Source organism: Cuculus canorus, chromosome 5 (assembly GCF_017976375.1).
Source record: "Cuculus canorus isolate bCucCan1 chromosome 5, bCucCan1.pri, whole genome shotgun sequence".
NCBI classification, from domain to species: Eukaryota; Metazoa; Chordata; class Aves; order Cuculiformes; family Cuculidae; genus Cuculus; species Cuculus canorus.
In genome coordinates, this window is record NC_071405.1 from 46061764 (window position 1) to 46332276 (window position 270513).

Below are 270513 nucleotides of genomic sequence, written 5' to 3' on the forward strand. Positions count from 1 at the left end.
TGCCTTTGCTCCCATCAAAAGCATCACTTGGACCATGGATATCTCCATCCACCAGGCATGTCTTCTCTTGGTAGCAAGGGCAAGAGTGGAACTGGAGCTACTTATCTTTGTTAGTTTCTGTCCGATGTTGATGTCGTTGAAGAAAAATGCTTAGATTTGATCAATAGCTTGAGGTGTCCTATATTCACGCAAATTTTCTAAAATGCTTACAGGATAATGATCACCTCACCCTGTGGTTTAGGGGTAACAGTATATATCCCCGAGGAGAAAATACTGACACTTTCGAAAGCTACGTAATAAGTTTACATGGGAAGTGTAAGAAGAAATGTTATAATATGTATCTGTAGTTGCAGGAAACTGGTCGTGATGGTACATCAAGTCCCTTCTTTATGCTCCAAGTAATCTTCAAGATACTCTTATCTTGTAGCCTGTAAATGTCCCGGCAGCTTGTGAAAGACAGAGAAGCAGAAAGTTATGGTTGCTCATGCCTGTACCAGGTGGGTAGGTAGCTCTTCTGGGAACTTGGCAGTAAGGCTCAGGGCTATGTTTTCTCATTAGGCTTTACTGCAAATTGAATAACCATATACACAGGAGAGAAAGGCATTGCTTCCTCAATCAGCAGCTTTGGCTAAGAATGCCCTGGAGACAACTCAAGAAACTGAAGGAGGAAAGGCAGAAGTTGGAGGTAGTCTGTAACTTTGTGTATGTGCATACACATCCTTTAGCCCCTGAGGCTAGTCTGCCTCTTGGCTTCTTAGTATTCATAGTATCGTAGTATAGTCAGGGTTGGAAGGGACCTTAAAGATCATCTAGTTCCAACCCCCCTGCCATGGACAGGGACATCCCACTAAATCAGGCTGCCCAAAACCCCATCCAACCTGGCCGTGAACACCTCCAGGGGTGCGGCATCCACAACATCCCTGGGCAACCTGTTCCAGTGTCTCACCACTCTCATTGTGAAGAAATTCTTCCTAATGTCCAGTCTAAATCTGCCCCTTTCCAGTTTATACCCATTCCCTGTGGTCCAAAGGTGGATGTACCAGTGGAAGGCAGGAAGGATTTAGTGAGAAAGTCTGGAACCTCTGGAGTTTGACATGACTGGTGGCTTTAGTGGACAGAACCTTACCACTGCCTCCCTGATGCCACTTCCTGGCAATACTGATTTTGCTAACACAGTGCAGGACACAGGTGGCCAAACATACAACCAATCCTGTGCTGCTTTGCAGGGATCCTGAGCACTTTGTTGGGTGCCACTGTATGTCCTCTTTGTGCCCAGTGGTGCGGCTAAATGCTGCCTCAGCTTCCAGCACTCTTTTGGGGTTCTCCAAAGTTCAGTCCTTCAATGTTTCTATTTATTTCACTGAAATCACAGTCTAGCTCTACGCTTTTATTCTAACACCTTTGCTTCCAAATAGGACCATAAATTTCTCCTCACCTTTTCTACTGAGTGTACATAACCAGAGTACCACCACCTTTGGAGGCAGTCCTGTTAAAAAGAAGAATGAAGTGATGGTGTGTTAGAAAAGATCCTCACTATCAGCATTTGAAAGATGATCAGCTGTTAGATACATCTCCTGTAAAATTTCACTTAGTGTGCCTAGGCCAAAGTGGGTTGGTCAAAGGTGGTTGTAAGGATTTGCAAAATGTCCCTTCAGGTTTACAGGCTAACCAGTCAAAAATATGAGGTAGAAAGTAGTAGAAGTGGAGATTTTAAATGTTGTGTTGACCCAGAAAGTGCAGCCAAATTGGTGTGCCCACCTATTGTTTGCTGAGGGTGAAATATGCAACGAGAGTTTGGCACATTCCCAGCTCTTCCTGCCCTTGGTGACTGCATGTCCAGTGCATGCTGCATCCTTGGGGCAGGGGCAGCGGTGCTGCAAGAAGCTTGCCAGAGTCACAGAACATCTCCAGCCAAGGCAACTTAAAAAATGAAGTTCAAGATTTAGGTTATCCTTAGTGCCTTTTCCACCTGAAAAAGAGGCTCTGCTTATGGGGAGCAAATGTGTGAATGTGATTTGGATAATTTGTGCGGCTGAGGGATCATACTTAAATCAGAGAGGGAATAAGAAGGTAACAGAGGGGAAAAAACAATCTTCAAGCACTGCTTCTATTAATCAGGCATTAGGGCTAGTGCTGTACCTTTCTCTACCCACGTATGATCCTTGCATTTACATTTCTTGCCTGAAGATACAATCAATTTCAGGATGCATTTATAAGTTCATGATGCTTGCCTCTCTGAGGTGAGTACAGGGTATTTTCTCTGTTGCAAGAAGGCAGCCAGCTTTTTCCAGCAGTGTGGATGCTGCATGCTGGGCAGGAGCTTAGCCAGGCTCTGGCCATCTGCAGGGGCAGGCACTTAGAGAATGGTGGGGTGAGGTAGGTCCTCAGCTTGATGGGCACATGGCCAACACCAGGAGGGTAACACTCTCATCTTCATGGGGGTTATTGCCAGCACATGCCTAAGGCAACATTAAAGGTACAATTGCAGTACTGAGTACAACATGCACCAGACTCCATCTACCTGTGGGGGAAACCCACTTGTGGTAGCCTCTCTGTACAGGTGGTGCTGCCATTCCTGTGGTGGGAGAAGATAACAGCCAGGATGGTGTTTGCCTGATGTTTATTTTAACAAGATCACCTTTCAGACTTGGCTGCAGCCTTTCTGTGTGACTCTGGCAGCTCACTTGGCCCATGAGTGCTACCCAGGTAACAATGGATAAGAGACTGATGTGAGGTTGGCTGAGCAGCACTGCAAACAGGCAAGCTCTTGTGAGGCCAAGTAATGCCCTCACCAAGAAAAGGGCTTTTCTATCTGTTCTATAGAAAATCAACTGGAAAATATCTTAGAAGAAAATTCTGTTTCCATGAAATACGCTGAACAAATTTTGCAATTTTTGGAGTCTGCTAGGATCTGTTTAGGCTCCTGGTTCTTGTGCTGGTGAGAAGTGGCTCAGGAAAAAGCAGAATATCTCCCATCTGTGTTGGCCCAGTACAAGCTGTTCTTTGTTCCTCCCCTTCTACTCTTCACTCTGTTGCACAGATCTCCTGAGCTTGGACTGCAAAGGCAAAATTTTTTTTTTTTCTTTCTGTAATTGTGCTTTCTGAGTGTTTGAGTACTGCCAAAGGGCAACCTTTACCTGCTTATACAAATTTTAAATAGGCCCATTTACTCTCAGTGTTTAACAGTCATCTTCCATCTGAAGGAGAAGGTTATTGGGAGTGGTCAACATAGATACACCAAAGGGAAATCATGTTTAATCTATTTGATAGCCTTCTATGATGGCATAACTAGTTGGGTGAATGAGGGGATGTTGTCTGCTTTGGTTTCAGCAAGGCTTTTGACACTGTCCCCCATAACATCCTCAGTGGAGAGTGACGTGGGTTGAGAACTGGATGGATGGCAGAGCTCAGAGGGTTGCTACTGGTGGTGTAGAGCCTAGCTAGAAGCCTGTAGCTAGCGGTGTTCCCCAGGGGTCAGTACTGGGCCCAATCTTGTTCAACATATTCATCAATGACCTGGATGTGGGCACAGGGCGTATCCTTAGCAAGTTTGCTGATGACACAAAACTGGGCAGAGTGGCTGTACACTAGAAGCCTGTGCTACCATTCAGCAAGACTTGAACAGGCTAGAAAGTTGGGCAGAGAGGAGACTAACTAGGATCAACAATGGCAAGTGTAGAGTCCTGCACCCAGGGAGAAATAAATCCATGCATCAGCACAGGTTAGGGGCTGACCAGCTAGAAAGCAGTTCAGCAGAGAAGGACGTGGGAGTTCTGGTAGACAGCAAGTTAATGACGGTTAGTAATGTGCCCTTGTGGCTAAGAAGGCCAATGGTATCTTGAGGTGCATTAGCAAGCAGGTCAAGGGAGGTTATCTTCCCCCTCTGCTCTGCCCATTTGAGGCCACACCTGGAGTCCTGCATCCAGTCCTGGACTCCCCAGCTAAAGACAAAGAACTACTGGAGAGAGTCCAGTCGAGGGCCATGAAGATGATTAGGGGACGGGAGCATCTGTCTTATAAGGAAAGGCTGAAAGACCTGGGTCTGTTTAGCCTGGAAGAGAGAGGTGTGAGAGGGGACCATATCAATGCTTATAAATATCGCCAGGGTGGGTGTCAAGAGGATGGGGCCAGACTTTTTTCAGTGATGACCAGCAACAGGACAAGGGGCAATGGGCACAAGCTGGAACTCAGGAAGTTCTACCTGATCATGAGGGAAAACTTTCCTGTGAGAGTTGATGGAGCACTGGAATAGGCTGCTGGAAAGGTTGTGGTGTCTCCTCTGGAGATATTCAAAACCAATCTGGATGTATTCCTGTGCAACCTGCTCTAGGTGAACCTGCTTTAGCAGGGAGGTTAGACTATATGAACTTCAGAGATCCCTTTCAACCCCAGCAATTCCATGATTCTGTTAACTAAGTGATGTCAAATATGGGCATCTGTTGCCCTAAGAAAATACTGGTGTCAACCTGTCATACTTCACTCCTGCACCCTGTGTAGTCAAGCAGCAACTCACGCACAGCTGGATTTCCTGCCAGGATAAGAGCAGCATTCCATAGTGTCTCATTTGGGTCTCTGAAATTGGACTCTTAACAGGGCTCCTGTGTTGTGTGACCTTTTGTTAGGCTGCCAGACTGACTTCAAATGTTTCATTTTCAAAATGCCTTCCATCTGTGAGGTATTCTGTTTGTCACTTGCTTTTGTCTTCTGTTCTAAGAGGCTAAGACATGTACCCTTCCTGGGCTTTTCCTTTACTGTAGAAAGGCTGAAAATGCAAGGGTTTTTTATCTATGACAACATAGTCATAGGTTCTGAATCACCACTGGCAGAGCTGGAAGCTCTGATAGATGTGCAACTAGTGTCATAGGATAATAGAATCATAGAATCGCTTGGTTGAAAAAGACTTTGAGATCATCAAGCCCAACTGTACCTGTCCACTACTAAACCATATCCCTAAGCACTTAATCTACCTGTCTTTCAAATACCTCTAGGAAAGGTGACTCAACCACCTCTCTGGGCAGCCAGTTCCAATGCCTGATAACCCTTTTGGTGAAGAAATTTCTCCTTATGTCCAATCTGAATCTCCTCCCTCCTGATGCAAAGTTCATCCTTGAAGGGCAGTCCTTGTGCTTTAACCAATATACGATATATCAGCACTTCAATTACTCCTCTTGTTATTTTTATTCAAAAATCCTAGAGATATCTGGAAATCCTGAAGAGATTGACTGCATCTATAGATTTGGTGGTCGAAGGAGGTCTAACTCTACTTGCAATTAGTGTGTATTAAGATACACACCTACAGATTTGTTTCACAGTTTGCTTTTATACTTCGGAAAAAATGGGCTGCTCTGCCACTGCATGGTTGTCGATACATGAAGGATTATATCTTTTGAGTTTTATCTCAGACAGGGAAGTTCAACATTTTCTGATTCCATAGAAGCCAGTATGTTATCTTGTATCTTACGGAGACGGTGGGTGAGGATGTAAGTATAGCTGCCTTGGTTAGTGCAAGGGATTGTGCAAGGTGTTGCATTCACTTAGAGTCTCTAAGTAAGAAGAACAGAAACAGAAGGTGGGGGAAAGGTAGAAATAAAAAAACTTACAGGCCTGCTCCAGAAGGCCAGAAAAAGCAGTGGGCTTTGGCTAGAGCACTGCATGTAGGACAAGCTGTATGGCCTCTACTCCAGTGAGGAAAACAAGGCTTTTGCCTCCAGGTTAATCGGTCTACTGCCATTTGTAACATAAGCATGGTTTTTAACACAATCTCCAAGTGATGCTGCATACAAGACCACGGAAGAGACCAGAGCCATACCTGCTGGCCAGCTAGCTGCAAGTCTGCAGTGGGATGCAGTGAGGATTAGTTCTTGGCAGCACAAGAGATAGAGTTTGGATTTCGCAAGCTTTCCCATTATTGGCTTTCTCTCCAGACAACCCCCACAGGCCTGTACTACCTTCCCTGGCCAACACTGAATCTCAAGGAATGTTTTGCATTCAGCTATGCTTCCTTTTGCATGCCACATTAAAGCAACTGTTGCTTCACTCACTGTGCAGATTTACTGGGTCTCTCCCACACCCCTCCAGGGATAGAACCTACATTCTGCATTAAAAGAGAAAAGAAGCAAGTTTTCTCCTTTCAGGCAGAGGACCATGGCAACAAGTCCTATGTGGGACCCAGCTGTGCCAGCTGGAACTGATACCTCCTCCTCCAGCTACAGACAACACTGTTCATCAGCTCTCCTGGCAAACTGGTTGATGTGAGCATTCCTTATCCTGCTGCAGACAAAACCAACCAGAATAACTCAGAGCATCTACCTAAGTTGTTTAAACTAATCTAGGTCATTTTGCCTGGAGTGAATCAAGGAGTGCTCTGACCAGGAGGTCGGGGGAGAAATAATTTTTCCTCTCTCTGAACCCACTAAATGAAAGGCTGCTTCAGTATTCAGGCATCTGCGCTGCCAAGAGCTGGGAATAAGACACAGGTGTATGCCAGATGGAGAGCTAGGGCAATGTGACAGCAAAGGATGTGCTGATAGCCCTGAAATGTAAAGTGTCTATGGCCTGACTTCACCCAGGAACACATGCTCCAGCAGCTGTGGCTGTTTCCAATAGGACTGGGTTCAGGAGGTTCCTTAATTCTTCTGCTCTTAAGATAATTTCTGGCAGTGTTTTTTGCTTCACCATATAATACCCCCAACTTTGGGCAAGGCTGAGAGCAAACCTGCTGCTTGCTGGCCTGGGCACAGGGTGCAAAAGCCTGTTTGGGAATTTCCGAGTTGCTTTGATTCTTTGCCTACTAAGACTTCATATGGGATCAAGTACACTTTACAGACAATAAAACTGAATCACAGAACAGAAATGGATGTGTGAGTTTACACAGGAACGCATGTCAAGCCAGAGAACATGAATCTCAGTACAGAAAAGTCAGGCTCCCATAATAATAAAATAATATAATTATCTGAGGTCTTTTCATCGGTTATATATTTCTGTGCCAACTTGGGACCATTTTTACTCTCTTTTAAACTGATACTTTGGCAAAAGGGAAGTATTTAATGATGTAAGGTGTGTGGCTATCTCTGATTCTTGTCCCTCTCCATTTCATCCGCATAGGAAATATCAAGGGTGGTGCACAGCCGCTGCTCTAACTGCTACCAGGCAAGCTGTGATAGTGGCACCATCATGTTGGGTCCCTCCTGCAACACTCACCCCACTGTCTTCAGCAAAGTCCTGTGGCTCCTCACAGGCTTTCTCCCTAAAGACTGAAGGGAGGGTAAGGAGGAGAGTTTGTGTCTTTATTTATTACACAGGTTTTTAAATACTGAGCTTTATAATCTTTGTATTTCCTACATTGCTCTTTCCCATGACAACTCTACATCAACTCCTAGCAGTTAGGCTGATGCCAGGCAGCCAGGGATACGAGCATGCTCTGACCTGTGTCTCCTAGGTGTGTAACATCTCCAGAGACTTGTAACCTGACCTGAAGCCACACTGAGTCCTCACTGAGACATTGATGAAGCAATAAAATCTGAGAGCTGTGAAAAATGTATTTCAAGTTGAATAATCAAGAAAGTGCTTAACGAAAAAAATCCTGCTTTATTATGATCTATAAAACAACAGGAAAAGGCCCCGTTCATTTTCCCTAGTTTTATTTTTAATAGACTACTTAATGGGTTGATGCTGAAAAATTATTATGCACATACTAATGCCCCCTCACAATATTAAAAAACAGAGCATGTGAACATGCAAATATCTTTATATCTTTCCTATTAGTTTTTATTTTACTCCTTCTGGGAGCCCCATTTAATCTCTAGCTACAACTACTTTCCCTATAGTTCTTAACCTTGTCCTTTCTGCCTCTAATACCAGATCGGCACCCAGGTCACAACTAGTTAAAGGCAATATTGTAGAGTGAATATAATCATGGCCAGTGAATGGGCAACTGCCTGCTTAATCTGGTTATCAGCCTATGATGCAGTGTAGTTCATTGACCTTGGTTTGACCATCTTCCTGACATTTGTGGCACAAATGAAGTGTGATGTGATTAAACGAGGCTGATTGGTTTTGCTTACCAGGACAATACACGGCAGCTGCTGTGCTTGGGATTTACAACGCAGTGAAAGCTTTGAAATCCCTTAATTCAGCTATTACAATTACTTTCTTCCGGCTGGAGGGATGACTGTCCTCTGCAAACACATGTAGTTTTGTTTGGACACAATGACTCTTCTGTGGTGGTTCCCCATAGATCTCTGTAGGGCCCTGGCTCATCCCCCAGAAGTATGTCCAGAGAGCAGGGGTGATAAACTTACAGCAGATGATAAACTTACACAGTGTGATGATAAGGAGAAAAAGCAAATGCAGCTCTATAAATGTATTTTGTACTCTAAGTATATTTTAACACTTTTTTGGGGGGTAGTTTTTGGGCAGGTAGTATCAGTCATGTAATAATTCAAGTACTTTGTCTTATGTTGCCTTTTAATGGCATGAGCTGGCATTAGGTGAAGACAATCTTTCAGCTGCAAAAGGATTGTTTCACTTACTTGAAACATTGTGGAATTTAAGGCTAGAAGGGCTGCTAACAATCATCTTGATCTTGTGCCAATGTTCTGGGGTCTTATCCCTGGGTGCTGGAGGGCAGTGCCTTTGCTGGGGAGCACTCTGGGCTGTCCACTGTTGGTAGTGTGGGTGCAGTGTGCTGAGAAGATACATGCGTGTCTGGTAAGTTAATGTGCTGACGTGCCCTTCATAAAGTGAAAAATAAAAATAAATCTCTGCTAACTTTGCAAGCATTCTATTGTTTACTGGAAAAGGCTAACAGGAAAAAAGAAAGGAGATACAAAGAAACATTAAGATAGGCATTAAGATGAAAAGAAAATAACTATCTTGGATAGGATATAAAATCAAGGGCAATATTTTTCATTCCTGCTATGGGCATCTATGTTTGCTAGTAGAGTACTGGCATAAGGAGACATTGTTCTCCTAATGTGGTCAAAACAAATGTAAAATCGTCAGGCTGACATAGAAAATGAGTGATGCTTGTGCAGGAAGCTAAGCTCAGGCAATTCAGGTCACTATTGCCCTGTCTTCTTGTGTACTACTATGCAAGCTTCAGTCCACACAAACAAATCCCGAATTCCCACTCAAGGGTGAGGCCTGTCAAATAAACACACATCTGTGAATCAAAGCAAAATACATGCAGAATAAAACTGCCTAAAAATAAAAATATAATGTTAGTTCTTCTGTTTGACTAGAGTGATTTGTAGAAATTTAGGAGCTACACAAAAGGCTGCATGTGTGCGCAGGCAGAGGACGGCATGGGAGAAGACTGAGACACTGAGCTTGGCAGTGACAAGCTGGGGAAAAAGTTCTCCTGGAAGACAGTAACTCAGCCTTTAGCTTCTGGTAATTTTGGGAAAGATTTCATAGCCGAACACTTACATATTAAGGATTACCTAGCAGAAAATTGGATGACTGTCAGCAAACTAAATAATTTTGTATGAAGATGAGCAAGGCACATAACCCGAGTCAGAGAACTACTGCTAACTAATCACTTGTCTGACCTTAACTGCTCTCTAATTACAGTGTCTAGGTCCCTGGTGCCTTAGATAAATACTCATAATAATATAATGTCTGTTACAGGAGGACCAGCAATGCTTTGTATATAGACACATTAAGTTAAGAAAGGTATTAAATCCTGTGAGACAAAGTGCAGGCAGGTCTGGTGCCTGCCACTAGCTCCTCCCCACTGCCCACCGTCTGGGGCGATGCCATGACAGAGCTCAGCAGGACTTGGTGGGGGTGAACTTCCTCTGCATCCACCTTTCCCCTCTCCTCAGGGTATGCTGCCTTGGAAGATGAAGCCTCATGGCTGCCCAGACGTGGAAGGGAGCACTGCATTGCTCCCGTGACATGTTACTAGGACACACTGGCAGTGCTGGGGGCAGGCAATGGGCCACGAGGTGGTTCTGCTTGGAAGAAACCACCCCACATTGTGGCTTTTTTAATGTATAAGTACAATACTGTATCCAGCTAACATGTGCCAGACTGCTTGGCACAGCCAGCTGGGGCTTGGAAGGGGTGGCCTGGGAGACTAGGATGGAGTCTCAGATCTGTGAAATCTAGATAAGAGGAGGACAAGACCATTCTGCTGGCTCCCCAGTGTGACATGAAGCCCCAGCAAGTTACCACCATGTTTCTCTGCTGAAAAACCCTTTGGTTGTCCAGTTCTAGGACAAGAAGCCCTGAACAGATACTAAAGGCAGGTAGTTGGCCTGGGCTAGCAAAACTAGAGCCTGGGGCTTCCCAGGGCCTCTGTCCAGTGGTCCCTTTCCTTCCCCAGGAGGGACTGGTCTCTGCCATGTTTGTAGGCTTCAGCCATCTGAGACGTCACACTGAACACCACCTAGCTGCAGCAGGAAGGCACCTGTCTGCCTCCCCAAAAGCAGAGAGGTGTTCTCATCACCTAAAGCAAATAGCCAGACACAAACACATTTGTTATAGCAGCATTGTACTGAGGTCACAGTCATGGGTGAGGTCTTCCTTAGGCTGAGCACAGGGCTAGCAGTCTGGGAAACTATCATCCAAACAGGTCAAAGATAGATGGGAAATGATTGCAAAGAACCATTAGGATTAGCTGCTAGCTCACAAAAGGGAAATTAACAGAATAGGGTATCCTTTTGGTCAACTACTAAATCTCTCACTGGGAATGGATACCAGCACAGCAGTACTCTGCCACAGAAAAGATTTTCTGGGCTAGTCCTACGGTGTGAGATTTTTTCCCATTCCTAGTGTAAGTCCTCATTCTCTCTTCTGGATGCAGGTTAGATTCAAACGTGTTCTCTACTTTTAGTAGCCCACTTGTGGTTTTTTTCAGATGCTTGCTTTTGCATTTCTTTGATGTTTCCTGTAGGGATAGTCCTCAGTGATTCTCCCATGATGACACTCATGAATACAGACTGTTAAATATGAATCATTGATGCCATGAAGAATTCCCTGCTATTGCTACCAAAAGGGAGGTGGAAGAAGTAAGAGTTAGGGGCAAAAAGCTGTATCATAGCAGAAGAAGTTTGTTCAATCCTACATGCTGCAGAGAAGAATTTTCTTTATGTAGTGTTGCAATCTTTTGAGAGTACACTTCTCCTGGAAGGAATTCTTGGAAGCTCTTAAGTGCCTTTGGTAAATAAGTCATTGTATTTAGGCCATACATCTCTGGTACAGGTGAACTGGAAGCTCTAGCTCCTACTTCAGAACAATAAGGCAGACCCTAAGCATTGGTTTAACTTTTTATCTTTTATTTGGGACAGGAATGATGCAAGGTAACAGTCTATAACAGGAAACAGAAGTTGTCTTGATCTGGTGATATTAACAGCTGCTTCTTAGCATTCCTACTTTCCCGTTTACTTGCCATTTGCTTTAAAGTATCTGAACAGACCTGATGTGGTACCAATTCATTAACTCCTTCTTCCTCTTTACAGAACAGAAGTAAATTGTGTTCTTTTGTCTTAGTGATGAAGACAGGAAATTTGTCATGATGGACTAACGCTATTGCCAGGATCCCTCTTATTGTTGAAAAAAACAGTTTTACAACTTGTTTTGCTCTTTTGAAGTCTCCAACTCTGCTTGCCTTAGGATTCTCCTAATTTTATTTTTCTTTACCCATCCGTTTTCTATGCTTTGCAATCATGACTGACAGAAACTTCTACTCAAATGTGTTCCTAAGCTGGAGCTTTTGCCTTGTGGAGAGTATGGACAGCTATCTTTTAAATGACACCTCTCAACCGTTTTCAGGCCAGCTTAATCTGACTTACTGCATCTCAGGCCTAGTTGCAATTTAGCCATTAATAAGGTCAAACTTCGAAAGAATTAACTGACTCAAATACAAAGCTTTGAAAAGAGGGTTAATAAAGATAAACTACATTTTCATGGATTTAGCTTTTGTTGATTGTAAGGCTACATGATAGAAATAGCTTCTTTAGTAGTCATTCTGCAGTGTTTCCCTACATCTATGAAGGCTGTACTTTGTCTCTTGAAGACTTTTACCTGATACCTTGCCATCCCCTTGTGTAACGTGAGCTTCTTCTTGGTTTTCCACCATGTGTGGATGAGTGGCTTTGCACAGTGCTCTGTTAACTCTGGCTGGAGTATAGCACAAACATAAGCTGTCCTGTACTGTAACACATTCCTGCTTCTTAGGTTGGACTGAGAAAGAGGAGTTTGTTGTCTTTTTTCTGAGGCAGACATGCTGGAAAATGCTGAGTCAGAGGGATCTGCTGGCTGGGGAGTTTCTGGTATGACTATAACTGCTGTGGTTCAAATTCCCATTCTGGTTTGTGGCACAATCACTCACTTTGCTGTTGGTCCTGCTAGAGTTCCCAGCAGCCTCTGGACCTGAAAAGACCTTTGTGCTTCCGGCAGGTGAAACAAACACCAATGCATGCATAAAAGAGGTCACTTTGGATTTCCACACAGATAGGTTTTCTCTTTTTTACTTTAAGAAGATTTTAGGAGGGGGTGGAGGAAGGTGGCTGATAGAGCTTGTAATTTGCTTATACAGCTTTCTAACCTACTTGTATTAACGAAAGTGTGATGGAAGAGAGGCAAGGGGCCAGCTGCTCTCTGGAGCGTAGTAGGGAAGCACAGGGTTTCACACAGGGGTGGAGAAGGGCTCTAAAGACATTGCATGCGTAATCTAATCTAGGCCATAATAATTTCCTACTGGCTCAGCATCAGTCACATCATTAGCCTAACAATGAAATTAGATCTTGCCTGTCAGTGACATTTACTTTCCTATCTGGACCATCTCTGTACTGCAGTACTTCCTGGCTCAATTCATGTGGGACTAACAATCCCAATTATATCGATCCAGACATAGCAGATAGCTTTTACTAAGCACTCCCTGCAGACCAGGGAAACCATCAAACTGAGTGTTTCAATATGCCATTTCTCTCTTGTGTAAAATAAGAACAACTTCATGTTACATCTTCGGGTCTTATTCCCTTCCAAATCCCTGCATTGATCATAAAAAAACAAACAGCAAATACTAAAAAGACATGTGAAGCGATATGCTAAATCCATACTATATCTATGTCTGTACTGTGCATACTTCAGCTGAGACAACTGAGTCGCTGGACCAGATTCATTCAGCTGCTGCTCCTTTCTCTCTGTTAGGCATCAGGAAATAGAAATACAGTATTTCTGGCCCTTGCCTCAGACCTCCAGTCATACAACCTTACTGTAATCTTACACACTAAATATAGTTTACCCAACAGATTTCTTAGTTCGGAAGCCTCAAAGTGTTCAGAAATTGCGGCAAGAAAATGAGAGATGCACTTTCCTCAAATCAGGGCTGCCAGAGCCGCTATATTAACCGTCTGGCAAACACTGAAATTTTCCCTTTTCCCCATACACCCAAAGGAGTCCTTGCAATAAACAGTGAGTTCTTCACACTTCTGAAAAGTAGAAAAACCTGGACAAGTTCCTGCATGGATCGTAAATTTCTACTGAGTCTCCTGTACTCCCCAAAGTGCAAAATTCTTACTGTACTGACTACTGATGCTTGCACCATGGGGAGCAGGAGGAGTGGTCTGAGCCTCAGTTTGAGGACCCCTCTGATGTCTGACTGTAAATGTACGAGCTGTCACAGTGGGGAGGAGCATTCATCTCTTAGCTCCAAACATGTCCAGTGTAATTGTTTTTCCTGGAGCCAAACATTGTGGGCTTCTTTCATATTTGATGGATAGGCATTTCTAGGGATTTAGCTCATCCTGAAGCAGACATTTAGAAGGTTGTATGAACCCTAGCAGTGCTTTCTAGAAGGACTTTATCTTTGAACAGGTTGAGGAACATTAGTCATTGAAAATTCTGAATATTGGACAAACTCCAAATTCCACATTACCATTTAAAAACATAACATTTTAAACAAACATTTTGATGTAAGCAAACATTCAATTTACCTTTGTTAGCAAACACAAAATTACTTAACTCACAGTTTTTCAAATACCAGCTGGGTTCCCAGTTAGGAATTGCAAACACCATATAGGTTATCTTCTCCCGACATCTTGTTGCCTTGCAGTTCAGGAGGGTTTAAGAGATAAGAGCAGTTCAGGAGGGTTTAAGAGATAAGAGCAGTTCAGGAGGGTTTAAGAGATGAGTTCCTTTCTTCACTTCTTACTTAATCACAACCTTATTTTTTGGTCAAGACCATATTTAAAGGTGTCTGATTAAGGACCTCAGAGTTCAATTCACAGGGAATTATTTTAAGATCTAACACTCAGAAATTTCAGTTTTAGCTTAGGTCTTATTTTCCTCTGAAAGTTTTAGGATCCTGGCTACTCCATTCCCTCTCACATCGTATTGTTAATGACTTGCTGTTTCTTATTCCTGTATATAAATGCATCAGTATGAGACAGCATCAAATGTTTCATGAAAATATATATGAACAAAAAAAATCCCACGTATCTACATAAAAGGAGGCTTTTGTGATGTGCTTTTTTCATGGCCTGGAGCAAAAGATAGACATTTCACTTTAAAAATAGACATTAAAACAGAGACATGAGTTAAACTTTCAGACCTTCGAGTGGCATAGACACCATGGGTGATGTAACATTTTACTTTAGCTGAGGATTTACAGGCATAATGTAGTTTTATGGCATTTCCCTGTAAATTACAGCAAATTTTCATCATCAAGACATGTCACTTTGACTTTTGTTATTTGTTAGAATCTCTTTAAGGGACAGCTGAACTAAACTGCTGTGGTCCTGCTAAGGGATGTGTATTGATCTGGGCATTCATTTCTTCATTATCTAATTTACTGCCAAATAATCCTCTCTGTTTGCTTGTCTTCATCTACTTTAGATTCTGGAGGCAGCCTGGAAATTTCACACACTGCCCATTCCATTAATGAAATCTATTGATGGGCTAGTTGTCCAGGAGGTGATCAGAAGACCTGAGGACAACATAATGATCTTGCTGTTCTACATGGTGTTTATGATTACTTATTTTGAAATCATTAGCGGAAAATATTAACATGTTAGGTAATGAATAAAATTCATATCAAAGAAACAAAATTACTTTTTAAATAATACCTCTCACTCCCCCCTCCCCCAAATAAAATGGATTTCTAATGAGTCCCTCCAGAAAACATTAATACTCAGAAAGTCAAATATGATAAAACTGTGAGCTGAGTGGGTGAGGGGTGGTGGGTGAGGAGCTTGCAAACAAGAACTTCTGTTTAGCTTTGTAGCTAGAGAATTGAAATTACACAACTGCCTGATTTATATGTACATTTATAAACATGTAAAATGGAAAGAATACAATTTTTTTAAAGTGCTTTTATTTTGCAATTAAATCTGCTAATGTAGCCTCCTTATGCTTCACAGAGTAGGATTAAAAGGTAAAACAGGCATCAAAACTTTCTGATTTTGAACTTTTTATGAGTAGCTGGAACTGGGAATTTGCTTGGCTTGAGCAAGGGATGTGGGGATACGGAATTGTCTACACAGACTGGGGCAACAACATGCATTGTGGGAGGTAGTGGGGGATGTGCGGGAGAAAAATGGACAATATGCAGATCAATGTGGTCAAGATATTGGAAAAATGGACAACACGCAGACCAATGTGATCAAAATGTTGACACTTTATTATTCCCAGATAGCATCTTATATATCTTTTCCCCGCGATCGTGCAGCTAGTTCTTACAGTGATTGGTACAGGTTTACATATCTTAGCGATTGGATAATGCTTACTTGGTTAATTAGTGTTACATATTTTACATGCTTTTCCCCTAAGTTACCATGATTTTTACTTTTCTAACTTACACCTCCCTCTCAGCTTCTGGGCATATAGCCATAGCTTACTGTTACTATCTGTTGTTTCCTCTTATCGCACTGTTCTGAAGTCCAGGTGTCTCCTCCGGGAGTTGTTTTTCTTCTTGCTATCTTCCCTATTCTAGTGCATATGTGGCATTAAATGTGATCTATAGTTACCTCATATTGCGGCCTATGCTTATGCTAACCCATAGTTAATAATATCTTTAGCTAATACATACGGTTTCCGCAATACCATAAGCTGAATTGCTCACATGTCCGTTAAGGGTAAGATATTCTTCCACAGGGATGAGAGTGGAAAAACTGCTCTGAAAATACTCCAGCTGAAACTTAACATACCTCAGTGGGGAGATTGATGACACGGACTCCGATATCTTGGATCGAAGACCTTTATTGCTCTTCCCGAGCTCCTTATATACACAATATTATGTTGCATCTAAAACTTGGCATCCTTTGATGGGGTACAAACAACTGTTCATGCGTATAAGTTTATACTACTATTGGTTAGTTGCTACTGTCCACGCACCTGGATCAAATGCTTACTTGGTTAATTAGCTTTGCATATTTTACATGCTTTCCCCCTAAGTTATCATGATTTCTACTTTTCTAACTTACTCCTCCCTCTCAGCTTCTGGGCATACAGCCATAACTTACCGTTGCTATCCGTTGTTTCCTCTTACCACACTGTTCACGGTCCTTCAAGGGCATCGTGGCCTTCGTTCACATAAAATGTTTCTATACCTCAGAGTAAACTAGAAGGGAAAAACAGCTGTGTACCACATGAGTGATAAAACTCAGAGGTGGGATCATGCACCTTTTGTGTTATCAAGGAAAATGTAGACATCACCCACTAATGATAGTCACAAGTGGCTGTCATGGCTGACAGACTGATGAGCTAAGCCCCCTGCCCTGCTGTTAGGCATACTGCTATTGCTGTGGTGCTACAACCTCCTACCATGGCTTTGGCAGTAGGGCAGAGCTCAAAACCAAGTGCATTCTGTTGTGCTAACAGTAGAGCAATCATGCACCACACTGATGCAATTTGTGCTAAGTAAAGGCAGGACAGGACTGCAATTGTGAAGCCCAAGATTGTGCCTGTGTCACAAAAGAAAAAGGAAGAGAAGGATTTTTGCCTCCCACTCTGCCTAGTCCCAAAGTCACAAGTGAAGGGTAGATAGGAGCTAGATGGAGGAAGTCAAGCCAGAAAGAGTCGATTGGGGTCTAAATACATTCTAAGCATATGGGAGAGTCTCCCAGAGCACCAGGTGGCAGCCCCTTCACTGCAGGTCAGTACAAGGGACCTCCACTGTTCTCCACTGCACAGTAGATCTTTACGTCCCCTGCCCCTACGTCCTTGGTCCTGACAAGGAGGTCCCTTGTACTGACCAGGGAAAGGGGCAGGGGATGTAGGGGCAGGGGACGTAAAGATTTACTGTGCAGTGGAGAACAGTCTCGTGTTGCCTTCGGGATGGACAAGTTGACCTTGCAAGCCTTTTCCATCTCCAGTTTCTGAGTCCGAAACAGAGAATGCTGTTACAGCTGCAGTTTAGACCAAACAGGAGCTATGCAGCAGACTGGACATTAGGATGAATTTCTTCACTATGAGAGTGGTGAGACACGGGAACATGTTGCCCAGGGCGATTGTGGATGCCCCATCCCTGGAGGTGTTCAAGGCCAGGTTGGATGGGGTGTTGGGCAGCCTGATTTAGTGGGATGTTCCTGCCCATGGCAGGGGGGTTGGAACTCGATAATCTTTAAGGTCCCTTCCAACCCTTACTACTACTACTGCTACTGCTACCACTACTGCTACCTAGGACAGAAAATGGTTGGACTCCATGATCCAAGAGGTCTTTTGTTTTCCAGCCTGGTGATTCTATGATTCTAAAAGCCAGAGGCTATTGTAGAGCAAGCAGTTTGTGCACATTTTCTAATGTGCTGAGCGTGGTAGGAGAGGCAGAAGAGGATTTAACACTTACAATAGCTTAACTTGTACTAGTAGAACATCCCAGACTGGCTCCATCATAACACACTGTGTATGCTCATTAAAATTGTTCTGGCACACAGAAAAAAAATTTCATGTCTGAAATCTGCAGACGTCCTCGTATTAACTGTCTGCGTGCCTCTGGCAGCTGGGAGAAGTGAGGTCCTGGGAGCACAGAGGAAGCCACAGTGGCAGAGTGGATGCCTGAATCCAAGCCTGGCACTTCTGGAACTCAAGGAAAGGTGCATCAATTTGCCCAGGTGCTTCCTGTTGCTGCAGGCTTTGGAGCCCATGGTATGCAGGGGACGGGGAAGGCTTCCCCCATTCACTATTTCAGCTACATCACAGTTTGCTTTTCTTGAGAAGGCTGCCAATGTAATTGCATGTCTGAGAACTGTTCCTCACTTTTGATTTAATCCTTATGTTTTGAACTGGCACAGTGATAAGGACTACATCAATGCATAGTTAATAAACCTTTACATGTTACAATGCTATGAGAGATGCGTACAAATGATATGAAGGAATCTGAAAGCTTATTATGACTCCTCCTTTAAAAACTGAGTGCTGACTCATTTTTCTAAAGACAATAATGTTGCAACAGTCAGGACAGTTTTATACCTTGATAAATGTTAATTATGATGACAAATTTATAAATGTATTTTGATCTACATTTATCATTTTGCTGCAATATATTAAAAATGGGATTATTATTATTATTTTGAATCCATCAAAAAGCTGTTGCTAAGTACAGCTCCAATCTCGGCTTGCTAAGTGGCATTTCAGTCATATACCAAACATTGCAACATATTATTACAAATATTTATCCTTAATTAACACAATCCTGACTTTTCATCACTATCATCAATCTCTATCACTGGGCATGACACATATAAATGACTAGAATTAATTTTTTTTAGAGCACTATCTCCAGATTGAAATCAGCAAATTTAGATTGCATCTAGAGACATTGCATTTTGCTCTTTTGCCTCAAACCAGCATGAGCTCCATAAAAAATCAACTTCTAGCTCATAAGAATGATTGTGAAATTAAATACAAATTGCATACTGAACTGTTAGAAAAAAGAGATGAAAAATCTGAGCTTCAGCTTACAACATACTGAGCACTGGTGCCTCCTAGAGAGTTAAGGTTCTCTTGGAGAGGCAGATCCTCTGCAATATACTCACAAGTAACTCTTTGTCTATCTGAGTAAGAACAGGTAGGTCTCCCAATATCAGTTGAAGACATTCCACTGTCTACAATAACCTAAAAAGAGTGCTTTTTAGTTTAATAATTGGTAGATATTAGTTTCAATAAACATCTGGATAGTTTTTTCCATTGGAAACAGTTTATGTTATTATCTTTCATCTGGGCACCTCAAAGGATATGTAACCAAAAAGGGATTAAATCCCACAATCCTGGTGGCAGGTTTGTGTTACAAAGATCAAATGCTTGCCCGCTGGCAGCACAGTAACACGGAGAAAGAACTTTATGACAAAGCCATATATATTTTCACACTTATCCTTCTGCTGTCATCAGAGGCCCAAATTTAGACACAGTTTGCTGAAAGAGTGCCTGATTTATTTACAGATTTGCCACGAAGAAACTTCTAAGCAGGACAGAATACAGCTCTGATGTGGATGAAGACAAAGATTGTGTATCTCTTACATCTGATTCGGCACCCACACAAGACAGTACTCATGTAGAGCATCCCCGGTCTCCTTAGTACTTCCATCACATCTTCAGCATCCCTGAAGCCACCTGCAATCTTCCTATGGAAGACTGCAACTATGTGAGCCATATGGACACTGCTGTCACAGACAGTTTTACTAAATGCTGTTTGATGTCAGAAGATCAGTATGTTTATAAATTAGAGGACTGGTGATTTCAAGATGAGGCAGAAGGCGAAGCTGCATTTGGAAATTAAGATCCAGCAGCAAAATCCCACATCTGTAGGAGAAGTGAAGGAAGCACTACAAACTGTAGCTAGTCGCAATTGTGCTAATATAAATAAGCTTTCTCTGACAAGCTTGGCTATGAAGAAAATTTCTCTTTCTAGCCCATAGCCATTGTACACAAATCTACAGTAAGTGGCTTTCTCATTAAAGCCTGCCATGACCATAGGCCAAGCACAGCTCTTCATTACTCCAGAATAATTTACTATGAAGCTAATAGAAACAAAAGAATAATCTTTTTTTCAGAGCATATTTCTTGTTTGTTCTGATCATCAGCTGGCACTCTCCATTACTGGTAGCCATTCAGAATCTAGCCACATCCTGAGCAACCTGAAATTATGTATTTATCCTTGCAATATCTTTGTGGCATTGATGGCTTGCAGTTTCATCAAGATTCAAAGCATGGGTGACAAAAGTAACTTGCTCAAGGCCACACAAAGTCTGCAACAGAGCTGACTTCTTGCTCCCAAGTACAAAACCAGAAATCTATCCTGGTGATAAGCAATTGAAAGCAATTCATATGACGGTAAAGTAAATCAGACTGCGTATTGTTGACCTGAGGGCTGTGGTTCCACTCAGTTACAGTTACTCAGACCTCTTATTGGCTGGCTAATTGAGTTTGAAGTTTTCTAGCATTCACATATACCTACTCAGAACCAACAGTGCACCTATATGTAAGGTAGCTAGAAACAGGGTGTAATTATAGGATAGGATGTAGTGATAAGCAAACTTGGTCAACCCCTTTCATCCCTCTTCCCCTTTATTTTCCCATGTTTTTCCTCACCAGTCCTCCTTTCCTCTCCCCTCCTTTGGTCTTTGCTCTAAACATTGTATAGTAAGTCTTACATGTTCCTCAAACGCTGTTCCCATTGCATTCCTTAATAAGACCTATACCATAGGCAACAGCCACTTTTAGTTTGCAAGGCATCTAGAAGACAGTTTTTTTGGTGACTTGTCTTGGCAGGCTTCACACCAGGTAACAGTCTAATGGTCTTCTTTGATGTGCTTAGGAGCAGCTGTTTTCCCTAATGAGGTTACTGAGGCTTCTCTGTCTGTATTTGCTCTCCCTGCATCTTTGTGTTTACAGCGATTAGACTTTTAATCATGTAACCCAACACCCACAAGGTAACACACTGGACCCTTTATCCTGTGCTGACTAAGAAACTGAGGTGAATAAAACGCTTTCACAGCCTGAGAGCTTCTCACTAAATCTCTCAGCAAATTAGAAGATCTTGCATTTTGAGGCACCCATCCACCTCGCTCTGCCCCTTAACCCTTGATCTACCCTGCATGTAGTTAAGGTGAGTTTGCTGGAGTCCACTGACCGGTGTGTTGGATCACGCTGGGTTCTCACATGGGAAGCCCAGGCAGGAAGGGCAGCAGTTGAAGATCAGCATCCTAGAAAGCAGAGGGAATTCCCACAGTCACATCCCTCAAGGGTCAGAAACCACTCCTTCATCTCAAATACCCTTCTAGAAACTAGTTCCCAAGCTGACTTCTACATGGGAATTAGCTAGCAAGGGTTAAAATACTATTAAAGAATTAACAGAAGTTAAATCTAGATATGCAAATAGAAGACTTACTTTAAATAGAAAATTAAATTGATGGTTCCAAATGATGTGAGCTTTCTCAAGCTCCTCTGGCTATATTAAACATGAATTGTAAGAATTCTGCTTGAAACAGTATTTTTGTGTTGATTGCTATGCACAGTTTTAGAAATAATTTGGCAGCTTTTTACTGTTATCAACTGGCTTTAATTCTTAGCTAAAATATCTTCTGCACTAAGCCTTCCTCTTCAGCTATTAAACATGTGCTGCAAGCTTTTTCGAGAGTTAAACTTTATTCTAAGCACATGCAGATCTACTTGTGTACTTGACACACACACTGGGGAATAACTTACAGCCAAAAGGTACCACTTAATGAATAGACAGCTATTTTCCCGTAAAAGCAGAATGGCTCAAACATTCCTGGTCATTATACACTGGAAAACAATGTTCCTTAAAACAAGACTTGCTCCTCCTCCCACTGAAGCCAAGCAGGACCAGGATTGAGCCTCTAGACTTAAAATGCAATTTAGGTTTCCCAAACGGTAGGTTTCAGAGCTTTACAAGGGTATTAAACTTCACGGGCTAGCTCTGATTGAATGGTTTTAGTGAAAATGCCTTATCTTCTACTTAGGGGACGAAGATGAGAGTAGCATGCGTCAGAGGATGGAAAGGGAGGCTTTTTAAGAGCAACAGATCTTTCTTTGTTGCAGAAGAGGCAGAACGAGCACTTATGCGTCTCATGAACGTACAGCCTACCTGCAGGGGTGCAGCTCCGACTCTTCCAGGTGTCTCTAAAGCCTGCTGCCACATGGCAACGGAGGGTTTGTTGTGGCGCTAATGCTCCCACAACCCGCCCTTAGGTGTCTGACGGGCAACCGATTTGAGGTAGATGAGGCGCTGTCAACTCGCCGGTGGTCGCAAGCGGAGCCAGGCCGAGCCGCCTGGCCGCAGCGGAGCAAGAGGCCGGGCCACCCCAAGCCGCGCCGCCGCTCTGCGAGCCCGGGCCGGCCCGACGGGCTACGAGCAACGCCCGGCTCCCCGAGGATCCCGCCGGGCACTCTCGGGGCGGGGCCGGACAGCCGGGCCCCCAGCCGCGGCCGCCCCCCGCGGCCGCCCCGCAGTGGCGGGGCGGGGCCGGCACCGCCCCCGGGCCCTCCCTGTGCCGCTGGCTCCGCGGGGGACGGGCTAGCCGAACAGCCCGAAGTTCGCGGAGAGGCCCGCGCCGCGGCCATGTGGCTGCTGTGGCTGCTGCTAGGCTCTGCGGGTGAGTGCGCCCGGGGCCGGGAGGACGCGGCGGAGGAGTCGCCGGGGCCTCCCCGCGAACCGGGCCGGGGTCGCTGCCGGCCTGGTCCCCGGCTCTTCTGCCTTCGCCCCTGGCCACTCTGCGCCTCCTGGGCAGGCGCGGCCCCTCCGTGCCCCGTGCTCGGGCCGGGCCGGGCCGGGCTCCCGGCAGGGTCAGCGGCGCCGAAGTGGGCAGGGGGCTCTGGCAGGGACGGGAGTCGTAGCCTCCGGCAGTTAGGAGCGTGGATGAGACGCGGCTCCACGGGCCCCTGTGTACCTCCCGAGGCCTCCCCGCGCCGCGCGGGCGGCGAGGCCGCGGGCCCTGCCTGGCTTCGCTTGCAGTTAAAGGGGGATACTTCTCGTTCATATTAATCTTTGTAGAAACTTTTTTTTTTCCCCCCCCCCGCCGCTGTTGCCATATGTCGGTCACCGTCGAGGAGCCGGTGATGTTCTGGGCAGCTTTGCCGCAGGTGTGAATTATTTCTGCGACGCGATCTTAGCGAGTGGATTTCCGTAAGGTGTGTGAGTAGCCTGGCTACAGCCTGCTGTTCTGTAACCGCGCCTTGGCGACGAGGTGATGACACGCAGTGGGTAAAAATCACATTATCGGATTCCATTTCCTTTTTTCTCTTTTCTTTCGAAGACTATTTGTTGTCATGAAGAACTGGGCAGTTTCACAGCTTCCACGATAAAAGTTTGAGTTTGGTGTAGACAGGTGTGAAGGAGGAGAAGTGTAAATAGGACTTGCACTGCTTTGAGATTACATAACTGCAAACTTCTGCTGCAACATTCATAAGCCTGGTGGAGGTTTGGGCATCTTTGCAAAACTATTTCAGTAGTTCCTGTTTTGGAAAGCTTCAGGCAAAGCTTAGATCTGTTGATCTCTATTGCGTTACCTTCCTTATTAGTTTCTTTTTCACTACAGTAATGTTGCCGAAATTTAACCTAATTGTTCATCGCAAGGTATATGGTTTTGTATGTTCACTGTGGTTTGCTTGTAATATCACGCTTGAATTAATTCAGAGGGTTCCATTCTACCAAGATAATAGATGAAGATTTCCCAGGCATCCACACGCCATGTTCCTGCTCCACCTTGGGTGGGGGCAGTGACCGAGGAGATCTGTTTCTTGTATGAAGTTAGTGCTTCAGCTTTTTGACTGCAAACTCCCATTCTTGCAAAACAGTTACCCTGCGTTTTTTTAACCAAAGCCTCTAGCTTACCTTGGGGAAGATTCAAAGACCTTTCTGAAACTTTTTTTTTAATGTTTGTTTTTTACTTTGAAGAATAAGCAGGGGTCTCTGGGGGTTTGTTTTTTAAATTTTGCTTTCTCTGTATATTTTGGCATCCCTGCACGTTTCCTATAGTGAGAATTAGTTTGTCTCTGCCTGGACTTCACTCTGTTTTAAATTTTGGTTCTGATAACTACTGACAATATTTCTTTTCCTGTTGAGTCTTTTGGGTACAGATGGGAAACCTTGAGACCCTGGGGATCAATATCAGTTTATATTTCAGAAAAATCAGAACACTGTGTAATATCTATGTCTAAAAAGTTCTGATAGTGGTAAGAAGTAACTGTTGAATTGGGTTGTGTCAGTGAAGATTTGCAAGGCAAAGTTTGATCTTTTTATTTGCATCTTTATTCTTAATATTATAGTTGGGTCAAATAATGCTTTTAGCCCTTATCTGCTTGGGAAAGTCTTATCGTGTTGTAGTATATAGTGTGAACTTCTGCCGGGTTGATTTAATTTCAGTCTGTAATTGCAGCTGATAGTTGAAGGCTGTTGATCTGAAGCTTTAACCTCTGTTCCCTGCACAGGAGTTCCCCTTTTCCCTTGCTTTCCTCTTCCAGTCCCCACCTTGCTTCAAGTCTCATCAAGCTCTCAGGCATCTGCACACACAAACATGCCCAGTCTCTTTCATCTCTCTATGCTCTTGCAAGTATAAGCAGATCATGCTCAGTTCTGATCTCTTACTGCTGCCCTGCATGCACCACAGTCTGTTCCCAGCACTTTATTTTGGCACAGAGTCAGCCCAGGACTTCCTAGATATAGGTTAGGTCCTGCAAGGATTCCAGTTACCAACTTAGACTGTAAGAATGTTATTGAATTTGATCATGTGTTGGCCTACACAGCACCAGGCTTGCTGTCCAGGGATGGAGTAGACTTGTCCCCAAGGGTCAGAGGGGTAATTACCAAGAAGATAGCAGGGCTCATGAATAGAGCTCTAAACCAGGTGTGAAAGGTGAAGGGCACAAAACCAGGCTAGATAGAAAAAAGCCTGGGAACGGCACTCCAGTGTGTGGGGAATGGTGTGCTAGCGAGCACCTTTGGTCTGCTGCCTCAGAGGAAGTGGGGTATGGCACTTCAAATGGCAGCATGGATTACTGATAGGTTAGAAAATTCATCCTGTGATCACTTAGGAACTGAGACTACTCCACTCAGGAGTCCGCCCAGCTGGACTGTGTCTACACCAATGCATGCGGCATGGTCAAGAAACAGGAGGAACTAGAAGTAATTGTAGGATAAGAAGACTAGGAGATAATTCCATCACAGAAATGTGGTGGGGTGACTTGCATAACTGCAAGTGCAAGCGCTGCTGTGGTTAGCTATACAGTCTTCAGGAGGGACAGGCGAGTAAGGAGAGGCAGTGGGGTGGGGTAGCCCTCCTTTAAGTTAGTGGTTTGATACCCTAGAGCTTAATGATGGTGATGATAGGGGTTGAGTGTTTATGGGTAAAAATCAGCAGAGCACCTAACAAGGCAGATATCATCGTGGGAGTCTGCTATAGACCACCCAGCTTGGAAGAAGAGGCTGACAAGTTACTCTAAAAGCAACTGGGAGAAGTCTTGCGATCACTATTCTTTGTCCTTGTGGGAGACTTCAACCTGCCAGAAAAGTATAATACAGCAGAGGGGAAACAGTCTAAGAGGTTCCTGGAGTGTGTAGGAGACAACTTCCTGACACATCTGGTGAGTGAGCCGACTAGGGAAGGTGCTCCACTGGACCTGTTGTTTGTGAACAGTGAAGGCCTTGTGGGAGATGTGATGGTTGACGGATGACTGGGGCACAGTTATCACAAGATGATAGAATTGACAGTTCTAGGAGAAGCAAGGTGGGGTCAGTAGAATGGCCACCTTGGACTTCCAGAGAGACTTTGGACTGTTCAGAAGGCTGATCAGTAAAATTCCATAGGAGAAATTCCTAAAGGGCAAAGGAGCCAGAGAGCTCCTGGTGGAGCAGGAGAAGGCCATCCGCATGTGCTGGAAAATGAGCCGTCAGGGAAGAAAACTAGCTTGGCTCAGCAGAGAGGTTTGGGTGGATCTCAGAAAAAAAGAGTAAAATATACAAGCTTTGGAAGAAGGGGCAAGCATCTCGGGAGGTCTACAGGGATGAAGTGAGATCATGTAGATAGAAAATCAGGAGGATTTAAGCCCAACTGGAACTTAAATTGGCCAATTCTGTGAAAGAGAATAAAAAATGTTTCTACAAATATATCAACCACAAACGCAGGGCTAAGAAGAATCTCCATCCTTTGGTGGACACGGGACCATTAGTGACAAAGGATGAGGATAAGGCTGAGGTACTTAATGCCTTCTTTGCCTCTGCCTTTAGTAGTAAGGTGAGGTGTTCTTAGGGTTCTCAGCCTCCTGAGCCAGAAGACAGGGAAGAGGGAGCAGAACAAAGCTCCTGTGATCCAAGAGGAAATGATTAAAGACTTGCTTGGCCTGTTAGACATTCACAAGTCTATGGGGCCAGATGGGATCCACCTGAAGGTATTAAGGGAGCTCACAAACCCCTTTTCCATCATCCACCAGCAGTCCTGGTTAACTGGGGAAGTTCCACTTGACTAGAAGCTGTCAGATGTTGCACCAATTTACAAGAAGGGCTGAGGGGGGATCCGGAAAACTTACAGACCTGTCAGTCTCACCTCGGTGCTGGGGAAGATCATGGAGCAGGTCATCTTGAGTGCCGTCGCACAGTATACACAAGACAAGCAGGTGATCAGGCCCAGTCAGCATGGGTTTATGAAAGGTAGGTCCTGCCAAACTAACCTGATCTCATTCTATGATTCACTTAAGGGATGAGGGAAACGCTGTGGGTGTAGTGTACTTGGACTTGAGTGAAGTCTTTGCCACCATTTCTCACAGTATTCTGCTTGAGAAGCTGACTTCCACTGGCCTGGACAGGCGCACCCTCTGCTGGGTAAAAAAACGGCTAGATGGCCAGGCCCAAAGAGTTGTGGTAAATGGAGTTAAATCCAGTTGGAGGCTGCTCACAAGTGGTGTTCCCCAGAGCTCAGTGCTGGGTCCAGTTCTGGTCAATATCTTTATCAATGACCTGGATGAGGGAATTGAATGTACCATTAGTAAGTTCATGGGTGACGCTAAGCTGGGAGGAAGTGTTGATCTGCTTGAGTGTAGAGAGACTCTATAGAGGGATCTGAACAGGCTGGATTGATGGTCTGTAGCCAACGGGATGAGGTTTAACAAGGTCAAGTGCCAAGTCCTGCAGTTGGGACCCAACAACCCTATGCAGCGCTATGGGCTTAGGGAAGAGTGGCTGTAATGCTGCCTGGGATAGAAGGACGTGGGAGTGTTGGTTGACAGCCAGCTGAATATGAGCCTAGGTGGCCAAGAAGGCCAACAGCATCTTGGCTTGTATCACGAATAGGGTGGTCAGCAGCACCAGAGAAGTGATTCTGCCCCTGTACTCAGTACTGATGAGGTCACACCTCGATTATTGTGTTTAGTTTTGGGCCCCTCACTACAAGAAAGACATTGAAGTGCTGGGCCATGTCTAGAGAAGGGCAATGAAACTGATGAAGAAGGGGCTGCCGAACAAGTCTTTTGAGGAACAGCTGAGGGAATTGGGGTCGCTTAGCCTGGAGAAGAGGAGGCTGAGGGGAGACCTTATCACTGTCTATAGCTGCCTGAAAGGAGGTTGCAGAAAAGTGGGTGTTGGTCTTTTCACCCAAGTGATAGGTGGTAGGATGAGAGGGAATGGCCTCAAGTTGCACCAGGGGAGGCTGAGATTGGACATGAGGAAAAACTTCTTCACTGAAGAGGTTATCAGGCACTGGAACAGGCTGCCCAGGAAGGTGGTTGAGTCACCATCCCTAGAGGTATTTGAAAGATGGGTAGGTGAAGTGCTTAGGGATATGGTTTAGTAGTGAACAGGTACGGTTTGGCTTGATTATTATCTCAAAGGTCTTTTCCAAAATAGGTATGATTCTATGAATTAAGTGAGTGTAGAAGAAGGTTTGTTATTTAGAAAATGGCACGTATGTTTATCTTCCTCCACAGTTTGTATTACTTAAATAATACAAGCTGAGCTACACGTAATGACAGTGAATTTAGGAAATGATTGCTTCAGACATTTCCAGCTATATTATAGCTGAATAAACCAATGAAATGTAACCAGTCCCTAAAAGAAAAATGAACTCTTTGTAATGCTGACTACGACTGTGCTGTATGTTCTAGAGATTTTTTTTTCTTCAAAGAAACCTAAGTCTACTGAATGCATTTTGAGCTTGGATTTATGTTATTTTTTCTTCAACCTGTGTATCGTCCATTAAGGAGAGAAATGATGTCAGGAATCACAATTATTCAGCTAAATGAGCTGCTTCTAAAAGTACAATTACAAAGTGAGTGGAAAAGGAGGATTACTTTTGTTTTACAGGTACAAACCTTCCTGTGTTGTGTTAAGTAGACCTTAAAAATGTCTGTCTTCAACTGGCTGGAGGGTTAGAAGGTAGTGGACAGCTTGAATTCCTTAGTATGGTCCGCAAGATGTCGCCGTTCAGTGTAGGACTTTTCTGATGCATAAGCCAAATATGTTATGTAGGTATTATACCTCTTAAATTTCTTTTATATTAAGAAGGGTTTTGTGTCTTGTTCCCTCCAGTCTTTTAGTCTTATACTGTTGGAATTGTGTCCCTGTTCCACAGGCAGCAGAAACACGCACGGTCACTCGTGCTTTCATTGCAGTTTGCAAAAGCTTGGAAAAACAGATCATACCCAAAATCAAACAGGGGTAAGAGCTACTTGAAGAGTGATGTTGTTAAGCATGTGTAACGTCTGCTAGCTTAAAACTTCTACGTGCTGCTGGGGAAATACCCAATTTCCTTGCATGGGTCTTAATTTGTACTGACATTCAGAAGTATTGCTGAAGACCTCAATGTACTGCATGGGAAGAGCACTCCTGAATGTTGTTCTATTCTACTGCTGCGTAAGTAGAAACTGAAAGAAAACCACTGTACTTTGGACACTCATGTCTATCCTGTGTGTACAGGAGATCTATTTTGTGTTTTTGATGCAATCCTCTTAAATCCTAGACTGGGTCTAATGCTCTATAACCAGCATTTGTCTCTTTCTGTACACAAGCCAGCTGTAGGCTTGTGTGGCATGTCAGTGTGTTAAGAGATGGACAAGGATTCTTGTAGTAGGTTTGGCAGGTCAGGAAACCTCCGACTTGGCAAAGTAACAGGACAAATAGGTAGTACACAGCAAGCAATGGATATTTGTTGAAGAGATGAGTCTCAGCTGCTCTCATCATGACCATTGGCAGAAGTACTTATCTTAGTGCCAAGCAGTACATCCATGCTGGGGAGAACATTTGGAATTTCTTGTGGGAGCCAGTGCCTACCGATAGGTTCTCTCAGATCGGTTTCTGGTTATTGAACATTTGATGTTTGAGGCAGTTGTCAGACTTCACTCTTGCAAGTATGTTTTTGATGCAGGGACTGAAGTAAGCAGATGATGATTTTTGAGTTTCATCTAAACTTCAGATATTTTGAATAATTTCAGGGAAAGGGACAGATCCTTGCCTAGACTTCCATAATTTCCTGTTTCTCCTTGGGTGTGGGGAGTTGCAGGGCCAGGGCCCAGGAGCTTCCAGCTGTCCCATCCCACTTAGAATAGCTGCTGCTATAGTAGCCTGCAGTTGCCGAGGGCTGTGAGGGTGAAAGCGTGATCGCAATGTTTTAGTCACATGTTGTGATGAGGTGGAGACTGTTCAGTATAAAATAGGTAGTAAAAGTGCACTTTTAGTACTAATGTGAAGTAAGATATTACAAGCTTATGAGTCAGTCTGCAGTGCCTGATACACTGAGAGCCTAGCAAGCTTCATACTACTTTGGATGAATAAAATTTCTGGTAATACTATAGTATGTTTATTGTGACAAGAGTAACCTGCACCATACTTGTATGGTGGTTATCTACCAGATGAGGAATAAAATTTGCTCTAAATCTGGTAGATTGTAACAGGGAAGTGACTGTTTGTTTGGCACCAAGGATTAAATGAGCTGAGGTTCAAGCATCTCCATGTTTCAGGACAGTAGTGTAGGAAGGCCTAGTACAAAATTAGTTTATCACCAGGGGACAGATTTTGTGGGACTTTTTTTTTTTTCCTCCTTAATTTTATTTTATTTTTCCAAACTGGTAAATCTCAGAATAGTTTCTGTGATATACTTTGTCCTGTAGTTGCTCTCTCTGTCTGTGTAAGCAGAAATGCAGTAATGGAGCAGGTCTGGAAAATCTGTAGTGAGAGCTGCTGTGCTGATAGCAGTGCTCTGTGTTTTAGTACCTTGTCCGTTGTGGGAGCTAATGATGAGTTTTATGAATTAGTGGGAAGCGTTGTATGTTGCCACTGTTCAATTGTCCTACCTGCTGCAAAGTGAAGTTGTGGATGTCCTACCTTGGGTAGAAGGTACTTTGTGACAAGTATTTAAACTGGCATTTTGGAGGTTTGAATTTGGAAACAGTTTCATTATCAGCAGGTAGGTTTTGAAGATGAGTAGGGAGAAAGATCTTATGTCTCAATAGTTGTTCTTTGGTGGGTCTTTTCAAGTCTTAAAGCAAACGACTCTGGCAAGGTCTTGTAACAGGATATGCTGAGATGCAGAATGGAATATTTCAAATGAAACCAGTTTTAATTATGTATCTTAAGGTATGTCAGAAGTGAAACATTGAATGGCAGCCTGCCCTTTGCCTGAAACCTAAGTATGTAGTGGCTGGAGGTTATAGTATAATCAGCCATTAGCATAACCAGTTTATTAAACTTACTGCTGAAGAATTTTTGAGGGGCAGCTCATGTATGTTTAAAAACCCCAACAACGAAGATAAATACTTAAGCAAATAGCTTAATAAATAAAAAAAAATTAGTAAACGCCTCTCCAGAAAGCATTTCACTAAACTAGTGTCTCTGATAATGAAAATTCTGACTCATGATCAGTGGAGGTTTGCATTTGCCATGAAGTGAGTGTGTATCCAGATACTTGCTTATTTGACATGTATAAACTTGTTAAACTGCAGTAACTTAATGATGTGTTTGAGTGATTTTTTTTTTTTTTCCATGCAGCCTCTTTTACTAGTAAAACTGTCAGATCAAAAGGCAGTTGAAGGCAACCTTATATTGCCTGCAGTGTTGGCTGTTGGGACAGAAAAGCCTTTGTAAGGAAGAAGATGGTGTAATGCTAATTGATTTGGGGATTAATTAACCTAATTAATTTAGCTGCAGTTTAGGAATATGGCCTCTTTGACAGTCTGAGAGAAATAATAGGTAGTTCTTGTTAGTGTGAGAAAGGTGTTGAAGGACTGGGGAATCGTGTGATTGGCTAATCAAAAGGGCCCTGCTGAACAAAATCAAAATGCAAGCAATTTGTGGGAGGGTAGCTGGTGAGAACTTTCTCCTCTGTAAACCTTAAGCCTTCTTCCTGCTGTGGCCAGGACATTTGTGAACTTGGGCACAATTGAAACATGTCAAGCAAAGCTGCTTTGTACGTGTAAGTAAACAGTTGTGTAAGTTGCTGTGTCGCAGTGAACAGGGAGCTGAGGTAATGAGCAGAAAGTGATGTAGCTGTGAAACTTGGCTAAAATGATCTATGTACTATAAGAATGAGCTTTTAACCCACTGTGTAGGATCAGTTAGGATAGGGGCTGATGAACTCATAGCGGATCTGGGATGTCCTCATAGCCTGGAGGTTTCAGTTTTAAAATGCATTTAGTTTCTCTCAGACCATCTGTGAGGTTTAACTTAATAAAGGCTGAGAAGCATATAAATTGAATCTGGTTGAAGTGTGCTGTGGTGTTATAAAATAATTTGTTTTAATAAGGCCCAAAATACAATTTTTCACTTTTTAGGTCTATATTTTGTGTTGGTCTTTTTTTTTTCTTTAGTAGAGATCCTGATTTGTTTTTTTCTTTTAAATTAAAGGAAAATCCCTAAGTGCCGCACCTTGTTACGAGTCTTTGGTGTCAAGATGTTACCTTTTATCTGCTTACACAGATTATTATTCCACATGACTCCTAGGGAACGTGAATGAGGGAGATTCCTGGTTTGGCATTCTTCTATTGAGTGTTTTAGATGGAAGCCAGTTCCATCAGATGAGGTAGCCTGTGTTAGTCTGTTTTGAAACAGTTGGATTTAGATGAGAATTTAAATTTTAAGTAACATTTTCCTGTAGGGATTTATCTCTGGTTTTGATACAATGCCATAATACTACTGCAGCAAGTAGGTTGCGGTCCTGTTAAAGGTTCATGTGAATTTTAGCTATTAAGTATCACTTCATGTTCAGGTTCGTCTATTCCTTGGAGTTCTTTGTTTTGCTTTATATATTTTGCACAAATTTATCACTTTAGTTGTTAACAACTCAGATGGTGCTTATAGCTCCAGACAGAACATGGTTGCCCACCAAGTCTTTGTCAGATGTAGACTTGTAGTCTGGTGGGCAAAGCTGTTCATGGTCTTAGTGCTGTAGGGTATACTCCAGGTTGTCTTACTGAACAACAGTATGACTTTGGGCAAGATCTATTTCTTTCCCCACTGTACTTGCTTCCCTTTTACCTGTTTAATCAGATTATTTTGGACACCAATTCTTTCTTCCCATCTTTCTTTTATTCTATTAGCGCTACCATAATTTTAGTTAAAAATTGCTCTTTGCCTTGAAGAAACCCTTCTTACTGGTTGGGGTTGGATGCAAGGTAGGTAGATTTTCCTTGATATGATAATTTTTTTCTCAAATATTCGTATTTTTCATTTATCTTTTTTTTTGTTATTGTTACAGTAAAGTCATTAACAGTCTTCAAGCAGAGGATTTTTAGGTTTAGAAAAATGTGAAACATTATACAGACACACAAATTGATATAATTATGAGAATCCGTGTATTTGGCAAGTTGCACTTTCCCCCCTCTTTTCCCCTCCCTATCTTGACAAATTCAAACTTTTTTTTTTTTTTGCCTGTATCCTTGTTCTCTTGTTCTGAAGCTGCATGCTGATGACTTACTCTCTTACTCTTCACTTAATTCTTTCCATGCCTGGTTTGGTTTGGTCCTTTGTGCCTCATGACCTCACCTGAAACTGCACCCATTGGTGCATAGTTCTAGCCATGGATTTCCTCATCATGCCTTTGACTCTGTACTTACAAAAGAAAGAAGCTGGCATCTATGCTTATTATACCTATGCCTGCACGCTAGGTTTGTATGCTTCTGTGGGCCAAATTTGCAGCTAGGAATTGTCATCTTTCCCTTGCCTCTGTCTGTCACAAGTGCTCTGCACAACTCTCATCTTTCTTTGGCTGCAGTGTAGTGTCACTGTTCATAGCACTGTTCTGTAGTGAGAGTGCCTTTCCTGTACTTTGTGGTCCTCTTTATCATTCTTCTTGATTTGGATATTTCATTCAATGGAATACAAAGTCACTGATATTGGAAACTTTGATGCATAGGATAATCTTATACTGCTGGACTTGTTATACCACCCATTCTCCCTATGCATTGCTTAGCTGTGTTGTCTTAATGTCCAGGTTTGGGCTATGTTGCACTGCTGCTGTAGCTGAGTTTGGAAAGCGGTGTTTGGTTTGTATAAAAAACCATGTAGGTTTTTTATACAATTTTACAAGTGAATTGTGCATCTTTTGTGCCTAGGTGTGCATATATAAATGGCTAGATAATTTGTGGACACTGTTAGGAAGGCTGATATAAAATACGCTACAGCTGTTCCTTGTGCTGTTAAATATGTAGAGTAGCTATACTTTTCTTCACCTGTCAAAGAACATCAGTTCTTCAGGAACAGATAAATTGATAGAGTCAAGCAGTAATGTCTTCCAAAGGAAACACATTGCAGTCAATGAACTTTAAAGGTGCAAAATAACTCCTCTAACTTGCTAACCAGTGTCCTATCAATAGCACAAGTTGCTTTTGTGGGTAGGACCAAGATTACACAATCTTAAAAGCTGACTAGAATGGCACACTACTAAAATGAATAAATGGTCTAACTGGAACCTGAAGTGCATGTATTTTGTCTTGAGGAGAATGTCTGTCTACCAGAAGAGTTTGGGGCTCTGATGCTCATCTTGGATAGTGACCTGGGGATGGGGGACTAAATCTTCCATGATCTGAACAACAGTAAGAAACATGTCTCAACAAGGACTTGGCATCAAGTAAAACAATCTACACGTTTGCTTCTTCGGGTAACTACGGAGACACAATACAGATGTGGAGATTAAGATCTGCTCAGGCTGGCAGCATGCAAACTGCACTTGTGAAATCCTGCTGTCTGGAAGAACTGTACTTACTGTACAGTTTTAAGAATAAGTCATTAAACTAAGTAGGCACAATTCAAAATCGGCTACAAGCAACAGCTGTGTGGTGATTGCTGTCTATTCAAACTCAAAAAAAGCTTTTCTTTTTTTTTTCTTCTAAGACAAGATTTTGAAGGATGGAAAGAGGGTGGAGAAAAAAATTCATGTGGGTAATATTAGTCACATCTCTTAATAAAGCACTGGCTGAAATTCACATACCTGGTTGTGAGTGAAATAAAAGCCTGTATGGAGTTACAGGTAGATTTAAAAAAAAAAAAAAAAACAAACCCAAATAAACACAACAAAAAACCCCAAACAAACCCCACCCAAAACCCAAACAGCCCCCCCAAACAAAGCAAAAAAAAAAAAACCAAAACCCAAACCTCAAAACCAACCAATCAAAAAAAAAACCCAAACAGTGTAAACTTGTAAATGTACAGAACATTCACTTTACCATGTAACGAAGGTTCTGCTTGTTAAACTTTCCTTTTATCAAGTTCTTTTGGAATTCTGTTTGACATTCTTTTAAGACGTTTTTGTTTGCTTGCCCTTTCTTAAAAGGTGAGATCCAACCCCCCCCCCCCCCACCTCCTGGGACTGATAACAGCATCACCATTTTTTGGAAGCATTTTTTCATTGGAACCTTTCTCTTCCAAAAAAGCCCAGGGTAGTTTCAGTGATCTATTTTCATACTTGACTTATATGTCTGTTCAGGGTAAGAGAGCAATAGCCATTTCTCTTCCTCCTTTCAGTTTTCATAAAATGTAGAAACAAAATGTTTTACACCATAATTTCCTACTTATGCTGCGACTTCAAGTGATTTTCATTTTGAAATGCCTGTTGTTTTCAACAACTGAGATATTAGTAGACATTTCACGGGGTACTCCTGATTCAGAGTTCCTGGATGTAGGCTCTTTTGAGGTAACATGTGAAAGTGTTTTGTCTATTACTTACATCAACAGAGTCCACCTAAAAGTAATAAGTACTTGATGACACTGGTTTGTACAGTTATAGCTTTTTATTAGTCTCACTTTTCAAATATAGTCTAGAAAGATTTTGCCTTTCTTATGCAAAACTATGCCTATTAGCTACAGCAGAAATGCCCAGTGCCTCTTCATGCAGCAGCTGTGATAGCTAGCTTTCAGGCTTTCAATGTCATAGGCTTTCTACTTACTAATGGCTTCTGTGTGAGTTAGACTTTATCTAATCAGATTGAGTATCCTTAAAATTTCTAATGGAATCCTTGAAAAACTGCCAATGGACAATATAGGTTTTCTGATGAATTGTTTTAATGGAGCTCTGCCTTGATATTTGGTCAAGTCTTCAGGGCAGCCTCAGGTGGCTTACTTTGCAATTATATTATCCTTGTGTTATCTGTAGATAAATTCCACCTTATTGGAGCTTGATGACTAGTTAGCTGACTCAAATGAAATCTGAAAATACAAAAAGCAGTTCTGATCACTGGCAGGATATTGCCCTAACTGAGGTTGAATCAGAGTTGCTGGCATGCTGACTACAGTTGCCCCTTCTAAGTCATCTCATGGGAAAACTGTGTTCAGCATGTAAAGCACTAGCTTAGCTAGTTTTTCTCTGTGGTATTTGCTCATCAGCAGTTGCAAAATTAGGCAACCCACTTTCCCATTTAAGAAGTGATCGGTGTAACTTCCTTTGGGTCTATACCGAAAAGATCTGTGTAAGGCCTGTCAGATCCTGTTAAAATTGAACCTGCATGATGTAAACTTCTAAAATATGTGGCGATTCTCTCTGTTTTGGATGGGGCGCATGTCTCATACGAGATATCTCAAAGGGGCAGAGACTTTTGCACACTTACCACTTATGCCTTGAAGGTGTGATGAGTTGGCTGTTTGCAAACACGGTTTTCAAGCTACCTTGCACATCCCAATAAGAAAACTAACTTGGATAAATGTAGTAAATATCCCAGTGTTGCTTACTTGAATTAGGAAAGACTGTTGGCATATTGTTTTGGAAAAAATGTGGTATCAAAATGCTGTAGTAAATGTTCTGGTTAGAGAATAGTTTGAGTGAGCTCAACTGTCAAAATCAAGCCCTAGGTGTAAGCAACTGTACCAAGAGCTAGTCATTGCAGGTTTCCAGGGCAAAGTCATCTCCAGTACCTTGGAATGTACAGATTCATAATCTGTTTTTAAACAAGCCTCCTGAATTATCCCCTTCTCCTCCTACAAATCATGCCCCAGCATTAAATGAAAGTAAGTGATAGGTACACATGCGTGCAAGAGGAAAACAAAAATTGGGTTCTTATTGAGCCCTTGTGAGTGTAAATAGGAGGACAGTTAGTTTCTGTGTCTAAAAGAATAGGTCCAGGGAATCACTTATCTCTATAGAGTTTGGGAAGTTGGAGTTTCATCTGTCATATTTTAGTCAGAATCCCTGGACTGGGTATTACCTGCATACCTGCCCAGAGATTTTTGGCTATGGCTTTGTCTGTTTACAGTCGAGGAGTAAATTATTCAAGATAACCCTGTGGGCTTTAATATTAATACTCTGTAATTTTTATGATGCTTCTTAAACCAATTCATATATTTGGAAAACTACTGTTCAGCATATATCTTCAGGTAACCATCTCCTCAGCAACTGAGCAGCATCTGATGCTTGCGGCACCCCCGTAGGAGAGGAGAGAGCATTAGTAATGATTAACAAATAAGGAAAACTGAAGCCAAGGAAAGCAGAGTAGTATGATCATATAAGACATCTGCAGCAGAACTGAACCCTCTCTCCAGTCTTCTGAATTCCACCCAGAATCCTGTGCTTTCCTGAAAGGGATGTTGTCTGCGAGGCTGGACTATGTAGCAAGTACTGATATTAATCTTTCTCCCGAAGCTTACATTGCCCACATTCCTGGCTGGGAGTGGACTAGGAGTCGGCATACTAACGTTAGACCATTGTGGTGTTTTACACAGCATCGTGGTGTTTAACACCAGTTGGATGACATATGGCTACTAATTCTTAAAGCTGGATCTGTGTCTGCCTTAACTTGGGCATCTGCTATCGAGGGTGAAAGCTCTAGGAGTGTGACAGACTTCCGTTTAAGTGCATCTAGACAGTGCATAGGGCTGTCTGCTTGGTAAGCTTGATGAAGAATTGGGAAGGAGCAGCATAGGTTACACAATATGCTCATGTCGTCCTATGTCTGTTTTTTAATAGTATAAATAGATAATGGCATCAGTAGAAGCGATGGTAGGAGTGAAGTAGGGTAGGAGTAGACTGAGAGCTCTTTTCTATATTGCTTTTATGTGTTAATGATAGGAAATGTGCCTGTGTGATACTACTGACAGCATTGAGTGGCTGGCAAGAGTGTCTCAAATCCAAGACTGGAATCCTTGGCTTTCTACTGAGCTTGTAGTTGAATTTATTTGTGTTGGGAAAAAGAGTTGGCTGACTTGAAGACATACTACGCATAGGCTTAAAGTATCTTGAAATTGTAGAACCTGAAGACTTTCTTTGCTTTCTGAAGGGTGAGTTCTGCCACTTGAACTGCTGTGCCTCTCTAAAGTGGGAATATTTTACACATGGATAGAGGGGAACACAAATTAAGGTGATGTGTGATCATTTACAAATAGAACTAAGATAAGGTCCTATGCAGATGGCAAACAATACTCCTGCTTTGTGCCTTACTTAAAATGGAGCCACCACTTACCCACCTCAGTTTCTTTAGTTTCATAAATGCTGGTAAGTGCTCAGTTCCCCCAGGTGTCATCAATAATTCATTATCACTTAATTGCTGGAGCTAATTGCAGATTGATTAGGTTAAGTAGGACTTTAGGAAATGGTACATTTTCCCTGTCAGTTCCACTTCACTGCTTTTTGCCAGCGTGTTATGGGGGAGTTGTCCATGTGCATTTTCACACTTCTTCCATGGATGCTTTGCCTGTGGAAGAGCTTACAAAATGAATGGGGCAAACAGTATCGGATGAGGTTGTGGATGTTTTTGCATCAGCAGCATGTCCAAGAAAGGCTGAACTGTAGACAGGCTGGAGTTAGAGCCCTGTGTGTGTAACACAGTTACTGTGTGTCACTTTGGTTTGTCTTGCTTGTTCAGATAGAGAGGCTTATTCTGGACTGCAGTCTTCTTGTTGATGCTCACGGTGCTTTAAGGTTTGCTGCTTTTGTCTGATGCTATTTATTAGCTTGGCTGAGAAGGCTGTTTCAGCTGTCCCTCTTATATCCCTACTTTGAATTGTGTGTGAACTGTTGCTGATGGTTTTCCATCATAACGAGTTATGGTTTGGAGTGGATGACAGTCAAAAGTTATATTTGGTTTCCTTTATGTGAGGAATGTGTTTCTAATCGTACTATTAGAGGTGAGGATTTGGAATTATGCAGGTTCTCTTTCCAGTGTTTCCTGACTGCAAGAGGGCAAGTGCCTCCAGTCTCGTGGGTGGAGTATGGCAGATTTCTTTTCTGGCAGCAGTTTGGACACTAGAGAGGGAAACTTGAAAATACATGTTCTGGAAAATATGTGGAAGAAGGAGGTTATTTGGTGCTAGAGTCCTGGCCGAGTTCTAGCATTTTATTTTGGTTTTTGTATCTTAGTTTTCCCTCTATACTCTCATCTAGTTCACAGACTATGAGTCAGTGTACGTGGTCAAAAGTAATATTATTTTCATGTTAACTTCCTGAATTGGAAATATCCATATACATAACTTGCAGCAAAGCGATGAGTGCGCAAATCTATCCTTTCTACGTTATGGACTATATTGTGTCTGAATACGTGAAAATTAATTGCATAGGATGATAGGAAAATGAGAAAGACCTACAGTATTCACACTCGGCCTTTTTGTAGAGATTAAAAATTTAACTTAAATGAATTGTTTTATAAATAGAGCTTCACAACTTTTCCCTTTTTAAAGGGACAAACCTTCGAACAAAAGAGAAGCCCTGTTGCTTAAGTAGAAAGCAAAGACAGTTGAAGAGAAGTGTGTTCAATATAGTGGATAACTATACAGTTAATTTCTCCTGCAGCCACTCTGGTTACATTAACAGTTAAATTATTAATGAAGTATTGCTGAAGGAAACCACTCCTGACTGTTGGCTGCCAGGGTCATAGGAGTCTCATTCCACATGAAGCAGAGTGAGATGCAAACAGGCTTTCTTCCAGACTTGAAGTGGAGAACATGGCTGAGTTGTCCGTGTCTTACAAAAAACTGTTTTTCTAGTTCTTGAATGTAAGGAATTTACTTTTACAGTACAATGAATGATGAGCATCCTTTTACATACTGGCAAACTGGAATCTGGTCTATCTGGAATGAATTGGTAGGGGAGGTGTTTGCATGGGTGTCTGAAAACAGAACAGCCTTAAGTATTGTATAATGTATGAGGTCACAGGTTATCCGGTGATACCACCCGTTTCTTATGATGGTGTCCTAGACAGTATCGCTTTTTGTCTTTTGCTAATGTGTAATGTCTCCTGTGAACAGAACAGTATAGCTGTTCTGCTAAATTGTTGTTACAGGTGTTACTAAGCGTTAGTGTTGATCAAGAAGAAAACACCCTTTTTTGGAAGCATCTTAAAGGATAGTGACATTGTTTTGTTTGCAATAAAAACACAATTAAAAAAAGGTCCCAAATTCATCGTCTGTATGATCTGAGTGCAGGATTCTTCTTGTTGGCCAAATATTTTGCATTTGTAAGAGTGGTTTTTGTATTAAAGTATTGATTTCCAAATAATTCAGTAACTTGCCACTATTGGGAAGTATAAATGAAGGGAAAACTTAGGGAAGATAGTTGTGTTGAATGAAAGCTCCTTCCTACTTCTTTAGTAGGAGGAAAGTCTTTGCACTTTTTTTTTTTTTTTTTTTTTGCATTTGCTTTGCATCGTTTGATGTATGTGATCTCTTTCTGAAGTGTTTAATTTTCCAAAGTTATAGCCAGGTCCAATACCTCAAAGAGCTTTGTGCCTCAGCTGTGAGGCCTGTTTCTCAGATCTTGATGGAGTGGGTTCAGAGAAGAAAGAAGACCTCAGTATATGAATGATCACAGTTTACTGGGCTTTCTGACGGGGAAGGTAAAAGCTGTGACTTTGCAACTCTTCAACAGAATATCTGAACAGAAAAGTAGAAATTACTGGAGTAGCTGGGAATCAGAATTAAAGAAATGAATCAATGGAGAAACTTGGGTTTTTATTGCTCCCAAGTGTTTTAAATTCAGGTTTCCCCAGGAGAAAAATGAGTTTTGAATGTTCAGCAAGATTTCCATTCTCTTAAATATGAGTCTGTTTGTTTAAAGTATGTGTGGCAGCAGCTCTGGTGCTGGCATACTGAAAAACTTGGGAAGTCTGCTTAGGTACTTTGTTAGAAAATCTAAAGCCAAATGAACAGTATGAGCTGCAAGTAGGTTGAGACATTGTTCTGTCAAGTAAGAATTAGAGTTATGGTTACAGCAGTGATGCTCAGACATGAGGGCTCATGGAAATGCAAAGGCTGGAGAGTGCTTTGCTTGGTTGCGGTTATTGCGTGCTACTGTTAAGTGGAGTAGAAGAAACGTTGGTCTAGTGCCTGCGTATGTTACACTAGTGGCCTGTTTTGGTGGCAATGGCTGTCAGTCTAGCACTATATATTACCTACGAGGGTATCCTTGAAAATAGCCATTATGTACAGTATTCATTGTCTTCTGAACTTATGTGTGGGAACAACAGAAAGGAAGGTGCAAATACATAGGTGAGTGGTAGTGGAGAGCCACAGTTAGAGCTGACCAGTTGCTGAGTTCTTGCAGCTGCAAAAAAAAAAAAAAAGGGAACATGGTTGTTGCAGAGAGGCTTGGTATTGCTTGGAGCTAACAATTCTGCACTCTTTCACCTGAAAGAAATGGCTGTTGAAACTCAGATGTGTGGGTTTGATCTGTACTGCCTTTGTCATTATCCAGTCAGTACAGTCTGATTTTTCTAATTTCTTTCCAGAGATTAGGGGAAAATAGACAAGTTAAATAGACAATATGGTATCTTTCTTTTAATTCTCATTAATCAAAAACAGTTTCTACCAGTAAAAAAGTATGATGTGTGAGACCCACTATACTAAATTTACACCTTGCAATTTTCAAACATTAGTTGTTGCTAAATAGGCAGAGTGACTGTCGCCTGCCTTACAATTATATCTACTGGGTTGGTATTTATGGGAGTGGCCAGGTAGGCCAATAACACTTAAAATTAAAATTAACCCTTAATGACAGCATGCTGGAACTGCTTTTTCATTAGTGCATTCATCAAGGCTCTCAAGAACCTCTGTTATGGCCAGTCTCACGTGGTACTGCAAGTGATAATGCTTGCTTCCCTAGAACCTAGAAAAAAAAGTTTGGCAAATCTATGAACTTGGGGCATCCAAAGTTTCAGTTTGAGTTTTTGTGTTAAAACAGATGTATCCTGCTTTGGAGCCAATTATATATGCACTTTAAGAATAAAAACTTTATTACTGAATATCTAGAAGCCATGTCTCTTGCCTGGGCATATTGAGTTCTCTGGGTTACTGAGATATTACAGATATTTTTTGTTGTTGTTGAAAATTTTCATGGCCCTGACAGCTTGTCTGTTCCTTTTGGTCCTCATCTCTGTTGCTGTGTAGGTGATTCCCTAGTTCAATTGTTTACTTTGCAGCCTTACCACCATTTTCCGGTTGGCACTCTGTCTGGATTCGTCTTCGCCTTGGCTTCTTCATCAGATACACTTCGTAACATAAATAATTATGTTGGATGCCAGGAGGAATGTGGAGCTTTCAGAGTTTAACTGGCAAAGTGATGCATGGGGTTATAGCAAAGTTTGAGATCTTCCAAGTAATGATTCGTCTCAGTGGAAGAATACCCAATACAAAAAATGTTGACTACAATCTTAAAATGTGACAGTAGTTTTGTAGTTAACCAGAAACTTATTATTTCTTGTTAACTCAGAATTTATCCTGGGATTGGCCCATCTGAGTAAAACATGTCCAGATTTTCAAGCTGCAAATGGTTCAAGTGAGATACGCAAGATATTTGGATTAGGGAATGAAGTATATCATACCATCATAAAACGTCCTGAGTTGGAAAGGACCCACAAGGATCATTTGAGTCCAACTCCAGTCCTTGCATAGGACAACTCCAAAATTCACACCATGCGTCTGAGGGCCTTGTCCAAATGCTATGTGAATATTGTCAGGCTTGGCACCATGATTGCTTCCCTGGGGAACCTGTTCCAGTGTTCCACCACCCTCTGGCTGAAGAACTGTTTCTTAAGATCCAACCTAAACCTCGCTTGGCACACCTTCCTACTATTTCCTCGAGTCCTGTCATTGGTAACTAGAGAGAAGAGATCAGTGCCTGCTCCTCCTCCTCCCCTTGTAAGGAAGCAGTAAACTGCTGTGAGATCCCCCCTCAGTCTTCTCCAGGCTGAACAGGCCAAATGACTTTAACTGCTCCTCACATGGCTTCCCCTGTTGAGACCCTTCATCAACTTTGTGGCCCTCCTCTGGACACTTTCCAGTAGCTTCATATCCTTTTTGTACTGTGGTGCGCCAAACTGCACACAGTATTCAAGGTGGGGCACCCTGCATTAATGTCCCATCTGCGTGGTGGCACTCTTTGTTCCTCTACAATGGAAAAACATCATTGCTCTAGGCTAGGCCTTCTAGAACAATGAAGGTAAAATTAATAAGGTGCAACTAAACTCCTGTGAAAAGAAGGAGTCTCTCTGCCATATACCTTCCTAACAGCATGTCTCCCGTTGATAAAATGCAAATGCCATTTTTTTTTTCTGGTATTGGTTTGCTTACAGAAAGCAGCGGAAGTCTAATCCATGCAGCAAATACTGAGTCACTTCATCTTCTGTATAGATTTTTATTATTACTGTATAACACACATCAAAGAGCTCAGTTTGAGTGGGAGAAAATCATGCTTTAAGTAGGCAAATTTAAAAGCTTTTGTTTATCACTTAGTGATTCTTTTCTAGGTCTCTGGTAGTGATTGTGGGAAATCTCCTGCTTCAAATAACTAACCAGTTGTTGTATACATCTTTCATTCCTAAACACCATCTTCTGCCTCAGCTGAACGGTCTGGGCTAGCCTGTTGGAGGATGTGTGACCAGTGCTGTGGGAAAAAGGCAAGTGTACAGTCTTTTATAGAAGAAGCCTCTCAAGTCTAAAGTAATGGCAAAATCTCTTCAAACAGACCTAGACATTGGAAGAGGCTTGTGTCCTTTATCTCTTGCTGTTGAATTAGACCAGTATATTAGAAATTATCTCAGAAATATTGAGAGAGTGATTCAAGGTTCTGGATAGTCCAAAGGATGTTACTGTGGCTGAGTGAAGCTTGTCCTGTTTTCTGTACAGGGTGAATGACAACTGACTGATTATAGGCCAACTCGGTGATCCTCTGAGATCCAGGCTGTAGTTTGGCTTGTTGGGTTTAAATTGTATTTTCCAAAGGTGTATATGTTCATTTCTGCATCATCATTGCAGCTAGCAAGGAGTGAGTTGCCTTTCCCCTTGAAGATTCAGGGGTGTTCTAAGTTCACTTTTCACCATGTTTTGCAGCCCAACTCTTGTGGACTTCGTTTATGTCCTCTTTTCAGTACAACTCTTATCTCTTTGTTGGATTTGCATTACTATTTGTGCAGAGTTTATCATCGATTTCCAGGTAATGCTTCTGTTTAGGAACAGTACTCTGTCTTCACTGGCCAAGTGCTGTCACTAGCACCTAGTACAGTCACCCTCCTGTTAAGCTGTTGCCTTTCCTTAACTCTGTCTCCTGCTAATTCTTTTCCAAACCTTAACTGTTGTTTCAATGTATTGTTTGGAAAAACATTCTTGTTCCTCTTCAGATTTTTTAGGAGCCTCAGGAAAGAGGTTTCTGGTCTCCTTGTTTTTAGGGCAAGACTTCAAAGCAGGAACTGAGTTGCCTTCCCAGAGTGGGAAAGTCTACAGATGGATCTAGATTAAAATTGTGGTTATCTGTCATCAGTCTGCTCACACTTGGAGATAAGCTCTGTGTTGTTGAGTGAGAGGTTATGAGATTTTTTTTCTTTATTGTTAAAGACGTTGTTGTTTTGGTTTTTGTTACTCTGGCTTGTGTCCTGACCTTTCTTGGACTTAGCCCCTGTCTGGAGCCTCATATCCCAACTGAGTTTTGCAGGCTCTTTCTGAGCTGTGGCCTTTTTATGCAGTGACACAGACTGAGTTCTCTTCTTGTTACCAATGCCACAGCTTACTTCCTCTCCTAGTGTGCTGTACTGATATGCAGTCAGAACTTAAATGCATACATTACTCTCCTGATATCATCAAGAGGATACAATTATCATAACTTCCATCTTGTTTTGCTTTCTCCACCATGCTTATACAGTGAGTTTGCCTTCAGAGCACTGCATGTCCTGCCTCTAGCGCACCTGTCAAATTTTCATTTGCTAGTAAGCGGGATACAAACCTTCACCACCAGCTACATGCTTGCTGGGACACATGCAGCTTTCCTTACTGGAGAAGACTTTAATACACAGCTGCCAAGACAACGATTGCTCTTCAAAACTTTCCTTCACTGCTTGAAGAGGGGGTTGTGGCATAGTGGCTAAAGACAAGCAACTTTATTAGACTAAATGATGTCGAGTTGAAAATGGCAAGAATGTTCTGGTTTTAGGTTATCTGATTTATCCTGAGAAAAGGCTATGGTCCTTGTCTTGCTCCTACGTAGGGGTGTGTTTCCACAGCAGCATAAGTTGTTTGAGCTGCCCCTCCTTCCAGGGCGTGTGTTCCTCTCCCTTTCTTCTATGATGACATGTGCTCTTGAAACTTGGGTAGTGGGTTGTTTCAGACAGCACTGAGAACTAAAGGCTTTTAGGTTAACTTTTTAAAGCTTGCTGCCCACCAGTGGAGGAGCTAATGCAGGTGAAGAGTAAAAGGGAAAACAGGAACTTATAGCTGTGGTTGGAGAAAGATGAAGCTATTAGTTCTGATTTAGATCAGCTTGAGCTGTTAAGGAGGGGCACCTTTAGCTAATCACAGCTATGTACAAAAACCAGCTATGGTTAGTTTGATGTGTAGTGCTTTTGCCACTGACCAATAATTTCATTCTGTACTGTCATCATCATAGGTATTTGGACTCCAACATCTCTGGAGATGCAGAGGTTCTTTTTTTTGTTTTGTTTTCTCATTGAGTGAGACATTTTTCTGCCTAACAGTTAACAATTGCTGTTCGTAGGGTTTTTTTCTTGCCCTGCCTACCTTTTAATTGAATGATTCATCTTTTAAGTTTGGTGTTCAGTTTGTACAAGATTTACTCTCCAGTTCTGCCATTTGTCCTTACCAGTTTACACAAGCTTATAGTTTATACTAGAAAGTGCTGTTGAAAACTATCATGTTCTCAAGGAAGATGTTAGACAATGATGCTTCTACAGATGCTGCTGTTGAAGAAAGATGGTAAGATTCCGCTTGGAAATGTTGTTGCTAGGTGGATGTTGGCTTTGAGTACATTTCTTTTACCCTGTCTTATCAGCAGTTTAGCAGTGAGATGAGACTGAAGGAAGAAGATTTTCAGCATTAAGAGTTGTTCTAGACAGAGGAATGTAAACATTTTGCTGCCTGACATTCCTCATCATTTAACTTTCCAGTGAGCTCTCGCTGCCTGCCCTGATAAAAGATGGATTTGATTCCTGTGGTGGGCCAGACCAGTAGCCAGAGCTGATGATGCAACCCCCAACAGTCCTGTTTCATTAGAAAGTATTTCAGATATCTCTGTTTTGAGTAAGCTGTTGTTTAAAAGCTGTGGAAATCAAGCGTTTTTTTAATCTTCCAAAATGATGATGTGTTGTAATTTGAGCACGTGGTTTACAAATCCAAGATTTTCTGCAATTATACACGGGTAGGAGTGGCAAGGGAGTTTGATTATAAGGACTTGATATTGATGGTAGTTTGGGTGATGAGAAACAATTGGCTGCGATTACTTGCTCTCTATTTACTCTCTTTATGTCCATGCCCTGTTGCGAACAATTTGGATTGTGTTTTCAGGGTGACCAATACCAAAGAACCAGATAGTGTGGGCTTGATGCAGGCAGCATATCCGTTCAGTTTGGTGAGATGCAGCAGTGCTGTGTGTGGGAGGACTGATGATACTCCATTGATCATAAAGATTACCAAGGCAAAGTTAGATCTTCACTTTTTTAAAAACCAAGTTTCTAAGGCATAACTGGCAGACTAATCTGAGGGTTTTTTTTCACTGTTTCAGGTGCTTGCACTTTTTTTTCATCTGACAGTAGTCATGGTATAACTAACTTGATTTACTGTACATTCAAAGCATGGTCTGAATATGAGGATAGTTAACTCTATCATAAGGGTGCTGTAGAGGAAACTTTCCTCAAAGGTAGAGAAGCTGAGTAAAACAAGGTAAAACACTCTATTCTGAGATGCTAAAACAATTAGCTTTTCCATCCTCTGTATGTGTCTGTAATGCAATCTCTGGGATGACTTACCGTTGCCCTTTGTAGGGTAGCCAATGTATGATCGTAGATGTATTGCATATGAAGTTGGATTATTTTCATATTTCATATTTCACGTAGGCTTTGTCTTTTATTAAGAAGTATGTTGAAAGTTACCAAATACAAAGGGTAATAAAATCAATAGGATTTACTTTGCTTTTAGCATGTTCAAATACAGAAATTACATGTTTACTTTTTTGGGGTTTTTTTGTTCTTTTTGCTGCTTCCCTCATCAGGATGCTTAGTTGCAATTTTGGATATGTGTTTATATTGCCTGTCTTTTTTTTGCCACCAGCACTCTTGTGTTCTTCCATCAAATTAGAGCTTGAAGTTAAATTTAAAGAATATGCTTGCTAGGCAGGGAACATCTGGAAAAGGATTATACATCAGACACTAACCTGCTTGCAGTCAAAGCAAAGTATCATGCAAGAGTGTCTCTCAGAAAATGGCACTGTGACACTCTTAGAAGACTAAGCCAAACTGTTGGCACTCGTCGGGACAGGAGGTACAGAAAATGCAAATACACAGGTCTGTCACACAGCCTGTAAAGATGACTCTTTTCTGATTCTGAAGATGAAGTTCCAAATAATCTGTCTGAACGCAGAACTGTGCCTTCAGAAGCACTGCCTTCAACTACGACGTAGAAAGGCAAGTGGTCCTGGTAATGTGCTGGTGTTTCGAGTGGAGCTGGTAAATTGCTAGGAGTGATTTCAAGGGAGGAACACTGCTGCCCTGTGACTCAAACAGTGTGCTAAAGGAAGTGTCTTCTGAAGACTGAAACCTAGTGGTCATCACTGCTGGTTGAAAGCCTTAATGGTCTATAAATAACTGTGCTCACTGCCATACTGAAATCCAAAACATGAGCTTCTCCTGATGCAGCAGAAACTTTTTAAAAGAGTCCCCCAATGTCTGCTGACTCTTTTCTTTGCTAACTGTGCATGTTACTTCAGTAAATTGAAGACCTGTAGACTTTTTGTTTCTCTCTTCATTCTGCTTACCAATATGTACGAATGTATACCTGACTTCAAGCTGCACAGAAGTTAAAATTGTTAAGAACCTAACTGTGGAGCTGATGTGCAGACAGTAACTGGTCAGCTTTCCTCTGTCAAAGAGTAGGTTCACACTGGACTCTGTGTTCCCAAGTGGTCAATGTGGTGGTAGGGTTGCCTTCTTCCGTTCAGTTGCACTGCTCTGGAATTTTCTTTTTGACACTGTCTTCTGCTCTTCTGGGAGGTCAGAAGGACAGTAATAACCTGTGTCTAAGATGAAATTATTAGAAGAGAGTCACTACTCAATAACCTGACAGTGACAATTGGTGGAATATGTTCTTTGTATTTCAGATTTTTTTTCTGGACTGTGTTAACTTTCTGTTTAATTGCCCAGAAATAATATCTAAGCTCTTCCGAGAGTAAGGAACACATAATTAGGGAAAATGTTTCTATTCCAGAGGATGTTAATTATCAGAGAATTCTGTGTAAGTGCATGCTCTAATTCATTGCACAGTAATGTTTTTCATAGTTTGCATAAAATCACTGTGGGGGGAGGAACTGAAGGGGAGTCTAGGATAAACAAGTATTGATCTTGGTCCAGGGGTTGGGTGGATGAATCACTCTGAGTTATCTTCTGCTATTAGGTATCCTAGGAGATAACCATATACTCATGTGGCCATTGTAGTCAAAAGAAAGAAGTTGCTGATCATATACTGATACCTTTTGCCATGATCGTCTCCTTTTATGACTAGGTTACTCGGCTCATGGATGAGGGAAAGGTTTTGGGTGTAGTGTACTTGGATGTCAGTAAAGCCTTTGACACCGTTTCTCACAGTATTCTGCTTAAGAAACTGGCTGACGCTACCTGGGCAGGTGCACCCTTGCTGGGTCAGACACTGTGTGGATGACCGGACCCGAAGAGTCGTGGTAAATGGAGTTAAATTCAGTTGGAGGCCAGTTACAAGTGGTGTGCCCTGGAGCTCAGTGCTGGGTCCAGTTCTGTTCAATATCTTTATTGATGATCTGGATGAAGGAATTTAATATCCCCTTAGTAAGTTTGCAGATGACATGAAGCTGGGAGAAAGTATTGATTTGCCTGAGGGTAGGGAGGCTCTACAGAGCAATCTGAACAGGCTGGATCCATGGACCGAGACCAGTGGTATGAGGGTTCAACAGGGCCAACTGCTGAGTCCTGTGACTGGGACACAAGCCTGTGCTACAGCAGTGCTACAGGCTTGGAAAAGAGTGGCTGGAAAGCTGCCTGGGAGAGAAAGATCTGGGGGTGTTGGTTGACAGGTGACTGAATATCAGATAGCAGTGTGCCCAGGTGGCCAAGAAGGCTAACAGCATCTTGGCGTGTATCAGAAACAGTGCAGCCAGCAGAACTAGGGAAATGATTCTGTCTGTGTACTTGGCATTGGTGAGGCTGCACCTTTGAATGCTGTGTTCAGTTTTGGGCACCTCACTACAAGAAAGACATTGAGGTCCTGGAGTGTGTCCAGAGAAGCACAACGAAGCTGGTGAAGGGGCTGTGGAGAACAGGTCTTATGAGGAGCAGCTGAGGGAACGGATTGTTTGGGCCGGAGAAAAGGAGGCTGAGGGGAGACCTTATCACTGTCTACAGCTACCCAGAAGGAGATTGTAGTGAGGTATCTTCTCCCAAGTGATAGGCAATAGGACAAGAGAGAATGGCCTCGAGTTGCACCAGGGAAGGTTCAGATTAGACATTAGGAAAAATTTCTTCACTGAAAGGGTTATCAAGCATTGGAAGAGGCTGCCCAGGGAGATGATTGAGTCACCATCCCTGGAGGTATTTAAAAGATGGGTGGATGAAGTGCTTAGGGATGCGGTGTAGTAGTGGACAGGTAAAGGTGGGCTCAATGATCTCAAAGGTTTTTTCCAATGTAGCGAATTCTGTGGTTCTATAAGTATTCAGAAGTTTCCACTAATAAAAATCAGGGAAGAAGGTGGTCGTGTGATGACTCCATTGCCTCGTAAAGAATAAGAAATGTTATTCACAAGGGAATAAAAAGAGTTCAACTCCAATATTCCTGTGTTCTTGTCCAGAACAACATGTACAGTTCTTGGATTTAAATGCCTAAATTCATATGTGAATGAATCAGATGCAGTCTCACTGATGTCAGGCATGATTTCCATATTTTCCAGGCAGAATGTCAGTTTGGCCAGGTCATCAGGAGACTGTAGTAGTGTTATAGGACACAGAAGCTTGTTATCTCCTTCACTCCTACCCCTCCATTTGATTTCCCTTAGGTATCGCTGTTTGATACAAACACTGCTGTTTGACTCCTGTAATTATGAGTATATTGCTAAATCAGAAACTGGCATGATGAAATCTGAATTCTGTCCCAAAGTCTGTTGTAGGTCTTCTCCACTACTGTGCCCAAATCCTTTAGTCTTTTTCTTTTTGCAGAGACAAAAAATGTATTGCCCTCAAGGTAGTGATGTAGCAATGCATCCCTCAAAGTTGTTAAGAATAAGATATATTTACCTCTCCCATTTCTGTAAGGAAGTGATCTGGTTGGGTGGCTTTAGTTTGGGTAAGAACAGCAAAAATCTTCATTTCAGCTTCTTGTTGGGGAATGCTTGTTTTTCAAGGTGCGCCCATTTCAGTAATCTAAATAAGCCCTTTTTCCTCCTCTTTCTGTTTAAACTTGTAATAGCTTGGTGCTGTGTTTACTCTGTACTTTTAATGGCCTATAGTCTGTTCCTGTTCCACCATACTAACTGTGTTGAAAGCCCACAGACCTGGGAGATATATGTATTTTTGGTATGTACACAAGCAGCTGCATTGGAGACAAGCAAATCTGGGGGCTCTAGCCCATTCCCCTAAATATAGAATCCCACCATGAATGTTGTAGGATTAAAGTAAGCCTTTCCACCTCTGCTTGCTTCCTGCATGTGGTGTCACAGGAAAGAGCAAATGGTTGTTTATTAGGGAATGATTTAGAAGGTCATACTTAATTCAGGTGCTTGTGTGGCTAAGTGCCAAAGTACAGCCGCCTACTATAGGGAATATGTCTATTCCTTAAACGCTATAGGACATTTAGAAAAAGTTGTTCTATCCTATGCACTTTGTATCATTTATGGCTGGAGATCATGATGTGCTAATTGTTCTCCAGTTCTGTAAAGGCAGCTTCTGTTCTGTGGAATTCATGGGTGAAGGATGAGCATTCAACAGCAGATTGTATTCCCTGCCACTGTAATTCTTCTGCCTAAACTGAAAGAAGCTATCATTTGTAGTGGTCTGAAAAGGGCTTTTCCATTCACTTTGACTTACCTCAGTAACATCTAGTGCTTAGTTGGAAGTAACCGTAGAACTTCTACTCTTTTGAGTAGGTCTGATCCATTTTAAAATCTTGAAATGCTAGATGTTGCATCTCATGTATCACAGCTGGAAAACTTAAGGAGGGGAAAAGTCAAACACAAACAGTGAGCAGTTCCTTGGATAATCACTAATTTATCTGCTGCTTCAGTGAAGAAATATTTTTTGAGCAGTCCTATTGTAGTAGGGTTGTAAATATGCCTTTACAAATAACCCTCATAACTTCTAATGTTGCATAAGCAATGCAGTCATCAGGCAGTCATAAGGATAGGGATTAAAACTGTTCAAGGGGATTTAAGTTATCAGAAAATCACTGGGAGTTGTCCTTTACTTGTGACAAGTGGCTTAGGTGTTGTCAGAACCTTCACAGCAGAACAAGAGAGAGTTTGTCTTATTCTTTGCTTCCCACAGTGAGCCTGAATGTGCACTGGGTTGTGTTTCTTTTATTCTGGCAAGGGAGATTTGCAGTAGTCCATAGGAAAGCAAATCAAGCTGAAGACTGTCGCACTTATTGGGATTTATGCGATATGCTTATGAACATGCTGCTGCAAACAACTGTTTGGGTGATTGAGTGATATAAAAAGTGCATGTTTAAGAGATGGAAAGTAAATTTAGTCCTCGTTAGTGCACTTTCCTTATCTGTTTAGTGATGTTCATGGGCAAACTTTTTATGCCCTACATACTTGAATTCATTATGGGACCTTTCTCTTAAAAAACACTGCCCTGTTTTTTAACTGTGGATAAAGTGTAGTAAAGAAGTTGAGTAAGTTTGTTGCCACAGACTCTTTGGGTGACTGCAGGAGTTCAGGCTTTGTTCTCTGAGGTGCTTTCAGGTAAAGGGACTTTTGTATAACGTATCGTTGACTTGCTTTTTTATCACAATGTGAAGAGCTCAATATGACTGTGTCCTTTTACTTATTTTTCCCCGATTCCTTTTCAGTGAGTATTAAATATTTAGATGCTAACATTTATTGAATGGCTGCTAAAACAGATTGACTTTCCTTGCTCGGTCCTCTTCATAGTGAAACACGAGTTTCTTTATTTTTGTTCAGCCCAGATGGTATGCTTCTTAAAGTGAGCAATATGTTGCAGTGAAAATGGACCACTTCCTTCCCCTTCTTCCCTTCCTGCTTTACTTAATTGAACACGTCCGTCTAGCTCAAATTTGGGTTGAATTCAAAACTAGTCAAAGAGGCTGCAGGGTAAATATGTCAACTATTGGAAAGCCAGCTCTGTGAGATTGAAGGAATTTCTGCCCCTGCCTACAGGCTGTATGCCAAGTGGGCTGTACAAAACCTGACATCTGCATGGACCTTATTAGGAAAATGAGCAAGATGATCTAGTTTGTTCCTTTCCACCTCTGCATGTCTATATCACTGCTCCTTGTTGTGTGTGTACAGAGCCCTCAGAGTCATGCTGTGGGCTGAGTAGGCAGGAACATGTCATTGGGAGATGATGACTGTACTGACAATTTCTTTGAGAGTTTTTACATCCAATAGAGGATACTTGTAAAGTGAAGGAAGCAAAAGGAGCAATACAATTTAAAAAGGTTTGACGTGTGCAATTGTTTTGACAGTTCTTTATCCACCAATGGATTTTTTTGGAGATGGAATAATGCACGAAACAAGTTTCTACATACATTGATTATGACTCTCAAATTGCTGCCTGCAACCTGCAGTTCTCTTCTAGCAGCTGATGAAGGTCATGTTTTAAGAGAAATAGCTGTTGCTTTGAAATTGGATTGAGTCAGAGTTCTGTGTTCCCGTTCCGTTGCAAAGTTTGCACAGGGCTGTTGGGAAGTAACTTGATCTGCAAGTATGTTTTGTTTCGTGTTTCATGAAAGGTTAGTAATACGTCCTTGCTTTAGAAGAACATTGAGCATAGATTTATTGTATGACAAAGGAAATGCTGTAAACAAACAACTTACTGGGTAACAGATTTAGTATATATTCCTGGAACGTTGCTTTAATTTAGTAGAGTAGAAATGTAATGTGTAATTTAAAGGAGTTGTTAAAAGCAACAGAGACTCAACTATTTTTTTCAGGGTGGATGGGTAGGGATGTTTCTTCGTTTGTTTTTTTTTGCTTTTAGAAACTCTAAAAATGATTTGGCTTGGTCTGCATTTTTTCATTAAAGAAGTGTGGCGGTCATAGCTAAAGCTTTTCAGGCAAGATAGCAGCAGTAGATCTGACAGGAGCTGAACTTTGGGCCTTCTGCACAGAAGCTGTTACCGTGCTTGAAATGCAGTTATCATGTCTCCTAAGGAACACTGCGAGGGGAGAAGACAGGTCTGTAGTTAGAGCAGGTAGCTGTGAGACCTAGTGTTAGTTCTTAACTAGCAACTTGCGCAAGACTGAAGAGATCTCAGTTAAGTGTTGATAGTAGGATTTTTCAGTTTGAATAGGTGCGCTTTCAATGTGCAATTGGAGCAGTTGGATGAGAGATGTAGGTAAGAAGAGCAACAGAGGTGCCATGAGAATGGCACCTTTTTGATGTTGCTGCCTAAAGGTACTGTCTATGTGCTTAGGTTATAAGACAGGAAAAGCCTCGGCAATTCCCAATTCTCTTGTCAAGAGAATTCATTCAGATAAATCAGAGATTTATTCTTGCCCAGGACATTTCATTTTTGTAATATTTGAGAATTTGTAAATTCTTTCTAGTAGAAGTTATGACAACTATCAGGAAAGTCTTCCAGTGGTACTATACTGACTTGAAATCTATTTATTGACGGGAGTGTGGAGAAAGGAGTTAGGTTCTGCTGTCAAAGTACTTGGATGCTTTGTAATAAACTTGAAAACGTGGCATGTTGGCTGTGACTTTACATTGTGAATAATACTGGGGTATCTCATCTCTTTCATATCTTGATCTGGTGATGGTGTGCTGTGGTTTTGTAATACAACAGTAGGTTTTCTCTGGTTACAGGCAGAGGTGTTACTAGCACACTGGGGGCTGTTTGCTAATAGGAGGTTGTGGAACTCTTGACAGCTTCACCCTCTTATCTTTAAGCTAAGGGACTGTAGAGATGCATCTTTAAGCTAAGGGGCTGTAGAGATGCAACATTCCTGCACAGCTCCTCTTTTCACACAGCATTCATGCTTGTGCTGACTGGTCAGTCAGAGTGTTGATAATTTTTGTTTCTCGTCTTGCGTACTAGAGAAACTACAATTCAGGTGGCACAGCCCAATTCTGCCGATAATGCCAGCCATGGAACACTTTCTCACACAGCACGGTTCTACTGATAATGAAACACTTTTTCACAGTCTTATGTATTAAGAAATAGCACGGCACAATTCTACTGATAATTGTAATGTGAAAAGTTAGAGATCAAACAGTACACATAGCAATGCAATACAAATCACCTGTCACTTCATTTGGTCCTCTAACCAATGGGGGATTCGTATCCTGAATAATTTGTTCATCCACAATTTAAATGTAATATAAAAATCATCTAATGAGTCTAAATATAAGTCATCCATGGGTCACCTATATGGTTTCAGGCCTGTTGATCAGGCTCTGTCACCTCATACCTCGACCTTTACATGGGAAGGTTTGTATTTCTGATTTTTGTCTGGTCAAGTGCATGTTGCCTGAGACTAGTCTGGAAGATGAGGGGAAGGATATTCCTTCTCTCAGCCTCTGCCTTGTCTTACAGCTTCCCTGCTCCTCAAAAAACTTGGCACGTCATTTTGGTGCTTATTTAAACCATTAATTGTCATTATGTTCCTTCACTGAAGTTTGTGTTTCTGTTACCTGCATTCTGAGAACATTGTACAGTGTGAAACACAGTAAATTAAAATGACTGACTAGAGCTGTGTTTAACCTTGAAGGCAAATCTATACGTTTCCATCTTGAACTTTTCTCTTGATCTCCAGTATCCTGCTACTAAACCCCTTCCACGTGGCAGACTCTTAGTGTGCAAGCTGCCTTACTAGCCTGTGGACAGATATGCTCAGTTCCAACTCTGATCAGCAGCACTATGTTTAAAACCTAATTGAACACCTAGTGTGAGTTACTCAATGTGTTACTAGTTCCTAGCCCTTGGGTAACAACGACAAAATATTCTGCAAGCTAAGTATTGATCTGACAGAAGCATGGGAGTATGGAGCCGAGTTCTTGTAGCCTCATCTGTTTTATTTGTGTTTAGACTAGCCTTGTGAAGGAGAGAGGTTTTTTTAAAACAGACTTCGCTTTGAGCTGAGGATCCATGGAAGGCTCCTTGTATGTTCCTAGAAATAAAATAGCAAGAACAAAATCTCTAAAGTGAGGAGTGTGAATAGAGAACAGGTAAAATGATAATTTAGGAAAAAGAAAGTGCTAGCAAGTACTATACTCGGGATACTGATAGCTTAATAACAAAATAACCAGGATCAGGATTATTTATCTCATCTTCATTTAACCACAAATAAACAGCTTGCTTAGTGACTGCTTTTGCTGCCTTTTCAAAAATCCCCTGTAAACTTTCCCCTTTTTTCTTTGTCACAGAGAGCCAACTGTTGCCTGGGAATAACTTCACAAATGAATGCAACATTCCTGGAAACTTCATGTGCAGTAACGGGCGCTGTATCCCAGGGGCTTGGCAGTGTGATGGGCTGCCAGACTGTTTTGATGATAGTGATGAGAAGGAATGCCGTAAGTGACAATTGCTATGATCTTAACATGCTTAATATCACAAAGGCTTGGCTACGTAGTGTTACTCGTGTGCTCTGTAGTGTAGATTAGGTAAGTAACAAAGCTACTGCCAGTTTTTTAATTTAGCTATTGCTTGAAACAGTGTACAGCTTTTCAGGTCTGAAGAAAGTTCTTCAGATTGTCCAATTTTAGTACAGTATTTGGTAGCAGGTATCTGAACCACTATTCACAGATGGATAAATTGAGACAGGCTCAAGTTATGATTCTTCCAGAGGAAGAGTGATGCTGTGTAATTTTTAGAGATCCTGCATATACTGCTTTAGCACAGTGGCTTAGTGTTATATGTTGACCTCCGCTTCCATAAAGACTAGTTGCTTTCATTTCAAAATTATTGACTATATCCCGTTATTTTTGTTCGTTCTGTCAAAATGTAGTTCTTAACCCTTTGAAACTTAAAACTTACTTTCTGGAAAATAGACCAAATGCATTGTCTAATAATGTTTACTAGTTTTAATTTTCCCTACAGAACTCCCAGTTACAGAGAGCTGGAAAAAGCCTGACTTGGTTCTCCTCTGTGATTTAATCTATTTCTTAACATCAGTTAGGTTTTAGTTAATGTTGCTCATCCACTAGTTAGCATGAAACTTTCTAGCCTGCACATATTTACCCAGACAGTGAGACTATCATAACACTATGTTGTGAAATCTTGTTGGGAGTGAAAAAAAACCCTTTAATTTCTTGTGGTTCTGGAGCAACTGAGAAATTTCTGAGAAGTGAGTTACTGCTTTTCATAAAATAAATGTTGCTCCTTTGCATATATAGTTTGTGGAGATTTTCACTGAATTTAAACTGAATTATAAGAAGGTTACTTTTCATGGGACACTTCCAAGACATCATTAGTTTTGCTTATGGAGCAGAAGGAATAACGAATAGCTTTTTCTGAATTAGCTGACTAGGAATACCATGTTTTGTTAAATGCTCTTGCATTGACTTTATGCTTCTTCTAACTCCAATTATCCATCCCTTATTAAAGCCTCCGTATTTTAAAACTTTGCTGTGAAAATCTCCATTCATAGTTCGGCTTTAAGCCAATGAGTTTTTTCTCTTTCTAAGGCATTGAAAGTAGCTATATAAAATACTGATGCTTTGCAGTCTTTATAAAGCATCAGGCTTGTGTTGCAACATTGAAGACAAGTTAATTTTTTTTTCTTGCTTAGATGTTCATATCTTAGGAAAGAATGGCTCTATTGTAAGGTTTGATCATACTTGTCTGTTTAAACCCTACCAGAATTTATATTAGTGGGAGCTTTGGCAAGAATAAAAAAAAGTTCAGCATTTGCCTTCTATTGAGATGTTCCTGAGATGACAACAGCTGTGTGACTCTCGTGTGACTCTCAGGTTCCTCTTTGCCCAGCTCCTGAATATGCTGCTAGTATGACTTCTGGTGTGCTCTTACTGTTTCTTAAAAGAAGCTGAATGATAACACTCCTCTGTATTTACAGGATAAAATCCAGGAGGTTTTCTGTCTCTTAAGAATGTTATCATCCTCTGCCTTGCATGAATTTTGTTTCACCTGGTACAGTTAGGAAATCTTAATGAAGATTTTCTTAGTGAAGGCTGGACCGGGCATTTACTCGTGAATCAGTAACAAGAAAATCTGCTTTGTGACTCTGTTCAAAAGTTTCCTTACCAAAATCAGTTGGATCTGGTGAGTTGCAGACAGTAATGAACATAGTAACAGACAATAAAATATAAATGGCTATAGAATGACCTCTCATAAAAGTTATTCTTGTCACAACAGACTCAAATAAACCTCACTGATCTAGGCTATGCTGCAACTATGAATTTAAGTTTCTGCAGAACTGTCCGTCGTTTATTATGTAAATACTTTCAGCCCACTTGATTGGCTGTTGTGCTTTTGAGGCCCCCCCAGCTAGCCCGAATGGACAGCAAATAACCAAGTAACTGCTTGCTCACCCCTTCCCCTTCTGAGTCCTATTGGGATAGAGAATAAAAAGAAACAAAGGTTTGAGTTAAGGATGGGGAGGGTTCATTCACCAGTTATTGCCACTGAACAAGAACAGACTTGACCAAAAGTCCATCTAATTTATTACCAATTAAACTATAGCTGATACTGAGAAACAAAACTAAATCCCCTTAAAAACACATTCCCACCACTACCCTCTTCTTCAACTCCTGAATTCTCCACCTCCTTCCCTGATGGTGGCACAGTGATTTCAGAGAACTGTATATACACAGAGGTGTCTTCAAGGTCATAATTTTTCTATGAAATGACAAGCACACCTTATTCCTGGAACTTCTTTGCATAACCATGGGATTAAAATTAACCCCATCCGGAGTCACTAGAGCTTGGCCATATCTGAGCAGTTAGTCTCATCGGTTCTGGGTGACAAGAAGATAAGGGTCCTTATTGTTATCTTAGTTGTTAATTTTGTTTTAACACATGGCAGTTGACATTCCATCTCACCATTTACAAATCACCATTTCAAGAGTCCAAAGCCCCACTGGGCACCTGTTCCAGGGTTCGAATAAGCATACTGGGAGCATTTTTTTTCCTAGTATGTGGTCAGTTTCCAGTGATGAGGTAGAAGCTGAACCAAACACTTTTTGAAGAATTGTAGTGTGATTAACATTCAGATCCTCTGAGCTTAGTGATTGGTAGAGAGGAATGTAGGAGCCCAGGAATCGTTCTTCTTGACTGCAGAAACAACAGCTGGAAAGTACAAACAGTTGACATTCAAAAATGTATAAGTGTGTGTCACATCCGGTTGTGTCATTGTACCAGCTTGTGTTATGTTACTCGTGTCAGGCATCTCCAGGGAGGACAGCCAAGCTTGAAAGTTTTATGCTAACATTGCAAGGATTGGAGGGTGTGTGTATAGCTATAGATATAAAACTTTATTTTTTCCAGTTGTTTGAGGCTAGGCTTTGTTAACTTCCTCCTATCTAAAACGTACCTTGCAGCAAGTTCTTTGTTTTCTGCTGTGGTGTTGCTTTGCATTAGCTGAGCTGCTGATAGTGAAGACAAAGCTATGGGAGTTACATTAGGAGCATGAGATGGCTGAGTTCCAAGTGTATTACTACTCTGAGACTTGCTTTAAGTTGCTTTGTCTGTGATACTTTATCGACTAATTAGTTCACGTGGAAAGCCTTTCAACCTTGCTTCGACATGTTTGTGTGTGAATAGGAGTTTGGTTACAGAATTATTGGTATTTCTGTGAAGGCAAGTATACTGTGCTTTGATGCGCCCACTAGAGGAAGTTGCATGCATGAGAGAAAGACTTGGGATTTGGAAACTAAAACTTAAAACAGCTTTAATGAAACCATAATAATAAAAAGGAAAATAATATTAGTAAGAAAGTAATAAAACATGTACAAAATCAACCACCCCACTGACTCTGTGTCACCACTGATGCTGCAGAGCAGGCACAGGGAAAGGTCCAGGACTGAAGTCAGCAGCAGACAGGAGCTGTACTCAGGAACTGGATTCAGGAACGCATGGATCCAGAATCAGGGGCAAAAGGACAAACAGAGTTTTCACATGAACTATGGAAGAAAAGTGCCTGACCCTTGTGATCCCTCAGTTTATACTGAGTCTGACGGAAATGGAATGGAATTCTGTGGTCAGTTTTGGGTCACCTGTCCTGCCCACTCCTCCATGGAGTTTTTTTGCCTCTTGACTTATGGCATTTTACCAATTCAAAAGTAACCTTGGTATCCATAGAAATAAATGTAAGCGATGGACTTTCTGCATACCAGTGCCCCATTACTTTGGTGATAATCATAAATCGCTTCTGAAGTAATCACTTCTGGAGTTATCACTTCTGGAGATGGACACATGTAGTAACTTTTCAGAAAGTGAAGTTACTTTGAGGCTTAGCTGAAAGCTTTGAAAACCAATTCTACTTTAGCTCAAAACAGAACGTGCCGCCCCTCATTCCATACCATTTATGTTATGTTCAGGTCACTACTACTTGTATAAAAAAAAAAAAATATGTAAATTACTAATCTATGTTTTATCTACATGAAGGTTTAAGTTTGTGATTGTAGGTCTCCATCTGTTATAACACTATCTCAAGGCACGAGGAATGGTGTGAGGGTTCATTGTCATGTCTAAGGCTGCAGGTTAGAGATGTCGACCTCAGGAGACTGTTGGATGCTATGCAGTTAAGCTAGGTCATTATCCTGATAGACACTTACTGAACACTGTTAGTATTATGTAGCAATTAACATTATGCAGTTTAAGACTGAGCATTTTCACCCAGAGTCAAGTTTCCTTGATGTACATGTGGAACTTCACCATCCTAAAGCATTACCCACCGTGTCCAGGCCCTTGAGCAAAAGCAGTTTGTCAAATGGGTTTGCTTTTGCCTGAAACAGGAGAAACCCAATTTTTCCCAACAAATTCCTTTCATGCACCACAGGGACTTTATCCCCTTCTACTGTGGTCTGATTGAGTAGGACCAGCTTGATTGATAGATCTCCTGATGTTAACTAGCCAGGTGGCTTCTCCCGAATTTTAAATGTGCCACACCCCAGTGCTTTTAGGGTAGTTTTAATAGTCCATTGTATTGTTCAGTTTTCCCTGAGGCTAGTGCAAACTGTGAAGTTTATAGGTATTGATTGCATAGCTCCTAAATCCTGTTCTGGTTGCATACTAGAAATCATCTCATCTGCTGCAGTCTGTTGCTGCTAGCCAGGTGCACTTTCAGCTTTGAGAATTTTCCAAGGCTGGTTTCTGGTAACTTTAAGCTGCTAGCTAGCAACAGAGAATCGATAGTGGTGTGAACTGTAGCTGTGAAGTGTGTGTTGTATCAAAAGCTTACCACATTTTGGAAAAGATAAATAGGTATATAATGACTACTTGCAAGTAAGTGTTTTCGTAATGTGTCATTTAAAAAACAAAAACCAACCAGAAAAGGGATCTCTAGCATCAAAATCACATTGTCACATTTGAGGATTTTCTTATAATTCTGACACCATTCAAAAGTATTAGAGCTAGGCTTGTATTCTTTAGTTTATCAAATCTAGATCCTCTACTTCGGGAAGTGTGTGTAGAGTGGCTGTGTCATGGCTCATGGTACTCACCAGAGGCTTAGGTGGCTGTGAACTTAAGTCACTGTCTGTGTGCAGTTTTGGAGATTGTGACAAGTCTCTGCTGCAAATGGATATGTCCATAATCGACACAAATAACTGAACTACCCACCAAATACTGACAGGCACAAGATAAAAGCATAGAGATAAATATAAAAGCAGTATATTAAAATAACTAGTGTAATTGCAGCAACTTGGATAATTTAAAACTCTGCGTTCTTGCTAAAATCTCTGTGAAATGGTGGAAGCATGGGGCTTATGGTTTTTTGAGAGTACAATCTGGGAATTTAAAAACAGGACTAACTGTCTTTGTGGTGCCCAACCTTACACTCCATCTAGTGCATTTTAAAGGTCTGTGGAGAAAGCACAAGTCTGTAAGGAAACTGATAAGTAGGGTTTGGGTTTTTTTATTGACTGCTTATGGTGTATGTGGAATTAATAAATGGAAGGAGAAAAATCTGACAGTAGGGTTAAAACTAAGGAAGAGAGAAGCATTCTACCAAAGGTTGCACCTAAGAAGGATCATGGCAATTAAAAGCTACAGTCAAAGTAGATTTTGTGTATTCATGTTGATGGAGTAGGCGTCATCATGTGGTAGGTTGCCAGGTGGTGTGCAAACAACAGTCTTAAAAACTGTACAAATACACTTCAGTGGTCCTGTTCTTATTTATGATCCAGTAATAATTTGTGTAAAAGGCTAATGAAATTAACACTTTTTTTTTCTAAATAACTAGAATATACAGCAGAAAGCTAGGAATTCCTCTATAAAAATAGTTTTAAGTATTCTGATAGAAATACGTATACCCATGAAAGGCTTCTGGACTTCTATTCACAGCTTATGATGGCTGAGTGCTTTTAAATTTCCTTCTGTTTTTCTTGCTGTCCTGTTATCTCCTGATTGACCTGGCATCTGTTGCAGGTAGGTGACAAACATCAGATTTCGTAAATCTGGATATTAAACAATGGCTCTTAAACTTGGAATGTCAAGCTGGAGTTAACTCTTGTTTGCACTCAGGATTGACCAACTAAATACTTAGTAGTTGTAGTAAGGTTTATAATGAAGTGACCATGATGAATGTTTCATTTGAATCTCAATTTCAGAAATTTACATGTGTAAGAGCAATTGGAATTGCTATTTAGTATAGCTTTATATGCAAGGAGATAAAGGTTTTAAGGTGCTAATTATTTAATCTCTCTTGATGATTTCCTCTAGATGAGGGTCAGTAAATAGCTGGATTGGAGAGCTTGAAATCAGACAGGTTTAGCAGTTGGATGGAATCAGAGCAGGCAGCTAGTAGTGAAGGTTGGGGTAAGGGATTGTAGCCCATCAGGACCACTGATGTCCTTTGAACAGGGTTGTCCACTCTACTGAAGTCCCTCAAGGGCAGCATTCTGTACTGCGTTCTGTGTCCTGAGTAACTCAACAACTTTGAAGTTGTGCTTAACTTACATAGTGTAACAACTGATTTAGAATTTGTCCTTTTGTATGATATTATTGCTCAGGTTATTTAATGAGTAGTACCTTCTAAAATACTTCTTTTAGTGGTTTCTCACTTTACTGAATGTCTGAAAAACAAGGGTTTTTTGTATGCACTCTCTTCTGGCATCTTATCTGCTTTGTGATGACTTTGAAGGGCTGAAACAGACTTCTAGAGCATGAAGGATTACTTTAAGGCCTTACTGTCTGGCACGAAATTAAGGCCACTGACCCATAGTAGTCCAACTCTTAAGTGCTTTGTCTTTTCTCCTTTTCAAAGGAAGCAGTTTACTCTTCATGGCAGCAGACTCCATTGTACTTTACTGTTGTCCTTTCTTTCTTACTGTAAATGATAGCATAAATATTGCCCATGTGAGTAGGTGATAGCTTACTATGTTGGAGGCAACAAGTGATGTTTCTTGGGGGGCAAATTTCACTACCTGTAAAAGAAAAGAAAGTTGCTGCCTTTAAAATAAAGAATTTTTTAGGCTTTGAGTTTACATTAGCAGTTTGACTAGCAACTCTTTCACTTGAGAAAAGGTAAGAATGACCCAAGGGCTTTTTTGTAGGTGCAATGAATGCTCTGCAGTTGGCTGCATTTTTTGATCAAAACTCAAAATTAAATGGGTTTTTGTCTTTTTGAATTGGAGAAATTCTAACATAGTTGACTGTTGAGTGGATTTTATACTGGGAATAGTACTCAAGTGCTAGCTTTTTTCCTAGATAGGAAAAAGCAAGCAGAGGAAGTGAAACTTCTCTATTATTCTGTAAGGCAGCCCTGTTGAAGAGCTCTGTGAGCCAGCAAATAATGCCTTCTGTCCTGAGGCAGCTGAATGACTGCAGGTAGCATTGGCTTTCCCACTAGGAACTGAACTGAAAATACTGTAGGGACCAAACAGCAATTAACTAACCCAAAATAATTGGGAGTATTAACTGGGTTAGGGTTTGTATCAGTTCTTGGGGTGAAAGGGACCTGGTGCCATCCTGCTTGTGTTATGTAGTGTTGCAAAACCCATCTTTCTCTTCTTTATAAATTGAAGTTACAACCTGTTTTCAAAGAGTAGGGACAAGTTTAAAAGATGGTTACCTATAACTTCTTTTGTAGTGCCTTTACTGAAATGCTGCACCTCGCCTTGCATGTATCGAGAGACTGGGTTTACAATGCTGTCTGATATGGCTGTGGCATCTCTCAACATAAATTAACAACAGCAGGGAAGTTTAACATGGTTCATTATCAAAGTCAGGAAGATACCTGTGGTTGTGCAATAATGCAGCATCTACAAACAACAGTTTGTCTGGAGAGATTCTCTTGTAGCATGCAAATAATCACATCTTGATTAAATGAATAAATCATCATCTATTGTTCATAGACTCATAGAATCACTAGGTTGGAAAAGACCTTTAAGATCATTGAGTCCAACTGTACCTGTCCACTGCTACACCACATCCCCAAGCACTTCATCTACTTGTCTTTTAAATACCTCCAGGGATGGCGAATCAACTATCTCTCTGGGCAGCCTCTTCTAGTGCCTAAGAACTCTTTTGGTAAGAAATTTTTCCTGATGACCAATCTGAACATCCACTGGTGCAACTTGAGGCCTTTTCCTCTTGTCCTATCCCCTGTCACTTAGGGGAGACCGACACCCACCTCTCTACAACCTCCTTTCAGGTAGTTGTAGACAGTGATAAAGTTACCTCTCAGCCTTCTTTTCTCTAGGCTAAACAATCCCAGTTCCCTCAGTCACCTCCCATAAGGTCTGTTCTCCACAGCCCCTTCACCAGTTTCATTGCTCTTCTCTGGGCACACTCCAGGACCTCAACATCTTTCTTGTAGTGAGGGGCCCAAAACTGAAAACAGTATTTGAGGTGCAACCTTACCAATACCAAGTATAGGGACAATCACTTCCTTGGTCTTTCTGGCCACCCTGTTTCTGATACTAGCCAAGATGCTATTGGCCTTCTTGGCCACCTGGGCCACTGCTGACTCATATTCATCTCTCTGTCAACTAACACTTCTAGGTGTTTCTCTGCCAGACAGCTTTCCAGCCACTCTTCCCCAAGCTTGTAGCACTGCACAGGGTTGTTGTGTCCCAAGTGCAGGACTCTTATTAAACCTCATCCTGTTGTTCTCAGTCCATTGATCCAGCCTGTTCACATCCCTCTGTTGTGCTTCCCAACCCTCTAGCAGATCGACACTTCCTCCCAGCTTTATGTCATCTGCAAACTTACTAATGGTACATTCAATCCTTTCATCCAGATCATTGATAAAGATATTGAACAGAACTGGACCCAGCAATGAGCCCTGGGGAACACCACTTGTGACCAGTAAGTGTTGGACTGAGATTTGTGGATGTGAAGCAGCATGAAGTTATTTTTCATGAATGCTGCCTGGAGGAATTCTAAGGTAAAAAATGGGTTCAAAGATACTGATGCTAAAATGCTATGCAGTTTACTTCTAGCTGCAGGGTGTCGCAAAATGTCTGCTGTTGGATCTGCTACATCCCATTTCCTTCACTCCAGAATGGAAAATAATTGAGAAATATTTTAAAATGTTTGTAGAGTTGTCCTATTGGCAGCGTTGTGCAGGGTGCCTGTTGTGTGTTACTTGTGCACCTGTTGCATGCAATAAGCAGTGCCTTGTTCACTGCAACTAGGTGTGAAATGTTGGAGGTGTGGACTAGCTGTCTCAACTGTAATGATTGCGTCAGAAAGCTTCTTCCCTAAAGTTTTGTTAGCAAGACTGTGTGCTGGCTTCTCTAAGAGAAACTCAACCTGTTATAAATGCATGTCTTCCCTTTAAGCATTCTACCAGTATAGTGGCTCACAGCTCTTCAAATTTTACTGGGATATCTAAAGCAGACTTCCAGCTTTTCAAGTAGTTACTCAGTAGGACCCCCTCCCCCCAGGACATGGTCCTTGGGGACAAGGGAGCAGAACAGAGCTGGCAAATACTTAAGGATGCTTTCCATAAAGCGCAAGAGCACTCAGTCCCCAGGTGTAGGAAATCAGGCAGAGAAGGGAAGAGACCCAGCATGGCTGAGTTGAGACCTGCTGGTTAAACTCTAGAACAAGAGGCAACTTCACAGGCAGTACAAGCAGGGACAGGGAACCTGGAAAGAGTATAGGTATGCTGCCTCGTTTTGTAGGGATAGGGTCAGGAAGGCCTGCTGCGATTGAGAGACGGGACGCAGCTTGATGCAAGCAAAATGTCGTCTTTATTGCGCAGCTAACATATATTTATACTACTAGTTACAGATAATTAAGGCTCATACATATTGCAAAAAGCAAGCTCATTATTGGCTAATACAAAAGGGTCTTCTCTCTAAACATTTGCCTCACTTAACGACAGTTTCCGGCCATTCAACAAGTACCCGCGATCAAGCCAGCAATCTTTGTTAAAGTTCTTATCTCACTCCCTCCCAGGGCCTGTGGCCGACAAGTTCCGGCACGTCTGCTTTTATCAACTGATCTGTGCTGGGGGTTTTCTTGAAGCTAGACAAATCCTGTCCCAACAAAGGCCAAGGCGCAGCTGGGGCTGAACTTGGCAAGAAAAGTGAAGACTAACAAGAAGGGCTTGTACAGGTATGTTGGTCAGAAAAGGAAGGCTAAAGAAAGTGTACCCCTACTGATGAATGAAAATGGTGACCTCACTTCAACAGATGAGGAGAAGACTGAGGTACTCAACAACATTTTTGCCTCAGTCCTCACTGATAACCCCTCTCCTCACCCCTCCTGGGTCATGGGACAGCAAGATGGAGACCGGGGTAAAACAACTCGCACTGGAGATTCATGAGGAGAGGATCATGTTAATGACCACCTAAGGAACCTGAACAAATATGAGACCTGATGAGGTGCGTCCCAGAGTCCTGAGCGAATTGGTTGGTGTGGTTGCCAAGCGACTCTCCATATTATTTGAAAAGTTATGGCAGCCAGGAGAAGACTCTGGTGACTGGAAGAAGAGTAACATTGTGCCTGTTTCTAGAAAGGGTAGGAAAGATGACTCTGGGAACTACTGACCTGTCAGCCTCACCTCCGTGCCTGGGAAGGTCGTGGAACAGATCCTCCTAGAAGCTATGCTAAAGCACATGGAGGACATGGAAGTGATTAGTGGCAGTGAGCATGGCTTCACCAGGGCCTGTATGACCAACCTAGTGGTTTTCATGATATGGTAATCACAGCAGTGGACACGGGAAAAACAACAGATGTGATCTATCTAGACTTCTGCAGAGCTTTTGACACGGTCCCCCACAAAATCCTTCTCTCTAAATTGGAGGTATGGGTTTGATGGGTGGACTGTTTGGTGGATAAGGAATTGGTTGGATAGTCACATTCAGAGAGTAGTGGTCAGTGGCTCAATGTCCATATGGAGATCCGTGACAAGTGATGTCCCTCAGGTGTCTGTAGTGGGACCAGTGCTGTTTAACATCGTCATTGATGATATAGGCAGCGAGATTGAGTGCAACATCAGCAAGTTTGCAGATGACACCAAGCTGAGTGGTGTAGTTGCCACACCGGAAAGACGGGATGTCATCCAAAGAGACCTGGACAAGCTGGAGAAGTGGGCCTCTGAGAACTTCATGAGGTTCAACAAGGCCAAGTGCAAGATCCTACACCTGGATCGGGGCAAACCATGGTTTCAATACAGGATGAGGGATGATGTGATGGAGAGCAGCCCTGCGGAGAAGGACTTCGGGGTGCTTATTGATGAGAAGCTTGATATGAGCTGGCAGTGTGCGCACGCAGCTCAGGCGGTCAACCATGTTCTGGGTTGCATCAAAAGAAGCTGGCCAGCGGGTTGAGAGAGGTGATTCTGCTCCTCGATGCCCCTCTTGTGATACCTCACCTGGAGTACTGTGTCCTATTCTGGAATCCTCAGCATAAGAAGGATATGGAGCTGTTGGAATGGGTCCAGACTAGGGCTACAAGGATAATCGGAGGGCTGGAGCACACCTCATACGAGGACAGGCTGTGAGAGGGTTGCCATTGTTCAGCCTGGAGGGCTCTGAGAAGACCTACAAGATCTTGGAAAGATGGTTTTAGAAGTAGAAGTTTCCCATTTTGAGATTGGTTCATCCCCACCTGCTATATCTGAATTTACCATTGTAGATCTCTGGTCCCTGGTAGATGGAATCTTTATCTTATCACCACCAGCTATAACCTGTAGCTGCTCATATTCCTTGTCAATACCTTCTTTTCTTAAAGAACCCTTAATCAAGTCATCCAAAGATTGTGCACTATGATGCAGTCTTCAGGCTTGTATACTGGGAATTAGCACTAATTAACAATGGCCAACCTGCCATCCTGAGTGCTGGAGTGTGGGATGGCATCACAGGTATTTAAGCGAAGATGGAGCCAACCCTTGACAGCAGATTTGATTTCCAAGTCAGGGGTTTCAAATTACTTGACTTTCACACCTGCTTGATCAGCCAAGTAAATCAGTCAGGTAATTGCATATCCTTTCAAGATGTCAACCTTCTGAAATGGTTTTAAAGGCACCTTATCAGTCTGATCTATCCATTCTGTAATTTTGCCTTTAAACTCTGGCTTTGATGTTCCTGTCCATGGGTCAATTTGCAGACCCAGATATTTCTCAGAGTCACCGGAATCAGTCATTTTCAGGGAAGTGCCTTTGACTGTCCAAGCATTAAAAGACTGCCTGTCACTGTGATCTTCAGATCTATCTCAACTCAAAACCTGGGAGCTGTAAATACTTCTTGTAGATTTGGTGTAGGAGTAGGAAACATTTACTCGAAAGGACTGCACATTATGAAGCTGGCTTCTTCTATGGTGTTCTCCCATCAGTGGTCTGTGTGTGGTGTTACCATATGTTCACATTGCACTGTACACATCTTCCTGCAGTTACCAGCATGCTCTTTCCACAGTGTCTGGTTTTGCTTTAAAATGGACTTTCTGAAGAGTTCAGCATCCTGTGATATTGTCCATTGTATCATGTTCTAGTTGAAAAAGCTACTTTGGAAAAGCAAAAGGGAGAAAAATCTAACCACATATTATTTTTTTTTTTTTTTTTTTTTTTTTTTACTTTGGGATTGTTTTAGTTCTAAGCTGGTGATACCACAAGACTTAAATGATGCTTGCTTTGAGCATTATAGTGGAAGCATCTGCATCACTCTAGCTGAGGGCAGTGTTCTCTCTTCTTGCTGTGAAGAGGTGCTGTGCAGTGAAGTAAAAAATGTGAAGTACTTGACATCATAAAGAGAGTCTGTAATAATTTGTTAAACACATTTTGATCCTATTGTTAGTATTTAGTGTTATATGAGTAGCTGTGCTGGTACTATAAAATAGATGTATTTTCTATCCTGAAGAACTGTACCATGCATGATGGAGAGGAGTGCAGCAAGGCATGCAATTTATATAACTCATGTTTCTTTTGCGACCAATTTTATGTGAATTGTGCTGAATAAAGGCAGTGTTCGTTATAACATTTTCTTTATGGAGTTTGACTTCTGCAGCCTGAAAAATACTTCTAATGAAGGTCTCTTGTGTTTCTTATTCTCACAAAGACACTGACTTGCTATCTCTCTGTTCCTCCCTTCCTTCTCCAGATGTTTCCTTACTCTTTCTATGCCAGTCTTAGCCCAAATTTGCATCCAAATTCTCTGAAATTGCCGCCATGTCCATTATCTCTGTCTGCAGTGGTCTCCTCGCTGAGCTTTTCTGAGCAAGCAAGGGAAGCTTAGTTGTGTTCAAAATCCTGCCTTCTGCTGCTATTTAGTGTTTGTGGACTTACAACAAGGAGTACCTGCTTGCTGATATTACAAACCTGTACGCCAAAGCATTCAACAGTGTAAATTTCTTTTGAGAAGTCATTTGACTTCTTTTGTTTTAATGTTTCAGTCATTCTGGAAGTCGTGCAAACTGGGAAAAAGTCAGCCTGAGCAAGTGAATTCTCACAGCAAACTTGAAGCAGTTGAAAGCAGGCCATAGCTTCCCAGCAGGGAGCCTGGAAGGTGCCCAACATTGGTGCCACCAGTAGAGCACCCAAGCCTGTACTGCTACAGAAGTATCTCTGACCTTTGTAAATAGTTTCCCTTATCTTTGCCCCCTTTCTGTATGTATCTTCCAGCAAAAGCCAAATCGAAATGTGGTGCCACGTTCTTCCCCTGTGCTAGTGGGATCCACTGCATCATTGGCCGCTTCCGGTGCAACGGCTTTGAGGACTGTCCAGATGGCAGCGATGAAGAAAACTGCAGTAAGTATGAGCCTGCTTGCCCATGAGGGTGCTTCTTTTTCTTTCAACTAATTAATACTACTTAGTAAGTAAGCATTCACTAGGCTTTAGTTTCTAAGTCAAAATATTCTTCCTGTCAGTTACAACCCAGATGATCCTTATGGTTTTCACACTTTGTAAATGACTGTCCTTTTTTTTTTTCCCTAAGGTACAGCTCAGACTTGTTTTGTTTATAATGCCTGTATGGTACTTCAAGCCCCTTTTGTTACTTTGAAATGAGATTTGAGCTGCATGTTTGTTTTGAACAAGTTCTCTATACTCAAATATAACTCAAATTGGACAATATAAAATATGACTTTAAATTTTTATTTGCCTGTTTCTTGTCAATGAAGAATATGAGTTATTTGTTTGTCAGCACATTTCTCTGTTTTTACATGTTTTCAAACATCAAACAAGCAAGTAAAGGGTTGCTTTAGTGAACTTAGTGAACTTAGAACTTAGTGAAACAAGTTCTTGGAAGGAGAAGGAGGTTCTCAAGTCAGACATGCCTGCAAATGCACTAGCTTAGTCTGCTGTTCAGCGGCTTGCAGGGAAGTCGAAGCTGAAAGATCATCTGAAGTACACTACTTGACCTGGGCTGAAGCCCCTATGTGTGGCTGCATAGATCCATTTGTATCTGCAACTCAAGCAGGGATATATCATAGCAGTAAAGAAAGTTTATGTTCAAGCCAGCAGTTCTGTTGCAGTTATTAGGAGCTGGTAAAGGCATGGGTGTGTAGGAGGAAGCTTGCAGCCAGTACTTGCTCATTCTCTTGCTGGAGCATGCTGAGTTTTTCCTTTTAATGACATTGAAATGTCAGGAGGAAGACGACAAACACCAGCTTTCAAATATAACAAAAGGTGCAGTCTTTACAGTGATCTATCTCTGCTTCTTGCCTTTCTTGTTCTTGTGCTTTACCCCACAGCATGAACATCTCTTAAGGTGCTATCTGTTGTTGAGTCTGGCCTTGGGGGAACTGTGGCAGGGAGATGAGACCTCTGTGTAGCAAGTTAAGCTACAGAAAGAAAATTGAAGGCTAGTGAAATAACTTTGGGTTATGCTTAATCAAGCAGACTAGGAAGAAATTCTGACAAAAATGCTTTGAATATCCTTTAGGGTATTCTTAGACTGACAAGTGGCAGGTCTCAACTGAAAATGTACCAGTTTGTGGAGCTGGTTATGAATTAGCTTGTAGTGTGTACCTCCAATGGGACCTTACAGCTTAGTCACTGCTTTGCTTATCTTGAGGAACAACACTTTGGGCCCCAAAAGTAACCTGGGAAGTCAACGTGCTGTACAAGTGTGCAACAATTTCAGACCAAAGGAGATTTACCATGAACATGATAAACATGTTGTTGGGAAGCTGGGGGAATTGGGAATGTTTTGTTATATGTACTGCAGGTTATATGTACAGCAGACTAAGTTTTGTGATTTTTTTTTTTTTTTTAAAGACTCTATGAAGGCAGCTCTTACTTCAAAAAATAAAAAACAGGAAGCCAGTTAGTATTTCAGAAATGTAATCCCTTTTGTTACTGTAATAGAGAAGCACTTTAAAGCAGACAAGACGTCTAAACAGCCTTTTAAAAATTTTGAAGTGAAAAAATTACACTCAGTTTGTCACTTTAATACCAGAAACTGGCAGGAGCTCAATGAAGAGTACCAAAAATTATTAATGGATAGAGAGATTGATTTATAAGGAGATATTAAAAATTGCTAAATTATGCATATCTCAGCTAGGTGATGACTGTGTTGGAAGATAAGGCTATATATCCTGTGTATGAAGGGTGCAAACACCGTTCAGGGCGGCATTATGTAGATATGCATGCCGCTCTACGGCCAAGAGTGGAGGGATGAAATTAGAAAAGAGAAAAGTAAGTTGAATATCAAGGAAACTTGCTTGACAGTGAGATCTATCAAAGTTGTGATGTAATCTGCTAGGAGAAGTGGTGAAAACTGCACTGCTTTAAGTTTTAAATGAAACTAGACATAGCATCTTACCATGTATTTACTACTGCGTTTGGCATATGCGAGAAGACTGCTCTGCCTAATTGAGTCTGCTTAAATACTGTTTTGTTTTCGCTCTGTGTGCAACACTGGGCCTTACATGAAAGGATTTTCTGGGTGCTACTGTAACTTGCATATTGCCTTTAAAATGGAGTTGAAGTTCAAACACACAGAAGTTGAGAAATGTCAACATTGCCATTGTATCTTGTCAAAATAGTGAGGAAAATCAGGAAGGTGGAAAAAGATGGAAGCAGAGGTAAATAAACCACTGCCTGGCAGTTCTCAGCCATGGTTGTTGACGTATAATGTGAAACTTGGGCTAAACTGGATTTGTTGTAATGGGAAGTAACAGGCAATTATTTGGTAACTGTGTTTATGGTAGGCAGTGCTGCCCTCCATATATCTTCAATGTGACCAGATGCTGAGCAGCGAACAGTGATTGTGATAGGAGCTGTTGTGAAAGTGAACAGAAGGCTTATTGCAACTGTGGGTGGACTAAATTTCTGCTAATTGTAATGGATCTTTCATGAAGTGGAAATTTCAGCTTAGAGAGACAAGATTGCTTTGATTGCCAAGTTACGCCCATGTATTCAGCAGACTGACCAACTGTTGAGTTGTAAACCTGTTGTTGCTGGTTGCTTAATGCCTATTTCACTGCCTGGGTAAGAGAATTTCTAATGAAAGATCCCACTTCCTCTCTTCACAGCAGCAAATCCCTTGCTTTGCTCTACTGCCCGATTCCACTGTAAAAATGGTCTTTGCATCGATAAAAGCTTTGTATGCGACAGTCAAAATAACTGTCAAGATAACAGTGATGAAGAAAGTTGCGAAAACCCTCAAGGTAGGCACAGGGGTTTTATTTTATTCTGCAATATTATACCAACTCAAATAAATGTGGAACACGCTCAGTAGAAAACACAATTCTTTAGCTTGCCTTCTGTTGACTGGAGCTGTGGTTTCCTAATTCTGCAGAAGCATGAAACACGTAGAATGTATGTGTGTGCATGCACTTTGTTCTCAGTGTCCAAAGGACTAGTATCTTTTTCAGCTTAGTAAAAATGCACTTTTGCAGGAAGTGCTTATAGTCTGTGGTCCAATTCTCACTGAAGTTCCTGGGAATCTATTTAGCGACTTCTATGTGAGACGGATTGGACCCAGAGGGTCAGTAGTAAAACTTCAGCTTGAAGTAATTCAATGGTCTATTTACCAGATGACTGAATCTATATATGCTTAAAGCTTTAGATCTTCATTGTTCAGTTACTTTCTGAAAGGCATGTTTCACTGCAAGACAGATTTACAGTGAAGGAATTTATTCGTACCCTTGGTTGTTTCTGTATTTAGAGAAAAGGATGAGGACAAGGAAGAAAATTTTTGTTTGTTGTGTATTGAGTCTTGTAATAACCTCGTAACGCAATCTGACTTCTTTTAATTTGCGCTAGAAGTCTAGTGCTCCTCAGTCTTGTTTTCTGTAACTTAGTGCCATAGTATTTTATAAAACATGATGTATGAATGACTGGAGGTTAACAAATGATGTGCGTTGAGCATCAACTGCTATACATTTTCATGTTGGAGTTGCTCTTGAGAGATCAGAATAGGCAAAAAATGGGAGATGGATGTTTGCAGGGAAGATATATAATGTGCTTAGGCCCACAGAAACCAGGACAAATGAAGAGAGATTAAGCTGGATACGAAAGAAGGGGAGATTAGGGAAATTGAAGTATAATGAATTTAATATCTAGCTGCACTTATGATTTAATCCTTTGTGGAAGAGAAAGTAATTGTGAGCTTAATACGGTGATAAATATTCGTGACAGCTCCCAGGGGAAGAGGGAAAACAGCAGTGCCAAAAAACAAGGTTTATGGCAATAGTATGTGACAATTTTCCGTGCCATTCCTCTGTGTGACCTATTGAACTCTTTCCTTTGGCTCCATGTGCAAGGGCTAAAGAGGTCATCCTGGTAACCTGCTGCTAGTTGGGCTACCTTGCAGACTGGGAACATAGCTCTGCTCAGATCAGAACCTCAGAGAGAGGGGTCTGGCGTGTCCCTACCCTCTGTGAGGGGAGGAAAGGGCTGGTGAGGGACTGGTGCATGTCTATTACCGGAGCAGCAATGCCATCGCCCCTGTGCCAGGGGCTGGGTTGTTTTTCACTACAGGCCTAAGGCAGCCCAATGAGTGGGTGGTGAGGTTTCTTCTCGTTGGTGATTTTTTGTTTGGTTTTTTTTTTTTTTTTTGCTTCTGAAGCTTAATTAAATGAAGGTTAAATTAATTGGCTGGATTGCCTCCAGGTTGTTGTCATGACAGTCTGTTTTTGGAAGTGACTTGTCAGGGTCAGCAGAAGAGAGCTGTATTTCATGGAGCTATTACTTTTGTCTTTATCTTTGTTCTTCTGGAAAAGTCAGATTAGTAAGAGGGTTAAGTAAAGTAATTCTGTCTGATACTAGGCATGAAAGATGCCCAAACAAAGAAGGAAGCTTTTCTCATTAGGATCAGAGCAGCTATGGTTTGTGGGCTTTTATATATATATATATATATATATATATATATATATATATATTAAAAAATATATATAAAATATTTTATTATATTTTTATATATATAAATATAATATTTAAATATATTATTATATAAATATATAATATTTAAAATATTTATATATTTATTATATATTTATATATATATATATTAAAAAAAAAAAAAAAAAAAGAGCCCAAGTACAGGGTTGGGGATGTGAGGAGTTTCCAAAGTGAGAAGCTGATTATGGGGAATGTATGTGATTGCCTTTACCCTTTGGCAGCTCAGAGCCTCCCTGACTTGCAATTTTGCTATCTGTAAGTGGACAGTGCTGATGTACCTGTCTTTCAAAGTGAGGATTATACTGTTTAATGTGCTTGGCTTCCCATCGAAGATTGGGTAAATTAAATGCTCCCAGAATGACATCCTTGCTGATAGGAGTAGAGCTTTGTCTGTGCCTGTCTGCTTCAGGGTGATGTTGTGAGATTTAATATTTGCAAACCATTTTGAGATACTATGATAACAAGTGGAATAGAAGTGTGAATTATTGATACTTTGCTTTCCTTTTGCTCTTAGGTATAGCAACAAGCTTTTTAGATTAACACCTCTTCCTGCTCCTCCAGGAACTTTTAAATTAGCACCTCTTCCTACTCCTCCAGGAACTTCAAAGGCCTCCTTTATTGCACTGTCATTAGTGGAAAGCTCCAGTGTGATATGGGTTTGGTTTCTGTTAAATACTACCCAATGCATAAAGATCTTTTTAGTCAAGAAGGGTCACTCTGCAGGCTGTGACCTTGTGAACAGGAATGTGACCCCCTACTGAAAAAAGTATTGACCCAACTTTGACATGGAACACTTCAAGGTGTGCTCTCCTTGATGGATAATATCTTTGCTAGCATGCTGCAATTTGAAGTGACCCTGAAGCTGTGGGTTTATGAAGATACATTTTAGTCATAAACAGGGATGGATTAATTTGAATGAAGGGAGACAGGAACCCCAGGATTTCTCTCTGAAAATGGGAGGAATTTTTGAGACCAAGTTCCCACACTCCTTTCTCCTTACCACTTGTAACTAAATGTTACAGATCTTACAAAAGTTTGTATGTGGTGGGGCAAGTGTCAGTTTAAAAGCTTGAACAATGACAATTTAGCAGCAAATCAAGTAATTCTGTTATCATTCACAGCAGTAATTATTTGTTGTTCCTGTAGCTGCCATGGTAGACTTCCCAGCTGTTCCTTTAATCCCATCCCAGCTATACTTTGGTTTCCAGCATGGGAGTAATACGAATGGACTTTTTCCTTAGTCTGGAATGTGGTGTATTAATCAAAGTGTGTGCCTGAGTTTTGAGATTGGATGATATAATTGCTTGGATTATCCACGTGAGTCGTGTATATTAATTGCTCTTTCCAGCACTTGTAGCATTTGGAAATTTCTGTTCCTGTTCTGTAGTTAATGATCTTCATCTAGGAAATTTCCTCTTATTACTATAAGATCTCTCCCTATGCCTCAAATTAGCCAACAGTTGTTAATTATTCACATCAGCTGCTCTGGGTGTACTACTGGAGCCTGCCTGTGTGTTGCTGGGGGGATTTCCTGCTCTACAACAGGCATTCACTCATTTGGAAGGGAATTCCTCCTCCTTAACAGTTTTCAACAACCAAGTAAATTTGTTGAGCTCTAGTACTGTATTTAATTTATTCTCTTAATTGCATTTTATCTAGACGTGTCTTCACAACGCTTCTTCCTTTAGTTTCTCCTCCATTTTGTACTTTTAGTGTAGAAAGCTTTAACACCAAGAAAAGAATGCTGTATATTTTAATTCAACTTCTCTTTCCTTTTACGAACCTTTTTTTCCTTTCCTTCTAAGTTTGCTCAATACCTTATTAGCTTTAACCCTTTTGCCTAGGAAAAGGGGGCTTTATTGTTGTGAGTCTACAGTCTCTCTGTTGCTTTAGAGAGAGGCTGTTGGCTTCAGTAATGTTCCTACAATTCTAGCTCTGCAGTTTAGTAAACAGTACTATTATGGTCAAGTTATAAACCAAATCTGCCACAAGTGTCCTGAAGTTGGTTCCTGCCCTGTGTTCCTACACTGTACTGTTGCAATGTGGATATCTCCTTTTTTTATTTTTATGTGTATTTTCATTGAATTTGCATTAGGGTTTAGAGACAACCCAGTATTCCCAAACAGATTTAAAAGCATACATGGTTGCAAAAGTCTCTGTTCTTTCCTCTGTGACATATATAAATTGCATGTATAAAAATTGGTAGTGTGTTAAAACCGAAAAATCTGACCACACATGAAACTAGTGGAAAACAGTTCAAAAGATTGGCTTATTAAAATTAAATTTTAAGAGATAATTTAAATTTTGTAATGATATTTTGTGTGGATTTCAGTATAGGTGAGACAAAGTTGGAAGGGAACTGACTGCAATGGTAAACACTATGGCCCATTGCTGGTGTTTGCATGATTTAGTCGCAGTGCAAGGTAGGTATTAAAACTGACAGCCAAGTGCAAGAGACAAACTCTAAATTTGCATGAAATACCACAAAACCTAATTTATGAAACAAATAGCTTCCAGAAAATCCCATTCCATGTGGAGCTTGTAACCAGCCCTTTATTTGTGACAAATTGAAATTTTGAATTTCCCAAATACTGTGGTATCATCCTAAGCCTTTGTAGCCTGATCCTGGATGCATAAGTTTCTTTTTATTGTGTCTCTCTGACTCTTTATTGACTCAGTCTGTAAACTGAAGCCCGATTTGTAATTGTTGTGCTTCAGTTTAGCCCAGATTCAGCGGGCAGCAGGAATTTTAATACTCAGAAGCAGACTAAATAGAAACAAACTTCAGGAAGGATCCAAGAAAAGTATCAATGAATGTTTTATTCAACAAAGGCTTTGCCTGCACATACTTAGTGCTTTAATATCCCTGTTTTATAACACTTGCTGGATGGAAATGTTTTGTCAGCTGTGAATTCCTTCTTTCTTTTGTTGCTCCATTCCCTGATTAAGTCTGGGCTGCTTCTTCTTTCACTTTTTCTCTCTTCATAAGATTATTTGAGAGGGTTCTTGTCGAGAAAAAAAAAGTGGTCCATCTCCATAGAAACTAAAAGGTAAGGTGAGCTATAGTTCATACAGAGGTTCATATTAGTTGGTACTGATATTACGGATAACAGGTAAGATCATTTGTTCACTTATTTCAACAGCATGTGGACTCCATGGTCTCTGCTGCCTCCCAGGCCAGCCTGTCATTTGTAAAATTTATTACTGAACACTTCATTTGAAGAACATAATACAGTTAATAATACAGGCATTGTTGTAAATAGTCCCAGTCTCATTCAGAAGCACAGTAACTTCTGAGAGGGACTTACTACTTCACTGAGATGGGAGCTTTCCAATTCAAGCAGTGTAAAATAGGCATTGAGAGAGGTCCAGGCAGCTGGTACAAGTAGATTTTAATCAATATGTCTTACAGCTCCCTCAGCTTGCAAAGATGCCAGGGTTTTGTTGCAGAACAGTCATAGGCACCTGAGGAAAGGTGGTCTTGTGGATTAGCATGTTGCTCTTGCAGGCACTTTGGCCTATCATTTTGGCAGAAAAATGATAGACATGCTACCGAAATGTTAGGGTGCCAGTGCTGGGAGTGCAGCTGTTCTGTAAAAGGAACTGTAATGTGTCAATAGACAAGCAATGATTTCAGGTCTTCAGATGGGCAACAAACTTACTTAAAAGCATGTTTGTAGATCTGGGAGGTATCCAGCCTCTTCACTTGATCTCCTGTTCAGCCCACCTTCAGCTTGATGGTTTGAAGCTCAAAGCAGTTATCAACACATTATGATTTGGCTACTATAAAAATTAATTTTATGGCCTAGATCAAATCTTAGACAAGATGTGGTATCACTGGGCTTGTTAACAGCTCTAGCAAGGTTAAAAATGTAGAATAAGAGGATCTGGCAACAATCATCTTGCCCTAAAAATCTCTTGAAAATAGTAAGGACTGCGAACTGACTTTGTGTTTCCAACTTGTATTATGAAAACAGACATACTTCAGGATGTTGATGGTAGCTTTCCCTCAAGGCACAGCTTACTCCCATGATGCAAGTGCCTTACTGGACTCTTGCTGGGTTTTTTCCATGATTTTTTTTTTCCATGATTTTTCCATGATTTTTTTTTCCCCCTTTTTGTTTGCTGGGGCTGATAGTGCAGTTCTCAGCTAATTACAGAAAAAACACCTCCAGGTAGTAACCAAGTATTATCTACTTTCCCTTCAACCAGGTGCCAATGAGGGGAGCTAGGAGTTGAGACTGAATGGCATGGGATTTTTTTCTAACCTGTGCAGAAATTATATATGAGCTCTTAAAAATTGTGTCCAGATATTTTTGCCTTCACACTGGCATTTATTCCTGATTAACAGTTCCAGAAAAAGGTGATAACATCAATATCCAGTTTCTTTGTCTGTGTTTGAGAATTCAAAAATGGGTGATAAAATGTCCTGCTAGGGGAAGACAAGTTTAAAATAAAGGATGCTCTGTTTCCCATTCGTTCAATTCTCTCTTGAGCTCTCATTGGTAAAAATCGATTCCTTTCCAATACATTTTCCACAAGATTTTAACAATATGTAGGTGTTAGAAATATACCATGTGTTTTGGCATGTCATGCCATGTCCTGGCTGCTGAATTGCATTAACTTTTTCATGGAAAGCTGAAAGCCATCAAAAGAGACTTCAGGGCTTTAGGGAGGATGATGGAGGGCTCTGGAGCACAAGTGGTGTTTAGTTCTATCCCATTACTAAGGAATATGGAACAGGAGGTCAGGGGCAAACAGATGATTAATGCCTGGCTCCGAGCCTGGTGTGAGGAGAGAGGCTTTGGCTTCTTTGATCATGGGGTGATCCACCCACCCCCAGGTTTTCTTACTAGGGATGGGTCATGCTTGTCTTCAAGGGGGACTAAAGTTATCTCTAAAAATCTAGTTAGGCTCTTAAATAGAGCTTTAAACTAGATGTGAAGGGGGAAGGGGAAGAGACCAGGCTAGTTGGGAATGAGCCTGGAAGTGGGACACTGGCGGCTGAGAAATGGTGTGCTGGAGAGGACCACCAGTACACCACCACAGGGCAAGTGGGGGTGAGGGTGAGTACAAGTGGGGATAGTAAGGATGAAACTGGGTCTGTGGAATTAGTTATTCCAAGGACCAGTCAATTGAGAATGAACTCTCTTCCCTTTACGAGGGCTGAAGGTTCATCAGCCCAGCTGAAGTGCATATACACCAATGCACACAGCACGGGCAATAAGAAGGATGAGCTGGAAGCTGTTGTAGGGCAAGGTGACTATGATGTCATTGCCATCACAGAAACGTGGTGGGATGACTCACATAACTGGAGTACAGCTATGTTGGGATATAAACTCTTCAGGCGGGACAGGAAGGGTAGGAAAGGAGGCGGGGTAGCCCTCTTATGTTAAAGAGTGCTTTGATACTCTTGAACTGGATTACGGTGAGGATGGGATCGAGTGCCTATGGGTTAAAATCAGAGGAGCCCACAAGAAGGGGGACTTTGTGATAGGAGTCTGTTACAGACCACCCAGCCAAGAAGAAGCAGCTGATGAGCTCTTCTATAAACAGCTGGGGATAGTCTCTAAATCTCTGCCTCTTGTACTTGTGGGTGACTTTGATTTTCCGGATGTCTGCTGGGAGTACAATACAGCAGAAAGGAAACAGTCTAGGAGGTTCCTGGAGTGCATGGAAGACAACTTCCTTGCACAACTGGTTAGTGAACCAACAAGGGAGGGTGCCTTCCTAGACCTGCTGTTTGCGAATAGAGAAGGTCTTGTTGGAGATTTGACGGCTGGAGGACGCCTGGGATTAAGCGATCATGAGATGATAGGGTTTTCAGTTCTAGGTGGGATAAAGAAGGGGGTTAGCAAAACAGTCACATTAAACTCCCAGAGGGCAGACTGTGGCCTGTTCAGAAGGTTGGTTAGCAAAGTCCCGTGGAAAACAGTCCTTCAGGGGCAAGGGAGCCCACGAGGGTTGGGCGCTCTTGAAAAATGAAATCCTAGCAGCTCAAGAGCAGGCCATCCCTGTGTTCTGGAAAAGGAGCCGGCGGGGGGAAAAGCCAGCTTGGTGGAGCAGGGAGATCTCAACATGTGTCAATAATAAGAAGAAGCTCTATGTGCTTTGGAGGAAAGGACAGGCAACTTGGGTGGACTACAGGGAGGAAGTGAGATCGTGCAGGGAAAAAATCAGGAGGGCCAAGGCCCGACTAGAAATAAAACTGGCTAAGTCTGTGAAAGACAGCAAAAAGTCTTTCTACAAATACATCAACAGGAAAAGGAGGACGAGGGAGAATATCCAGTCTCTATTGGATGCAGAAGGAATAACAGTGACAGGGGATAAGGTCAAGGCTGAGGTACTTAATGCCTTCTTCGCCTCAGTCTTTAATAGCAAAGAAAGTTGTTCCTTCTGTTTACAAACCCAAGAGTTAGAGGAGCAGAATGAGGCTCCCATGATCCAAGAGGAGGTGGTTAGAGACTTGGTTGCCCAGCTAGACTCCCACAAGTCTATGGGGCCGGATGGGATCCACCCAAGAGTATTGAAGGAGCTGGCGGATGTCCTTTCCAAACCCCTGTCCATCATCTTCCAGCGGTCCTGGCTGACTGGGGAAGTTCCACTAGACTGGAGGCTGGCTGATGTTGTGCCCATCTACAAGAAGGGTTGCAGAGAGGATCTGGGGAACTACAGGCCTGTCAGTCTCACCTCAGTGCCGGGGAAAGTCATGGAACAGGTAATCTTGAGTGCTATCATGAAGCACATGCAAGAGAACTGGGTGATCAGGCCCAGTCAACATGGGTTTATAAAGGGCAGATCTTGCCAAGCTAACCAACCTGATCACCTTCTATGACAAAATCACTCGACTACTGGATGGGGGAAAGGCTGTGGATGTAGTCTTCTTGGACTTCAGTAAAGCCTTTGGCACAGTTTCTCACAGCGTTCTGCTTCAGAAACTGTCAGCCTCTGGCCTGGACAGGCGCACACTCTCCTGGGTTGAAAACTGGTTGGATGGCCGGGCCCAGAGAGTGGTGGTCAATGGAGTTAACTCCAGCTGGAGGCCAGTCACAAGTGGAGTTCCTCAGGGCTCAGTACTGGGTCCAGCTGTGTTTAATGTCTTTATCAATGACCTGGAAGAAGGCATTGAGTGCACCCTCAGCAAGTTTGCAGATGACACTAAGCTGGGAGGAAGTGTCGATCTGCTGGAGGGTAGGGAGGCTCTGCAAAGGGATCTGAACAGGCTGGACTGCTGGGCCGAGACCAATGGGATGAGGTTTAACAAGACCAAATGCCGGGTACTGCACTTGGGGCACAACAACCCTATGCAGTGCTACAGACTGGGGGAAGAATGGCTGGAGAGCTGCACGGAAGAGAAGGACCTGGGGGTGCTGGTTGACAGCCGACTGAACATGAGCCAGCAGTATGCCCAGGTGGCCAAGAAGGCCAATGGCATCTTGGCTTGTATCAGAAATGGGGTCACCAGCAGGTCCAGGGAGGTTATTCTCCCTCTGTACTCGGCACTGGTGAGACCGCACCTCGAATACTGTGTTCAGTTCTGGACCCTCACCACAAGAAGGATGTTGAGGCTCTGGAACGTGTCCAGAGAAGAGCAACAAAGCTAGTGAAGGGGCTGGAGAACAAGTCGTACGAGGAGCGGCTGAGAGAGCTGTGGTTGTTTAGCCTGGAGAAGAGGAGGCTGAGGGGAGACCTTATTGCTCTCTACAACTACCTGAAAGGAGGTTGTGGAGAGGAGGATGCTGGCCTCTTCTCCCAAGTGACAGGGGACAGGACAAGAGGGAATGGCCTGAAGCTCCGTCAGGGGAGGTTTAGGTTGGATATCAGAAAAAATTTCTTCACAGAAAGAGTCATTGGGTACTGGAACAGGCTGCCCAGGGAGGTGGTCGAGTCACCTTCCCTGGAGGTGTTTAAGGAACGGGTGGATGAAGTGCTTAGGGACATGGTTTAGGGAGTGTTAGGAATGGTTGGACTCGATGATCCAGTGGGTCCTTTCCAACCTTGTGATTCTGTGATTCTGTGACTTCAGGAAAGCAATGTGGGGGTAGAGGTTATATGTTTAGTTAATAACTGGATGACTGATCAGCCAAGAAAAGGCGTATGAAAAGATTATATGCTCTGTTTAAAAGCTAACAATACTTCAGGCTGAATTTTTTCTTCGTGTTTTTTTTTTGCTTGCTATTAAAGCCAAATTTGTCAGACCGGATTGGAACAGGTGTGTTGGTGATTGGTTAGATGGAGAAATTCGTCAGAGTTGAGCTCAGACAGCAGGGTGGTTACAGCACGTATAAGAGGACTGAAACAGCTGTTGTGATAAAAATGAGACATGGGGGCAATAAACACAGCCTGGTTTGCAAATAGGGGATGGAGATCATAGGTAGGGCCTTAGGCCATGCTCCTACTTTATTTTTTTTTTTTTAATTTGTTTTATGAAAGGATCACTTGGCCATAGTCTTGTCTTTTGCTATTGTGGGGGAGCCAGCTTGTATAATTAAGACTGAGATGCTGATAAACCTTATGCTCTTATGCACACACAGTCAGGTTTTTTAGGAATCATCTGCCAGGTTTTACATTCCTGAACCCAGATTCTTGCTCTTTCCATTGAACTCTCAACACAGGTGTGATTGAATCACTGAATGTTTGCAGAAACCACAGCTGATCTCTCCTTTGTTTCCCAGACTACTTTTTCCACCACCTTTTGACATATAAATTCCAGGAAGTTGATGATTATTTGGCAGCCATAGTGAGATCAGATAATTGCAATAAAATATTCAGAGAGTACCTTATTGGCCAAGCTGGATGTAATTCAAGACTCCATATGTGGCTGGCCAGAGGTGCCTCGGGAAACGTGCAGAAGTGATATTGTGAGCTTGCATATTGGAGAGGGATTGCAGTGTGATGCCTTTGCAAACTATTTGGCCTACATAGCCGTCTGAGGTGGAAACCAAGCAACATGGAAAAACACTATGAAATGATTCAACCTTCGAATAGTGAATTTCCCAGTAAGGTACAGGAATGGTTATGGTCTCTGCCTTTCTTATCAGTACATAAGTAGTATGGTCAGTCTTTCCAGAAATCCTTATGTAAATACAGAGCAGAGAAAGCATACCGAACCTACTACCGTGTTCTTCCATTCATTGTTTCACCCTCACCATATTCTCTACTTTCTTGTTGGAAAAACTCTTCAAGCAGTTAAGTCTTTGTTTGTGTAGAAATTAAGTCAAAGCTGGGGCCTTGAGCAGCCTGATCTAGTAGGAGGTGTCCCTGCCCATGGCAGGGCATGTGGAACTAGATGGTCTTTAGGGTCCCTTCCAACCCAAACTATTGTATGATTCTGTGAAATTTGTACTTTCTCTTGTTGGTTTGGGTTTTTTTTTTTTCCATTGCCTTCTTTACTGTTTTGTATTATTTGCTTTCTTGTTTCTTCCGCTCTTCAGGTTTTTTTATCATGCTTGCTCTTCACATGTTTGGTTTTGGCTCTTCTGAAGGTATCAAACAAGAGGAACTATACATTAAGCCATACTCAGATTTCAATCCACTATCTACAGTTAAAATACTACAAAATTTTGTAATCAGGTAAATCTTTCTTACTCAATTGTAGTTCTCATATTGTGGTGTCACCCTCAATGAGCAGGACGTAGTCTAGGCTTAAAACACAAAAACAAATACAAAAAAAAACCAAAAACCACATGGGGGAGAAACCATACATCTACTTAAGAACACCAGGTATATATTCCTTTCAGTTACATCCAGCTCACTGAGGTGGGCCACATCTCTCCTCTCTGATAGAAGTGCCAGACAGTGGCCCTCTACGAGAACATTGCCAGCGGGCAGTATTCATAGCAAACGTGTTTCTTGATTATAGCTTCATCAGAGATTTAATATTACAAGTTTAATGGTGTCTGCAAGTCGCAGTCAGGTGAAAAAATGAGTGATTTCTGCTCCAGTTGTGTTAAAGCCATTAGAGCAGGAATTTCCTTTCCACCTAATTTACCACATAATTTATACTGCTTTGTATTTTATGGCCTTGACTTATTTATAGTGTATGTCACTAGCAGTTCCCTGCCTGTGGTTTGCTAGGTGGGAGCTGTCTCTTGATGCTTTTGACATGAGGTGTTTGCATTGTGCACAGTGCGTTCCCACTGGACACCAGAACCAAGCTGTTGCAATGGAAATGGAGGTCTTGAAGTCAGTGCGTTAAACATCTGCTAGAGGAGGAAGTTTCCACAGGAACTGGGTTAACAGTCCACTTCTGGAATGTAAGCTGGGAGCAACCATCTGGCCAGCCCCTTGCCACATGCAGCACATGGCAGCAAACGCAGCATTGCAGTAGGTGGTGTGCAGAGCAGGAACAACACTAATTAAAGTTGCCCACTCAATATATTAAAGGGGAGTAGGGAGAGGAACCCTTTGCGGCTGGGTTGAGGGCAGGCAGATGCCAGCGGTTTGTCTTGAAGCATTCCTCACTGCTGGGAGATCCATGAATAATGGTGTTTTGGAGTAAAATCTCTCTCGAGTTTTTGATACTTTTCAACCACAAATCTTTGACCTTTGCAAGGGGGTAGAGTTCCCTGCAGTGCTGTACCCGAAGATTTTCAGTTGTGGGAACCAGCTGAGGAGAGAGGAGGGGAAAAAGAAACTGATCAGACTTTTTCAGTTCCTTTCTTTTCAGGGACTACAGGTCTGCCTCTCCAAAACTGTTATATTACTCCTACAGCAGTTGCCTCTGGAATTGCAATTGCAATGTATTCTCTGTCTTATGGTTGTTAGAAGGAGATTCCTTAGCTTTTTTGGTTTTCTCTCTTTTCTTTTCCATACCCTTTTTCCTTCTACTTTTATTATGCAGCGAAAGAGCCAGGGAAATGAAGAAAGTGCTGCGCATCTCTGCCCTTTTCATATTGGGAAAGGAATGTGTCATTTGTGTATGCTATGGCTATTTCCTAACAAGAAAGCCAAAAACTATGTTGGCGGGTTTTTTCCCAAAGTGTCTGTTTAAATGCCTAAGTAAGGTCAGCTTTTAGTAGGTTCTATGCTCTTAGGAATGTTTGAAGAGATCATCTTTTTAATGTAAAGTCAACTTTTTTAGAGGAGGTAAATAATGAAGCACCAAAGAAACCTTAATGCAAGCAAAACTTCTTCCCCCTTTCAAGAACACTGACCTGTAGATATCATACAGACTTTGTTTTCACTACCTCTCCTTCAGAGGTGATCTGTACTTCTTGACAGTTTAGTTTGCCCTGCTGTGCTTTGTTCAGTGTAAGTTTGCAGGCCTCAGGTCATGAAGATTTCACTACTGTTTCTCAGGGATTATTGTACCTACAGTTCTTGCAACAACTTTTCCTGTTTTAACTTCATCTCTGCTCTAAAGCCAAGTAAAACTTTTGAAGTATTACATTCCCTACCAGGTTTCTGGCTCTCTACAAGCCTATAGTTCAGGTTACTTATTGAAAGTATAGAATGGCTTGCTTTCTTTACCTTTCCTTTCTTAACCTTTACCTTTCCCTTGTTTTGCATGCAGAACAAACTTCCTTAGTTCTTTGTTTTCCCAAATAGGGGAGTGGATTTATCAAAGCTGTTGTGGGTGCAAACTGATGTTGCTACATCAGTGCACTGGCTGCCTCTGCTATTTCTGTGAACTTAAAAGTGAATGTGCACCCTTCGTTTAATGAACACTCCACCCTGTCTGCATTTTTAATTAAGAGCTTGTGGACCAGGGGAGGTTCAGATTGGTCATTAGTGAAAATGTCTTTACAAAATGTGTTCTCAGGCGCTGGAACAGGCTGCCCAGGGTTGATTTTGAGTCACCATCCCTGGAAGTATTTAAAAGATGGGTAGATTAAGTGCTTAGGGATATAGTTTAGTAGTGGACAGGTACAGTTGGTCTTTTCCAGCCGAGCAATTCTATGGTTCAGGGTCCTTAGACAGTCTCACACCTGATCTTCTCCTACAATGGGCAGTTCTTTGATCTTCCAGTCTTCTGTGACTTGGGTGGAATGGTTTGAGCTCTTGTCAGTGAAGACGAAGGCAAAAAAGTTCTTGAGTACCTCAGCCTGCTCAATATCCTGGGCAACCACATCTCCCATATCGTTTCGGAGAGGGCTCACATTCTCCCTGAGATTCATACCCCTTGAGATTTTGCTGGCTCTCAATTTCTTCTGCCCTACATTGTTTACAACTACTGTTTCGGCGTGAAAGTGTATCTTGCAGACTGGGGTGGCGGGAATGCTTAGGGGTTTCTCCCTTCCCATTTTGTCTCTTGAGTAGGATCTAGTTCCTGGTGGCCACCATGGAGATGCCCTGAGGAACAGGGTCCAGGCCCTTGTCCCCAGCCTGACCCAGGGAGTGGCCAGGCCCCTCTGCTGTGGTGCCCCACTGTCTCTGCCTGGTGTCCCACTGCTGTGGGTGAAAGGCAGCTCTGCTGCAGCCTGAGCAAGTACTCAACAGCATCCATTTTCTTAGGCACTTTTGAGCCACATGAAAGTTATTTCTGAAAGGAGAGACGTGTTACACTTGCCAAGTATTGCATGCAATGTCCAGCAAATAGATTTGGTTAGGAGGAGACCTTCCTGGAGGGGTTACAAGGAGAAGAGAAAGGTAACAAGTGGGTATATTTACTTCTTTGAAACAACATCTCTCCCAGATTACCAAGTATTTCAATGTCTGCCTACTGACTTGTTTCTTTCTGTTTCAAACCTGGATATAATTAATGTAATTTTATAAACATGAGTGTACAGAAAAAGAGCAATACAGCTTGGGAGACCTTGTTCTTCAGAGTATTATATATGCTGCTTTTTCTTGCAGTTCCTTTTGCATAGTAGTTTATTTGCACCTTCGAAATATTTATCCTGCTTAAGAACAAAGTTAAGTATCTTAATTACCTTGGAAAATGTTCTGGGGTTTTTTGTGCTTTAATATATTTTTAAAATATTTTCCATTATGAGACTTCAAAGTGACATTTCTGCAATTCCTTTGACTATGCAAGCGGGCTCTTATGTTCTTCAGAACTATGTAAGCTGCCTGCTGACATTTTTTGCTTTCAGGACATCTCATCAGATAAGTCGAGGTTTTTGCCAGTAGGCCCATAAGCCAGGTTAGAAAGTGTTGAGAAGAGTTGGTGCCACATCACCTAGCCTTTTATAGGAAGAGGGAGAAGGCTTAATGGGAAAATGAAAATGTATAGGCTTTAGCGGTGTAGAATATGTTGACATGCTCTTGTACATGGCACAAAGAAAAAACATAATCTGCCCAGAGGTTATAGGATAGACACAGGCAGTACAAGCCCCGTCAAGAGCTCAGCTGGCTGTGCTGTGCCTACCCCCTTCAGCTCTCAGTTCTCTGCACCATTTTTTTTCATCTCTGTGCAGCTGGCATGCTTATGTTTATTAAAAGCCATTGCTGGAAGAATCTGTTGGAACATCAGGCAGAAACTTCTATATCTAGAAGTTGCTACTGCTTGTTAAAAAGTATTTTCATTCTGTTGTTCATTGCTCCATCTCGCATTCGTTCGCTGGTAGTGCTGACCTGTCCCCTATCTCACTGCTGGTGGTGAAGTCTTTTCTTTGCCCTTCAAGCAGAGTACCTTGAAGTGCTGGTGGTTGGTTGGTGGCCTTGCTGAGTCGGGTGTGCTCCGCTGAAATGTTGGGAGTATGTTAGCTATTGTACAGTGCAAAAAAAGAGGTTCTTGCTTGTATTAGTAATTCTGAAGGCAGTCTATTCTCTTTAATTGGGAAAAATGCTCTGGTGTTCTCATACCAGCTCATTTGCCAGTTTCTAGTGAATCTGAAAGGGGTGCTGCCTATTGAACAGCATGTCTGACATGAGCAGCTCTGGGCTTTTCTTCTGGGCCCTGCAAGTTTGATGATTTGGTGTTGCCCTTCCCCAGGATAGTTTTCCACCTGTGGTGGTAAATGACCTGTGAGTAAAACTGTTGTTTGTCTAATGTGGTTTTAGTTCTGTAAGTGGAGAAGCAGTCATGGGATAAGTGGAAAGGTGAGTGGAAGATGTGGCACTTTACCACTGTGCGGCTAAGTGGCTGTCCTGTGACAGGAAAGTGTGAGTGAGGTATGTCTGCAAGCTGCTAGTGAATGTGTTTTCAGAAAAGAGTCAACTCTTTTTTCCATTTCATGCTGCATCTTAATCATATGTTCTGTCAGGCCTGTAGAAAGCTGCTGCCTTTTCTTCTTTCTTGTGATTAGATCGGGTTATGAAAATTCATTCCTCGCAAAGGTGAAACTTCTAGTTCCTGTTTTACTGTTTTTACTATTACAAGTTCTGATGCTTCCTGTGCTCTGCCCAAGCTCTGCTTGAACAAAGGTCTGGTTCATTGAGGGAGAGTTGTCACCACAGCAGGAATCCTTAGTGTTAAGGTAGCGCTTGTTCCTGCCTCTCACTCCAGACTTACCATCAGTTCGTACAACCTATTGCTGTGTCTTTTGCCATGTTGCATGCAAATACATATTTTTAAAATGCTTTATGTAGGCCTCCAGAGCTCAGATAAGCCAGTCAGTGTTCTCTTAGGTGCCAAATTAATTAAAACAGCTTGCTCAGCAGAGACACATTCAGAGAAGTCCAGAAGGCAGAGTAAAGTAGGAGTCCTAAGAGCTCACACAGAGAAATTGCTTTGCTCTCTATGAACACTTGATGTGGTGGTGGTAGTTCTTGTGGTTTTAGGTACCTTGCCAGAGGAATTGCATTGAAGGTGGTGGAGCACAGAATGTTGTGATTTGAGTTCTGTGAAAAATGCAGAGTAAACTCCAAATCAGGTATTGAAACTTGGAATAAAGAATGGCATTTCAGTCAGGACCATGTGTTTTCATCTGAGATGAAGCCTTGAATATTTTAGAGTCTTCTAGCATGGTGGTACAGCAGTGTTCCTGGGGCACTTGCTGAATTTGTATTTCTACGGTTTGCAATAGGAATTGCAAATTTCTACGGGTTTTCTTCCCTTTCTTCCTCTCTTCACACTGTCACAGGCACCTCAGGAAACTCATTTACCCTAATGTTGTGTTTGACTCATGAGACTGAATGAGCTAATAGCTTCAGAAGAAATTGCTGTAGCAGTTGCATTCATAAATATCATGGACAGCTTCCTTAAAGTGGCATTTTGATTACTTGAGACAAAGTTTCTAAAACATTAAAACAGCTTAAAAATACTGACTTGGCTAAAGCAATAAAAATTCTGTGGATATTTTTCATATAACTCTATTTTTTTCCTTTTCAGAAAACGGACAAGAAGCCTGTATTAAAAAGCAATTAAATCTGCAACCCAAGCAAGACAGAAAATTAAAAATTTAATGCTAATGCATTTTTTTCATTTTGCAGATGGTTGCTACCCACTGACAGGCACACAAGTATGCGTATCATTAGCACTGACAAAGAGTCAACTGTTAACTTCTAAATTCTTGGTTCCAAGAGTTTATCTCACAATCTCATTATGTAAATGTATCTTTTTTAGCTTGAGCAGTTGCCACATGAACAAGTGTCTGTCTAGAGCACTGCCTGCAAAAACTAGGCAGAACTATCTGTTCTGTTAAGAGTCCTGTTGCTTTAATTTATAAGTAATCTTTAAGACTCTAAAGGATTGCGACAGTATAAAGCAAAAAAACCAGATGAAACAGTGTCCCGCATTGCATTGTGGCACATCATACTTAGGCTTGGTGGATACTGCCATGTAATTGCTGGCTTTCCTGAAGAAAAGGTAGTGTATGTGTGTGTGAGGCCGTGCTCCTGTTGAAAATATGGAATATGCTTTAAGAACAAGCACTTCTGGCTATCGGGGGCGGGGGGCGGAATTAGTATTGGATCCCTAATTTTATCTAGAACAACACAGGATGTGTTTGTTGCAGAGGGGTGATGTTTGATAAAACCTTATTACCATTGCTTTTGGAGGCCTGATGTGTTTGTTGTTGATTATGTGTCTGATCCAACATAAGGGGAAAGAGAAGATCCTGTGGAGCAACCCACTGCTGGAAGCTCTCCTGAGTAGAGGGCAGCAGTGTTAGTTCCCACGTCAGGTAGCTCACCTGAAGCCTCATTAAAGTGTACAGGCAGGACCTGGTGGGGACAAGTGATGGGCATGGAAGGGCTTATTTGCACTAGGAGAGCAGTGAATTTCAATGAAGCTGCAATGTATGGTATTTGTTCTGGAATTACTTTTTGTGAACATTGTTGAATGCTTTTGGAAATACCTTACACAAACTTCTCTAATCCTTCTGTGAAAATAAATTCCTTCTAGCTTTTCTGTGGTGGGGAAGGGGATTGAATAGGCAGAGGATTCACAGTCACGAGTCAGGACAGATTAGTTATGTGTCTATAACCATAAAAGGTTGTTAGTGTTAGTCCATGAATTCTGACTTTGAAGCTTGCAATGGGTAACACTATTTTACCAATCTTGTCCTTTCTAAAACTAAACAATCCACCCTTAGCTGGGGTCGCTTCTCAGGATGGGAGGTGAGGTTCACCTGTTACAGAATTTTGTTTGGCAAAGAACTTTCCTCTCCAGGTTTCTGTTATGCCAAGAACATAGAGAATGGGGCTTCTTAGCACTACTAGATTTGTAGTTTGGTTGTCACAGAGCACCTAATAAGCAATATATGTAGCTAGAGGTAAGAATTGATTTATTTTTTTTTAAATATGGAAATTGTTCATTTTCATGTGGCTTTAAGTTTAGAGTGAAATTCTGTAACTTGATTACTCACTATAATCTCTGTACTATCTTTAGGGCACAGTTTTGTTTGGACACTGTGCTGCTAGTGCCAGTCCTACAGTGGATTCTTCCACTAGTGCTTCACCTTCTTTTCATCCACACACCAGCAAGGTAAATGAGTTGCACTTTGTTCTGGCCTTTGCAGCCATATACTGATGAAGATAATGGTTCATTCTGAAGAAGCAAACCATTACAGGCATCTCACTGTCAGGAGAGCCTTGCTATCTACAGCATGAGTGTAAATGCCTCCGATCTTCTGCAATGAGCGTGATGTAGCATTCCATGGATCAGCATATCCAGAGCATCTCTGCTAGTGGTGGTTTTGTTTTCCACAGTCTGATTCATGGATATGCAACTCACCAGTGCAGGTTTTAACATTCAGAATGTTTTTTCCTCCTGGTCCAATGCAGAAATTGCTCTGCAAGCTGAACTGGTGTTTCAAATACTTCTCTTATTTTGCCTCAGAAATGCAGATGTACCTGTTTCATCGTATTTTTATTACTTGAAAATGAGTGACCTCATACACTTTCCAGTATAAAATCAAGCTATATCTTTCTCAAGGTGAACCTTAAAAATTAGAAACTTCATACTTGAATATCAGAGTTGTGTATGATTTGCTATGGTGAAAACCACATGGCTTCTGTCATGGGAGAGTGAAATGTCTCCAGGAAGTTCTTGAGCATCTGTGCTCCTGTAGTACAGATAAAGAAGTCAGCTCTGGGTAGTGTTGTGGCTGAGCTTTTCTGATGTGTTACAGTCACTCTTTGGGAATTATCAGCCTTTCATATATTTGTGCCATGGCAGGGTTACGGTAGTTACGTTCATAATTTCTGTTTTGCTTTTAATAGTATCATGTAAATGCTGAGTATGGTTTGTGTTTAAAATTATTAGAGCAAAGGGAAGATAATTTTTCTCTGAGCTACCTTTAGAAAGCTCTGGAATAATATGTTTGATTTGCTATCAGAATAACTTACCGTTGCCTCCGTTACTCCAGAAGATAGTGTTTTCCCTTCTGGTTCCCATTACTATAATCAGATGCACTCAGAGCATTCTGCTTCTGTCTGTTAACATGTAATTACGTGATTGATTCTTGCATGCCAAGTAGATACTTTTTCCAAAGGAAGTAGGTATTTTACATGATTTTTCAGGACAGCTATGTAAATCGGCTGCTTATGAGAGGTGCTGTAATCTGCAGCTTGAATAGTAGTCTTTCAAACTTTCATCTTCTGTGCTTCCCCTTCACATCTCCATAACTTTCTACTACTTTAATTGTTGATTACCCTACTACAATGCTTAGTCAGATGTTCAAAGCACTGGCTGTTTAACTCGCCAGATGGTACAGAAAATGTTTCTTTATCGTGTGGATTTTTTTATTGATCAGGGTTTTGGGGAGTTGAATTGCTGTCATGCCCCAGTCCTGCTCAGCAGGAGATTTAGGGGATGTCATCTTTTAAATGTTTGTGCACATGTACAATAGTGAGGACAATCACTCTAGGGTTTGACGCAAATTCCAATCTTAAATTTGAGCTCCATCAAAGTCACAATTCACAACAAGAACTTAGCAAAACATCAGTCCCTTATGAAACAGCAACACTTCAAAACTACTCATAGACAATGCAGCTTGGGAAAAGGTCAGTCCTTACAAAACAGGAACAGGCAGTGCAACAGGCTGGTTTGTACAACAGGTTTGTACAAATAGCAGCAGCCCAAGTAGAGTCACCCAAAAGTGCCAAGAGGAGATGCAGTAGGTTTGGGGAGAGACTGAGGACAGAGAGAGAAAAAGAAGAAAAGTAGTGGGAAAGGGGGAATATAACAGAAAATTAATCTCCACCCCAAAGGATTCAGTAAGCAACTCAACAGAAAATGTGGTCCATGAGGCAGAGGGTGTGTGTGGGCTTCACACGTTCACCCAGAGTAGGTTGCACTGGGGTGTGTCCAGGCTGGTTTTGAATATCTGCAGAGAAGGAGACTCCACAACCTCCATGGACAGGCTGTAGAGATGTTCATTGCTGTTGAATTCCTCAGACAATCTGCATGATTTTGCAACCAATTTTGCAAGTCAAAGATGATGTCTTTTTTATTTCTAAAAATACTTTTCTACTATTGTAGCTAGAATATAAATATAGTGATAATCTGTCCGTAGTCTTCCTAGCATACTCTTAATTATACCATAGATCATAAAGGTAAAGATCAAAGAAAATGTCCTTGCCACTTGGTGATCCTAATAAAAGAACTTGGAGATTGAACGCAGTTCTTGATCATCTATGACCAACTATGTACAGCAAGTTGCTGTCTTGGTAACTTTTTCCCCCAATTTTTGAATAGCATTAGTGCTTACTCATCTCCTAAGGATGTAGTTGAAAATTATATATATAAACTATTTGTCAGTTGCTTACTTAAGATGATGTCTTAGCTAATGAAAGTCACAAACGTTGGAAAAATAAGATTTTTGTTTTTAACATGCTAAAACACTGTTAAGAGCACGTCCTGAGGTTCACTCACGTTTGCTTGGTGGTTTTATCTGTTGAAGAAAGGTTAGTCTACATGCACCAGATTTAATTAGTGTCTTTTAGTCCTTGTGCCACCACGCTTGTTCAGTATTTATCTAGTGATGGAAGTCAGCAAAAGCGAAGGACAGCCTTTCCCTGTCCCCAGACAGATGGAAGCAAAGCACAGACCTGCCAATCAGCCAGTGCCTTTTCTCAGAAAAGTTTGAAGAGGTAAAGGAGAGTTGTGTTTCTGAAAGTGACTTGTGTGTTCATAGCTCTTAAATGGTAGAGCACACAAGTACAACACAAACTGCAATCTCTACTAATGCTTATTTGTGTTCTGCTGTGGGGAGCCTTTGTGTTGCTGCAAGAACATAAGCACTTCTGATTTATATCACTAGAAAAATCATTACCACTACAGCATTCTGGTGTTTTGATCTCTCTTTCTTTAGGAGAGCTTTGCTCTCGAAGTTGACAGATTTTATGTAATGCTTATTTTCAGCAGACTTTCACTAGATCTTTGGAAGACTATGGTCATGGTGGTCTTTTACACGTATGTAACGTCTGCGTGCTCTAAAGAAGTGGGGCCAAGTTTGAGGACACAACATCCCTATTTTCAGTACTCTCCAAATTATCAGTGAACGTCAGGTGGTAAACACACGCTGTAATTATCTGATCATAGGCACTTAATGTGGTAATCAGAATTTGCAGTAGGTTACCTATTTGCTGTAAGATTATATCTCTCTCTGCTTTTAACAGGGTGTGTTGTACTACTCACATAAGCAGCAAAGCACAGAATTATTATCTGGACAAAGACTTCTGGAAATGTGAACAATACAGAATCGCCAAATCACAGAATCACTAGGTTGGAAAAGACCTCCAGGATCATCAAGTCCAACCATTCCTATCAACCACTAAGCCCCTGAGCATCTCGTTCACCTGTCTTTTAAATACCTCCAGGGATGGTGACTCAACCACCTCCCTGGGCAGCCTCTGCCAGTGCCCAATGACCCTTTCTGTAAAAAATTTCTTTTCTGATGTCCAGCCTCAACCTCCCCTGGCGGAGCTTGAAGCCGTTCCCCCTTATTTTGTCCCCTGACACCTGGGAGAAATTTGGGAGATACATTTAATTTGGGATTTTTAAGTGAATGGGGTAATACTTTGCATTCAGATACGAATGGGTTTGTGTCAGTGGTCTTCAGAAGAATTTGGTGGATTAACCGTCTGAGCATTGTCTTGTCTTTTAGTATCCAGCAGGGCAGAGACATACTGTCACAAGTGTTTTCAAGTGTAGGAATCTGGAATCCATTTCTCATTTGGATGTAGCCTTGGAAAGGTTAAGAGTTAATCCATGCAGTTCCCCAGGGCACTTAAGGTGATCCTGAATGATTTGATTAAAATTGTGGCTTTATGGCTTGATTAAAATTGTGTTTCTCCTAGTAGATTATTTTACTAGGAACACAGTTTGTATACGTGGAGTTTCCCAAAAGAAATCAAAACTTTATGACCCAGATTGCTAGCAGAACTGCTGTCTCACCTGTGCATGGGTAAAATGGGCATCTTTCTGTGTGTGGGAAATGCTTGTATCACTCAGCAATTTGAAGTATAACAAAAAAATGTAGTTCCCCTTCTGATCAATAAATAGTTTGAGTCTAGACTTTTTATCTTTGTTTTTTAGCATGCTGCTCTTATCCCTCATTAATCCTCTTGGTCAGTAAGAAGAGGGCTTAATGCAGAAGACCAATTTCACTTCTGAATTCCTGTATGAAAATAAATAATGTGGGGACAAGAGGATACTTGCAGAATAAGCATAAGTCTGATCTCGAAATACTCCCTTTGACCTCTGAATCTCTATCAATTTTTTTTTTGCAAAGTATGAGAGCATACACTTACTGCTTTTCATATGTACAAATTTTCATTTTAAATCAGTCCAGCAACTGGTAAATGTAAGTATCAGCATATCAGAATATAATTAAGTCATTTTTTTTGCTTCTTCTGCACAAGTAAATAATAATGAAGGGAAGTTTATCAGTCATCTCTCTTTCTTGGTATTCCTTTTACACAGTTAAAGAAATTCATTGAGGAGATAAAGGGCTTAGGCTTAGATATACTTTTCCTAGCCTTGGTATATACTTCATATGAGTCTAGTTATGTTACTTTCTGCTTCAAATGAAGTCTTTCTGATTTTATTGTTGGATTTTTTTGTTTAAATTAAGCTTAGTTTGAAAGAAAGTCAGATTTTCTTCCTTTGAAAGACTGCCTTTATTAAAAAAAATCTACTACTTGTTGGAAAGAGAAAAACACCTGTTGGCTAAACCAACAGAATTAGTTAGGAGTGTTTTCACAGTGTTGTTCTTCAGCATTTATGCCTGTTTGGGGCACCTCTTCTTGGAAGTCAGTGATATTGAAAGACAGGGTTTTTAGCTGTTAATCAGTGATGAAAGCCAACACATGAAGTAGACATGAGGCATAGCACAGAGAAGATGCTGAGGTATATTCATTTTGTAAAATAGCTTTTGATTCGTTATATGGATAGGGGAGAATTTTCACTGTTATTAATTAGCAGCAGGAAGAAGCATCTGGTGTTCTACGCAGGGTTTTTACTTGGAAAGCAATTTCTTTGTTAACATCATCTTAATGATGGTGTTTACACAGTTTGTGTACATGCCAGCTTCTGTTTCCCTTGAAGTCACAACATACAAGCACCTTGGAGTCTGGAGCATGATGCAAATGCTTTTGGAGGTACTAGGGATGAGAGACTCATTGTTTCTTGATTTTGTGATGATCCAAAGCCTGTACACATATGAAAATACTCCTGTCTCCCCTCAACCTAACAAAGAACAGCTCTTGTTTAATTGTTTTTTATCTATAAGTGGGAAGACAGTATTTCCTTTTGGCATCTCCAAAAGTTGTTTGAGTCTGAAAGGATACTTCTAAGCAATTAAAATTAAAAGCCATTTTCAGTTCTGAACACAATCCTGGATTTTATGTTTCTGTCCATACTGAAAAGAATGGGTGTATAAAACACATTATATAGAACGTTATGTGGGATATACAGTTCATTGATGTGAATTTTATATTCAGTGCTGCTCATTAAACTTCTTCTATTCAATTTCTTTGGATAACTAAGTGAAACAGTTCTAAATTACCCACATTCAAAATATACCAATAATTCTTTCATGGATAAGTGTGGTGGAAATGAAGTCTCTACTACTTTAAATTATGAGTTCAAAGAAGAGACCAATCAAGCTGAAAATACAGCGAATGAGGTCAGGATATTGTGTGAGGTAAAAACATCAATAAAGGGTATGATTTTTTTACATAGAAAAGGCCAAGTGAGAAGAATAGAGGCTGGAACAATTATTAAAATTTATAGTAGTCAGTGAACAATAAAGCAGTTATCTATTACTGCATTTTCTCATGGTGATACACTTTCAAATGAATATGATTTACCACAGAGCTTCAATATATAGCTCTGCAATATTAAGCTAAGCAAAAATTGGAGCAATGTAGTGTTCAACTCCAAGGGGAAGATCTGTTGCTGTTTTTCACTTACCTGATTGGGTTGCTGGTGGATGCCATTGTGAGCTCCTCTGGGTTGTGTGGTCTTAGAACTGCCCTGTTCCTTAAAAGATAGTGCAGTGTTAAAAGTTCTGTACCAAGAGAAATTTTGAGACTTACATAAGTTAGATTTATTTCATGTCTGTGGAGATGTAGGGGGAGGGAAGGAGAAGAAACAGTACAAAAAAAAATTTAATTTACTTAAAATATCACAAATGCCAGACCTTGCATCATTTTCTTTCTAAGTAGATCTGCAGTGTATGTCATTACCCACTGATTTTCATTTCCTTTTAACACAATTAGAAGAAATTCATATGGTAGCAGTCCCTGTGTTTTGAGAGGAAATGTGCTAAGAGGAAGGATCTCAACGTTACTCCTCTTGCAGTCACTTCTCTCTTGGGCCAGGTGAACTTTATATGTACTGTAGGGAAAAACTGGTTGGGTTTTTTCTTTATTTTTCTGAAATTAAGTACTGTTCGTCTTAAGTTAGAAACAAGTATTGGGTGTTGCAAAATGGAGCCCAGAGGTGAAGGAAAATGGAGTTATGTAGGTTTGTGTGTGTGAAGAAATGCTCAATAATGCATTACTACTGGCATGCTAAGTTTGACTCAGCCATATATGTATATACCTCAACTTAAGTATTCATTTGACAGCTCTTGGGTCACTTGATCTCAGCAGGAGGGGAAGAGACTGCTTCCCTTCCCTTATGTAGATTGATTTCTGCCAAAGGACTCTCTTCTCATCCCCACATCCTAACTAGAAACTTAATAGCTAATCTGTAGTCTACAATATTGGCTTCATATTCAGATGGAAGCTGGTTTATTTTGATAGGTGAATAGGTGCATCTGTCTGAAAATGTCTCTGAAATGCTGCTGTCATTTCAAGCTTTGGCAAGTGCTTGAAGTTCAGTGCTAAACTTGGGCATCAAACTGTTACCAAGTACTGATCAGTGTGACAGTTATTTGTCAAGAGAACTTGTCTACCAGTCTTGAGACTTTTCTTGTTGTTTAAAAAAAAAAAAAAATGCTTAAGTAATTTAAGTTGCTTTGTAGATTTTACTGAAGTGAACTCTCCAAGATTGGTTTCCCTAGAGGAATCAATATTAGGATTTTCAAAATGTTAAGGACCTGATCTCAGTATGACATACTTCATTTTAAATGGGTATTAAGTCATCTGGTATTGTAATAATTAATCCAGTGTAAATGAGATTAAAATCAATATCAGATTAGTGGCTAATTGGAGGCCTCTGATTGATGTGGGTATCATCTTCTTCAGTGGCTGGGGAGAAATTGCTGTGGCCAGTACTGCCGTGCAAACTTTTTTCTTTGTTCTTTTCCACACTTGCTAACATGATTTTTCTGCATGCCTTGATTTGCAAGCTGTCATAATCAAGAGCACTTTAAAGTACAATTGAAGAGCTCACTTTGGGAAAGAGTATTTAAAAATTGTCTGCTAATACCTTCTTGGAAAGATAAACCTGAAACCAGAGCACATGGTAAAACTCTGTAGTTGTTAAGAAGTAGATGTTAAAAATCTCAAATCTTCCTGCCTAATATTGGTGCAATTGACTTGTATTCTTATTGTTTTTTGTCAAGTCCCAGTTCTGTCTGATTTTCTTGCTTTATTGTTCTGTGTTCCTTGCATTCAGGTTGCAGTACAGCTGGCTGACAGATAAGGGGGAATTGGAGTTTCTTTGAACAAACTGTATTAATTAAAATGCCTCCCACTAGACTCGCAGCTTGTTTTAAGTAGCACATATAATTAACTTTTAAAAAACAACAGGATCATAAACAATATTATTTTAACTTAAATGCTGTGTGATTTATGATGCACGGTATAACCCCAAGGCAGAGCAGCAGGCCTGGACACAATTCTGGGTGTCCTACAGAAGAATGTATTTTTTTTGTTGATGAAAAAGAATCTATATTAACTAGAAAGGGGAGCAAGTTAATTTTTCTAATGAACAAGGCAGGTTAATTGTTTGACCAGAGCAATAAAATGTGAAAATTAATACAGTCTTGATAGATATGTCCTTTTTTATATAGAGGTATATGGATTACTATAGAATAGGGTGCCTGGCATGTTTTCTTCCTGCCAAAATTCTTTCAGTAGTGAACAGCTGGCTTCATCCATGGACAAGTTGTGGCTTGAAAAGTATAGGTCTGTATCTTCTACTTCCTGCATTTCAACCTGTGTCAGAATATTTTTCTAGACAGGTAAAAGCATTTGCTTGCATCTTTTTAGGACATTTTAATGATGAGGAGTTATACTTAGAATGTGAGAAACTTTTGATCCAGTAGGAAGAAATTAATTAATTTCTCCGTGAAGTGGGAAGAGGTGAAAGGAGAATTCCAAGGTATCTGTTTTGCTGTAAGATATTGAGAACAGTAAGGAACATGTTCTCTCTGGTTTCGGAGAAAGTGTCATTAGTTACAGGAGAAAGCCCAGAGCCTTGGTGTATTTCTGTACAATTCAGTCTGAGTTAGGTTTTATTGAAGTGACCCATTGAACTGTTAAAAATGCATAGTATACAATGGATGAATGAATAGGAACTTTCCTCTGCTAGAAAAGAAGGAATTTGCATATAGCATTTAAAATGTTTGTCACACACCAGAAGCCCTAGACTGAGTGTATTGCCATGGCAAATGCCTGTGCTTTGTGGCATGCATTCACCAAATATAAGTAAATAGAATAGATTGCGTTGATCTGTTGAGCTTCAGATTAAGGGAAATTTCTCTTATTTAAGGGAGTATTGGCTTTGGGTGATGTAATGCAGTATATTTGCAGGACTCTGGCATTTGCATCCACTCAGCTCAGAAGGACCTGGGATAAGCTGCTTTTCCCTTTCATCCAGTATCATAGTTAGTTAAATCTTTGTCCAAGGGTGTGGAACACCTTGCTGCCCTCATCCTAATTTTATTAAGAACAAAACAACTTAAAAGAGAGCTTTAAACTATACAGCTTTGGGCTGTTTGGGTGGAAACACTCTTTTTCTTCTGTTTTTTTCCTTTGCAGGAGAGGATTTGAGTCCTTGGGCTGGTAAGGGGGAGAAAGAGGAAGGATGCTGCAAAAATGGCGTTGGAGGAGGCAGGTCTGTATTCCATTCTCCTCCTACTTTTCTATAAAGTGCAGCATAGAAATACATAAGCCATACTTAAGGATGGGAATGGAATTCCTTGAACAAGAGATCACAATTGCCATCTCCTATTTCCCATGAACTGTAATTGCTAGACCACAATCTGCAGCCTAGGTTGGTTCGGTAACTTTGGGGAGAAAAAAAGAACATGGATTCGAACTCCCCTAACCAGGTAAGTTCACACAACCCTGATTTCCTTTGCTATCAGATGCTAGTGAAGGAGAAGAACAGAAGAATATTGCTTTGCGTTAAATGTCATAATGCTGCAGTTCTGTTATGGAATTAGTATGCGATGAAGAACATGCATATTCTGTACAATGAGTGTCAAGTTTGGAGTCTTTATATAAGATGCAGCTTTGAAAAGAGGGTGTGCAGCACATAAATTGTCATTGTTTTATCCTACCTCTCTAAAAATTCTATTACTTCAATACTGGTTTAATTATTTTTGTTGGTATGGTCTCTTGCTACTCATCCTTAAAGTATCGTGATTTTATTACCAAGGGTAGAAGACCTTTCCTTTAGTGAAATTTGGCAAGTAACTTCCAAAAGGATGCATTTTTTCTGAGTCTACAAGCCTGATCTATTGATTAATCCTCACATAGAATGAAGAAAATGTCATATGTTATATATATGTTCTGTGAGGTTTTTGTCTTGATAGAGTGTTAGAGTAGGGTTACAGAGACATTCAGAAACACCTGCAGTTTTAAAATGCAAGTGGACTGTATTACTCCGTACCTTCTCGACTGCCCGTTGCTTTTACTGAATACTTATGTTCTTTGAATAAATCCAAGTGCCTGCAGTTTCTTCTTACTAAACAGCTTTGGCCTGTGTTCACCTGCTTCGGTATCATTAAGCAAGTAATTGCTTTCATTGCTCGGGTTTTGCACAGAACCAGAGTCACTGTCTCCATCTGACATGTAGCCTTTTTGAGATTCTTGGTCCAAAATCTTAGTGCAGGAAAAAAACATAAAAGATAAACATAAAAGAGAACATAAAAGAACATAACTAGGTTTTCCTTCACAGAGAAGTGGACATCGGTGAGGTGCATTTCAGGTTGCTGACAACTAGCCTAGAAGTCCTGAAGTCCTCTTGTCCAAAAAGTCGGATGTGTTTCCCAGCACACAAATAGCTAATCTCGCACACAAAGTTGAGACATTGACTTTATTTCAGAGTTGTGCAAGTCTGAGTACTCAGTGGCTTTCCACAGATCAAGCACGTCCAACTGGAGCTTCTATGCTCAATTTATAAGAAAAGTGAGTACATGCCAAGTACTTCCTTCTATAAATGATTGGTTAGTGATTTGCATGTTATTGCAATAAAGTCATATGTGGTTGCAATATACAAGTTTTCTACTGCACATATTCAGTGAGTTGGGATCTGCTCCTGAAGGAGGGTGGTCTTTTGCTTGGAGGTGTGGCTTTGTATGTACATGAGCGTATCATGAGATAGTTTGTCTAAGGACATTTTCCCTTTATATTTCTCTGCCAGGCTGGCAGAAAACAAGGCCTGATTTCATGTCCTCCTTTGATCCAGATGTCCAAGACATTCCTTACATCAGATTGAGTGTTTTGATCTTTTCCTTAGTACAAAGTTCTACTATTCTATTTAATAAAAATGGTTAGTCTTTTACTGATTACTATCAGGGTGATCAGAGCAGTGCACACTCTTTTGCAACAGGACATACCTCAGGAGAGAACAGAACTCCTTACCATCATCATGTTGGGTGTGTTCTTAGTCTCTTCCAATCCTTTGATGTGAACAGGGAGCTCTGCAGAGACACTGTTCAAGGTGACAATTCTCATTCTCACTGTTTGATTATAAACCCTTTGTACTGATGCAGCTCTTCTGGCTCCCCTCAGTCAACTCCAATCTCACTGCTGGCTTAAAGTTGTTTCGTAGGTTTCCTCTTTTCTATCCCCCTTTCCTATACCACTCACGCTGAGAGCTCTGACCATTTAATTTAAAGTGACCTGATCCTTGGCTCCTGTACCAAGTTGGCTGAATGAAATGGTCGGTGAGAGTGAGTCAGAGGAGAGAAATATCAATCAAAACTGAAGATGTTTAGGGACATCTGCTATCAAGTTCACTTTTACTGAGCTGACAAAATTAAGTCTGAATGGGCCATTCCCTATAGTGCTTCGTTTAATTTATTTCCATCAAATGTTCAACTGCCATAGACCTCAGGTATGTTTGGATTAAACTTGTTAAACCAGTATTTCTTTGTTAGCATTGTACTACTGAGAAGGGTATTTTTAAAAGGGACAAGTTCCTGTGTCCAGAGTCTTGCCAATCTGGGGATTTTCCTTTAGACTGAGATCATCCTGATAACCTTCTCTGGTTTCAAGGGGAAATAACTCATTTTAAACTGCAGTGGTAATTAAATCTGCATGCTTATGTGACCAATTTGATATTTAATTAAAGCAGAAGTATTGTGGTGGGTAGTTGAGATAAATTACACTCAGCATTTGCAAAACTGATATAATCTGATTTTTTTCATTTTTTTTCTTTTTAGGTTTTAAAACTGTTTTGTAGAATATCATGTAGTATGCATGGAAAAATCCTTATGAAATATGCAGTAGCCTGGAATGTTCCTGGCAGGTATTTTCTAAGTTTTTAATCAGAGTATAGACTTCATCAGATGAAAGACGCAGAGTACATAAAAACTCGAAGAATTTCACACCAAACTATTTATTTTAATTTTGTGTATATAGCTGTATAATACTACTGCTAGCCATTAGCAGAAAGAAGAAAAAAAATTTCTTTGGGTCAGAAAATTTACACTTGTTTACAATGAGCTTTGCAATTTTGCATGACTAGAAGTATTTACTATAGTTAGTCTACTAATGCATGCAACTGAATTTGTTTTGCTTCACTTTTTAAGTTGGTGACAGTAAACAAGTGGGGATATTCCTCCATTGAATTGCAGATTGTCTGTAAAACAGAAATCCTTGCTTTCTGACAGCTCTTAGACTGAGCTCAGAGACAGAGAAAATACTGTATTCATTTCCTTTACCGCTAAGGGATCACTAATCATAGGCTTTTACGACACTTACTAAAAGTGCTTTTTTGTATTCTTGGGCTCTGGACTTTCAATGCTTTTTAATTACCTTTTTATCCCTACCCATCCACCCCGGAAACTCACTATTGCCTCTTCAATCGGGAGTTTTGAAATGAGGAATTCCTCCTGACTGTCAAGTTTCCACCTGCCTAGTAATAGCTACTCTGGTGATTAAGATGTACGCCTCCTCCTGACCTGATGAAAGTCCCCTTCCGTCTCTTACTGTAGATGCAGTCCAAGACGGCTTTAACACTGTGCCCTGTCCTACAGCTTTGTATTAGTCGAGCCTTTAGCTATATTGTCATGTGTTGTGATAAGCTGTTTCCAACACAATAACTGTCTAGGATCTGGTTTTGTTGTAACAAGACTTTTAAACATTCTGTGAGGGGATTGGTGCACGGACTCCTAAACTTGTATTAACAGAAGACCCTTTATTATAAAAGCGGGCTGCTCTTATACAGCTCTGCTAAATTTCAAAAAACATGCCGTTATCTGATTGGTTACAAACAACTGTCCCCGTGCTCCAACTTCAAAACTGGTCAACCGGTAACTGATCACTCGCTGTTCACGGGCAGTCCCAACTCCTCCTTTGGGCATCAGAAGGCTACAGTTGTCTCTTTTGTTCTGTTTACGGTACTTGCCGTAGGTGCTTTCCCGGCAATGCACCTCTGTTGTCCGCTTCTTCGGGGTCGCTCAAGGGCATTCTTCAGCTCGACCAATTCTGTGTGCTGCCGGTGGATAAGTGGAACAAGTTAGTGGTAGTGATTCCCATCCTGGCAGGATAGCCTGCACTTTTGCCCTTTTAGAGGAACTGGAATTTTTGCAGAATCATAGAATTTATAAACTTGATTTATTGCTTTTATGCAGTGATATCTTGCTCATTGGGCGATTGCTAAAGTAAAAGTCACACTTCTCAGAAGAACTTGCTTTCTGAAGGAGTCAGCCTATGTCCACTTTGTGTTGATGCAGCTCACTCTCTGTAGTTCTTGCAGACAAGCCTTGAAAAGATTTAAAGGTTTACCTTAATAGTTTATTAATTTAGGTAAGTTGGTCGTGAAGACTGTAGAGGGGTAAGGAACAAGTGTTCTCTTTGCAAAATTCCCTTGTCTTTCTGAAAATTGCCAGCTGATCAGATATTTGCAAGATTTGTTAACAGATTAAAAAACTGAAATTTTATTAAACCAAACAAAATTGAAGGTCTGGAGTTAAGGTTGAAAAGGTGTTTGAAATATAGATGAGCTTATTTTGCTTTTGTTTTGGTTTGCACAGTAATGAATTGTTTTAATAGGCCAAGAAGCTAATATTGTCATTACTATAAGGTACTAAGGCCATGAGTTCAAGTGAAAATACCCTTAATTGATTGATTTGATTTGGGCTATGTGGTGTGGGTTTCTGAAATGTCCTCTGGTGTCGACGGCGAGGGAAGCAAGCGGACAACTCAGTGTGAGTGATAAAGCAAGCTTCTTCTTTATTCAAAATCAGCCCGGATTATATACCCTAACATTCAAAAGATGCTTTGTGCTTTATAATTTGTTACACCTTATACATGATTAGTTACTTAAAACTATTTGTTCTCTATTGATTCATTGTCCTTTGTTAATTCATTAATACTATGTTGCTACTTCGAGTTCCGTTTATCTACTTGCAGTTATATTACAGTTGCAGCTGGGCTTGGTGCTCCATCCTGTTCCCTTGGGAAAGACTCACTTGTCCTTCAGAAGTTTCTTCTTAGAGATTCCTCCTTGTATGCCTTCTTGTTCTTTCAGTCCATATCTACACTCAGAGTTTAACAAGGTTTCCACTTACACAATACGTGTCTCACAAAGCTTTTCTATTGAATCATGTCCTTGTTCACTTAACCATTCCTCAATCCATTTTTCAACATTCTCATGTCCTTTTTCACTTAACCATTTCCCAACATTTCCCCCTTTTTCTTTTTGCACAAGCAGAGCATGGTGATTTTTTGTTATACTGCGCATAATACAGTTGTAGCCTATCTTAAACGCAACTATAAGCAACAGTATTAGGCCTATCCAACGCAATACTTCTTTAATTACGGAGAGGAGCCAGGGTGATAAAGAGCCAAATATTGGTTGTATCCAATTGTCTATTCCCCATCCATCTTCTTGTTTCAGTTGGTGAAGGCCCTGTTGTAACCGTTTTATTTTAGCATGTATGGATGTGGAGTGATCAGACAGGTTCAAGCAGCACATACCTTCAAACTCCTCTCACCCATGGCCTAGTGCCAAGAGCAAGAAATCTATGGCAGCTCTATCTTGTAACACTGCATGATTGATGCTTTGTACATCACTCCTAAAAGTACGGGGTGCTGTTAAAGCCATGTCCTCCCTTAAGAAGATCAAATAATGGACTTAGTTCTGCATTAGTTATACCCAAATAAAGTTTAACTCGATTGATTGTTTCTAGGAGCTTTTGTAAGTTGTTTTAACTACTATTTACAATTTGGCTTGCTGGGGTTCAAAGTTTTCCACTCAAAATATTTCCAGGTTTGAATTTTTTCAGGTGCGACTTGAAGGTCTATTTTCTCTAATACAATCTTTGAAATGGTATTAATTGAGTAATACAACTGCTTTGGGTGATATACACAGGTGGGAAAGGAATATAAACCATAGCTTGTATTTGTCCAGTAAAAGCAGAATTAATAACACCAGGTTACAGAAAAAGACTTTGCAAAGTGACACTCGAATGACCTACTAACCAAAACACTTAAACCGTTACCAATAAGACCAAAAGCTTGGAGCAAAACCTTGTGTGCTTTTCAATCTCTTCTTACTGAGGAGACTATGAAGAAGATCCAAGCAGGAGCATTTACTGTTGTCACACGTCTCCGCTGCATGCTGGGTTGCTGGTTTCCTTGGTTCTTTAATGTTAACGGTTTACCCTTCTTTTATCTGTTTTAACCTGTATGGGAATTCTCAAGGCTGCAAATGCATTAACTTTTCTATTCTTTTGTAATTTTTTACTCTCAGAGGATACTCCTTTTGGACTCTTAAATCATGACTTCATTAGTATCTGGCTAAAATTCCCTTTACGGTTGTGGGCGCTAGGACCCAGCAGTTGCTGATCTGATAAGGGACGCTGGAATGCAGAGTGCTCTTCATAAACTGTTACTCCCCTAGAGAGAGATAGAAACTCCCAGGCTGAAATAAAACAAAAAACCTTACAGGAGTAAAAGGGGGGAGATGGGGGGGAGGGGGACTCACACACACAGCCACAGGGCTGGGTTTTTTTCCATTTTGTTTTGTTTTGTTTTCTACATTCTTTTTTCTATTTTTCTATTTTTTCTTTTTCTGTTTTCTTTTCTGTTTTTCTTTCTGTATTTCATATTTTCTTTCTTTTTTCTATTTTTTTCCTATGTATTTTAAAATCTTGTCATCTGTAGCCTTTCACTTCAAAGGTCCCAGGTAAATCTACCTGTTTGCCAGCTTAGTGGACGTTTGAGATTGAAAGGTTTCAGAGTTGCATTTTAAAGATTAATCAAAACAGAGGCTCAATATAATCAAAACGCAATTTGCAAGTCTTACAAACGTTTAAAGCGCTTTAAACACACACGCATACACACAGAACCACTCTTTTGAGCTGGATTAATATACCCATACAACATTGTTTACGACCGGTCAATAAGAACAGCACAAGGGTATGAATATTTAAACTACACATGGCACCGAACACACACAACACTCAAAACATGCACATATATCACAAAATAAGGCTTGTATCAATTGTTTAACAGGTAACAGTCCTTGGTTGTTACAGCATTTTCGTGGCATCTTCTTCCTCCTCTGATTCCTCGCTACCTTTTTACCTTGTAACGTTTTATACAATTTATAATCTCTTTCCAAGCTTTCATTAGTTTCTTTGCAGTTTTATCATCATCTGTAAATGCCTCCCACGGGATGTTCCCAAATTTGCGCCATTCACCTTCCTCAAATATCTCATTCGGATCCTTAAAACATCCCTTGGTTTTTCCTAAGGTAATGAGTCCCGCAAGTTGTTTGAGATATTGTGAGTCAAGTCCTCGCTTCTCTAAGAAGCTTCGTAATATTTCATAAGTCACTTCTTTATCCATTTCTGGTCAGAGAAAAAAGCCCTTATAAATTTATAAAGTCTTATGTGTAGCCCTGTTCTGTCTTATCTCTCCAAAGCCTTATGATGTCGGGCGGCGGATCCCTTTTTGACGATTCAGGCGTTCGGACTAGAGTGCAACGATCCCTAACGAAATCATAAGCTCTTAATTTTCGCCTTCCGGTCACTGTATCCCGGCACTTTCCCGACTTTTACAAACAATCTCCATAATTTCTCCACTTGTCTATTAAGTCCTTAATTGGACCTGCTCCCCGCTTTTCTAAAAAGCATAAAATCTCAAATGCTACCTCTCGTTGCGCGCGCTTTATCGGACCCTCTTATATTAACCTTATTTTATCTGGTCCGGACCCTCTTTCATGATCCAGCCATGAAAGGTTGCAGCCTTTTTACTCACGAGTAGGTAGTCTCTCACTCGGCCGGCGAACCTCCTCACGTAGATATCTGGGTTCAGGCGCGGATCGTTCGTACTGATTCAGTGCTCCCGATCTTTCGCCCCCTGGTCGCTGCTACCAGTGCTTTTGCCGAGCTCGCCGTCCGGAGGTAACAGGGATTGGGGGTCCCTGTCCCTTGCTCATCTGCTTCTTTTTTCTGGTCCCTGTTCGGGCGCCATTTGTCGACGGCGAGGGAAGCAAGCGGACAACTCAGTGTGAGTGATAAAGCAAGCTTCTTCTTTATTCAAAATCAGCCCGGATTATATACCCTAACATTCAAAAGATGCTTTGTGCTTTATAATTTGTTACACCTTATACATGATTAGTTACTTAAAACTATTTGTTCTCTATTGATTCATTGTCCTTTGTTAATTCATTAATACTATGTTGCTACTTCGAGTTCCGTTTATCTACTTGCAGTTATATTACAGTTGCAGCTGGGCTTGGTGCTCCATCCTGTTCCCTTGGGAAAGACTCACTTGTCCTTCAGAAGTTTCTTCTTAGAGATTCCTCCTTGTATGCCTTCTTGTTCTTTCAGTCCATATCTACACTCAGAGTTTAACAAGGTTTCCACTTACACAATACGTGTCTCACAAAGCTTTTCTATTGAATCATGTCCTTGTTCACTTAACCATTCCTCAATCCATTTTTCAACATTCTCATGTCCTTTTTCACTTAACCATTTCCCAACACTCTGGTTTGCTGAGTACTGTTCCTGTTTGAGTACCAGTTGTATCCTGGAAATTGCTGGGGCCCCTTTCCAGGGCTTCTGCATTTTGTGTCTGCTCTCATTGCATGGAATTCAGGTGCTTCAGACAGCAAGATTTTACATTGTACTATCCTTCACAAAAGGCATATTCCAAATCAATAAAAAAATGACATGTACAATTGAAGTGGACTACCTCTGGTCTAACAGACTTGCTAGACTTTGTTGATGGCAAATACCAAACTTTGCAAAAGGGAGTAGTTCTCCTTAAACAATGAAGAATTTTATCTTGTAAGACAGATGGATTTGGTGCTGGTATCTCAAATCAGCTGAATGATGCCTGGGGAGAGGCAGAGGCCTCACAGCCTCATGTTGTTTCAGTTAAGAACAGAAACACCCCTTAAAGAAGGTACTGAGCTCTTTACCTCAAAGGCATTGCAAGTCACAGAGTCCCTTACAGCTTCTGACAACACAACCAGCATACCCAAGAGCTAATCAACACGTAGTAATTTACTTAGACAACCTTGTCAGCAGATGCCAAAGTGTTTTCAAAAAGTATAAAGTTGGCACATGAAAACCCTTTTGTGGAGGGAGGAAATATGACCACCTTACCTGACAGGTCACATCTCTTCTTATGCCCCCCCCCCCCCCCCCCCCCCCAAGACGGTACACGTTTTTTGTAGGAGTCACATACCTCTTGGCTTTGTTGGATGTTCCCGGAGGAAAATAAATTAACTCAAGTTTAAATTGTTACTTCTTTTATAAATATACATATATCTCCTTGTTAACTGCTGGTTATAATCATCTAGCACTAACACTGCAAGTGAGTGGCAACCCTGAGTTTGTTTTTATCTGTTGCTTAAGGTAAATTACCTACTGTTTACACTAATTCTGACTGCTGGCCAGCACATATATCATATAATCTTCTAGTCATAAATCACTGATCAAGTCTGGAACTAGAGATGGATCTAGCTGCAACTAGGCTTCTCTCTGAGGGGAAGCTTAGAAAGCAAAGGAGTCCATCTTGAACCTCGTGACTGGGCAGGAGAGCATCCCTCAATCACCAGCTGGAGCCATACCTATTAAACATGACACTACCCTAGCAAATGAGAAGACCCTATTAAGTGCTTAGAGCTTAAAAGAGTTTGACCTGTTGATATAAAAGTTTGCCAGGCACAGCATGTACTCCTGGGTAATTATTTTTCTAGGCTAAGTCCAAATTTTTCAGACAATTACTTTTGTAGGCTGAGTCAAAATTTGGCTTTAGGAAAGCCAAATTATTATTATTATTATCATCTTTGATTATTATCTTTGATTATTCTTCTTCCAGCACCTCTCGAGGGAGGAAATGTTACTTTTTTCAAAATCCGTTATAGAGCTGCGCATCCAAAATCATTAGGCACCCTTGAAATATTAGGCAAGATGTTTGAACCCCAGTTGAAGAAAATTCCAGGTTTAATGTTGACCTAAGCTAACACGGGCACTGATGGAGTAGCTAGTGTCTCTGGATGATGTGCTAATGTACTGCATGAGATGCCAAGTGACAGTGGGCAGGCTGAATGTTCTTCAAAGAGTGTACAACTAACAAGCATGTAGTAAATATACACTCTCTTATTTTAAATGATAAAATTTACGATGTTCCTCTATGCTACATTACTAAAAGCAGTTAAAAGGAACATTTTGGCATATGGCACTATCTTGGGTAAAAGCACCAGACTTACAAGAATGACTTGGGTTTGAAAAATTTTAATTTTCAATTAAGCTTAAAAGGACAAAGTGCAAAATTAACTAACTTGCAATTAGTTTCAGTAGTAATTATGTAAAAATAAATCAAGGCATATACACGATAAGTGTGGCAAAATTAGTTGTGACTTTTTTACGGCTGTAATTAGTGATGAATATGCATGAGGCAGTTTGGGGCAGAGAAGCACAGGAAGCTATTTTATTTAATTAAACTTTTTGCTGACTTAGTTATGGAGGCTGTTCTTTGTTTTAATCTCTTCAGAAGTGCTGTGTAACTCCCAGGGCAGGGTAGTTACAACCCGAAGTGTGAAAATAACTTTTTAGGATCAATTTTTCTTATGTAGAGGTCTCTCAGGTCATCTATCCCTTCATGAATTGTAGGTAAATATTATGTTCCAATTTTTCAGCTCTTCAAAATTTTGTGAACAGCCCAGTGAAAGTAAATTGCACCTTTTATTGTTTGCGTGTTTCAAATTGTTCAGAGAAGGACATAGTGTTGCACAGGTGAGCACAAGTGAGTTATGTACACAGTGATGTTAAGATGAGAGTCAGGCTCTTAATTTCTAGAGGTCTTTTTTTTAGAGTCCTTATGTACAGAAACAGAAGATAGCAGAAAAACTAAAGAAAAAATAAGTTGTAAATGGAGCAAGGAGTCATGAAGAACAAGTGTATGTGATTTGTTTTGGGGTTTTATTCAGTATTTTCTAGATATTTAGTATGTTCCACATAGTCTAGAAGCCAGTGTGATTTTGTTACCTTTTAAATTTTCTTTCCTGGTTTGTGTTTACTCAGGTTTTTAAGCTGATAATATGTAGGTGTCAGGGCCCGCTCCCAAGACAACATGGGTATTCAGGCGTACTCTGACCTGCAGGGTCGAAGCATGGCAGCTCAGAGACCCACAGGTCTCTACAAACCAGATACTCAGGTGTACTCTGATGCCGTGAAAAGCTAGACTCAATAATCAATACCAATTTGATTATTAAGTAAGGTGTTCTTTTATGTGACGTCAGGTATGCTGGGGATAGCTCCACCTGATGTGCTTGCAACTTCTAGCACAATTTACAAAGGCTACATACAGTCAAGGCATACCTATTCATCAGTTTTCCTGGAACAGGTGTGTCTGTTATATTCAGCTCCCAGAATTTATTTACGTAAATTTCCTCCCGTTGGCGCATGCATTCTGCCCTCTGGGGGTCTTGGGTTGGGGGCTTCTGGAGGAAGGCTCACAGTCTTCTTCACAGTGAACTTTTCAACTTTCCTTCTTGCACATGCTCTTAGACTTTTTGGGCACATCTTCAAGGTCGCGTCTGGTCCTAGTTGGTTCTTCTTCCTTGTATCATTGCACTAGTCCTTCTTATCTGGCTTAATTAGATACAGTCACGTTCTTTCCCATTCTTTCTAACTGCAGCCTTGTTAAAATTCCTTATGTAAGCATAAGTATCCAGGCGCAGGCTAGATAAAGTTATTATTCAAGCTAATCCTGTATTTTAGTCTCTTAAAAATCACAGAAACTATATGTAATACTCAAACCTGTAATAAGTTAGTAACTTATAACAAATAATCTCTTCCTTCTGTGAAGAGTGTAGGTGTAATTCGTGCCAGAAAACACAGTGTAATGCCTGTTGGTGCACAACCTGCAAAATAGCGTTATGGATGATAGGGAAAAAGGCCTGCTGGGATGATTCAGGGCCTGAGTAAAGGTCAGGACCTCCTAAGGAGGCATGGAACAATAGGAGGACATTTTGCGGATTAACTTGATAACGATCATGAAAAACATGTTGTGCAAGAAACAAAGCTCAAAGTGCAGAAGTGAAGATAAGGAAGAAGAAAAGAAAATCACCTTAAAAGGAACTAACAAACCTATGCTTAAACCTAGTCTTGAGAAAAAGCCACATCGACAATACTGACCTGCAGAAGAATATAAAAGGAACTAAGAGCTTAGACTTAGGTGTGTGTCGTTGGTGGAGCAGAGACTCCCTGGCGCATGCAGCGCTGTTTGCTTCTATGCTTTCCCATATAAACAAAATAAAGCAATCTTTTGCAGAAATTACGATTGAGTATCTATAACACTTAAGCTTCGAGAGGCGACTTCTGAATGTTGCAAAAATAGGTCTCAATCTGGTCAATTTACAATCCAATACCTTTAACGCAGCCAAGGTCACAAAACACATCTCTGATCTGATCAGACACACCATAATGCCAGCAAAGAAGCAAAAAGGTTCATCACTCGAATGGGCCACAGCAGTTCCTCTGGGACGCATGGTCCATCCAGCAGCAATTCTTCAAGGGCCATGTGGTCTGGTAGTTCTTCCAGGGTCGCGTTGCAAATTCTCATTATAAGGCAAATCCATGTTCCATTAGCATGTGAGAGGTGGTCTTGCTATGCGTGCACAGAACCTCTTTCTGGGAGGTCTGGAGGCTCCCAGACAGGCAGGTGCCTGCTGCTGCACCTCTTTCCCACTCAATAGCAGCAGACCCAGGACAGCAAGCCTGTTGGACAGGAGAAGGGGGAAGCTGTAGATGGCTTGTTAAAATACAACACAGTGCTGGGGAGGATGATACTGAGTTGCTCAAGGATAATTAAGTGCACCTCAAGAGTAGAGCAATAAAGCTACCTCCTACATGATAGCAAAGAGTAAGTAAATAATCCATTAAAGTGTGTGTGTATGTGTGTGTGAAAGATTTTATTAATTGAAGCTTTGTTTTTTAGGGAGGGGATATGTTTACCTGTCTTTGTGGATTATTCTAAAATTTCTATGATTTGTCTGTAAGTAAGTGAAGGAAGAGTACTGTAAAAGAAATGGTATAGTTAGTTATTTGCATAAATACTATAGAAGAGTAATAGTAAATATTTTTGGTTCTTCCTGTTTGAAATTAGGCAAATTCTTAACCTTTTCTGTTTTAAGAATGATTTGTATTTTTTTTAATTGCTGCAGGTGTTCTTAGTGTGTGTGTTTGTAGGGAAACATGTCTCAGATATTATAAAAGATGATCCGCAGAAGCTTTTCCCACTTTATGTGATTATTCTTCAACACGTATTCTATACAGTCACTTGGCTTTTGTCTAAAAGTGTCATTTAGTTCCGGTATGCCCAACAAACTAAAAATGAGTCGTTTGGCTTAATTTTTGTAACCCATTTATATAGATAGATAGATTATATGTATAAATGCTTCAATCACATCTCCTCTTAATCATCTTTTTTCAAGGCTAAATAAATCCTACTTTTTTTTCTTTGATATTTAAGGCCCATTTCCCCATTCCTCATCTTTGTTTCACGTGCTGCACTTTCACCAATCTAATTCTGTCTTTAAATAAGCTGGCCAAAATAGGATGCCAACATTCAAATGTGGTTTCACTGGGTGTTTTTAGAATCATGCAACAATATGTTTAATATCACTTGTGATAAGTCAGTTTTCTATTAACCTTCTTTACCACTGCTATGCATTAGACCAAGATTCTGTTGATAGAGGTTCATTGTCATGTGACAGACTAGTTAATTCAGTGCCTTTTAAACTATACTTAGCTGTACCAATCATTATTTGACTCCCATCTTTCTGTGCAGAATGTGAACTGTAAGTGTGCTGTCAAAAATCTCTATTTGTCCTTGCATATGGTAATTATCTTGACATAATGATTAATAATTATGATTCTTGCCTTTTAATACTAATTTTAAACTACATTTTTATTTCTTGTGTTGTACACATGCTTTTCATATCAAGAATTGCACAATTCAGTATGACTAGTTCAGTCAGTCAGCCAGCCAAGGTCAAAGAGGAAAATAAATGTTTCCACAATCTCTGTGGAAACGAAAAGCAAGACAACATCTTCAGTGAGAATAAGATCTGGCACTCTCACATTCATTAGATTTGTCAGTGCTGAATAAACACCCTTTCATCAAGTGCAGCAATTTTCTTCCTTCTGTAATGAAAGATATTTTTTGCTTAATTTATTAATACGCAAATTTGCTGAAGTGAGACCAAAATTTTTATAATATATATTTCAAAAAGAGGAATGAAGGTTCTGGATAAAGTCCCAAGTGCTACAGTATCTTGCTATACAAGTTCCTTTTGTACATTAAAGTAAGAGATGAGGTCCTTCTTCCTTTATGAATGCAGGCTTAGCATCTAAGGCTTTTAGAATTTATAGATTTGTCAATGAAGTATGAACTGAAGTTCTGCTGAACTTGGCAGGATGCGATCATGCAATAAGTGAGTTAAAACTCTAGAAGAGTAGATCCATCTTCATTGTTAGAGGGTATTTTCAGTCTTTTTTTCTGTTAATCTGAAGACAGGTCTGTGAAACTAATGCAGGTTTGTCAACTCACTTGGAGAAATAATTAAAATATGGGGTTTATGGGGTGTTCTGGGTTATTTGATTGGCAGAGGTGGAGGGTGGGTTGTTTTGGTTTGAATTTTTTTGGATTATAGACCAGCATATACATTCAGGACTATCAGAGATCTGAGGGTACTTCCAAAGAGGCATTTAGACCATTGTTGGCTCAAAGTGGTCTATTCCAGTGCTTCATTTTCCTTGCCACTTAGCAAGCTGCGTCTGACATCAGAGCTACCATGTGACTTAGGAAGTTGATAGTAAGTTGTTGTGGTGCTTTGCCTTAGAGAGTGTTTCCGATTCAACCTGGCTTGTAGTTTCTTAAAAATTGTATAATTTTTTATATTCTGCAGAAAACCTTCAGGAAACTGTCCTGAGGACATAAAGGGATGATAGTGCTCACAATAAAGCCACCAGAGCAATCAAGGTAATCAGGTAGAGGCGTGGAGGCATGAGGTGCTTCTACCATTCACGCACAAAGGCAGCCAGTCTAATCAATTAGGTGTATGAAATAGAGCTGTGGTCTCTCATGTTAGTCATTTGGACAATTTTGTGCTGCTTTTGAAAGCTCTGAGTTTATATTGTTAGATGGAGCAGGCATTGTTTTGGTTCTCTTTCGTTTCAAACTTACCTACTTAAAAATATTAAGTTTCCTTGTAATATTTTCTTCAGTCTAAACAACCCTAATTCTTACAGTCTTTCTTGGTAGTGTCCTATGGACATTGGATAATTCATGTTGTTTGCCGCCAAGCTCTGACATCCCACTTAAAAGCAAAGATGAATCAGAGCTTCTTTTTCCCCTCCCCTCCTCTCATTTTGGCATTTGATTGTCTGTGTCTTGTGATCAGGAGAAACAAATAGGGCTCTGCAATAGCTTCTTTCACAAGTTATTGTTGGTTTTGCTATTGTTTTACGCTTTATTTCTTTTTTTTTTTTAATAATGTTAAAGAAAAGATTTAGAGTTCCATTTGGGAGCAAGTATGATGTTTGTTAAGACCATCCTGAAGGTATGATCTGAACACAGTGAAGTTATGGAGGCCACTGTTTGACAAGACTTTCTTGCTGCTTACACTGAGTTTACAGAGCTGGTAGCTGTAAGGAAACGTTAGTTTGTATGTCAAATAATTGTAATGCAAAATCAGGACAACGTTAAGAAGCAAAGCAACTTGGTTTGAACTGTACATCTACCCAAATCCACTCTGTCATCATCATCTTGCTTTCCTCTCCAATCTCCTGCTTCCTAGAGGCAGCCAGGGCAGCCTGCAGGGCTCACCTGTTTCCTCTGATGCATCCCAGAAGCAGTTGGTGAAGGGGCATTGAGTAGGTATGGGTGAATGATGTGAAATGTGACCCTGGGAAAGGAATTAGTGACCTAGCAGATCTTGCCTCTGCTTTCTGTTTTGACTATTTTTTTACTCAAGATCATAACCTGCTAATAGTTTCTAAATCATTAGGATGCTATCTTGTTCAAGTGGAGAGCAATGTGGATTGTGTATCTGACAGCATCTCTTCCTCACAATTCTAGAAAAAAATAGGATTGATAATAATAATACATAAGATAGGGCATGGACTTTGTGCTAAGACTTTTTCAAAAAGCAGAGCCATTAAAATACAGTTCTTGAATAATAAGACTATATTTTAAAGCTGCTTAAAAACTTACTCTACAGTATATCTAAATAACACTTAAGCAGTATTTTTTGTCAAGTATCGCTGACTCTGCAGGTTCTGTAAACCCTGCACTACATCTCTTCAAGCCTTCTTATGCACCAGCTGTCTGCACCACTAATGCAGCATCTTGGAAAAAGTTAATGTGCACATTCTAGCTGAACGGTATATATCTCTCCAGAATAAGTACTGTAAAAATGCAATTTATCTTTCTGTCCTGTACAGCATCCCATGTTCAGCTTTTCCCAGACATTCTATTGATATAATGTGCATTTTTGGAGGCATGTATATCACCCAAAATAACTTCACAACAGTTTTGCAGTGTGGTGTAATTTAGTTTCAGGATTGATAGATGATAAAAGCACAAAGCATTTCATCCACTGAATTTCATTTTAATTAGTTTACTTTTTCTTTTGAGTTGATTTCTTTCCTCCTAGATATTCAAATGATTCCAAGAATCATTTCATGGAGCATGTCATGCAGACTTGAATTCTAAACTCTTGGGGTTGGGCTGGAATGGGAAAGGCAAAGCCGTCCATGGCCTTTGACAAATCTATTTTCCTTTATACTTCTGACTTGAAACTGCTTAAGACCTTTCAAAGTTGATTAAGGTAGAGCATGCTTCTGTGCTGGCAGGGGACAGGGAGCTGATACAACATCCAGGCTATTGCCAAACTCAGAGCTCTGTTATTCCAGTTAACCTTTGCAGAAGACAGTCGTATGGTGCTCTTGCATGTAAATTTGCCAGTGTTCCCAAGGGTATTTGGTAGAAAATATGCTTATTATGGCACTAGTTAAAGAAGTAAAAATAAAGCTGATGCTGGAGACTAAACTGTGAGTCCTCTTGTGTCTTGCTGGTTGAATTTCACAGTTCTGTTAACTTTTCCATTAGAACATGCTTTTGTTTTCACTTTCAAGATAATACAATGCTACTCATTAATTGTACAGGATGGATCACACATCAACCAGAGACCCAAAATCTGGACTTTTCTTGCAGTTGAGGAATACTGTATGTGACTTGAACAAGGTGAGACTGGAATATCTATTAGGAGATTAGGAGGGAAGGAGCAAGCCGTGATATAATATTAATGGCTGTTAGCTCCAATTTAGGCACAGGGTTTGCACTGAGCATAGAGCCTGGGATGTTGCTAGTTGTCGTAGGTCTTCACAGGAGCACGTTTAATGCTATGAAGACAGTAGAGTTTTTCTTTCTTTGAAGCACGTTCTTGCTTTATTTTTAAAGCTTGGTCCACCAAAGAGCCATCTGGTGGTGCTGCTGAGATTGTCATTCTGCAGAACACGTTTCATTTAGTGAGTGGGAGGAGAGAGGGAACCCCTAGAACTTTCAGTGCATAAAATGTTAAGGGAAGTGTACAGTAACTATCTTCTTGGCAGTCTCTTTGATGATGACCCTCCATTTTCAAAGGAGAAAGAGAAGTAACAGAAGTAAGTGAACTCCCTCTATTTATATAAGAGGAGTTTATTCGGAGAAGGTTCATCCGTTTTATGTTCTGCCCCTGCTTTGGGGCATAGTTCCTCTACTGGCTGTGAATTAATCAATTTGCACCACCAGCCTTTTGGGCCATCACATGTCCAGGAAGTGCTGCTTAGACCAATGTCAGAGTGATCCTGAATTGCTTTTGAGTAATGCTTTAATTTCCTCCTTGGCCTCTATCCAGCTGCCAAGCCTAGACCTTTTGTTTCCATGCTTGATGGCAGATTTTGGCTTTGTAGGTTTTTACACTGCTGCCAAGTTAATTTTAGAACTTTAATTGTCATGGCTACTGCTAAGTATTTTTTTTATTTTTACATTTAAACTGCCATGTGTGCAATGAGTGAAATAATTATCCTGTGCTGTAAAAGATAAAAAAGAGGGCATGTGAGAGATGAGGCTTTTAATCTTCAGTCTGATGACTCAGCTGCTCTTTCAGGAGCTGCAAAGACTTAAAAGCATTTCTCTTTAATGTGTGGTCACAATGAGGGATTTAAGTCGTGAGGAGGAAGGTATAGGTAATGCATGCCTTCTGATGCCCTAAATGAGATGTGCTGACTGCTGCCAGTTCTGCTGACTAATAATGTCTTGAGGTTTATCTGTGACTTGTGGGCTAGTTGTATAGACTTATAACTATATATAGTCCCAAGTCTTATGCTTAGCTTTAATCTCTTTGGAACATTGTATATAGTCTTGCTCAGACCTTTTACAGAAAAACTGTATTTCATAGCTAGAGCTCCAAGGTCGTACACTAATACCAATAGTGATTAAAAACAAAAATAAATGTATGTATGAATAGAAAGTTTTCCTTATCAAGATGTCCTACTTTATGTATGCAGGCAAGGTCATGAATGTCTTTTTCAGTCATCTGAAAGAATAAACAGAGCACCCAGTGGTATTTAGACTTCTCATTAACATTTGAAACACACTTCTGAGGAAAAGGTAGTTCTTGTCATAGAATCACTAGGTTGGAAAAGACCTTTGAGATAATCAAACCCAACTGTACCTGTCCACTACTAGACCGTATCCCTAAGCACTTCATCTACCCATTGTTTAAATACCTCTAGGGATGATGACTCAACTTCCTGTCTGGGCAGCCTCTTCCAGTGCCCAAGAACCCTTTCAGTGTGAAGAAGTTTTTCCTAATGTCCAATCTCAACCTCCCCTGGCACAACTTGAGGCCATTCAGTCTTGTACTGTTGCGTATCACTTGGGAGAAGAGACTAATACTCACCTTGCTACAACCTCCTTTCAGGTAGTTGTAGACAGTGATAAGGTTTCCTCTCAGCTTCCTTTTCTCCAAGCTAAACAACCCCAGCTCCCTCAGCTGCTCCTCATAAGATTTGTTCTCCAGCCTCTTCACCAGCTTCGTTGCATTTCTCTGGACATGCTCTGGGACCTCAATGTCTTTCCTGTAATGAGGAGCCCAAAACTGAACACAGTATTCAAGGTGTGGCCTTACCAATGCCGAGGACAGGGGCAGAGTAATTTCCCTGGTCCTTCTGGCCATGCTGTTTCTGATACACACCAAGATACTATTGGCCTTCTTGATCATCAGGGCCACTGCTGACTCATAGTCAGCTGGCTGTAAATCAACACCTCCAGCTGCCAGGCAGTTTTCCAGCCAGTCGTCCCCAAGGCTGTAACGCTGCATGAGTGTTGTGTCCCGAGTGCAGGACTTGGCCTTGTTAAATCTCATCTGTTGGTCTCAACCCATTGATCCAGCCTGTTCAGAGCCCACCCACCCTCAAGCAGATCAACACTTCCTCCCAGCTTAGTGTCATCTGCAAATTTACTAAGGGTACTTTCAGTCCCCTCATCCAGGTCATTGATAAAGATATTGAACAGAACTGGACCCAGCACCGAGCCCTGGGGGGACACCACTTGTGACTGGCCTCCAACTGGATTTAACTCCATTTACTCACCACTCTATACGCCCAGCCATCCAGCCAGTTTTTTACCCAGCAGAGGTTTGTCAGTACATAGGATCTTGGTAGAATGTCCTGAGGTCCCAGGAACATCATTATCTAGTTTTCAGATGGGGAATAGCAGGGCAGGAAACCAGACAGAGATGGAGAAAATTATCTGATGGGCCACTTCAAGAGCTGAGAATAGAGTCACTCTCTGCTCCAACTTTTTAGCTCTAGGGCTGTGCTGGTTGCTGTGGTTCTGGTCTGTGGGTATTAGGGACAGTTGTGATTAGCACAGGGTGAAATATGGAATAACCTGGTGCTGTTTCAAGCCAGGTCACCTGTGTGGACCAGTGTTGTCTGGATGTGAAGCCATCACTCTTGTAGACATACCTGGAAAGAACTTGAGGGTTCATTCTGCTGCTTTCCCAGGAATCTTATCCAGGTAACTGGTAAGCAAAGATGTAATCATATTGTATTTGGCCAATTCCCATAGATGAGGTCTGTTTAGTGTGTGTATCACCTTTTTTAACAAATCTCTCTTCTGTACTTGAAATGGAGTAAGCCAAAGCTTTGAATGCAGTTGAAAACAAATCCTAGTCTTGAGGATCTAAGGGAAATATTAAGCTACTTCAGGAGGAGAACAAAAGCTAACAGGGCATGAAACTCCACGAAGGCAAGGTGCTGTGCTGTCTGGGCCAGATCTTATTTGTAGCTTGGAGAAGGGTAGTAGGGAAAAAAGACTTGAGTTAGAAAGGAAATCGCCAGAATAAAGGATATTCTGAAAGTCCAGTGTACAAAATCTACATAAGACTTATCTTAGTGGGACATAAAATTCTCAAGGATGAGAAATTTAAGAGCTTTTGGAGACGTAGCAGGATGCCCTAGGAACTCCTAACAAAAAAGTAAATAATGTGCCTGTCTGTATTTGATTTTTTTTTTTTTATTGTCTGTAACCTTTCATGATGCAGCTCTGTTCTTTATGAACAGTTGGAATTTAGATGTGTTGTTACAGTAATGTCTTTGTTGGAGGTGGACCGTGATTTGTGCTCATTAAGGCTGCAGACGTCTGCTCAGATTATGTATTTCAGAAGCTTTTTCTCTGATGAACTGTGAAAAGCCAGGCTTGAGCAGCGTATCGCAAAAGATAAAATAATAGCCTGTCATCCCTGTGTCTGGCAGACCTAATGCAGTTTCTCTCAGATCTTTCTAAAACTTTGAGACAGTAAATTTGTTCACAGTCTTTAAGATAGCCCTCTGAGCACAAGCCATTAGGTTTCCTTTGTCAGTCTTTTCCTAAATTATTCACAAAGCTTTTTACACTCCAGAAAACTTTAATCTACAAATTCAGCGTTTCCCTGATAATAATTTTGAATAGGCATAAGTGGCTTTGATAAACTGTTTATATGCAGCGTGATTAGAAAACATAGATCTTAAGGGAGAAAGAGCACGAAAGAATAGCTACACCATGAACTGAATTTAAATTAGCTTACCAACTCGCTTTTTATTTTGTGTGAATTTGTGTTCAATAGCAGAGCAGATAGAACTTTTTAAACCTGCCTAATACCTGCTTCTTTTGGGAGAAGATGGCTGAATTACCGAGAAATTCAGTTCAGTGACTTCTGCGATGTGTAAACATTTGCTGAAAATCACTAGTGCAGAGCTAAAAAGTGGTGTCTTTTTCTTTCTAAAGCAGTCATGGATGTCTAGCTAAGATTTTTCAGGTGTTCCTTTCTAAATATTTAGAAAAATACCCAAAGCATCTTGATGCAGAACAATGGATGAATGACGAAGGCTCTTCTATTATGCTGGACATAGTTAGTAAATACTTCATTATTTTGTTGCTAGAGAAATTTGTAAGTGGCAATACGAATGATCAAAAAGCAGTTTTAATTGCTAGGCAAAAGAAAGGAAAATCATATGTTAAGATTTACTGTTCCTGCCTTCTGCAGTGGAAAATTAAGAATTTGGATGGATATAATTATGTGGATTTTGGAGATCTAATGGTTTGTTTGGTTTTTTTCTCAGCCTCTCATTTTTCCTGAGGTAGATGAATGTCTTGTATCAGAATAGTGTTTTTGACGCTATGAGGAGTTACAGCCTGAACAGAAATAAAATTCCTCCCAAAAAAGAAAACGGTGCTCAAAGGCTATATGACCTTGTGAACAGAGGGATGAGATGGAGTCAGGGGAAAACAGTTCTGTGATGGTAGCACTGGCCTCCAATGTGGCAGAGTTGCACCAGTGTGTTTATGCCATTTTGCTTCTCTGAACCTCTTTCCTCCTTTGCATTTTGTTGCCTTTTGTTGTGTTTTCTCATAAAATTTGCATGCATTTCAAGTTCTATTCAGATGTTGTCTAAGGTCATTATTGCATTACCTTTTTGTTTCTCTGGAAACAGAAACTAGGTGGGAATTACTTCTCCTGTATCATGACTCTAAACAAATCCAACTGTAACTTCTCTTATGAGACTTGGTAATTTTGCCAGTTCCTCAGTGTCTCCTGAAAATAAAACATATAGTATATGCTATCTGAAGTACTACTTCTGATCTAGTCTTCTTATCTCTTCTCATCACCCCTGTAATACTGCTGTTTAGGGTCATGCTTCCGCTCTGGCTCCCTGGCACTCAGTTACCATTCCCAACCATTCTATTCCCCAGTTCCATCTCAAATTGAAGCTCACTTGTGTGACCTTGCATGGCCTTAGCCCAGCTCATGTTTTTGTTTTCCTCATCTTATCTATCCTAACCTGTGTTTTTGTTTGGCTTGGGGATTTTGGTTTGGTTTGGTTTTACCATTCAGTCCTTTCACTGCACAGTTTGTTGTTAGATTTTCACATCTCTTACTGGTATCGCATCTGCCAGGCTGCCATTGCTGGTTTTGCCATTCCAACACCGTTTTAGTCTTAAGAATCTTTTTCTGCAGTAGGTCTGATCACAAACATCCAAATAACTGCCCTTCACTGAGCAGCTATCTGTAGTTTCTCCTGTACTTATTATTTGAACTGTTAGATCTGTGGAACACAGGTTGTAGTTGCTGCCTTTCTTTATAAATGTGTAAAATTTGACTGCACCACAAATTTATCATTAAAAGTAAAGATCAGGACTTTTGCATATCTGATTCTAGTGTGCTTTGCTGAGTATGACTGAAGTACTGTGCTTATGCCTCAGAACTGGGTGTCTCACGTCTGGAAACAAAAAGTAATGGCTGATGGTAGAGATGGGAGAGGTAATCTAATGATAGTGCACATGCTTCCTGCTATGCTGTGTATTTTCCTCTTTGTCAGTTTGTCTCTCTCTGGTAGTGTATCTGCTGGCAGTTATTGCACATGTAGATGGACTGAGTAATAAGTTAGCCAATCTGATTTACATGAACATGTCTTTAATAAGCTGATTTTCCACAGTCCAAAGGAAAAAAAGAAAACTTGCTTTTGACACAGTGCATTAGTGGAAAACATAGCATAGGTTAAGAGCAGTTTTATATTGAAACAAATGTCAAGCTTCCTTTTCCATTTATCTTGCAGAATCAGGCAGCGGCCAAGATTACGTGACCTCGGAAAGTCAGCTGCTTTACTACCCTAGTATTACCTACGCTATCATTGGTAGCTCTGTCATTTTCGTACTTGTGGTGGCCTTTCTTGCCTTAGTCCTGCATCACCAGCGGAAACGCAACAATCTCATGACCCTGCCAGTGCATCGACTGCAGCACCCTGTCCTGCTGTCTCGGCTGGTGGTCCTTGATCACCCGCACCACTGCAGTATCACCTACAATGTCAACAATGGGATCCAGTACATGTCCAACCAGGCCTACCACAGGCCAGTGGACCTGGACTCTCCGCCATCCTATTCAGAGGCTGTGCTTGACCAAAGGTATGTACAATAACTAATTCTGTGCTCACCAAATCTTCACACTATTGGTTGCAGCTCTGTTAATCTGTGCTCTTGCTCCTCATTTATCTCTAGTACTGCTTTTGACAGAAGTACAGCGTTGCATTTCTGTCGTATGCATAGGGCAATTTGGGCAAATTTGAGCTCCTCCTGCATATGATAAATTCATGGTACTTGAGTCCCTTTACTGTTACTGATACTAAAAGGACTAAAGACAAACTTAAATCAAGCTTTCTTAGCACTTGTTATTGGCAATAAAGATTTTGAGGATGGCAGGAAAACACAAGGAAATGTGTCACTTGCCTAGTAGTGATGTCCTATGACTTTGTGGGATCAAAACATGAAAACTGAATGTGGAGTTTTGCCAAAAAAACCCACTGGGTTGTAGGTCATGCTACTTTAAAAAAATTACCCTGCTCATCCGTGATCATTATATAAAGGTAATATGTCTTCATTTCTTGCATAAAGAAAGGGTATGGTCCCTCTGCTCTGCACTACTTTCCTTTTACTAACAGAATTAAAGAACAGGACTGAAATCAGAAGCGCTGCTCTCATTTTAGATAAGTGAAAGTGCTTTGAAGTTTTTGGAGTGGGTGTGGTTTGAGTTATGATGTTCTTATAGTTATGACATTGGTTTTACTTGTAGATCATTAACATTTGTTTTAACCTCTGTCTGTGAAGTCTTTCCAAACAAAACTAGACTGGCATCCTCTGTACATAAAAAGGTATGAACTTTAATGATCCAGATTGTTCACTGTCACCCTGTCAATATTTTTTAGTATGCGCTCTAGGATCTAAGAATGATAGTATAATCACATTTGTGTTCTCTGCTGCATTTGGCAGCAGTTCCCTTGTTGTAATGTTGACATTCATAATAATGATGTCTTTTCATTAGTAAGTACAACTAAATGAGCAGCTGTCCAGATTGTAATTACTTTTCACCTGGGACAATAAAAAAATCCCAGTAATTTCAGATCTGACGGGTCCCAGGACCTGTTATCAATCTGCTAAAAACTTCAGTCCCTTTAATTGTTTACTATCAGAACCAAAGAAAAAGTTTTCCTGGGTCCAGTATTCATTTTGTCTGTGCGTACTTAGCATTTGCTCTATGTGTGATATCATGACAGTAGAAGCAATTTGTCTTGTGGAGAATTCAGTTTCATAATGTATTTGTAGACTGTAAGCCATTAAACTGTCACTTAATGGAGGTTTCCTCAGAGCTTTCTCATGTTCACATCATTATCTATAGGTGTAAATCCACTACTTACCTTATTTCTTTTAAACTGCTTTCTCAGGTTGTGTAAATGTTACACAGGAAAAATTCTTACCTCTTGCAGCTGTGTTCAAGAGTACGCAGAGATTGTTGGAAGTGCATACCCGCAAAAATCAGTGCGTAGAGTGTTAAGCAGGATATAGTTAGCTATGTTGCATCATAGTCAGAAGCCTGGTGGTGGTGTGGATGTTTTGGAATGACATGAATAATGTAGGCAGATCTGTTTGGTAACTCCTGATAGGTGTCATCATGGAAAAGCTAAGAAATACTGGGGTTTGGTTTTTTTTATAATTGGAGAACTATGTGCTTTCTTCCATACCACTGTTTTCAGTAACTTTTACTATCTTGTGTACCTTACAGCAGACCACCTTGGTTTGACCTTCCTCCACCACCTTATTGTTCTGAATCTGAATCCTCTAATCAGCCAGATCTTCCTCCTTACCGATCTCGGACAGGAAGCTTGGTGAGCACAGACGCCCCCATGGTAGGAAGCCATCTGGGCACAGCCAGCAGTTGGCCAAGAGACATCCATGGCAGTGTGGAGGGCCACAGAACTCTTTTTGAGAGGACATCAGATCAAAGCTATTCTCTGGTCAACCATATTGCTGACAGAGAAGTGTAGCTGCTCCAGTATTTGGGATGGGCAGGAAGGCATTTGCTTTATGAAGTCTGTATGGGTTAATCTGCTGGAATTAGGTTTCAGGGGGAATATGCCTGAATGATGATTTGATTTGAATCTGCACTAAGTTAATATTTGAATTTAGCATTTTGGGCTAATCAAAGACAGAGCTGTGAGAGATAAACCTGAAGTCACATCAGCTCTCCACATTTCTGTGGGCAACTTATGGTTCAGACTAGTTGAAGGAACATGAGTGCTATGTCATAGATCTGATGTGATATGTTTCTTGGACTGTTTACTGTATATGATTGTATATATGTGCATATTTAATATATAGAGTTGTTACACACAGAAACTATGCCAGAAGGACTCTTGTCTTTTCAGACTGCCTCCCATCCTGACAACATGTTGAGCTGTTTCTTCTTACTGCCTGGTGCCAACTGCTGAAGCACATAAGAGGCAGTCTTACTGCCCAGTGCTAGCCCACTGGCAGTGCTCAAATTGCAGAAAATGTCCTACTTGACCCTTCTCTTCATGGCCTAGAATGTTCTCACTGTGAATGCGATTTTCAAAGTTTGAGCCTGTTGAGGATGCAGCAACTCTCTAACTGAACAAATGAGGGTATTTTTCCCAGATGCTTATATCTAGGCCGAATTTGCATGGGTTTTCTTAGGAACGCTGCAAAGGTTGACTTATCTGTCAGGCTTCAAGGCTGAGTATAGAGGCGCTGAAGCTTCTCAACAAATCAGCACAAGACTTCTTTTCAAGTGTGGAAAAACAACATTATTTGATGTGTTTATTCTAAAAAAAACCAAAAAAAGACTCCCAACCAAACAACAAAACAAAACCTAAAACAACCTAAACCCCCCCAAACTGTTTCAGCTACATCTTGAACACCAAAACCAGCTGGAGGCAAACACTCATTATGGAAAGCTTTAGCCTGAATTACTAGTTTCATATATTTGTAAAACAACTGAAAGCAGTTCATGAAGTGAAAGGTGTTGGGCTTGTTAGCCCTGACTGTGTGTATATGTACATGCATGGATTCACATTTAATACTATGTGTATGTATATAAGTAGTGTATTGCATAGGTTTAGTTCTACTGCACCAGTAGAGCTCTAAAACGTCAAAGTTTCACTAGTGAATTCTCGTTTTTACAGTTTGCCATTATTTGTGTTCAATTGGTTGACATTCTAGCTTCTACAGAAAAACAGAATTATTTGTGTCTGGTTTGTCCTAAATCTTGGAATGGTCTCCTGTGAAGTGTATTTCGGTGCACAGCGTTGAATCACCTGTGTGAAAGCATCTCAGAGGTAAAAGTATTCAGAGTGGCAAGAAGGAAGATAAACTGTGAATTTAAATGCCGCTGCAGTGCTGTGCTTGTGCTCAGTATACAGAAAACAATGCAGTCTTCCTTTTGTCCTGAGGGAAATTGGACTTCAAAACTTATTTGCATTTGTCTTAATGGACACATCGCACACACCTTCTTCTGTGTAATGAACAGTGCCATTAAACAGACTTTGCTGTTTAATGGAAATGAAGGAAGATGCCTGCCCACATATTCTGCTTTCTTACTTCTCATCCTTCTAAGGCAACTTCTTTTCCCCAAAGGTTATATGTTGGTATTTTTTTCATTTCCAGCTCTGGCGTCTGCTGCTATGGTATGTAAAAGGCAGAGGCCAGATGGATTTACAAGCAGAGATCATTCCAGAACTGAGAGGACACCATGGAGAGCACTGGAGAAATATAATGCTTGTGGGCTTGGCTGACTTTGTAAGCAGATTAATTCATTACAGGCTTAGGCAGCCTGTCTAGAAGAGCATTGTTGAAGATGCTCCTAGATCCTTGTAAAGCCATGTATGTGACTGATTGAAATTTTGTTCTTGCTGGGAGCTCAAGCAATGTAGTTATGCTATCCTTCACAAAGCAGGACTTGCCTAATTAATGTCTCTATCTGACTTGATAGGCAGCCTCTTGTCACATACCAGATAGTTATTCTTCATCTTGCAAGTAGTTTAAACTCTGATACATAGCTGAGGTAATACTAAAAGTGGGTGCGGGGGTGTCTCCTGTGAGTGCTGGGCCCTGCTGTCTCTCATGCCTTTTGTTAAGGTTTGCTCAGCCTCTGTAAGAGAGCTATGTAATGCTATATTAGAATTAGCCCTAATGTTTTTCTGTTACAGTTTTTAAAACATTATATTGGACTTTAAAATATACTATTGAAGAGTTTGCAGTAGTTTTGTTAGATTTAGACTTCTTTTTAATTTCAAAGTTACCTAAAGCTGTATTAGTGAAAATAAATAATTGTGTCTCATGTAACTTACATTGTACATATATCTGACACAAGCTTTTCATGGGGAACTGCATTTCACTTATATTGTAAGACACTAGGTTTTGTACAACCCAAATATTATTTGCCTATGGCATCTGAAAAGCATTGTCTTGCATTGCGAAGAAGTAGCAAAAAAGTGGGCATAGCCCGATTCTTCTGCCTTTTGTCAGTCACAGTCGTATATGTACATACACATATATTAAAACAAAGATACTTTCAGGTTGTATATATTCTTGGAACTTTTGCATTAAGATAATCCATTGGACTTTATGAAAAAGAGGGAAAAAACAAGATGTTCTACATGGTGTGACATTTTCTCTTGCAGCTAAGGATGTATTTATCTTTGTGTAAGAATCTTTTAGTTTTTGAGAACACAGGTCACAAAAGGAGATTGTGCCTTTCTGATTGAACGTTGATTTGGGAGTCTGTTAGCTACGTTTCAGGGTGTTGTTACATACCATTGTCTAGAGATCCAAAAAAGAAAGAAGCCTTGTCTTCCTCTTTGTTGTTACATATGGGTACCACTGAACTTTGAGGAGTAGCAAAGTTCAGTGTCTTGTTCGAAAAAGGCATGCTAAAACTTTAAGGAACGGTTTCATCCTACTCTACTTTTCTGGTTTGTAGAACAGATTTGCTAGCTGATTTCTTTGGAAATTGCTGTAGTGTCACACAAAATTGCTTATAACGTGTCACTTCTAGTAGTGTTAATGTAGCATACTGGATTATTCAGTGGAATCTTTGGAAAAGTATGGTAGCAGCAACCGCACTGATGAAATTGAATATTTCATTGAAAATCCTGCAGCTTGTAAGGCTGAAATTAAATGTTCATGAAATACCCTTTGGTAGGATTTCTTTTCAGTAGCCAGTAAAATTGGAATTAATCATTCTGTTGTTCGCAAGTACTTTTAACTTTTTAGTTTAAGGTTAATCCTCTGGAAGCTTTTTTTATCCTTCAATGTTTAAACAATTTTATGTTATTTCAAAGACCTATTCTTACAAAAGTAATGCCAGTTAGTTTCCTTCCAGAGCCAGATTCTCTTTCCACATCTGTATCGAAATGGTGACCACTGTAATGAGTAGTTCTCCTCAGTGCAGGTATTAATATATTTGATTCCAGCAAAACAATTTGAAGAAATGACTACCTGAGGTTGAATGATGGCATGTGGATTAGTCTGTATGAAAATAAGATTTCAGTTAGTTAAAAGTAAACAAATAAATTTCAGGAGATTTTAGTCTGTAAGCTCACCTGAAGTCAGTGCTGTATATTTAACATTAGACATTAGTGAGTCTGTTTGATAATAATATGAAGTTCCTTCTAAGGCAAATTACACTTTACCTCTCTGGTATTGTGCTAACGGAAAATTGGCAGTAATATTTTTTAAAAAGAGGCTGTGAATAATTTTTTCAGCTCTTTAGTGACATACAAGATAACACTGACTACATTGGGAGTTTTAAATAACTATTTGTTCCTCTTCTTCAAATCAGTTCTATTTACGCTGCTTCACTTTGATACAGCTAATAGGGTCCTTTAGAAGATTGTTGGAGGAAAGAGGTGATGACTCTCATTTTAATTAATGCTGCAGCTTGTTAATCTTGTGTGATTTACTTTTTAGACATCTTAAGAAAGAAAAAATAGTTTTAGCAAATAAAAAGAAACACTAGCAATGAAAAGGATAGGGGGACACTGATTCAAAATTTAATTTCTAACAAATATTTTATGTTGTATAAATGAAAGAAGAATTTAATGCTGTATTTTGAATGTGGTGATTAGATGGTAAGTACTGTTCTTAGCTCATGCTTACTGGAAGCTACTTTGCATATGATGCCTGGAACTAAAATGGCAAGACAAGTGCTCTTCTTGCAGTTCATACTAGATCTGAAATAATTTTTTTAACACAAGACTGTATTGCACCTGTGGACTGAAATATATGACTGCAGAAAGAATTTCAATACTGTACTGGATTCTACTTGAATATATTCCAGTACAGGACTGTGGCCTTCACTTTTCCATTTTCTCTGATTTAAGGGGTTTTTGTCAACTTGAAATTGAGATGTTTCCTAAGAGCTTTAAAGGAGGTTGTATGTTGAAACCCGACCGTGTCTTAAACTTTTGTAAACTGGAAATCTTCAGAAATGTATACTCTATTCCTGAATAAAGTCGGTGTTTTAATATTGTTGACAAATGAGCATGTCTCCGTCTCATGACGTCTCAGTCGTTTCAGTTTTATAGCCTCCTACATGAGGCTTCTTCCAAGTTCTTTTGCATTCACTATGTTGAGTTTTGTTAAATCTTTGTGGGTTTTAAGCATATTTTAAAAAGGAGGTGATATGGGAAACCCACCTATCCATGTGTGTATAAAAATATACTGATACATATGTCTCTATATACAAATGAAAATAGTTTAATAATTTCTTGTCCCCATTTTGCCATTTTGTTTGTACTGTCAAAGATGAGGCATCTGAAGCAGTTGCATTTATAGCAAAGCCCTGTAGGCTTCAATAGAGATTGGTGCTCTGTGCTTGTTGCTGCATGCAGATTTGTTAGCAGAGTTAAGGGGCCTGTTTATCTCTATGGCCATGATCCACATGCTGGATGCTTGAGCCAGATTCAAGTTGAAATGCTCTGTGGAGGCTGGCTGGCTGAAGTCCCCTCATGCAGGCACCACCACTATCATGGGAACCATCCAGCCCCTCTTGATGACTTATTCATAGTCACCCTTCTTGTCAAAGTACTTAGACAGTTCTCTCACTTGAAGGACTAGCATTAAGTACCCCTTATGTCATGAAGTTATTTTCACAGTCTGAGAAGAGCAAATGTTGTGTCTAAATATTTTGAAATATGTAAGTATGTAGAGGTTGGTAAATTACACTTCCACAATTTATCTCCATTTGCTGCCTTCACAAAGACCATGTTAGTTTTTTCGTCATCCTGGTTAATTGAGTCATATACCCTCACTGAAATTCTCAGAGGGTAATCTTTGTTCGATGCTGGCAAACTGCCCTAAAATAGATAGCTATGGATCCAGAATTCACACCAGTGGCACATGGGAGATAAGCTGTTGAAGCTGCCACAATGGGTTTTCTGCAGGGGAGGGAACTCTAGGGTATTGGAGCTGGCTCCTTCAGACATGTCTTGGCAAGAACTGTGTTTGAGAAAGGTTGATTCTGAAGACAGCTGCTTATGAAAATACATAACATACTGTCCAGCTAAGCTCTCTGATTAATTATTTTGATACTCGCTGCTTCGATTTGTTTGAATATCTTAAATTTTACACCTTAAAAATGAAATATGCAGTTTATATCATTGGGTTTTGAGTATGGCATCTTTTCTTGGTGATTTGCAGGCAAACTCCTAATAATTGAGCATCGGTTATCTATCGGTGGGAGAACTAAGCAGCTGTTCACTGATGTGAACCTGATGTGCTGTTATTAATCGAAGTAAAGGCATCTTCATGTGGAAATCTATAGCTGTGCTGTACAAAGCAAAGTTGAAGGTATTCTATTGCATAAAACACTTTGGAAAAGTACTGCATGATCTTTCTAGGGAATTAACTTTTCTGTTTATCTACCAAGCATGCTGTGAATGGATAAACTGAAATGCGTTTCCCAAAATCCTGATTGGCTGCTAAATTTGAGCAGTTGTGGTCTGTTACAACCCCCTAATTTTTCCCTTATTTGAGTCACAATGGTGTTCCAAATATAGATTAAAAAAGGTAGAGCAGTTTGTGGCTGATACATCCCTTAGAATTTCTGTGGAATAGACATCTTATCCACCCATCTTTCACACACCTCCAGGGATGATGACTCAACCATCCATGGAGTTAACTCCATTTAAATAACTCTTTGGGCCTGGCCATCCAACCAGTTTTCCACCCAGGAGAGGGCGCACCTGTCCATGCCAGAGGCAGCCATTTTCCCAAGCAGAATGCTACAAGAAAATGTCAAAGGCTTTACTGAAGTCTAAGAAGACTACATTCACAGCCTTTCCCTCATCCAGTAAGTGGGTCACCTTGTCATAGAAAGTGATCAGGTTATCTTGTCAGGACCAGGCCTTCCCTTCATTTCTCCCCTCTTTGCTTTTGGACCTGTTGCAGTCCATTCAGTAAAGATGAATTGTGTTGCTTCTCTTTAAGAGGATGCTTGAATCCCATAACGTGGATTAAGGGCTTTCAGACAGACTTACTTTTGGGCCTGCTGTGCAGGCTCAGCTACTTTCCTCAGTTACTGAAGGAGAGCTGAAGGAGAGCTGAAGGCCAAAGCCTTGAGCATATCTAGCAATCGAAGATCTCCCCTCGTGTGCACCTGGCCTTAGTGACCTGAAAAATAAAAACCCTAGGAATTCCTTAAAAGCTCTCTTGACTTCTGAAGTAGGACAGCCACCTACCACTCAGAAGTGCACTGAGCACAGCTCAGCAGGACAAAAGATGAACCGCTGGCTGCAGGTGATCGCAGAAGCTCAGATCAGACTTTGCTTCCACTGAAATAAGTGCCTATTTTTTCAAAAGAGCATGAAAGCCTTAGGTGCCTGTGCAGGCAAGTTCTGTGTCACTGAGAAGCAATGGATGACCCCTGAAGCCACTGGTGCTACCCAGTACACCACGCAGTAGTATTGACCTCTGCATGGGGGTTATAAGCCTCATTATCCAGCAGCTTAAAGGAGGCCCACTCTGGCACAGCTGTATTGATTTCAGCTTTCACACCAGCACGTGCATTTCAGCATCTCCATGCACATGGCTTACACACGCCCCAGGAAAAAAAACAGGGGAATTTCTGCCTTGATGCAATTAGCAGATTGCAACGCTAACAGCTCTCCAGTTCTCTGTCTTCCTCTTCCTCCCCAGATAGGCCTTCATCCTCCTGGGATTTCGTATTCAATCCTCTATCTCGGTGTCACATCACACTTTTCTCTTGTAGTCTGAAGCACTTGCTCAAAGCCCACCTTACAGTGTACAGTAAGTGCTTCTCTACGCTGCACCTAGCCTATGCTGGAAACAGATATCTGCTTAGTTTATCAGGTTAATACAAAAAGTGCTATCACCATAGTGGCAGTCTCTTAATAATGATTATTATTTGTAACTGGGGCGTGATGAACAAATTGAAGGATTACTGTCACTGTGTGACTGAAGCTGTCAGCGGGGATTTGGGGAAGCACACATCACACCTGCACGTTCTTCTATCCTTCCACTTTCCTTTAAGGAGAACATCTTTTGGACAGTATTAAAGTAATTTGCCTCATTAACTTTTTAGGCTTTTTATTTGTCTTTTGCAGGTCACTGCTTTTTTGTCTTCCTCCAGTCATCATCACCACAGGAAATCAGCTCCCGACGTCTTACTAATTCTTTACTATCAGCCTTTAATGGCCTTGGATCTCACAAGACATTTTATTCATCTGGTGACCGCTAGGCTGCAAAAGCGCCAGGGTGCTCTCCCCCTCACACCCTCTTCCACAAAGGAGAGATAAGAGCACAGCTATTTTAAAAGCAGGAGGTGAGATGAAAGCACCCACTTCAGATCAGCCAGTGCTGCCATTCTGTAATTAACTTCACCTAAATTTTCAAAGGAAGAAAATAAAAAACCCATCCAAAAAGCATTTCAAACTATTCTCTCCCCCGCAGTAGTCATCTCATTCTTGATATTAATATCAAGAAAAGAGTGGGAATTTTTTTCTGTTTTATTTTCTTTTAAATAATATTACAAGCTAGCCTTCAAAGCACTATCTTGAGCTCATTTTTCAAATGCCAGCATAAAAGGCAGCCAGGTCACTCTTTTCCACCTGTAGATCCCTGTACCACTTTGGGCTACCTATATGTTCACGTTCAAAAGGGCGTTTCTCCCTCCCACTCCCTTCTCTTCCCTCCCCTTCCACTTCTTTCCCTTCCCTATTGCATAAAGCAGAAAAACATTGGTGCTTGCCATCTGACAAACTGTTCCTACAGCCCTTGTAGGAACCTATGCCCCTGCCCTCCAGACACTGCATCTTTAAGCCAGTATTATTTAGAGGAAGGCATTTCCAATACACCCTAGCTCCTTCCTGGGAGACATTCACAGTCTCTGTATTTGTTAACCTGTGCAAACCTACAGAAATACCTACTCTAGGTTATGTCCAAGCCTAGAAACTTATTTTGGAGTAGAATCTTCCTCCACAGAAAGAGCTATACAGAATAACTGTTCCAATAAGTCTGCAAATATAAATAAGGCAAATAAGTACTTAGACGTTAGAAGAAAATACGAAATTCAAATATTTTTTTCAATTTTTCAATCATTGCCTGAATTTCTGCAAAAAGGACAAGAACTTGAAACAGTTTCATGCATGTCTGGATCTCTCTTCTTTTTTTTTTTTTTTTTTAAATCTTCAAAAACCAGACTTCTCTCTGCCTCAGGTGTGCCCACTCAAACAGTGTAAATCTTCCTTCCTGATAAAAAGGAAGAGAGAATAATTCATTAATTGAGAAATATGACTTCAACAAAGTAGCAAGAGGATTTTTTTATCTAGTTTCTTTAAGGAAGGTGACAACTGCTTTAGAATGATTTTCATATATTTCAGGCATCAGATACTAGACAAACCAACTCATGCTACCAAAACTGTAACATCTATTGCTTTCAACTGTAAGTGCTGCATCTGCACCACCTCCACGTGGGCTTGAGGCACAGGAATTTCTAACCCTGACCTGCAGCCAGCTCCTAAAGACTGGCTTTGTTGAAGAAGATCTGTTGCACCTCTCAGATGCATGGGGCTGTATTTTTTTCCTATGGCAGCTCAGGTATGATTTTATCATATATTATCCATGTCTAAACCACCATATATAACACAACACCTTGAAAGTGGGTATTTAAGTCAGTTCCGTTGTTTCTGAAGCAAAGCACTCTCCAAATCTGCTTTGGTTAATTCATTGGTTCTGCTTAGTACCCTGCTCTGCATACTGCCAAGGCAGAACAATAACTACAGCAACAGATGCATGGAGATCTTTTGCTCTTAACTTTGCATCATATTTGAGTAAACAGAAAACAGGAAAACTGCAGTCAAACATCAACCGTGTTGCCTTAGTCTGCAAACGTACTTGTTGTGCAGTATTTAAATATTTCTTATTCAGGTAACAGCTGGAGCACTTAAACCTCCAAAGGGGTTGTATCTGTATTAAACAGCCAACATTACTGTCCTCTCCTTATCCCACGTCTGCAAGTTACTGCTACTTTGGATGCAGTATTGGGTGAAGAGTATTTTCTAAGATAACTCTGTCACCAGCAAATGAGAAGGGAACTCTACTCTGTCAAATAAAACATCATAATTCTTCATTGCTGTGCTGCATCATGACTGACATTTGCCAAGGAAATAGGAAGTGTTCCAAACAGCTGCAATACATCATTCATTCGCTCTTTCAAATTCATGATACCAGGGCACTCTTTCAGAAGTGAGCTGGTTTGGGTCAAGCTGAGCTATTACTCCTATTTTTCTTACGCAGATGAAGGCTCTTGTACATTTGTGCAAGTACAAATGATGATGGTTTAAATTTGAAGGAGTTACAGGCTGTGGTACCAAGTAGCAAGTTATGATTTTTTTTACCTCAGATTAACTGATATTAATAAAGTTTTGATGAGAGCTACAAGAACACCTTACCTATATAGTGGCTGTTGGGAAGTACAAGGTCCAACACAAAACCCTCAAGATTGTGCCTGTAACTCTTATTATTTAACAAATTAAGAAAATCAATTATGATCGTCTTCAAAATGTTTCCTTCTGAGTTGACACAGAGCTGCATATGATGCTGCCAACGTTCAAAGTAATTCTTCAGATCACTTTCTGAAAGGCTGTTGAGGATGCTTTCACATCTCCTACACACAAAAAAATAGGTTCCTTTGAGCGCCAACTTGATCCTTGAGATCTCTTCACTAGCTTCAGTCAATAATTGATAAGTTCCCATCACGGATTACTGCAGTTTCACAAGAAACAATGTTAATTCACTGTTCACTCTTGCATACCAACATTTTCCTACTGAGAGTAAGAAAAAGAAGAGTGATTATCTTGGGAGATTCCCTTCTGAAGGGAACAGAGGACCCTATCTGCAGACCGGACCCACTGCACAAAGAGGTCTGCTGCCTGCCTGGGGCCTCAGTGAAAGACATCAGTACGTATCTGGCTTTGATGGGTTAGATAATCCAAGTACGAGTCATTTGGGAATCAACACTATTCCCTTTATGAGAGAGGAGGGATTATCAGCCCAGCTGAAGTGCATTTACACCAACACACACAGCATGGGCAATAAGCAGGAGGAACTGGAATCTATTGTAGGGCAAGGAGACTACAATGTAGTTGCCATCACGGTACCGTGGTGGGACAATTCATATAACTGGAGTGCTGCTGTGATGGGATATAAACTCTTCAGGTGGCATGGGAAAGGTAGGAGAGGTGGTGGGGTAGCCCTCTATATTAGAGAGTGCTTTGATACCCTCGAGCTTAATTTTGGTGATGACAGGATTTTGCCTGTGGGCAAAAATCAGGGGAGCCCACAAGAAGGCAGATATTGTGAGGGGAGTCTGCTATAGACCACCCAACCAAGAAGAAGAAGCTGATGAGCTCTTCTATAAACAACTGGGAGAAGTCTCAAGTGCGATAGTTCTTGTCCTTGTAGGAGACTTCAGTCTTCCGGATGTCTGCTGGAAGTACAATACAGCAGAGAGGAAGCAGTCTAGGACGTTCCTGGATTGTGTGGATGACAACTTCCTCACACAACCGGTGAAAGAGCCAACAAGGGAAGGCGCCCTGCTGGACCTACTGTTTGTGAACTGAGAAGGCCTTGTCGGGGATGTGAGGGTTGGAGGACGCCTAGGGCAAAGAGATCATCAGATGAAAGAATTCTCAGTTCTAGGTGAGGTGAGGAGGGAGGTTAGCAAAATAGCCACATTAAACTTCCAGAAGGCAGACTTTGGACTGATCAGAAGGCTGGTTGATAAAGTCCCATGGGAAACGGTCTTTAAGGGCAAGGGAGCCCAAGAGGGCTGGGTGCTCTTCAAGAAGGAAATCCTAGTAGCTCAGGAGCAAGCCGTCTCCATGTTCCAGAAAATGAGACATTGGGGAAAAAAAACCAGCTTGGTTGAGCAGGGAGATATGCTCAACCAAAAAGAAGAGGAATGTCTATGAACTTTGGAAGGGACAGGCTCTTGGGTAGACTACAGGGAGGAAGTAAGATCATGCAGAGGCAAAATCAGGAGAGCTAAAGCCCAACTAGAGCTCCGATTGGCCAAGTTGGTTAAAGATAACAAAACATCTTTCTATAAATACGTTAACTATAAAAGGACGACCAGGGAGAATATTCAGTCCTTGTTGGATGCAAAGGGAAAAACTGTGACAAAGGATGAGGATGCCTTCTTTGCCTCAGTCTTTAGTAGTAAGGAAAGTTTGTCCCTGTGTGTACATACCCAGGAGTTAGAGCAGAACAAAGTTCCCATGTTCCGAGAAGAGGTGGTTAGGGACTTACTTGCCCAATTAGACACTCACAAGTCTATGGGGCTGGATGGGATCCATCCAAGAGTATTGAGGGAGCTGGTGGACATGCTTACCAAACCAAGTGGTCCTGGCTGACTGGGGAAGTTCCACTTGACTGGATGCTGGCTGATGTTGTACCCATCTACAAGAAGGGTTGCAGTGAGGATCCAGGGAACTACAGGCCTGTCAGTCTGACCTCAGTGCTGGGGAAAGTCATGGAACAGGTGATCTTGAGTGCTATCATGAAGCACATGCAAGAGAACTGGGTGATCAGGCCCAGTCAACAAGGGTTCATGAAAGGCAGGTCTTGCCAAAATAACCTGATTGCCTTCTATGACAAAGTGACTCGACTACTGGATGAGGGAAAGGCTGTGGATGTAGTCTTCTTGGACTTCAGTAAAGCCTTTGACATTCTCATAGCATTCTGCTTAGGAAACTGGCTGCCTCTGGCCTGGACAGGCGTACGCTCTCCTGGGTGGAAAACTAGTTGGATGGTTGGGCCCAGAGAGTGGTGTTAAATGGAGTTAACTGCATCTGGAGGCTGGTCACAAGTGGTGTCCCCCAGGGCTCAGTGCAGTTCAATGTCTTTATCAATGACCTGGATGAAGGCATTGAATGCACCCTTAGGAAGTTTGCAGATGACACTAAGCTGGGAGGAAGTGTCAATCTGCTTGAGGGTAGGGAGGCTCTGCAAAGGGATCTGTACAGGCTGGACCACTGGGCTGAGACCAATGGCATGAGGTTTAACAAGGCCAGATGCTGGGTCCTGCACTTGGGGCACAACAACCCTATGCAGTGCTACAGACTGGGGGAAGAGTGTCTATAAAGCTGCCTGGATTAGAAGGACCTGGGGGTGTTGATTGACAGATGTATGAACATGAGCCGGCAGTGTGTCCAGGTGACCAAGAAGGCCAATGGCATTTTGGCTTGTATCAGAAACGGTGTGGCCAGCAGGTTCAGGGAGGTTATTCTGTCCCTGTACTCAGCACTGGTGAGACAGCACCTCAAATACTGTGTTCAGTTCTGGGCCCCTCGCTACAAGAAGGATGTTGAGGCTCTGGAGCGTGTCCAAAGAAGATCCACAAAGCTGGTGAAGGGACTGGAGAACAAGTCTTACGAGGAGCGGCTGAGGAAACTGGGGTTGTTTAGCGTTGAGAAGAGGAGGCTGAGGGGAGACCTTCTTGCTCTCTACAACTACCTGAAAGGAGGTTATGGAGAGAAGGGTGCTGGCATCTTCTCCCAAGTGACACGTGATAGGACAAGGGGAAATGGTTTCAAGCTGTGCCAAGGGATGTTCAGATTGGGTATCAGGAAAAAAAAATTTCTACAGAAAGGGTTATCAGGCACTGGCAGAGGCTGCCCAAGGAGGTGGTTGAGTCACCATCCCTGGAGGTATTTAAAAGACAGGTAGTCGAGGTGGTCCTGTCTCCAGCCTGAATTGCTCTGCAAGCACCTACCTGTCTGACTTTCCACAAGCCACAATATGGGGACATACCACTTGTTCACTGATGCTATCCCAGTGCTGCTTTAACTGTGGAGTCTTCTCCACACATTAGTACTTAAGTTGCTATCTTGTCCTTTCCAAACTTCCTCTTTGTGGCTTTCACCTTGTGGTGTGAAAAAAACACAGAGTGCCCTTTCTAAAGAAATTTATCATAGCTTTGAGCAGTTCCTAGCCTGGTGACATGCAGGCAACAATTTGTGTATGAGAAAAGTAATGCAGACATGGTGAGGAGTTAGCCCTCAACCCTTGAGAAGTGTTGTAACAAACTGGTGATGAAGGAAGGATGGCAAAAAAATCAAAGGTCCTTTACATCAAAGGCAGTGAGAGAAGCTGCAATTAACATCATCAGATGTGAGATATTCAGCAGAGGAGAGGATCCACACCAGAAATTGCACCACTTTCCTCTTGCCCATACCCTATCAACCTTGCCTGGGAATTTGATAGGTGAGAAAAGTCAAAGAGCATCTTAGGGATTCTGAAATCAAAGGGCTTTGAAAACTTGAACTGAGAATGGAGCACAGTTTTCCCGTGTGCTTGGAATTTATTGTTGCTAATGAAGAAGTAGCCTCTGGTCTGAGTGAACCTGCTGGACCAGAGGGATCACTTGACTTTTGCATCATGTTGAGAAGAGGATCAAGTTAACTATTTCACTGTCAAGAATGTACAAATGAGCAATTCAGAGTGAGATGCCACAAGAAGGAAAATGCTGGCCCCTTTCAGACTGACAGAACGTGCTAATCAGCAGGTCCTAATAGCCCACCTGACTGGTAGAAGCTCCTGCAGGCAGAGCTGAAAATTGCAGTACTGATCCTTCGTGCTGATCATTTCCTAAGCGTATGTGTTTATTCTGCTATGTTGCTTGTAGTCAGTCTTTTTCTGTGGAGCTGTGAATCTAAGATCTGCACCTTTGCTCAATAAAGTATAATTTACCTACAACACTGGAAGTGGTTGTGTGGAACACTTATTTACAATGTCCTCTTAAGGTCAGATGTTGTCCCTGTCAGCAGAATTTGTGTGAAGGGAACAGACCTCCCTTCTCCAGCCTCTGAGACGGAGTTCCTAAGCAACAAAGACTGCAGTCCATTTAGGTGGTGGAGCAGATGAGAAAATAGGCTGATGAGATCAAGATGAATGGTAGAATTAATTTGAGGCCTTTTGCAAGCCATGAGAATTTACCTTGAAGTTGGTAGCCTTCATTATTTAAGTGCCAAACACCAACCTCTCCATGCCACATTCCCAATAACTTTTCTATGTTCCTTACCCTTTCCCACCCACTGCCCTAAATGCTGTCCTATTGTTGGTACCATCCAGAGGGACCTCAACAGGCTTGAGGGGAGGGCTTGTGCGAACATTTTGAAGTTCAGCAAGGCCAAGCGCAAGGTCCTGCACCTGGAAGGGTGCTTCCCAAGTACAAATACAGACTGGGTGGAGAATGGACTTAAGAGTAGCCCTGAAGAGAAGGACTTGGGGATGCTGGTGGATGAGCCAGGAACATGAACCAGGAATGTATGCTTGGAGCCCAGAAAGCCAACTGTATCCTGGTCTGCATCAAAAGAAGTGTGACCGATGGTCAATGGAGGAGATTCTGCCTCTCTACTCTGCTCTTGTGAGACCTCACCTGGATTACTGCATTCAGTTCTAGTGTCCTCAGCATAGGAAATTCAGACAAAGAAAAGGGGGTTCTTCTGAAACAAATAGATAAGCTTCTTTTACATTGTGGCCTCCCTTCTCAGTTTCCTTCTGACACCTTTCATATGAATGAAGCAGAAGGACAAACATTTAAAGTGGGTCAGGGAGAGGTGAAGACTTGCCCTCAGCTATAAACTCCAGAAGAATGCGATTCCTTTTGAAGATTATTGAAATAATGATATAGGTCTTAAAACAGGATTCAGCTCCTAAACTATTTTCAAAGCCATGTGGTACTGTTCTCCTGAGGAATGGGAAAGCAGGATAGATTTTGCTGTTTTCTTTGTAGGCAGCAGAAATTCATTTCAGCCTTCACTGTCATAGGAAATACACTACCCTGGCATTGACATATTTTTCTTGACAATATGCTCAGTACACTTGCAAGTTCCTTTGCTTACACATTTCAAGAGGCTTAATATCAAGTAGATCTGTTAATTATTCTCTCTTCCCCCAAACAGGTATAACCTAGCTTTCTACCTGCTAGGTAGAAGACAGAGATGGAGTAAGATGCTTGAGAGTCACGGCAGAGACAAGCATGCAGCTTGGAAGTCTGCGTTTCCAGGTCTCACTATCAGCTCCACACAGGCTACCTGCTTGGTTTTTACTGAAGCCCCAGAGGTGACATCAGGGCCTCCAGTTCTGCTGTAAAGGCCCAACTCAGTCCCACTCCCCAGGTTTGGACATGGACAATGAGCCTGGAGAGATGTAGCTGCTCTCCTGGGCCTTCTTTGTTTCTGCATCCAAGAAGCTGTGAGAGGTTTGACTTCTTATAGGGCATGCAGATGTACATGTAAAACCAGGCTGTGGTCCAGAGTTAAACCAGTGCCCACCGTTAGAACAGCCCTATGCTAGATAATACTCCTTTCCCAGAACCTGCTAATGTGAATAAGATACCTGTACTTCCAAAAAGATACCATTAGTGACTAAGATATTTATTTTGTATGCCATGATCATCCCCAAAGCTTCTTCTGCCTCTCTAGAGAATTAGCAATAAATTGAATTTTATCACTTGAAATTCAAGTTCATTTTCAGTTACTATCAGACTTCGTAGTTCTCTTCAGTACTTCAACAGAGGCAGTCAGACAGTCTGTGTATATATATATATTTTTTTTTTTTTTTGTTTTGGTACCTTTCATTTATTGTCATTGAACTCTTGAAATAGGATGGTGTTCTTTCAGTGCCAGAGTGCAGTCTGCTCTGGAGTGAGGGATGACAATATGTATGATACATAATGATTTAAGAAAAAGGAAATATAGAGAAAGAAGACATTGTTAGCCAAAAATGCCAGCATCAGCACCCTACAAGGGGCTATGAAGACAAGATCTCTGCCTCAGAGAACATGCAGTCTAGAGAGATGGTATGCAAATTGTGACACAAGAGGGAATGACAGATGCACCTTTGTTAGATTTTATTGCCTAGCTGGTTTATTTTATTTTATTGGAAGAATAGGAAAGATTTTAAAATTTTTTCTTGCCTGAGGACAAAGCAAAGATGTGTCCAGCTTTTATTTCATTAAAGGGTCTTTGCTTTATTGAGAACAATGTTACCACATCCACAAGGGTGCCTTTAATATTAGCCAGAACTTTCAAGGTAGCACCAAAGGAAGAAATTAAGTCACTGAAAAGCAGTGGGTAGAAATGGTGAATAAGATTGTTTACAGGGTCAATGCAGTATATGAAAGTGAGAGAGATTTACCATCTGTGTCCAGGGAAAGCAAAATATCCTGAGATGCAGACGGCCAAGTACATTTCCCAAGTACACTTCCATGGTCTCCTTTGGGGGGAGGTCAGGACAGGACAAACTATCAAGCCATCTCTAAATACACTTCTGTCTTTCAGTTAAGCAGTATGCTCAGTCATGCTTTTGTGTTTCTTTGTTTCCTTCTGATCTTCTGATTATGCATTTGTCACCAGAAATGTTTACAAAAGTATATCAGTTGTCTGTCAACATCCAGTTCAAACTTTCTACAGTTGTCTGTCAACATCCAGTTCAAACTTTCTAGATTATCCATTACTTTCTGGCGTTCTGATTTAGTAGAGCATGGAAAAAAATTGACTCTTAAGAGTGGATTATTAAAAAAAAAAAAAAATTAAAAGTAAGGGTCATGTCTCTGTGTGGGCATAAATGCAGAAACAGTCTTGAGAATGAGGCACCAATGCCTAAATACCACAAAGCATTAAGGAACCAAGATGATTCAGACAGCTCGTGATAAATCTCCAGTGGACTGAACCCTGCTATGACATGGAGGAGAGCCACAGCTCAGGGAACCTTGTTTTGCTTGGAAATTATGATGATACTTGCCTCAAGTTTACTGATAAAAAATGAGGGTTGGGACATCTCTGGACCTGTAGTCACTGATACAATTGTAAAGTTGTTAGCATTTTCAATTAGCACAGTTACCTGTCAGTGCAAAGGTCAGGCATTTGTACAGCGCAGTCTTCTCAATTGGGTTTCTTATTTCTTCCTTACAGCATGGTCCAGAGTGTCAAAGCAAACTTAGTGGATTTTTTTTCGGTAAGAAACTAAAAAGCACAGTGCAAGGTCCAGGTTTTCAATGTAAATTTTCTCCTGCATCTTATTTGTATTGCTGAGTTATACACATCTAAATTACAAACAGAAGCACTGGCAGACTCAGCTCTAGCTCCAATGGATGCTATTATATTTCTGCTGCTAGCTGGCACTCAACGTTCACTATCGCATCAGCATAAAGGGATGCTGTCAACTTGAAAAATTGTCATCTTTGTGGGAGAGGGAGGAGGGAAGCCATAACTACTATTGTTCCAAAGCAGCCTTTTACAACTGCAGTAGCTAGAAGAGAATAAGGGTGAGACCGGGATGCTATTTAACTGTTTCTGTTCTGTTCAGCTTGTTTACTTTGCATATTTGGCAGCACTCTGTGTTGCCTCAGTGTTGCTGATGTGCATTAGCACTTCCTGGCTATGACTGGCAAAATGATGCCTCCTGGGAGATGGGAGTGCAGAAGTGTCAGCGAGGGGAGGGGATGCTTTCATCCCAGACCTTGTATCAACAGCAGCAGCCAAAGTAAGCAAAAAAGCAACAAGAGAATTTGTGTGTTCTTGGAGAACAGAGATCAAATACATAGGATGCCATTGTGCTTAATGCATTGTTTAGAATTGGTTTGTAACATGCTTGGGAAAGAAGGAACTCTCCCACCCCACATTTTCCTTCTCCAGAGTTGATTTTTACAGTGTCCTACTCACCAATATTTAAAGGCAAATCTATGCAAAACTTGCAGGGTCTGAGATGGGCCAGTTTGCAAACATTCCAAGTTCCGAAGTTCCCTTTAAATAAAACGCTATTCTATCCCTCGTGGGTGCCAAAGCTATACCCTGAGGAATTTGCTTCTAACCTGGAAAAATAAGAAAAAGGAAGGGTTCCTACTTCTTTGTGCTTAAAATGACTGGCACACTGCAGAGAACCGTCTCCTACTACCATCTCTGCCAGCTTCCCCTAAAACATGCTCAACTGCATCAACCCACAAATGTGTTAGCAGATGAGAGATCTTTTTCTAACTAGTGAATAATATCCTCCTTTCTGTTTTACCACTCGAGTGAATGGTTCTGTTTGGGCTATTGGAGGCACTCGATTGCTCCTAGCTTTTAAGGACAGCCCAGAGTGCTTCTTCCTGCCAAAGAACTCGTGAAGGAATAGAAATGGGAGACCAAGCTCGCCATCTCCTGGACAAAAGTCATTTACGTTGCCGGGAAAGTTTGTCTTATTTCATACCTTCCTTTCATTCACACTCTTCTTTTTTTGTGAAAGACCAAGGCTATAGGAGAAGGCTTAGGAAACTTGTTGGCTTATAATGCCAGCTCTGACCCTACTGTGTTCCCCCTTCTTCCTGTGAGACTCTGTAAGTGAATTTATATCTGTAAGAGATAGTGAATTTATATCACGGGGTGCATACACCGTTGGTATTTTTCTTATATACTTTGTACGTCCTTTAGCAGCAGCAATGCCAGTGGAAAGACTCTTACACATTAATAACCTCAGAAAAGAGATCTATACAGCGTTGAGCAGATGCAGGAACAGTCAGGTCCTTACGTACTCAAAATGGAAAGAACTGTTTAGTGCCTGCCACATATGCCCATTAGCATACAGGGACCTTATGAAAGCTGTAGCAGATGATCCATTATAGTTAGCGACTAGTCACAGTTTAACACCTTAGTTTTCAGAGATAGTTATATGTCACTTCAAAAACTGATGCCTAAAGAGACTTCTAAGCATACCAATGGATTTTGGCTGTACCTAAAAACTTCAGGACCTTTTGCACATTTTCATCAGGCTTCCTAGCAGAGTCCTCCTGCTGTAGTTTGTAAGGTTTAATTCACCAGTGTTTGTGCTGTAGTACCTTCCACCAGGGGCCAGATGAATGCAAACCATAAGAGCTGTTTGAAAAAGATGGGCGGGATTACTGAACATTGATGGTGGGTAAGCCAAGGTGTTCCACTGTAACGCTACAGGGCTGTGTTAGTGCAGTGATAGTCCTAACCCAGTTATTCTCCAACTAGAGAATAAGTTACACCACGTTAATCAAATTACACCTTGAAGATGAGTCATTCAATAAGGAAGACCCAAACGTTTCAAGTGTTATTTACCTCTTACATTAAAAATGGTATCAAAATCAGCAACTGCCTGCACAACTATGTGCAGATGTAGAGAAAAAAATATAAGACTGTTAGTGTAATTACTGTGTCACAGAAAAAAGTTTTTGTCTAAGGTGTCAAGAAGTTAGAAAAAGGTCTAGGGAGGTGGGACTCCTCAAATCCCAGTGCTGCCACGGACTTACTGAAACTCTAAGCATCTACTTTACCTCTCTACTGCTTAGAGAGAAGAATATTTTAAGGGGAATGTGAGAAAGACTGGCAAATTCATTGAACTGGTTACTTCTTTTGTGCAAGTTATTATAATAGAATAACTCTAGTTATAAAGAAGCTGAGGAAATTACACTGCTAGGTATGTTGTTCCTAGTACCAAGAACTGACATGAAGCTGGGCAGTTGTGATTTTTGAGAGATGCTGTTCAGTTAACAAGAGATCTATCACAGCCTTGTTACCAAAAAAGCCTTTTTCAGTCTTAATCTGGGCAGGGGTTCCCATATATATTTTTAAATATAAACTAAATATAACCATAATCTCCAGTGAAAACTAGGTACCAAGCAAATTGAAACTAACGTTGTTTACTTAGCTCAGAACAATTGTCAAACAGATTACTAGCAATGAAATACTTCATTTGAAGTGAAATAATAACACTTCCGTTACAAAAAAAAGCAAAAAGTTTGTACAGTTGACAGTTTTGGAAGAACTTGAATATGTAAATTTCACACATTTAACCTCCCGACACACAGAGTAACTTATATCTTCACCAAACCACAAGATGTGGTGGTGCAACCTGCCTCTAGACCACAGACCCTTGAGGCACTTAGCGTAATTTTGGACTTAGTTGGAAAAATACATTCCCCCCAACCCTCCAAGCCACTGGCTGATTCAGAGGAGAACAGGTACACATCAACCCAGGCTTGTTGGGGAAAAGAATTCAAGTTGTAATGAGGCAATGAATCCAGACTTCAAGGCATCCCCTTAACATAACCAAAGCTGCTGTTTGGTAGGAAAATCCCCTTATTGCCTAAGGATGGGACTGATAACTGGTCATCTTGATCAGGCATACTGTGGGATAGAATACCTACTGTAAAAATGCAGTGGGCCACTGCATTGAGTCATCCCCTCAGTGCACTTGGGATGTCGTTATGTCTGGGATAGGACCCCTCACCGCTGAAGTTGGTTGTCAAGGTGACTGATGGTCAGCTTCTTAATATACCTGATATTTGGATTGTGGCCCAAGTGTGGTGGTTTTATATCTGGTAGAAGCTGTCAGAATTATATGAAGTTGTGGCCAAAATGAATATTAAAAAGTTCATTTGAATATTTATATAGCTGATGAATGTCAGTTATATCAAAGAAGTCCTATGAGTAAGCAAATCATATAAAAGGCCCTTTGAGCTCTTCTGAATCACAGCAGGCTGTATCCAGCAAACTCTCCCTGAGCCGAGACACCTGTCAGGAGTAGCATGCAGAATCATTTGTTAACAAAGCAGACAGAAAGGCCAGATGATGCTGAATTCTTGAGGCTTGACCATAGTCTGTTGAGGAATGCCAATGCATTGAGTGAGTATTTCACTAATCTCGAGAGGGAAAATTTAAGTAATAGGCTAACCTCTTTATCTATCTCTATCTCTTCATATATCTTTATATCTCTGTGCAAATGTGTATCCTTATATCTTTGTACTTATATATGTGCTTCATGATTTAAATAGGGCCTTGGGATGGCTACTGAGGGAATCTGGGGCCCAGGTGAGTTTTAGTTCCCTCCTTCCAGTTACAGGTGGTGACATAGCACAGCTCAGATAGATCCAGTCAATTAATACATGGCTCTGTGGCTGGTGTCACTGCAATAACTTTGGGGTTTTTAATAATGGAATGGCTTACATGGCACCAGGATTACAGGCTTCACATAGGAGCCACCTTTCTCAGAGGGGGGGGAGGGTCTTTCTCCAGGAGCTTGTAGAAAGGGCTTTAAACTACACACAAAGGGGGAGTGGGATAACATCAAGCTAGCCTGTAACAAGAGGTGGGAGGGTAGGTGTCAAGGGTCAGGTGTTAGGGAGTATACTTGTCCAAAACATCTTATAATGTTATAAGTAACATTATAAGGTAATAAAGGGTCCACTGGGAGGGTGACACAACCAGCAGCCCAGATGAAGTGCCTTTACACTAACGCACGAAGCTTGGGTAACAAGCAGGAGGAGCTGGAAGCTACTGTGCATACTAGAAAGCTATGATCTAGTTGCCATCGTAGAAACATGGTGGGACAAATCCCATGACTGGAATGTGGCTATCAATGGCTACAGGCTGTTCAGAAGGGACAGACCGGGAAGGAGAGGTGGATGCGTTGCCTTCTATCTCAGGAAAGGGATAGAATGTGAAAAGCTGTCGTTGAAGAGCAGGCACGAACAGGTTGAAAGCTTGTGGGTCAAAATTAAAGATGGAAAAACCAACGGGAACAGCTACAGGCCATCCTATCAAGGAGAGACAACCAATGAAGCCTCCAGCTACAGGAGGCTTCATGCTTGCAGGCTCTCATCCTACTTAGTGATTTCAACCAACCCAACATATGCTGGAAAATTAGTATGGCAAGCTGCAGGCAATCCAGGAGATTCCTGGAGTGCATTGAGAATAATTTCTTAGTCCAGCTAACAGAGACTCCTCCTCGAGGAGGTGCAATACTGGACCTTATGTTCACCAATACATTAGGATCAGTGGCAGCCTGGGATGCAGTAAACTGGTGGAGTTCAAGGTCCAGAGGGATATGGGATAGGTGAGGAGTATAGTCAGGACGCTAAATTTCAGGAAAGCAGACTTCCAGCTCTTCAAGGAATTACTCAGTAGGACCCCCTAGGACGTGGTCCTCCGAGACAAGGGAGCGGAACAGAGCTGGAAAATACTTAAGGATGCTTTACACAAAGCACAAGAGCACTTGGTCCCCTTATGAAGAAAATCAGGCAGGAAAGGGAAGAGACCAGCATGGCGGAGTTGAGACCTGCTGGTTAAACTAAAAAGAAGAGAGAACTGCACAGGCAGTGCAAGCAGGGACAGGTAACATGGGACATGTATAGAGACACTGCCTGGTTGTGTAGGGATGATGTCAGAAAGGCCAAGGCACAGCTGGAGCTGAACTTGGCGAGGGAAGTAACGACTAACAAGAAGGTCTTTTACAGGTACATCAATCAAAAGAGGAAGTCCAAAGAGAACGTACCCCCACTGATGGTTGGAAATGGTGATCACGTATCAACAGATGGGGAGAAGGCTGAGGTACTTAACAAACTTTTTGTCTGAGTCTTCATTGATAACCAGTCTCCTTGCCCCTTCTGGGTCATGGGACAGCAAGATGGTGACGAGGGGTTAAACCCCCTCCCACAGTAGAGGAGGATCAGGTTCATGACCACCTGAGGAACCTGAACATGTAAGTCTATGGGACCTGATGAGATGCATCCCAGAGCCCTGAGGGAACTGGCAGATGTGGTTGCCAAGCCACTCTCCATGATATTTGAAAAGTCATAGCAGTCAGGAGAAGTCCCTGGTGACTGGAAGAAGGCTAACGTTGTGCTGATTTCTAAAAAGGGTAGAAAAGATGACCCTGGGAACTACCAACCTGTCAGCCTCACCTCTGTGCCTGGGAAGATCATGGAACAGATCCTCCTAGAAGCTATGCTAAAGCACACGGAGGACATGGAGGTGATAAATGGCAGCCAGCATGGGTTCATCAGGGACAAATCCTGTATGACCAACTTAGTGGCTTTCTATGATGGGGTAATGGCAGCAGTGGACATGGGTAAACCAACGGATGTGATCTATCTAGACTTCTGTAGAGCCTTTGACATGGTCCCCCAAAACATCCTTCTCTCTAAATTCGACAGATATGGATTTGATGGTTGGATGATCGTATTCAAATAGTGGTCAATGGCTCAAAGTCCAGATGGAGATCTATGACAAGTGGTGTTCCTCAGGGACCGATGCTGTTTAATATCTTTATCAATGATATTGAAAGCTAGATTGTGACGTGCAAAAGCAGACAAGGGGGGCTGGGAGCGTTTGTTAGAGCTTGGCGTTGTTCGCCTTGAGGACCTTGGAAGTTGATAATGAAGGAGCCAGCTAGCAGCAGTTTACTGATAAGTGGGCATTGGAATGCAGAAAGCTGGCTGCATTTGGTTCAGGAGTTTGAAAACAGCCAGAGGAGACTGAGTCTGCGCAAAGTTCAAAAAGAAATATATTCATCCCGAGGAAGACTTCCTACTTCATCCCTAAGACCCCGGCCAACGACCATCAGGAGGCACTATGCAGGCGCAAGATTGGAGCAAACTTTCCAGATCTAATTATAATACAAAGCGGGGAAAGGTTATGAATATGTAGTAGGTGCTTATACCTATGCATGTCTTTACACTATAAGTAGCTGCTTGTTAAGCTATACGGTGTGCAAGCTAGGAGGAGAACCCCCTTGCACCCCAGCGTTGGAAATAAACATACCTGCTTTATAACTCATTTTGGTTTATAGAGTTTGATTCTGCAAAACAATTGAGTGCACCCTCAGCAAGTTTGCAGATGACACCAAGCTGAGTGGTGTAGTTGCCACACCAGAAGGACGGGATGTCATCCACAGGGACCTGGACAGACTGGAGAAGTGGGCCTGTGAGAACCTCATGAGGTTCAACAAGGTCAACTGCAAGATCCTACACCTGGATCGGGGCAATCCCCGTTTCCAGTACACTATGGAGGATGATGTGATTGAGATTTGCCCTGCAGAGAAGGACTTGAGGGTGCTGGTCGATGAAAGGCTTGACATGAGCTGGCAATGTGCGCTCACAGCTCAGGCAGCCAACCATATCCTGGGCTGCATCAAAAGAAGCATGGCCAGCAGGTCAAGGGAAGTGATTCTGCCCCTCTATTCCCCTCTTGTGAGACATTATCTGGCGTACTGTGTTCAGTTCTGGAATCCTCAATGCAAGAAGGATATGGAACTGTTGGAATGGGGCCAGAGGAGGGCTGCAAGGGTGATTGGAGGGCTGGAGCACCTTCCATACGAGGTCAGACTGAGAGTTGGGCTTGTTCAGCCTGGAGAAGAGAAGGCTCAGAGGAGATCTTATAGCAACCTTCCAGTACCTAAAAAGAGCCTACAAGAAAGCTGGAGATGGACTATTCATAATGGCTTGTGGTGATAGGACAAGGGGGAATGGGTATAAACTGAAGAGGGGCAGATTTAGACTAGACGTTAGGAAGAATTTCTTCACCATGAGAGTGGTGAGGCACTGGAAAAGGTTGCCAAGGGAAGTTGTGGATGCTGGATGCCCCACCCCTGGAGGTGTTCACGGCCAGGTTGGATGGGGTGTTGGGCAGCCTGATCTAGTGGGATGTCCCTGCCCATGGCAGGGCGGCTGGAATTAGATGATCTTTAAGGTCCCTTCCAACCCTATGATTCTATGATTCTATGAAACACTGTGTAGTAAAGTCTGAATGGTATTAATGGAAATCTGTAACCAAGTTGCTGTTTTGATTATAATAGATTCCATAGAATGAATTTGTTAAACATTAAATTGGTTTATAATTACAAGCTGCAAAACATCCAACTATTTGATCTATCTTAAATTATCAATAAATCTAAATTGTTGCTTAATCACAACCACGCAAAATACTCGATCTGCAACATGTAAATATTGTAAAGTAGTCTTCTGTTTTAACCAGTGTTTAATGATGATTAATTGAAGTAGAAGCTAGCAATCATAAAGCCATTTTCTTCCTAAGCTCTTCTTGCTCTCCATCACATCATCTATTCACTTTTACCCTGAACACCCTAAGGAACACATTTTCTTGCATTAAGAGGATGCAAAATTTTGTTTTAAATAGTAGTAGGATTTAATGTTTTCAATGCTTTTTCAACACACTGACAGACTTAGATCCAACACAATGTCTGAACTGTGAAACTACAATTTGAATTTAACTTGCATGCTAGTGTTTTACAAATAAATTTATCAGTGTTTCATTTAGCATAATTAAGCTACCACTTGACAAACACTGTATGTGCAGGAAGTGTTTTTTTAATTCCTCAAAAACTGGAATGAAGATGGAATTTTTGAGCTCCACTTCACAATGAAGGCTTGTGGTTTCATGGGGGGAGGAATTCATTTAGGTGATTCACATACTATGACTGCTCTATTCTTTATTAATGTCCTTGGACTATTCTTCTGCAGAAACAAACAGCTGTAGTCATCCCATTCAAGGGACACGCGAACTGTAAGTGAGGAACGGCCACTAAAATATTCAAAGGCACAGAATATAAAACATACTAGGCTTAGCCATCAAAAGTGGACGGGGATCACACTGCTTGAGTATGAGGGAAAAATGGAAAGGCAGGAGATAAGGAAGCTAAAGAGGACAGTGTTGACACAGGAACAAGATGATAATAAAGTAGTTCTGAATACATTTAGGCTAACCTACAAAACAGCAGCAATATGTGGAGGGAGGATAAAACTAACTGACATTGAGAGCAATCATTTTATCAGAAAGATCACATATGTTTGCCTGCAATAGCAGGCATACTATTCTGCACATCGCAGTCGCCGTAAGTATGAATTTAATGTGAAGTACTCTTGCTGGTTGAGCAATGACAGCCCTACTCAGCCTCTCTTGTTTTATATAACCTTTTCTGAGTAGTCTCGGCTCTTTTGGCAAAGGTGGCAAGAAATGACAAGAAAATATTTAACACTTCAGGCAAAGATTTGAAGGCAAATTCTCTTAGCCTCCTAAATCGTGAGCTAGAAAAATATCCCTATCTTCTTGTAGAATGACGCGAGATATATCCCTTTCAAGTCATCAGATGTTTGTCATGCCTCTGATCCAGTGGATAACCTTTATTAAATCTCCACGAGCAACACCTAGCTACCTGCAGATAGCATCACTCTGACACTGGAAAAGTCTTTCCAGTTTAAAGTCTTTCTTTTCTTTACAACTGCTCTACAGTTGTATGAGAACTCTATGCAACTAGCAGTTCTTCATTTCATTAAGCCCTACAACATTTTGACTATAACTTCAGTATTTACCTCAAGGATTTCCTTTGTGTATCGACCCCCTCAGCTCCTCTAACACTGAGTACTTCATTATGCATTATCTACTCATTACCTTCTACAACAAACAGTACTATATAAACTATATGAGACTTTTTTAAGGCCAGGCTGCAAAGGCAATAAGATTTCCTCAAACTGAAGAAGTCTGTTGCAAAGGTTTTTTACAGCTTGAATCTTATGGAACGGATTCTTGAATATCAATCTCCTCTATATGAAATGTACCCATTTACATTGATACTGTACAATCTTTGCTCAATGTAGACCTTAACAAGTGACTTGTCCTACACCTCACACCTTGTATTACACGAGCTGTATTACACTGTATCTTTTAAAAGCACAGGCTTCATTTACACTTATACTCTAGGCTGCACTGTGTGGGGAAACATATAAAATTCATTAACAAAGTTATGTAGTTTATGCGCTTTTCTTGAATGATTTAATGTTTCTAAATACAAGAGACAACATTTTGTTTCCTGAAGAAGAGACAAATGTTTTATGAAACACGGGACTTTGACATAAACTAAGTATTTGGATCAGTCTTTCAGTTTGGAGCATTATACAAGTTCATCAGAAAGAAGAATCTGAATTTCATTCATTTTCTGCACTTACTCTTCCACAATTTCAATGCACTTCAATTTACGAAGTTTTAGGTCAGGGTCACCACCTGTAACATTGCATGAGCTGGTACCCATAGAAAAAGGTGCACTAAAACAGTATTTCAACGAAGAACAGTTTAAAAGATGAACAGGAAACAAAAGATCCCTCTTCAGCAACAAATGTAAACATACATTAAACCAGCTAGAAAGTAGGCACCATCACAAAGAGGCTGAGGTAACGCAAGGCATCTCTTCTAGACTGAAAAGGATTAGCAAAATCAATTAGCAGTTCATTTCTTAATTAAATGAAGATTCATACAAATAAACAAGTGAACGCTTTGGGGAAGTATAGGCACACATTGCTACAGAAGGATTTCCTACAGTACAATCAACAGCCATTATATTCTTTACTTTCCCAGTCTGGTTTTATGCAGCAAAGGTAAAACCCAGAGTCCAATAAACACAAACACAAATTATCTGAACTCCTTTTATTTATTTTATTTTTTTTTCCAAACAGAATGAGGAAATTACTTGCTGCTAAAGATCTAAAGAAGCTCAGGCTACTCATTTTGCAAATGGTGCTATGAAGCTGATAAGAAGGGAATGTGTTGTAGCATAACTACCCTATTTCAAAGCATTATCCTGTAATCACAATTTCAAGCATGGCTGTGCTACATCCAGCATGCCCTTCAGTACAGGCACATTCCAGACAGAAGCACCCACCTTGTCTGCTAATGCTGGAAGGCAGTCCATTAACCAGCTTAGACGTTTTAGATCCTAATTTCAGGGCACAGAAATAGCACTAGCTTCATTGGCAGCAGCTATTTACTATTTCCAGTTATGACCCTTGTGATTAAGATAAGCTCTGAGCCCTCAAAGCCTTTTCTGAAACAAAGACCAGCTTTTGTTCAACAACATATTGGGAAAACTCTTTTTGGCATCAGACCAAAAGAATGTAGAAAGTGTTAGCTTTTCAAAGGCCATCTTATTAACTCAATAAAGAAATCTCTTTTATTTTGTTTTATTAAAACTGAAAACATGTTACACTAGGCTGCAACTTATGACAGTTGAAGGTAGAGAATACTTCCCTTCCTCACACCTAGGATCCATGCCCTTGAGCATTCATTTGTTTGCAACAGCAGAAAGTTGGTCTCGGATCCTTCCTAGACCTTCTAACATAGTGTCCAGGGTTTCTTTGCTCAGTTCCAAAGTTAGTGCAGAAACAACAGGACTATTTCCACATAAGGCAACATCTTCCTGAATCTGAAAACAGGAATGCAGACATTAGCTGTACGAAAAAAATATTCATGTGTTTTTCCAGTGCCACTACAAAAGTCAGTGTTTAATAGACAGATTAAGAAAAAAAGCTTTACATTTGGCATCCTGAAGGACTACGGCACATCTTCTAAGCTGTGTGCCTCACAAGTGAAGTGCCCTCCCATTGACAGCATGCAAGTATGCATACACTGCCATGAGTATAGGGAAATTCCAAAGAGACTCATGGCAGGAAGCCACATCCATACCAAAAGCATCTTAGCAGATACCACACAGGATACTTAACTCCATCCCACACACAGAAAATAACTTTTTTTTCCTTCTCCTCTGAAACCCACACATCCCACTTTTACTGTTTGAGGGGATCCAGAACTCTACAGAGTAGACCCAGTAATTTTAGCCATACTTCCCAAATAAACGTAGCCAGTGAAGGAAGTTATCAGTAATGAAATCGTTTTTCAACTAATGCAGTCAGCTAACCATGCTGACAAGAGTCTAAGAGTTGAAGGGTGATGACTTCATAATTTATCTTCTTTCTTCCTGTAGAGAACAACAGTAACCAGAAAAAATATGCTGCCTTCTTGCATCCTCGGGCACAGAAATTTTTTCCTTGCATGAAAAAGAGGACTTTCATTGGCAACATCATTCCTTGGTTCTGTGATATTTCAAAGATCTGTGTGACAGTCTGTTAATTGCCACCAGCCAACAGGCAAGCACTAGATGCCTGTGTGAATTGTTTTGCACTAACACTGGTAAATCAGGAGTTGGACTTAATTATTTTGATGCTGTATCCTTTACAGCCACTAACATTACCTTTAACTGAAGCAGGCAAGTAGGGACTGCCATCCCGCTGATGCTGTCTGAAGAAGTCTTGATGTCCACCCTCCAGTCCATGTCGACCAGCCGGGGCAGGGAGACTGAGGTATTAAAAAATTGGTCTATTAGGCCTGGCAGCACATGACAACAGACTTTGGAACCTGTGAGTACAACCTTGTAGATGCTTCTCCACTTCTGGCTTTGAAAAATGTACAACTTAAGTATGTGGTTTCACATTATTTTTACTCTGCGATAAGGCAGTCTCTGAAGGCCTTCTCATGACACTAGAACGACAAACAGGGTTCACATCCAAGGATGGTACAGTGCAAGACAAGCACAGGTAAATTCAAAAAGCAGCTGGCAGAAGGGGAGCAGTAAAATGTCTTTTTCACCTCTTCAACCCTTGCCTTGCTGCCTGCCACACTCAACTAGTGTTTCATCATGAGTTGCTCTAGGACCTACATGCTTATTGCTCTGTTCTGTAACTGATAAGAAAGCATACAGGAATGCTCTTGAAATAACATGATTTATTGATGGATTTAAGCTCCCCAGACTGTGAATAAAAGTGCCCTGCAGTACAGCATATGTATTAGTAAACTGCAATCTTCACATCCTGCCAATTTGTTAAAAATATCGAACATATCATCCTAATTAGACATAGCCTAACAGAAATCATTTAGCTGTCTGCTGCAAGACCAGACGATATCTTGTATTGCAATGATACCTGGTATATCAATAGTTCAGGGCTGAAGACCCCATTGAGCCTCCAAGGCATGTAGGACAGATCTTTCTTGGCTGCCCTGCCAAGAAATTTGTGCAGCTATCTCTTGCAGAGAGGAGATGGGCATATTCTCTCACAATAGTGTGTAGTTAACAGAGCTCACTGCACTATGAACCCTCAAGAGTCCCTAATCATAGTGTAAACAGGCACAGAAGTAGAGATTAAGATTCTCCCAACAAAACTCTGGCACCAACAGGCTGGCTGCAAGTGCTCTTTGTATGTTCCTGTGAGCATAATGTTTTTCAACAGTGTCTTTCAGCAGCCAGTAATAAATAAAAGGAACAGTTTGAATAATATATTCAAGTGAAACTGATGCAGATATTTAGATGGGTGGCATACAAATATCCTTCCTCCCTGTTTGAAAAAAAAGGACTTTGAATAAAGTCCTAACTTTCCTACTTTCATTTAAAAAAAAACCACTTTAACCTAGAAAGATGAACAGTATTGACAGTTTCATCTCAGACTTACAAGCTTTTTCTCAAACAAACTGCAAGCCAGATGAAAGCATAATTACTTATCCAAGCAGATAACAACAGCAAATGTTAGAAGATGAGGCTTGAACACTTGACTTCCCAGTGGTTAAGTACAACTTACCACCAGAACCCAGAAATCTGGAAAATATCTCTAAGGTAAAATCCTTGTTTAAAACATATGTAAAGAAAACAAGTTGTAAAGTGCAGTTTAACAGGTCTTACTTAAAGTCATTTCTACTGGGGTACCATCACATTTATAAGAGTCAGAACCCTCTTGCATGTTTTTCAACTCATTTTCTGAGAAGAGCTGAGCTATACTTTCTGTGTTCAAAAGTACAGCATCCAGTTTCCTGGGAAAAACAGTAAATTCTCACTAGAAAAAAGCCCACACTAAGGACATGAGAACAAATAAATGCTTTCAGTTTGAAAAGGGCATTTGCAACTAAGAGGCTCAACTGCTGTAACTACATGAGAACAAATAGCTACTGGGTGCCTAAAGAAACATTGTTCCTGCTTATATCAGGTAGGAATTTTAAAAAAAGTCTCAATGAAATGCAGGACCAACTCCATAAACGATCTGCAGGGAAGCAGTCATTTCTTCTCAAACTCTATTTAAAACTTAGCTGTAGTGCTTGGTAGGTTTGAGTGTCTTTGTGCAGCCTTATCAAACCTGTTTGTCAGTAGTTATTTGACATCTATTTGAGGGTAACAAAGGGAGATGAAGAGGCAAAGACTAAACCTCTGTTGAGTGCTAGAGAGAGCTTTCCCAATAGGCAATTGCAGCATGTCTGGATTGTGTCTAGCACAAGATGCCTAGTTTCCTCCCCAAGGGTTGATTGCTAGCCTTCCTCCAGACTCCAGATGCTCAAGGAGCTTCCTAACTGTGCTTATGAAATTTCTCTTTCTATCTGCTGAGGCTCTCCCTCCTCCTCCTCCTGCTCCTTTGAGCAGAACTCCAGGGGGCAGTGCAGAACTGGGTGCTCTTTCTTTTGGAACTAACTCTAATTCACAGTCTCTCAGGACTAGCACTTGGCAGCATTTGCAACGACATAAAATACAGTTGTTCAGCCTTCTATGTTAATTTTCAAAGACTGATTAGTAGTGGCTTGGGAGGGGCAGGAAACCATCCACGTTTTCATCTTAACATAGAACAACTGGTTGGAATGTCTGTTCTTTAAATCATTGCCTGTGTCGCTACGTGTTATATGTCAGATATTTCATGAATACAATAATAAAACTATCCATCATTTCCTAGAAGACAATCTCATTCTAACAGGGTTAAATGAATGATTTATGATGAATGAATACAAAGATGTGAGTGTTCTAGCAGGACTCATGGGTGGAAGAACGCTCAGGATTGACTACTGTGCAAAGATAAGGTATTTCCCAATATATCCTTTACAGTGCAGTTATTGAATATGGACATCACTTAATAGACTGAATGGGGAGGCCAGAGTGCCTCACTTTCTAAAAGTTTTGCAAATACTTGCTACAAGCTGCATTCTGCAGGGTAGTAACAGATTTGAGCATTAAATGGAATTGCTTCAGGACTGGAAACAGTTTAACACAGCAGCACAGATCTGAATGCCAACTTGTTGGCCTCTGCTAAGCTTGGCAATACCACAATCATGCAGCTTCATCTAAGGCAAAGGGGGGTGGGGTTAGCCCTGTGCTACATTATGAAAACATGTTGTAAGGCAGTGTTCTAAACTCTAAGCTCCAGTGACCTCCGAAAACTTTAATTGCATCAAGATGTGAACTACTACTTACTCTGACTTGCTTCTGCTTCATTCCTCCAAGCAGAGCTGTGAAAAAGGGGAGAAACAGTATCAAAAGTGCTTTGAAATAAAAAAATATTAAAAAAAAATTAAAAAAAAATTTAAAAAAGCAGGCAAAGCAGACAGACTGCCTATGCTACTGAGTGCTGAGGAAAGGCTGTCATTGGCAAGTAATGGTAGACAAACTGGTGACCAGCTACTGGTTCTTCTATAAGTGCAGCTCAATTACGTCATTTGCCTTTCTACCCAGTTTTATCAAAGCAATAGGCTGCGAAGCAGTACAGGCACACAGAACTGCTCTCCTCTGCCACAACCTCACGTATGCTATACTGCATACAGTGCTTCTGCACCTAAGCCAAGGTGGTAAGTGGATGGGTATCTAGATGCTACCCAATCAAATCCTGTAGTACTGAAATCTAGCCCTTTAAGTTTTATCATCATCTGTAGCACTTTTAACATGACACAGGTAAGTTATTAGGATAAAAAGGCATTGCATTATGTGAATGAGCCCCACACAAATTCCAAAATTCTTGGGAAAACCCTCTGTGACCATGGCTATGTTTTGTCATTCTACTCAGATGACATATTTAATTCAATTCTGTTCACCTCAGCCTGTGTGATTATGCCAAAAGCATGCATAAAATTCATAGAAACAAGACTTTGCATGCTGCCAACTATCCACATATCAAGCCAGATACATAGGCTTTAACTTCCTAGCTGAAAACAAACGGCAAGTGGGTAGCACTCACATATTCTCCAAGATTATCTTAGTCAGAAGGTTTTTCAGATTTTGGTGGAAGTTTTCTGGAAACAGAGAGAGAATATCTTCTGCCTCGGTCAACCCACAGTACACGACGTGCCTGGTGAGGTTGTGCAAAGCAGACACCAGCTGTGGGGAAGGGAGAGAAGGGGCTCCGCTGGGCTTTAAGGCAGTATGTTCAGCATGGGAAAGGCCTTCAGCAGCCAGGAGACATAGCTTCTGCAGGGAGACCGACACCACCGGGACCTCGCGGACATCTAAATGCTTCCTGGCAGCCCTAAATAGAGGTGAGGTGCGAAGGGCCTCACCGCCCTCTAGCACCGCGCCCCACGCGCTGCGTTCGCGCCCCGTACACGGCCCCTCAATGCAGTACCCGCGTGGAGCTGCGCTTTCATTAAGCACGTTTTACCGAGCGTGCCTCCTCGGCCACTGCGACGGCCGCCTCCGCCCTCCTTCTCTCCCACCCTCTCTGCTTCCCTGTCAGACGACCAGGGCCCTGCGGGCCGGCCCAGCCCTCCCTGAGTGCCACGATTCCACCGCCTCCTGACGGGTCCCGGCCCGCCCAGCGCGACCCCACCTGCTCCGCTTGCTCGGGGCCGGTGGCGAAGCTGGGGCAGGCGCGCTGCGCCAGCGGCCCGAGGTCGGTGGCTGGGCTAGAGAAGCACTCCCGGCACAGCTGCCGCACGGCGTCCCTCGACGGCGCCTGCTGGGCGGTAAAGCGGAGGGCGCTCAGCCACAGCACGGGAGAGGGATCTCCCACCGCTAGGCCGAGTGCCCTGTCTCCTTGCAGCTCGGCGGCCGCTCACCTTGAGCAGGCTCTGCAGGGCTGCGAGCTCCCCGTCCGGCAACACCGCCATCTTGGTACCATCCGCCGAGGCGAGCGCCCCCTGCGGTGCCGCCGCCATCTTGGCGCCGTACGCCCAGGCGCTGGCAGGCTGGGCAATCTGCGTGCTCCTGCTGCTGTCGGAGATCCTCGCGTTATCGCCGTCTCAAAGCCCGGGCCCGCGCGGGAGACGTAGCGGCCCCTGCCGCCCTGGAGCTGGGTGAGCGGCGGCACCGGATGTCGATGGCGAGATAGCAAGGGCGAGGGCGAACCCTGAGTGCCTGGCCTCGCCCTCTCAGCGTGCTAATCTTTCTTTCTGTCAGTGCAAATCTCCGTCTTGGATGCGGGATTTAGCTCTCGGGTTTCAGCCAGTGGGAGCTGAAGGCAAAAGATTTATCATGGCGCTGCTGCAATGATATGGACCATTATCTTAGCAACTGTGTGTATTTTTCACTTTGTAAAGCATTTAAGTAAGTTCTCTTTCTGAGAGAGGAACAGTCTTCTCTTTGTCTTGTGTACGCCCAACACATCTGGTTCCAGGGCATTGGTAACCTATGATCTTTATCACTAATTCTGTCACAGCAACCCCATTCTTATTTCCATTTGTGTTATACTGTAAGCAGACTAATACATGGGAAGAAATGCAAATACATAAATGCTGTTTGCATTGGGCTTCAGAAGCTAGGCAGGGCAAAGGGCTTCCTTTTGCAGAGGAACTGATTTCTTTCTCTCATGCTGGGAAACCTGAAAGGGCAGAAGAAGAAGAATCCAAAGGGAGAGGATTTTATTTTCCATCGTTTTTTAGGGGCAACAAGAAACAAAGCTCTGGGAGAAAAATTTTGGAGTATGAGTTTGCCATCTGTGGCCTCTTGAAATTAATTAGTATGATTGATCAGTTTGAAGAGCTGCCATGTATTTGTGCTGCCTTCTCTACTACTGTGTCCGCAGGAAATCTAACCTAGCAGAGGCAGCACTTTAGGTAAAGTTGAGGGTCTGCCATGCAGAGTCATCTTTATGGAAGAGCTGGTTTATGTGGCAGGAGTGAGTGTGCAGTGGGTCTTGAGGATGGCAATTGCTTATCTAAGTCAATGTACTAAACAACTCAATGCTCTGATCAGAAGATGAAAATGAGCTACATAGAGCTCGGTTTAATACATAGACATATATTGTTTATTCCTTCCTGATACGAAGTATCTGAAAGATTTGGCAATGGTCTCTCTTCTAGTGTTGCCGCAGTGATCATTCATTTTCCACCTACACAAATACAGCAATATCTAAGAACTATACAACAGAATAGACCCAAAGGTGTAGGGAAAGACAGTGGGATCCTAATTTTTGTTTTCAAAGCAAAAGTTTTGCTTTAATGGGCTAAACAGTAGTATCTGTGCCCCTTCCCCCCCCCACCAGAAAAAAAAAAAAAAGGTAGTGGTTAAAAGTTAGGGTTTGAGAGCTAGGCAGCTGGAATCCTGTTCTCTTGACCCTGCTTCAGTCTTCAGATTAATCAAGGTGTGTCACTTTCATCATCTGAGTGAGAGTAAGGTACTGTAACTGATTGTACACACAAAGTCCTGCGTTAATAAATATGGGGATTTATTAACATCAGCAGTAAGCTTAGAGGTTGTGAAAGGGTAAATAGAATGAAGGCATTATGAAAAAAGACCACTGTTACAATCTGAGCAAGTAAGCCTAAAGGAAACAGGGATTGCTCTCAGGATATGACTTAATATTGTAATTGCATCATTGACTTCTCATAATCTAGCTGCTTGTCTTGTTCCTAAACCAATAAAGCTAGGGTTTTCTACAATCAGATGTAAGCATAATTTTTTGAAGCAAGTAAAACTTCTGAAATGCCATATCCAATTGGGGAAGAGAGGTTTTTTTTCAGACTTTTCTAAAGCAATCGTAGAATCATTAAGGTTGGAAAAGACCTATAAGATCATCCAGTCCAACCATCAGCCCAACACCACCATGCCTACTAAACCATGTCACAAGTGCCATATCTACATATTTTTTTAACATCTCCAGGGAAGGAGACCGCACCATTTCCCTGGGCAGCCTGTTCCAATACTTCACCACCCTTTTGGTAAAGGTTTTGGGTTTTTGTTCTAATGTCCAATCTAAATCTACTGTAGCACAGTTAGAGGCCATTTCCTCTTGTTCTATCACTTGTTACTTAGGAGAAGAAACCAACACCCATCTTGCTACAACCTCCTTTCAGGCACTTGTACAGGGCAATAAGCTCTCACCTCAGCCTCCTCTTCTCCAGGCTGAACAACCCCAGTTCCCTCAAGTGTCACAATGTAAGATAGAATAGGAGAGACTTCAGAGGGAGAATTTACCAATCTGTTAAACCCTTTCTCTGACAGTCTTTCAAGAATGGAAATAAACCATTCATCTTGTCAGGTTACAGCAAGCACTGAGCAATCACACAAGGACAATTAATGTTGTCCAGCTTGCTCAATACCACTGCACTTAGGCTCTTGTCTCATTGTGACAATTAATCTTGTCTCACTTGCCGAGTTTAAATCAAAAACTCCCTCTAAATCCCCCTTAAGAGTTAGTGAGATTCCTGAGACTTGTGTATGTGTGAACAAGATATTATAACAATTTGTGACTAAGTAAGGGTTCGGTAGTGGCTGGGGATAAGATGCTGTTTGCAAAAATATATTAAAAGCCAGGCACCCAGCATCCCAATTATAGTGAGGGATATTGTTTTTCCAACCCGTCAGCTGATCCCAAAAGTTTCAATCACATTTTTCACCCTTTGTTTTTTGGGTTTTTTTAATAATAACTTGCACCTTTGGGGTGGAGTTTTAGGTGGAGCTTGAATAACTGAAGTACATACCCTGCTGACGGGTAAAGTTCTCATTTCACATGCCCAAACATAACTGCACATGCCCAGTAGGAGTGGTTATGGGAGTGGTTTGCCCCAGTGATGCCAAAACCGAACACAGTATTTGAGATGTGGTCTCACCAGCGCTGGGCTACAAGGCCTTGATCACTTCCCTACTCCTGCTGGCCACACCATTTTTGGTACAAGCCAGGATGTTGTTGGCCTTCTTGGTCACCTGAGCACACTGCTGGCTCATATTCAGCTAGCAGTTGACCAGCACCTCCAGGTCCTTTCCCACTATGCAGCTTTCCAGGCACACCTTCACAAGCCTTTAGCGTTCCATGGGGTTGTTGTGATCAAAGTGTAGAACTCAGCATTGGCCTTGTTGCATCTCATACAGCTGGCCTCGGCCCATTGATCCAGCCTGTCCAGATCCCTCTGCAGAGCCCTTGAGCAAATTGACATTCCCTCCCAATTTGGTGTAAGCTGCAAATTTACTGAGGGAGCACTCAATCCCCTCATCCAGATCATTGATATTAAACATGACTGGCCCCAGCACTGAGCCTTGGGGAACATCACTTGTGACTGGCTGCCAACTGGATTTTACTCCATTCACCACAACTGTCTGGGCTTGACCATCCAGCCAGTTTTTGACCCAGTGAAGAGTACACCTGGCCACGCCATGAGCCACCAGATTCTCTAGGAGACTGCAGTGGGACACAGTGTCAAAGGCTTTACTGAAGTCAAGGTAGTCAACATCCACAGCTGTTCCCTCATCCACTAGGTGGGTCACCTGGTCATAGAAGGAGATCAGGTTGGTCAAACAGGACCTGCCCTTCATGAACACATGCTGGATGGACCTGATCCCCTGGTTGACCTGCACTTGCCTGGTAAGCACATTTGAGATGAACCGCTCCATAATGACTTTACAAGACTTAAGTAAAATCAGATTGATCAGAGTTACTCTGACAGACAGAGAGAACCTGGGTGCAGGGAGTATGTAACTGTCATTGCTAACTATCGCAGGAGTGTGTGACAGGGGAGAACACTTTACCTATGACTTACATGCTCAGAACAAAGATGCTGCCTGGCTGTAAGCACAGCTGGCATTGTACTGAATTCACTTTCAGTCCATCTCCTGTTGTTGCTATTTTCTAACTCCAGGAGCCTATTAATTATAAAGAAATAATGTCAGGTTTGATTAAATATCAAAATTGAAATGCTCATTATAGCTCATGGTCAGAAGCCAACTGAAGTGCTTAGTAAAATGCTTTATCTGAAAGTCAGTAAATCTCTCCTCTCTCTTCTCTTTTTCATCTTTCTTCCCTTTCTTCTCTTTCTCTTCTCTTCTCTTCTCTTCTCTTCTCTTCTCTTCTCTTCTCTTCTCTTCTCTTCTCTTCTCTTCTCTTCTCTTCTCTTCTCTTCTCTTCTCTTCTCTTCTCTTCTCTTCTCTTCTCTTCTCTTTCTTCCTGATTTTTCTTTCATTGTTTCATTCTGTTTCTTCCTTTGGTACTGCCCATAGCTGTGTTTAAGGCCCAGACCTCCAAAATCAAATTGTAAGGGCTCAAGGGTGAGACTGCATCGTATCAGGAAGGCTGGCCCTGTGATCAGTGTTCTTATCAGGAAGTTTTGAGAAATTACCTCCTTAGGTCTTCTCACAGCCCTTTTTTTCCTGTGATTTCACGCCTGTATTCACCCAGTGGGACTTGGCTATGACCTTTGAGCCTGCAGATGTGTCTGGACAGCACTCTGTGCAGGTGTTGGCTTGGATCTCAAGAGCCAAACTGCTGTTAATCCAGCCATTTATTCTGAAAATTAAACTCTGCTTCTTAGTTGGGCAAATTTGCCTGCACCCAGGCCTTTTGTCTCTCTCTCTTGGTTGACCCAGCTTGGGATATCTGCAGGTTGTCCTTCCTGAAGTGGTGCAGATACGTCTATATGAAAAACCCTGCACTAGGACTAGGGAGTAACCCCAACAAGCATGGGCCACCTTGTCTAAGAGGCCAAGAGCCAAGCAGCTCTTGCAAAAGCACTGCTGGGAGCTGAGTGAATGAGCAGTCTTCAAACTATGAGACTCTTTAATACTATTTATGACTTTCTAAATTCAGGATCTCCTGGACATAGGTACATGGGTGTATGGACATGGATACTTAGCTGCTGTCTGCTATTCTTGTTTATGACCTTTATTCCAAACCATATAAAAAAGCCTCCAGAATTAGTATTTCATGCAAGGAGAGAGGATCAGGGACCCTAGGTGGTAATCACTTGAATAAGAAGGGAGGTGAGAAAAGGGATGAGTTCTGAGGGCTAGGTGGGAGTAGTGGCAATTGTGGACCTCTTGGGGCTTGCAGTAGGAGAACAGTTTTTCAATTGCCTTTTCCCTTGAAATAGCAAGTTGTCCTAGTTTTCTGTGTCTACTGGTTCTTGGCAAGGTATAGCTGAGGGAAGTCCCCTCTTGTCAAGTATATATACAGCTCTCTCTGCTGGACTCTGAGGGATTTAAAATTTTCCCTACCTGAAAAATATCAGGAAGGAAGTTGCCCATCTGCTCTTTGCCTTTTTTTTTGATGGAGAGGCTCTGCCAACTCCTTATTTTTTTTGTTTTAAAAAAAAAAAAAGGAGAGGGAGTTCAGAGGAAGGACTGTATGTATTTCACCAGGCACTGAAAGAACTGTGAGTATTTATCTTCAACAGAAGTCAGCTATCATGACAGAATAAATTCCACAAGGCAAAAATCGAGAGATAGAAAGATGAATGGAAGAATTTCAATAAGTCAGTGTAAAATACGCTCTGTGTTTTTATACAATAGTTATGTAACTCTAATGACAGATAAACACTTCGCAAAACTGTCCAGCAGCTAAAGTGGGACCCCAAAATAAATGTATTTGAGAGGCACTGTATTGTGAGGAAAAATCAATCTTGCTGTTCATAATATAATCAATGTAAAAAATAAACATAAAAAAGCAAACAAATAACTTTACAAAACACACTCAGCCAGCTCTTCTTCTTCTTCTTCTTCTTCTTCTTCTTCTTCTTCTTCTTCTTCTTCTTCTTCTTCTTCTTCTTCTTCTTCTTCTCCTTCTTCTTCTTCTTCTTCTTCTTCCTCTTCTTCTTTGTTTGCTCTTGAGAAGTAAAAAATGAAAGGAATAAATTTAGCTTCCCTACAGTTCTTGGCTGGAGAACTGTAACCTTTTACAGTCCTGGGAAAGAAGCACACAGTTCTAGCTCACTTTGGCCATTAAAGGCTCCCTGGGGGAGAAACCCTTGGAATATTAAGCATTTGATGGGTAGAACTATTAGATTTTGCCCTGCAGTGTAGCCTGTGTTCACTGGAGCATCTGTTGCAGATCAATGGTCTCTTCCTTATGGGATTTTTACTGCAAGGAGGGTTGTACTCTCTAACTGCACCCTGCTGTGTGTATGCAATTTCTTGGCTGCAAGGAAAAGTGATGCTCTTCCTGCCCTGAAAAAAAAGAACTCCATGCTAGGTGATTCTGGTTTAGAAATCAAGCAAAATAAGGAGTAAGAGACATCTTTTCCTTAGTTGCTTTTGCATTATTTGTTTTTTAATGATATTTCTTTGTCAACAAAGAGCAAATCATAGAAAAGAAATAATCACCGAGCATGCAGGCAAGATTAGGCTTGTTAGTACTAGCTGCCTACTTGGAGACATATTCTCCAACTGGGACTTTCCTGAAATGTCTCCAATTTCTGAAGTCACATTTATACTGTCTTACCTACTGATGGATACTTCAGTCTTTCCATGCCAGGGCTAGGGCAGAAGTTTCTTATTTTTTTTTTACTGGGAATCATGGTGATATGTATTACCAGGAGTGCAAATTTCCCCCTAGATATCTGGTTGCATTGACACTGTAAACTAGACAGTGGCAGAGAATATTCCTGAGGTCTTTATTGTTAAATTGCTAGTGCTGTTCTTGGCATGTTTTTTTAGTCATACTGACTGTCACTGTCCCAAGAATGGGTCAGGAATTTGCATGGACTAGGGAGTAACCCCAACAAGCATGAGCCACCCTGTCTAAGAGGCCAAGAGCCAAGCAGCTCTTGCAAACCATCCTATCATTCTACATCCTTTGGTCTCTGAGCCAGAAAACAGTTCAGAACCTGTTTAATTTACTAGCACAGAACTAACTTTCACATTCTTGTCCTCATTCCTCTTGCTCCAGTTAGAATCATCTTTCCAGCGGGTGGTCTCGCTGTTCCACCTGGCCAACTACATGAACATCAGTCACCAGAGTTTACCACAGTCCTCCTCAGATTTTGTGCCTAAGGGGAGGGACAGACTGCGGTTCATGAGCAGACATAAAAGCTTAAAAACAGGATTTTAATCCTCAGGTTACAAAACTTGAGTTCTTTTAGGTGTGTTGGTAAAGCCCTGGAGGAGACATGCAGAGGCATGTTTCCTGCCCATGGGTGACCTGCATCACTTAGCTCGGGGCAGGCTCTGATCCTTGCTGCAGGTGCTGCCAGCAGAGCTATGATTTTTCTTTTCCTTCATAATTCTGGCTAGCATCACTGTTTTGATACAACTTGTAGACAATTTTGACATGTCCCGTATCTAGTAAGGGAGCAGCCTTCAATTTTAAATATGATTTAAAACTGCTCCAGAGCACAAGACGATAGCAAGTATCTTGGCACCTTGACTCAAAATATGAGAACCAAGTATTTTCTCATTGGTCTTGAAGTGATGACCAATGTAGAAACTAAGTAGCAAACAAGATGAAATCATGTTGGATTCAAAGCATGGGAGAAAAATGCTTGCAAAATGAATGGAGGGAAAAAACAACAGTGACTAAAACAGAGGTTGCTTAAACTGCCAGCTGATCCTTTATTAGGACAGAAAACCTCTGACTTCAATAGGAAATGTAGATTCCTAAGGACTTAATAGTCATATTAATAGTAATGAAATTAGAAAAACCATAATAGCCTCCTCAACCAGAAAGACTGAACTGGCTTGGAATGTGAAATGTTGCCAGCATAAAAATGTTGGCTGTGTAAGCAGACACCATGCCCTCTAACCAGTTTAGCTCTACTGGCAAAACACTTGAAGTAGAGCCAGCCGCATCAAAAGAAAATATTTTGCTGATTAAGATGCTTAGGAATCTGAGTGATTAATGGAAGCTGAGAAACTCATTAGATGCTGTGAGAAAGCCTTTGTGCTAATGTAGCTGCTCTTACACAATCTCAAAAGTGTAGAGTCTGTTTGTAAACAGTAGATGTTTCAGATGCTTCTGGTGTCTGCTTTAGCCCTTTTGTGCTTATTAAATGCAGGTACCAAATGTGAGGTAGCTTTAGACACTAAGGGCTGCCCCTGCTGAGAGTGCTGCAAGCCAGGAGTCATATGGAACTCTAATTCAAACATTCCGTATGCAAATATCCTGAAGAAGGGCTTTTGAGAACCAAATCTGGTCCATATTTTCTAGCTATAACTTCAGCTATGACTGAAGTGAAAACCACTGTGTTGCTGTAGTGTTTTCCAGGTAGTAGTGATTATTTTTGAGGTTGCAAGTGAAGGTAATTCAGGCAAAATACCTCAGGTATTAAATAATACATTGGTTCCCATTATGTTATGGGTACAACCAAGGTTTTCACAGTTTATGCACAGGATAGAAAAAAAAATAGTAGTCCATAGCCCTTAAGCTATATAAAAGGTTACCAGTTAGAAGTTAGGAACTTCGTGTTCTCTCTCATTTTGCTTCTTACTAGGTAAGGTAAGGAAAATGCATGCAAAACTTGTAATGTGGTGTTGCATATCCAGGATCAGAAATCCGTGTGCCAGAAGTTCTCTTGTATACTGAAAAATGTCAGGCAATTCTGAGAACAAACAAACAAAAAGGCAAGGAAACTCCTCTTTTTTATTGCATTTTTCCTTTTTTTTTTTTTTTTTACTACCATGAAACTTCTGGAAATTCTGACAAAAATTACACTAGCTATTTTAAATATATACATACAGGAACAAAACTATTTATTTCTTTAAGAATGGGATATGCATTGTTACCAATATAGCTTGCATGCAGAGATGTCCAGTAAGAATATTTATTGCATAACATAGTACCAATTCTTCACTGCTATGTCACTATTCACACACCTATTACTAGGGATGGAAACCTACTACCACGGGGGTATGTATTCTCTATTTTTGCTGCTGATATCTCTAAAATGAAGGGATATATTTCACAATGGAAAGCATTAATATTGTGGGCTTGTAAACAGAGTGGAAGGTCATAGCCATAGGGCCAAGAAATAGTATGTAAATTAAAACTGGTATTATAACGCAGATAAGGAAGGAACTCATTTCTAGAGAGCTTGGAAAATAGCCATGATATTCCTATGTGTTTTCATTGCGCTATGATTAAATAAACCATAGCATTAAAGACTGGAAATAAATCTGGCCTCCACTATGTGAGAACTGTAAGTGCTCAGTACCAATGATTCTACCATTTGTTGTCTTTATTTGAAAAGGCTACTAGGAAAAATTCTAAAAGCCTGTAGTGTAACAATAATAATAGAATTATAAAATTCACTGTAAGATGTCTTTGCATTGTGAGTGAAAATGTTTAATATAAAAGCAGACATTTTTCATTTTCCAAAAAAGAAATAATTTGTCCTTGTATTGCATTTAAAAAAAACTAATAAACAGGGATCTTTGCTTGTACCTTTTTCTTTTAATTCCATATGATCATGACACAAGGTGACAAGCTGTTGCAATGTCAACAGTATCCTAATGCTCATAATAAAAAGCAAATTCCTAGTAATAAAGTTGCATATGCATTTCTAAATTAGAAGATGCAGGACTTAGCTCCTAAATTAGTGCAGCAGAGATATGACATCAAGTATATGTTGAATGATCTGGATGTAGACTGTGTGGTGATGAAGAGAAAAACTCGGTGCCCCAGCCAGTCAGTAGGTAAGCCCTGAGGAGTTTCAAGGTACAGAATTTCCAAATGGTCACCTATGCACCTTACCAGCTCCACAGGAGAGAAGTCTGCAGTGCAGACTGATGCATTAGATTTGAAACATCTTTGTCTTCAGCCAGTTAGACAGGAGACTTGACTCTAGGGTGTAAGAACATCAGGCATACCTTCCCTTCTAGCAATTCTGCTGCAGAGACAGCTGTATGTTGTACAGGGAGAGAGAATTGGAGTTATAATTTCTCACAACATTTTTCACAGCTTACCTGTCAAAATCTTTAGATTTCTCCTAGGTAAAAGATGGGCAGGACTACTTATATTTACTTCTGTGAGCACGTTTGAGATTTACAGGCTGAAATAATTAGGCAAGCGCTAATCATTGAGTCATAAATGGTTTAGTTTAGATGGGACCTTAAAGATCATCAAGTTCCAACTCCCCTGCCATGGGCAGTTACATCTTCCACTGGATCAGGTTGCTCAGAGCCTCATCCAACCTGGCCTTGAATACCTCCAGGGATGGTGCTTCCATGGCTTCTCTGGGCAACCTGTGTCAGTGCCTCTCCACACTCACAGTAAAACCCTCTTCCTAGTATCTAATCTAAATCTACCTTCTTTTAGCTTAAAGCTGTTATTCCTAGTCTTATCACTGCATTCCCTGATGAAAAGCACTCCCCAGATTTCCTATAGGCCCACTAAGTACTGGAATGCTGTTATAAGGTCTGCCCTGAGCCTTCTCCTCTCTAGGCTAAAGAAGCCCAGCTCTCTCAGCCTGTCCTCATATGGTAGGTGCTCCAGCACTTTGACCATATTTGTAGCCCTTCTCTGGACTTACTGTAACAGATCCATGTCCTTCCTGTGCTGAGGACTCCAGAAGTGAACACAGGACTCCATCTGAGTTATCACGAGAGAAGAGTAGAGGGGCAGAATCACCTCCCTCAACTGGTCAACGCTTTGGATGCAGCCTGCGATACGCTTGGCTTTCTGTGATGGAACCATACATTGCCAGATCACATTGATCTTCTCATCCACTAGCACCTCCAAGTCCTTCTCTTCATGGCCACTCTAAATCTATTCTCTGCTCAGACTGCATTTGTTCTTGGGATTGCCAATTCCTTATCTCCCAGCTTTGCAGGCAGTCTAAGCTGCAGGCCCAGTGACGTTAGGTGAATGTGGACATGCAATGACCTCAGGTCAGTTTGATCTGCCACTGTCCAGAGTGCCCTCAACAGCCCAGCATGTTTCACACATCTGCCCTCATCACAAATGCAAATTGAGCACAATCACAATTAGGTGAAGGGGTTGAACAGTGGCCTCTTCTTGCATTTTGTGTGGTGCCCTGCAATCCCATAAGCTATTCACTTTACAGAAGCCAGCAGCTCTGCATAGTCTACACTCAGAATCTACACCTTGCTTTGGAGAATATCACCATTGGTTTATTCACAAGCCTTTGCTTGTCTGCCGTAAGTATTCCCACTGTAGGAGAATGAGCTGGTACGTGAGTGGATTCCTGCTGGGAGGCCCCTGGCAGCGAGTGGTTAAAGCCAGGCAGTCCAGAGGACAGTGATCAAGTGGGATTTAGGCTGTGGAAAAGTGAATGGGATGCAAGAAATTTTAAAGTAAAAATAGTTAAGCAGACATTGTGTCATCATGACCCTGGATTGTGCCTGCAGCTGACTACAATGGGCTGTGGTGTAGCCAGACTTTGTAATGTGTAACAGAATATTAAACTGGTGAAATATTTCTACAGCTAGTTTGTTGATACTGGCATCACTTCAGTCTCAGAGATGGTCCTTGATGTTTCACTCAGTTCTGAAGCCTAAACTGGCCAGAGGTCAAGACTGCCAGGGCCCCACTGATGTGGAGAAACTGCTCCCCTGTCAGTAATGGTTCCCAGTGACAGATCCCACTAATTACTAAAGGTAAGTTCCTCTGTTGGAAGAAAGAAACCATTCAACTGAAACATGCATGCTTGAGACTTGCTATCTTACATTTCTTGAAGGAGCCCTTTCTGGCAACTGTTGTCAGTCACAGTTAACAAATGAATTTCAGCATATTTGAGGTTTCTCTTGCTGCCTTCCTCTCCACATCATTGCTTGCACAGTGTGGTGGTCACCTTCAGTGGCTAAAAAGGAAAGCTGGGAGCCCAAGCTGGTTCTGGCCTCTGCTTCATTGTCTAGCCTCAGCATGGCTAAGTCATTCTGTGGGACACTAACATTCAAAAGGAGAGTGAGGAGAAAGAAATGTCCCCTTCAAATGAGTTTTAAAATTTGTATTTATCCTTTTCCAACTCTGTGGCTTGTTTACTTTTTTTGCTGTCATAAGAGAGAGTCTTGCTTTTGTCCCCAATGGCTTGCTCCTTCTGTCTTGACATAACTAACTCTGCTGTGGTGTGAGGGTTGCAAATATCTCAATGAAATTTCTTCAAAGCATTCTTCAATTTGCTTTTTAAAAGCAGATGCAGATTTGAGATATGTTACACAGAAATTTCTCCCTGGGGTTTTGTGAGCATAAATGAATGGTAGGTCTGGATGAGACTTTGGAGAAAGAAAGTAGTAAAAGCTTCGTATTATGCTTATGCCAAATGCTTTCTGCTGGAAAATACCAGCTTCTTTCTGTCCCACTGACACTTTGCAGTTTGAACATATTAGTAATCTTGTGAACTGGCACAGTCTGACCTGTCTATCAAATTTTATAGGGACCATCTTGCAGTGGCAGGGGGCCGAAAATTACCTTAGATGAACTGTTAATGTGTAGTGCCTTCTTCACAACGGTGTTAGGCTGCTCACTTTCCAGTTTTAATACCAACAAGTGTCCACAAACTTACGTAGCACACAGAGAGTATCTGTTAACACAGAGCCTTACAGATCACATCTGTCAGCAATGGTCTTACCCTGTAATTTATAGTACCATTTGAAGAGTCTCAGATATCAGCAATTCAAACTGAAAGGACACTAGGTGCTTCAGCTGAGAGGCCAAGGAGGAAGGAATACTGTCATCTGAAATATTATTGAGAACTGACACTGAAGAGTACAAACTTGAGTATTAAACACAGGATTTTGCTTCATTCCTTAAACAATCATAACAATAAAAACCTCTCAGTATGACAGCTATTTACTGAGTGGAGATGAAGCCAAATGCCATATGAATGCAAAAAGAAAGATCTTTATTCTACATTACTTGCACCTTGTTTAGCCGCTGCAACAGACAACAAACTGACAATCCACAGGGTGCACAGCCGTGCATAGTCAGGCCAGCATTGGTAATTGTGCCCACAATGTGCCAGAAATGGTCTTGCCCTACTGTCACTCACAAAGTTAAAGGGGTTTACCAGAAATAAATGTAGGAAACAAGTCCTCAAGGCAAGGATTACCTGCCAGGTCCAGTGATCAATGCAGAAACTCTCCCTGATCACACACACCAATGAATTTTTCTGAATTGCAGTGAAAACAACTCTGTGTCAAAATGCTTAATGCAAGTTATCATGCCTGCAAATATGTGTAAATCAATGCACTTTCAAAGGTTGCTGTCAAGTAGTCTCATTTGTATAGGTTTTCGATATTTTTAACTGCTTAGTGCTTTATTTCAAAAAGACAAGCATATGTGTGTGAGCCTTCAGAGCTATGATCTCACTGGCATGAAGGAGACATGGTGAGATGGATCCCATGATTGGAGTGCTGGAATGGAGGGATACATGCTTTCTAGGAAGGACAGGCAAGGGAGATAAGGAGGGGAAGGTTGCTCTCTATGTCAATAACCAGCTGGAGTGCATGGAGCTCCACCTAATGATGGATGAGGACCTTGTTCTCACCAACAAGGACCTTTGCTGGACCTTGTTCTCACCAACAAGGAAGGGCTGATGGGGAATGTGAAGCTGAAGTGGCACTTGGCTGAACCATTAAATGCTGGAATTCAAGATCCTTAGGGCAGCGAGGAGGCTGCACACCAAACTCACTAACCTGCGTTTCAGGAGAGCAGACTTTGGGTTCTTCAGGGATCTGCTTGGTAAAGTACCGTGGGATTAAGCCCAGGAGGGTAGAGGAGCCCAAGAAAGCTGGTTAATATCCAAGCTCCTTCAAGCTCAGCAACGTTGTGTCTCAACAAAGAGGATGTCGGGCAAAAACAGCAGGAGGCCTGCATGGATGAACAAGGAACTCTCAGACAAACTTAGAATCAAAAAGGAAGCAAGGGAAGGTAGGCTGGAAGGAATACAGAAAAATTTTCCAAGCTGCCAAGGTTTCATTTAAGAAAGTTAAAGAATTAAATCTGATAGAATTAAATCTGGCCAGTGATGTCAAGGGCAACACAAAAAGCTTCTAGACAAACTTAAAATAAAAAAGGAAGCTTACAGAAGGTGGAAGCAAGGATAGGTTGCCTGAGAGAAATACAGAGAACATCTTTGTCAGAGACATGAAGAGTGGGACTGAGGGCACTCTCTGCAATTTTGCTGGTGACACCAAGCTGTGTGGCACTGCCAACACACTGGAGGAAATGGATGTCATCCATAGGGACATTGACAAGCCTGAGATGTGGGCCTGTGTGCACCTTGTGAGCTTCAACAAGGCCAAGTGCAAGGTCCTGCATCTGGGACAGGGCAATCTCATGGGTGGTCAGGCACTGGCACAAGTTGTCCAGAGAAATTGTGGGTGCCCCATCACAGAAGGTGTTCAAGGCCAGGCTGGATGAGGCTTTGAGCAACCCAATCCAGTGGAAGGTGTCGCTGCCCATGTCGGGGGACTTGGAACTGGATGATCTTTAAGGTCCCCTCCAATCCAAACTATTCTATGATTCCATGATTCTATGGCAGGTGTAAAGTTGTGACTGTAACCCAGAACTTGAAGAAGAACCCCATCAACTCTTTTTGTATGGGAACAAGTGAGAGAACAGTTTCCATTTGTTTATATTACATCTCAGTAAACAGAAGGATTCATTATCAAGAAAATCCTGGAATCATTCAGGCCTCTCTTTTTGCAGTTCTTGCCTTTTATTGCTTTGAAATTGCAGTTATTAAGGGTTTGTTTCTGCCTGATTATCTAGGATTGTCTTTTCATTCTGTGTAATATTCTGGCCAGTTCAATGAAATCCAGGTTTAAGTGCTAAGAAATAGTAATAATAACATAAAGCCTTGATTTATTTCAACAATGCCTTGATAGCACATATAATTGCAACAGAAAACAATCAAAAAGCAGTTTCTTTCACTGATTGTTTTGGGTGGCTTAAAACTCAGAAAAGATGAGGTATCCCCATATACTCAGAAAAACCTCTAGTAATGCCTCAAAGCAGAAGAACAGAATTGTAAAAACTAAGAAACTGAATATAAATTTTATCCTTTTCTTTTACTGAATATCTACCTCATCACAACTACATGCTTGAATTACCAACGTATCATAAGGTTAAATGTCAATACAAATATTTTAAAAACATCCTTCCCTGTATTATCTCCACGGACAACTAAAATTAAAAGGCTCTTTAAAACATAATCAATTTTTCATTATTTATCTGCTGTTGCCACTGTTCACTTCCTTGGGTGTTAGTAAATCCCCAGAGGGGTGTTTCAAATCTGTATAAATGTATATATTAAATGCTTTGTCTCTGGCCTTTTAAAAATAGCACAATTGCAGCTCTGTTTGTGCATCTATAATTTTAGAACATGAGCCAGCCTCTCAAAGAAGCTTCCTGTTGACAGCCTATACTTACAGTCTTCTGCAGAGCTTAGTGAAATATTCGACTGATATTAATGACAGGGGGGTGTGAGGCAATGAGTGCTGTGGACTACTGAACTGCTCTGTCAAGAAAATTCCTATTTAAAGTTATTTGGAGGCAAGAGGTGACATTCAGTGTTTTGAATCTATCATGGCTGGCCAGTTGTGTCTACAGCCTCTGTGTGTGTATATGTGTTTACCCCATCCCAAGGAAATAAGGGCTTTGATGAGGACTGCAATGATTGTCAGTACTAAACAAGCTGGCCTGAGATGGCTATCACCCTCATGTAAATTTAGTACTTTCTTAAGGTGGAATAATGTAATTTCCTTACTTGAGGCCTATAATAAACTATGAGTGCATTGTTTGTTGTGAGAGCTGCTTAATTTTATGCTTGCATGTCCATTCACCTCAGAACAGCAGAAATAATCTAATTATGTTAAGACTGCCAATTATGTTTATGTGAAACATTGTGTCACAAATAGAATCAACCTAGCTCTTTGCTGGCATCTTACCAATAGGATAAGAGTGAAATATGAAATAGTACAAACCAATAACTTTTCTCTTGAGAAAAGCTCTTTGAGCAGATTATGCAAGATACAGGGAAGGAGTCTTTATCCCCAGTGAATATCATCTATTATATAGTAAATGCAACATGTGTAACAGAAATTAATACCAACTTTCTCTAGAAGAAATGCCCGTAACCATTATGTGTGCATTTCCTGTGTCTCATAGTTTCCATTCCCAAAGGAATAGTTTATATGGAAACATAATGAACTTCACTTGGAAGCAGTGGAGCCCTGAAAGTTGCATTTCTTTTCCAGCATTGGGACTATTTAAGTCAGAAAGAGGCTGGGACTTACAGCAAGCACTCTTGCAGCAGGAAGCGCAGAACAGAGCAACCCACCTGCAGTGTTCATACATACATATGAACATACATAACAGGATGAGTGTGCCCAGGTGCCAGCTGGTCAGTAAGCCAGCCTGGTCAGCACTGCCTGGGCAAGTGCAGCATGAGGAAGGTGCATAAACTGGCCTTCGTGGTGCAAACAGGGGTGTGGGATCATGGTTAAGGTGGCCAAGGCAGAAATACCTCTGTTGACTTGCCCTGGGCAATATAGGAACCTAGAAGCAGGCAGAACAATTGTAGGATCGTAGAATTATAAAATGGTTTGGGTTGGAAGGAACCTTAAAGATCATCCAGCTCCAACCTCTCTGCCATGGTCAGGAACACCTTCCACTAGATCAGGTTGCTCAAAGACCCAGCCAACCTGGCCTTGAACACCTTCTGTGATGAGGCATTCAGGACTTCTCTGGGCAACCTGTCTCAACACCCAAGCACGCTTTACCCGCAGTAAAAAGTGTCCTCCTGGTATCTAATCTAAATTACTCTCTTTCAGTTTAAAACTGTTACCCTCATCCTATCATGTCATTCCCGTTGAAGAGCCCCTCCCTATCTTTCCTGTAGGCCCCCTTTAAGTACTGGAAGGCTGCTATAAAGTGTGCCTGGGTCCTTACTCCTGAAAGTATAAAGTTCTCGTGTTTATATACCAAGTACTCCATTTGTTCTTATTAATTTAATTTAATTGATTTTTTAAAAATTGAGAAAATTTTATGACTATGGTGATTTATGGCCTTTTCTTCTCAGTAAAATGCGGAATGGAGCTTGCAAATTTCCAGCCTTTTTGGACATGCTGTATTTAATCCTGGCATCCAAGATATGCAGTTTGATGTGTTATCTAAATCTTTTGCCATGCTGAGGAGAGCACCTAAGCACCTCAACACTGCTTGTTGTTTTGTTTCCTGCTGACTGGCACATCTAACAAACAATTCGCCTTCATTTCTTGTCCTCACAATGACAACGTTGTACAATGCCACAGATCAGCATCAACTGATACATGGTGCCTCATGGTACCAGAGGCTGAATCAGAAGACTACTGAGGAGTGTCACAGCCTTAAAAAATGACGTGACTGAACCTAGAATTTGGTTTGTTTGATAGCTGTTGTTTGAACCAGGCTCCACAGTATTTCTCTGTTAAAAACACTTTCTACTGACATGGTTATAAAATTGCCTTAGTTGAAGGGTAAACCTAATTACTGTGAATCTAATATCAACCCTATGAATCCATTCTGTGGCTTATAGCTACTGATGTTGCCCTGCCACTGGAGTACTTGGTTGCTTTCATTTAGGCTATGCATCCTCGCTATGCCAGATTTGGCAAAGGAATAGCCACTACCTGGGGAACAGGAGCTCAGGGAAGACAACTACAAACCTGGTTCTATTGGTAGAGTGTTCCTCTGGCCGCTATGTGTTTGCTGAGGATTTGTGTCAGCTCAGGAGGAGAATTTATACGTGCCACAGAAAGGCTGTACATTGCTGGCTGACTTTATAGTTTCAGTGTAAACATATACTGTACAAACCTGTGATTACAAAAGGCAATGTAAATATAGTGGTGTAAACCATGCTGTAGAGGGTCTCTACTTTCGCCTGTAACTCTTCGTGCCAATGCTACATGAGAGTATTGCTGCCTGAACCCTCATCTTGTGATATCTTGCCAAAACAAGATGTAGCGCTATGCAACTTCATTATGCAGTGATACAAATACCATGGACCTGAAGCACTACTTTCAACAATAATTGCTTCCACCAGTAAAAATAATGCTTAAATCAACACAAACACACATTTTTTTGTAGTAATGCAGCTTCATGTCACCAACTATTCTGAATCAGCATGTCTGGAAATGAAGCAGAATGAATTCTTCTATCTTCAGATACAAATTGTTATAATGTAAACAAGTACAGTTATTTTATACCCCAGATGTGTATTGTATACCCCTAGAAGCAGGACTTCGTATACCACTCTGGAAACGGCAGAACCATGTGTCAGTCTGTTATGCCTCTTCTCTGCATTGTTTTTGAAGTAAGGTAAATGTGGGACAAAGTACAAATACTACAGCAATGTGGCCAATAATTTGTATGATGTGTCTCCAATAGTGTTTTAGTTCAGAAGGGAAGTGTATTTTTGATGCAAAACTCCCAATCATGGCTGTTGCCTGTGTTTCTTTTTGCATCAGGGATTGATATTGGAGTGCAGGGACTAGAGCCTGTTGAGTGAAATTCAACTGGAAAATGTTCTCCAATGTGCACCTGACATGCTCAGGCCTCAGTAAGCATTCAGTCCAGGGGACCTGAATGACAGTGGTTTGAACTGAAAAAAAAATGGAATATGCGTAGTGTGCATGACAGATCCTCAGCATCAACTCTGTGTAGCGTATCTGTTTTACAGATTCTTGGTCTACTTGATCTTACCTAATTTTTCAGAGGAGTTGAGAGTACCTACTGAAAACCAGCCTTTTAATTTTTTCTTTCATCATCTCCATATATGAAATGGACTGACTGAAATTTTTGCTCCCCCCCAGACTGTGATTATTAGTGGATTAGTGCTTACATGGTATCACTGCTAGTGATGTGTCATTGCTGTAAATGTACTGATAATGGTGAGGAAAAGATGTTATTCTATAGCTTCTCTGATATTTCACAACTTATAAAACTGGTAAACACTGCAATAGTTGCTGAAAATGCAACCACTTCTAGAGAGGGATGTGTCAACTGTGTCAGCACACAACTTTACAATATAACTATAAGAAAAGAGGGAAAAAGTAAGAATTGTATAAAGAATCCCATGTCCTAGATAAAAATCAGCATACTGCAACCCAAACTGGATTTGGATTAGCATTTTCCTCTGCTTTTACAGTAAGATTCAATGTGATTTTTAAGTATTCAGGATACTCCCAGCTACATTTCATTGGAAAATATAGTCTGGAAATGCTATACTCAGTAAACTGAGGCAGGGGCAGAAGCCCTAGAGAAAAATGGTTTCTATGGTAGAGCAAAAACAGTACTCATCCTTCATATTTGTCCTCTTTTCATTTCTAAAAATAAAGGCATTTGAGATATGGATCAATGTAAGGACTAAGATTGGTAAGTAAATGTTAAACAGTGTTTTGAAAAAGTGGCATGTTAATTAGTTACAGAAAAATATGCTGCATTTTCAACATTTAATACTAGAACTTCTTTTTCTTAAGCAGAAGGCATAACTCTGCCAGTATCACCACTTATTTGGATTTGATTCAACTAGGAAAGAAAAGTCGGTAGTGGAAAGGAAATGTTAACCCCCCTCTTTCCTGCCTGGAACAGGAAATGTAAAATGAAGAACAGTCTACTTCCAAATCTTGCTAAAAGAGGGAAATATCTTATTTCTTTGCCAAAAAAAAAAAAAAAGGATATAACTTGGTTTTGAAAACACAAGTATAATAACCTAAGCAGTTCCAGTTTTCTGAAGTGACGCTGAAAAAACTAAAGCACAGAGAGATCCTAACTGCCTTGATTTTCTGCCAGTATCACAAGCTCCAAAACAGTGCCAGTCAATTTGATTGATCTGTGAACTATAAACTGCTATTGATCCATAAAATGTTAGAGTACAAGCAATGCAATACTTCAAGACTTTTGGCTGTTGGAAGCTAGCGAGCAGTATCAGTACTCCAGTTAAAATGACTGTGATTATAACATGTAATTTAATTTTTCTAAAATCACAACATTTTATTAACTAGAAGTCATTTATTGAGCTCCTAATTGACAAACAGTACTAGTATACAAAATGTTCCAGAAACTACCAAATTTTTCTTTCTTTTTTTCTCCAGAAAAATTTGTACTGTTAATTATAAAATGTTGAGAACAGCTTTTCTTACAGCTCAGGTCTGGACTTGGATACTGATTCTCAGTTAGAAACTTCCTGTACGAACTCCCTCTTTCTCTTGGTCAGCATAATGTTTGAAAAATGGATGCCTAAGTTTTTCGTATGTAGAAGAGAAGCCCACTAATCCAAATAGGCAAGCCTCAAATACTGCACAGCTCTTGAAGTGGAAACCTCAGAGACTAAAAAGCTTCTTCTGCTGGAGTCATGAGAATCATTGTGGCTGGACAACCATTCCAGTTTCTCAAGATAAGGAGGCAGGAGAGGAATTTTGAATTTTAGGTGTAACACATGGCCAGTGGCTTGACTAAAGAAGCAGTGATGTCTGGGGAACTTGAACAGATGAACCTTTCTCGAAATGCTGAGGCCAACTCTCCTCCCATCTACAGCAAGGAGGTTTCTTCCAGAATACTTTCTTGGTTGCATCCAGCAGCTTGCACTCACCTCATTCTGCAAGTATGATCTACATGATTAGCTGGAACTGAATCAACATTCCCGGATTAGCGCACAGGATACAGGAGGATTTTATTATGAGTTGGGTTTCCTGGTGGGAAGTTCAGCTAAAGAAGAGACTCAAATTCTCCCCAGTCTATTGTTCAGTCAGATTTGGACCCTGGCCTTTTCTGTTGATTCAGAGAGACCATCTCCTTGTACATCAATCTGTATGTGTACAGTAAACATTGGAAGCTCATTGTGGTTGTTAATAATGCTTTAGCTACAAGAATCAACATCTTTCGGGTTCAGCTGCCAGTCTTGGTTCTTGCTGCTCTCTTTTCCTTGCTGCTAGGTTCATGCAAGAAGGTAGCTGCAGGCAATCTGTAGTCTGTGCATACACAATGCATTCCCCTGAGCACTGCTGCATATTGCAGCTTTCATCAGGTGAAAAAATACCTTCATGTCAGCAAATTGTCTTTTTTCAAGGATAATGGAGGTGACAGAAGATTTCATTGCTTAATCTTACATATTTATAATAGAGGAAGACCTTTTTTTGTTATTTTTATGACAACTATGTGTGGAGAAGGGGACAATAAATATTCAGATTGTGGCTAGTTACAGTTGATTTCATTGACTTGCAGTTTGGGCTGTACCTATTTGCCAGCACGTAGTTTAACATATGTTAACCCCGTTATTTCCCTTTGCCTCCTCCCAGGAACTTATGCCGTCCTTGTGCCATGGAGCTTTCCCCAGCAAGACAACTGCCCATTGCAGACTTTGGAAAACATAAATGTGAAAATAAATTCATACATATATCTTTTGTAGAGGAGTGATTGTAGTGCAGGGCGCACCTCTTCCTTGCTTTAACTTAGCTAATACAGGTGAAAATAGTGGTGGAGATGACAGAGAGAAGCCAACTTTCCGTATGCTTTTCTTGTTCCTATAGTCCATCCAAGACATCTACTTCTGCTTACAGTTGGAGACAGAAAACTGAGCTAAAGGGAACCATTCGGGCCATTAACATGTGTTTTGGCTTGGGCTGAAGAGGAACATATTCTTTGAATTTTCCAGCCTCATAGTTATCACCAAGGTAAGGGGTCACTGGTATGTAGAGGGGCCACTGCTCACACCTATTCCTATGTAAATCAGGACCATCCCAGAGCTGTTGGTAAGGTCACACGTGCTGGGAGAAACAGACAAGACAATTGACATAAACCTGACCAGTGAAGTACTCCATGCCATACACATCACATTCAGTATAAAAGCTGAGGGTCAATCCATCTTCGATGGCTGACATTCAGGGAGGACCTCATCTGTCTGTCTGTCTGCTCCTGAACCCATTCATGTGTTCCTGAATCCAGTGCCTGAGTCCAGCTCCTGCCTGCCGCTGAGTCCAGTCTGGGACTTCCCCACACCTGCCCTGCAGCATCAGCGGTGACTTAGTGGTCGAGGAGTTTGAAGTGGTTATTGTATACTTGTATATATTTTATTATTTACTTATTAATATTACCATATTGTTTTTATTGTTGCATTAAAGCTTGTTTTTTGTTAGTTTCCAACCCACAAGTCCCTCTTCCTCTCATTTCCCTTCTCCCTTTCCTGGGGCAGGGGGGGAAGACTGGGGAACTGGAACTGAAATTTGCCCAGTTTTAGCTACAGACCCGGCTGGAGGGAGGGTGTGTGTAGGGAGTGGGAGATGTGGGGCTAAACCAAGGCAATATGGTACATTACCTACGAACCAGATGCAAACTGGCTAGTTCCCTGCTAGCCTGCCTGGTCTGGGATTTATGTAATCAGACAGGTTCCTTATTTCCAGTTCATTGTAACAATTGTACAATTAGACTGAGCAAATATCTCTCAGTGGTAGAACTAATAATTTTGAAACAGATTGATCATTTATGGTGAACATGGATCTGTCATACAACATGTATCTGCAATTGCTTTTCCCTCTTACTTCCAAAATCCCCTGCCTAGGTCTGAACATCACCTTTCCCTCACTGAACAACTATATGCACTAAGTGTAGCCTAATACAGAGCCCCTTCTCACGTGCAGGCACGTTCCTCTTTCATATGTGTCTCATTTGCTGGGTGTCCTGGCCCATGATGTAATGTAGTGACAGCCTTTGCTTTACTGAGGTGTCATTAAAGCTATTTTTTTCTGCAGTTCAAGTCTGTGGCCTTCCTTAGCCATGACCCAGCAGATGCCTTTTCTATTGCAGAGGGAAGATGCAAGAGAAGACATCTGCCCAGGAAGTGATGTGCATGGATCTTGTGAGTAATAATCCAGAGTAAGTTATTGTTTACTTGGAATGTTTTTGCCATTTTGAATTTGGATGTTTCAGCAAGCTGTTTAAATGGTGGGGAAAAGAAGGACAGAGGGAGAGAAGGAAGGGGGGAGAAGTGGGAGAGAGGGAGAGAAGGAAGGAGGGAAAGGAGACACACTGTTTTATTTGTTGAATGTTTTTGGTTGTAAAGCCCAAGTGTAGGCCCTATGTCTGTTCTAGTTATCTGGCACGATACACACACACAGTCTCAGATTTCCTTTATGAGTGGCTGAAATTCTAATCTTGCCTGCCACAAGGGTAAGTTCCACATGAAGGACAGTCTCTGGGGAGAATTTTTGAAAATAAATCTAGAAGACAGAAAAATTCTGAGAACTGGAGATGTGTCAAACTTATTTGCCTAGCTTCATATTGGCACATTTAGGATATGACTCTCTTCCACGAAAATGCAGAGGTCTATATGCAGATTCCACAGCTGGTGTTCAAACACCCATGCTAGTTCTCTGGAGAAGAGCGTGTTTGTACACACAGCCATTTGGCCACCATATAGTATTGCTTGTAAGAGTCATAGAATCATAGAATGGTTTGAGTTGGAAGGGACCTTAAATATCATTCAGTTCCAACCCCCTGCCATGGGCAGGGACACCTCCCACTAGAAGCAATGTTAAGCTAGTAAGCAATATGAACACATATACATGGGATTCTCTAGTTAAATACATTTACTCTGGCAATTAAAAGCTTGATTGCACAAGTGCACAGGACCTACTGGCTTGTAAAGACTCATCCTATTCAGAAGATTGACACACAGTTAGCAATTTCACTTAAGCAGCACTTTTAGCATCTTATAGGCTTCCTCCTGCTTTATGGTGCCTCTCTCTGATAACAACAGATAATTTGGGATCAGAGGCATCTAATAACATGAAGCAAAACTCAATGAAGCTGTTCTTCTTCTCTGCTTTTACTAAGGAAGGCAGCAGGGTGACTCCTGAGAGGTGAGACTAAGTCGTCAGCAAATGTCTCAAATCATTGGCACAATTAAAAACCCACCCCAAGGGGAAAAGGCATGTCTGCTCATCACCCCACCAAGTCTGGGATGGCTGGGAGGGTTCAATTCTCTCCTGCATTCTTTCTGAGTACAAATGTAGGCAGAGCCGCTGTGCTTATGTCTGGTGCTATGCAGGATTTCTTCTTGGCCCTTGACTATACTGTTTCTTGGGTCAGTCTGCTCAGGAGGTGAATGCGTTCTTTTGCTACATCCACACAGACTTGTTGACTTCAATTGGCTCTGACATCAAAGTGATGATGCTGAATGCATTTAGGTGTTTTATGGAGAAAAGCTTGGTTTTCCCTCATTAAGAGAGCCCTAGCCCCAGTAGTGGTTTTCACTGCATCAGAGTACTTCCAACTCACAGGGCAACAGCATGGTCAGCAAGCAAGGTGTGAGAAGTGAATAAAAGACAGACTGAAAACCTGAGTCACAGCAAGTCAGAGTCGAAGGAAGGAAGGCACCTTAGAAACCTCCTGTAATTAGAACAGAGTGATTTGGCATCCATTCACCAATACAAGTCATCTAACACCTAGTGATTCACTTATTTTGCCATAAGAAAGATGTTTTGTGCATACTCTCTTGGGTGTGCATCTTCGAAAGACAATATAACCCAAAGTTGTTGCCAGCAGACAGCTGATACATGGAATATCAGACTTCTCCGCGAGCTCATAAATGAGCTGTTAGTCACTTTGCCAAAATTATGTGCTGCTGTGACCTCTTTACTGGCACAGTCTACACATCCTAAATAACCTGAAAGTGAGTGCTGTGAAGCAGGCTCATAACAAGGCAGCAGACATGGCTGAGAAGCCCTTGCTTTTGGGGCTTTCCTCATTCTGAGGGCACACACTGAGGTTTTCCTGGCCTCCTAGTCTGGTATCATTGTGTGATTCACGCAACATTGGGTCCAATTGACTTCTCCCAATGCCATTAATGTCAGGTCAAGCTCCATGTAGGGAACAAGGGTAGTGTCATTTTTGTAACCAGTTCATCTTCCTCATCTGATTTGCTGTGCAGTCACATAGATATTTGGTGGCAAAAGGGAGGGACAGTTCTGGGCAGAGCTATTGGTCAAAGCCACTGTGAGTGTGAGATGGCCTTTTTCAGTGGCAATGACAGCTAATTTCACTGAAACTATGATGTAAGAAACTGCAATAACACAAAGACAGGCCAAGAGCTGTGGTGATAAGTAGAGGAGGATGGGCGAAGAAATGGATGAAAAGTATTGCTTTCAATATGAGAGGTGAAGGCAATGACATTTGTAGCACTGTTCTGCATAAACATGGATGAAATTATAGTTTTGAAAGCTGGAGGAAAAGATCGCAATAATTTTGATATGAAGTGACTAAAATCAGGCTGAGATGTATTGTTCTGTGGATAAGTAAGGGCGTTATTTGAAAGAAGACACACAAAAAGTATCTGCAAAATTTAGACATTGCCTGAATATGAGGTTCTAGAGAAAAAAAGGTCTCAGTTAAAAACAATGCTCAGATAAACATGTATAGGCGTTTGTGGAGTGGCTTTCGTAGTATAGTATAGTAAACTGGACAAAGGAAGAGATGGAACTGCAGTAGAAAGTACAGCCATGCGCTGGTAGTTAAAATGTGTTTGTGTATGTGAAATTACCTGGAGACAAGATGAAGAAAAAGAAAAGTGACCAAGAGATAAAGCCCTGCCTTAGGAAGCTGAAGAAGGACACCATGATGAAGCAATTAAGGAGGTAGAAGAAACTACAAAAGGATTTATAAAATGTTTATTTATAAATTTATTTATAAATTTATTTATAAATTAATATTTTTTTATTTATTTATAAAATGTGACATACCACTCTGATGTCTAAGACACAGAAACCATATTGGAGAGAGTTTAGAATGGACGTATAGGATTCTAAGTAATGGAAACATTCAATTTACTGACCTTGGGGGTGAAATGTGAAAGGGAGATGAAGCATATGGAGATGCCAGGTAGACAAATGAAGTCAGGAGTGGGATAGGAAGAATTAGAGCAGGAGGATGGAAAGAAGAGTCTATTCTGCTTGCTTGTGTCCTTTGGAAATTTATATTATGGTTTCTAGCAGAGGAATACTGGTTGTCACTGCCTTCCATGGCTATGATTTGTGGAGTGACTGTAAAGCATCACACACAAACATGCTTAGTTCTTTTACTCATTTAGATCTTCTCTCCCTATGGGCTAGTTTGTCTTCTCCTCAGAGTTTGCCACTGATGTGACGAACAGTGCTCTACAGAGGAGGAAGCTTTAGAAACACAGAAATTAAAGATGGAAAATTCCACTGTAAAAGATCAACTAGCCCTCTGTGGTTGGTAGTCCAAGGGATAAACACCAGAGCTGCGCTTATTTAAAATGCCACAAAAAGTCTCACAGAGCAATTAGTCCACCCGACGGTGGATCTTACAGCCAAGCCACTGTAACAGTATTCAACCTGATCTTTTTACCTCGTTTCATTCTAGTTTATCCTCCTCTGCAACAATAATGCTCTTGCTTGTGCAAACCTATATAGTTGTTCTCCCGTTATACCTACATTTTGTGTCCTATACACTGTGCACAGCTGTATTTAGCTGTTTCACATCATATGAGGACATCTCTAAATCAATCTTCATCACTTCTACTTTTTTAAAAAAAATTAATTCTTTTATATATGCTGATGTTGATTTGATGAGAGGATGTCCAAGACTTAATGCAGCATTCCTGGGTGTTTACACTACAACACCACTAACTGAGGCCTTTGCTACAGTTTCTGTTTATGAAGTCTACTGTCCATTTTTGTCTTGTTTCTGTTCCGCCCTCCTCCCCCACCCCCCTCCCCATCATCTCAAATTACAGACGTCTAATTTACTGTCTATTCTCCTGCTATTTTAGGTCTCCTTCAGCATTACAGTTTCTGAGAATCTTTCTTCCCAGTAAATAGCTGTGATTTTAATTACTTTTTGCCAGATGTAATATAGCTGCATTTTCCCCCATGGAATTACATTTTGATTCCTGAATATAATTTGTGCCAGAACTTTGACTTGTAAAATTAGTAGAATAATGTGCCCTCAACCCCACAGCTTGGAGGTGTTTCCCTCCTCTCCCCTTCCTTCCCTTCCCCAAGCCTGAAACCATAAAAATTAATATTAAAAGACAAAAAATAAACAAAACAAAAATTAGTATTGTTTATTCTCTTTGCAGAAGTTGTTTAAGATTACTTTCTGAGCTGGGCTAGGAGGTTGCTGCTCCCAGCTTATCCCCAGCCATCTGCCCCACACCCACTGATAGAACCTGCAAGATAACTTCAAGTGTAGCAACTGCCTAATCCTTTGCTGCCAAAATCATCCACTTTAGTAGGAGTTAACATTTTCGTGCTTGCTTGTGTGCCTGCTCTCTCTCTTTCTTTCTCATTGGATAGACGGAACAAATAATTGCTATCCCAGCAAGTGGAAACAGAAGGAGATCTTTGGGGGATAGGATAAGTATAAACTGGAGGATTGGTGACCTCTTGACCAGGTTCAGGTGTAACCCTCAGCTCTTAGAAAATTAGTGCCAGAATTAGGAATGCTTTTCAGAAATTCTTACAGAATCATAGAATCAGAACGGCTTTTGTTGGAAGGGACCTTAAAGATCATCAAGTTCCAACTCCCCTGCCATGGGCAGATCCCTTCCACTGGATCAGGTTGCTCAAAGCCTCATCCAACCTGGCCTTGAACACCTCCAGTGATGGCGCTTCCATGGCTTCTCTGGACAACCTGTGCTAGTGCCTTCCCACACTTTCAGTAAAACCCTCTTCCTAATATCTAATCTAAATCTACCTTCTTTCAGCTTAAAACTGTTATTCCTAGTCTTATCACTGCATTCCCTGATGAAAAGCCCCTCCCTAGATTTCCTATAGGCCCACTATAAGTACTGGAATGCTGTTATAAGGTCTGCCCTGAGCCTTCTCAAAGCTAAAAAATCCCAACTCTCCCAGCCTGTCCTCATATGGGAGGTGCTCCAGCCCTCTGACCATCTTTCTGGACCTCCTCTAGACTTACTGTAACTAGTTGTAAATCACATTGTGGGTCTTTTCCCAGAACTCATATCTGGGAAGAACATGATGCTGAAGACCTGTTGGATCACAAAACCAAAGCAAAGGTGATGTGTCCCCTAGTGAAGTGCACCATAAAGCAAACCAATAAAAGGTCACACCTATTAGTCATAACCCTTGTAGTCTGGCTCTTTATTGAACACCAGACTGTGTGAGAGCAGGACATATGTGGGTTCAGGGCTGTCTTGCTATAGAGTGTGCTGCAGAGACTTATGTGATGTCGAGCAGAGTGTCAAAAGCAAAATAAATCTGTAGCTATTTTTCACATTATATATTCATTATATAAATGTCTGTAGTGACATTGTTGATGTTGTCAATTTGCCTGCTTTTCATTTCTCTGAGACCTTGCTGTAGAATTGAACAAGGCCACAGAAGAGTTAATTTCTCTCACACAAAGTGCATGGCAGTCCATTCACACCATGTATTAGCTTTGGTGCTGAGAGCAGATGTCTGTAAATTATCAGTTGTCGGTGTATGTGTAGGGCAAGGAGCTTTCTTTGGAAACCGTATTCTTTTTTTGCTCTAACCCAAGCTCAAAGGGAAAAAGGAGCTGTTAAAGGTCATTTTTCTCAAGGTAACTCTTCAGATCCCTTTCACTGCAACCCGATTCCACTTGGGTAAGCTTTAGGGCGGGATTTACCATGCCTAACTTTGAAAGCTACATGTGTTTCCAGACAGCTAAATTTAGGTAATATGAATCCCACCTAAGTCCTTTACCTCTCTCTCTGCTGGGCTAATGTTTCTAATTGTCTTTCTTCTCTGCACTTGTTGTATTTTAAGTCTTCCCAGTACCTATGCTCCTGCATAAGATAACTGTGGGCCCTCACTCTCGGCAACAAGGACTCTTTCCACAGAAGCCTCACTTCTTCCTAATGAGTAAATAAAAGAGGACCTTCTCCTTCTTCCTGGTGTAGGGCAGAGATCTTTTCAGCTCTTTCCTCTGTCTCCTCCCGCAAGAGAGAGTCCAGCAGTACATCAGTATGATCAGAGTTAGCCTGTGCTGGGGCAGTGAAATCCCTCAGTGGTAGTCCTGAAACTAGAACCATATGGCTATGGTAGACAGCTTCCCCCTCAAAAACTCGGATTTCTACAACTTTGCATGTGCTAGTGTTTTTTCACACCTGAAACATATTGCCAGGTTTTGATTTGTAACCATGCGAGTTAAAATTTGGGGAAAGATGCCAGCTTCTGTGTTGGTTTGTTTTTTTAAAAAAACTGAGAATTTCTCTCAGATGGAGCATGATACCTGACCAGGTCTGTCAGATCACCACTCTCTTCACCTGCAAATTCCTTAGGATCTTTGCTGGCCCATAGAGAACAGTTTAAGTAGGATAAATCACATGCTTCCTTCTGCAGTCAATTTACCCATAGCGGCAGTTACTTTCTGGCTATCTCATAACCCACAGATTGAGACCACCACTCGTACTTCACCAGTACTGTCTCTGAAAAATCAGTGACTGTTGGCTTGAAGAGCAGATGCAGAATTATGATACTATGTCATTAAATAATAGTAGGTTAAAGATGCACCATAATTTTATGTGCTGGATAGGTATCATATGCCATATGAGTCTGGGACAGGAAACACGTTTTTGTATGTGTTTATATAGCTTGCAGTGACGTCTTGTCTGCAAATCCCAGGTACTTATTCATGTTCATACAATCAAATCCTATTTGTGTAACCAGCAGTAGCAATGGGCAGCAGGTAGGGTTCACCTCAGTAATTCTTTGTTTTACACACCTAAAGATAGAAAAGTAGGAAGAGAGACAGGAGAACACCTCTCCTACAAATACATACGGCAAGTGTTCTCATCTAAGCTTTCTGTGGATGTCTAGAGAACAACTCAAGTGCAGAGCTCCCAGCATGGGCAGATGGATTAACATACTAGTTCCAGAGGAGCATCAGCTTTTCCCATTTTAAAAGCAGATGCAATTCAATTGTAAAGTTACAATTTGAATCGTCTTGACAAGCAGTGCATTGAGTTACCAAGCATAGGCAGTCCTGTGGATAAATTAATTCACACAAGCAGTTAGAGAAAACGATGCTATTTGACAAATTGGGTCTGCCTCCTTCAAGCACTTGAAAATCTCAGCGCTTTAAATTAATGAGTAGCTCTCCAAAAGTCGGTGTCATTATTAGAATTACACCTTCCATGCGATTACTCGCTTATTACAACCAATTGCGGCTTTTTACCTCCTTCAGGACCCCAAATCACACATGATATTTTCCCAGCTGCGCGGAGCTGCGGCTGCCGGAGGAACCGTGAGGTCAAAATAAAATAAGTCCTATCCTTAAACGGCACCTCCTCTTCCCCTGTGCACGTTCCATTAGCAGTAATGAGCCGTTTCTTTATCTGTGGCTCCGCAGGCTCCGCGCCCCGGGCCGGTCCCTTGGCGCCCGGGCGAGGCTCCCGTGGGGAGGGGGGGTGGCGGGGCGCCCTGCCCCGGGAATGACGGCCACGGCTCCCCCATCCTTTTTCTTCTCTCGCTTTCGCTGAAGGTCAGAATTCGAACTTCCTGGCTCTACCAGGACGGGTCGGGGTGAGCTTCCCCTACACCGCAACGGCGTGGGAGGAGAAGAGGGGGGCGGGCAGCCGCACGGCCTTTGTCTCTGCTGGGAGGAGCCAGCAAGAGGTCGCCTGTAAAAATAAAGGCTAGCCGGCAGCCAAGAAGTGTAAAATCCTGGCCGGTTGGTGGCAAATTTCGGCAGCTCGTGGCGAAGAGGGAGCGCGGCTGCGGGGCGGTGGCGGAGGGCGAGGAGCGGGGTGAGTGCCGTGGCACCCGGGGCGCGACGCGGAGTGAGCGAGGACCGGGGGCGAGTGAGCGGTGACTGAGAGGATGGATATCGGGGGCGGCGCCCTTCGCCCGGCTGCGCCGCTGGAGCGAAGCACGGGCACAAAACCTGGGTGACTTCTCCATTTAAAACATATTTAAAATAGACCTTCTGGCTCCGTAACGTTGCCGCATGAGTAATTTCCAAATCGACATTGTTGGTCCAACCCTTCCCCTCAGAAGACATAGGAACATTCACAGTGTTTTCCGTTTTCATGGACATAATCTACTTCTTGGGTTTTTCAACTGCCAGACCCATCCCCTGCCAACTTCTCTGCGGAACATCAGCCACAGCTGTGCATCATGCCGCAGTGACCACAGTTAACGCTGCTCCTGGCTGTCTATGCTGAAAGAATACTTAAGAGCACAGCTATGTTTTTTCTGCCTTTCCCAGTCATATGGTGATCTGTTCATGTAAGTGGGCTGGCTGCCTCGAGGTGAGAGAGTTTTTGTTTGTCAGCAACAATTGCTGAGTCTATCTGTAGGTAATGTTGCAGTTTTATGGTATGAAAAGTCGCAGTTATGCAGAACTCATTGATACTAGGATCAATGTGCAAGAACTGTTTCCGTCTTTCACACAGTGCTGTATGTGCATGTGTATTTAGTGTATACACCCATACATGTTATTTCACAGTGAGCAGCAGGCATAGGGCATGGAAGCTGATGAGTAGGTTATGTAGAGTTTTTTCTGAAACAGATACCACAGTCCAGCTGTGCAGTAGTCCTTGATGGTATAGGTAGATCAGTGGAGATAGGTTATAAACTGATGTTCCTGAAACTAGCTAAGGGTCAAATCCTGTAGTGTGACCCCTGTAAAGAACTTTGTTGGCTTTTTGGCAACAAAAAACCAACTGAAAATACATGCAGTCAGTTTATACTAGCTATTTTACAGCTGTGTGAAAGATGTTAGGTTTGAGAACATGATATGTGCTAGCAACCCAAATCTAATGGCATTTCTATGTAGGTAAGTGGAGAATTGTGATGTAAAGGTACTTGGATTCTCTTTTTTCGCTCTTTAGATTCGATTTCTCCTATTAAAGCTGTGAATATTTTTTACAGCCAAGAAAGACCGTTGTGATTGATTGACCTGTCACATAGGGTGCAGAATGCTGAGATTCCCACAGAAGGTTTGTGACTTTTTCTTTTAGCTATAATACGTTAGAGATCCATGAAATTAAAAGTGCTACTAAAGTACTGACTTTAAAAAGAAGAAAATATTATTCTGTGTGTTTTAATGTGTTTTGGACTACCAGCACAACTCAAGTAAATGAAAATTTCACCGTAAATGAAGACAATGTATGCTCTTGATACACAGTTCATAGACAACGTATGGCACTTTTGTGAAGTTTTTAGTGTTGTGGACTTCTGTCACATATTGGAGGGAGGAAAATTCCTGGACTTGGTTTGAAAACCAGCGTTTTTTTTGGTGAAGCTAGGAAGTGGTTTTTTCAGAGGCAGATTATTCTGCCATTGTTTATGATGAAGGTGTCCTGATTCTGTGATTGACATAGCTGTCAAGTTAAGCATGGTGCATTGCACCGGGTTCTACATGGATGGTATCTGCAAGCTGGCATTGCTGAGAGTGGGCAGAGAAGTTCAAGGGCCCTCAAGCCCACCTGAGAGTCTTTTTTGCTATGTCAATTTTGTAGCAGTTTCTCCCTTTGGCAGCTTTACAGCAGAGCTAAGGTGACAGTTTCACATTTATTTTCAGCCTTCAAGATAAAATCCTTCATAATTATTTTTATGCAGTATGTTTACAGCCTATCGGATGTCAGTTGAGACTCTGGTAAGACTTCCAATGTTTGCTTTTTAAAGTTCAGCTGTAACACAGGTAGTGTTAACTGTCTTCTCAATCTGTTTTGTGAGAATTTCAGTCCCTTAAATTAGCAGCAATCAGAGACACAGAGTAGGTGTGTTATTTAGCCTTTTATTTGAGAAATAAGTAGACGAAACTTCCATTCCTATGGAGAGAGTGGAGTAATGAGATTTGGATGCCTCATCAAGGGCTTAGAAGTAGCAGGCAAATAAGTACTAGAATTATATCCTTTCTGTAACTTTTTTAACCTCAGGAACTCAAAGCATAACTAAGTATAAGCCACTGAGTTTCTTTTAAAATGTTACATGGTTCTGCTATCAAAGCCAAGTGGGATCTCACTTATTTGAGGTATATTATGAATAAAGGCATGATGTGGGTCCGGTTTGAAGAGGGAATATGAAAAAGATGGGGGAGGAAGGCAGGGATGCTGGGATCTCATTTGTGGATGTGGGTGCGTACTAGGAAGAAAAGGTAGGTGGCGTCTCATTTTGGGTACTCAAAACAGTAGCAGTAAGATTGCTGGGTATATGGGTACTACCAGCATGTCAATACTCTGTATTGAGAGGACTGTCTTCCCATATTTTGTTGATGTCACTGCTTTTATGTACTTCACCTTGATATTGAAAGTCTGTAAAGTTTAATTGAGGATAAACGAGGCCAGTAGATCACCTCCAGAGTATTTATGGGGCACCAAGTTGCTGGCTTCATGGTGGGGTATACCAGCAAAAGAATAATAATTAAAAAAAAAAAAGACACCTTTTGGTGTTGAGTCAGCTTTGGAAAGGGGAAGTAGGTCAGAGGAATCCTTGTTTTCTCCAACTCCATGGAATAATTTTAAAAGCTTCACTAAACGGCCTTCAAGGGATATTTTTATTTGGTGAATAAGACCCTGTCTCGGGAAGCGGAAGACCTGGGAAAGTCACTTCACTGGCTTTGCAACTTCATTTCCTCAGCCAGAAAATGAAGATAATTATTTTTACTCTTATTTGTAATCTTCCAAGAGCTCTTGATTAAAGCAGGACTGATTGGCCCAACCACCCAGGGCTCAGTCTGCCAGGGATACCTTGGAGCTTTCCCGTAGTGCAGGGTGGGGAGAGCAGGTCAGAAATGTGGGACATGCAGACAGGCAACCCCTGGCAGCACTTGCACTGTGCACATTGGGACCAGCCGGGGCTGGCAGGAGGTGTGCGACAGGGCTGCAGGTAAGGCGCATTGGCTGGCTGTGTCCTGCATTTGCCAGCTGGCATGTAACCTGTACGGAGAGCTTGAGGAATTATCTTGTCTTCCCCTTTGGGACAGCATCTGAGGCACAGCTGGCAGGCAGTTTGAAATGCCCTGATGCCACATAAAGCATTGCCCCATTAGCTGGAGTATGTAGTAGTAAGATATTATCTTGGTGTGGCTGTATCACATATGCAGTTGCTGCACTTTAAGTCTCCATATTTTCATGCCTTTTATAATCAATGGTGAGAGTGTTTCTTGGTGAGCAGAACATGCTGCACTCTAGTATCTCCTTTCATTCTGTATAAAAAGAGAAAAATAATTGCTTTTCTGGAAAGTTTTTTCTAGTTGTGTAGTTGATAAATAATAGGAATGATTATTAGAAGTACATTTTATTTTGTAGTCTTCTAAAACACTTCAATATTAGGAAGAAAAATCAGAAGACATGTAGATGTGAGGGATTTGGGCAGAAGGCCTCTAGGAGGACAATATCCGTTTCTGAGTATTTCTACATCATTCAATGAGAGTTTTCCTGGCAAACTCATGAGGAAAACTGTACCTTGCTGTACTCAGCATTTTGCTAAATACTGTTCTTTTCCAATAGCTAAAATAGCCTGATTACTGTGAGGGCTTCTTACTAACCTATAACTATGTTAATGCCTGTCTTGCCACAAGGGTAATCTCTCGGTAAAAACAAAAAAAATTGCACACTGTAGAAGGCACACCCTGGAGATTGCCAACAAGCTGCTAATGCAACTTCCTTGCAAAAATGAAGCAGTATTTACAAGGCTTTGGGGAAAACTTTAAGTGGGAACTAGTAGTTGTGAAAGTAAAATTTGGTCTAATGGACGCATTTGGTTGAGTTTGAGTGCTTTGTTGTACCTTCAGATACATAGGAACTGCAGACTACTTGTGCCAAAAGTCTGTTTTCCAGTAAAGACTGTTATTTATAGTTTTATGAAATTCTGAAAACAGCTTAAATAGGCTGTGGTTGTGGGAAGAGGGTGGTTCTTCTCACAGATTTCAGCATTTCCAGTTGCGGTAAAATGAGGTATCTAGTTATATCTAGATACCAATTGGTGTCTAGTCTACCGTAGTTTTTAACAGTTATGGGTTTAGATAAGATAGGAGAAATTTTGTGTCTTTGCATCCTGAAGAAATGAAAATAAGACTGAGTCTAGTCCTAAAACTGAAGATCTTGTCTTAAATTCCTGATAACCTAAAGTAAGTTGACTTGGCAGTAATATGGGATTGCAGGCTGGGATTGGGAGAGGGAAGGGGAAGAGGGATGTCTTACCTGCTCTTTGCAGGCTAGAGTTTGCTATTGTCTGTCTGAATGACTTTAACAGAGATTAAGGAAAACAACGTGTGTTTCTGTGAGCAGAAACAAGCACATTCCCTTGGTAAGAAGCGTTCAACTTGTCATGGGGCTCTGTGTAATTCCACCATTATGCTGCTGTGGAATCAGTCTTGTAAATCCAAAGCCTAAGGTCAGGAGTTACCTTCCTGATTGTGGTGTTTTACTGCTTGCACAGAACAAGCCAAAGAATTTCCTATGCATACTTTAAAGAAAAAAAAAAAAGTATATATGAAGGCACAGAGTTTTTTCTCCCTATTTACATTTCTGGATTTATGCTTTCCACTTGCAACTTAATCTAGCTGCAATTAATATGAATGTAGCTTTACAAAATTATTTAATTGATGGGCATAAATATACGTCTATGCAGTTATAGCACCTGAAATAGTGATAGGAGGAGGCTTGTGGGCGAGCACAGGTATCTTAACCATTGCTTTCTAGCCCTATTAAATGCCTACAACTGATCCAAAGTAACACTTCTTTTTATAGCATTTTATAGCTCTGAAAAATATTTGCTGCTTTTCCTGTGTAAAAATTGTTAAGGTTTAAATTTTACTGCACTGTTGGGAGAAGTAAACTGTCACTCATTGAGCTCCTTATGCTGTTAGCTTTGGAACTCGGAGACAACAAGCACTGGCACAAGCACTTGTTTTCCTCTGAAACTTCTGTTGTACTTACACTTTGCCTTCAGGACACCTTTTGGTAATGTGAGAAAAGCCTGCCTTCAGCTCTCCAAGGTGCTGTAGTTGTAGCTTTTTGCCTCTGATGATTTCTGATGTGGTTAAGGTTGCAAATAGAGAAATTGCTGGCAGATTGACAATATTTGGGCAATGTCAAACGAAATGTTATTTGAAAATTCACACAGAAGAATGCTGATTTGGTTGTATTAGTTTATATTTATTCTTAACATCTAAAAATTATGACTTTTTTTTCTTAATGGAACAAAGCAGCCACAGAATCAACAGATGGCTGCCCTTTCAAGCAACAACAGCCAAGGCTAAGCTCATGTCATAAAGAACTGTCTGTGCTTTGTCATCTCTAAAGACATCCAGGAGTTTCCTAAAGAATGAAAAAATTTGCAGTTGTAGCCATGATCTATGTTGTAGCCACAAATATCTATGCAAACTCTATTTAGCTTGTGGGGGAGGAGCAACTGCATGTATTTCTTGAATAGCACCAAGAATGTGACAGTATTCAGTGCCTAGAAAAGACATGTTTTCTCTGTATTTTCTCCTTTAACTTCTTCAGTGGCAGGGTGCAGGGCTCACAAGGGCTTCGTGGTGGTTGATCAGAATCTGACAAGGCCACGTGGACGTGTGGTTGCAAAGTGAGCTCAGCATGAAATAGGACTGCCTGGGTGAGAAGAAAGCTGTTTTCTTACATGTAAAAGAGTGAATTATGGTCTGAGGAGTGGAGAGAGTTCCCTGAAGGCAAGCACTAGACAAATTAGAAATGCTCTGCCAACGCACAGTATTTCTTTGGCCAATGATTTCTCTTTTTACTTCATGCTGAACATGTAGTGGAAAAGAGAAGATTTTGCTTTACACCTTTGTATGCAGTTCAGTTACACATCTTTTTTGAGTTTGTTTTGGGTTTTGGTTTTTGGGTTTTTTAACTCATCTTTCCTTTCTCCCATATCTCCATTATCCAAACTACCGACTACATCTAGTGCTTGTATTTGTCTGAAGCGGGAAGATTTCAAAGTACAGAAGATTTGCCAAAGTTTTGGGTTTTTTTTTTTCTCTGTTTTTTATCCAAACAAACCTTTTTCTATTTTTTTGGTTTACTTGGGGCTACATATTAATCCATATGGAGATGATGATCAGAGTGGAAAATACAGGCATTTTGTATTTGGCCTAGCAATTATTTCTTATTCTGTAGAAAACAAACTGAACAGAGAAGTCCTGCCTATTCGCAAAACACCTGGTGGTGAGATCTCTTCCAGAAGCTCCCTATCGTATCTTTTTTGTAATGGATTAATAATGAGTGGATTTGTTCCCTTGCACAACACATCAAAAAAAGGCATTGCATTTGTCTCTTCATCTTTTTTTCCCATTGTTCATCATCTGTTTGTTTCTAGTGAAATAGTTTTCTTTTCTCTTTCTCCAGAGAGAGCATGCTTGTGTTTCTGGCTGGGTGTGCTGGGTCATTAGTTAAGGGGCAAGATGGGAAAGAGGGCTGCTGTTAAAGAACTCCAGAAGATTTGACCAAATTTGCTCATAATGGGATGGGGTATTTTCATCCTTACCTTCTCTGTCTTGCTCTTTTCCTTTCTCTTTGCTTTGCAGGACTGCTTCAATTCCTTCATCGTCTTGCAATGTGTGTCCATATCACAACCTGATGCTGTGGGGATCTGCTAGTCCAAGGCTGACTCTGTTTTTGCTGCAGGCTGAGTCCTTGGCTTTGAAGACTTGTTGACATAACTAAGATTGACTCTTGGACCTTCTAGAGAAGAGACTTTCTCATGGCCCTACTCCACTCCAACTGACCCTGTGACTGGAGAGTTCACTGTAGCTCTGTCCTTTGCTCTCCAGTTCCACAAGATGAGCTCGTTCAGAAGGCCTCGACCTCGCTTCATGAGCTCCCCAGTCCTCAGTGACCTTCCCCGATTCCAGGCAACCCAACAGGCTCTTCAGCTCAGCTCCAACTCTGCCTGGAACAGGTGAGCAGGACTCACTTGGGCTGACTTCTCACTCCTCAGCAGCCCTGCAATAAAGGCCATGTGTGTCTGATCTTTGTGCTTCAGACCTTTTATGGCTAAGCTTGTTTGTTTATAAGGATGCCTAAGCTTTGACAACATTGGAAGCCTCCGTAGAGGTGGAAAAAAATAGACCAGGTAGCAGCCTTGGTTTCAGCCAGTGTTGATGAGAGCTACAGTCTTGAAGTAAAACAGAAGTGCTATTTGTTAACCGTTGCTTTTAAATACCACTTAGGAAAACACATTCCTACTGCTATAATAAGAAAACAGTTTCTTAATGCACAACAGGCATTTATTTGCACATTATGAAGCTTTTACCATGGTCAGGTTCCTCTGACAACTGCTAAGCTTGTGTCTTCTTTCAGCATTTCCTATTGACAGCCAAATCCTGTCTGCAGTGTGTGTCATGCAGCTCTTGCAACTGGGAAAACAACTGGTGAAGTGTGAGATGTCCTTATCTGATCTAATGGTCTGCTGCTACCAAAAGTGGGTGTTCCCACATCCCATTCTGTCACACTGCACTAGCTCTGCACTCTGCAGACCACTCTGTCTTGCTGACCTAGCTCAGCTTCCTAAGGTCACATAAAAGTGGCCCAACAAAAGCATTAGTTTTGTGCCAGGATAGTGAGCTGAGGTCTGTGAAGTGTGCAAATACCATAGCTGGCCCAGAGAAAGGAATGCCCATTAAGGAAATGACACCACCTCTTGTAACCCATGGCAAGCCTTTAGACCTGCTAAACCATCTTGTATGCTGTCACTTTATAACTTCCTCTGTGCTGGTGGGAGAAGTATGGATTAAAAGATCCTCCAACAGCATCTTACAAGCATTAACAGGGCTTAAAGTTGTGTCTAGGCAAGGTGATGCTGGTTGCAGAATGTCTTCCAGCACAGACAGGGTCCTGCCAGATGCAGCGAATTGGGTGATTCTTGCTATCATCCCTGGATAATGTGATGTGTTTGGCAGATACTGCCAAAAATCTGTGTCTCCTTGTAGCAACTAGCCTGCAGCACATTGCTAAACAGTCATGTTAAAGATATATCCGTTGTGAACCTGTTCTTCATGAACAGTGTTCCTGAAATGACTTCCCCTCGTTTACTCTAAAGCATAGCTTGAGGTTGGTTCTACTCTGTCTCCCATGAGAGATGTGGTAAAATAAGAGTGATGATTTTGAGAGGAGAAAGAGTGGAATTATTTAAATGCAACTAACCTCTCCACGCCGTTGTAACCCTTAGCTTTTGGTGGCTAGCTCACATTGTATTGTGTGTTAAATCATACTGGTGGCTGTTATTTATGGGTGTTGTACTGTCTCATTTCTTTCTTGGCAGCGTTCAAACAGCAGTGATAAATGTGTTTAAAGGAGGAGGCTTGCAGAACAATGAACTTTACATCCTCAATGAAAATATCAGGTAGATTGCTGAAATGCATGAAAAGGGATTTTTTGTTGCTGCTTGTTTGGTGTTTACTTCATTTTGATCCCCTACTGAACTGCAGTTAGAGGATGCTGGTGGGAGGAGCAGTGATTGAAACAAACACAACTATAGGTTTCAGGCTATCTTACTTATTTTTGCTGTTTGGTTGTTTGGTGGTGTGAATGGCATGGGACAACTGGATAATGTTTCTCTGACTTCTATGAGTATGTAGCTTTGACAAGGACAGGATGTGTATTGGCTTGGATTAGAAGTATTTTATCCTCTCCTAGGGAGTTTGCCTCTTCTGCCTGTTTTTTAACACATTTTTATCGAAGTATTTGTGATGGTAGTTAGATGTCTTCTAAACCCAGCTGTAGGGTGTTTAAAATGAAAGGAAAACACAGCGTTTCATTTAAAAGCTTAATCTTCACATGATAATTGCAGAGAAAGACCTGAAAATATGAACCCTAAAGGTAAAAAAACCTAGAGCCTAACAAACATCATCTAACACTGATGACAGTGATGATTAAAAGTATTGGGTTTGGGTTTTTTTAAGCAGGTTTCATGTTTATCTGTGGTTTCATTCTGATTATTTGGAAAGTTTGGTTAGCTGTAGAATAGATAAAGTGCAATTTATTTTTGCTTTGGTTCCAAGTGCTGCTAATAGGGGTATTGTCAGAGCTCATGGATGGAGTTCCTCCTCCCTCTCTTTCCCACTACATTCATCATGAGTGCTGTCATATGAGTCTCTTCTACTTCATTATGTGCTCTGCCATCCCTGTTGTATTTTTCCTGAGTGCCAAGATTCAAATGACAATTTGGGATTAGCAGGTACTAAGTAGCAGTCTACGCCTTTTCCTACTTTCAAAATAAATGCAGCTTGCAGGACATATTACTCTGTCATATTTGGTCTGGTCCCAAAGGTGAAAGTTTAATATTATTCCTTTTGAGAGCTGAGTAAGGGCAGTGTCTCATGATTCAATGGTATTTTAGTGTGCTTAGGTCAGAAGTCTTCAAGTTAGTTTTAAGTACTTGGAGCAGTCTTAATTCTCCATGGAATGAGTATTTCTGCACATGAAAAGAAAACCAAATATTCTAAGACTTTGGAAATGTCCTAGCCCACAGCCTGTTGGCAGACTTGGGGACAGGCTTTGGGTGTTGTGACTTGCCTGCAGGCTGTTGCCTGACATGGTGGATGCAGCCTGCTTTCCCTTCCCAGTGCAAGCAGGTGCTCCTTCCCACCCTTATGAGGAGACAGTACACTGAGCAGAACTGGTGTTGCCTGGGCTTGGACCATGCTTCTTCATGTTGGTTACTAAAGTGGATCTAGACTGTCAAGAGCTGGGCATAGAACAGGGAATTCTTTGTGAATTGTGTATGCTTTGTAAGCAGTGCTGATGCTGGGAGGGTAAATGACCTCTTCCACAGACAGGCATTCTCAGACAGCACTTGGAAGCACTCACCTTGAAATATTATATGTGATTAATGTTCCTGCAGGTGCCCTGAGCATTGGTTGCATCTTCAAATGTCATTCTCTAAATAGGCTACCTTAACATTCAAGTAGCTTATTTATGTCCATCTAAGGAGCAAAGGATATGGATCTGCAGCCTTGCACCTGTGACTACTGATGTAGCTCTCAGCGCAATGTTGGCTCTATGTGTGTGAGGTGAATCTCTAGCTTGACACCGGGCTAAAAGCCAGATGTGTCAGATGACCAACTTCTATATGCTGTTTGGTCAAGCTAGTGCATTTTCCTTGCTTGCTTTCCTTGTTCCATTCACCTTCTTGGTGAAAGTTGGCAAACGCAATGCTTTAAGAGACTAAGTTTCTGCACAGAACTTGGTTATTTGACAGTGGGAAATGCAGCATGATTTTTATCACAGTTTTTATCAGAATTACTTGTTTAGAGTGGCTTCTGCCTGCCACATGTTTAAAACACCTTTTGTTAAATGTTTAGAATTTTTTTCTTGAAAAACATGCCCTTTTTTTTTTTTCTTAAATGGCTTTCTTAAATGGAAGTCGTTGGCTTCCACTTGTTTACTTCATTACTCCTCTTCTTATCCTTCCACCTCCTACTGCTAAGAGAAAAGAAAGTACAACATTAGGGAGATAAGCTATGTGCAGTGAAATGACAGGCATCTTTGTTTAAAATAAAGCAGAAAAAAATTATTAATTTCAAACAAAAAAGCTTAAATTGTCTCTTCAACTTTATGTTCATTCAGGGGGATAATTTTTTTTTTTGCCTGGTCTGGATATCTGGCCTAATTTGTTCATTCCCTCATAATTTGAGAATAGCCGTTTGTACAATATATACCTAAATGTGAAAGAAATCTAATTGTGGCCAAAATGACACATTTGCATATACTTATGTATCTTTGGTATAACTGGTAGTAAAGTGCAAATATACATGTAAGGATGACAAGCAGTGGCTGTTACTTCATGGCTGCATTCCTTCTTTTTTACAGACAGCTGCTGAAGAGTGAACTTGGATCCTTTATCACAGATTACTTTCAGGTATTAACATGATTTGCTTTCTTTTGAGGTTTGCTCTCTCAGTCTTTTTAGCCTCAAAAAAAATTAAGACCCCTCTTTACATGCAAGTAGCCTACAAGTTTCACTTTTGTTTTGCTACAGAAGATGTGAAGATACTGGACTTTTTTAATGTGGGCCAATATAGCCTTGGGAGTAATCATACTTATCGGTGTATGTGCTAAATAAAGGATAATCTTCCTTTGTGCTTAAGAAAGGCTGCTAGTGGCCTTCCAAGGTCAAGAAGGAATTCACTTGAAACTTTTAAAGGAGGTGGGATATCTTTTCATTGTTTTTTTCACCCTGTTTCTCTAGTCTAGAGAATTCAGAGTTTCGGCAACATGGGCCAGCAAAGATAACATCTATCTGTTTGGAGGGGTGCACAGAGAAGGAAGTCCATATCAGCAGGAAATCAACCTGGGTACCATCTGCCTTTTAGTCCCACAAATATAAATGCAACCTGTAAAAAAAGTGAAAGATTAATGATGAAGGAAAATGTGATCAATCACAAATGTGAATAAATGTTATTGCCTTTTACTGATACTGTCCAGATAGAGACATTCAGCTGTACCTCATGAAAGTGTTAGATGACTTTAAGAAAAGGAGGGATTTCTTCCCTTTGAGTAAGAAAAAGAGAGAGAAAATTTCGGTACTTTCTGAAGTGGCTGATGCTGCTGTGTGTGGTGCTAACAGCTTAGAAAGGGGAAAAAGATGACTAGTGTTGTTTCATTTCAGTATTAGATTACATGACTTAAAAAGAAATCCCTTACACTGTGCTATCAAATGAGAAGACTCCTGCCCCAGAAGTAGTTAAATGTTAAATTTCTTTAGATCCTATCTGGACAAACTCCTCAATGGAAAGAGGCAGCTGCTGATGCTAAATGAGAGGACGATTCCTAGACTGTGAGTAGGGTCTGGTGGCAGCCCAGCAGAAAGGCTGTGAGCCCCTAGCTCAGTGTCTGGCTTAAGTGGAAATCTGCTGTTACTCATGCCAATTTAAAGTCAGGCAAATTAAAGTTTGCAAATAAATGTATGTGGTGAATCGGAATTTGAAAGGTCTTGACCGAGTTCCTCGATTCCACAGTATTAGGCATGTTGTGCAAGACTGGAAGAAGCAGAAAATGTCCAGAGGGAACTTTGTGCATCTGTGAGCCCAGATGGAGCATGGAAGTGACACAGTTCTGAGAAATATGAGGTGCAGACTTAGGACCATTACCTGGTTTTGAAAATTCAGATTATACTGAAAGAGGCCCGAGTGGTTTCCAGAACTGAGTAAGACAAAGCTGCATCATGTTGCTGCACAAGAGAAGTCATCAATGGGGACCAAATGGCTCCCAGTGCTGGGTTTGGATGTGTTGTTCTCTCCTTCCAGGCTGTAAACCCCAAGCCTGTCACAGTTACTAGTGTTAGCTGAGGATCCTTAGATGTGCTGGTAGTAGAGCTGATGACTGAAGAGACTGCTTAGACTACAGCCTGCTCAGTGCTCAAGGCTGTGTATCTGTGTTGCATCCCTCTTGGCAAGCTGAAGGCATCTGATCTTGTCCCTGGAGAAAGATCTGATCGTTACTAGCACTGTTCTCTGCAAAAGCAGGAGCGAAGCTGATGCTCCTTCACCCTGATAGCTCTACTGCTTCAGTCACAAGCCACAATTGCGATGTAGTTACTCAGCACTGCACTGCTGCTAAGAGCGGTGGCCTTTGCCTTGGAGAGCATGCAGTGCAAGGGCTTGTCTGTGCTGACCTCTGAGTTTGTTTTTCTGTTAGTCTATCTGTTTATACTTGTGTAATACTTCAGCATATATGAACTAGTTCATCTGCAGCTGCTGTTCTCCCATTGAAGCCAATGGGACTCAAATTTAATTTCTGGGATGTATTTTTACTTTGCCCATGAAATAATCTGACAGTTTCCTGCTGCTGAAAAGGGGCATTTTTTACCTACTCTTCTGCAAAGTAACCCAGCAGGGCACCATCTGCTCTCACTGCTGAGTTAGTTCTCTGGTGTTCAGCTGAGCTTCGTCAGGGAGGAATCCTATGACCTTGGAAAGTAAAAGTCTGGGATTTGGAGGAGCAGGGTGTATGCAGCCCAGACGGCCAATCATATCCTGGCTGAATCAAAAGAAGTGTTGCCAGAAGATCAAGGGAGGTGATTCTGCCCCTCTACTCTTCTCTGGTGATACCACACCTGGAATACTGCATCCAGCTCTGGAGCCCTCAGCACTGGAAAGACGTGATCCTGTGGGAGCAGATCAAGAGGAGAAACACAGAAATCATCAAAGGCCTGGAACACCTCCCCTGTAAAGACAAGCTGAGAGAGTTTGTGTTGTTCAGCTTGGAGAAGAGAAGACTCTAACTCCTTGGAGTCTTATTGTAGCCTTTCAATACTTAAAGGGACTTATAAGAAAGACAAAGGAAAACATTTTAGCAGGGGCTGTAGCAATAGGACAAGGGATAATAGTTTTAAACTAAAAGAGAAGAAGTTTAGACTAGATGTTAACAAGAAATTTTTCACTCTGATGGTGAAACGGAACACTGGAACAGTTTTCCCAGAGGTGGTGGATTTCCCATCCCTGGAAACATTCAAGGTCAGGTTGGATGCGGCTCTGAGCAAACTGGTCTAGTTGAAGATGTCCCTACTCACTGCAAGCGGGCTTGGACCAGATAACCTTCATGGTCCCTTCCAATCCAAACCATTGGTTACTGGGACTTCTCTGAGGCAGCTGTAAGATTTTTCAGATAAACTCCCTTAATTTTCATGCTGTTTGACCCGTGTAGTTGTGTTACGTAATTTCCAGTCTGCTGCAGTGGAGAGCTGCGGGAAGTGACAAATTCTGACTCAGAATAAGGCCTGACGTTCTGTTTGTGTGCAAAACCATAGAAACCACAAGGTGTGAGCAGCCATGTTGCTGGCATGTTGACTAGAGTCAAAACACGATAACAGATAGCTACGAAAGTAAGCAGCAGCAATGAGGCAAGCTTCGATCCTAGCTCTTCTCTGGCCAAGTGCTTCCTGCTGCTGGAGGCTGCAACAGCTCAGCTGCTGCACAAGAGGAGAGAATTCACAATTTTGTGTCTGCTAATTATTTGTGCTTCATCTGTCACTTTCTAGGACTGAGCTTTCATGGAGCAGCTCCAGAGACTCCGTAGCAACTGCCCAGATTCATTATCATCGCAGCTCAGCTCTGTTACTGCTAGCCAAGCAGAGGACCTAGTCCTGGATGGCAGTGGTAGAAGGGACTGCTGCAATACCTGCTTTCAGGCCCTGTGCACATAAGCTCCGTAGACATGCATGGTTCACTTGAAATGGTGCCTGGTGCTACTGCTCAAAACATAGTGTGGGATGGCATGCCATGTCCTGGCTAAGCAGGGCTCCTGCCTGGAGCGGTGACTTGCCAGGGCAGAGCCAGAGGCCCAGCCATGGGATTTTCCAATAACTGCTGCTTCACTGGCACATTGTGGTCTAAATCATAGCAGTGCTACCTACTCGATCTGTCTGGTGTGCTTTCCTTTTTACTCTTCTTGCCTCACTTTCTCTCTTTAAGTGGGCCTTCTTTTTTTATCTGTTTTGAAGAAAGCAATCCCTAGAAAAGTCAATTTAGGATGTTATTTCATATTTATCTTGTAATTTGTTCTCTATGTAGGATCAAAATGATCTCTTTGCTTCTGTCACTGTTTCCACTCTTTCTAGAGACAAGAAGAAAAAGATGGGGGGGGATGCTCCAGGTATGAGATGCTGCAGCTCACACAGCTTTGCCTTTTGTAGAACACTGCCCAGAAGTAGGTAGGTGTTTCTGTGCAACTGGCAATAGCTTTGCAGAAAATACTTGCCAAGTAAATGTGGGTGACCCTTTTTCCTCAAATTAGCATCAGATTATTCAAGAAACAGTATGCTTGTAGAGCCTGTAAAAGTGTGGTTTAACCCAAGAACATAGACTCAGTTGGCTAGAAGAGAGGACTGCGTTGAAGAAATGCTATAATGTCAAGAAGAAAACCTGTTCTTTTTCACCCAGCAAAATGAAGTCAATTACTTTCAGTTTGCTCTGGATCAGTTTACTCCTGTTCCAAGCTCATGTTTCTGTTTGAAGTAGTGTTAGTTTGTTAATTTTAATGTGGGTTTTTGAAAGCACACTGGCTATCTTCATCTTGGGAAGCATGAAGGGAAAAATTTCTCTGTAATTAAATGGGTGTTCATGTAAACTACCCTTCCCCCTCAAAGTGCAGTGGCTTATTGGGAAATAGTAATATTTTTTGATTCATAGGATGTACCTTGCTACACTGCTTTCAGACAAGATGTGATGTCACCTGTGATGTTTTGACCCTCATTGTTTTCTGTGGAGCTGCTGCCAATGTTCATCTCAATTTCTCTAACAGAGGGAAGGGGGAAAATATCTGTGCTGGGAAAAAGGAATTACCTGGAAAGTGTTTATGTTTTATAGCATGGCATGTGGCTGCCTTCAGATTTTTAATTTTTTATTCCAAATTATTTCAGTGCAGCTTACTTTGGAAGAATAGCAAGTACACACATGCTATGGGGTCTTTGCTGAGGGAAAAATGAAAAGTGATTTTTCTGGAGCTATGAATCCTGTCTTCCGAAACTCAGGGTAATTGAAAACTTACCTAAAGGCTTTCTCCTAGCTATACTTCTAGGTGGCATGCCTGAAACGGCCACTGTGGTTTTCTGCAATAAGAAGTCCGGGGAGTTTCAGCCTGTGAGACTTCACAAGCTCACTTCTCTCTGTTACAAAACATACCTCTCTGTACAGCAGCCTGTGATGTCCCAATAGCTGGGTGAGGACTTCATCCTGGGGATCCAGGGAAAGCTGATTTGGGGAAGCAGTTATTCCTTCCCCTTCCCAAGTACTAAGTTCAGATTTAATTTAGATTGTACTGATTTGTCAGGAAACCTTGTAGGTTTATTTAATGAAAATTTGCCTGTCTGGCTTGATCTGAGGGGGTAATGTTCACATTATCCATTTCTAAGCCTGTGACTTTAGCAGAAAAGGCAGATAAGTAAAATTTCCAGTTATTTTTAAGATTTTTAAGATAAAAGTGTGGTGGTTATTTGTTGTTTGGTTTGGTTTTTTTTAAAGTGTTTTACACTTTTCACAGAAAGGAAAATCTGAGAAGATAATTGAAATGACTGCAGTAACTGTATGGTTTTTTAGAAACCTTAAAAATGAGATGATGAAATTTAACAGATGGAATTACTGATGATATATTCATAAGAACATTATAAATTCTTTACTACAAGGTAATGATTAATATGTCTGGTTTTAATAAATAGAACTGTGCTGCCCTTAAAGGTGTAAAAATATGTATTTTGTTTGCTGACAGAGCTACAAAATATAAAAAATTCTCTGAAAGTAGAAAGCATCAATAATACTAACTGAGAAGCAAAGTAGTCAGAAAATGGTATCCACAGTGTTCAAAAAGCTTATGTAAATCAAAACCTAATATTCTAGTGCAGAGGCAGAAGGAATTCATATTTCTTGAGAGAAAGAGAAGAAAGTAAGTGTAACACCCACATATATATGTGTATATACTTTTTAATTATATAGTAGTTTAAAAGACACAGTATTAAAGACCAGCAATGTATTTTCCCTGCACTATGAGAGGTAATTACCTTGAGCCATAGCTTGAAAAATAAAGAACTGGAGTACTTTATTAATAAACTAAAAGCATTTGGAAGGATTAAAGTACAGTATCACTCCAAACACTTATCTTATTTTCAGGTATAAAAATATTTATAGTGTCAGTGGGTTTCACTGGTTTTGCCCTCATTCTTTTTTCCATTCCTGATTTCTTCCTCCTTCCTTATTCATACTTTGTTTTTATCCTGGAAAGTCTTTTTTGTTGTTGTGTCCAGAGTCTGACATGTGCAGTCGTCTATGTCTGCTGAAATTTGAATGGAGAGCTCGACAACTTAATATTTCCCTCCACAGCCTGTATTTCTGCTAAAGAATATTTGCTGAATAGTCACCTTCTATTAGTTGATAACAACGTTTGTAATTGCTGTTGTCATTGGCCTTGTGGAAAGTGTCTTCAGGCACATTCTCTTTGCAACTTATCCTCTGGAAGCCCTGTTCCTCCTGCATTCTACTGGGAGCTTTGGCTCTCTGTTTCTCTCAACCTCAACACTCACCCTAACTGAGGAATGAGCCCTAGACACCACACCCTCCTAAGCCACTAAAAAAAATAATAAAAAAAAATATTTAGATTAGATTTTTTTACTGTGAGTGTAGTTGCTCAGAGAATTCATGGAAGCCCCTTCCCTGGAGGTGTTCAAGGCCTGAAGCTGTCCAAGGATGAAGCTTTAAGCCACCTGATCTAGTGGAAGGTGCCCCTGCCCATGGCAGAAGGGTTGGAACTGGATGGTCTTTAGGCCCCTTCCAACCCAAATCATCCTTCAATTCTATGACTCTCAGGTTGCAAGTTTTTCTTTTGTTATGGAAAGCAAAGTACAAATGCAAGCAGAGAATGACACAGAGCAACATTTCCTTCTTCTTACTCACTTTAAATTCAGTATTGCTTCTTGTTGTATGAAGGATACAGCGATGTGCTGCTCTCTTTACTTGGGGTGGCTTAGATGGTTACCTGCCTGTGTGTGTCAGCACTGAGCCACCCTGCTGTACGATTACAGTAAACATGTCTATCATCCAGAGCAGCAGTGCTAGGGTGGGTGTGCAGTATGGCTGCTCATCAAGAGGTCCTGGTGGTGTCCAGGCAGTGGTGCAACAGCAGTGTCCACTGGGAGTGCAAAAAGATGTTCTTTGCTTGTCAGCTGGTGGAAGGCTGAAAGGTACAACTTTGACCTGGTGCCCTGTGAAAAATAAAAGCTGAAGGATGAACATGAGAGAGAGAGAGACAGACAGACTGAGTAGTCTCTGAATATTGTGTGCTACCGTGACATTGAATCCTTTCAGAGGGACAGGTGGCTTTATTCTCTGCAGTATGGTCTCTGTGGTATGACCAAACCAGTTAGGATGCAGTAGTAGTATGTTATGTGGCGATAGCGATTCCTTTCTCCGTGATTCTCAAAGCTTTTCAGAATAACTGATTTTCCAAGGACTGTTGGGATAACAAAAAGGTAGGTGTTGGTTTTGCACCGTTCTTGTGTTTGGGGAAATGGGAACCGAAAGCTTATCAGATATTTGGGCGTCCTGAACTGCAAAGAGGCACATCAATATCTGAATGTCTGATCCGTGATAGTTAACCTTAACTAGAAAGACTACCTCCTGCTGCATCTTCTGCAGCTTGAGATTGTATAGTGAGATGATCCAACCGCCCAATATAGCCAAAATAAATAGCCTCCTAGAATGACAGTAGGTAGGAAAAAAGAAGTAATGCTTAGAGAGCTGAACTGGCTTACTATGCAGTCTGGCAGGCACTGAGCTAGTGCAAAAGAAGAGTGGGACATTTTGGTAATATTTAGCCCTTTGATTACCTCCATCATATGGCTGAGATATAGCTTATGTGGCTGCACTCGTGTTAAAAATCATTTTGTTTTCTTGACTCCCTTCCTGTGACCCAGGACAGGTCATTCTTTCCTGCTTGCCAGGGCAAGTGTTTCATCTGTCTGCTGTTTCTTTTGTGTTTTCATGTCTGGCTGAGCAAGAAATGGTTAAGGACTATACAGCACTCACAGTGAGACTAGAACTGATGACAGTACTGCAAGAAAGTACTACGATATTACTGATCTTTAGATAATTGCATGTGAAGTGGATGACATATGAAAAAAATTTATTCTTCCATGTTTGTTTTAAATCTCAGAAAAGGCAAATGCATGTCTCTCTCTTCTCTTTTGGCAGAACCAGCTCCTTGCAAAAGGCTTACTGTTTATAGAGGAGAAGGTTAAGCTGTGTGAAGGCAAGTATAGTAAGAAACCTGTTTCGGAAGGGAGTTGTGCTTTGATATTTGGTCAGACAATATGATTTGCATGTTTGGAGAGCATACAGCCATTTATGGTAGTATCTTAGGGTGTCACATAGCCTCTTGGGAGCCAAGTTGCACTGAAGCCCTTGTGATGCTTAAGGGATGACAGGCTACTGAACTCTAGTTCAAAGCAGTTCTGGGCTGGACATGAATCCTGTTGCAAAACTGCTGAGAGCTGCCTTCTGCCTTTTATTTCTCAACATGATTTGCAGCTCGATGTAAGCACGATTTTGGTTTCTGTGCCATGCTTTGGAGAGATGAACTAATGGGCTTTATGTAAATTCAAAGAAGAAAAGGGAATGAAATCCTTCAGGAAAGAATTTGATCACACATGTAGTTCTGTTCAAACCAGTGGGTACACAGATGCTTGCTACTGCAGAGCCTGTGGACACAGACCAGCATGGTGCAGCAACTCTGTTAGATTTGTGGGGACTTAGTCACATTTATTAAGTTTGCTCAAGCCAAGTGAGCTGTCTAGAGCATGTCTTTATTCAAAACTAGGCTGGTGTTTGATTTGATGCAGTTTTGTAGCCTGTAGGGAAGATCCCTTGCTAATCAGTAACTTCCTCTGTCTGGGTCGTTAAATGCCAATAAACACTTATACTTTTGCATCATTATTGGTGCTGGATTCCTCTGCACGGTTCTTCACCAAGTGACTTCTCCACTTGACCTGTACAGTTGCCAGCCTCCTTCAGCACTGGCCCTGTAAGGAAGGAAAAAAGGCAGACTTATAAGTTTTCTCAAATAAGCCACTGCGAGGTCTTGAGAATGAGTGCTGTGTAGCTTACCATAGGTTTTGTTTTCTGTATTCATATTAAACAGTTCTAATAGCTGTTTTAACATTATGAAAACTGAGTTCCAGTCTGTAGTGAGCTGAGAGCTGCTGGGGAATAGTTTGCAGCTGCTCAAGTAGTGTGGGTAAGATGGAGTTTCCTAGGCATGCAGCAAACCCCTCTTCCTATGCCTCAATATTTTTTGTCCTAGTTTGAAGTGGCACTGGAGCCACTTTGTCAGTGTAGGCTGGTGTCTCTGCAGGAGATAACTCCTAGGCACCTTTCTTTCATAATGTGTAGGCAGGTCTTGCAGTCACAGCAACGAGAACTTCTTGTGAACACTTCTTGGTTAGCTCTGTCTTCCTGGAAAATTCCTACTGTCCTTGTACTTGGAGATGGAATAATGTTCTTGCTGCAGGGCATGGCAGTGTCTTACTGTGTCTGTTTTTCAAATCATAGCCTCTTATTTTAACTTCATTTTCCTTCATATGGTCTTTCAGAATCTATTTCAATGCCAGTAGCAGTTATGATTTCTTGCAGAAACAAACCATTCTCCCTTCCCCTTCAGAAGGAGAAGTGAACTATGACATTTCATTCTGGCTCCACATACCAAAGCAGCCCTGGAGAGTAGGTAGAGGAGGGCAAAACTTAAACATTGCATGATCACAGAGTTTGTCAGAGTTGTCAGGAACATCTGGAGATCATCTAACCCAACCCCCTGCTAAAGCAGCTTCACCTAGAGCTGGCTGCACAGGAATTGTCCATGAAGGTTTTTAATATCACCTGAGAAGGAGACTCCACAACGTCCCTGGGCAGCTTGTTCCAGTGCTCTGTCACCCTCATACAAAAGTTTTTCCTCATGTTGAGGTGGAACCTCCTGTGCTCCAGTTCGTGCCTGTTGCCCCTTGTCCTGTCACTGGGCACCATTCAAAAGAGTCTGACCCCATCCTATTGATACCTGTCACTTAAGTATTTATAAGCGTTGCTAAGGTCCCCTCTCAGTCTTCTCTTTTTCCACTGTAAACTGACTCAGATCTTTCAGCCTTTCCTCGTAAGACAGATGCTCCAGTCCTCTAATTATCTTTGTGGCTCTTTGTTGGACTCTCTGCAGTAGTTCCTTGTCTTTCTTAAGCTGGAGAGCCCAGAACTGGACACAGTACTCAAGGTGGAGCTTCAGTAGGGCAGAATAAAGGGGGAGGATAACCTCCCTTGACCTGCTGGCCACACTCTTCTTGATGCACCCCAGGATACCATTGGCCTTCTTGGTCATGAGAGCAGATTGTTGGCTCATGGTTATCTTGTTGTCTACCAGGACGCCCAGGTCCTTCTCTGCAGAGCTGCTTTCCAGCAGGTCATTCAATTAATATGTTTCCTGTTTTCTTCTTCACTTACAGTTGGTAACTGTTCTGATAACTGGTAGCTGTATATGGGGTGTCGGATAGGTGTTTGTCTTCCAGCAGTTCCAGTTTTGAAGCCAGCATCAGACCTTACCTAGTGAAGCCTCCTTCTGAACCCTCTTGTAGTCATCAGTGGGCTCTTGACTCAAAAGGAAACATCTGCAGTATCTGGTCCTGCTGACTCTCTGCTCCCTGGCTGTGTCCTAGTCAGCACAACCCACAGGCAAGCACAGTGAAAGCCTGTGTGGAAGCCTCCAGATGGGGAAAGCATTTCAGTACATGGTGAAGAGGGTCCTTTGAGTTGAAATTTTACATATGTTCCAGTTCATCATGTATGGCTTTTAGTCATCTTGAGGCCGAGTCTTCAAAACTGCCTTGAGCGGCCATCTTCAGTTACTGCTCCTTGACTCTATACTACTTGTGAGCTGCGACTGAGGCTTCTTGGAATGTATTCTGGAAAATCCTTTTGTCAGAAACTTGTGTTATTTAACCTCAGTCTGTATTTGCACCTGAAATTTCTGGGGAATGTATCTAAAACTTGAAAAAAACATTTCAAAACCTTGGCCATTGGGATGGGAAGAATCTCTGAAAAAGCTTAGAGGCTTTGGGCCCAGATGCTGAGGAACACACAGGCTCTAAGTCAAGCCTATTAGCATAATTTAAAATGTCTATTCAATGATTATGTTCAGGAAAGCTTTTTTTGTTAATTAACTTTTGGTCATAGCTGTATTCTTATTGTGGGAATAATGAATTGCATAACTTAGTCTACCTTCACTTTAAATACTCAGTTACATTTGGGGATGTCTGTTTGAGTTGGAGTCATATGAGGGGTGGCCACAAGTCGATTTCATTTTGGAACCTTTCCAAGTGTCACATTTGAGAGGAGCAGAGTGGCTTTGTGACTTGTCAGGGTTCTGACTGCTGTATCTGTGCTTGAGAGTGGGGGGATGTGAAAGGGGGCTCAGCTCTTGTAAATGATCCTCCTGACTCAGTTCCTACGGGACAGTTGATGTTGGCTTTGACCTGCTCATTTTCAGATTCAGCTGCTAATGTGTGCCGTGCTTCATGCTAGTCAAGCATGCTAACTATGAGCATGAGCTGTAAGATTCTTTACTGTGGAGTTATAAAGCCTTTGGTTGAAGAGGTTCTTTGTTCTTCTATTGGAATTTGTGTTATGTTTTGCACAGGGCTGCAGTTTTGCAATAAGCGACAGAGCAATTTATGGTCATAGCCTTGTGTCTCTGTCTGTAAAGGTGAAGCTTAGCTGAGTGATGTCCAGTTTTGGGTGGAAACTGAACCTGAAGGGTAGATTTTTCTCTAACTTGGGGTTAGAGTAGTAGGAAAATTCAACTTGAATTTAGTATCCCTGTTGCTAAAGATCTTGTTCCCAATCTCTGTTTTCATAGGTGGGGATCGTGTTGATGTCCTGTCTGAAATCTGGGATCATTATTTTACAGAGACTCTTCCTACCCTCCAGGCAATATTCTACCCAATCCAGGTAATCTTAATTATAATTCAGTCTTCAGTTAAGTGAGGTAATGTAGCTGTAATGTCTGCTAATGGCACGTGGAAGCTTCTGTTCCAGTAGCATTGTTTGGCCAGCAGCTAAACAGTCTCAAAACCTTTAAACTAATTCTAGGAGGAAGTAGAGTTTACCCAAGACAGCATTAACTGTCTAAGAAAGACTACTAAAATCTACTGGGGAAGCACGGTGTTTTGGGCTGATTTTTTTCTCCTTTGTCTGTCTGTCTGTGCTTAGAAAAGTTTGAACACTGCTTGTACAAATACCTTGTCTGAACTGAAGTTCTGGGTCATTTGTTTTTATAGTTCTTGCATTTTTAAATACCTAGGACTCTGTTGGTACAGATGACAACCCTGACAACTTGTCTTCAGAGGGACAAATGAAGACAGATCAGGAGCAAATGCATTTAACTTGCAATAACTACTTCTGGAGGGCTTATCTCCCAGTTGTGCCTTTGGAAAATCCTCTGTTGGATTTTTTGAAGCCTCAGTAAGGAGACAAGTAAATCTATGGGTAGAGGAACAATGAACAACTTTATGTACAACCTGTTTACACTAGGTAATTTAAAAAATGAGTGTCCCATCAGAAGTGTTGAGCTGTTTTGGTCAGTGTTTCCATACCAACCCTAATTACCTCCCCAGCCTATTTTGGTTTTTGTCTTCCATCAAAGAAAAAGAAAAATGTACCTTATAAGGAGACTGACTGTTGGAAATGCTAGCCTTCATCCTCTTGACTTTTGCCTCTTCCCAAGAGCTGCCTTCCAGAACCTTTCTGAATTATTTTTCCCTTTGAAAGGCAGCAGGTAAAGCTCAAAGTTTGCCCTTTTCCTCTCATCTATCTCCTAAAAGAGAAAGGACTTCTGTGAAGACAAGACACTAACCTTTCTACTGTGTTTATTTTTATTCTTTCCTTGCTGCAGATGCTTAAAGGTGAGTGTTTGGCAGGTAAAATCTGCACAACTATAATATCCTTCCTTACTCTCCTATCGTAAATAATTCTCAGCCAGGGAGTGACTTAATGTATTTAAGCAGGGGTTTCTCTGCACTGCAGCTGTCTGTGCACTCTGGAAATAACTAAGCTGTGTCATACTCACTGGTGCTAGTAATTCTGCCTCTTATCAGAGAAATCTTGTTTTCTGCTATTAAATGTCTCTAATGAGAAACTGAACAAAAGTTACTGCACTCTTAGGTGCCGCTTTGGAAGTGACTTGGTGGTAGTGGTGAAAGTGTGACCGTGAGCTGTTCAAAAGCATAACTTTCTTGCTGCGTTTGTCTTGTTGCTCTATTTGCATCACTCAAAAATATTTCATAGAAGCTGTGAAGTTAGAAAAGTATTGCCATTCTACAGATGAGGAACTGAAAGGTAACAGACAGTATAAATAAAGCTTTGTAGGCACCTAAGTCCTAAACAAATGTATGGATTTAAACCACCTAAATACATCCAGGAATTTGGCTCTGAGTAAGATGCCCTAGGCTATGACAGAGAGAGTTGCTGGTGCAGCAGGAAATAATAAATTGCTCTTAGGTCAGTGCTCCAATAACAAGATTGGGCCCTTCCTTCAAATAGTGAACAGTATGTACCTATTTATATGATGTGTCACCATACGTAAAGAGAGCTCACCTAGCAAATCTGTTTCACCAAGTTGCAGTTCTTCATGCGCTACTCTGGTAAATGAGAAAGTCAATTGGTTATTGGTTTCCCACTCTTTGCTGCAAATGTCAACACGATAATTTGTTAGTGCTCTTCTGTGATCCCAGGAACTGCCCATTCAGAATGAAAGTAAGCCAAACTTGTGAGTGTATTTTACCAAAGCTAGTAACTAGAAGTCATTTCCTGTCTTGGCTGAGTTTAAACCGGAGGCTCATAGCTGTTGCAGAAATATGACCTTTAAGCAGCTGTGTTGGTTAAATTGCTGTACAGAGGGAAACTATGTAAACAGGTCACTATTGTTGCAGCTGTTGATGTAACTACTTGATGGAAAAAGAATAGCAAATCTTATTTTGTTTGGCACAGCAAGATGTTTGCATTTTGAAATGAGGTATGGAGTTAAGGGGGCTAACCTGCATGATGTAAATAAAAAGACTGTAGCTGCCAAAATATAGTTCAGAGATAGGTACAGGTCTTTTCTACGTCTCCATGTTTTGAAACAAACAGTGATGGTTTAAAACAGCAACGTGCTTTTATTATGGCCAAGCTTCCCTCCAGACTATTGGCTTTAATTCATATTTGCATACTGTTAATTATGACATTAAAGCCATTATGAATTAATGATTAACTGCTGTTAATTCCTTCTAGCTAAGTATTTGCCATGTTGAGGGTTTTATGGAGACCATAAAATGGTTCCCAAACAGACCATGGGGCAGAGATCAATGTGTTGGGAAGAACAAGGGAAACTTCAGGCTGGAAAGTACTGGGCAGGGCTGGGAGGAAAATTTCTGTTTTCGAGCTGCAGTGGAATAGGAGAAAGTCATGCAGATGTTAAGCATAGCAGAGGGAAAAGATATAACCAGAATGTCAAATGGAGTAGAACTGTGTTTAAATATGATGAGAAATATTACAATATCTTATCTATTAAGCCTACTTATTTTTGTTGTTGATGTAAAAAAAGAACTGGGAGGACATGGAGTGCCTTGCAGTGAAAATCAAAGCTGTTGCTTTTTTAAATGATCTCTGGTACCAGCAGTCTCACTAACTTTGCTCTAGCCTAAATCCTAAAATCCGTAATGAACTTAATTGTGGATTTTTGTCATATCAGCAAGGTCTGAAGTGCAGACTTTAAGCAAAAAGAGGATTCAACACAGACAGGAGGTAGGCTTAGTTAAGGAATACTCTGTAGCAACCCCTTTTCCTATCAAACATTCTCTGTTTGCTCAGCTCTGAGTGCAAAAGCATGAGCTGCTTCCATCCTGGGCTTTGGATGTTTGTCACCAAATCAGATGGCAGTTGGGTTTCACAAATATGTAGTTTTTTGGTGAAATACAGACACACTCTTGGCTCCTCTCCAAACCTAGTGTTCACCTCAAATGAAATGTCACTCATTTCAGCATTTGTGTAGGACCGAGGCTGAGAGGAAAGTGAGGAAAGAGCACCATGAATCCTCAGCCTGGGCAGCTGTGGGGTGCTTTGCCCCAGCAGCAATGGGCAGGATAGAATGTATCTCTGTGTGTGCAGATATGTGCTGGTGCAATGCTTACACACCCCTTTACCAACTCTTGGATTTTGCCTTATGTGTTTTTTAGGGCCAGGAGATGACTATTCGTCAGATTGTTCTGCTTGGCTTCAGAGACTTGGTCTTGCTAAAAATAAAGTTGGAAGAAAGTCTTCCTCTGGTTCAGACAAAGCTCCCAGCTTCCATTGTCCAGATGCTGTTAATTCTGCAGGTGGGAAGCCTCTGCTCTTCTTCATCTGACTCCACTTGTGTATCTCAACCTCATTGAACTAATACGAACACTGGAAAGAAAAGTGGGCAGAACAAAGGGTGTGGTGAATTGGGAGTAATGTGTGCAGCAGTAAATGTAGAAATGAGAGCTGAATTTCAATGATGTGAGATCTCCTGGGAACAGATAAAGGTGTTGCCATGAAAGGGCTAAGTTCTGGGTTTTGGTGTTTGCTTTTTTTCTTGGTACCTCTTCTTCACAGCTAGTAATAGTCTCAAGACACTGTCACGTGAATTTTAATCTCTCAGCTTCTCTGAATGCCTCTTTGTGTACTAGTTCTCCTGGTTTCTCACCTTTGCGATGACAGGGCAAGTCGCCACCACAGTGGATTGTGGAATTTGAATGAGCTGTGGCTGCTGGCTGCCCAGCGCTTGGCCGGCTGGGATGCTGAGCAGGGCCCATGAGAACCGGAATACCTTTTGGCAGCAGACAAGAAGCTGTACATCTTCTGCAGGCCTCTCCCAAGAGACCCAGACCTTCAGTGAGGACAATCCTCATTATCCAGACTTCAGAAGAATATTTTCCAAGCGTGCCAAATAGAGCCCAGTATACCAGCTGTTTTATCTTTTTTATACCACTGAGCCTGACAGTCCTGTAGAATATATTACATGTGGCTGTTGTGGTTGCTCTGACTTTTATTTTCTTCTTCAGTGTACCTTGTAATGAGTGGTGGGGAACAAAACTTTCTGAACTTCAATCAAAATTGCAAAGGGCTAAGCTAGTATTCCTGTATGAGTTCTCACAGTTCTGATATTCCCAGAGACCCATACTGTAGTAGCAGGAGATACTAAAGTGATAGCTCAATTTCCCTGAAATGTTGTAATAAAAGAATTTTTAGGGCCAAGAGATTCTCAAAGCAATGTAATTGAGAAAGCTAAGCTTATTGAGACTTTGCAGGAAGTTAAGTCTGTGAACGGTTTCTGAAATTACTGTTAAATTGGTTAGTGTTATCTACCATCTTTACAGCTGTAACCTGAAGTACAGAGGATACTTTTTCTAGAGTTCAGCCTAGGAAATGGGAAGTGCTTTGCCCAAGATGTGTTAAGGTTTCTCTACAAAGAGGCATTTCCTGGTAGAACTGCCCTAGCATAATTATATCACAGTAGTTACGCTGTACAAATCCTCAGTGTGAGTGTACCTTGTACGTTTTATCCCTTGGTCATAAAAGACAGCTAGCTGCTTGATGTCCATAGGGTTATGGCTATGACTTGAACAAGGAGGTTGACTTGAATGACACCCAGACCTCCGTTTGGGCCTATCAGCTGTGCTTCTCCAAGTGGTATTCTGATACGATTTGCATATTCCTGTGTGTATTCTGTATTTGTAAAATACAAGCTTTACTCAAAAATCTTACTCAAAACTATGTAAGGGCAATGCTCACTTTTTATGTTTGAATTTCAGAGTGTCCATGAACCTACCGGCCCAAGTGAGGGCTACCTACAGCTGGAAGAACTGGTTAAGCAGGTGGTATCACCATACTTGGGTTTGTATGAGGATCGCAGCTTCTCTAGTAGCACCTGCTTGCTTGGTAAGACATGCACATTGTACAGAAACTCTTGTTAGGATGCACAAGTTGATTGATGTGAGGCAGTGCATATTTGTGCTAGAAAAGGAGACAGTGCATGATTCCATAAGACACAGAAAACAAAGGCTAAAACATTCTTGAGAAGGTCCTGATTTCTATGTTTCTGTGTGTAGAGTTTTGTGATGGTCTCTTTATTTTCTGTGATTGAGTCAACTATTACTGTGCCACCACTGCACGTGCACACATGCATGTGTGGAGTCTTCCCTCTCTCTGGAGGTGGGCTGGATTTTAGAACTCCCTGGTCCATGCCTGATGTACTGCTCTCACCCTGGTGAGAGTCTGCACATGGTCCTTTTTGCCTGCTCTATGTCCCTGCTTGCTAGACTGCTTCGGCTGTCTAAATTCCCATGCTTACTGCTGCATCAGCCAGCCTTCACAAATAGCAAAACTGTTGGATGCTCATTCTGAGGGATTACAGGTTTCTTTTCACATAAAATCTTCTTTCCATTTGAGGACTATGTTAAAAAAATATGTTTATAAATAACTCTGTGTTTAAACTGTAGTTCAATGGGTCTAGGTGAGAGAACTGAAACTTACTTTTGGTAAGGGGCTGCTTATAGTGGAAAACTTTTTCACATATAATGTAGGAGCTCTGCTTACATGTGTGGCAACCCAGAAGAGATTGGGTAGCTAAGGAAGGGGCATAGTGTACTAATCTAATAGTCAAGAACATTTAAATAGAATAAATGAAATCTCCAGTCTCCCTCTTTTTTTATAAGCTTTTGCTTTTGCTTTGTTGCAAATTGAGGCAAGCTGGAGACATGCAATGTGTCTTATACTACACCTTAACAGCACAAGGAAAAAGATTGTCTTGTGGTAGAAGGACTTACCGCGTCTCAGATGATCTGTGCCTCTAACAATGTTATAGCATCACTTCAGGCTAACTGTGGCTCAGCAGTTTTGTTCTTGTGATTGTTAGGCAATTATATATCTTTTACGCAAGTGAATATGGCTGTATGGTTCAGCATTGATTTACTGACCTGATCCTGAGTCTAAATCTAGACCACATTTTTGCCCTGAAAGTTGAGCTTTGAAAAATTTGTTTGGCCATTTATGGCCATCTGCATGCTGCTGGGATAGTTTGAAGGTAACTGCCTGACCTATACTGAAGTTTCTAGCCCTCCTGGATTTCTACCAGCTGAACAAGGTGTTAGTGTCATTGGAAAAAAAAAAAAAAAAAATCACATGAACTGATCTTGTGAAGTTTGTGCCTTAAAATCACCCTATTTTTATTTTAGCTGTTATTTGTGTGTATTTCCTAGATGGCCTTTTGCCCCTGCTCCACCCTGTGCTGAGGAGGAAAGAAAGGATTTCTGTTCGCATTATATGACATTGCTAGCAGAGCAATTGGTATTTTCAAAGTGGCTGTTTATTTTCCTTAGTTCCCATTTCTAGTAAGATTTCTTCCTCTTCCTCTCTCCATCTTTCTGTCATCACTTTGCTTTCTCAGAACCAGTTTCTTCTCTCACTGGACAGCCTGTACTTACAACGGAGCCCTGTAGGTTCCCTGCAGTAGCTTTTTGGAAATGCACCGTTGAGCTTTGAGTACACTTGCATTCTCAATGGATGCTGCAGATGCCAAACTGCCCTCTGGACTGGAGTCTTCAGACCAATGATTGCGGAGAAATGTGACTGATGGTGTCTGATCACAGCTGTGAATACAAATAAGGCTTCAGCCTATAAGGCTGCTGTATTGTAAACTTGATTTAAAGTGAGAGAGGAGTGCAGCAGAGATATGTGTGAAAGGGGACAGGACAGCTCACAGAGGTGATTTGTAGAGGGTAGTGTCCCTACCTGTTCTTCTTTTACTATCATCCATGCTTTGCCCATGTAAAGTAGCCATAACCTGCAATATAAGGATGGGCTATGCTGAAGGGATCCAGTCATTTAAGAAACAATGTTTAACTTTGGAACAGGGAAGAAAATTAAAGGTTTGCCTTATTCCTCCAGGGTATTAAACCTAGCATCACTGCTGATTCAAGTTGGCCTGAAAAAATCCTGAACTCCACCCAGAACATAAGTTCCTGGCCATAATGCACCAAAATAGAAAAAAAAATTCTAGTTAAACTATGCATGATGACTCCCTTAAGAGACTGTCTTTTGTGGCCAAGAAAGCAAAGGGAGAAAAATAAACCCTCCAGTGAATACTGGACCATTCCTGTGCTGCTGTGAAGCTGGGTAATTCCTGTGGCTACATCAGATAAATTTTAAGCACTTTGTCCTTTAACCTCTTTAGGCCTTCCTCCTCTATCCCAACTTCTGTGAAATTTTATGGCCAGAGATTGACACAGATGAAGGTCAAGGTTATCAAAGACACTCAGATACACAAACAGTTGGGTTTCCAAGTCCAGCAATGAAGTGCTAGCGTTGCTCTGGTTAATGGGTAAAACTGCTGTAAGAGGAGGAGGGGGCAGTTTTAGTAATTTTCAAAACTGGCCTTCTCTGTCACTTGGTTAACTCTGCTACTACAGTGTTTCACATTCGGAAATAGCTGAAGCATGCAGTGTCTGTTTGATCAACACCATTATAGTCTCAAAAGTTTGTCGTGACAAGAAGAACATGGGGAAATGCTACTTTTTCTGGGATGGAAAGTGTCAGCTTGACTGTAACAGAATAGAAGGGAGAAGAGTTAAGCTTAGTTTCTTCAAAATAAAGTGTGCACAGGGGATAAAGTGCTTGACTATGTAAAATACACCATTTGAATCCTGACTAAATGTGAGTGTATTTGTAGCATAAATTTGCTCGTGCTGGTAACCAGCTGCATGGTTTAGGCAAACAGCAGCACAAGACCAAGCACACACGGCAGGCATGTCCACCCAAATTCTATGATGGGTTTGTAACCTCTGCTCAGTTTTGGGATCAGCTTATTGCAGAGTGTCTAGGTTACAGTAGTTACTTCAGTATAGTCAGACTTGGGACCTTTGCTTTATTTTTGCATGCAGGAGGTGGTGCAATGCTCCTGTTTCCATGCTGATATAGGTCTGAGGGGAAGAGTGTGGTCTTCTGAATCACTGTTGGCGTTTCCTTCAATACTAGTAGGTTGACCATTTTACCATAGCAGCTCAAGGACGTGACAGAGAAGGATCTCGGCCTCTCTTTCCCTGTTTATGGGAAGGCAGGATTCCCAGACTGGGCAGGAATAATTTTATATTACTGCTTCCTATATTATGCTTGTTGTTAGTGGACTTTAATGTCTCCAGTCATCAAGCGTGGCTTTTCCAGCAGCACTAAAAGTTTACTCACAAAACTGGCACTTTTTTTCTGAAGGGAATATTATTTATCTCTTAAGTGAACATCAGGCCATGTTTGTGATTTTTCTTTTTCCTGTTTATCCTGGCTTTTTGGGAAGGGCTGCAAACTGTACCTGTTTCAATAAAGCATGTTTTATTTTTTAATATATTGTATAGAAACACAGAAGAACAAAGACCTTGCCTGCAGCTATGGAGTCTGGAAAATCAGCAGTGTGTTGCATGGCTCAGTTCTTTTTATCTCTGTAGACCTCTTTGTTAGCTAAGACGTCTCTGTAGCTCCATCCACTGCAGGATAGGTGTAATGTAAATATTGAAGCATGGAATGGGGGAGTGCATTCTAAAGAGTGTACTGAGCGCTCTTTCTTCTCTCAGCCCAAGTGAGCAGCTCTTAAAGGTGTCTGACTTCCTAATGAAGACAGGAGATCGGTACCTCAATGCATTTAAAGATGTCAGCCTGGGCCAGTCACATTGCAGATATAAAACTACCCCCACCACTACTATCTTCTCTCTTTTGGTATCAATACTTCACTTTGCTCACAGAAGTCAGAAAGAAAGAGGCTCTGATAAGTACTAGCAAAGGTGGAGAAGCAGCTACTGCTAATGACGTCAGTGTTATTTCAGTCTTCTCTATGCCATGGTAACTTTCCAAGACCCAGGCATGGGCAGCAGCAAAACAGTAATGTAGTGCTTAGGGTTTGATTATACTGCCTGCTGCCCTGCCTGCTGCTGCTGCCAGTGGACCTGCAAGGAGGTATGCACAGTGGAAGGATGCTTGTGAGTCTCCTTCCTTAAATTACTTTTTCCCCAATGTCCTTGAACACTACAGCTTGCTGTGGCTTGAGCTGCAGATAACACCTAAAGAGTAAATTTACTGTAACCAGCCTCAAAAATTATTTGCACATATTCTTAAACATGAAACAAAGCATTTTGAATGAGTGTGTTACTGGCAGCAGTGTGATGCAAGTGTTGTTATAGCTTGGCTGCTGCCAGTGCTGGAGTTTTGGCTGCTTACTCATTCCTTCCTATAACAATAGTTTGTTTTCTGCTTTTGTTCCTAATGCAAGTTTCCAAAACTTTAATACCCTTCAGTGAGAAGTGCTTTGCTTTGCATCTTCTTATTCTATCTTACGCTCTACAATCTTGATGGAAGTATGTTACATAGCAAGAAGAGCAACAAAGCTGGTGAGGGGGCTGGAGAACAAGTCTTATGAGGAGCAGCTGAGAGAGCTGGGATAGTTTAGCCTGGAGAAGAGGAGGCTGAGGGGAGACCTTATTGCTCTCTACAACTACCTGAAAGGAGGTTGTGGAGAGGAGAGAGCTGGCCTTTTCTCCCAAGTGACAGGGGACAGAACAAGAGGGAATGGCCTGAAGCTCTGCCGGGGCAGGTTCAGGCAGGACATCAGGAAAAAATTTTTCACAGAAGGGGTCATTGGGCACTGGAATGGGCTGCCCAGGGAGGTGGTTGGGTCACCTTCCCTGGAGGTGTTTAAGGGATGGGTGGACAAGGTGCTGAGGGGCATGGTTTAGGGAGTGTTAGGAATGGTTGGACTGGATGACCCAGTGGGTCCCTTCCAACCTAGTGATTCCATGATTCTATATGGTTTAAAGGCTTCTAACTTTATCAAATGAGACCCTGCACTTCAAGGAAGTTGGTGAGAATCAGAGAGACAGGTAGGAAATAGCTTTGTCAGCTGCTTTGGGGATAAATCGTGAGGTGTTTAATACCACATGGCAATGCTGCCTGACAGTGAAAGACTGTTTGAAAAGTAACACTGTCTTATTCAACGTGCTAGGAAAGTGAATTATAGCAAGCCTAGCTTTTCTTAAAATTTTCAGTGTCAGAATTGAAACGATGGTTCATGATACTGGGCTGGGGACTGCACCTTGGGTTTGAGTTTTAAACAAGGCGTTTTTACCTCTTAATGTTTTTGCCAAGCAGACCTTGCACCCATCAGTTCTGTGTTATGACCTTCCCTGTGTTCTGCAAATACTGCCTTCCTCTTCTGAGCCTCTCTCTCTGGGCTGTTGCTGTTCACTGTTAGGTGTTTTCAGTGTCCAGTCCCAAGATCAGACAAGTTTTGATGTGGATGAAATGTTCTTTATCTTGTATAATCTTTAAATAATGGGATAACTCCAGCAGAACTCCCTCTCTTTAGGCAGGTTGTGAGTGAGTGCTATGTAAGCATCAGGAATTTCTTGTTGATACCAGCTAACAGCATCTCCTGAGAGAAATTTTCGAGAAAAAGGGATGGCAATTAATGTACCAGCTGAATGTTTCATTAGGCACTTGTGCTGCTTCAGTGTTACTGATTTTAGTGAACCTGGACATGAGCACTCCTGTTCAGTCCTCGCCCTGCTGGGTAAGAGAGGAAACAATCAGGATGCTGAAAAAAAAAGTCCCTTTGCTATATTCCTTCCATTTTAGTTCACTTCTCTCACAGGCAGCAGTACTGTTGCCTTACAGCAGGATGGGAGTTATCTCCTTAGCAGAGGAGGAGCAGACTTCCTGGCAGTATGCACTAATGAGCACCTGGCTGTTCTTCAGTGGTAACGAGGTGGGATGCTCTGTAGCTGCATGCTGACTTCTCTGTGTTCATTGAGCCAGCCTAACAGTTTGGGTGATGCTTTGTGCCCTATTGATGTTCTTGTTCCCTTTTTCTCTTCCAGAGAGTCGGTATTCCAGATCCCATCCTAAGACTGGTGTACTGAATTATCCATCTCACATGATGACAAGCCGTCAGCCCAGTGAGATGGCCCTGACTCCACTGACAGAGCAGGAGGGTGAGACTTACCTTGAGAAATGTGGTAGCATCCGTCGCCACACTGTTGCTAATGCTCACTCAGATATTCAGCTCCTGGCAATGGCCTCCATGATGCACACAGGAATGGTGGTTGAGGAGTCAGACATTACCGACAAATGCCTCCTCCTGCAGCCCAGTTTTAGCCAGAGGCAGTGTTCCAGTGAGCCCAGTATTGCTGATGGTCCAGAGGGAGTCCTGGCAGCGGGCAGAGAGGACCCTGGAGAGCTGAACTGCACATTGGTCAGCTAGAAGAAGTCTTGCTGAGGAGAGGAGAACTGTGTGCACTAAGGTGCACGGTGTCTTGTTATCCCTGCTGGAAAAAAAGGAGAAAAAAAAATGACTTGTGTCGTTGAAGTGATCTTATCTCTCTTTGGGAATGCTCTCTAGATATGTTTTTCTTGCCTGTCTGGGATCATAGTTAATGGAGGTACCAGGCTGCTCCCAAGTGAGCACTGAGGTCTACAAAGTTTTTGCTGTTGAACAGTGTCTACCTTCTGTAAGCTTTCTTCCTCTACTAGTCTAAACCCTTTGGCCTCAGGTTTCCTTCTGTTTCTTTGGTATGGTACAAATTAGCCTCTTTCTGCTTTTCTCCATCTTTCCCAGCTCTGTGCTGCTTGTTAGCTCTATTCCTGCAGCAGAGAATTCTGTGCTAAGTGTTCTCTGCTTCTTGCACTAGGGTGGTGATGGCTGAGGACTGCAATTTTCTCTTTTAAAACTGAACTCAGGGGTGAAACCATTTGTGTTCTGCAGAAGGATCTGTTCAGATGGCTTGTGACAGAAAGAGATCTTTCACTTTGTGTCCGTGGGTGTGGATGAAAAGTCCAAATCCAAACAAATCAGATGTTTTTTTCCCCAGACCTGAAGAGAACTGAGCACACACAGAGTCTTGGTTGAGTACTTTGTATGTAATTTATTTGGTTCCAGTCCATATCTTTTGGGACTGTTGGTGTAAATTAGTTGCAAAAGTTGTAGGTGTGTAAATTGAGGCAAAACATAATCCTGAGTGTCCTGGCATTTGGCACCAATTTATTTTTGAAATTTTAGTGGTGAGAGGGCTGCAATGAAAGGCGAAATCTAGATGGATTCCTTTAGGAAGGGGATGCTGGGCAGAGTCTTCACTTGTGCTGGAGATGTGAAGGGTGCTTCTCAGCACTGGGCCACCATGATTCCAGACCAGGAGGTAATGAACAAGATTTCATCCTTAGGCTGCTCTGGTACTTTCAGCATTTGCAGATTTTGTAGACAACCAGTGGGGGTGTAGAAAGGAGTACTGTCTTGATAAGTATTCATGAAGTGCTCCTGACCTCCCGTGGCATCTGGCTTGGCACAGTGTTTCTTTTACAATAAAGCGAGGGCTCTTTGCAGTCTTTGTTTTTGTTTTTATTTTGAACATTAGGAATGAGTCCAGTCTGCAAGTGTCTGTTAGGCACTGTAGTCTACAGTGTCTGCTTTGTAATATCACTTTATACTCAAATGCTGCTTCTATGGGAACAGAATCAATCTGTTTGAGTGTTCCTCTGGGATAGTCTGCTGATGTCTTGCTAAGCAGATTTGCAAGTGTAATTACAGGCTAAGAGGTAAACTGAAACGCTGCCTTAAATGTCAAATCACATTAAAAATACTGATATACTTCCACTACCATTCAAATCTAGTCACTGTGATAGTGACTGTAAATGAATCTGTCTTGCCAAGGAAACAGAGGGTTAAGTTGAGGTTTCAGAATGTTTCTTTGTGTGCTGTGACTTTAACTGCAGAATTTGCACTGATTCTCTTGGGCATTAAGCAACTTCTGCTCCACTGGCTGCGCCAAAAGTACAGCTCTGACCTGTCAGGATTTGGCCTTAGTAGCATATACAGCAAAAAGAAAGCAGATTGCTATTTAGTAATGAAGCATCAAAAATACCAGCCACGAGCACAAGTCATACTGCCTTTGTAAACTAGAGTATTGTTTTTGTCTCCTGTGTTTTGCAGATATTGAAAGAGGTACTTGAAAGGGTCTGCTTTTTCTTGCAGTCATTTAAGACGCCCTAGCTATTGGCCTTTGTGGAAACACTGTGTTTTGATCACAGGCTGTGTATGTTGAAGAACAGAGATTTAGTTATACTTGGTGCCCCCTCTTTGGAGCAGGCACAGTCCAGTGGGCGCCAGGAAGATGTGGCTTTAAGCAGTCTTCCCTTCAGATAGATTCTAGGATAAATTGCCCTTCTCTTCATAAACTGGACTCCAGGCCAACTTATTTGTCTGCCCCAAGGTGGCCATAGGTTATGATGGGGCTTCAGAATCTCTGTGGTGACAGCTGAACCTAGTAGATAGACCATGCTGGTCTCACCTTTGCATGGTCCCTCTAGTACAGGGCAGATGGTGGCATCCTGCTCAAAAGGAATTTATTTGGCTCCTTGTGATGATTTAAAGCCTCCTCTTGGTCACAGTGAGGCATGTAGGGAAGTGATCAACTTGCGGCATTTCAGTTGACTCTTATGAATGCTTCACTTCTATTTCTCCTCTAACCATTTGCCTTCTATAAATACCCAAACTATTTGGATTAGTGAGCAGCACCCTCTTTTATGGTGAAAATTAAAATGATTTATTTATTTCCTGACATATTCTCAGATCATCTCTAGGACTAATAGGAATCCAGTCCTGATTTTAACTTGAATTTCTTTTGTTTTACATATATATGTACAATTTGAATTATTTTGATTTTGTCTGTTACATTGCAAAAATTTGCACCAAGCCACTCTGAATCATGCATTTTCCCTGTTGTTTTGCATTTTAGGGACAATTAAAGCTGGTGGCTTTACTTTGTAAGCTGAAGTAAACAAAACTTTTTCTGTAAACTACAGTGAGGGTCTGGTCATAAGCGCCACTTTTACAGCCTTGTGAGATGCACAGGGCTCTGCAACCCTTATCTTTTACAAGCCGACTGGGTGAACCTGGAAGTGGTTGGGGAGCTGTGCCCTGCAACTGCACGTCAGCAGTGCGAGGCTGGCATCAAAGGGCCATGGGCACAGACCCAGGGGGTAGTGCTAAGTGGCTGCTGTCCACTGAGGATGCTCTCACCCAACAGAGGCTTAGTCCCTTGGAAGCAAAGAGTAAAGACACTGTCCCCAGGGCAGAGCTGGGATGTGAAAAATGCTTACATTTTGGGTACAGGGTTCTGGGTCTAGGGTTATACTGTTTCACCAGTCACTATGTCAAACAGCCGTGGTGGGAGCACATGGCAGGTCTTTTTCACCCTTATGGTCATCCACTTGAGAATATCTTGGGGAAGGGCATTCCAAGAATGGGAAGAAGAGACTTCTCTCACCACCTCACAGAGTCTGGCTAGTACCTTCTAACTGGATATTTACCTAGACTGAGTCACTTCCCATCGCTCTGAGTCTATCTTGTCTTTTTTTACCTTATTCTATGACTTTAATATATATCAGTGGTTCCTGGAGCAGAAACAATGAGTCTCCTGTCTATCTGTCCCTAAGGGGCGCTAGACCCTTAATAGTGAGGCCACTATTAGAAGTATTAAACCTGCTGTCTTTCTCAGGCCAATGAATTAACATCTGTTTGCTTTGTGGTTGGATATAAGAGATGAGAGGATGGTAGAACCTGTTTGGAAGGAGAAGACTGACAGTGTATGTGAAAAGTCCTGCTTAGGTGGTATATATACTGTATTTTCAAGAAACACCCTGCTCTAATAATTTGGGGTTTTTTTCATTTGTTTGTTTTCGTTTGTTGAGGATTGGAGAGGAGCTTCAATGCGCATTTGTGACATTTCAGGGATTCAGAGTGACTGTTCTTTACAAGTTTCAGTGAGTGCTGGGGGGGGGAGAGAGGAAGGGATTTCTTGTAATTTCCCCCCATACTTAGTTTTTCCTCAGAAGGCAGTGATGGGTAGCTCTTAAATGATAAACATCACCGCATTTGGTAGTGCTCTTCTGTTCAGCCTTGTGCTGGATATCACCAGTTTAGCTTTTGGCTCTTAAATGTTAGGCATCTTTCTTCCCTCAAGGCCCAGTGGCAAGTTCTGGTTAAAAGCAGTGGCTCATCCTTAATAGCACTGCAGCAAAAAGTTGCTGCCACCATCTAGTCATTACCCATCAAAAAAAGTGTCTTCTGGTCTTTCAAAGTGCAGCTCTTTGAAATGAAGAGAAACGTCAGAGTAAATGAGGGCTGGCAGCATTTTCCAATGGCCCCCTCCTAGCTTATTAAGATGTGTAAGCTTCTGTGAACATGATGCCCACAATTTTCAGCCCAACAAACAGAAATCCCCATCTTAAAAAGCTTATTTCTATGACTTTCCCCAGTGCTTAATCTAATCCACTGTCTGTCTGCATCACTGTTGCCATCCTCCTCTGCTTGGGGTTTACAACGTGGAGTGGGAACCAGGTAAGATTTACACCCCTCTCATCTTTTTTTTCCCTAATTATCATGATTGGCTCGTTCACCTGCAGAGACCGTTATGCCTTCAGAGGGCAGCAGCGGGCCTCTATCCACACCTCCTTTGACTTAGTAATGATTATGAAGAGTCATCTCTGTATAAAATAATAAGTGAGGGTGTATTCAGCAGTAGTTGCTCCTATCTGTAGAGGCACAGAAAACAAACATTTTGGGTTAGCAACATTCATGCTCATAGTATATCCTTTCAACCTATATGCTATCCTCCACCTTCCTGAGACTCCTAATCGTTGACCTTTTTCTAACTGAAGCTGATAAAGCCTCAATATTTGGGATCTGTTCCATACGGCAAAGTGTCTGCAAATGTAATCAGTGGAAATCAATGAACAGAAGATCATGACTGCCCTACAGGGCTCACTTGCCAGCAGCCAAAGTTTTTCCAACCATAGGAGTGTGTGAAGTCCAAACTGGGAGACAGAAACCAGTTCAGGATTTTTTAAGGGTGTCTTTAAATCATGACAAATCATGGGTATCGAATGCTACTAGAAGGCTTTGCAGTCACCCCTTCATAAAACAGGCAGTTGTGTCAAAATGCTCGCTGAGATTGAGCTTCTGAAGTGTCAAAGCAGACTTGCATCTAACAGGCAGGGTAGCCTTCAGTGAAGGGGGTAGCTACCTGTGGAAATGGGACAAATGTGACTAATGTGGTTTTGCTACTGATGCTGGAATCTTCTTTTGCTTCACACAAATAATGTATCTGGCTCACAGGTGTGAATGTGCATCCAGGTCGCCCTTCTGGTTGAACAAAAGCAACAGAAAGAAAGCCTGAGTTTGTGGCTTTTCTTTTCCAGAACAAACTGATACCACGTGAAAGAGGCGGGGAGAAAAAGTGTAATTTTGTTTGTGGAAAGCCTTGTCAGAGTAAAGAAATTCTGCAAAGACAAAAATAAAAAAATAACATTCCCTGCTAGATGCCAGCTTGCAGAAGAGGCATGAAAAGCAGAGTGTGATGAAGCCTGGCATGTAGCATTGCAGCCACAGTAAACTTGGAGCAGCACAGTGAGCTGAGGGAGGCTGAGATGGAAGGTCTCAGCTGAAAATAGAGAGCTCTTATGATGCAGGCAAAGAGCAAAAGGCTGAGACCAAAGTAAAAAAACTCTACATCTCAACCCTTACATGGAGTTTGAGTCCTAAATTAAAAGGAAAATCATACTTGTGAGCTATTAAGAAAACTTTCAACAAATTACAAGGATCAAACCCTGTCAATTTTGGTAATGACTTGCAAGAAAATGATCTCTTAAGAAACGGAAGTTTTAGGTGTCCTTACATTAGACTTGTGTAAATACTCCTGCAAAGAGGTATGTTCAGTGTCAATTACAGTGGTCAAGAAGCACTGACAGCAGGACAATTGACTGGTAATGTGCTTTGGAAGACATCAGACATAAATTTGTTTGAAAATAATGCCCCTCCCCCATGCCATCCTTCCTGTGCTACAGCTAAAAATAAATTAATTAAAAAGCACTGATGATTCCATCAGAAGCAGCTGATTGGTCTGATGCACTTTCTGTATAAATAACTAGATTAATGTATGCTAGTTTGTGCTTAGTCTTGTGGGTTATGTCCCACCTAATCCAGGAGAAAATTGTTCATGAGCTGGGTGTCCTTGCTTTACTGCATATAACTGATGTTGACGAGGAGCACAGTGGTGGCATCAGTAAGTTCTGCAGCTAAGCATGTGTTGAAGAGGAAAAGGGAGTTTTTGGAGCCAGGGAAACCCGTGGATGGGCTGAGAGACCAGACAGGAGCTGGCAGATCCCACGAACACAGTTGACACAGTGGGGGCGTTCCTGAAAGGAACCGTGGGAGATTTAAATGGCCCTTAAGGGAACACTGTGACCAGAAGTGTGGCAAACAAGGTGTGGTGCATCAGTTTGTGTGTCAGTTCTTTGCACATCAGTTTGCATGTCAGTTTGCGTGAGCAGGGCTCTGTCCCAGGCACCTGAGAACAGCAGGAGCTGTGGTATCCACCCAGAAAAAGGCTGTGCCCTCAGTGTCCCATAGCCCATCCAGTTGCAAGGACAGATGCAGCCACCCTAACAGATTCTTTAGAGAACATGCTGCTGTCCAGGTCCCAGATTGCAGGGTTTGCGCAATTTTTGGGTCAGTATCAGATAACAACAGCAAGGTAACCTGTGGGAGATGCACCCAAGAGAAGGAACTGCTCAGCCTGGTGATAGAGCTTTGGGAGGAGGTGTGGGACCAGGTGGTGATTGTTAACCAAAACCAATGAAGATCTTATTGCCTTAATGGGCAAGAAGCCACGAGATTAATGGGCAGAAGCAAGGACACAGAGGAGGAGGAAACCACTGGCTGAAAATTGTTGCTAAGAGCTGTAGGTATTTGTGCTAAAAACAGACTATGCAAAGTTGGGAAACAAGAAAGCACAGCTGAGCTATGTGGGCAACTGGAAAAGCACTGCCTCAATGAGGCAAGGGTATAAAAGGGATTGCTTGTTGCTTAATAAAGGTCTTTGATCCTGATTCGGAGTCCGTGCCTCTATATGCCACAAATGGTGCACTGAATCAGAGACTTGAAGCAGTTTAATTGGCTGACGGGTGGCGTAGCCTCACTGGACTTCAGACTGCTGAAAGGAAGCAGAAGCTGCGCAGCAACAGTCTCCTTCTCCGGAGCAAGGGAAAGTGAGCAGCAGGGAATGGTGGGAAGTGGTATGTCCCATGAGCAAAGAACAGGACCAAACTTGATGACCAAGAGCCTGGCGAAAAATAACGCCAAGATCAAACCATACAATTTAAAGTGTCTTTTGATTTGGGCATCTAAAGGATGCTCTACAATTATATTTGTCACAGTCTATGACCCTGAAATGTGGGATGACGTGAGTGTTAAATTGTGGGATGCTGTCGCTACACTGTCACTACAATGACACTCATGGCTGGTCTTTTAGGACCTTGGCAAACACTGTTTGAGACTCTGAACACCCACACTGGTAGTAAAACAGCAACCGCCAACCATTCCTTTGATCCAGGTCCAATAGAATGGGAGAAGGAGCCTAATTTCTTTTCACCCTGTCCCTCAGACATATGGGTGCAAGTCAGGAGGGAGGCACAGCAGTTAGGGGGGGACCTTGAACTGTTAAAAGCTTTTCCTGTGGTTTATTCATGGGATGCTGGTCCTCGCTGGGAGTCAATTAGTTACGAAGAGACAAAGGAGATTCAAAAAGAAGAGAAGGTATTAACTGCTCCTCCGCCAAGCCGCCTGCTCCCGCCCCGGACCGCCTGGTCAAGAGAGGGGCTGCCGACGCAGCTTCTGCTGCAGTCACTGGCCCCACCCAGAGCTCAGGTAAAACAGCCCCAGAAAATTTACAACGCCCACAGGATTATCCTTTGCTACAGAAGGGCTGCAACAACTAAAGACTATCATGCTGAAGGCATTTAGAATTGTTCCTGACACTGGGACTCATGTACAGCCTTTCGTTAATATTTGATAAGAAGCTACGGAACCATATGCGAGTTTTTTAGACAAACTACAAGAAGCCTTAAATAAGCAGGTAGACAATATCCTCACTAAAGAAATTTTGCTTAAACAATTAGCCTTAGAGAATGCAAATACAGACTGTCGGGAAGTCTTACTGCCTTTAAAAAACAGAAACCCATCACACTGCAATTCAGCTCATCCCTTCGGTAGTTAGGGACCCCTTGGGAAACGGACCTAGTGCGCTGTTAATTGAGCAATCATCAGCAGTCACAGATGTTTGTTTTACCATGATTGATTGCTGCAGAACAAAGGGAAACGTGAGGAGGCACGTGAGGGGGGCTCCCACGACAACAGAAATCACACCCCTTCCCCGCCAGTGCACCCAGCAATGCCACAGAACTTTATGGCCGGAATGGACCTGGCCACCTCCGAACCAGTAACTTTAGACTCAATTCCTGTAAAAACAGTGGCCACTGGTGTTTTCAGGCCACTAGGGGGTGCGAGGAGCACTTTACTCTTGGGGCATTCATTGGCTACTTTTCAAGGAGTTCCCATATTCCTTGGAGTGATACATGTAGACTACCAGAGGTAAAATTATGGTACGTACTCCTTCACCTCCCTGCTATGTCCCATCTGGCTCTTCTAAAGACATTTGACAGAGATATTTAGACAGCAAAACCTGTCTGTCTAAATAACTAGGAGAAGTTTCTTGTTTTCTAAAAAGCTGTATGAGAATCTCATCTATTGAAGAACTGTCACTGTAAAATGCACTATATGTTTAGGACTCTGTTTAAGTATAAATTGGTAAGCTGCAACAGGAATGTGCTCAGGAAAGCTCTGCTGGTAACTTGGAAACATTCACCAATAGAGCTAAGGGGAAAGTGCTAACCCAGAATGCTGCTGCTTGTTAGCTCTTTGTCCGGGGAGCGCTTTCATTGCAAACAGCAACTCGGGAAGAGAAGAACACTGTACTATGGATTTTTCGTATGCGACTTCCCTTACCACAGCAAAATCTGTCTGCCTCACTAACCATGAGAAGTTGCTCGTTTCCTAAAAAGCTGCATGAGAATCAGACCTGTTAAAGAACTGTCACTGTAAAATGCAAAATATGTTTAGGAGTCTGCTTAAGTATAGATTGGTCAGCTGCGGCAGGAATGTACTCAGGAATCTCGCTGGAGAACTGGAAATATTCACCAATAGAAGCAAAGGGGAACGTGCTAGTCCAGAATGCTGCTGCTGGTTAGCTCTATGTCCCGGCAGCATTTTCATTGCAAAGTGTAAATCGCCAATAGAAGAACACTGTTCTATAGATTCTTCATCTGTAATTTCTCTGTTCAAAGCAAAACCTTTCTGCATAACAAACTGTGGGAAGTTCCTTGTTTCCTAGAAAGCTGCATGAGAATCAGATTTGTTACTGAACTGTCACTGCATTCTATGTATAGGAGTCTGCTTAAGGGTAGATTAGGCAGATGAGAGGAATGAGCTCAGGAAAGCTCGCTGGTGAATCGGGAACATTCACCAATAAAAGCTAAGGCGGATGTGCTAGCCCAGAATGCTGCTGCTCGTTAGCTCTTTGTCCCGGGAGTGCTTTCATTGCACAATGCAAATCGCCAATAGAAGAACACTGTTCTCTAGATTCTTCATCTGTAATTTCCCTGTTCAAAGCAAAACCTTTCTGCATAACAAACTGTGGGAAGTTGCTTGTTTCCTAGAATGCTGCATGAGAATCAGATCTTTTGCTGAACTGTCACTGCACTAGATGTTTAGATTTCTGCTAAAGTATACATTGGGCAGCTCCTACAGTAATGTGCTCAGGAAAGATCCCTGGTGAATTGCGAACATTCACCAATAACAGCTAAGGGGAACGGGCTAGCCCAGAATGCTGCTGCTCGTTAGCTCTTTATCCCGGGAGCGCTTTATTTGCAAATTGCAAATCACCACTAGAAGGAGACTATACTATAGATTCTTCATCTGTGATTCCTTTGTTCTCTGCAAAAACTTTCTGCCTAAACAAGCGTGGTAGTTGCTTGTTTCCTAGAAAGCTGCATGAGAATCAGACCAATTATTGAACTGTCACTGCATTCTGTGTTTAGGATTCTGCTTCAGTGTAGATTGGGCAGCTGCGACAGGAATGTGCTCAGGAAAGCTCGCTGGTGATATGGTAACATTCACCAATAACAACTAAGGGGAACGGGCAAGCCCGGAATGCTGCTATTTGTTAGCTTTTTTCGCAATAGCACTTTCGTTGCCGATTGCAAATCGCCAATAGAAGAACACTGCACTATAGATTCTTCATCTGTGATTCCCCTGTTCACTGCAAAACCTTTCTACCTAATGGACTATGGGAAGTTGCTTGTTTCCCTGAAAGCTCCATGAGAATCTATCGGCAATAGAACACCCTTGTTCACTGCAAAATCTTTCTGCCTAAGCAACCGTGGGAAGTTGCTTGGTTCCTAGAAAGATGCCTGAGAATCAGATTTCTTACTGAACTGTCACTACACTAGATGTTTAGGATTCTGCTTAAGTATAGATTGGGCTGCTGCGACAAGAATGTGCTCAGGAAAGCTCGCTGACGTATATGAAACATTCACCAATAAAAGTAAAGGGTGAACGTGCTAGCCCAGAAATCTGCTGCTCGTAGGCTCATTCTCCCGGGAGCGCTTTCATTGCAAACGGCAAATCATCAATAAAGGAACACTCTACTATAGATTCTTCATCTGTGATTCCCTTAATCACAGCCAAACCTTTCTGCCTAACTAACCGTTTGAAGTTGCTTGTTTCCTAGACAGCTGTATGAGAATCGGATCTCTAGCTGACCTGTCACTGCACTAGATGTTTAGGATTCTGCTTCAGTATAGATTGGGCTGCTACGACAGGAATGTGCTCAGGAAAGCTCGCTGGTGATTTGGGAACATTCCCCAATAACAACTAAGGGGAACGGGCTAGCCCAGAACGTTGCTGCTCGTTAGCCCTTTGTCCCGATATCACTTTCGTTGCCGATTGCAAATCGCCAGTAGAAGAACACTGCACTATAGATTCTTCATCTGTGATTGCCTTGTTCACCCCAAAACCTTTCTGCCTAAGCAACCGTGGGAAGTTGCTTGGTTCCTAGAAAGATGCCTGAGAATCAGATTTCTTACTGAACTGTCACTGCACTAGATGTTTAGGATTATGCTTAAGTATAGACTGGGGAGCTGCGACAAGAATGTGCTCAGGAAAGCTCGCTGATGTATTGGAATCATTGACCAGTAAAACATAAGGGGACGGGGCTAGCCCAAAAATCTGCTGCTCGTTAGCTCATTCTCCCGGGAGCGCTTTCATTGCAAACCGCAAATCGTCAATAAAGGAACACTCTACTATAGATTCTTCATCTGTGATTCCCTTAATCACAGCCAAACCTTTCTGCCTAACTAACCGTTTGAAGTTGCTTGCTTCCTAGACAGCTGCAGTAGAATCGGATCTCTTGCTGACCTGTCACTGCATTCTATGTATAGGAGTTTGCTTCCGTATGGAGTGGGTAGCTGCGACAGCAATGTGCTCTGGAAAGCTTGCTGGTGAATTGGAAACATTTGCCAGTAGCTGCTAAGGGGCACATGCCTACTCAGAAGGTTGCTGCTGTTTAGCTCTCTGTCCCGGGTTTGCTTTCATTGCATTATGCAAATCGCTAATATAAGATAACTGCACTATAGATTCTTCATCTGTGATTCCCCTAATCACAGCCAAACCTTTCTGCCTAACTAACCGTTTGAAGTTGCTTGTTTCCTAGACAGCTGTATGAGAATCGGATCTCTTGCTGACCTGTCACTGCACTAGATGTTTAGGATTCTGCTTCAGTATAGATTGGGCTGCTGCGACATTAATGTGCTCAGGAAAGCTCGCTGGTGATTTGGGAACATTCACCAAAAACAACTAAGGGGAACGGGCTAGCCCAGAACGTTGCTGCTCGTTAGCCATTTGTCCCGATATCACTTTCGTTGCCGATTGCAAATTGCCAATAGAAGAACACTGCACTATAGATTCTTCATCTGTGATTGCCTTGTTCACCCCAAAACCTTTCTGCCCAAGCAACCGTGGGAAGCTGCTTGGTTCCCAGAAAGATGCCTGAGAATCAAATTTCTTACTGAACTGTCACTGCACTAGATGTTTAGGTTTCTGCTTAATTATAGATTGGGGAGCTGCGACAAGTATGTGCTCAGGAAAGCTCGCTGATGTATTGGAATCATTGACCAGTAAAAGCTAAGGGGACCGGGCTAGCCCAGAAATCTGCTGCTCGTTAGCTCATTCTCCCGGGAGCGCTTTCATTGCAAACCGCAAATCGTCAATAAAGGAACACTCTACTATAGATTCTTCATCTGTGATTCCCTTAATCACAGCCAAAACTTTCTGCCTAACTAACCGTTTGAAGTTGTTTGTTTCCGAGACAGCTGTATGAGAATCGGATCAATAGCTGACCTGTCACTGCATTCTATGTATAGGAGTTTGCTTCCGTATGGAGTGGGTAGCTGCGACAGGAATGTGCTCTGGAAAGCTTGCTGGTGAATTGGAAACATTTGCCAATAGCTGCTAAGGGGCACATGCCCACTGAGAAGGCTGCTGCTGTTTAGCTCTCTGTCCCGGGTTTGCTTTCATTGCATTATGCAAATCGCTAATATAAGATCACTGCACTATAGATTCTTCATCTGTGATTCTCCTAATCACAGCCAAAGCTTTCTGCCTAACCAACCGTTTGAAGTTGCTTGTTTCCTAGACAGCTGTATGGGAATCAGATCTCTTGGTGAACTGTCACTGCATTCTATGTTTAGGGTTCTGCTTAAGTATAGATTGCGTAGCTTCGATAGGAATGTGCTCAGGAAAGCTCTCTGCTGAATTGGGAACTTTCGGCAACAGCTGCTAAGGGGAATGTTCTAATCGAGAACTCTGCTGCTGTTTAGCTCTCTGTCCATGGTGTGCTTTCATTGCAATATGCAAATCGCTAATATAAGATCACTGCACTATAGATTCTTCTTCTGTGATTTGCCTTTTCACAGCAAAATCTTCTGCATATCTAACCGTTTGAAGTTGCTTGTTTCCTAGACAGTTGTATGAGAATAGGATCTCTTGCTGACCTGTCACTGCATTCTATGTTTAGGATTCTGCTTCAGTATAGATTGGGGAGCTGCGACAAGAATGTGCTCAGGAAAGCTCGCAGGTGAATTAGAAACATTCACCAGTAGCTGCTAAGGGGAAGGTGCTAAAGCAGAACGTTGCTGTTGTTTAGCTCTCTGTTCCGGGAAAGTTTTCATTGCATTATGAAATCGCCAATAGAAGAATACTGCACTATAGATTCTTCTTCTGTGAATCGCCTTTTCACAGCAAAATCTTCTGCATAACTAACCGTTTGAAGTTGCTTGTTTCCTAGACAGTTGTATGAGAATCGGATCTCTTGCTGACCTGTCACTGCACTAGATGTTTAGGATTCTGCTTCAGTATAGATTGGGCTGCTGCGTCATTAATGTGCTCAGGAAAGCTCGCTGGTGATTTGGGAACATTCCCCAATAACAACTAAGGGGAACGGGCTAGCCCAGAACGTTGCTGCTCGTTAGCCATTTGTCCCGATATCACTTTCGTTGCCGATTGCAAATCGCCATTAGAAGAACACTGCACTATAGATTCTTCGTCTGTGATTCCCTTGTTCACCCCAAAACCTTTCTGCCCAAGCAACTGTGGGAAGTTGCTTGGTTCCTAGAAGGATGCCTGAGAATCAGATTTCTTACTGAACTGTCACTACACTAGATGTTTAGGATTGTGCTTAAGTATAGATTGGGGAGCTGCGACAAGAATGTGCTCAGGAAAGCTCGCTGATGTATATGAATCATTCACCAATAAAAGTAAAGGTTGCACGGGCTAGCCCAGAAATCTGCTGCTCGTTAGATCATTCTCCCGGGAGCGCTTTCATTGCAAACCTCAAATCGTCAATAAAGGAACACTCTACTATAGATTCTTCATCTGTGATTCCCTTAATCACAGCCAAACCTTTCTGCCTAACTAACCGTTTGAAGTTGCTTGCTTCCTAGACAGCTGTATGGGAATCGAATCTCTTGCTGACCTGTCACTGCATTCTATGTATAGGATTCTGCTTCAGTATAGATTGGGTTGCTGCGACAGGAATGTGCTCTGGAAAGCTTGCTGGTGAATTGGAAACATTTGCCAATAGCTGCTAAGGGGCACATTCCTACCCAGAATGCTGCTGCTCTTTAGCTCTCTGTCCCGGATTTGCTTTCATTGCATTATGCAAATCGCTAATATAAGATCACTGCACTATAGTTTCTTCATCTGTGATTCCCCTAATCACAGCCAAAGCTTTCTGCCTAACTAACCGTTTGAAGTTGCTTGTTTCCTAGACAGCTGCAGTAGAATCGGATCTCTTGCTGACCTGTCACTGCACTAGATGTTTAGGATTCTGCTTCAGTATAGAGTGGGTAGCTGCGACAGCAATGTGCTCAGGATAGCTCTCTGGTGAATTGGGAACTTTCGGCAACAGCTGCTAAGGGGAATGTTCTAATCGAGAACGCTGCTGCTGTTTAGCTCTCTGTCCATGGTGTGCTTTCATTGCAATATGCAAATCGCTAATATAAGATCACTGCACTATAGATTCTTCTTCTGTGATTGCCTTTTCACAGCAAAATCTTCTGCATAACTAACCGTTTGAAGTTGCTTGTTTCCTAGACAGTTGAATGAGAATCGGATCTCTAGCTGACCTGTCACTGCACTAGATGTTTAGGATTCTGCTTCAGTATAGATTGGGCTGCTGCGACATTAATGTGCTCAGGAAAGCTCGCTGGTGATTTGGGAACATTCCCCAATAACAACTAAGGGGAACGGGCTAGCCCAGAACGTTGTTGCTCGTTAGCCCTTTGTCCCGATATCACTTTCGTTGCCGATTGCAAATCGCCAGTAGAAGAACACTGCACTATAGATTCTACATCTGTGATTGCCTTGTTCACCCCAAAACCTTTATGCCTAAGCAACCGTGGGAAGTTGCTTGGTTCCTAGAAAGATGCCTGAGAATCAGATTTCTTACTGAACTGTCACTGCACTAGATGTTTAGGATTCTGCTTAAGTATAGATTGGGGAGCTGCGACAAGAATGTGCTCAGGAAAGCTCGCTGACGTATTGGAATCATTGACCAGTAAAACATAAGGGGACGGGGCTAGCCCAAAAATCTGCTGCTCGTTAGCTCATTCTCCCGGGAGCGCTTTCATTGCAAACCGCAAATCGTCAATAAAGGAACACTCTACTATAGATTCTTCATCTGTGATTCCCTTAATCACCGCCAAACCTTTCTGTCTAACTAACCGTTTGAAGTTGCTTGCTTCCTAGACAGCTGCAGTGGAATCGGATCTCTTGCTGACCTGTCACTGCATTCTATGTATAGGAGTTTGCTTCCGTATGGAGTGGGTAGCTGCGACAGCAATGTGCTCTGGAAAGCTTGCTGGTGAATTGGAAACATTTGCCAGTAGCTGCTAAGGGGCACATGCCCACTGAGAAGGCTGCTGCTGCTTAGCTCTCTGTCCCGGGTTTGCTTTCATTGCATTATGCAAATCGCTAATATAAGATCACTGCACTATAGATTCTTCATCTGTGATTCTCCTAATCACAGCCAAAGCTTTCTGCCTAACCAACCGTTTGAAGTTGCTTGTTTCCTAGACAGCTGTATGGGAATCAGATCTCTTGGTGAACTGTCACTGCATTCTATGTTTAGGGTTCTGCTTAAGTATAGATTGCGTAGCTTCGATAGGAATGTGCTCAGGAAAGCTCTCTGCTGAATTGGGAACTTTCGGCAACAGCTGCTAAGGGGAATGTTCTAATCGAGAACTCTGCTGCTGTTTAGCTCTCTGTCCATGGTGTGCTTTCATTGCAATATGCAAATCGCTAATATAAGATCACTGCACTATAGATTCTTCTTCTGTGATTTGCCTTTTCACAGCAAAATCTTCTGCATATCTAACCGTTTGAAGTTGCTTGTTTCCTAGACAGTTGTATGAGAATCGGATCTCTTGCTGACCTGTCACTGCACTAGATATTTAGGATTCTGCTTCAGTATAGATTGGGGAGCTGCGACAAGAATGTGCTCAGGAAAGCTCGCAGGTGAATTAGAAACATTCGCCAATAGCTGCTAAGGGGAAGGTGCTAAAGCAGAACGTTGCTGTTGTTTAGCTCTCTGTTCCGGGAAAGTTTTCATTGCATTATGAAATCGCCAATAGAAGAATACTGCACTGTTAGTTCTTCTTCTGTGAATCGCCTTTTCACAGCAAAATCTTCTGCATAACTAACCGTTTGAAGTTGCTTGTTTCCTAGACAGTTGTATGAGAATCGGATCTCTTGCTGACCTGTCACTGCACTAGATGTTTAGGATTCTGCTTCAGTATAGATTGGGCTGCTGCGACAGGAATGTGCTCAGGAAAGCTCGCTGGTGAATTGGGAACATTCACCAATAACAACTAAGGGGAACGGGCTAGCCCAGAACGTTGCTGCTCGTTAGCCCTTTGTCCCGATATCACTTTCGTTGCCGATTGCAAATCGCCATTAGAAGAACACTGCACTATAGATTCTTCATCTGTGATTGCCTTGTTCACCCCAAAACCTTTCTGCACAAGCAACTGTGGGAAGTTGCTTGGTTCCTAGAAGGATGCCTGAGAATCAGATTTCTTACTGAACTGTCACTGCACTAGATGTTTAGGATTCTGCTTAAGTATAGATTGGGGAGCTGCGACAAGAATGTGCTCAGGAAAGCTCGCTGATGTATTGGAATCATTGACCAGTAAAAGCTAAGGGGACCGGGCTAGCCCAAAAATCTGCTGCTCGTTATCTAATTATCCCGGGAGCGCTTTCATTGCCAACCGCAAATCGTCAATAAAGGAACACTCTACTATAGATTCTTCATCTGTGATTCCCCTGATCACAGCAAAACGTTTCTGCCTAACCAACCGTTGAAGTTGCTTGTTTCCTAGACAGCTGCATGAGAATAGGATCTCTTGCTGACCTGTCACTGCATTCTATGTATAGGATTCTGCTTCAGTATAGATTGGGGAGCTGCGACAAGAATGTGCTCAGGAAAGCTCGCAGGTGAATTAGAAACATTCGCCAATAGCTGCTAAGGGGAAGGTGCTAAAGCAGAACGTTGCTGTTGTTTAGCTCTCTGTTCCGGGAAAGTTTTCATTGCATTATGAAATCGCCAATAGAAGAATACTGCACTGTTAGTTCTTCTTCTGTGAATCGCCTTTTCACAGCAAAATCTTCTGCATAACTAACCGTTTGAAGTTGCTTGTTTCCTAGACAGTTGTATGAGAATCGGATCTCTTGCTGACCTGTCACTGCACTAGATGTTTAGGATTCTGCTTCAGTATAGATTGGGCTGCTGCGACAGGAATGTGCTCAGGAAAGCTCGCTGGTGAATTGGGAACATTCACCAATAACAACTAAGGGGAACGGCTAGCCCAGAACGTTGCTCCTCGTTAGCCCTTTGTCCCGATATCACTTTCGTTGCCGATTGCAAATCGCCAATAGAAGAACACTGCACTATAGATTCTTCATCTGTGATTCCCTTGTTCACCCCAAAACCTTTCTGCCTAAGCGACCATGGGAATTTGCTTGGTACCTAGAAAGATGCCTGAGAATCAGATTTCTTACTGAACTGTCACTACACTAGATGTTTAGGATTCTGCTTAAGTATAGATTGGGGAGCTGCGACAAGAATGTGCTCAGGAAAGCTTGCTGATGTATTGGAATCATTGACCAGTAAAAGCTAAGGGGACCGGGCTAGCCCAAAAATCTGCTGCTCGTTATCTAATTATCCCGGGAGCGCTTTCATTGCCAACCGCAAATCGTCAATAAAGGAACACTCTACTATAGATTCTTCATCTGTGATTCCCCTAATCACAGCCAAACCTTTCTGCCTAACTAACCGTTTGAAGTTGCTTGTTTCCTAGACAGCTGTATGAGAATCGGATCTCTAGCTGACCTGTCACTGCACTAGATGTTTAGGATTCTGCTTCAGTATAGAGTGGGTAGCTGCCACAGGACTGTGCTCAGGAACGCTCGCTGGTGATTTGGGAACATTCACCAATAGCAGCTAAGGGGGACGTGCTAGCCCAGAATGCTGCTGTTCGTTAACTCTTTCTCCCGATATCACTTTCGTTGCCGATTGCAAATCGCCAATAGAAGAACACTGTACTATAGATTCTTCATCTGTGTTTCCCTTGTTCACTGCAAAACCTTTCTACCTAACGGACTATGGGAAGTTGCTTGTTTCCCTGAAAGCTCCATGAGAATCTATCGGCAATAGAACACCCTTGTTCACTGCAAAATCTTTCTGCCTAAGCAGCCGTGGGAAGTTTCTTGTTTCCTAGAAAGCTGTATGAGAATCAGATCTCTTGGTGAACTGTCACTGCATTCTATGTTTAGGATTCTGCTTAAGTATAGATTGCGTAGCTTCGGTAGGAATGTGCTCAGGATAGCTCTCTGGTGAATTGGGAACTTTCGGCAACAGCTGCTAAGGGGAATGTTCTAATCGAGAACGCTGCTGCTGTTTAGCTCTCTGTCCATGGTGTGCTTTCATTGCAATATGCAAATCGCTAATATAAGATCACTGCACTATAGATTCTTCTTCTGTGATTCCCCTGATCACAGCAAAACGTTTCTGCCTAACCAACCGTTGAAGTTGCTTGTTTCCTAGACAGCTCTATGAGAATCGGATCTCTTGCTGTGCTGTCACTGCATTCTATGTTTAGGATTCTGCTTCAGTATAGATTGGGGAGCTGCGACAAGAATGTGCTCAGGAAAGCTCGCAGGTGAATTAGAAACATTCGCCAATAGCTGCTAAGGGGAAGGTGCTAAAGCAGAACGTTGCTGTTGTTTAGCTCTCTGTTCCGGGAAAGTTTTCATTGCATTATGAAATCGCCAATAGAAGAATACTGCACTGTTAGTTCTTCTTCTGTGAATCGCCTTTTCACAGCAAAATCTTCTGCATAACTAACCGTTTGAAGTTGCTTGTTTCCTAGACAGTTGTATGAGAATCGGATCTCTTGCTGACCTGTCACTGCACTAGATGTTTAGGATTCTGCTTCAGTATAGATTGGGCTGCTGCGACAGGAATGTGCTCAGGAAAGCTCGCTGGTGAATTGGGAACATTCACCAATAACAACTAAGGGGAACGGGCTAGCCCAGAACGTTGCTCCTCGTTAGCCCTTTGTCCCGATATCACTTTCGTTGCCGATTGCAAATCGCCAATAGAAGAACACTGCACTATAGATTCTTCATCTGTGATTCCCTTGTTCACCCCAAAACCTTTCTGCCTAAGCAACCGTGGGAAGTTGCTTGGTTCCTAGAAAGATGCCTGAGAATCAGATTTTTTACTGAACTGTCACTACACTAGATGTTTAGGATTCTGCTTAAGTATAGATTGGGGAGCTGCGACAAGAATGTGCTCAGGAAAGCTCGCTGATGTATTGGAATCATTGACCAGTTAAAAGCTAAGGGGACCGGGCTAGCCCAAAAATCTGCTGCTCGTTATCTAATTATCCCGGGAGCGCTTTCATTGCCAACCGCAAATGGTCAATAAAGGAACACTCTACTATAGATTCTTCATCTGTGATTCCCTTAATCACAGCCAAACCTTTCTGCCTAACTAACCGTTTGAAGTTGCTTGCTTCCTAGACAGCTGTATGGGAATCGAATCTCTTGCTGACCTGTCACTGCATTCTATGTATAGGATTCTGCTTCAGTATAGAGTAGGTAGCTGCGACAGGAATGTGCTCTGGAAAGCTTGCTGGTGAATTGGAAACATTTGCCAATAGCTGCTAAGGGGCACATGCCTACCCAGAAGGCTGCTGCTGTTTAGCTCTCTGTCCCGGGTTTGCTTTCATTGCATTATGCTAATCGCCAGTAGAATAACACTGCAGTAGAGATTCTTCATCTTTGATTCCCCTAATCACAGCCAAACCTTTCTGCCTAACCAACCTTTTGAAGTTGCTTGTTTCCTAGACAGCTCTATGAGAATCGGATCTCTTGCTGTGCTGTCACTGCATTCTATATTTAGGATTCTGCTTAAGTATAGATTGGAGAGCTGCGACAAGAATATGCTCAGGAAAGCCCGCTGGTAAATTGGGAACATTGGCCAATAGCTGCAAAGGGGAACGTTCTAACCCAGAACACTGCTGCTGTTTAGCTCTCTGTCCCGGTTGTGCTCTCATTGCATTATGCAAATGGCCATTAGAAGATTACTGTACTGTAGATTCTTCATCTGTGATTCCCCTAATCACAGCCAAACCTTTCTGCCTAACTAACCGTTTGAAGTTGCTTGCTTCCTAGACAGCTGTATGGGAATCGAATCTCTTGCTGACCTGTCACTGCATTCTATGTATAGGATTCTGCTTCAGTATAGAGTAGGTAGCTGCGACAGGAATGTGCTCTGGAAAGCTTGCTGGTGAATTGGAAACATTTGCCAATAGCTGCTAAGGGGCACATGCCTCCCCAGAAGTCTGCTGCTGTTTAGCTCTCTGTCCCGGGTTTGCTTTCATTGCATTATGCAAATCGCTAATATAAGATCACTGCACTATAGATTCTTCATCTGTGATTCCCCTAATCACAGCCAAACCTTTCTGCCTAACTAACCGTTTGAAGTTGCTTGTTTCCTAGACAGCTGTATGAGAATCGAATCTCTAGCTGACCTGTCACTGCACTAGATGTTTAGGATTCTGCTTCAGTATAGAGTGGGTAGCTGCCACAGGACTGTGCTCAGGAACGCTCGCTGGTGATTTGGGAACATTCACCAATAGCAGCTAAGGGGGACGTGCTAGCCCAGAATGCTGCTGTTCGTTAACTCTTTCTCCCGATATCACTTTCGTTGCCGATTGCAAATCGCCAATAGAAGAACACTGTACTATAGATTCTTCATCTGTGTTTCCCTTGTTCACTGCAAAACCTTTCTACCTAACGGACTATGGGAAGTTGCTTGTTTCCCTGAAAGCTCCATGAGAATCTATCGGCAATAGAACACCCTTGTTCACTGCAAAATCTTTCTGCCTAAGCAGCCGTGGGAAGTTTCTTGTTTCCTAGAAAGCTGTATGAGAATCAGATCTCTTGGTGAACTGTCACTGCATTCTATGTTTAGGATTCTGCATAAGTATAGATTGCGTAGCTTCGGTAGGAATGTGCTCAAGATAGCTCTCTGGTGAATTGGGAACTTTCGACAACAGCTGCTAAGGAGAATGTTCTAATCGAGAAGGCTGCTGCTGTTTAGCTCTCTGTCCATGGTGTGCTTTCATTGCAATATGCAAATCGCTAATATAAGATCACTGCACTATAGATTCTTCTTCTGTGATTCCCCTGATCACAGCAAAACGTTTCTGCCTAACCAACCGTTGAAGTTGCTTGTTTCCTAGACAGCTGCATGAGAATAGGATCTTTTGCTGACCTGTCACTGCATTCTATGTTTAGGATTCTGCTTCAGTATAGATTGGGGAGCTGCGACAAGAATGTGCTCAGGAAAGCTCGCAGGTGAATTAGAAACTTTCGCCAATAGCTGCTAAGGGGAAGGTGCTAAAGCAGAACGTTGCTGTTGTTTAGCTCTCTGTTCCAGGGAAGTTTTCATTGCATTATGAAATCGCCAATAGAAGAATACTGCACTGTTAGTTCTTCTTCTGTGAATCGCCTTTTCACAGCAAAATCTTCTGCATAACTAACCGTTTGAAGTTGCTTGTTTCCTAGACAGTTGTATGAGAATCGGATCTCTTGCTGACCTGTCACTGCACTAGATGTTTAGGATTCTGCTTCAGTATAGATTGGGCTGCTGCGACAGGAATGTGCTCAGGAAAGCTCGCTGGTGAATTGGGAACATTCACCAATAACAACTAAGGGGAACGGGCTAGCCCAGAACGTTGCTCCTCGTTAGCCCTTTGTCCCGATATCACTTTCGTTGCCGATTGCAAATCGCCAATAGAAGAACACTGCACTATAGATTCTTCATCTGTGATTCCCTTGTTCACCCCAAAACCTTTCTGCCTAAGCAACCGTGGGAAGTTGCTTGGTTCCTAGAAAGATGCCTGAGAATCAGATTTCTTACTGAACTGTCACTACACTAGATGTTTAGGATTCTGCTTCAGTATAGATTGGGGAGCTGCGACAAGAATGTGCTCAGGAAAGCTCGCTGATGTATTGGAATCATTGACCAGTTAAAAGCTAAGGGGACCGGGCTAGCCCAAAAATCTGCTGCTCGTTATCTAATTATCCCGGGAGCGCTTTCATTGCCAACCGCAAATGGTCAATAAAGGAACACTCTACTATAGATTCTTCATCTGTGATTCCCTTAATCACAGCCAAACCTTTCTGCCTAACCAACCTTTTGAAGTTGCTTGTTTCCTAGACAGCTGTATGAGAATCGGATCTCTTGCTGACCTGTCACTGCATTCTATGTATAGGATTCTGCTTCAGTATAGAGTAGGTAGCTGCGACAGGAATGTGCTCTGGAAAGCTTGCTGGTGAATTGGAAACATTTGCCAATAGCTGCTAAGGGGCACATGCCTCCCCAGAAGGCTGCTGCTGTTTAGCTCTCTGTCCCGGGTTTGCTTTCATTGCATTATGCTAATCGCCAGTAGAATAACACTGCAGTAGAGATTATTCATCTTTGATTCCCCTAATCACAGCCAAACCTTTCTGCCTAACCAACCTTTTGAAGTTGCTTGTTTCCTAGACAGCTGTATGAGAATCGGATCTCTTGCTGTGCTGTCACTGCATTCTATATTTAGGATTCTGCTTAAGTATAGATTGGAGAGCTGCGACAAGAATATGCTCAGGAAAGCCCGCTGGTAAATTGGGAACATTGGTCAATAGCTGCAAAGGGGAACGTTCTAACCCAGAACACTGCTGCTGTTTAGCTCTCTGTCCCGGTTGTGCTCTCATTGCATTATGCAAATGGCCATTAGAAGATTACTGTACTGTAGATTCTTCATCTGTGATTCCCCTAATCACAGCCAAACCTTTCTGCCTAACTAACCGTTTGAAGTTGCTTGCTTCCTAGACAGCTGTATGGGAATCGAATCTCTTGCTGACCTGTCACTGCATTCTATGTATAGGATTCTGCTTCAGTATAGAGTAGGTAGCTGCGACAGGAATGTGCTCTGGAAAGCTTGCTGGTGAATTGGAAACATTTGCCAATAGCTGCTAAGGGGCACATGCCTCCCCAGAAGGCTGCTGCTGTTTAGCTCTCTGTCCCGGGTTTGCTTTCATTGCATTATGCAAATCGCTAATATAAGATCACTGCACTATAGATTCTTCATCTGTGATTCCCCTAATCACAGCCAAACCTTTCTGCCTAACTAACCGTTTGAAGTTGCTTGTTTCCTAGACAGCTGTATGAGAATCGGATCTCTAGCTGACCTGTCACTGCACTAGATGTTTAGGATTCTGCTTCAGTATAGAGTGGGTAGCTGCCACAGGACTGTGCTCAGGAACGCTCGCTGGTGATTTGGGAACATTCACCAATAGCAGCTAAGGGGGACGTGCTAGCCCAGAATGCTGCTGTTCGTTAACTCTTTCTCCCGATATCACTTTCGTTGCCGATTGCAAATCGCCAATAGAAGAACACTGTACTATAGATTCTTCATCTGTGTTTCCCTTGTTCACTGCAAAACCTTTCTACCTAACGGACTACTGGGAAGTTGCTTGTTTCCCTGAAAGCTCCATGAGAATCTATCGGCAATAGAACACCCTTGTTCACTGCAAAATCTTTCTGCCTAAGCAGCCGTGGGAAGTTTCTTGTTTCCTAGAAAGCTGTATGAGAATCAGATCTCTTGGTGAACTGTCACTGCATTCTATGTTTAGGATTCTGCTTAAGTATAGATTGCGTAGCTTCGGTAGGAATGTGCTCAGGATAGCTCTCTGGTGAATTGGGAACTTTCGGCAACAGCTGCTAAGGGGAATGTTCTAATCGAGAACGCTGCTGCTGTTTAGCTCTCTGTCCATGGTGTGCTTTCATTGCAATATGCAAATCGCTAATATAAGATCACTGCACTATAGATTCTTCTTCTGTGATTCCCCTGATCACAGCAAAACGTTTCTGCCTAACCAACCGTTGAAGTTGCTTGTTTCCTAGACAGCTGCATGAGAATAGGATCTTTTGCTGACCTGTCACTGCATTCTATGTTTAGGATTCTGCTTCAGTATAGATTGGGGAGCTGCGACAAGAATGTGCTCAGGAAAGCTCGCAGGTGAATTAGAAACATTCGCCAATAGCTGCTAAGGGGAAGGTGCTAAAGCAGAACGTTGCTGTTGTTTAGCTCTCTGTTCCGGGAAAGTTTTCATTGCATTATGAAATCGCCAATAGAAGAATACTGCACTGTTAGTTCTTCTTCTGTGAATCGCCTTTTCACAGCAAAATCTTCTGCATAACTAACCGTTTGAAGTTGCTTGTTTCCTAGACAGTTGTCTGAGAATCGGATCTCTTGCTGACCTGTCACTGCACTAGATGTTTAGGATTCTGCTTCAGTATAGATTGGGCTGCTGCGACAGGAATGTGCTCAGGAAAGCTCGCTGGTGAATTGGGAACATTCCCCAATAACAACTAAGGGGAACGGACTAGCCCAGAACGTTGCTCCTCGTTAGCCCTTTGTCCCGATATCACTTTCGTTGCCGATTGCAAATCGCCAATAGAAGAACACTGCACTATAGATTCTTCATCTGTGATTCCCTTGTTCACCCCAAAACCTTTCTGCCTAAGCAAGCGTGGGAAGTTGCTTGGTTCCTAGAAAGATGCCTGAGAATCAGATTTCTTACTGAAATGTCACTGCACTAGATGTTTAGGATTCTGCTTAAGTATAGATTGGGGAGCTGCGACAAAAATGTGCTCAGGAAAGCTCGCTGATGTATTGGAATCATTGACCAGTAAAGGCTAAGGGGACCGGGCTAGCCCAAAAATCTGCTGCTCGTTATCTAATTATCCCGGGAGCGCTTTCATTGCCAACCGCAAATGGTCAATAAAGGAACACTCTACTATAGATTCTTCATCTGTGATTCCCCTAATCACAGCCAAACCTTTCTGCCTAACTAACCGTTTGAAGTTGCTTGCTTCCTAGACAGCTGTATGGGAATCGAATCTCTTGCTGACCTGTCACTGCATTCTATGTATAGGATTCTGCTTCAGTATAGAGTAGGTAGCTGCGACAGGAATGTGCTCTGGAAAGCTTGCTGGTGAATTGGAAACATTTGCCAATAGCTGCTAAGGGGCACATGCCTCCCCAGAAGGCTGCTGCTGTTTAGCTCTCTGTCCCGGGTTTGCTTTCATTGCATTATGCTAATCGCCAGTAGAATAACACTGCAGTAGAGATTCTTCATCTTTGATTCCCCTAATCACAGCCAAACCTTTCTGCCTAACCAACCTTTTGAAGTTGCTTGTTTCCTAGACAGCTGTATGAGAATCGGATCTCTTGCTGTGCTGTCACTGCATTCTATATTTAGGATTCTGCTTAAGTATAGATTGGAGAGCTGCGACAAGAATATGCTCAGGAAAGCCCGCTGGTAAATTGGGAACATTGGCCAATAGCTGCAAAGGGGAACGTTCTAACCCAGAACACTGCTGCTGTTTAGCTCTCTGTCCCGGTTGTGCTCTCATTGCATTATGCAAATGGCCATTAGAAGATTACTGTACTGTAGATTCTTCATCTGTGATTCCCCTAATCACAGCCAAACCTTTCTGCCTAACTAACCGTTTGAAGTTGCTTGCTTCCTAGACAGCTGTATGGGAATCGAATCTCTTGCTGACCTGTCACTGCATTCTGTGTATAGGATTCTGCTTCAGTATAGAGTAGGTAGCTGCGACAGGAATGTGCTCTGGAAAGCTTGCTGGTGAATTGGAAACATTTGCCAATAGCTGCTAAGGGGCACATGCCTCCCCAGAAGGCTGCTGCTGTTTAGCTCTCTGTCCCGGGTTTGCTTTCATTGCATTATGCAAATCGCTAATATAAGATCACTGCACTATAGATTCTTCATCTGTGATTCCCCTAATCACAGCCAAACCTTTCTGCCTAACTAACCGTTTGAAGTTGCTTGTTTCCTAGACAGCTGTATGAGAATCGGATCTCTTGCTGACCTGTCACTGCACTAGATGTTTAGGATTCTGCTTCAGTATAGAGTGGGTAGCTGCCACAGGACTGTGCTCAGGAACGCTCGCTGGTGATTTGGGAACATTCACCAATAGCAGCTAAGGGGGACGTGCTAGCCCAGAATGCTGCTGTTCGTTAACTCTTTCTCCCGATATCACTTTCGTTGCCGATTGCAAATCGCCAATAGAAGAACACTGTACTATAGATTCTTCATCTGTGATTCCCCTAATCACAGCCAAACCTTTCTACCTAACGGACTACGGGAAGTTGCTTGTTTCCCTGAAAGCTCCATGAGAATCTATCGGCAATAGAACACCCTTGTTCACTGCAAAATCTTTCTGCCTAAGCAGCCGTGGGAAGTTTCTTGTTTCCTAGAAAGCTGTATGAGAATCAGATCTCTTGGTGAACTGTCACTGCATTCTATGTTTAGGATTCTGCCTAAGTATAGATTGCGTAGCTTCGGTAGGAATGTGCTCAAGATAGCTCTCTGGTGAATTGGGAACTTTCGGCAACAGCTGCTAAGGGGAATGTTCTAATCGAGAACGCTGCTGCTGTTTAGCTCTCTGTCCATGGTGTGCTTTCATTGCAATATGCAAATCGCTAATATAAGATCACTGCACTATAGATTCTTCTTCTGTGATTCCCCTGATCACAGCAAAACGTTTCTGCCTAACCAACCGTTGAAGTTGCTTGTTTCCTAGACAGCTGCATGAGAATAGGATCTTTTGCTGACCTGTCACTGCATTCTATGTTTAGGATTCTGCTTCAGTATAGATTGGGGAGCTGCGACAAGAATGTGCTCAGGAAAGCTCGCAGGTGAATTAGAAACATTCGCCAATAGCTGCTAAGGGGAAGGTGCTAAAGCAGAACGTTGCTGTTGTTTAGCTCTCTGTTCCGGGAAAGTTTTCATTGCATTATGAAATCGCCAATAGAAGAATACTGCACTGTTAGTTCTTCTTCTGTGAATCGCCTTTTCACAGCAAAATCTTCTGCATAACTAACCGTTTGAAGTTGCTTGTTTCCTAGACAGTTGTATGAGAATCGGATCTCTTGCTGACCTGTCACTGCACTAGATGTTTAGGATTCTGCTTCAGTATAGATTGGGGAGCTGCGACAGGAATGTGCTCAGGAAAGCTCGCTGGTGAATTGGGAACATTCACCAATAACAACTAAGGGGAACGGGCTAGCCCAGAACGTTGCTCCTCGTTAGCCCTTTGTCCCGATATCACTTTCGTTGCCGATTGCAAATCGCCAATAGAAGAACACTGCACTATAGATTCTTCATCTGTGATTCCCTTGTTCACCCCAAAACCTTTCTGCCTAAGCAACCGTGGGAAGTTGCTTGGTTCCTAGAAAGATGCCTGAGAATCAGATTTCTTACTGAACTGTCACTACACTAGATGTTTAGGATTCTGCTTCAGTATAGATTGGGGAGCTGCGACAAGAATGTGCTCAGGAAAGCCCGCTGATGTATTGGAATCATTGACCAGTTAAAAGCTAAGGGGACCGGGCTAGCCCAAAAATCTGCTGCTCGTTATCTAATTATCCCGGGAGCGCTTTCATTGCCAACCGCAAATGGTCAATAAAGGAACACTCTACTATAGATTCTTCATCTGTGATTCCCTTAATCACAGCCAAACCTTTCTGCCTAACTAACCGTTTGAAGTTGCTTGCTTCCTAGACAGCTGTATGGGAATCGAATCTCTTGCTGACCTGTCACTGCATTCTATGTATAGGATTCTGCTTCAGTATAGAGTAGGTAGCTGCGACAGGAATGTGCTCTGGAAAGCTTGCTGGTGAATTGGAAACATTTGCCAATAGCTGCTAAGGGGCACATGCCTCCCCAGAAGGCTGCTGCTGTTTAGCTCTCTGTCCCGGGTTTGCTTTCATTGCATTATGCTAATCGCCAGTAGAATAACACTGCAGTAGAGATTATTCATCTTTGATTCCCCTAATCACAGCCAAACCTTTCTGCCTAACCAACCTTTTGAAGTTGCTTGTTTCCTAGACAGCTGTATGAGAATCGGATCTCTTGCTGTGCTGTCACTGCATTCTATATTTAGGATTCTGCTTAAGTATAGATTGGAGAGCTGCGACAAGAATATGCTCAGGAAAGCCCGCTGGTAAATTGGGAACATTGGTCAATAGCTGCAAAGGGGAACGTTCTAACCCAGAACACTGCTGCTGTTTAGCTCTCTGTCCCGGTTGTGCTCTCATTGCATTATGCAAATGGCCATTAGAAGATTACTGTACTGTAGATTCTTCATCTGTGATTCCCCTAATCACAGCCAAACCTTTCTGCCTAACTAACCGTTTGAAGTTGCTTGCTTCCTAGACAGCTGTATGGGAATCGAATCTCTTGCTGACCTGTCACTGCATTCTATGTATAGGATTCTGCTTCAGTATAGAGTAGGTAGCTGCGACAGGAATGTGCTCTGGAAAGCTTGCTGGTGAATTGGAAACATTTGCCAATAGCTGCTAAGGGGCACATGCCTACCCAGAAGGCTGCTGCTGTTTAGCTCTCTGTCCCGGGTTTGCTTTCATTGCATTATGCAAATCGCTAATATAAGATCACTGCACTATAGATTCTTCATCTGTGATTCCCCTAATCACAGCCAAACCTTTCTGCCTAACTAACCGTTTGAAGTTGCTTGTTTCCTAGACAGCTGTATGAGAATCGGATCTCTTGCTGACCTGTCACTGCACTAGATGTTTAGGATTCTGCTTCAGTATAGAGTGGGGAGCTGCCACAGGACTGTGCTCAGGAACGCTCGCTGGTGATTTGGGAACATTCACCAATAGCAGCTAAGGGGGACGTGCTAGCCCAGAATGCTGCTGTTCGTTAACTCTTTCTCCCGATATCACTTTCGTTGCCGATTGCAAATCGCCAATAGAAGAACACTGTACTATAGATTCTTCATCTGTGTTTCCCTTGTTCACTGCAAAACCTTTCTACCTAACGGACTACGGGAAGTTGCTTGTTTCCCTGAAAGCTCCATGAGAATCTATCGGCAATAGAACACCCTTGTTCACTGCAAAATCTTTCTGCCTAAGCAGCCGTGGGAAGTTTCTTGTTTCCTAGAAAGCTGTATGAGAATCAGATCTCTTGGTGAACTGTCACTGCATTCTATGTTTAGGATTCTGCTTAAGTATAGATTGCGTAGCTTCGGTAGGAATGTGCTCAGGATAGCTCTCTGGTGAATTGGGAACTTTCGGCAACAGCTGCTAAGGGGAATGTTCTAATCGAGAACGCTGCTGCTGTTTAGCTCTCTGTCCATGGTGTGCTTTCATTGCAATATGCAAATCGCTAATATAAGATCACTGCACTATAGATTCTTCTTCTGTGATTCCCCTGATCACAGCAAAACGTTTCTGCCTAACCAACCGTTGAAGTTGCTTGTTTCCTAGACAGCTGCATGAGAATAGGATCTTTTGCTGACCTGTCACTGCATTCTATGTTTAGGATTCTGCTTCAGTATAGATTGGGGAGCTGCGACAAGAATGTGCTCAGGAAAGCTCGCAGGTGAATTAGAAACATTCGCCAATAGCTGCTAAGGGGAAGGTGCTAAAGCAGAACGTTGCTGTTGTTTAGCTCTCTGTTCCGGGAAAGTTTTCATTGCATTATGAAATCGCCAATAGAAGAATACTGCACTGTTAGTTCTTCTTCTGTGAATCGCCTTTTCACAGCAAAATCTTCTGCATAACTAACCGTTTGAAGTTGCTTGTTTCCTAGACAGTTGTATGAGAATCGGATCTCTTGCTGACCTGTCACTGCACTAGATGTTTAGGATTCTGCTTCAGTATAGATTGGGCTGCTGCGACAGGAATGTGCTCAGGAAAGCTCGCTGGTGAATTGGGAACATTCACCAATAACAACTAAGGGGAACGGGCTAGCCCAGAACGTTGCTCCTCGTTAGCCCTTTGTCCCGATATCACTTTCGTTGCCGATTGCAAATCGCCAATAGAAGAACACTGCACTATAGATTCTTCATCTGTGATTCCCTTGTTCACCCCAAAACCTTTCTGCCTAAGCAACCGTGGGAAGTTGCTTGGTTCCTAGAAAGATGCCTGAGAATCAGATTTCTTACTGAACTGTCACTACACTAGATGTTTAGGATTCTGCTTCAGTATAGATTGGGGAGCTGCGACAAGAATGTGCTCAGGAAAGCTCGCTGATGTATTGGAATCATTGACCAGTTAAAAGCTAAGGGGACCGGGCTAGCCCAAAAATCTGCTGCTCGTTATCTAATTATCCCGGGAGCGCTTTCATTGCCAACCGCAAATCGTCAATAAAGGAACACTCTACTATAGATTCTTCATCTGTGATTCCCTTAATCACAGCCAAACCTTTCTGCCTAACTAACCGTTTGAAGTTGCTTGCTTCCTAGACAGCTGTATGGGAATCGAATCTCTTGCTGACCTGTCACTGCATTCTATGTATAGGATTCTGCTTCAGTATAGAGTAGGTAGCTGCGACAGGAATGTGCTCTGGAAAGCTTGCTGGTGAATTGGAAACATTTGCCAATAGCTGCTAAGGGGCACATGCCTCCCCAGAAGGCTGCTGCTGTTTAGCTCTCTGTCCCGGGTTTGCTTTCATTGCATTATGCTAATCGCCAGTAGAATAACACTGCAGTAGAGATTATTCATCTTTGATTCCCCTAATCACAGCCAAACCTTTCTGCCTAACCAACCTTTTGAAGTTGCTTGTTTCCTAGACAGCTGTATGAGAATCGGATCTCTTGCTGTGCTGTCACTGCATTCTATATTTAGGATTCTGCTTAAGTATAGATTGGAGAGCTGCGACAAGAATATGCTCAGGAAAGCCCGCTGGTAAATTGGGAACATTGGTCCAATAGCTGCAAAGGGGAACGTTCTAACCCAGAACACTGCTGCTGTTTAGCTCTCTGTCCCGGTTGTGCTCTCATTGCATTATGCAAATGGCCATTAGAAGATTACTGTACTGTAGATTCTTCATCTGTGATTCCCCTAATCACAGCCAAACCTTTCTGCCTAACTAACCGTTTGAAGTTGCTTGCTTCCTAGACAGCTGTATGGGAATCGAATCTCTTGCTGACCTGTCACTGCATTCTATGTATAGGATTCTGCTTCAGTATAGAGTAGGTAGCTGCGACAGGAATGTGCTCTGGAAAGCTTGCTGGTGAATTGGAAACATTTGCCAATAGCTGCTAAGGGGCACATGCCTCCCCAGAAGGCTGCTGCTGTTTAGCTCTCTGTCCCGGGTTTGCTTTCATTGCATTATGCAAATCGCTAATATAAGATCACTGCACTATAGATTCTTCATCTGTGATTCCCCTAATCACAGCCAAACCTTTCTGCCTAACTAACCGTTTGAAGTTGCTTGTTTCCTAGACAGCTGTATGAGAATCGGATCTCTAGCTGACCTGTCACTGCATTCTATGTTTAGGATTCTGCTTCAGTATAGAGTGGGTAGCTGCCACAGGACTGTGCTCAGGAACGCTCGCTGGTGATTTGGGAACATTCACCAATAGCAGCTAAGGGGGACGTGCTAGCCCAGAATGCTGCTGTTCGTTAACTCTTTCTCCCGATATCACTTTCGTTGCCGATTGCAAATCGCCAATAGAAGAACACTGTACTATAGATTCTTCATCTGTGATTCCCCTGTTCACTGCAAAACCTTTCTACCTAACGGACTACGGGAAGTTGCTTGTTTCCCTGAAAGCTCCATGAGAATCTATCGGCAATAGAACACCCTTGTTCACTGCAAAATCTTTCTGCCTAAGCAGCCGTGGGAAGTTTCTTGTTTCCTAGAAAGCTGTATGAGAATCAGATCTCTTGGTGAACTGTCACTGCATTCTATGTTTAGGATTCTGCTTAAGTATAGATTGCGTAGCTTCGGTAGGAATGTGCTCAGGATAGCTCTCTGGTGAATTGGGAACTTTCGGCAACAGCTGCTAAGGGGAATGTTCTAATCGAGAACGCTGCTGCTGTTTAGCTCTCTGTCCATGGTGTGCTTTCATTGCAATATGCAAATCGCTAATATAAGATCACTGCACTATAGATTCTTCTTCTGTGATTCCCCTGATCACAGCAAAACGTTTCTGCCTAACCAACCGTTGAAGTTGCTTGTTTCCTAGACAGCTGCATGAGAATAGGATCTTTTGCTGACCTGTCACTGCATTCTATGTTTAGGATTCTGCTTCAGTATAGATTGGGGAGCTGCGACAAGAATGTGCTCAGGAAAGCTCGCTGGTGAATTAGAAACATTCGCCAATAGCTGCTAAGGGGAAGGTGCTAAAGCAGAACGTTGCTGTTGTTTAGCTCTCTGTTCCGGGAAAGTTTTCATTGCATTATGAAATCGCCAATAGAAGAATACTGCACTGTTAGTTCTTCTTCTGTGAATCGCCTTTTCACAGCAAAATCTTCTGCATAACTAACCGTTTGAAGTTGCTTGTTTCCTAGACAGTTGTATGAGAATCGGATCTCTTGCTGACCTGTCACTGCACTAGATGTTTAGGATTCTGCTTCAGTATAGATTGGGCTGCTGCGACAGGAATGTGCTCAGGAAAGCTCGCTGGTGAATTGGGAACATTCACCAATAACAACTAAGGGGAACGGGCTAGCCCAGAACGTTGCTCCTCGTTAGCCCTTTGTCCCGATATCACTTTCGTTGCCGATTGCAAATCGCCAATAGAAGAACACTGCACTATAGATTCTTCATCTGTGATTCCCTTGTTCACCCCAAAACCTTTCTGCCTAAGCAACCGTGGGAAGTTGCTTGGTTCCTAGAAAGATGCCTGAGAATCAGATTTCTTACTGAACTGTCACTACACTAGATGTTTAGGATTCTGCTTCAGTATAGATTGGGGAGCTGCGACAAGAATGTGCTCAGGAAAGCTCGCTGATGTATTGGAATCATTGACCAGTTAAAAGCTAAGGGGACCGGGCTAGCCCAAAAATCTGCTGCTCGTTATCTAATTATCCCGGGAGCGCTTTCATTGCCAACCGCAAATCGTCAATAAAGGAACACTCTACTATAGATTCTTCATCTGTGATTCCCTTAATCACAGCCAAACCTTTCTGCCTAACTAACCGTTTGAAGTTGCTTGCTTCCTAGACAGCTGTATGGGAATCGAATCTCTTGCTGACCTGTCACTGCATTCTATGTATAGGATTCTGCTTCAGTATAGAGTAGGTAGCTGCGACAGGAATGTGCTCTGGAAAGCTTGCTGGTGAATTGGAAACATTTGCCAATAGCTGCTAAGGGGCACATGCCTCCCCAGAAGGCTGCTGCTGTTTAGCTCTCTGTCCCGGGTTTGCTTTCATTGCATTATGCTAATCGCCAGTAGAATAACACTGCAGTAGAGATTCTTCATCTTTGATTCCCCTAATCACAGCAAAACGTTTCTGCCTAACCAACCGTTGAAGTTGCTTGTTTCCTAGACAGCTGCATGAGAATAGGATCTTTTGCTGACCTGTCACTGCATTCTATGTTTAGGATTCTGCTTCAGTATAGATTGGGGAGCTGCGACAAGAATGTGCTCAGGAAAGCTCGCAGGTGAATTAGAAACATTCGCCAATAGCTGCTAAGGGGAAGGTGCTAAAGCAGAACGTTGCTGTTGTTTAGCTCTCTGTTCCGGGAAAGTTTTCATTGCATTATGAAATCGCCAATAGAAGAATACTGCACTGTTAGTTCTTCTTCTGTGAATCGCCTTTTCACAGCAAAATCTTCTGCATAACTAACCGTTTGAAGTTGCTTGTTTCCTAGACAGTTGTATGAGAATCGGATCTCTTGCTGACCTGTCACTGCACTAGATGTTTAGGATTCTGCTTCAGTATAGATTGGGCTGCTGCGACAGGAATGTGCTCAGGAAAGCTCGCTGGTGAATTGGGAACATTCACCAATAACAACTAAGGGGAACGGGCTAGCCCAGAACGTTGCTCCTCGTTAGCCCTTTGTCCCGATATCACTTTCGTTGCCGATTGCAAATCGCCAATAGAAGAACACTGCACTATAGATTCTTCATCTGTGATTCCCTTGTTCACCCCAAAACCTTTCTGCCTAAGCAACCGTGGGAAGTTGCTTGGTTCCTAGAAAGATGCCTGAGAATCAGATTTTTTACTGAACTGTCACTACACTAGATGTTTAGGATTCTGCTTAAGTATAGATTGGGGAGCTGCGACAAGAATGTGCTCAGGAAAGCTCGCTGATGTATTGGAATCATTGACCAGTTAAAAGCTAAGGGGACCGGGCTAGCCCAAAAATCTGCTGCTCGTTATCTAATTATCCCGGGAGCGCTTTCATTGCCAACCGCAAATCGTCAATAAAGGAACACTCTACTATAGATTCTTCATCTGTGATTCCCTTAATCACAGCCAAACCTTTCTGCCTAACTAACCGTTTGAAGTTGCTTGCTTCCTAGACAGCTGTATGGGAATCGAATCTCTTGCTGACCTGTCACTGCATTCTATGTATAGGATTCTGCTTCAGTATAGAGTAGGTAGCTGCGACAGGAATGTGCTCTGGAAAGCTTGCTGGTGAATTGGAAACATTTGCCAATAGCTGCTAAGGGGCACATGCCTCCCCAGAAGGCTGCTGCTGTTTAGCTCTCTGTCCCGGGTTTGCTTTCATTGCATTATGCTAATCGCCAGTAGAATAACACTGCAGTAGAGATTATTCATCTTTGATTCCCCTAATCACAGCCAAACCTTTCTGCCTAACCAACCTTTTGAAGTTGCTTGTTTCCTAGACAGCTGTATGAGAATCGGATCTCTTGCTGTGCTGTCACTGCATTCTATATTTAGGATTCTGCTTAAGTATAGATTGGAGAGCTGCGACAAGAATATGCTCAGGAAAGCCCGCTGGTAAATTGGGAACATTGGTCAATAGCTGCAAAGGGGAACGTTCTAACCCAGAACACTGCTGCTGTTTAGCTCTCTGTCCCGGTTGTGCTCTCATTGCATTATGCAAATGGCCATTAGAAGATTACTGTACTGTAGATTCTTCATCTGTGATTCCCCTAATCACAGCCAAACCTTTCTGCCTAACTAACCGTTTGAAGTTGCTTGCTTCCTAGACAGCTGTATGGGAATCGAATCTCTTGCTGACCTGTCACTGCATTCTATGTATAGGATTCTGCTTCAGTATAGAGTAGGTAGCTGCGACAGGAATGTGCTCTGGAAAGCTTGCTGGTGAATTGGAAACATTTGCCAATAGCTGCTAAGGGGCACATGCCTCCCCAGAAGGCTGCTGCTGTTTAGCTCTCTGTCCCGGGTTTGCTTTCATTGCATTATGCAAATCGCTAATATAAGATCACTGCACTATAGATTCTTCATCTGTGATTCCCCTAATCACAGCCAAACCTTTCTGCCTAACTAACCGTTTGAAGTTGCTTGTTTCCTAGACAGCTCTATGAGAATCGGATCTCTTGCTGTGCTGTCACTGCATTCTATATTTAGGATTCTGCTTAAGTATAAATTGGAGAGCTGCGACAAGAATATGCTCAGGAAAGCCCGCTGGTAAATTTGGAACATTGGTCAATAGCTGCAAAGGGGAACGTTCTAACCCAGAACACTGCTGCTGTTTAGCTCTCTGTCCCGGGTTTGCTTTCATTGCATTATGCAAATCGCTAATATAAGATCACTGCACTATAGATTCTTCATCTGTGATTAGGGGAATCACAGCCAAACCTTTCTGCCTAACTAACCGTTTGAAGTTGCTTGTTTCCTAGACAGCTGTATGAGAATCGGATCTCTAGCTGACCTGTCACTGCACTAGATGTTTAGGATTCTGCTTCAGTATAGAGTGGGTAGCTGCCACAGGACTGTGCTCAGGAACGCTCGCTGGTGATTTGGGAACATTCACCAATAGCAGCTAAGGGGGACGTGCTAGCCCAGAATGCTGCTGTTCGTTAACTCTTTCTCCCGATATCACTTTCGTTGCCGATTGCAAATCGCCAATAGAAGAACACTGTACTATAGATTCTTCATCTGTGTTTCCCTTGTTCACTGCAAAACCTTTCTACCTAACGGACTACGGGAAGTTGCTTGTTTCCCTGAAAGCTCCATGAGAATCTATCGGCAATAGAACACCCTTGTTCACTGCAAAATCTTTCTGCCTAAGCAGCCGTGGGAAGTTTCTTGTTTCCTAGAAAGCTGTATGAGAATCAGATCTCTTGGTGAACTGTCACTGCATTCTATGTTTAGGATTCTGCTTAAGTATAGATTGCGTAGCTTCGGTAGGAATGTGCTCAGGATAGCTCTCTGGTGAATTGGGAACTTTCGGCAACAGCTGCTAAGGGGAATGTTCTAATCGAGAACGCTGCTGCTGTTTAGCTCTCTGTCCATGGTGTGCTTTCATTGCAATATGCAAATCGCTAATATAAGATCACTGCACTATAGATTCTTCTTCTGTGATTCCCCTGATCACAGCAAAACGTTTCTGCCTAACCAACCGTTGAAGTTGCTTGTTTCCTAGACAGCTGCATGAGAATAGGATCTTTTGCTGACCTGTCACTGCATTCTATGTTTAGGATTCTGCTTCAGTATAGATTGGGGAGCTGCGACAAGAATGTGCTCAGGAAAGCTCGCAGGTGAATTAGAAACATTCGCCAATAGCTGCTAAGGGGAAGGTGCTAAAGCAGAACGTTGCTGTTGTTTAGCTCTCTGTTCCGGGAAAGTTTTCATTGCATTATGAAATCGCCAATAGAAGAATACTGCACTGTTAGTTCTTCTTCTGTGAATCGCCTTTTCACAGCAAAATCTTCTGCCTAACTAACCGTTTGAAGTTGCTTGTTTCCTAGAAAGCTGTATGAGAATCGGATCTCTTGCTGACCTGTCACTGCACTAGATGTTTAGGATTCTGCTTCAGTATAGATTGGGCTGCTGCGACAGGAATGTGCTCAGGAAAGCTCGCTGGTGAATTGGGAACATTCACCAATAACAACTAAGGGGAACGGGCTAGCCCAGAACGTTGCTCCTCGTTAGCCCTTTGTCCCGATATCACTTTCGTTGCCGATTGCAAATCGCCAATAGAAGAACACTGCACTATAGATTCTTCATCTGTGATTCCCTTGTTCACCCCAAAACCTTTCTGCCTAAGCAACCGTGGGAAGTTGCTTGGTTCCTAGAAAGATGCCTGAGAATCAGATTTCTTACTGAACTGTCACTACACTAGATGTTTAGGATTCTGCTTAAGTATAGATTGGGGAGCTGCGACAAGAATGTGCTCAGGAAAGCTCGCTGATGTATTGGAATCATTGACCAGTTAAAAGCTAAGGGGACCGGGCTAGCCCAAAAATCTGCTGCTCGTTATCTAATTATCCCGGGAGCGCTTTCATTGCCAACCGCAAATCGTCAATAAAGGAACACTCTACTATAGATTCTTCATCTGTGATTCCCCTAATCACAGCCAAACCTTTCTGCCTAACTAACCGTTTGAAGTTGCTTGCTTCCTAGACAGCTGTATGGGAATCGAATCTCTTGCTGACCTGTCACTGCATTCTATGTATAGGATTCTGCTTCAGTATAGAGTAGGTAGCTGCGACAGGAATGTGCTCTGGAAAGCTTGCTGGTGAATTGGAAACATTTGCCAATAGCTGCTAAGGGGCACATGCCTCCCCAGAAGGCTGCTGCTGTTTAGCTCTCTGTCCATGGTGTGCTTTCATTGCATTATGCTAATCGCCAGTAGAATAACACTGCAGTAGAGATTCTTCATCTTTGATTCCCCTAATCACAGCCAAAACTTTCTGCCTAACCAACCTTTTGAAGTTGCTTGTTTCCTAGACAGCTGTATGAGAATCGGATCTCTTGCTGTGCTGTCACTGCATTCTATATTTAGGATTCTGCTTAAGTATAGATTGGAGAGCTGCGACAAGAATATGCTCAGGAAAGCCCGCTGGTAAATTGGGAACATTGGCCAATAGCTGCAAAGGGGAACGTTCTAACCCAGAACACTGCTGCTGTTTAGCTCTCTGTCCCGGTTGTGCTCTCATTGCATTATGCAAATGGCCATTAGAAGATTACTGTACTGTAGATTCTTCATCTGTGATTCCCCTAATCACAGCCAAACCTTTCTGCCTAACTAACCGTTTGAAGTTGCTTGCTTCCTAGACAGCTGTATGGGAATCGAATCTCTTGCTGACCTGTCACTGCATTCTATGTATAGGATTCTGCTTCAGTATAGAGTAGGTAGCTGCGACAGGAATGTGCTCTGGAAAGCTTGCTGGTGAATTGGAAACATTTGCCAATAGCTGCTAAGGGGCACATGCCTCCCCAGAAGGCTGCTGCTGTTTAGCTCTCTGTCCCGGGTTTGCTTTCATTGCATTATGCAAATCGCTAATATAAGATCACTGCACTATAGATTCTTCATCTGTGATTCCCCTAATCACAGCCAAACCTTTCTGCCTAACTAACCGTTTGAAGTTGCTTGTTTCCTAGACAGCTGTATGGGAATCGAATCTCTTGCTGACCTGTCACTGCACTAGATGTTTAGGATTCTGCTTCAGTATAGAGTGGGTAGCTGCCACAGGACTGTGCTCAGGAACGCTCGCTGGTGATTTGGGAACATTCACCAATAGCAGCTAAGGGGGACGTGCTAGCCCAGAATGCTGCTGTTCGTTAACTCTTTCTCCCGATATCACTTTCGTTGCCGATTGCAAATCGCCAATAGAAGAACACTGTACTATAGATTCTTCATCTGTGTTTCCCTTGTTCACTGCAAAACCTTTCTACCTAACGGACTATGGGAAGTTGCTTGTTTCCCTGAAAGCTCCATGAGAATCTATCGGCAATAGAACACCCTTGTTCACTGCAAAATCTTTCTGCCTAAGCAGCCGTGGGAAGTTTCTTGTTTCCTAGAAAGCTGTATGAGAATCAGATCTCTTGGTGAACTGTCACTGCATTCTATGTTTAGGATTCTGCTTAAGTATAGATTGCGTAGCTTCGGTAGGAATGTGCTCAGGATAGCTCTCTGGTGAATTGGGAACTTTCGGCAACAGCTGCTAAGGGGAATGTTCTAATCGAGAAGGCTGCTGCTGTTTAGCTCTCTGTCCATGGTGTGCTTTCATTGCAATATGCAAATCGCTAATATAAGATCACTGCACTATAGATTCTTCTTCTGTGATTCCCCTAATCACAGCCAAACCTTTCTGCCTAACCAACCGTTGAAGTTGCTTGTTTCCTAGACAGCTGCATGAGAATAGGATCTTTTGCTGACCTGTCACTGCATTCTATGTTTAGGATTCTGCTTCAGTATAGATTGGGGAGCTGCGACAAGAATGTGCTCAGGAAAGCTCGCAGGTGAATTAGAAACATTCGCCAATAGCTGCTAAGGGGAAGGTGCTAAAGCAGAACGTTGCTGTTGTTTAGCTCTCTGTTCCGGGAAAGTTTTCATTGCATTATGAAATCGCCAATAGAAGAATACTGCACTGTTAGTTCTTCTTCTGTGAATCGCCTTTTCACAGCAAAATCTTCTGCATAACTAACCGTTTGAAGTTGCTTGTTTCCTAGACAGTTGTATGAGAATCGGATCTCTTGCTGACCTGTCACTGCACTAGATGTTTAGGATTCTGCTTCAGTATAGATTGGGCTGCTGCGACAGGAATGTGCTCAGGAAAGCTCGCTGGTGAATTGGGAACATTCACCAATAACAACTAAGGGGAACGGGCTAGCCCAGAACGTTGCTCCTCGTTAGCCCTTTGTCCCGATATCACTTTCGTTGCCGATTGCAAATCGCCAATAGAAGAACACTGCACTATAGATTCTTCATCTGTGATTCCCTTGTTCACCCCAAAACCTTTCTGCCTAAGCAACCGTGGGAAGTTGCTTGGTTCCTAGAAAGATGCCTGAGAATCAGATTTCTTACTGAACTGTCACTACACTAGATGTTTAGGATTCTGCTTCAGTATAGATTGGGGAGCTGCGACAAGAATGTGCTCAGGAAAGCTCGCTGATGTATTGGAATCATTGACCAGTTAAAAGCTAAGGGGACCGGGCTAGCCCAAAAATCTGCTGCTCGTTATCTAATTATCCCGGGAGCGCTTTCATTGCCAACCGCAAATCGTCAATAAAGGAACACTCTACTATAGATTCTTCATCTGTGATTCCCCTAATCACAGCCAAACCTTTCTGCCTAACTAACCGTTTGAAGTTGCTTGCTTCCTAGACAGCTGTATGGGAATCGAATCTCTTGCTGACCTGTCACTGCATTCTATGTATAGGATTCTGCTTCAGTATAGAGTAGGTAGCTGCGACAGGAATGTGCTCTGGAAAGCTTGCTGGTGAATTGGAAACATTTGCCAATAGCTGCTAAGGGGCACATGCCTACCCAGAAGGCTGCTGCTGTTTAGCTCTCTGTCCCGGGTTTGCTTTCATTGCATTATGCTAATCGCCAGTAGAATAACACTGCAGTAGAGATTCTTCATCTTTGATTCCCCTAATCACAGCCAAAACTTTCTGCCTAACCAACCTTTTGAAGTTGCTTGTTTCCTAGACAGCTCTATGAGAATCGGATCTCTTGCTGTGCTGTCACTGCATTCTATATTTAGGATTCTGCTTAAGTATAGATTGGAGAGCTGCGACAAGAATATGCTCAGGAAAGCCCGCTGGTAAATTGGGAACATTGGTCCAATAGCTGCAAAGGGGAACGTTCTAACCCAGAACACTGCTGCTGTTTAGGTCTCTGTCCCGGTTGTGCTATCATTGCATTATGCAAATGGCCATTAGAAGATTACTGTACTGTAGATTCTTCATCTGTGATTCCCCTAATCACAGCCAAACCTTTCTGCCTAACTAACCGTTTGAAGTTGCTTGCTTCCTAGACAGCTGTATGGGAATCGAATCTCTTGCTGACCTGTCACTGCATTCTATGTATAGGATTCTGCTTCAGTATAGAGTAGGTAGCTGCGACAGGAATGTGCTCTGGAAAGCTTGCTGGTGAATTGGAAACATTTGCCAATAGCTGCTAAGGGGCACATGCCTCCCCAGAAGGCTGCTGCTGTTTAGCTCTCTGTCCCGGGTTTGCTTTCATTGCATTATGCAAATCGCTAATATAAGATCACTGCACTATAGATTCTTCATCTGTGATTCCCCTAATCACAGCCAAACCTTTCTGCCTAACTAACCGTTTGAAGTTGCTTGCTTCCTAGACAGCTGTATGGGAATCGAATCTCTTGCTGACCTGTCACTGCATTCTATGTATAGGATTCTGCTTCAGTATAGAGTAGGTAGCTGCGACAGGAATGTGCTCTGGAAAGCTTGCTGGTGAATTGGAAACATTTGCCAATAGCTGCTAAGGGGCACATGCCTACCCAGAAGGCTGCTGCTGTTTAGCTCTCTGTCCATGGTGTGCTTTCATTGCAATATGCAAATCGCTAATATAAGATCACTGCACTATAGATTCTTCATCTGTGATTCCCCTGATCACAGCAAAACGTTTCTGCCTAACCAACCGTTTGAAGTTGCTTGTTTCCTAGACAGCTGTATGAGAATAGGATCTCTTGCTGACCTGTCACTGCATTCTATGTTTAGGATTCTGCTTCAGTATAGATTGGGGAGCTGCGACAAGAATGTGCTCAGGAAAGCTCGCAGGTGAATTAGAAACATTCGCCAATAGCTGCTAAGGGGAAGGTGCTAAAGCAGAACGTTGCTGTTGTTTAGCTCTCTGTTCCGGGAAAGTTTTCATTGCATTATGAAATCGCCAATAGAAGAATACTGCACTGTTAGTTCTTCTTCTGTGAATCGCCTTTTCACAGCAAAATCTTCTGCATAACTAACCGTTTGAAGTTGCTTGTTTCCTAGACAGTTGTATGAGAATCGGATCTCTTGCTGACCTGTCACTGCACTAGATGTTTAGGATTCTGCTTCAGTATAGATTGGGCTGCTGCGACAGGAATGTGCTCAGGAAAGCTCGCTGGTGAATTGGGAACATTCACCAATAACAACTAAGGGGAACGGGCTAGCCCAGAACGTTGCTCCTCGTTAGCCCTTTGTCCCGATATCACTTTCGTTGCCGATTGCAAATCGCCAATAGAAGAACACTGCACTATAGATTCTTCATCTGTGATTCCCTTGTTCACCCCAAACGGACTACGGGAAGTTGCTTGTTTCCCTGAAAGCTCCATGAGAATCTATCGGCAATAGAACACCCTTGTTCACTGCAAAATCTTTCTGCCTAAGCAGCCGTGGGAAGTTTCTTGTTTCCTAGAAAGCTGTATGAGAATCAGATCTCTTGGTGAACTGTCACTGCATTCTATGTTTAGGATTCTGCTTAAGTATAGATTGCGTAGCTTCGGTAGGAATGTGCTCAGGATAGCTCTCTGGTGAATTGGGAACTTTCGGCAACAGCTGCTAAGGGGAATGTTCTAATCGAGAACGCTGCTGCTGTTTAGCTCTCTGTCCATGGTGTGCTTTCATTGCAATATGCAAATCGCTAATATAAGATCACTGCACTATAGATTCTTCTTCTGTGATTCCCCTGATCACAGCAAAACGTTTCTGCCTAACCAACCGTTGAAGTTGCTTGTTTCCTAGACAGCTGCATGAGAATAGGATCTTTTGCTGACCTGTCACTGCATTCTATGTATAGGATTCTGCTTCAGTATAGAGTAGGTAGCTGCGACAGGAATGTGCTCTGGAAAGCTTGCTGGTGAATTGGAAACATTTGCCAATAGCTGCTAAGGGGCACATGCCTCCCCAGAAGGCTGCTGCTGTTTAGCTCTCTGTCCCGGGTTTGCTTTCATTGCATTATGCTAATCGCCAGTAGAATAACACTGCAGTAGAGATTCTTCATCTTTGATTCCCCTAATCACAGCCAAAACTTTCTGCCTAACCAACCTTTTGAAGTTGCTTGTTTCCTAGACAGCTCTATGAGAATCGGATCTCTTGCTGTGCTGTCACTGCATTCTATATTTAGGATTCTGCTTAAGTATAGATTGGAGAGCTGCGACAAGAATATGCTCAGGAAAGCCCGCTGGTAAATTGGGAACATTGGCCAATAGCTGCAAAGGGGAACGTTCTAACCCAGAACACTGCTGCTGTTTAGCTCTCTGTCCCGGTTGTGCTCTCATTGCATTATGCAAATGGCCAATAGAAGAACACTACTGTACTGCAGATTCTTCATCTGTGATTCCCCTAATCACAGCCAAACCTTTCTGCCTAACTAACCGTTTGAAGTTGCTTGCTTCCTAGACAGCTGTATGGGAATCGAATCTCTTGCTGACCTGTCACTGCATTCTATGTATAGGATTCTGCTTCAGTATAGAGTAGGTAGCTGCGACAGGAATGTGCTCTGGAAAGCTTGCTGGTGAATTGGAAACATTTGCCAATAGCTGCTAAGGGGCACATGCCTCCCCAGAAGGCTGCTGCTGTTTAGCTCTCTGTCCCGGGTTTGCTTTCATTGCATTATGCAAATCGCTAATATAAGATCACTGCACTATAGATTCTTCATCTGTGATTCCCCTAATCACAGCCAAAACTTTCTGCCTAACCAACCTTTTGAAGTTGCTTGTTTCCTAGACAGCTCTATGAGAATCGGATCTCTTGCTGTGCTGTCACTGCATTCTATATTTAGGATTCTGCTTAAGTATAGATTAGGGAGCTGCGACAGGAATGTGCTCTGGAAAGCTCGCTGGTGAATTGGAAACATTTGCCAATAGCTGCTAAGGGGAACGTTCTAACCCAGAACACTGCTGCTGTTTAGCTCTCTGTCCCGGGTTTGCTTTCATTGCATTATGCAAATCGCTAATATAAGATCACTGCACTATAGATTCTTCATCTGTGATTCCCCTAATCACAGCCAAACCTTTCTGCCTAACTAACCGTTTGAAGTTGCTTGTTTCCTAGACAGCTGTATGAGAATCGGATCTCTAGCTGACCTGTCACTGCACTAGATGTTTAGGATTCTGCTTCAGTATAGAGTGGGTAGCTGCCACAGGACTGTGCTCAGGAACGCTCGCTGGTGATTTGGGAACATTCACCAATAGCAGCTAAGGGGGACGTGCTAGCCCAGAATGCTGCTGTTCGTTAACTCTTTCTCCCGATATCACTTTCGTTGCCGATTGCAAATCGCCAATAGAAGAACACTGTACTATAGATTCTTCATCTGTGTTTCCCTTGTTCACTGCAAAACCTTTCTACCTAACGGACTACGGGAAGTTGCTTGTTTCCCTGAAAGCTCCATGAGAATCTATCGGCAATAGAACACCCTTGTTCACTGCAAAATCTTTCTGCCTAAGCAGCCGTGGGAAGTTTCTTGTTTCCTAGAAAGCTGTATGAGAATCAGATCTCTTGGTGAACTGTCACTGCATTCTATGTTTAGGATTCTGCTTAAGTATAGATTGCGTAGCTTCGGTAGGAATGTGCTCAGGATAGCTCTCTGGTGAATTGGGAACTTTCGGCAACAGCTGCTAAGGGGAATGTTCTAATCGAGAACGCTGCTGCTGTTTAGCTCTCTGTCCATGGTGTGCTTTCATTGCAATATGCAAATCGCTAATATAAGATCACTGCACTATAGATTCTTCTTCTGTGATTCCCCTGATCACAGCAAAACGTTTCTGCCTAACCAACCGTTGAAGTTGCTTGTTTCCTAGACAGCTGCATGAGAATAGGATCTTTTGCTGACCTGTCACTGCATTCTATGTTTAGGATTCTGCTTCAGTATAGATTGGGGAGCTGCGACAAGAATGTGCTCAGGAAAGCTCGCAGGTGAATTAGAAACATTCGCCAATAGCTGCTAAGGGGAAGGTGCTAAAGCAGAACGTTGCTGTTGTTTAGCTCTCTGTTCCAGGGAAGTTTTCATTGCATTATGAAATCGCCAATAGAAGAATACTGCACTGTTGGTTCTTCTTCTGTGAATCGCCTTTTCACAGCAAAATCTTCTGCATAACTAACCGTTTGAAGTTGCTTGTTTCCTAGACAGTTGTATGAGAATCGGATCTCTTGCTGACCTGTCACTGCACTAGATGTTTAGGATTCTGCTTCAGTATAGATTGGGCTGCTGCGACAGGAATGTGCTCAGGAAAGCTCGCTGGTGAATTGGGAACATTCACCAATAACAACTAAGGGGAACGGGCTAGCCCAGAACGTTGCTCCTCGTTAGCCCTTTGTCCCGATATCACTTTCGTTGCCGATTGCAAATCGCCAATAGAAGAACACTGCACTATAGATTCTTCATCTGTGATTCCCTTGTTCACCCCAAAACCTTTCTGCCTAAGCAACCGTGGGAAGTTGCTTGGTTCCTAGAAAGATGCCTGAGAATCAGATTTCTTACTGAACTGTCACTACACTAGATGTTTAGGATTCTGCTTCAGTATAGATTGGGGAGCTGCGACAAGAATGTGCTCAGGAAAGCTCGCTGATGTATTGGAATCATTGACCAGTTAAAAGCTAAGGGGACCGGGCTAGCCCAAAAATCTGCTGCTCGTTATCTAATTATCCCGGGAGCGCTTTCATTGCCAACCGCAAATGGTCAATAAAGGAACACTCTACTATAGATTCTTCATCTGTGATTCCCCTAATCACAGCCAAACCTTTCTGCCTAACTAACCGTTTGAAGTTGCTTGCTTCCTAGACAGCTGTATGGGAATCGAATCTCTTGCTGACCTGTCACTGCATTCTATGTATAGGATTCTGCTTCAGTATAGAGTAGGTAGCTGCGACAGGAATGTGCTCTGGAAAGCTTGCTGGTGAATTGGAAACATTTGCCAATAGCTGCTAAGGGGCACATGCCTACCCAGAAGGCTGCTGCTGTTTAGCTCTCTGTCCCGGGTTTGCTTTCATTGCATTATGCTAATCGCCAGTAGAATAACACTGCAGTAGAGATTCTTCATCTTTGATTCCCCTAATCACAGCCAAAACTTTCTGCCTAACCAACCTTTTGAAGTTGCTTGTTTCCTAGACAGCTCTATGAGAATCGGATCTCTTGCTGTGCTGTCACTGCATTCTATATTTAGGATTCTGCTTAAGTATAGATTGGAGAGCTGCGACAAGAATATGCTCAGGAAAGCCCGCTGGTAAATTGGGAACATTGGTCAATAGCTGCAAAGGGGAACGTTCTAACCCAGAACACTGCTGCTGTTTAGCTCTCTGTCCCGGTTGTGCTCTCATTGCATTATGCAAATGGCCATTAGAAGATTACTGTACTGTAGATTCTTCATCTGTGATTCCCCTAATCACAGCCAAACCTTTCTGCCTAACTAACCGTTTGAAGTTGCTTGCTTCCTAGACAGCTGTATGGGAATCGAATCTCTTGCTGACCTGTCACTGCATTCTATGTATAGGATTCTGCTTCAGTATAGAGTAGGTAGCTGCGACAGGAATGTGCTCTGGAAAGCTTGCTGGTGAATTGGAAACATTTGCCAATAGCTGCTAAGGGGCACATGCCTCCCCAGAAGGCTGCTGCTGTTTAGCTCTCTGTCCCGGGTTTGCTTTCATTGCATTATGCAAATCGCTAATATAAGATCACTGCACTATAGATTCTTCATCTGTGATTCCCCTAATCACAGCCAAACCTTTCTGCCTAACTAACCGTTTGAAGTTGCTTGTTTCCTAGACAGCTGTATGAGAATCGGATCTCTAGCTGACCTGTCACTGCACTAGATGTTTAGGATTCTGCTTCAGTATAGAGTGGGTAGCTGCCACAGGACTGTGCTCAGGAACGCTCGCTGGTGATTTGGGAACATTCACCAATAGCAGCTAAGGGGGACGTGCTAGCCCAGAATGCTGCTGTTCGTTAACTCTTTCTCCCGATATCACTTTCGTTGCCGATTGCAAATCGCCAATAGAAGAACACTGTACTATAGATTCTTCATCTGTGTCTCCCTTGTTCACTGCAAAACC

General features: G+C 41.9%; 3 protein-coding genes across 41 annotated transcripts; 2 read left to right on the top strand and 1 right to left on the bottom strand.

Annotated features, from left to right (window-relative positions):
- The first annotated feature begins 22054 nt into the window (after window positions 1-22054).
- Window positions 22055-150018, top strand: LDLRAD3 (low density lipoprotein receptor class A domain containing 3). 13 transcript variants are annotated; one of them, XM_054066575.1, is made up of 7 exons: window positions 22055-22559; window positions 55426-55572; window positions 69249-69374; window positions 72104-72238; window positions 122825-123170; window positions 140543-140646; window positions 147880-150018. In XM_054066575.1, exons 1-7 carry the CDS (start codon window positions 22133-22135, stop codon window positions 147924-147926), a joined length of 1332 nt encoding a protein of 443 aa, XP_053922550.1. In that variant the 5' UTR covers window positions 22055-22132; the 3' UTR covers window positions 147927-150018. The 13 variants fall into 13 exon arrangements, with proteins under 13 accessions (XP_053922550.1, XP_053922552.1, XP_053922553.1 ...); XM_054066577.1 differs by lacking the exons at window positions 140543-140646; window positions 147880-150018 and adding exons at window positions 123835-123913; window positions 124822-124982; XM_054066578.1 differs by lacking the exons at window positions 140543-140646; window positions 147880-150018 and adding exons at window positions 123835-123913; window positions 124825-124982.
- Window positions 150019-151965: 1947 nt separating this feature from the next.
- On the bottom strand, window positions 151966-160394 carry COMMD9 (COMM domain containing 9). Of its 4 annotated transcripts, none has more exons than XM_054066934.1 (6): window positions 159062-160394; window positions 158833-158961; window positions 158245-158474; window positions 157488-157522; window positions 154461-154564; window positions 151966-153635 (listed from the first exon to the last, which is right to left on the bottom strand). In XM_054066934.1, exons 1-6 carry the CDS (start codon window positions 159158-159160, stop codon window positions 153495-153497), a joined length of 738 nt encoding a protein of 245 aa, XP_053922909.1. In that variant the 5' UTR covers window positions 159161-160394; the 3' UTR covers window positions 151966-153494. The 4 variants fall into 4 exon arrangements, with proteins under 4 accessions (XP_053922909.1, XP_053922910.1, XP_053922913.1 ...); XM_054066935.1 differs by having other exon boundaries at window positions 151985-153635; window positions 158833-158958; window positions 159062-159409; XM_054066938.1 differs by having other exon boundaries at window positions 151989-153635; window positions 158245-158384; window positions 159062-159385.
- On the top strand, window positions 158405-230572 carry PRR5L (proline rich 5 like). 24 transcript variants are annotated; one of them, XM_054066917.1, is made up of 13 exons: window positions 158405-158542; window positions 180672-180815; window positions 181945-182013; window positions 191019-191086; window positions 195602-195710; window positions 196642-197015; window positions 198378-198458; window positions 200927-200975; window positions 208795-208852; window positions 212495-212586; window positions 215850-215990; window positions 217449-217575; window positions 223551-230572. In XM_054066917.1, exons 6-13 carry the CDS (start codon window positions 196897-196899, stop codon window positions 223931-223933), a joined length of 1050 nt encoding a protein of 349 aa, XP_053922892.1. In that variant the 5' UTR covers window positions 158405-158542; window positions 180672-180815; window positions 181945-182013; window positions 191019-191086; window positions 195602-195710; window positions 196642-196896; the 3' UTR covers window positions 223934-230572. The 24 variants fall into 24 exon arrangements, with proteins under 24 accessions (XP_053922892.1, XP_053922904.1, XP_053922893.1 ...); XM_054066929.1 differs by having other exon boundaries at window positions 196742-197015; XM_054066918.1 differs by having other exon boundaries at window positions 181945-181996.
- Window positions 230573-270513: the final 39941 nt, after the last annotated feature.

Coding starts and splice junctions, on each gene's coding strand:
- LDLRAD3 (XM_054066570.1), top strand. CDS start 22,133: ATGCTCCCACAACCCGCCCTTAGGTGTCTGACGGGCAACCGATTTGAG. Junction 22,560..55,425: donor GCTGCTGCTAGGCTCTGCGG/GTGAGTGCGCCC, acceptor TCTTTGTCACAG/AGAGCCAACTGTTGCCTGGG. Junction 69,375..72,103: donor CAGCGATGAAGAAAACTGCA/GTAAGTATGAGC, acceptor CTCTCTTCACAG/CAGCAAATCCCTTGCTTTGC.
- COMMD9 (XM_054066934.1), bottom strand. CDS start 159,160: ATGGCGGCGGCACCGCAGGGGGCGCTCGCCTCGGCGGATGGTACCAAG. Junction 158,475..158,832: donor GCCCCGAGCAAGCGGAGCAG/GTGGGGTCGCGC, acceptor GTCTCCCTGCAG/AAGCTATGTCTCCTGGCTGC. Junction 154,565..157,487: donor TGAAGCAGAAGCAAGTCAGA/GTAAGTAGTAGT, acceptor TTAATACCTCAG/TCTCCCTGCCCCGGCTGGTC.
- PRR5L (XM_054066910.1), top strand. CDS start 191,066: ATGCTGAGATTCCCACAGAAG. Junction 198,459..200,926: donor ATCCTCAATGAAAATATCAG/GTAGATTGCTGA, acceptor TCTTTTTTACAG/ACAGCTGCTGAAGAGTGAAC. Junction 212,587..215,849: donor CAATATTCTACCCAATCCAG/GTAATCTTAATT, acceptor TGTGTTTTTTAG/GGCCAGGAGATGACTATTCG.